The sequence below is a fragment of the Channa argus genome, chromosome 6 (assembly GCF_033026475.1).
Source record: "Channa argus isolate prfri chromosome 6, Channa argus male v1.0, whole genome shotgun sequence".
Classification (NCBI taxonomy): Eukaryota; Metazoa; Chordata; class Actinopteri; order Anabantiformes; family Channidae; genus Channa; species Channa argus.
The window spans coordinates 28170802-28437569 of NC_090202.1; the positions used below are offsets into that span (position 1 = coordinate 28170802).

General features: G+C 42.7%; 14 protein-coding genes, 2 long non-coding RNA genes and 3 other non-coding genes across 43 annotated transcripts; 7 read left to right on the forward strand and 12 right to left on the reverse strand.

The window, feature by feature from the left end:
• Positions 1-290: 290 nt before the first annotated feature.
• On the reverse strand, positions 291-10199 carry il15l (interleukin 15, like). 3 transcript variants are annotated; one of them, XM_067507122.1, is made up of 4 exons: positions 9651-10199; positions 6207-6254; positions 4507-4647; positions 291-1707 (listed from the first exon to the last, which is right to left on the reverse strand). In XM_067507122.1, exons 1-4 carry the CDS (start codon positions 9672-9674, stop codon positions 1594-1596), a joined length of 327 nt encoding a protein of 108 aa, XP_067363223.1. In that variant the 5' UTR covers positions 9675-10199; the 3' UTR covers positions 291-1593. The 3 variants fall into 3 exon arrangements, with proteins under 3 accessions (XP_067363223.1, XP_067363221.1, XP_067363222.1); XM_067507120.1 differs by having other exon boundaries at positions 299-1707; positions 9531-10199; XM_067507121.1 differs by having other exon boundaries at positions 302-1707; positions 4507-4644; positions 9531-10199.
• On the forward strand, positions 9743-11124 carry LOC137128691 (uncharacterized). The gene is made up of 2 exons (XR_010914615.1): positions 9743-9882; positions 10161-11124. It is a non-coding gene; the product is annotated as an uncharacterized lncRNA (long non-coding RNA).
• Positions 11125-13799: 2675 nt separating this feature from the next.
• LOC137128688 (mucin-2-like) lies at positions 13800-24438 on the reverse strand. Of its 2 annotated transcripts, none has more exons than XM_067507113.1 (6): positions 24256-24438; positions 24030-24158; positions 21424-23374; positions 20823-21309; positions 19052-19480; positions 13800-17817 (listed from the first exon to the last, which is right to left on the reverse strand). In XM_067507113.1, exons 1-6 carry the CDS (start codon positions 24436-24438, stop codon positions 15414-15416), a joined length of 5583 nt encoding a protein of 1860 aa, XP_067363214.1. In that variant the 3' UTR covers positions 13800-15413. The 2 variants fall into 2 exon arrangements, with proteins under 2 accessions (XP_067363214.1, XP_067363213.1); XM_067507112.1 differs by having other exon boundaries at positions 24030-24161.
• Positions 24439-24620: 182 nt separating this feature from the next.
• On the reverse strand, positions 24621-84600 carry plekhg2 (pleckstrin homology domain containing, family G (with RhoGef domain) member 2). 5 transcript variants are annotated; one of them, XM_067507116.1, is made up of 16 exons: positions 84166-84600; positions 72980-73056; positions 62950-63473; positions 55564-55664; positions 40950-41016; positions 39175-39221; positions 33960-34110; positions 32091-32222; positions 28076-28258; positions 27857-27949; positions 27697-27783; positions 26208-26241; positions 26018-26110; positions 25454-25555; positions 25140-25178; positions 24621-24745 (listed from the first exon to the last, which is right to left on the reverse strand). In XM_067507116.1, exons 2-16 carry the CDS (start codon positions 73026-73028, stop codon positions 24636-24638), a joined length of 1812 nt encoding a protein of 603 aa, XP_067363217.1. In that variant the 5' UTR covers positions 73029-73056; positions 84166-84600; the 3' UTR covers positions 24621-24635. The 5 variants fall into 5 exon arrangements, with proteins under 5 accessions (XP_067363217.1, XP_067363216.1, XP_067363220.1 ...); XM_067507115.1 differs by having other exon boundaries at positions 26012-26110; XM_067507119.1 differs by lacking the exon at positions 72980-73056 and having other exon boundaries at positions 26012-26110.
• On the reverse strand, positions 72337-72428 carry trnar-ucu (transfer RNA arginine (anticodon UCU)). The gene is given in 2 exon segments: positions 72337-72372; positions 72392-72428. It is a non-coding gene; the product is annotated as a tRNA-Arg (tRNA).
• trnar-ucu (transfer RNA arginine (anticodon UCU)) lies at positions 76053-76144 on the forward strand. The gene is given in 2 exon segments: positions 76053-76089; positions 76109-76144. It is a non-coding gene; the product is annotated as a tRNA-Arg (tRNA).
• trnar-ucu (transfer RNA arginine (anticodon UCU)) lies at positions 81302-81393 on the reverse strand. The gene is given in 2 exon segments: positions 81302-81337; positions 81357-81393. It is a non-coding gene; the product is annotated as a tRNA-Arg (tRNA).
• An 11086-nt stretch (positions 84601-95686) lies between the features above and the next one.
• On the reverse strand, positions 95687-102177 carry gpr171 (G protein-coupled receptor 171). 9 transcript variants are annotated; one of them, XM_067507833.1, is made up of 6 exons: positions 101960-102177; positions 98369-98427; positions 98083-98286; positions 97448-97657; positions 97123-97251; positions 95687-96814 (listed from the first exon to the last, which is right to left on the reverse strand). In XM_067507833.1, the coding sequence occupies exons 3-6, from the start codon at positions 98248-98250 to the stop codon at positions 96287-96289; spliced, it is 1035 nt and encodes a 344-aa protein (XP_067363934.1). In that variant the 5' UTR covers positions 98251-98286; positions 98369-98427; positions 101960-102177; the 3' UTR covers positions 95687-96286. The 9 variants fall into 9 exon arrangements, with proteins under 9 accessions (XP_067363934.1, XP_067363929.1, XP_067363933.1 ...); XM_067507828.1 differs by having other exon boundaries at positions 98369-98450; XM_067507832.1 differs by having other exon boundaries at positions 98083-98272; positions 101960-102176.
• A 3765-nt stretch (positions 102178-105942) lies between these two features.
• LOC137129035 (P2Y purinoceptor 14-like) lies at positions 105943-112030 on the reverse strand. Its single transcript, XM_067507823.1, has 4 exons — positions 111928-112030; positions 109893-110057; positions 109554-109813; positions 105943-106778 (listed from the first exon to the last, which is right to left on the reverse strand). Exons 2-4 carry the CDS (start codon positions 110040-110042, stop codon positions 106070-106072), a joined length of 1119 nt encoding a protein of 372 aa, XP_067363924.1. The 5' UTR covers positions 110043-110057; positions 111928-112030; the 3' UTR covers positions 105943-106069.
• Positions 112031-116485: 4455 nt separating this feature from the next.
• Positions 116486-124163, reverse strand: LOC137129036 (P2Y purinoceptor 14). Its single transcript, XM_067507824.1, has 2 exons — positions 123937-124163; positions 116486-117927 (listed from the first exon to the last, which is right to left on the reverse strand). The coding sequence occupies exons 1-2, from the start codon at positions 123983-123985 to the stop codon at positions 116897-116899; spliced, it is 1080 nt and encodes a 359-aa protein (XP_067363925.1). The 5' UTR covers positions 123986-124163; the 3' UTR covers positions 116486-116896.
• Positions 124164-127970: 3807 nt separating this feature from the next.
• LOC137129484 (uncharacterized) lies at positions 127971-132095 on the forward strand. 2 transcript variants are annotated; one of them, XR_010914714.1, is made up of 3 exons: positions 127971-128317; positions 128623-128901; positions 129271-132095. It is a non-coding gene; the product is annotated as an uncharacterized lncRNA (long non-coding RNA). The 2 variants fall into 2 exon arrangements; XR_010914713.1 differs by having other exon boundaries at positions 127973-128317; positions 128623-128972.
• Positions 132096-132376: 281 nt separating this feature from the next.
• Positions 132377-143274, forward strand: shkbp1 (SH3KBP1 binding protein 1). Its single transcript, XM_067507297.1, has 17 exons — positions 132377-132549; positions 133382-133435; positions 133848-133893; positions 134000-134132; positions 134389-134469; positions 134771-134941; positions 135056-135146; positions 135899-136089; positions 136456-136571; positions 137861-137948; positions 138455-138571; positions 139110-139280; positions 139422-139577; positions 140060-140156; positions 140365-140549; positions 140630-140732; positions 141336-143274. The coding sequence occupies exons 1-17, from the start codon at positions 132491-132493 to the stop codon at positions 142066-142068; spliced, it is 2592 nt and encodes an 863-aa protein (XP_067363398.1). The 5' UTR covers positions 132377-132490; the 3' UTR covers positions 142069-143274.
• Positions 143275-143726: 452 nt separating this feature from the next.
• esrrd (estrogen-related receptor delta) lies at positions 143727-152440 on the reverse strand. Of its 2 annotated transcripts, XM_067507298.1 has the most exons (8): positions 149990-152440; positions 149189-149495; positions 148833-148986; positions 147194-147310; positions 146840-146944; positions 146599-146760; positions 146248-146520; positions 143727-144980 (listed from the first exon to the last, which is right to left on the reverse strand). In XM_067507298.1, the coding sequence occupies exons 1-8, from the start codon at positions 150043-150045 to the stop codon at positions 144742-144744; spliced, it is 1413 nt and encodes a 470-aa protein (XP_067363399.1). In that variant the 5' UTR covers positions 150046-152440; the 3' UTR covers positions 143727-144741. The 2 variants fall into 2 exon arrangements, with proteins under 2 accessions (XP_067363399.1, XP_067363400.1); XM_067507299.1 differs by lacking the exon at positions 146840-146944.
• Positions 152441-153782: 1342 nt separating this feature from the next.
• Positions 153783-197222, reverse strand: LOC137128773 (latent-transforming growth factor beta-binding protein 4). 6 transcript variants are annotated; one of them, XM_067507293.1, is made up of 36 exons: positions 196971-197222; positions 192774-192844; positions 190753-191923; positions 188033-188250; positions 177986-178273; positions 177691-177767; positions 177275-177448; positions 174526-174628; positions 173349-173408; positions 172236-172358; positions 169435-169611; positions 169123-169269; positions 168854-169015; positions 168463-168636; positions 168195-168326; positions 167287-167415; positions 167082-167195; positions 166888-167007; positions 164765-164878; positions 164491-164610; positions 164054-164173; positions 163646-163771; positions 163267-163392; positions 162518-162640; positions 162153-162284; positions 160876-161001; positions 160014-160271; positions 159026-159097; positions 158739-158867; positions 158478-158618; positions 157708-157860; positions 157519-157611; positions 157170-157308; positions 156705-156997; positions 156215-156367; positions 153783-155436 (listed from the first exon to the last, which is right to left on the reverse strand). In XM_067507293.1, exons 1-36 carry the CDS (start codon positions 197192-197194, stop codon positions 155294-155296), a joined length of 6225 nt encoding a protein of 2074 aa, XP_067363394.1. In that variant the 5' UTR covers positions 197195-197222; the 3' UTR covers positions 153783-155293. The 6 variants fall into 6 exon arrangements, with proteins under 6 accessions (XP_067363394.1, XP_067363393.1, XP_067363392.1 ...); XM_067507292.1 differs by having other exon boundaries at positions 168463-168639; XM_067507291.1 differs by having other exon boundaries at positions 168845-169015; positions 196971-197221.
• A 1482-nt stretch (positions 197223-198704) lies between these two features.
• Positions 198705-205666, forward strand: ilkap (integrin-linked kinase-associated serine/threonine phosphatase). 2 transcript variants are annotated; one of them, XM_067507301.1, is made up of 11 exons: positions 198828-199013; positions 199344-199393; positions 199984-200139; positions 200286-200403; positions 200768-200874; positions 201098-201191; positions 201922-202009; positions 202627-202757; positions 203143-203262; positions 204931-205012; positions 205435-205666. In XM_067507301.1, the coding sequence occupies exons 4-11, from the start codon at positions 200339-200341 to the stop codon at positions 205573-205575; spliced, it is 828 nt and encodes a 275-aa protein (XP_067363402.1). In that variant the 5' UTR covers positions 198828-199013; positions 199344-199393; positions 199984-200139; positions 200286-200338; the 3' UTR covers positions 205576-205666. The 2 variants fall into 2 exon arrangements, with proteins under 2 accessions (XP_067363401.1, XP_067363402.1); XM_067507300.1 differs by lacking the exon at positions 199344-199393 and having other exon boundaries at positions 198705-199013.
• A 342-nt stretch (positions 205667-206008) lies between these two features.
• zgc:162872 (BAR_ACAPs and ArfGap_ACAP domain-containing protein) lies at positions 206009-217882 on the forward strand. 2 transcript variants are annotated; one of them, XM_067507302.1, is made up of 22 exons: positions 206009-206398; positions 206480-206537; positions 207181-207300; positions 208418-208471; positions 208973-209031; positions 209297-209480; positions 209573-209617; positions 210037-210132; positions 210269-210343; positions 210616-210719; positions 210867-210918; positions 211125-211225; positions 211867-211978; positions 212852-213045; positions 213464-213533; positions 213726-213820; positions 214082-214158; positions 214393-214547; positions 214697-214806; positions 214901-215011; positions 215834-215895; positions 215987-217882. In XM_067507302.1, the coding sequence occupies exons 1-22, from the start codon at positions 206346-206348 to the stop codon at positions 216157-216159; spliced, it is 2160 nt and encodes a 719-aa protein (XP_067363403.1). In that variant the 5' UTR covers positions 206009-206345; the 3' UTR covers positions 216160-217882. The 2 variants fall into 2 exon arrangements, with proteins under 2 accessions (XP_067363403.1, XP_067363404.1); XM_067507303.1 differs by lacking the exon at positions 207181-207300.
• A 626-nt stretch (positions 217883-218508) lies between these two features.
• wdr74 (WD repeat domain 74) lies at positions 218509-220801 on the reverse strand. Its single transcript, XM_067507305.1, has 2 exons — positions 220075-220801; positions 218509-219450 (listed from the first exon to the last, which is right to left on the reverse strand). Exons 1-2 carry the CDS (start codon positions 220684-220686, stop codon positions 218932-218934), a joined length of 1131 nt encoding a protein of 376 aa, XP_067363406.1. The 5' UTR covers positions 220687-220801; the 3' UTR covers positions 218509-218931.
• A 593-nt stretch (positions 220802-221394) lies between these two features.
• On the forward strand, positions 221395-232886 carry LOC137128780 (protein IWS1 homolog). Its single transcript, XM_067507304.1, has 15 exons — positions 221395-221609; positions 222608-222690; positions 223026-223683; positions 223826-223894; positions 224388-224595; positions 226288-226345; positions 227467-227576; positions 227842-227992; positions 228082-228164; positions 228538-228667; positions 228750-228867; positions 229148-229259; positions 231479-231535; positions 231745-231856; positions 232694-232886. The coding sequence occupies exons 1-15, from the start codon at positions 221567-221569 to the stop codon at positions 232817-232819; spliced, it is 2118 nt and encodes a 705-aa protein (XP_067363405.1). The 5' UTR covers positions 221395-221566; the 3' UTR covers positions 232820-232886.
• Positions 232887-235027: 2141 nt separating this feature from the next.
• Positions 235028-242054, reverse strand: ostn (osteocrin). The gene is made up of 5 exons (XM_067508803.1): positions 241998-242054; positions 240108-240203; positions 238216-238445; positions 236901-237050; positions 235028-236573 (listed from the first exon to the last, which is right to left on the reverse strand). The coding sequence occupies exons 2-4, from the start codon at positions 240201-240203 to the stop codon at positions 236963-236965; spliced, it is 414 nt and encodes a 137-aa protein (XP_067364904.1). The 5' UTR covers positions 241998-242054; the 3' UTR covers positions 235028-236573; positions 236901-236962.
• Positions 242055-266768: the final 24714 nt, after the last annotated feature.

Here is a 266768-nt window from a genome sequence, read left to right on the forward strand (position 1 = left end):
GGACAAAGGCAGCTTCAGAAAACCAAGGTGGAGTAAAGCATCAACTGTCGAACATCATTCTACCGTATTTGATCTCCATCTATATTGTGAAGTGGATGTAAATCTTTTTTTCTTTTTGGGAAAGTGACAGCAGAGAAACTCCAAATCCACTGATTGATGATTTGTACCTTGTCCAAACCGGTTTTTATACATCACACTGAACCTGAAGATCTCAGTATAGTATCATCATTCGGCAAGTGAAAAAACTTAAGCGTGACAGGTTTATCGATTCGTATCAGGAACATTTAATAAAAAAATTCACAATTGCAAATGTTAACACATTTATTAGAGCTGCTCCTTCACATTAAAAGACTTTAACTGGCTTCTATTGTGAAAACAGCGAGAGAAAGCAGTGTCTTTGCCTACACTGTGACTGGATGACTTCTGAATCACATGCTGACTGTGGCTCAGTCGTCCACAGTTATTCAGCTCCATGTGATCTGAGATTAGTTATTCATACCGTCCATCATCATCTGTAAGCTCTCACACTGACAGTATGTTCATATCAGCATAAAAGCTAATTGATAAATAAAATCCACTCACATTACAGTCTGCAGCATGACATCTTCTGTACTCAGACCCCCCCCATAAAATCCGAAAGGCTTTAATGGGAAAAATCAGACAGAAAGATGTCATTTATATAACACAATGTATACATTGTTCACAGCGAGAATTTTACAGAATAGTGCCGGACACACACTTTAACTGGGCATCAACTTGTGTGAAAGAAACTTTTTGTTATTACTGAAGTGTTTTGCAGCTTTGTAATAGAACTGATTGGTGAAAATGTGCTGTCCCGCAGCTGAATTCCTACATGGGCTGCAACATGCTTAAAGGATTTAGTTTGTGAGATGAGTCAATGTTAAGAACATTCTTTGATTATGAGTGTGAGAATTTGATTATATGTAAGTTAACAGCTTAGTGCCACAGGCAGTGACATTATTCAGGTTCGGATTGTTAGCAAATGCTGCAAATCTTCAGAGTCGTGCTAATGAGATCGATACCAAGAAGCTGGATACTTGTTTTTTCTGTGATGGCGACTACATCCCACTAAATCATTCTGTCATTTGTTTTGAAGACTCCAAGCCAGCAAAAAAAAAATATATATATATCAGCTTTTGAAATGTTTTATGTGAAATAATCTTCAACATGTTAGTTAGACATTACATGCAACAGATTTAATGAGTAACACTGAATGTAAAAAAAATCTTTACAGACACATGTACAAGTACCAGGCCACAGAAACAAGTTGTAGACACAAAATTGACATATCACCATCTGTTACATTAATGTCAGTCTACTATTCTTGATGCAAATATCTGCATATCAGCTTGAATACTCCACCACGCGCACTAGCTGCTTTCAACTACATCAACAGACACTGTGCATTTAGCTTATCAGTTACACAGCAAACAACATGAGTCACAAGGTAGAAACTGTGCAAATGAAATGAAGATGAGTAAATAATGAATAAAAAGCCCTTTTCCCATCCATCCAGCTGTAGAGTAAACACCACATATAGCTCATTTGTGGTCACAGAGTCCTTCTGGAGATTCACCGGTTGCAGTACAGACTGTTCATACACTGAAGAGTTGAAAGGAGACAATTCAGGAAGTTTTCAGCATTTTCCTCCTGCAGCAGCTCACACTCAGGACAGTCTGACTCAGCCTGGGAAAAGAAAAAGTGAAAGCGATAAGTGTCTTGCCCAGTGTCTTCCCCAGAGACACTTCACACAAAAAGGAAAACTCAAAGCGTGATGTACCAGGTTAATCAGTGTTGATTAGTTTGAAATCATCCTGGTCTATTACATAACTCAGAATTCAGAATTCTCACACATGTGCTACAATTTAACCATTAATGCAAAACAAACGAACAAAAACAACAACCCTATGACTGTGATGTCACCCTTTTGGACACAGCATTGCTTGGAACATCTTCCCAGTTGCTGCTTGGTGTAAACAGTCATAATGATCTCAGAATTCTCCTTTCCAGAGAGAACAGCCCTGCACAAGAAAGACCCTTCTATCTAAAACAACATGGGATTCCTGCTCAAGGGCACTGGACATGCAGCCTGGAGAAGCACTGGAGCACTGAACTCCTCCCCCAGCTTCTAGTTTCATTCATGTTTTGTTCGTTCACTAATACCTGAGGAGAAATGAGCCAACAGCTGGAATACGACACCGGCAGGAAGGAGACAAGCAGCTTCAATAAAATCCGTCTTTTAAGGAAATGCATCCTCGTGATTTCATACGAGCCAACAGTGCAGCTGTTTCTTTTACATTGGCCCACACGCCGGATTTTGAAATTCTTTGAATTTTAAAGATTCACAAAATCTTTAAAGGAGGGAGAGTTTGTTTCTCACAAGGACAAGAACAAATTTGAAGAATCCAGCTTTGATTCTCATGCTTTGGTCCCAACCTTTTCACCTGAGGCGGCACATGGACTGTTAGTTTTGACTATATTTAGCATTTAAAATGTGGTGTTGCAAAACTACTGCCAGGCAATTATGAGTCTTGGCCAAATCTAAAACACATGTGCTTGGATTTACAGCAGCACTGAGCAATGCTGTGAGTAGGAATCTTTTTTTGCCCCGGGTTTCACATCTGTGTTACAGGCTGCAACACACTCCTGTGGAAGCCGTAAAGGAAGTGCGTCATCTCATACCAAAACCTGTAGACAACACTCAGGGTCAAATACTAATAGTATTGCAAAACACGACTTCACTTAATATTTAAATTCATGTAGAAACGTATTCATACAAAGATGCAACTGGGTCAGAATTTTGATTTGATTCAAAAAACCAAAGATAATACAATGACATTATGACAGAGGGCTATAAAACAATGTATTGCATTTTTTTGAAATGATCGAAGCTTTGGTGTTAAATGATTATGGTCAGAGGCTGCACATTGCTGACTGCAGATGGCTACAGGGATGGTGAAGCTGCAAAAGTGAAGCTGTGGGCTGGTTGCAGTACATGTCATACACCCTGTCTACTCGATGGTACTAACTGGGACATGAGACATTTCCCACAGGTGTTTTTTGTCATACAACAAAACAGTTTGTTTCACTTTTTGTAATTTATTACTACAAACATGCACTTTTTAAAAAATGGCAACAGTGTAACCTATCATGAAATTCCATGTGAAAGAAAGACACAAATCTTAGCCCTGACCATCTAAATGTTTTGTTTATGGACATTGTACGTGAAGGACAGACTGGAGAGACAGTCATTTCATATTTCACTGTTCACACATTTTAGCAAAGCTCAAACTGATCTTTGTGTCATTACAGACTCTGTCGGTCCCACACTTTCTGCACAGGAGACTAGAGGAGGACTCCTGCAGTGTTGACAGTGGACGCTACACGTCTCACAGACTCATAGACAGAACCTAACAGTGTTACAATCGTTACATCTCGATGACTCCACCCTTCACCCAGGGGGAAACAAAGGTAACTGGAGGATCTGCCTGGGTTCCTTAGCCACTTCATTCAGACTGAAGCAGCTGCTTGGATAAGTAGCGAAACGTTTCGAACCAAGAAAAAAGTCCAGATGACATGATTCAACCTTTGGATGACTGAGAATCTTCACTGAGCTAAACAGCTAAACAGGTACGTGCTTTCACTTCTACAGGTAACCAGAAGGGTTTTCAATTGCAGGGAGAGTGGAGACAGCACAGTAAGTTTGCTCCTCGTCTTTATTACTATATGTATGAACATGTATGAAGAGACAGATTACATCCACCTCTGTGTTGACAGCTGTGTACCAACAAAAACTGTCCCTAACAACAAGCCATCAGTCACCAAGTGCATTAAAGCATCCAGGTCATGTGACATCGGAGGCAGCTTGAACCGAGCCTCCAACAGAAGGACTACAGAGCAGTTCAGAGACGCATGAAGAGCATCTATATCACTACATTAAGATAAGCACTTGTTTAGCTCTATGTAGCCCTTCTAATTTGGAGGGAGGGGGGGTTTAGAGGCAGACCCCAAATTGATGGCTATAAATAAATTGTTCTCTTTGATCTGAGAAGAGTATGTCGTTGGATGACGCATAGAAAACATCGTTTTGGTTATGATTATGTATTCATGTTAGTAATTCTCTGTTAACTGGCTCAACCACACGATTACCTTAGTTTAATGTTGATTCATGACAGATTTAAAAAAGCTACTTTCAGTTCATCATTAAGCCAGTGATGGTTCATCTTATTCACATTCCTATTTCCATAGCATATTAAAGTATATTTAATCAGGTCCGAGTGAGGAACAAATAAAGCAGCTCAGTCAGGGGGAAGACGGCCAAGGAAAACTGTCATGAGAGCAAAAGGGAACAACACAGGATGGTTTTACCTGGAATTTCAACTGATAAAATTGTAAGTTAGAAACTTTGTCCCTTACAACTTCACGTTTGTTTGTTTTAATGATTTTTAGGCTCAGAGCCTCAGTCACCCTCACATCCCTTCTTACCTGCTTGAACGTCGACGCCAGAGTATAAAGCATTTTGTCCAGTTTTAATCTGGGAAAATTCTCTACAACTTCCATCCACTCTTCAGTGAGAACTTTCACTTCTGCAGCGAAACATTTCAGAGTCGAGCTGGGACATTTCTGCTGGAAAGAGACACACAGAGATTTAGTCTTGTTGAGATGCATCTTTAATACAACAATGTTCAAGGGGCAAATCAAATGATTTCCCACTTCCACCCACAGCCAAAAATGTATTTATAATAAATGCGATTCTTTACAGTACTTCTGTCATAAAGCACTGTTGCCCTTTTATTTCCAAAGGTTAATTGTGTTTTAATTTTCACTGTGATAAAAAGATATATATACACTATCAAGAATAAAACACATAGTCACATAAGTTTCAGATGGGGTTAAAAATATTTTATTCCAGCTTTATGGGCAAATAAAGATTCAGGTAAATGGACAAATCCCAGATTTTAGTTTTTAATGCATCAGAATTTTGCTCTTCTTTTGCTTCTTTACTGTGTTTGCCTGTAAGGGGCAGTGTGGGGTCCTCGGAGTCCTCTCACATCTGACAGGAGTTACAGAACTATGTAGTTATTTATACTTTATTACTGTTGGTTTAATTAGTCAATATGACACAATCAAAGGCTGTGACTCATTGTTACGCTGCAGCTCCACTGAGCACATTCACATAGTGTTTCACAAACACAGCAGAAGGTCTTTCATTGTGCTGCAACCTATAGACAAGTTGTCATTGACGGATGAAATTTATTTAGATGGGTTTTTTTCGATCCGTTATCTCTCTATCTCTATCCTGTTCAGGGTCATGTGGGGCTGGAGCCTGTCCCAGGTGTCACTGGGTGACATGTCTGCAGTCTGTCTCAGGGCCACTCACATTTACACCTACGGCCAATTTAGAGTCGCCCATTGACCTCACATGTCTGTCTGTGGACTGTGGAAGGAAACTCTTTTCAAATAACTTCCTAAACTAAACATTGACATTTTCAAGGCCCAATGCATCTTTTATTTGTTCCTTCAGCTTTTTCCACGGTGTAAAAGATCAGCCTTTAATGCAAACTAACTCAGAAGGATTAAAATCACTTTCAATGAAGAAAAATGTCACTAGAAACACAAGTCTACTCTCCAAAGATGCATTAAGTGTCCTACACTGAACCCACACTAAGTTGGAACAGATGAAAATTAAAAAAGCAAAACATTAACAAACAATTAACTGGAAACGCGAATGCACATAAATCCTAAAGCTCGGAGAAGAAGCGAAGCTAAACTACAACCCTCAGCAAATCTGAGTCCAAGAAGGAGACGGCAAAAGTGCGAGGCCAAAATGAGCTGGTGACTGGGGCACGGGAGCAAAGACCTGAGCACAATGTGGCAGAGAGTGAAGGAAAGTGACGGCTGCACATACTGAGGCTGAGCCAGGGGCCAGGCTGGAGGCAGGAGAAGGTGTGTGTGTGTGTGTGTGTGTGTGTGTGTGGCTGAAAGGGAAGTGAGTAGGTAATAGTGTGAGTGGGCAGAAAAAGAGGAAACAGGAATAAACATTGTCTTTCTATTTGTCTCCTGTTGAAATTTCCATGTTTTCCTGGAGCCATTAGCCAGCTGCTAAATGTGAGTGTGTGTAGACAACATGAGTCAGGATAAGATAAACAGGATATTTAGAAGGCAGACGGAATCAGAATTCGTACCTCATGGTCTGTGCTTTTGGGAGTGTACAGCCTGGTGTTCAGCCACGTCTGAGGAGAGAGACAATCACATGTGCACTCACATTAAATTCTGTAGCACCAATCGTGTGCGGCACATAATGCAGGTGTCTTTACCCAGACATCATGGAGCAGTGTGAAATGCTGCTTATGGATTCGAAAAAAACATGTCTCCACACACTGTCATAGTCAAACTGATCATTTCCAGTTTAAATGAGATCATTAAATGTTCTGAGTCTGTCTGTACTTGAGTTGCTGATGTAAATTCTTATATAACGGAGCTGCTGTGTCGACAAGTTTCTGCAGAGTAACATGTTAAAGGAGCCTTTTACTGCTCTGACAGAAGTTTAATTTACGGTTAGCAGTGGAGGATGAAGCACTCAAAACCTGTACTTAAGTTCCCACTGACATTTCTACTTAAGCAAAAGTAAGTGAGTACATGGTTTATGTTTGCCTTAAAGTATTAAAGTACTCAACTCCTTATTTTCTCCCTGTCTCTGTGGACCAGGGCTGCTTCAGGTGGGGGGGGGGGGGGGGGAGAGCATAAACTAATGTTAATGGACACAAATGATGGCTTGAAGCTCTTTTAGCTATGATCTGATGCTCATGTTGTAACATCCCATAGTGACAGTGACAGTCTGCTTTCAAGAGTAAAACACAGAGGAACTGTCCAGAGAGCTGAGGATGAGCTGAGGAGCCACACAAATCTGTTACCAAGGACAAAATATGTGGTTCTCTTGTGACAACATTTGGCACCGGCTTTAATCCAAGTGAACACAGCGAGCTCGTAGCCGCACTGAGCACTAGTGCATGTCGCAGCAGAAAGACAGCAGAACAAAAACATGGCTTCGCTCAATCGGTCATGTGAATTTGTGGATCCTCAGGGACCAGTTCTCAGTGCAGTAACACCCAGAACCCACATGTCTCCGGTTTACATCTCATCGACTCATCGACCAATGATTTTACTAGGAATTCAGCGGCATCAGGTCAGTCGGGGCTTTTCACTGTAGCTGTGTGAGCTCGTGCACAGTGAAAGCAGAAGTCGGTAGACACAACACGGCAAAGAGTAAAATTACTGAGTAGTACTCACTTTGAGTACTGCTAATATGATTATGGCTATGGATAATTATAAATAAAGCCAAAGAAGCCTTGATTAAATCTACTTAAGTAAAGTACAAATATGTGAAAAATGTACTAACAAAATGCTTTTAATTGAACTTGCTCTGAGTCTATATGTATCTTCAGTGGCTTCACCCTGATAATTTCTCTTTTACCTGTTCATCCAGCACAGCAGTCTGGTACATTAGTGAAGGCGCCTCACAGTCCTGCATATGGACTCACTTTCTTCACTACATCAGAAACTGATTAAAATAAACTTGCAGTTTCCACTAAATTCCTCCCCGTCTGCTGCACTGCTGCACTGACAGTAAGAGATGTGGTTCTACTTCTGCAGAACTAGAGAACTTCCTTTTTACCCCACACGTCCAGGTCTGCATGACGGGTGCAGACTCTCGCAGACTTTGGACAATGATGGAAGACCGACACAGACTCCTGCAGAAAGCAGGAACTGGCCTCAATGCTGACATCTGCTCATGGTTATTCAGACGCTTAATGACTGCACAGCTTTGAGTTTTTATTCCAAATCTATCTTCTTTTTGTCTGATCTTTGTCAGAGTCTTTAATTATCACAGTTTGTGTTTCCACTAATTTGCAAATGAGATGCTAGAAAAGGATTTGTTGGAATCTTAAACATCTCACCTCGGGCAGCTTTGTCTGCTCTGACACACACTTTCACATTTCCTCCGACAGATACCTGCCTTCTGCTCCACCCTCTCTCTGGCCTTGAGTTTCTGATACTGTTGGTTGTGTCGTTGATGCTCTCCGCGTGTAATAAAAGCCTTTGATTCCGGAAATAATCGCTGGTGATTGTGGTTGTTGCTGTAACATTATCCAAAACCACCTTGTGCTGACAACGTGCTGCCTCTAGGACTAGTAATTAGTACTGCTGTTCCAAATCTGCTAAAAGTACTGGAGTTTGTGCTTGGTCACCTCTGACACTACACAGATAATACTAGAAATAACTGTCTTAGTCTTAAGCTGGGTAAAAACACAGCGTAGATTTAGAGGCTTTGCAATGTCTTGTTACACCCTATTACTCAAGAAATGTCCTGTTTCACAGTGCAATTGTGAAGCACGTCTGAAAAAAAATGAGTAAGTTAATGAAAGGCATTCGATGCTAATACACGACGGTTTGACTCCACACTATTGCTAAGGCCACGTGTCTCTGAGGACGGCAACAGACGAGAGCCCGGATTGAGGATTCTGATCATAACTACTTCACTTGACACTGATTTAGTGAGTTTTAAATTTAAATACTAATATGCGGAAATGGGCCCAATGCAAATTTCCTATTATCAGCGTGGAATTGTGCAACCTAGAAGTTTTTCGAAGTCAAACTCAGATTTGAGGGATATAAAATAAATTAAAGCATTTTATTTATTTATGATACCGTACAATAAGATTTAACTGGCCCATAAAATGGATGTTAACCACCTGATTGACTTTCAAGTGGCATTGCTCCTCTACACCGTGGTGCACGTGGGCAGCGCGGTGCGAATGGTTGCAGTGTTATGTGAATTCACGTCTTAACATTTCTGGGTTTTGCAAATGTGTCGCGGTGTTTTTATGACACTACCACACTACAGCTGCTAAAGTTATTTGGGACTGAATGCAGTCTGACGTACCTGCAGCCAAGACTCAGGGCCAAAGTGCAAATGTGTCTTTAAACCTCACACGTCAGTTGACTTCCAAAACAACACGGACGTGACACAGCAGCCAGCAGCTTCCACCTCTGCTCTACAATCATTTTTGCAGCAGTACAGAGAGCAGATGTTCCTTAGCGTGAACTTACTACAAGTGTGCTGCAGCTAATGATTCATCTTCCATAAAAAGAATAAATCATTAATCTTGACTCGGAGATGATCAGTGCATCGACTTTTAACAAATAACTCAGCTAAGGAGCCATTTAGATTTCGGTGCTTATTGGAAGCTTGATTAAACCCACAGCGACAGCAGCGACTCAACGAGCTACTAGTCGGCGGTTTTGGCCGGGAGGATCCGGAGATCATGGCCCTGACCCGTCTCTGCCAGTTGAAAGGTTTGTGCGGCTCAAGTTTGGTTTTTAAAAACATCTTTTACCCTAAAAACCTTCCTCTGCACTCTGAGCATAACATCTCAGCAAAATAAGACATGTTGAAATATGTCACAGAGTGACAGCGTGTTTGCTGACAAAAACAAAGAGGCTCATACCAAGCTGGGGGCTTTTTCGATGAGTACATTCACTCTCCTGATTGTATCTTGAGTGCACCGTCTGGTGGCTGGATGTGGTGTCAGGATGTGCAGACAGACGAAGCACAGAAACACACTCACGAGACTCGGTGTCCCTCTCAGCATGGCACGGGCAGTGACAGCATCACATTATCCACTGTAATGTCACACTGGGACATCCTCCTGGAATCAAGGTTTAAACAGCTCCCATTACAGCCAGCAGGAACTCCATTGAAGAAGTTTCAGCGGAGGCCTCGAACAAAAGGTCTGGTTATCCTCTACGAGACGCCAGTCGAGAGAAAATCCCAAGGGTTCAAGGCAAGTCCCTGCTCAGGTACGTCCACTGGCTGGAGAATACACACATTTGTATGAAGCAGTTCTTTTAAGAAAGGATCCAAATGTGTGAAAATTGTCTAAAGAATCTCCCAACAGGGTTGAACTTGACAGTCCTGCAGGGCCAATGTGAGCAGAATGGAAAAACAAGAAGCCAAAAATTGGAAATAGATAAGAATCATTTAGCCGATTCAACAGCAGCTTATTTTCTCTCCCCTTTAAAGTTCAGTCTAAAAAAAGGTGCAGTAAATCCCAAAGCCCTCTGTCTTTTCTCTGCAGGAGCTCAAGGGTGAAGACAGGCTGAGGACGGGGTGAGGACAGGAGACAGGTCTGTGCTGGTGGCAGTGGAGTGATGGGCGGATGAGTTTTCACCGCTTCAGAGCTTCATGCAGGCTCATTCTCTCTTTCCCTTGTCACTTTCGGTTCTGTTGCCCTCTTGTTTTCGCTTTCTCACTCCTCCCATTTCTCCTCCTCCTTTGGCCCAAACGACTACATGCCCACCTCCCAACTCTTCCTCTGGCTTTTCGGTCTCTCCAGCCTCCCCTTCCTTGTCAGCCTGGAGTGAAAGGCCAGTAAATCTTAAGGACCTTATCACACAGAGTCTGCGTGATTGTTTGCTACTATAAAAATGAGTCGTCAAAGGAAACACATGTAACCTGGTGCCGTTTGTGCAACATGTTTTAAGACTGCAGCACTTCACCATTTGCAGTACTGAAATTGTGCTTAAACTTTGTTCGACGGTGTCGAATGAAAGAATGAAAAGATTTTATAAAGGTAACAATGGATGGTGAAGCTGTAGCCGAGAGAGAGAGAGAGAGAGAGAGGGCTGAGCGAGAACTGGTCAAAGGTCTCCTTTCTTATTTAAAGACTATGTAACCTAACGTAGAACATGCAATCAAAGCACAGTTTGATCCTTAGGTTCCGTCTCTGAAGACCCAAAGCTGGGATTTCTGCCAAGAGTTTCTTCTTCTACCAAGACTCAAAATTCAATCTACAGAAAAGCATGAGTAAGCCAGCTGCTGAGGAACAGGACAAACTCTCTGAGGAGGTTCAGCGGGTTTGACATGCCCCCACCCCTAATGTCCACATGCTGCTGCTTAGACTATGTCTCATGGGAAACAAAACAGAAGTGGAGAGCTGTGAATCACTTTAAAATGTTTGGACTTTTTTATCACAATTGTTTCCAGCATATCCTGAATATGTTTATATGAATATTTATATGAGCATAAACCGATACTGTCCACTCTTTGTCCTCCTGTGGTGTCTTGCGTCTGCTGCACAGATTCGTTATTAGTTATGTCACTGAATTCATAAAATTCAGCAGGTCCTGTCCTGTGTAGGTCTGGTGACAGACCTGTCCACAGTGTCCCCACCTCTCATTCATAATAATACTGGCATTTAAGTGGAGAACAGAGGTTCTACTCATAGCACACAGGGATGTTGATGTGCACACCTGTGATCATAGATTTTCAGTGCAGGAAGACGCCGTGGATCCTGACAGTTTGTCTACAAAGTCTAATTTGGACTTAAGAACGACGTGTGGTATTGTAGCAAACAGAACCTCTACTGGCCCTTAACACGTTTTACTTCAGTGCCTCAGAGTCAAAGCCAGAGTTTGTGTAACTTAATAAAGGTGCACAGTCTCGTACAGAGGATGGATGAGTGAGTGTGTGAGGCTCCCACTTTCCTCTAGCAGTGATTGCTTCCCTCAACCTCACACACCAGCTTCCTGCAAAAGTCATCTGGTGTTAGACAATCTGTCATTTGTTTAGAGAACTTCTCTCTATGATAAGAAACATGCCAGATCATTGCTGTTCATTTGCCTGCTGCTGATAAGTTAAATATTTGGAGACTGGACCACAGGAGTGTGGGAAAATGTGAATTTTCACCCAGTCCCCTTTACTGTATTTACAGTAGATAGGAGTATACGAAATAGTATAATCATTTAAAGAGCCAAAAAAAAAAAAAAACGAGCACTTTCTCGCCTAATGCAGAGCTATGGACCAAACAGACGCCTCTGTTTTCATTTCTTTGTTTTCATTTGATTTGACATGAAAATTATTTCCAGAAGTTCTGAAAACTGACAAAAAATAATTTTCTTGTTAAACGGCAAAGGGCAAATGTGTTTGATGCAACCTTCATCCCAGCTAGTGAACACTTGGCTTGTCATTGTCCAGATTTTTCATTTGTTGTTCAGGCTAACGGAGAAGGAGCCACAGGTTCGGACGAAACAGGTCAACGCTGAAAGCAAAGTGGAGAAGATTCAAACGGTAACACGTATCACTGATTAGCTCATGCAGTGCAGTAGCTCGTGCTGCTTAACTCGAAAAGAAGCCACATTTTGTGTCACCTCGCAAAGAAGCAAAGTGCTTGTTTTTTCCCAAAAGACACAGCGAAAGGCGAAAGGTTTTAAAAAGATGCTGTTAATTTATAATTTAAGATGAAGCAGCTATAACGCATCAAGCTGTATTTCAAAAATGTGTTTTTCTGAAATGTTTCTGCTGGATTGTCTTTTTAATGAGGAGTCAACACAATGCAGGATGTCAAACCCGCTGAGCTGACTCGGCGCACAGGGAGGACCGGTTTGGTGTGCCATCCTAAGAGTTTCCCCTCTCGCCGCCCCTAGGAAAACATCGTGGGACACCACTGTCGAGCAGCGGGCACATCGAATGCCTCCCTGCCAGTCTGAAAATGTGCTTCACGTTCACGCTGGCTCATGTGTAAAATTGTTTCTCTTTCTTTTTATCAGCTGTGACCTTTGTTAATGGTTATGTGGGCAAAGCCGCCCGTTGCATGGCAGCATTTTTTCCATCAGCTGATAAATAGTATTTGATAAGGTGAGAAACAGTGTTTGTCTAGGATGAGATATGTCATTTATACTTTGCCCTTTTAGCAGCTCTGTAAGTTGGTCACACTTTAACGATTCAGTGCAGAAGAAGTCAGGGTGAAGGGTTCTAGTGTGGATAAGGGACCGTAGCTGGGAGCTAGCACAGTTGTCCCCCACTCTTAGGGACGTTGGTTCTAGTTGGTTTTCTGCCGTCGGTTCAGGAAACTGACAACACGCTTTTGCTGCCCCTTGGAAGCAAGACACTGTTTTTGCTTTTGAGTTACACAATTGGAAAATATGAAATATTTAATTACATTTTCCGAAAGGCCATTAAGTATCAGGCCACCATCAAACACTGACGACATTTGTTATGTGATTAAACAGGATTTGACAGTTAGTCACAGGATGACTTGGATTCAGTGTTGCCAAACTTCACACATTCACACATGGGCAGTTGACCTGCCTCTGTTTGCACATGTTGTTTTTTTTGACTTGTCACAGTTTGCCGTGGATTCGGGTCAGTACAAGCCTTGATGTGAAGCACCCATTTATCCATCACAATCCAGCATCGCATAGTTGGTTTTGGAGCACGGCCAGTGATTTCTTCTCGGTTGCACTGACGTGATACAGCCACAAGCTAAAACATGTCGCTCCACCAATTAACTAACAAGCAGTGCTGAAGGATTGAGCTTGTTTAAAATGTTTTCTCCTGATCTGTGCACAGCAGCAATCCCTGCTCTGCTTTGAGCTCACGGGAAGGTAACAACACAGTCAAAGATGGGTTTACGGTATTGTTCAAAGCTAATCTGTTTTCAAAGTCCCTCTGTTAAAAAAAAGCCATGTGCAGAAGAGGTTACAATCTGCCAGAGAACACATCAACTGGCCTAAAGAGAAATGGAGGAACATGTTGTGGACTGATGACTGTCGTGAGGAAAGAAAGACGGTTTCCAAACCCTGCTGCACAGCTTACACTGAGGAAGATGCGCATTTTGTGGCTAACCTTGATGATACAGTGTGGACTCCTGAGGTTGTCATTATGTTGCAGCACAGGTCAAGATATCGTTGGACAGGATTGTAATAAGTTGAGACACTTTGATTTGCATCAGACATGTTTATTTTCCATAAATCTCACCAGCTTTGCCAGAGTCATGATAACCTAGCTAACATTTGCCTTTTGACCAGGTCCCCTCCGGTCGTCAGCTCTCTGCAAAAACCTCACATCTCAGCCATGTCCACCCATTCGACTGTTTACCTTTTAAAGCATAGGGGCATGAAATCAGGTTGTGTATCTGATCTGCTTGTAGAAAAACGAAACATGGAGGCATCCAAAACATGCACGTCAGTGTTTGGCTCCATACTACATTCTTCAGAACCATCCTGGTTGACTTTTACAATGTTTTTACCACCGAGCTCATGATACACAGTTTCTGAAGGACACTGACAACAGGAGAGTGTAAAGTCCATAAACCAACAGAGTAGGTCAGTATGGGAACAGATACACCATCAAAAACACACTGATACCAGCTTGGTCTGAAGTTAAAGGAGAATTTAACCAGACACGTCATTTCAAATGCACACACACACACACACACACACACACACACACACACACACACAGAGACACACATACGCAAACACAGAGAGAGACACACACACGAACACGCACACACACAGAGACACACATACGCACACACAGAGAGAGACACACACACGCACTCAAACACACACAGAGACACACACACACACACGCACTCGAGAGCAGAGAACACTGTGCAAAATACAGACATTACTTTAAGAATATTAAGTGCCAAGAGCATAAGTTTACCTTCATAAATAAACAAAAACAATAAAAAAGAATAAGAAAATGGTTAAAAAGACACATAATTAACAGTTAACACCAAACTTAAACACTGACCTCAGATAACCAGACACTGATGTCTGTTCAACATATTATATCTAAAAAATTGAAAAACAAACAATAGTAATTACACATTAACTGTGACTGCATACATCTCATACATCATAAACCCATTAAATGATGGACGTGGCCTTCAGAGTCCAGAGCTGTACAAAGTGGACAGTCCAGTGAATGGATTTTTAACTGGCTAAACGCTGTCACTACTAATCTGTTGAAGTTTGCCACAAAATGTAACAATAAATGTGTCGTGTCCAGCAGGGGACATTCCAGGTTTTGCTGAGGATGCAGCGAAACCATTTGGGCATCAAGTCCCATTGAGGGCAGCAATGGTCTTTATGTTTGACAGCATTTGGATGTTCTAACACATTTCCATTAGAATTCATTTAGTTTTGTCCCAGATTAAAAAGTAGGAGTCACGTGTGCGAATGTGTAGTTGGAGTCTGCTTCCCACCAAACTGTCTGCAAATTCTTGTTCTTGAACTCTAATATTCAGTCCCCCGGATGGGAAATTGTCCCCAAGTCAAAGTAATGCCAATGTATTTCCTTTTGGGAAGGATCACTATCAACGTGGTGGATTTTTTTGGGGGGGGGTTAAGCTCAGTGAGGGGGCTTGTGGTTAAAGTTGAAACATTCGGTAGCTCTGAGGGTCTGGACCACCGATTAGGAACTAGCAGCTGCACAAAACTGCTTTGTGTCTCAATAACAATTGTACATTATTTCAAATGCCTTTTTAAATCCATTACTTTCGTGTGTTACAGGGCCTTTTAAGAAAAAGTGCTTTTCTTCATTATAGCCTATTACAGTTCTGAGGAAGAGGGGAAGGAATGTGTGAAAGTCCATTGATGCTTACTCTCCTCACTGCCTGCCCCTGTCCTGGGCTTCCAGCTCCAGCTCCACCCTGCAGAGTTTGCGTCAGGCTAACTTGGGCGGTGCTGAAGGAGGTTATTCGGCCACTTCCAGCAATCTGGAGGTTGACTGTGGTGGCGTAACTGGTCTTTTGGTTCCCAGGTTTGGTGGGGGAGGAATGGGCAAAAGGTAAAGGTGATGAGCTTGAAGGCAAGGGAGAGTGTACCAAGGGTACAGGAGATGTTTTGGCTGTTATTTCAAACTGAGGCTGTGCTTTGACTTGGGACTGATAGGTTTGGTGCTGGAAAGTGGCAGGTGGAGGGGTGGTCATGCCTGAAGACGAGAGGACCAGGCATGAGGAAGACAAGTTTTGTTCACAGGAGGGCCGGGCAACGTAGGCACAGATTAGCTGGCTACGACAATTTCCCTCTTCTGGCTCGGGGTCTCCCCACTCTGCCTGGCTTTGTGATGGAGAGGAAAAGAAGGAGCGAGAGGAGGAGGAGACAGGGGATGGAGAAGGGGCAATGACAGTTGAAGTAGCACTTATGTCAAAGCTTTCGATTCTACTGTATATGTTGGAAAGCTCTTGTACATCCGGCCAAGGCACGCTGGTGAAATGCTGCCCACCAAGGGGGCCTTTCCCAGGGGTTAGCCCAGGTGACAGTGGGGATTGAAGCCCAGCCTGGGGGCTGAGACAAGATGGCGAACTGCTGGATGAGGACCATCCATTCCTTGGACTAGTTGGGCAGGACTCATGCTGATCAAAGGACCCTTGAGCACTTGCATTAAAACTTAGAGACCTATAACTATTCTCTTGCCAGGACCGGCGCTGTCCGCCGGAGTTGCTCCGAGCGGAGTTTGGTGATCTGTCTGCCAAACTGGTGTTGGTAGACCTATGGAGGTTTTGGGGGGTTATTTGGGATGAAGGACAGGATCCAAAAGGAGATGAGGCAGTGGAACTTTGCAGTGGCACAGAAGAAGAAATAGGGTAAGAGTCTTTCTCGCATGTTGGTGGTCCTAAGGAAGGAGAAAAGAGAGAAGAGGGGTTTCTAGGTTGAGGTGCTGCAACATTATTTGTCCAAGCATTTACTGACACACCAATGGGAGGTGGAGATAGGATACGGGGGCTCATACATGAGGATGAAGATGCCCTGGGTAGCTCCAGAGTGAGGCCTAGTGGATTATGAGTATTTACACCTCCAACCCGTGTACTCCGGGGATTTGGAGGCTTGTTTGCCATAGGTGAGGAGTAATTATGTTGAGGAGGTGGGGAGCAAAGACGAGCAAATGTAGCAGGGGAAGGAGAGGGAGACGGGGACTGAACTCGTGAGCTGGGTTCGGACGCAGAGAAAGGCCGAGCTACCCGGTTGTATGACCCCTGCCAAAGAGGGTCATGTGTTTGCTGCATGAATGTGGCATTAGTGCTACCATTGGCTATTGGAATCTTCTTTTGACTTACTAACCAGTCCCCATCACCACAGCTGCTGCTATTACTCATATTGCTGATTGGTGTGGATAATCCAGCTACGCTAATGTTGTTGTTGTTGTTGCTGTTTGCATTTTGCGATGCGTCAGTTTTGGGCTGAGGGAATGAAGGATGAGGGGTTGAGGAAGAGGAGTGGGCAGGCTGATGATGGGCGAGAGAAGGGCAAGAGGACTGTGGAGAAGATGGTGGACACCTTGGATATTGGGACCCATCTTTAGTCCAGCCTAGCTGGGCAAAAGCAGGTGTAGTGGAGGCTTGCTGACTGGCAGCAAATTTAGGAGAAGGGGAATGTCGTCGTAGATGAGAGGTGGGTAAGGAGGGAGCTGAAGAGGGGCTTTGATTTCCTTTGTTTATGGTTGCTGGTTGCTGTCGAGCACTGTTTTTCGCCATACTCTGACTGATGGATTGACTGATACAGGAAGCAGCTAATGATCTTGTAAATGCAGAGGAAGAAGCAATAGGGGAGGACAGGAGTGGAGAGGACGGTGTAGGGGAGGAAGGAGGATTTGCTCTCATGGAAGAGACCCTGCTAGAAGATAAACTGGAAAGAGCATCAGGTACAGTTTCGGGAGATAAAGTCCCTGAGGATGATGCTGGAGCAATCCTGGATGGTGAGTAGCATGGAGGCACTCGCACAGAGGAGGGTGAAGGTGGGAGGGGAGAGGACGTGTGAGGAGCTCTAATAGGTGAAGGTGAGTGGTTTCTGAAACCAGGTCTAAATGCTGAGGGGGCAAAGGAAAGATGTTGGTCCTGGCCAGAAGTGGTAATAGCTGGGTTTGGTCGCTCCTCCGGGCTGGAAGATGGGCAGAAGCCAATGGGCAGGCTGTTGGACAAACCTGCCCCGTGCTGGTCTGGATCCCTGGAAATGACAAAGAAAGTCAATGAAGAAACATTTTAACCGGGTTGTATGGTTTTCCTAATGCTGGTGCATTGTTTCTTGTTTTTTTGCCTCCTTTTGACATTTTAACCTAAGTTGCAACCTCAGTTTCACGCCCAGGTTTAGTGGGGTTCGTTATATTTGGTGAATTAATAAAGAATGATCTCAAATGCTTCCAGTAAAATAACAGAAGTCAATTTCAGTTTGGAATGTGCAGTGAGCTCAGACACAGACAGCTGCTGTGTAACAAAGCCCAGTGATTTAGCTGACGGCAAATCTCCTTCTGATAACAAGTCAAAGTGACATTCCAGTTCACCACTTCAAACTTTCTTTGAGGATCATCAAAACCGCCATCACTCAGTCTGTTTTGAATGGCTGTAATGTTTGAGGTTGTATCAAAAGACAAAATAACTGAGGGCAAAAAATTAACTGAGGCTTGTTTGTACAGGCAAAACTGCAAAATGCTGGGCCGAACTTCACTTGTAAGACTTAACCTAAATTACAGAGATTATCAATGATTATAATGTGTTATGTTGGAAATCCTACTAATTTATTTATTAATTTGAAATTGAAAACAAGTCTGGGATGAGGTTCCGTCATGATCTGGCCCTTAGTTACACTTCCTGCCTTTGAACTTTTATTTTGTAGCCCTGTTTCCCCGCTTCCTGTTTCTAGTCCTTTCCTTTAGCTTTACCTTTCTTTATCAGTGATTACTGTTTGTGCCTGTTCCCCTCACTATTTAGCTCCAGCTTTCCCCACAGTTCCCTGCCAGATCTTCATCCCTCTCCCGGCCTGCATACTGAACTCATGAGTTAAAAACTCTGAGGTTTGGTGTGTGTCCGTTCGTTTATCCCCTCAGTCTTTTCCAGGTGTTAGTTTGGTTTCCCGTTTGTAGTTTAGGTTTAGTGGGTTTGCGTTTTTGGTTGAGGGTTCATTAGATGTGTAGTGTTTTCTGTTACCTGCTGTGTTTTTCTTTGTACCCACCTGTTAGGAGCCATTTCTGTTTATTATTAGTTATTTTAAAATAAACTATTATTAGTTATTAGTTCTTATTAGTTCAATCCCTCTCTCTCTTCACTTGAGTCCTAACAGGATCAGGATCAAGTCAGGACAGGTTTAAGGTGTACGATCCGTGTTTTTAAAGAGAAGACAAAGTTAATGAAAAATAGAAAAAAAAGGGTAAGTGGTTGATGTGAAGCCCAATATGATTTCATACCTTTTTTCATGTGGGGTGGTGTCACTGACACTCCGGGTGTTAGACAGAGCCCATTTACCCATAGCGCCGGGTAAGTCGGGTGACCTCTGGCTGGAGCACGTTGGTACACCGTCTCTAGGCTGCACAGATGAAGGGCGGGATTGGATGGGATCTGATTCTGACTTTAAAAGTGGCGAGCATGGACTTGGTGCTGACCCTTGTCCTGCATAAACACTCTTCACAGATTTAGTTAAGGAATCGTGTGTACACTGTGCAGCTGGTTTGTTCCACTTATCGTGGTCCTTTTCATCTCCATCTTTGGAAAATATCCACTGTGGTATGCTGTGAGCAGAGCAATGAGGCTCTGAGTGTGTTGGCTGGCTACTGATGTTGTGACATGTTGATTCTTCCCCTGATAAATAAACAGGGTGTCTGGCAGTTTGCTCTGACCTGCAACAATAAAAAAATGGGTTTTTTCATGTAAATCCAGACTTAAAGAAGTGAGAAATCTACGACACCAAATATGAACTTCTCTATATAATAAGAGGGATAATAATAAACCCTGTTGGTTCCATAAATACGCAGGGAAGCCTTCCAAATCCGATCTTTTCTAATCTACATTTTGCCACAAAGCTGATTATTATTCTTTTTTCAAGAATGTGAAAACAAACATCAAACATAAAATCCACACAAACTAAAAACCTACTCTGTCAATCAATGCAATCTGATAAAATCCATTCAATATATGTATTGATTTTTACAGACCTTGAACAAGATCTAAATTTAAACGGTAACACAGGTAAATAAATGATGTTAGAGTATCTGTTGGCAGTTTCCCATCTCGTAATGTGGGTCTTAATAAATAAGTGGAAAATATGGTTAATTAGATATTGATTCCAAAAGAGGAAATGCGTTCAGGGTCCTGTACTCTGTACATGGCTTGACAGATCCATCGTTCAATGAGTAATGCTGGATGTTCTAATCCAGTTATGTCTGTTCCTCCAACTCACTTGAAAACGGGATTAGAGAAGATGGAGATTATTATCTGGGAAAACTGTGCCGGTTATTGACTAGAGCACATATACCAACACTAAAAGCCATGATCAGCCCATCATGTGCAAAAACGTCGTATCCCCCTCTTTTTAATTCTACGTGTGTGTGTGTGTAAAACCATAATAAAATCATCTGATTGTAGTTGGTCTTAATAAGCAGTGAGAGAATACAGTGAGAACCATTATTCACAGAGGAATACATTCAAGACAGTTGCCAATCTTCTGGAAATCCCAGGATGTTCCATCCTAGGTCAGACCTTGCAGTGCTTTCAAATAAAAACCCCCAAGGGCTCCATCTCAGACCCTACAGACCTCACTGAGCATGTGAAATGTGGCAGCACAGTTGAAAGAGGTCTGAAACAGTGCGGCTTTGTGGGAGTGTGGCCAGGAAAAAAATGTCTTGTGTCTAAGAAGAACATAAAAGAACAACTGAGGTTCACAAAACTGCATCTGAGCAAACCACAGGTCTTCCAGAGCAACATATGAGACCAAAGTGGAGTTGTTTTGCTTTAACGCCCAGAAGAATGCAGTTCTTTAACTGGACAGTTCAGTTATTTCAGTTCAGTTCAGTTTTTAGTATTTTGTACATTTACCAACCGATGAGGCCAACAGACCTTGGGACCCTTAGACTACACTAAGCACATACACCTCAACTCCCCCTGTACCAGACATTTCTGTTCCTGCCTTGACTTTGAGCTTGTCTTGCTGTTCACCAATTTCTCTTGACATTGTCCACTCACCCATCTATTTCCTCGGCCTCTTCAGTTTCTGTATAAACCTCTCTATTCCAATCCAGGCGTTTGTCTCTCTCAGAGGAAGAGGGCAAGCAGAATTTTCCTAACTCTGTGACTCCACAATCCAAAGTCATGGTTGGCATCGAGGGGCTGTTTGTGGCAGAGCAGAAAAAAGTGGAGCTATGATCTTCAGCCTGTGCGTTGTGTTGAGGCCCGGATGCTGTAGAAGCCAATGAACTCTGAGTTAATGTGTTCACGGCGTTGCTACAGTCAGCCTGTGCCTCACTGGAGGATTGATCCCCAGCCACGTTGGAAGTCTGGGCATTGTCCCTTGATCTGGACTGCTTTTGTTTGGTCACGGCAGAGAGGAAGTCCCTGGGCCTGGAGAGAGTGAATCCGTTCATCTGGGGACAGGCTGGGGTTAGCTGCTCTGTCACAAACAAGTGACCAAACAACTGAGGCTCACTGGGGGCCACAGCTGTCTCCTGGAAATCTAGAAGAGAACAACAGAAAACAAATACTTAGTGACCATAACAGCCATAATGAAGAACGTTATTAGATGCATAGCATCCTGGGTGGAAGGGTTTTTTAAAAGAGGCCAACCTACCATTAGTCAGGCTCTCTGCTGTCTTAATCATCCTCTTTTCCTCGTCCCTTTGGTCGTCATTCCTTGTAGTTTGGGTCTCGTCTTGGCTTTGGTGATGTGTCTTACTACACATTTGTATTTCACCTTCTCCCTGCAATTGCTGCCTTGATTCTGTTGTGGTTGGGCTCTGAACTTTGATCTCACAGTGAGTCTGGGTTTCAGATTTGGTTTCTGTATGGGTATATGATTGACTGTTTTCCATTTGGTATCGTGCTTGCTGCTGGTACATAGTGGTGGTTTGTGTTTGAACCTGTGTCTGGCTTTTAGTTTCAGTCTGATTTGAGTTTCCAGAGAGTCCACTAGAGCTTGATGATTGGGTGCGTACAGTGCTGGCCAGTTTTTGATGCAGTGGGACCTTCATTGAGCTGGCTTTGGCACTGTACATCCGGGCCAATGTTTGAACTTTGCTCAGGATGCGTTCCGAGTTTTCTATTAGCACCGGGTCCACCACAGGGCTGGCCTCAAACAGCCTAATACTGGCTACGTCCGATGCCATACCCTCAAACAGGGTCCTGTTAGCGGTTACAATCCTGGAGTGGCGGGACCATCTGCCCACTTGTATCTGACTGGGAAGACCACCGAGGTTCTTGCTGGTCTCAAAACGATCTCTGTTTTTGGTTCTAGTCCAAGCAGACTGAGTTTTGGCCTCAGTTTCTTGACATTGCTCTGTAGATAGTAGAGTTGTAGAAGGTTCTTTGTGGCTTCCATTTTGCTCTGCTTGATTAAGGTCCTGTCCATTCATAACAGGTTGGTTTTCTTTAGTGGTTTTGGTTGCGTCCTCCCTGGTAATGCATGGTCCCTCTTCCTGCAGTGAATTTACAACTTGCTCCCCAGTTTCTGCAACACTTGTCGTCCCCTCCTGTTTTATCTCCTGATCTTCCTCCAGAGGTCCTTTGCAGACCTTTCCACATTTGCCCCATGTCTCAGACTCTTCTCCAACAAACACATTTTGGTTTGACTCCAGATTCAGACTCTGTTGGTTTGGGGTCTCCTTATCCTGAATTATAGCAGAGGGAGGCAGCTTGACTGAGCCCTGTGCATCAAGGTCCAGAGAGCTGATTGGCTTGTGTCCCTCTTTATTCTTTTCTGCATCTAATGAGGTTTGAGTTTGTAAACAGTTGGGAGCACGAGAGGAGTCGAGTTCTTTATCTTGATCTGTCTCTCGGTCAATTGCTTCAGTTGTTTCATACTTGGATTGTCCACTCTCCGTCTCCTCGTAGTGTCCACCAACATCAAAACGTGAGACAGACTCCTTTACCAAGCCAGATGGGATTTGTGAGAAGCTGTTTCTCCTTCTTGACGCTACTCCTTCTACCTGATCATCTGGCTCCTCTGCGTCATCCTCTTCGGCTTCAGCTGCTGCCTCGTAGTAACTCCTGATCTTTTCAATGATCTTCTTGTCACGTTTGGTGAGGTGGGAGCCTCTTGTGGGTGGCTTGCGTTTCTGAGTGGGATGATCAAGGGCATCTGAAGTTGGGGAGGAGGTGACCTCGGTGTTCATCTCTTCCCCGGCTAAGTGACACCTGATACAGTTCACTTCTTCTGCCTCTGCTGTGATGGAAGGTTGCAGATCTGCTGTAGCTGGAGCAGAAATTACACTCTCTCCTTCTTTTTCATCCCCTGTTTTCTTCTCGTCTTTCTCTTTTTCTACCCCTTCTCCATGTGTCTGTACATCTGCTTCCAGTTCATTTTCCACTTGACTTACTGCATCGGGAATTTCATTTGACGTCGTCTCACTTTCCTCACCAGGGCTACCACTTTGACTGTGGAACATGCTTTGGTCCTCACTCTCCACTCTTTCTTGCTCCTGTTGTACTGCAGCTGTTTGTTCTGAGCTGGAGGGGCAGGCAACTGGTGGAAGTGGGCAGGTGAAGTTGGCTTGGTTGGATGAAGGCGGATCAACGAGCTGGTCCTATAAGAGAAGTCTGATATTAGTGTTTTTACTTACTCTATTATTCACATTACAAGAAAAAAACACAACACTGGAGAGACTTTCCGGTTATTTTGGTCTTAGAATGTTGGTCAGTGCGTTGGTCTAATGATGCTACAGCCTAGAACAAGATATCTACTTATAATTCATGTTCCATGCAGATCGAACCTTGTGATGAATGTGGAAGGGAGAAATGTTGTGTACTCGTGCTAGGAAATCTGTACCATGGAAGCGGCCGTGCCCGCTTGACCTTCAAAGTCCAGCTTTTACGACTAACTCGATCTCTTGGGCATGGCCCCCTTGAAGAGTTGAGCCCTGGTGTGATTTCGTTGGACAGCGTAGCATGCTAGCTCAAGCATGGAACTACGATGCTATCACTATGCAAGAGCTACTGAGAGCAAGGTTCTTATTAAGTTCTGTTCTATGTAATTTCTGTGATTCCAGGACAAATGTTGTGTCTTTATCCTCACTGTTACTAAGTCCATTAAACACAACAACTGTCAGTTTGTTAATTTTCGGTACATCACACCCTCTTGGGGCCACTAGCAGGACTTCTACTAATTCTGGTCTCGCTAATAAACCCATCTTGCTCGGCAGATTTCAGGGTCAGGCTTCAGACTGCAGAGAAAAATCTAACCGTTGCATCTGAGTGAGTGGAGGTGAGTCCCTCCCTGGCTCTGCTCTGGCTGATGAATTCCAGGATCTCTTCTGTGATGGACAGAGTGGGAGGAGGGCTGAGGGGGGTCAACTCTTCTTCGGTCTCTTCCTCCTCATTGGAAAAGAAAGGACAGAAATGCATTTGTATACAAAAGGACGTTGTTAATATACAAGCACGAATCTGAAGTCAGCTCCCAGTAAAATACCTCATGCTCCTTGTTCGATTGCAGCTGTGGTGTTAAGCCTGGTTCTGCCCGCTCGGCCTCCACTTCGATGACTGAGGAGGCCAGTGTGCTGCTGCTGCCGGCTGAACCCAGACTTTCTGCCTGGCACAGCTCGCCCTCACTGCCCGCCTGCTGCAAAACGGCAGCAAAGCCCCCAGTCAACATGCAAATAGGATCTGTTTACCTCACCGTCTGCCTTGTGCTTTATCATAATAATTTAATAAAAATCTATTCATTTAAACCCTCAGAGGAGGTTTGGCATTTGTAATTGAGATCTTATATGTTATTCTGATCCCTTGTCAAAGTGCCTAACGAGGCGATCTTTACTTGTTGAAGTTCATCAAGTTCCCTGTTCTGAACCATCACCTCATCAGTCTGAGAAACACGTACGGATCTGGCAGAAGTGTCTCTTTCTCAGTCAGTGGAGTGTTATAATTCTTAAAATTGATGAGAAAATGTCTTACCTTTAAAGCTGCAGAAGTCCCCGGGTGGAGGGAGAAGGGAGGGAGATAAGGAGAGCAGAGACAAATGTTGTCAGGATATTACTTTTGTTTGACGGACATGTAGCCTCTTAGCAACCACAACAACAATAAATCACTGGGTTTTGTTGGGCAGGTTTAAAAGTTCAGGGCTGCAGGCCAGAACCAAAGAGTTTGTTCAGTTAGAAACGCTGCTAAAAAAATCCACCCGACAACTTTCACACAGCTCCAACACAGATCCCTAAAATCAGTTAAACCTCCACATGATGGACACACAAAATGATTTCTATGGAGCAGCTGGATGAAGTATTTTGTATCAACGTAGTATTATTTGTTTGTTCTTTGCACTTTTACTGAATCCTGACGATGAATTAGATTTGCTCTCACCATTTGGATGAAATGCTGCCTCGATGTCTTTCGCCGGAGCTGGAAGACATAAAAATATACTTCACTGCAGGTACGTTGTCCTGTCCTAACATGAACATGTGTTGTGTGGGATGGTGGGGGGGGGGGTATTTTCTCAGGAAGCAGGAGAATAAAGTATAAACTAACTCTGTGTAAGAGTTGACTCAGCTCAACATCTGAAGGAAACCAAGGTAAAACCTGAAAGGTGGGTTCCCTGAGTGTCCTGTCCTGTTTCTGTCCTCAGACTACCATCTCTACCTGAGTGTCACCTGGTGTCTCCTTGTGTCTCTGTGTACCTGACTGTCTCCTGGTGCGCCTGTATGGCAGACTTCCCTCCAGCAGAAGTGGCAGAATCTTCCTGGACTTCTCTGGTGTATAGATCAGCAGCTCTGGAGGCTCTGGATGGACAAACAGAGCAGAGAGAGACAATTCTAACGCTCCATCCTCCTTTGGACAGAAAATGTGCCACGGTATATTTTATTTTAAATAATCATCCATCCAATAGCAGGGTGCTGTATATTCTGCTGTTACAAACGCACTTTTATTTGAGCTTCTCACAACACCCAGATACGTGTGATAACGTAGTGTGTCGTCTAAATAACATGCTGCAGCACTAGTAATGAAACAAACGGGGAATTAGTGCCTTTTCTGGGCTTTTTACAGACGTGGATCATGAGCAATTGTGCAACAGAATGTTGAGTGTGGGCCTGAGTCAAGATAAAACATATGTTGGTGATGAAAGAATGTGGCTAACTGCTGTGATTTTGGCGCACACACAGTCGGGGTTGGCATCAGTCCACACATGGAATTCTTTGAGAAACAATGTTCTAATGTGGAAGACAAAGACCACTGACCCTGACCTGATTGGCGCCTGCCTCTGTGATAGCCGTGGATTTCTTCCAACCGCGGCGATGCTGAGGACTTCTTTAAGTTGTCCTGGTCAAATTGAGGAGCTGAAATACAGGAAGTGATGTCACTCCAGGAGCACACGCTAGAGACAGTGATTCACTGCTGCTTTATTTGTGAATAAATGGAGACGAGGGAACTCACACTGACAGAAGTTGTCTCCCAGGACCTGTCTCGCCTGGAAAAAATGTCATGAAGACAGAAAATATTCTTATTAAAAATATTCTTAGAATCAGTTTAACTTGGGACAGAGTTGATAAGAGACTATGAATTTCCCCACGTCAATCAGGACCCAGTCCCACTTTATGAGCAAGACGTGGCTAAAAATAACACAGATCAGAATAAAAACCCCTCAGCGCTGGTTTATGGCTTGTTTGGGAAAAGAGACGTCTTTGTTCATTAAAGTTGTTATTTGAAGTAATGCACCACATTTTTCCTGTCACTTCATGACCCAGTGCATGCTGGGAAAGAAGCCCAGTGTTTAAATCACATCAAGGGGCTGGCTGCTTTGCACTGAGCAGGAGTGGAAGGGACTAATTTATTAGTTTTCTCTTTACTCCTGGGTCACTGAGGTTTATCTAGAACTACTATTACATCAGCACACGGTACTTTTTAAGTATTTTCAGTAAACTGATAAACTCAGGTCTAATTTTATTCTTTAACAGACAAACTATCACAAAGAATGAGGCACAAAAATCATTACTTGGAGAAACCGCAAAAAACTGACAACGTTATAGGTCTAAGTGTGTAAAATACTCTGAAGTAAATGTATTTTGCATATTTTTAAATCACTGCATAGAATTATTTATACTCCAGCTTCAAGTTTAGAATGTGAGTGTAATAATATTTAAATTCTGTAAAATCCAGAGACGTGACAAAACCTTTACGTCAGCCGTGTGTGTGTGTGCGTGTGTGTGTGTGTGTGTGTGTGTGTGTGTGTGTGTGTGTGTGTGTGTGTGTGTGTGTGTGTGCAGTAACCTACCACCAGGTGGCAACAAAGACCAGCAGAAAACTTCTGACGTTAGTACTGCTAATACAACTAGTACTTCTGCAGTTACTGGACTATAACTGTTAATCTTGCAACTATCAACACTATTGTTACTGCTATAGGTTCTACTGCCTCCCTGCTTCTACCACCACAAATCACAGGTGGAAAAAGAAGTATATATAGTTTATAGTTTACTTAATTATTACCATATTCTACTACATTTCAGAGTAATTTTACCTCCCTGCATTTATCAGACATCCATAGTCAGTTAGAATAATCATCATGCACTGGTCGCTGGAGTAAAATTCACATTCTAAATTTTAAATTCTTAACAGTGAATGTTTGTTAAAATCAGCTCCATTGTTACAACATTAAAGTGATAAACACATTAATGCATCAACAATCTCGATATATGACATTTTGCAGAAAGGGTACTTTTACTTTTGGTACTTTGAATACTTTTTTGCTACAGTAATTCCTGCCAGACAATCACTACTAGTACTATCAGTGCTAATAGTTTACAGCTGGTGCTACGTACCACAGTATGTAGAACTATTCGATGCTGACACCGTGTAGTAACAGTACACACAACAACTACATTGTATAACGTGGAAGTAAAACTGTGACAGACAGAACTACACCGACCTTGTGTGGGAGTAAAGCAGGATGGTTTTCTACAATCAGTCTCTTGAGGTAGTGAACCCACAGTCTCTTCTCCTCCTGGTTCTTTGTCTGCAGGAAAGTACAAGTATTAAACATGGAGAACAGCTCTGCTCTGCACACCGTGAACCGCTGGGACACTCACCTGGACGATGTGCTGCTGTTTGGGGATGGTCTGGTCCGACACTTTGAAACACAGCGAATCCTTCAGAGTCTCGACCAGCAGCAGATTACAACACTGCAGCAGACGCAGAGAAGTTTGAGTTGCTGCTCATGTTCCATCTGGTTTCTTTAAATTTGACCACTAACATTGTGTGTTATGATGAGGATTAGCTGCTCAGAGACGCAGGATCTCGTCACTTACGAATATGTGTGTGCTGTAGACGAACTGTTCCAGCCTCTTCTTGGCGATCAGCAGCATCTTATCGAACAGGAAGAAAGCACGCTCCTTCTTCACTCTGTGGACCTTGAAGGACCCCTCCAGGACCAGCTCCCCAAAGTCGCTGAGGTCCGGCCCGCTCCAGTTCACCAGCAGGGACTCAATTTCCTGTGGAGTTGATGATGAAAGGTCAGAGGTCAGACGTTTTACCCTTTGCCCTCCATATTTGTAGTACTGGGTGTGTGTACTTTGGAACAATTGTCAGTATCAGGACTGTTTATTAGTTGTAAACGTTGTAGTGGCAGTAAACTGTTAGTAGTAATAGTTATAATAGGAGTAGGTGCATTTCTAGCAGTGGTGGAAGAAATACTCAGGAAATACTCAGGAAATACTCAGATCATATACTGAAGTCAAAATAGAATTGACAAAGTACTAAAGTATCAGATCAGAAAATACTGAAGTGCCAAAAGTAAAAGGACTCGTTCTGCACGATGACTCATTTCACCTCAGTGAAATATGATGTTAGTGAGCATTATGGATCTTTATCAATCACCCTGTCAATTTAATGTTGCAGCTGGTCACGATGGAGCCGATTGTAATGCGAAACAGTCATTTTTACAAAGGCACATTTAAGGGTTAGATTATTCACATTCTCATATTTCATAAAGCCGTCAGAACACTCAGTAAGACTACAATGTGACGGGGAGCGTTGATATGTTCAGTTTAAGATTTGAAAGCTAATCGACGCTCAGATTATTCCAATGTGTGCAATCACCCATCTTGTCTAATACCAGCTTGGACACCCACTGGAGACACATCATGAAGGTTTTTAGCAAGATGCTTCACAACAACTTATGTTTTATACATCACAGATTAAAGCTTCTTTTAGTTACATTGTGAATGAAAGTACTTCAGCTTCACTGATCCCTGCACAGTGTTTCAACTTACTTCACTTTATCAAGAAAATCTGGGGAGAAACAGAAAAAAATCTGTTTGAAAAACCAAACTTTGGATGTTCCACCCTGTGTCCCAGCTGCTGAGAGTTCAAAGGTCAACATCTGTGTCCTTCCTGCTCAGAGAACTTCACAGGTTAAAGTTGAATCTTATAAAATTTAGTTGAGGTTCAGCCACGAGCAGCCCAACTGACCTAAATCCAACCACACATCCTCCATATTTACCAGAAACGTCAGCTGCTCCAGCTGCACAGATGACCTTTGACCTCTCATAGGCAGTGTAGAAGCATGCATTAGGTTTCTATGTCATCATATTTAGACATGGTGAAGACTCAGTGGTGCTGGTGTGCGTGATTTTGAACCTAAGCAGCTCCGTCCAGTCTCTCAGAGTGGAGACATTTATTCCTCAGCTTGAAAAATTAGGTGCTGCTCCATTTTTTAACTTCAGCAGAGCTGCAGTCACAGCCAGGCTGCAGGTGTCGTGTCCTCCTCAGGTTCTACCAAGCTCGGACTGACAAATGTCAGTAAATCAGTGAATGGTAAAGCTATGGCTGTGCTAACATGCTGTCCCAGCTCCACTGTGCTCTGCTACTCTCTGCTCTGCTCCGTCATCCTCTGCACAGCCCTTCAGGTACTAGTCTGCGTCCAATTCTAATGAATTAGAAGCTGCACACCTACTAGTGAAACACAAATCCGAGTGAATATCTCTTCAGAGTCTGACTTCACAAGAGGTGTCGACAGCTCCTCTTCACAGTAAGATAGATTTTTGAGCATAGTTCCACTAAAAGATAAGTGAAAACATTTACAGCGTAGCATTAACTGGAACAGAGGCAGAGGAAAAAAAACTGTGTAAAAAATATCTTAAAAAATCAAATGAAAAGGCAGAACACACACACACACACACACGCACACGCACACACACACATACCAGGCCAATAACACGCTCCTGGACGTGTGTGTAATGTGGGGAACTAGTGTCCGGGGAAGAGGAGGAATGCAGCAGTTGTAGATTCTGACGCCCGAGTTTCACCGAGCTGACCTCCAGCTGTGTGTCTGTCTCTGCACAGGCCTGTGTCCCACAGAGGAGACATACGTCTGTTAGCTGCTGCACATCCTCAGTTCAAGTTCCAGTCTTCCCAGTGTTCAGAGCAGGAAAGCAGCCGTTCTTTCCTCTCCGACACTCTACAGGTGAACTACAGCACTACAGCACTATTTCTGTTGTGATTGCGCGACAGGACATTGTGAGCACAAAGCATTTTCCTCTGCACACTGTGGACACAAAAACATCGCTAATGTTTTTCAAATCCTCTCGCAGAAATCTGATCCAAACTGCATCTTTCTGTGCAGAATGTCCTGCTCTCAACACCTTCCATTAAGTCAGAATCCAAATTGGTGAATTTCAACCATTTCTGCCTGATGAGTAAGTTTTGCAGCTTTTTATTTGTCATGACTCAACAACGGCTGATAACCGAACAGCTGTGCAGAGGACAGAGCAGAGGACGGAGGACAAAGCAGAGTGTTTCTATTCCAAGTCTCGTTTCACATTGTAGCATCTAAACGTCTGAATCCAAATCAGCCTTAGAGCTACATTATGCATCAGTGGGAAGCTGAGAAAACGTCTCGTAGTAGACAGAAGCTATACAACACTCGCGAGGAGCAACGCTGCAGATCTGGCAGGAAGAGGAGATGGAGGTTGGTTTTGAAATAATGATTGTGTGAAAATGATGTGAGTAAAGTGAATCATGAAAGACCCATGAAGATGTGTGATTAATATTAAATGTATGGAAGTTAAAAGGATTATATTGTACTGGTTTTTAAAGTCATAATCAAAATGAATCATTTTGGTAAAGAATCAAGAAAGTAGTTCACGGGATGTGTGATCATCTTTGAACTAATGCTCGTACTGTGTGTGATACTGTAATGAGGAAGAACCAATACAGACAAGCACCGTTATTAAAATCGAACACTGGGATCATAGTAATTAACAAATCTGGGACGTGAGCTAATGTTACAATTGGATGAAGTTATAGATATAGTTATAGGTTTCAGCTCTCTGCCACGGTTGACGTCACCATGTGTGAGTCAGTGACAATGTTCAGGTGGTTTTTGCTGGTCAGACATGCTCCAAGACCAACAGAAGATTTTCCCAGAATCCTGCTGACCAGGCCAAGCTGCCACGCTCATTTAGGCCTTTGGGAAACTTCTTCCAGCACCAAGAAGGTTGTGAGTAGAATGAGGAGAATAGAGAAACAGCTTGACACTGATTGTTGTATTGATGATTTTTATCATTTTAAATACTTTTGTTTGCTGTTAGCTTTCGCATTTGCTAAATAAAATACGTATGCAGTTAAAGTTAGAGAGCAACTTCCACTTTTCTAGGACTTTAGGTCATGGTGTAAATGTACATTAATGCTTTTAAACTTCCGCCTGACTTCCCTCAAATATTCAAATATTTCTCTGCTTTTCCTCTGGTAACTCCTCCAGATGACATCACCAGGACTTTTGCATCATTAGGTGGTCAGATGATGTCATCTGGAGGTGCTTTGCAAAAGCAGGTTGACCATGATTACAAACAACAAGATGACATTATCTGAACTGAAGGTTCCTCCGAGTGATGTCATCTGGAGGGGTTTTGCAGCTAGAAGAAGAGAGATACTTTATATAGGGGAGTCAGAGGGAAGTTTAATGGCATTTATGTACATGAACTCAAACTAGAACTTGTCCTCTCCTCATTGATGCAAAAGAACTTGTGTGTGACTCGGAGTTCACTAGATGAAGGCTCTGGTCAGTTTAATCGTGACAGCAGTGGAAGCACATACAGGTTGAAATGATCCCAGTCACCACAACAGCTGCTGTCAGAAGAAAGCTCCCGTTAACCAGCTAGTGAGGAACAACAGCTCCTCCCCATATTAACAAGTATGGAGAGTTTTTCCGTACGGAAGATTTGAATCTAAGAACCTCAGTTCTCGAGTCCATGAGGTCTTTGTCTTAGAGGACAGTCTCAGGAGGAAAAGCACAAAGAGATTCAGAGCCCGGGACACATTTACCTGCAGTCGTACGGCGTGTTCCTGTTTCCTCTTCATGTCATTGATGTACCAGGCAACGGCCGTCATGGTGATGATGGCGTCCTTGACGACCTCATATCCCGGGTCGCTCTTGTCAAAGTGCTTGGAAAGTTCCTAAGAAGAGACACAACCATTCCATGTAAGAGTTCACACATACAAAGGAGAAAAAAACAGAGGGAAGCAACACCAGCTCAGTGGCTGTGACCAGCTGAGGATCATGGGAAAATCCCAGCACAGATCCGAACACATGTTTGACCCGTGTTCAAAGCTGCCACTGCAGACGGGGCAGATAATGCAGAGTGAACAGCAGAGAAGAAAGAGCAGGCTTCAGCAGACTGTGTGTGTGTGTTTCTCTCTGTTTCATCATCCCTTACTCCTCTCAGAGGTGGGCTTGGACTGGAACCAGTGAAGAAACTCAACAATTTTATTGAGAAAGGCTGAACATGTGTGTGTGTGTGTGTGTGTAGCTCGTGACTGATGATTCCACCGAGAGCTGGGATTTATCACAGAGGTGCTTGTATATAAACTAGCATCAGCTGGGATGGATCAGCACCCAGGCCCAGCAGACACAGACCCAGGGGCCCAGAGACTCACCGGGCCCCTGAGCAGAGAGCAGAGATGTCCTGGTGTCTCTTTTTGTCCCAGATCCTTTGATATGAAGCCTGTTTATTGGTTGTATAATATTTGCGAACACGTGTGGACGAGAAATGTAACAATTCACCAGTTTATGTTACATAAGAACATTTACTCTTGACGTTGAGTGATGGCTTCACCTCCTCAGCTCTGCACAAAGCAGGTTTAGATAAGAAGCTGCACTAAAAATTCCCTCGTCCTCCTTTTTTACATGTTTACCGTGGAGGTGTCATCCCCCTCGTGCCCACTTTACCTGACAGATTTATTGTACCACTGAACAGCAGCGTGATGAAAAATTAGTAAGAGTTTCCAAATGACTTAGTTTGTTGTTCCTAAAACACAAAAGAAGCCTGCTGGATTGACATGGGAGCCATAGAGTAAACTCCCTAAACTCTATTTCAATAATCAACTGGTCAGCCAACCAGAGAAGAGAAGTTTTCCTTCTTAGTCTCAGACGGTTTCACAGTGGGAGAGATGTGTCACATGTTCGGGTCATTTCGGTTCATTTAAAGCTGAATTTAAAGAATAAATGTCATTGCGCTCAGTGAATGTCCCTCACATGCTAAAAGGACATTTGTTGGTTACATTTCTGTTTTGATGCTTGCACATGCATCAAACCTTCCCATTCATCCCTCCTGAAAACTCTACAAGTGTGAGGCGACGGTGACAAATGACAAACGCACATGTGGGACAGCTGTTCATCTTTAAAGTCAAAGAGGCGACAAACAGCGAGGAGTCCGTGTCCTCAGCTGTCTTCTGTCTCTCTGAGCACAGGAAGCCATTGATTACTGTGTCACTTGTGCCAAAGGCTGTGTTTACTGACAGGAAACAGAGCTGCTGCCTGGAAACATCGATAAAAGCTATTGAAAGACATCTGGGTAATATCTGAGGGCCAGTCGATTACACTCATTACTAACAGCTGTATTTGAGGGAAAATGAAAATGACCTCTTATAGATGTAGCATCTGAGATATCTGCTGCAGTAGTAGGAGGTATTTGAATCTCTAAATGCAGTATTTGAGGTGGCATTCAAAGCACAACGACTCCTACTAGATGTAGTGGTCGGTGGTATTTTTACTACTAAATGTAGTATTTCAGGTGGCGACTGCAGTAATAAGTCCTATTTACAGTACTGCTTTGAGTAAACTGGTGCTCATGAAGGACTATGTGTAGTATTTGATATGCTACTTATAGCATCCAGTGATTTCCTGCAGTTTACCTGTAGCAGCAGGTGGTATTTGAGGATCCTCTGCACCGGTTTGAGCAGGTACGTCTCCAGAGGCAAACAGTGGTTCAGAGTTGTTTGTCTCTCCTGGAAGAAACGAACCAGACTTTGGTTTTCCATGCAGTCCCTCAGTACGGCCACAGAGCTGCAGACAGACAAAGAAAAAGACAAGAAAAGACCAAACGTGTTACTTTTCTTGTGGGCAAATATTCTTTGAGTCATCTTCTGCAGAAATGTCCTGTTCGTGATTTGATGAGGAAGAAAAAACAGTGACATCGATACTGTGTAAAAATCCTTTTCCAGCAGCAGGTACAGCTGTGGTCAAAATCATCGTTGGCTAAAATGCAATCCTTTAATTTTAAATGCATTTTTCTCCATCGGAAATTTGGCCTGTTTGCAGTAATGTTTGGAGTTTCAGATTTTGCTTGGACGTCCAACAACAGCAAAACTTAAGAAACAGAAAAGAAAAACGACATTGATCATTTATGACAACAATTGTTCAGAGCAGCTCGGATCTGAGGAGGATTAGGAGGAGGAGGAGGAGGGGAGAGAAGACGCTGAAATCTTCTGATGCACACTGAATAGAAAGCAAAGACGTGATGGAGTAAGAGCAGGAAGAAAAAGACAGATGGAGGAGATTACGAAGGGACGATAAAGGAAGAAAAGAAGTCCACAGCTGTTTGGACTTTGGACAAACATTCATTATAAGTTTATGGACAGAGGAGAGAAAGTGAGGAGATGGGAAACGGAGCCAAAGTGATGGGGGGGTGGGTGTTGGTAAGAAGCGAGGAGATTGAAAAAGTCTGGGTCCTTTTCACAAACATTAATCAGGATTTAGACAAAGAAAGACACAAATAAAAGAAGACAGAGAGAAAATGAAAAAACGGAAGAGGACAAGTGCTGGAGATGGAGGAGAAAGAGATGTGGGAGGGCCAAGACTGAGATGATGGAGAAGACAAGGAGAAGGGAATCCCCTCCGCTGTTCTGCAAAAATGTGACTGGAGAAGTGGACGGACGAGCAGAGGACAGAGGAGACGCTTCAGCCGCTGATTCCGCCGACAAACATTCATCACAGCGTGAAGCTAAAGAATCTTGGACACCAGTGGTGAGAGAGGGAGGAGGGGGGGGAGAAAGAGTGGATAGGAGGAAGGAGGTCAAGGTAACGATGGGGGGAGAAGAAATGAGGCTGTTTCCTCCAGATAGACGTTAATCACAGGAGGGGAACAGGATTTCAGAGCAGCACTAATTTCTTCTGCAGACACGTCACTGATGGCTTCACCAGTCGCCTCATTACAACACATCAGCTGCAGGTTTGGAGGTAGGTGGTACAGGCGTGGGTGGGGATCAGGTGGGGCCATGGATCAGTGTTGTACTGGTCCCAGCAGGGAAGTGAAGCTCCACTCTGCAGCTTCCCATCAAATCTAGAGACCACTCAACCCGTCCTGCAGACGACAGTCCCCTGTCCCCTCTGGGGTGTCTCCTCCACATGAAAGACACCCAGAGGTTAATTTGTTCCTTTGTTATTGTGTCATCATGAGTCAGATACGGAGCCATGTTGTCACCGTGTAGTTGATTCCGGCTGCTCCCATGAGCCTGAATTCATCTCCACCAGTCAGAGGTAACTTGACATCAGGCCACAGCCTGCTCCACTCTGTGTCCTCCCTCCGTCCAAACGATTTGTCTGCATCATGTATGTGCTTCGTAGCCGGTGACTCGTGCACAAACATCAAACAGAGCAGCTGTCCAACAGCGTGGCCCCCTCCCATCACTAAGGGTCCACTAAGGAGCAGCAGGCTGAATGTTTAGCCTGCGTTTGTGCACAGTTTGGCAAAGCAGCTCATTAAAAAAGTAACTGAACTACTGGGATACTGAAAAAAGCCGGCAGAGGACGAGCAACAGCATTTGTGTATTTGGGACAGTGAGGGACAGGACCCCGTGTCCCACATGTCTGCAAGATGTCAAAGACAACACAACGTAGCCCAAGACTTTTTTCCAATATGGTCCAAGAAAGCAGCACTGATGCAGGAGTCTATGTGCTTCAGAGCCCGAACTACTTTAAATAGGAAATGTGCAGTGGAGACATTTCCACACGTCCACTTCCACAGTTGTCATAAGCTGCAATTTAACAGTCTGTCTAAAATACGTTGAAGTAACTTAGGTATTTGATTTGTGACGGCAACTTCTTATCTGCAGGAACATCTCAGACCTTTGTGAGCATGTATCGTTCACTGAATCCAAACACGTGTTTCAAGAATGTTCTACAAAAGAAAAGGTGAGAACGGCTGTGAGTGTGGAGCCAATCAGGACTTTGTTACATGGAAAATGTTGTCGGTGAGGTGCAGATTTATGCAGAGCAGCTCAATGAGAAACACGTCGGGCTAAACTCACTAACCTGCGATGATTCTCTCAGATTACTGCAGTTTAAAGTTGGCTTTAAGGACGTGCTCCCCACCCAGCCTCCAAAGCCCCCCTGGTTCTACAGCTCCTCCTTTAGCAGCACGAGGAGCTCGGTGTCAGTGTGTCTCCCTCTGTTAATGCCATTGTAGTCCCACCACACCGAGACAAAGTCCTCAGAGCTCCTTGTGTTGAGTGATTGCAGATGGCAGAGGTTCTACATTCCTGCACTAAGTTTCTCATTTAGTCTGTTTCTCCGTTTACTGGGGGGAAACGAACCCAACGCACACTCTGGTCTCATGTTCCCAGCTGGGCTGATCTGGAGCTCACAAAGCTGCAATGCAGCACATTTGCCTCCAAATCTGACCCAGTGGATCACAGTGGAAAATGTAGACAGAGACTAACTGTCTTCTCCTCTGCTAATGACATTAGTGTCTCATCGTGAACTTGCTGAGACTTTGATTTTTTTAAAATTAGCACACTAAGTAAATGTATTTGCAGCTCTCTGTCTCTTGAGGACGTGAGGAGACTGGACATGCATAGAACAAGCCGAGGAATGACACAGTGAAGTGTCTCCTCAGCCATCAAATGTCTTTGACTCCTGCACACTGTCCAGCATTCCAGCTCCTACCACCCCCCACAGTGAGCAGTCTGCCGGATTCTGCCCTTTGTTTTGCCTGTGTGATCTCTGTCTGTATCTCGATTCGTCCCCTGACGGTTTTCAGCCTCGTCGTGTGCCCTGATTTCACCTCCTGGTCGCATCGCAACTTTCTGCTAACTCAATTTGTGTTTGCAGCATTTACACTGATGAACCACACGTCCTCATGGTGATAGAAAATATAGTGCACAAAAGGTGTGTGTGTGTTGGCAGTTTAGTCATGAAACATCATTTTTAGGAGGCAGACTTGTTCAGTTTTGACTTGTTTAGCCTCCAGGTCCTCACGGGGGAGTTTGTGTATCCTGTCGCTCAGCATCCAGGATCCATGATCATGATCTTTATAATCCAGAATGTGTCCCTCTGGCTGTTCATGACGTGAACTTTGCCCAATTTGTGTAGTTATTCTGAATTAACCTGAGGCCCCTAAAATGCCAGGCTCATTCCATGTCAGTGTAGTTCTTGGTATTTTACACAAGTGCATATTTTGGTGAAGAACTTGTGCCACTGAAGTACAAAGTCATGCATACTTCTTGAATCCTCTGGCTCGGATCATGTACTGGGACCTGTGTCAAGATCTAAATCAAAACCCTGCACAGAAAAATTCAGTCAGAGAAAACTGACCGTACCCAGGAGTAGATCCTGCTCAGTACAACCTGCCAGACTGAGCTCAAAAACATGCAGGAGAGCCAACAAACACGGAGTTAAACTGAGCCATCGGTGATTTGGAGGGGAAGTAAACCAGTAATGTGTTGGTGATTTGCTCTTTTGAGAAGGAAAATACTCTGACTGTAGTTGACTAACGGCGACAGTGACACTAATCATTATTGGAGAAGGACCTGAACTTTTGCTGTGATCTCGGTGCCGGTTCCGTGCATCAACTCGCAGAACATGTTCCTGCTGTTGATTTTGTATTGTCTTTTACTTTTGTTTGTCTTTCTGATGTTTTCATGGTGTTTTAAGCCTCAAATGGAACAAGCAGGGTTCACGTTTCCACACAGATTCACCTTCTGGGAAACAATGAATCTGACACCTCTGACTTTGATGAACACGCAGCAGAGTCATTGAGGACTGAAGGGATCCAGCAGAAGCACCAGCAGCGGAGCTTCTTGGTTTGGAGCTCTGAAATCATTTGACCTACTTATTTTTATTGCGGTTTAATGGAGCTTTAAGGAGGCGACAGGCAGAGAGCGGCGAGCAGAGCGAGGTGAACGAAGGGTCGACTGCAACTCTGACAATGGAAACTGACAGACTGGATACACTGAAGGGTTTAAACACTCACACATGTATAGATGTCAGTGAAGGCTTTTAACTCTGCGTGTGTGTGGCTGCATGTTAATGCCTTTAAATCATTGCACACACACACACACACACACACACACACAGAGAACCGGGCACCGATCCAGTCGGACCAAACATGTGTCTGTCAGAGCAACACAGAGAAGATGGTGTGTGTGATTCCCTGCACTGCTGCTCTAAACACTGTTCTCCTTCAGGATCAGAACCTGTATCAGGCCTTTTTAACATTAAAAGCTTGACAGGATTCACATTTTAAAAGTCTGCAATATATTTAGTCAAAACTTTCATTTAAGATATCTGCTCCTACATTTTGACTAGTCACAAGTTTAATTAAATATAGTAAAGATGCAGAATGTGAATTCCACATGTATTTAATTACATTGTGACTAGTCAACATTTAAATTACACATATCTTCAATATTTTCATTTAAAGATATTTTTAATTTGGCACATTTACAACATATCTTCATGTTTTTTAAGAATTTATTAAGAATTGACTATAAAATGTAATGTAAATGTAAAACTGTAATGCAAAATGTTATTACAGATATCTGGAAGACTTCTTAAATGTATGTACTGGTCAAAATTATTAGTAAAAAAATAGTCAAACACATGACAGATCTCTTACCAAAGGATTCATCGACACTGTTTTAACATAAACCGTGAAAAGTGACTATCAACAATTACATATTCGATATCTCAAATGGCATTTGATATATTTAGAGAATGTGAGATCCACAAAGTGTGTGCTGGGGGTTATAACATGTAACAACAAGCAGGGACATTATGCTCATGTAGAGTGTGTGACGCAGTGACACCGAACGTGTGTGCGTGTGTGCGTGTGTGTGTGTGTGGACTTACTTGGGGTAGTTCATGCAGTAGAGCGTGTAGATTTCAAAGGCTTCACACTGTAAAAAACCAACAGAAGAGCGTCTTTCTTTGGAAAACACACAGTCACACAACATTTTACTTCCTATTCTGACTGAGATGCTTTTATGTGGAGACAAACATCAGACCCTGAGCTGTGCTAAGGTGACAAATGCCGCACAGGCTCCCAGGGTGATGTGTGGGGTCAGTGCTGGCTGCAGCCTGATCAGCTCGACTGAGCTCAAACACACACAGGCCAAAGTTGGGACTCGATCAACTTGTGTAAATATCCTTTGATGCAACTTGTTTACCAGTTGGCATGAAGTTATGATGTGATGTATGTGATAGATATAAATATTTGTTTATACTGGGATTTTTATTCCCTCTGTGACGTGAGGACACAGTCTGCACCACAGCTGGACGAGGACATCTGTATCAAAGACACTGTAACACACACTGCGTTTGGTCTCATATGAGTCTGTGCTGAACGTCTGCAGTGATGCAGGACAGAAGAAAAGAAGCAGCAAGAACGGATGCGAGGCCTCTTCTTCTAACCTCAAGTGTCTGAATCCATGCAGAAAACTCAAACCACCATCGAAATAGTGTTTACAGCAGGGGGGACAGTGAGTCCTCCAACACCGCCGCTGTCTTCTCCTTCTTAACTGTGGAAGTAGCAGTAAGAAAGTTGCTGCTCATGTTTTCCCACAGCTCCATCCATCCAGCAGAGGATACAGTGTCTACACTGTCATGCTCCCCTGGGGCTTCGTTACTGCAGAAATCTATTGTTGATGTGAATCACAACATTTTCCTTCAGCAGCCTCAGACTCTTACTGTATGAACTGTGTCAGATTAACTCTGACTGCTGCTGTCACCCTTCCCTCTCACTTCCTGTCAGTCCTTCAGTCCAAACCAGCTTTGCTTTTCCATTGCTTCAAAACAGACAGGAAGTTCATCCCTGTTTACTTCTGAAAACATGGATCTAATGTGACTGCAATCACAAGTTGGGAAATAAAAATTCCAATAGACATAAAGACATAAAAGTTTGTTTCCGGCATTTTAACAGTTAAGACGAAGAGAGGAAGTGGGACATGTGACTCACAGCTGATCACTGAAGAATCACCTCAGGATGTTTCACATCAGTCAGTGCAAATATAGACCTGATGGTGGCACTAAGGGATTTGTCTGCGTTGGCTTTTACTGTTCTGTTTGTACTAATACTGTCAAGTGTTTGTTAATTTGTATGTTTGTATGTTTCATTTTCTTTTGCCATTGTCATGTTTTACTTTGTGTTTGAGATGTACAACCCATCCGGTGTGTTCACCTACAAATGATTCTGTATGGTATCATGCTGATATTACAGCATGAGATAAATCCCCACAACTAAACTCTGCTCCATCTGTATGAAGAATAAAAACATCCCACTGCAATATTCATCTGTTTCCACTGTGAATGTGAGAAACGTCAGCTGTGCAGAAACATGCACATACTGTCTGTCTGTGTGCTGGAACACGTGAGAACAATATCACTACTGTCTCCCACACACACACACACACACACACACACACACACACACACACACACACACACACACACACAGTATAAATGTTTTCATTGGGTGTTGGTTTGATGCACAGCAGCAGAAGCATGAATGAAGGGTGCACTTACACTGGTGCTATACTGGGTGTTTGGGGTCAACGTCATGTTTGCATTCAGCCAGCAGCCTCACACACACACACACACACACACACACACACACACACTGTACTCACCCTTTCCACGAAGCACTCTGCAATGGCTGCAGCATGAGGACTTCTCTCTAAATCCTCCAGCAGATCACTGAGGAGACAAAGACAGTCACAGTAAGTTTTCAGTGACATCACAGAACTGGCTGCTAACATGGCCACAAGTTTGTAGACACCTGACATTACAGCCGATTGGGAGCTGGATGCTGTTTTCATTCATGCGCGGCTCCGACAGCCTCCGGTCTTTCCACCACATGCTAACCCTGAGGTCTGATACAAAATGTTGGAGGGTTTGACGTCATCATTTGTGACATCAACAAGAAATTCCTGATTTTCATGGATGGATCACTGAACACGGTCCGTTAGGTCAGGAGGCCCTTAGACCAGACCCTTTATGTGAAGCATTCATGGATATTAAAAATAAGTAAATAACAAAAATGACCAGAAACCAACACAAAATGTCCAAAAAAGGCATCAGATGCATCAGATTGACCAAAATGAGGCACAAAAAGCCCAATAAAGGCAAACTGAGAAAGGAAATCAAGGAACCACATACACATATAAAATTCAATTTGTTTCAACTTTATTTATATGGTGACGTAATCAAGTCAAGACTGTAACATGTGAATCAGAAGGCATTTGCCCGTGTGCCCAGGAGCCCGTTTCCCAATAAGTCCTCCATGAGGTGTCAGTGTCATTACAAAACTCATTATGCTGCATATCACCATCTTTGGCCTTTAAAAAGTCTAAACTGTGAAAAACCAGAGCACTGACGTCAGATCAGATCTGTAACAGCAGATGACCTGAAGCATCAGGACCAGGGGTGAAAGAGTCAGACTCCTGCTGCCAGAATGACAGTAAATACATCCTGTGCCTGCGTCGTATCGTGCTGGGTCTTGCAGGACCTGCAGGATCCAAATGCAGCAGAAACCCTCTCTAATGAAGCACATCAACAGTCACAGACAGAAAGCAGCACAAACAGGTCAGATTTCCTCCTCAGAGCATCAGTTAAACTCAGATGTAGCCATGGAAAACATTTAACTCTATAATAAATACCAGGGCTGCTTTCGTTTCTGTACAGATCAGAGTCGACATGTTTCCACGCAAAGGTTCATGTGACACTGAACTCGCTCCGAAACCTGCAGACTGTTACAGCTGGCAGGAATTCATCCTGAAAACTTCCCACAATCCATCTTCGTCATCATGCCTTCATCCTGCCAAGTCCCAAAGAGCGCTGACACACACACACACACACACACACACACGCACACACAGATACAAGTGCTTTCAACGAATCATTTTCTTATCTCTCCATCTTAATTCTTGTCTCCTGGTTCTCTGTCTTGCATCCATCCATCCTCAGCATTTGAGCCAACAATCAATTATCCCACTCCGCTAATCCAAATCTCTTTTTAAACACAGACATGTGTTAGAGTAACCTGTGTGTGGCGTTGTGTGTGAGACACCACCCTCAGCATCAGTATCCTCAGAAAACCTCCAGCAATTCAACTTCTAGTGTCTGCAACAAAACCAGTGGGATGTTTGTGCTTGAACTCGAACTGGGATTCAAGTCCAGGATCAAACTGCAGCCTCTGACCCTCCGCTCCGAACATTTATCACAGGGACATCTGTTAGATCAGCTTCTTTTGTTGTAATGAGGATATTAATCACGGATCAGATTGTCCTGAGGCACCGACACAGACTCGGTTTGAGCTGGAACAGTTTCGAAAAGTACCTGGATCACCTCTGACTGGGTTCTAGCTGCTCTAATAATATTTGGAACACACTGTTTTCCGCACGTTGAATTGACATGTGTTTTCACGCCGGATGCTGCAACCTTCCCCTTTTCTCCGGGCCCGAGACCGGTACCAGGGAATCAAGCCCCCGGCCCTCTGCGTCCCAACCCAGTGCTCTAACACTACTGCACACAGTGCTGGTCAGCCGTTAAACTGACCAACCCGGCCCTCTGCGAGATTTGCTTTTTCTTCTATGGAAAAACTATTTGGAGCAACTTCATATTTAAGCAGACAAGTTAAAACAATGTGTTTATAATCTCAGTAACTAAGAGGATGGTAAGTAAAATGCATGTATCTGTCGCAGATTGTTGTGGATCAGCATTGTGCTCATCCTGCACATTTACAACACAAGTCAGATGAATCAGACCCAAGCGCTGTGTACAACATATGCATTAAGTCTCCTGCGGACAACATGTGCATATGATAAGACATATGTTGGAAGACAAATGGGGACACTGTGAAAGGATTGGCCAAGCCAGCTTGGAGCCCCATGTGGTATAGTATAGGAACCACATGGTATCAAATCCCTACACCAGCACTGCCTCTGGCACAGCTTCCGCTCGCTGCTCTGCAGCACTGTGCCCTCAGAGGAAAAACCCGTAAACACAGTGCTGCTGTTTGTCTTTGGGATGAACTGTCAGAAAGGTTTTCATGCTGCTTTCTAAGGGAGACTTGCCCCCTCGGAGAGGAACCAATCTAAAGAGCAGCAGTCAGCTCTGCTCGTGGTCACGGGTTTTTCAGATTTATAAAAGATTTTAGCTCAACCTCAGAGTCACTTCACATTTCTCTGTTTCTGCTGAAATGCTCTGATCTGTTCGGTCTTCTTTTGTCATTTTCTCTCTGTGCTGAGCCCCAGGTTGTTCACCACGGATGTGTGAATGGGTGAAGAAGCAACTGAAAAGCCCTTTAGGTACCAAGAAGGCAGAAAGTAGGAGGTACAGTAAGTGCAGCCCATTTACCGGTCTTCAAATGTTACCACATGGTTTCATTTGTGAAACAAGGTCAGTGGGAAAAAAGCTGTTCACTCTGTTTAAATCTGAATCTACAGAATTTATGTGCAGTCGTAAAGTACGAGCTGTAACATTGCAGGGTCACATATGTGGTAACGGAAAATGTTTAGGGCCCATGTGTGCAAAAAAATGTCCCCTTAACACACAGGACAGGGACGTCTGAGATGGTAACAAGGTTTCATCCCAACTGACCTAAGCACTGCCACACAGTGACTGAGAGTGATTCAGAAATGTCAGTTTCAAGAGACCATTTCTGTGAATTAGAGAACATGAACGAAGAAATTCTACACGAATTCATTATGAAGTTAAACAGAACTTTTTTGGTTTTCAATGACAGCAGGAAATGTTAATCAGGGGGAAACAATTCAAATTCTAACTAGACGCCACTAAAACACGTCGCAAAGGAAAAACGGGGAAATTAGAAACCTTGAAAAGTTTGACCCGACACTTATTCACTGTAGCATTTACTGTGTGCTGGAAATTTCCCGGCTCCTTTAGGTGTTAAGGACATTTGACAGGGTCTGTGCAGCTGAGACTGAGCAGTTTGAAGCGACCTCTGTGAGAAACCCAGCACTAAAACAAACTTCTGGAACGATCTCCGAACAGTTCGATTTCTGTTCTTTGGGTTTTTTTGCAGTTGTTTTTTTTTTTGCTGGGCAGGAGCCAAATGTGTGATGACTATCTGACCAGTGCAGCTCACTGTGGAGCTGCTGTCTGATTTCAGGGGTTTTACAGCTAGATGTATTTTACATGACATCAGGCGACAGTAAAACAAGTGAGAGCAGAGAGAAACTGTAAAACAAACCGAGAGTGTGAGAGTGGGGAGGAAGTCCAAACATCTGCCAGGATTTTAAAGATGACCATAAATTTGAAGAGGATGAAATTCCCACTGAGGAACACAAATAATTCACACTGGGTCCTCAAACACAAATCAAAATGACCAACTAGGCCAAACAGGACCGAGCAACTGGACTAATAAAGACTAAACTACATGCCGCTAATCCAATCTGGAATGAGAAAACCAAACGGGGTCAAACAGCACAAGAAAAGTGGAGCAGGCAGAAGATATAGTACAACAAGCATAACTGCAGAACCCCAAAACTGGACCTACCTGGGCTAACAACTCTACCAAACATTTAGCATTGAGGCCAAACAGAACCCAAAGCTGGACACAGGAGTTTTCCTTCTGTCTCTGTTGACAGTTTCATTTTAGATTCCGTTACGCTGTTGTGTCCATAATCGTGTTTAAATGTGGGACCTGAGTCCTGTTCAGGCTCCAGTTATTGTTCTAGCCACTCCAGCACAGCGCAGGCTTTGTTAATGTTATTAGGACCAGCTGTTTTTTCTCTGCCAGGACACATCTGCTGTGAAAGGGGCCCACAGTAGCTTATTTACTTCATTTGTAAAGGACGAGTTCCTCAGGGCCAGAGACAGCGGCTCATGCAAATCTCCAGTAAGATTCTACTGTGGTGAACAAGTATTACAGCCATTTCACAGTTTGGAAGCTTAAAGAATGTCAGTCACTTCACTCTTACTCCACACCAGTCACCTCTTCTACTTTTTGTTCCCTTTCATTTTCCTCATTCATCAACTCTTCAAAGTTCTCCTTCCATCTTCCCATCACACTCCTGGCACCTGTCAGTACATTTCCATCCTTATCTTTAATCACACTAACCTGCTGCACATCCTTCCCATCTCTATCTCTTTGTCTCACCAACCTGTACAAATCCACCTCTCCCTCCTTAGTGTCCAACCTAACATACAAGTCCTCATATGCTCTTTGTTTGGCCTTTGCCACATCTATCTTCACCTTACGCTGTATCTCCCTGTGCTCCTGTCTACTCTCTTCAGTTCTCTAAGTGTCCCACTTCTTCTTAGCTAACCTCTTTCTCTGTATACACTCCTGAACTTCCTCGTTCCACCACCAAGTCTCCTTGTCCACTTTCCTCTTTCCAGAAGACACACCGAGTATCCTCCTACCTGTCTCCCTCATCACATTAGCTGTAGTGGTCCAGTCATATGGAAGCACCTCCTGACCACCCAGAGTCGATCTCAGCTCCTCCCTGAAAACTACACAGAATTCTTCCTTTTTCAACTTCCACCACTTCATCTGATTTGTAAATCAGAAATGCTAATAAACTGTCTTAAAGTGATGCTGAAAAACTGGTCCATGCATTTGTTACTTCTAGGTTGGACTACTGTAATTCCCTACTGGATGCCCCAGTAACTCCCTAAAGAGCCTGCAATTAATCCAACGTGTGACCAGAGTAGCAGGGGATTGGACCAACAACTGTGAGATTGATGGACAACTGCTCTACCTTCCTGCGCCACAGTTGCCCGCGAATGTTCAGGCTCCATCATATATAGAAGACCTCATAACATCATATCATCCCAGTAGATCACTTCGCTCTCAGAATGCAGGCCTTGTGGTTCCCAGAATTTCCAAAGGTAGAATGGGAGGTAGAGCCTTTAGCTATCAAGCTCCTCTCCTGTGGAACCAGCTCCCAGTTCAGATTGTGGAAGCAGGCACCCTCTCTACTTTTAAGTCTAGGCTCAAAACCTTCCTCTTTAATAAAGCATATAGTTAGTTATAATCATGCTTCTATAGGCTTAGACTGCTGCGTCAACCAGCAACCAACCAGTCAAGGCAAATGGCCGCCCACCCTGAGTCTGGTTTTGCTGGAGCTTTCTTCTGTTAAAGGGAGTTTTCCTTCTCCACTGTTGCCTATGGCTTGTTCAAGGGGGAATTGTTGGGTTCTCTGTATACATCTTTATTGGCTTGACTTTAATCTCTAAAGTGTTACTCAAAGCTGCTTCTTATTCACCCATTCACACTCACAATCACACAGCTGGCCAACACTCACTGGCTCACAGACACTTTGACATGTGACTGGAGGATCAAACCAACAACTGTGAGATTGGTGGATGATTGCTCTACCACATGAGTCATGCACATGAATATTATATTAACTAGATGTTTTGATTGACATTTTATTTTTATGCAATTTCTGTCACGTGTGTACATAGCGTGGTTCCTGGGCCATGCAATTACGCCAAAATACATAGAAAGTGGCGACATTTGATGGCTTGGGCAGCGTCCATGTCTGACAACGTGTTGGTAATATGCTACACTACTGGATTTGTTGTCTCTTCAGTTCCTGAGGACCCTCCTGCAGTTCTTTTAGCGCAGTGCGACAAACTAATTGCTGATGGGAATAATTTCCCCATTAGCTGCTTGTAATTATGGTTTGTGTGACATGAAGAGAGAAGATGATCTGGGAACAAATGTCATGGGAGTGTTGATTGATGCTTAATAAAGTCTCCCTGTCACACACCAATATGGCTGCTCAGTGCAGTGGACACTTGTTCATCTATATATGGACACTCATCTTGGACAACAGCTGAGGAGGGACATGAGATGATGGGGGAGGTTTTGGTTCTTCGCCAATTCTCTCACACCACAGCACTCGCACTGCATTCTTAGTTAACAAGCTGGGATTAAGTCTCTCATTATCACAAACACACACATCTGGACATATTTGTACACAGGGACGGACACACACTTCCTGCACTCAGCACTCACTCACTCGGCTCTGGCGTCAGGCCTCATTTTGTGTCCGGCGGACATCATTAGTGGGGGACTGTGGGAGAGGAAGAGGGAGCTCTGCATGCTTTTACTTTTTTTTTTTAAATGGGGGACCACAGAGGAGGGAGGGGGGAAGAGAAGACAGAGACAAAACTGTTTAATATGTAGAAAACAAGAAGACAGAAAGACAGAGGACGGGCAGAGGGTCAGAAAGAAGACTGGAGTAAACTGAGAGGGAAAAGAATCCAGCTGATAATTACAGACAAAATGAAAAACATCTTTATTGTGGGGGGAAAAATGCGAACATGAAACATGAAAGTCAGAGGACGACGCTGTATCGAGACCACGCCAATGTTTTACTTTGATGGTTTACAAAAACATTTCAGCCTCTTTTAACAACTACATGGATCTTTGTGCTAAAAACACAGTAAAACATTAATATCTCAGATTTGTCTTTTGCCACATGTTGATTAGTGGATTAAAAGACCTGCTGAAGAATCAGTATCAGCTTTAAACCCTTTTGTTTAGATCCTGTTCCAGAGCCTCCATCCGTCCTTTGGCTTTATCACCTGCACAGACGGTGGATTAGTGAACGGGTCTGCTGGACACACAGAGGTCAGAGTGTCCCTCAGATTAAACACACAAAAGGAGCACGAAGGCAGGGACATTGACCTGAATGTGAAAAGTAAAAGCAGACAGAGAAGAGAGCAAGCGTCATGATGAGCGTCCAGAGTCCACGCTGTCTCAGAATCGAGCCTTCAAATGACAGCTCAACAAAAAATGACAGCTCAACACTGATTCAGCAGAGGTTTTCTCGGTGTGTTTGCTCTGAAAAATGTATAATCAGGAAAAAGCTTTGATTTTAAGTGTGCTGTTAATCACTGGGCTGCTCACAGCTGAGAAACATTAAACAGAATTGGTGGGGAGACAGAAACAAAAAAAAAGAATCCGCATTAAATCTGCAACTGCAGACCAGGTTTCATGCCCCCCCCCCCTTTCCCATCATCCCTCTATTGTCAAATTTAAAGGCTCCACTATTCCCAAAATATGTTGTTTTGCAGACACACTGACTAAACAAGACAATGGAGCTCATGGAGAAACCGATTCGAGTTCTTTGAAGTGAATTCTCTGACTTTTCACTGACTGTCTCACACTCACAACAGCTCATGTTGTGGTTTCTGATTGGCTCCTTCTCATGTCAATCAAACCATGAACTCAACACTGAACATGTTTATTCTTACCTTGACTTTATTGGACATTTTGATCTCGACTGCCCCCATGTCCCCCCGGGCGTTCACATCTCAGTTTCCCAACACATTTTATCATCTCACTTCTTTTCCCAGAGGTTTTAGCTGCTACATAAACAAACCTACCCCTGACCCTGCAGGACCCCTTGACCCCCAAACCCTGAACACCCGAGCCAGGCCCTCCTCTGCAGGCCGGGGCCAAACCAAACACACGGGCTGAGGTCTGGTTTTCATCCTTGCACGGAGCAAGTCGACTCTTTAACAGCGTGATGAACAGCAGCTGACGGTGTGGCATCTGAGATATGCTGCTGAGCTAAACTGACGATAGATGGTGGAGGAGGAGGAGGAGGTAGAAAAGCCATAAAGAAAGTAGATCTAAAAGAAAAGCCACTTTGTGCTGTGTTTTTGGTTGTCGTGTCCTTGTTGTTGTACATATTTCATTCTGTTGTGGTCACTTTCCAGCTTTTAACTGATTTTCAGACCAGAGATATGATTCACCTCACGCAGTTTGTCACATTCTAACACTGTGCACTTTCTGTCTAGAAATGCTGTGCAGGGCACGTGCTCACGTGGTGTTTGGTCTGATTATGTGTGTGTTTGGGGAAACTGAGCAACAAGCCAATCACCAACAGGAAGCTGAGAAGCCAGTGCAATTAAAAGTCAATGGGATTTACTGTAACATGGGGTTTAACATGGGTTTACCTGAAATCTCCCAAAACAACTAATGCAGGACATTAAACGGGACAGAAAATTCAAAATGCACTAATTGACATATGCACAGTTGGTCTGATTCTGTCGTAGCAAAATCCCAATTATGAGCCAACCTGCTGCCAAGCTCTGCTGCTTCAGGTTTGTTTGATTCACATCCCGTCAGAGCTGGAAACAGCAGCGATGAAGCTGCAGCTCAGGCTCAGGTGAAAAGTACTTTGATGCAACAGTATCTCTGACGGATGATGTCTGGTCTCCATCTCAGCCACAAGGACAGGCCCAACATAAATACTGACTTATTCCACTGAAGGTTATCTTTATCGCGGTAATTTCTCTTTAAATGCTTAAAGGTCTGAAGCTGCACTGAACTGTAATTAATCATTTATCACGATATAATATGATTTAATTTTCAACTATCAGTAAAAAAGAAAAGAGCCTGGCATAAATCAGGAAGACGGAAATTTGTAGGCTCATTAAATAACTGTTAAACTTAGATTTGTTTCAGTGAATGTGACACTGATAATATTGTTAGTTATTGTTTCTTATTATAGAAACGAACCATTTATTAACAATCCCTATGAAGCAGCTTGTAATGCTAAAACACACAGGCTCGTACAGTGTTATCTGCTTTTAATGGTGCAAAAGACGGTGTCTGTGCACAGACCATAGATAACAGAGTTTGTAGTGAAGCGTGCAGAAAAATACTCAGCCCAGTAGTTTCTTGGGAAAAATGGTTTCTTGGATAGACACAGTCCCTCAGACTGTCCCACAGATCCTCCAAAGAGTTCATCTGTCCATCTGAAAATATTTGATGGTACTTACAGCTCAGTACACTAAACAACAGGTGACTGACAGGTGTTTGTTGTTGCCCAGGTGAGTCATCATCAGTAAGACGAAAGTCAGGTTGGACTTTGTAAACAAGTCCAGACATGAGGTACACAAGGTTTTACAGAGTGATGAGACCAAGGTGAACCTCTTACAATGGGATGGAAAGACCAAAGCAGAATTAATTCAGAGGTGAACAGAAACACGTCATCTGCAAATTTACAGAGACATGACTCAAAATTAATGTGGAGGAGCTTCATCAAGCAGTGAAACAAAAACCAGAAATCCCCAAAACAAACAGCTGAGGGAGACTGCAGTCTAAAAAAAAAAACACAACTAAATTAAACAACAACTTTAGCGAGTCACAAGGTTGATGTAATAATTCTGTTCACCTCAGTTTTCCGTCTCGGCGCTCGTCCACATATTCACCCTCAATCAACATGAAAACTAACATGTCACCTGAGCCTCTCAGAAAGTTTGTTTTCACAAATGATGCTTGTCTCAAAATTAAAGAGTTGGGATTGCACAAAAATAACCTTTCAAATTAGAATGTGGCGACTTTGATGCAGGGTGTGAATCAAACAACAGACCACCCTGCAGACCCACATCACCAAATCACACATTATTTACCATTGACTGTCTTGTACTTGCAGCCTGTAATGTGCAATAATTCACAGTGCCTATAAAAACATACCTGAGCACATAAGTTTAAATGTGGCTCCGGGCGCTGTGAAAGTGCTGCAATCATATAACTATGAGTGTGTGTTTCATATGAAAGAGCTGCAGCCTCTAATCGACCTCGAAGACAAAAGCAACTCATATCTAACCATCCAGTCAACAACCAGTTCTAGATCTGTGCCTTTAGATTGTAATCCTGCTGTGGAACTGAAATAAAGTGAAGCTGGTTCAACAATTGATGAAGATTCTAACATTTATAAAGAGTTGGAAATCTGTTAGTTCTCAAGACTGGGTGACCTTACAGAAAGGACAATTTTAGAGGCACTATGATCACATATGAATTTATCAAACTACTTCATAAATGTAGACGAGGTGAGAGGGACAGAAGGACAGAAGGACAGAAGGACTTCTCTGCAGCTAACCTCTATGGTGAAGGTGAAGAAAGACAAACAGTCTAAGGGTTAAATTTGTGCAAAAGACACAAGATGAAAAATTTTGTTCACTTTCAACAAAAGACAGAAAGGAGAGAAACGTTCTGATCGTTTTAAATTGCTAAGAACCCCACCCACCAACAATAACCACCCTGTGTCTAACATAACTGATCATCAGGTTCTGGCCCAGTGCACCACAGTTGAAGTGAGAATAAACTGGAAACTGTTTCCTTTGTATTCCCTCTCCAGTCGCTCACTGTTTCAGCCATTTCACAATATCGGATCTAATTCTAAGTCAACATTCACCTAACTCAAGGAAGCTTATGTGATTCTGCAATCTGGAAGTCAGCGGTTGAAAGATGTGAGATGTTGTGAAAATGAAACAAAAAGCTGCTGAGAGATTAAACAGAGTCCGGCCTGCTGGTGGCACCTGAAACTGGTTCGTTGTCCTCCCATATCAAGTGTTTGTTTTATAATATGTATAGTTGTATGTCCTGTGCTTCTCTATCTTAGGAACACAAGCTCCATCGGCAGGTTGAAGTTCCTCAGATACAGGCCTGAAGGTTATGACGTGGAGAGGCTCCTCCTGGCATCATTTCCACGGTCTAGAGCATGTTCAGCTCCAGGTGGGTTTCACTGCACCACAGCACCAGCTGATAAACCTCCTGCCAGCACTCAGTCTCATTAACCCGGATGAGACAGACGAGGGTGGTGTCATCTGCAAATGTTAGAGGCCGATTCACTTGAGGTGCAGCTGTTTGTTTAGAAGAGCACAGGAGAAAGAACACATCCCTGAAGAGCACCAGAACTGGTTCTTTGTGTACAGGATGTAATGTGTCCCGTCCTTAAAATGATCCACTGACAGATGGGGGAGGACACATAGAGTTGGGAAAGTTTGGAGGATTGGAATCACTAACAAAACCCTGCATATGTCCCAAGGCTCTTGAGCTGGTCCAGGATGTGAAGCACGTGTTAGCTGCATCATCTCCTGGCCTGTTTGCCTGTAGGTCTATCGAGGGTCCCGTGATGGCTTTTGAACTCGCTGCAGACACACCGTCCTGTGTGTGTCTGTGTACGTCAGGGATGTCGGCAAAATGTATATATTCATTTTGTGTATTTTTGTTCTCAGCTCCTCTTGGCGACACACACTGTGCACATGGAGCTGCGTTCACAAACGTCTGCTGGTGATGTAAAACAGACATAAAACACTGAGCGTCAGGGAAACAGATGAATCGTGACCCATTTGGCTCCGGTGTGTCAGAGTCCGCGCCATCAGAGTGATTGCTGAGCTCGCTCAGTAGTGGGGTTGGTAATAAACTTCGATATGCACACATGGCCTGATTCCCAACTGTAACACACACACACACACAGCTGAATGGTGTCATGTTCAAACTATGCTGGATGATGTAGCCACCCCGAGTTTGTTATGTCTGCCCATCTGGTTGTGTGTGTGTGTGTGTGTGTGTGTGTGTGTGTGTGTGTGTGTGTAGGGGGGTTCTTAGTTTCCCTCCTCTCTAGGACAAAGAACAAGAGAAAACAGGTCAAATGATTTTGTCAAACTCTTTGCGACCCTGAGAAAGAGAGAGAGACAAGAGGTGAAGGAGGTTTGAGGGGATTTCTGATGCCTGTAATTACGTCTTTATAAACTCATTAACTTCATCAAGTAAACTGATTAACGGAGTGCAGACAAAGAAAAGAGAGCAGGGACCCTCCCTCCCTCTGTCACTCTCTCTCGCTCGCTCGCTCTCTCACAATATTTCCCATGAGAACCAGGGGCAGGAAGCCTGATGGAATGAAAACTGTGTGTGTATTTGTAATTGCACATTTGTGTTTTCGAGTTGGTGTGTTTTTGTGCAACATTGTGTGTGTGTGTGTGTGTGTTGGAGTGGACTCAAAGAAAGTGAAATGTGAAAACAGCCCTCTCTGCAGGGAGGGTGCACTGCTGTGTGTGTGTCACATATTTTAAGAGCTTCCTTCTCAGGCTCTCACAGCAACCTCCTCCTACAAATGTGGACACGCACACACACACACACACACACACACACACGCTTCTCCTCCCTCTCCATACAGTTGTGGGAGCGTTTGATTCCTGTGGTTACAGGGTGGGTGGGGAGCCCTTTGACTGACAGGACTGCTGGGCATCTCACTGGTAGATGATCTGTGATTGTGTTTTCTACTGGTTTTACAGAGAGCTCACACACACACACACACACACACACACACGCTCGTGCGCACGCTTCACGGAGACGTGACGATGCTAAATACAAAGTCGCTGCCACTCAACCAAACCACTGCTGAGTTGTCAACATATTTAGTGACCGTTACACAGCAGCTCAGGCTTTTTGTGTGACGCTGAAAAGTTGAGCATTTGTTCTTTGTGACCCAGTTTCTGCTGTTTCGTTCCTTTAAATCCTGTTTTCCTTGTTTTCACCTGTTCATCGACACACACTCAGTTTTACTTGCATTGACTTTGCTGTCTGCACCGTTGTCTTTCCCGATGAAGCTAAGGTACAAATATAAAACCCAAATGACCAGATGTTGATGTTGATCCCTATTTCAATCCAAACTTCATATTAATATTCATTAATATTCACTTTCTTTTGCAGGGCCCCAAATGTTTGCCTGGCTTGTCGCTCTGATGAGCTCTTTGGACATTTGTTAAGTGTGTTTTTGGCAACACACGGACCAAAAACAAGCACCAAAACATGAGGCTGTTAAAACCAACCAGCAGCCATGAACTTTTTGACTATTGTAACGGCAGCAGCAGTGTCCTCTGTGGTATCACGTACTGTGGTCGTTACATGAAAAACATTTGTGTTCTGCAGCCATCTCTGAAACCACAGTGTCCCTAAATGCGCCAACAGGGAGACTTTTTAAAACCACATTGCTTTCTAAATGCAAAAGCATCATCTAATAACCACAAACACACCATGTGTTTGAAGAAAAAAAAGTTGAAAGCAAAAGACTGCAATTAATTAACTCTCTGGAAGAAATAATCTATCTTCCAAATTAACGATTAAAACACTCCTTTGAATGTGAAAACCTTTTTTATTATTAACACAGTGACCCACTATCAGTTATCGGAGACTTTCCTGTCAAATATGTGGTTGAATTTGAATTAATGTTATTTTAAAATCGAAAATTAGTAGGACAACCGGTTACAAATTAAATTAATATCACAACCCACAAACTGCGATGCCACATTGTTAGTGTGCACAGCAAGCATTCACGTGTTAATCCACATGTTATCATTTAAAAAAAGGATCCATAATCCAGTTTTAACCCACATCGCATCCTGCCCAGCTCAGCCAGCACCAACCTGAAACACATCGTCACTGTCGGGCAGCATACATACCAGGAGGAACGGCTGCTCGCTTAAACTAGCGTGACGCAGAAACAGGCAGCCTCAGCGTCTCTGAGCAGGCTACAATATCACTGAGCATTCCTGCTCTGTAAAACCTGAAGAATCTGCTCCATCCATGTGAGCTCAGCAGCTGCTGCAGCCTTTCATCCACCGGCAGACAACTTTATATGGGGGGGTGGGGCATGTCAGCATTAGAGCCTCAGTCAGTTCATTTCTGCCTCTGTGCATCTGAATATTTCATCTTCATTTGCCTCTGAGCCAAAATAAAGTTGGGTGCTGTACTTTGTTTTACTCTTTGACCTTTACAAATAACGGACTGTAAACTTTTGCACCGACCAGATATTTTCTTAATTCCATCTGAAAAAAGTTCTCAACATAAGGTTCTCTGTTCGCGTTCCGTGTCCAAACATGTACCAGCAGCTGACATCAATGAGAAAATGTGTCCAACACGGCCGCAGCAGTATTTTTGCTTTGCACCTCACATCTTAAGGAAGGTTTCTGTATGTGACTGAATGTAAACCACAGCTTCTCAAACTGTCCTATTTGTCCAAATGTCTAGATGATACTTTCAGTCATTAATTGTTAATTTAACATTTTATTAATTAATTAGCAGGTGTCTTAGCCAATCACATCAGCCTTCTTCATTCTGCCTCAACAATTATAGTGAACGATCCCTGATTCCATCATCATCATCATATCTGTTGCATCTTTCATTTGTTTTTTTCCCTGAACTCATGCTAACGAGCACAGTCAGAAAAGCCTCTGTCTGAACCCGACAGCATCAAAACACTTCCCTTATTGTGACAGTGCTGACTGTCAGCTGGGACCTATACCACTACTTCCTCATTACAACTTCCAGAAAGTCTGTGTCATCTGTAAGTTAGTTTAAGAAGTGCAGCTAAAAACAGAAGTTCTGCAACCTTCACGACTCAAAGGGAAGCAACAAGAGAGTCACTGCAGTATTAGGTAACATTCACAGAGCAGCAGGCGAGTTACCTGTTGAACTCGTAGATGTCCTCAATGTTGCAGAACAAAGTGCTGACCTGCTCCGGTTTCAGAGGCAGAGAGCCACAGTCGATGATGCAGCCCAGATAGTCCTGCAGACACAAACAGAGAGACACTGTGAGTCATCAAAGCTGATATATACACACACATACATGTTTCAGTCCGACAGTTTCCTCTGAGTGATGAAGATGCTTCTCAGGTTGGACTCCACTAACTACATGGTTAATGGTTCAATCCCAGTGCATTAATTAGTGAATGAGAAACAAGTTCATGTAGAAAAGCTCTATATGTGCAGTGTGATGCTGGCTGTCTCTCCTCTGTAGATGCTGTAGGTGGTTCACATCACAGCAGCAAAACTCACTAAAGCAACACTGCGTTACATGTGCACTGTAGTATCCAGTTTGTAACTTCTGATGTTGAGCATGCAGGTGCAGATGGTCAGAACCATCAGTTATTTGTGGGACGTTTAAGGACATTATCAGTGTTGAGGCTTGGTCACAGCACACAGTTCTACCTTCCTCCAAAACTACTACAGAATATCAGCCTGAAGCGGAGACTTCCAAGAAGGAAGGAAACGAGTGTTGTCTCATTAGTGTTTCAACCTCCCCGAACCACGAGCACCTTAGAGATCAATGGTGCAAACAGGAAACTACCGGAGTCTTGAGACATTGAGACAAAGGCGGCAACAAACAGCAAGTCAATACTGTAGCAGTATGAGAGGAGCTGAGAATTGCTGTTGTGATGGTGACTAACAGGTGGTGGAGAAGGAGGCAGAGGGAGTATGGATCCGTATTAAGAGAGGAGCCTTTTCCCTCCAAACCATAAACATAGCTAAAAACTGCTTTTTGTTTAGGAGGCCTGGTGGTTCAATGAGTAGAGCATTGGGTTGGGATGCGGAAGGCCACCAAGCCAGGTGAAGTCCCGCCCAGCTACAGCAGGTCCCCCTAGTGCCGAGCCCAGATAAAATGGGAGGTTTGCGGCAGGAAGGGCATAAAAACGGCTGTGGTGACCCCTGAAAGAACGAGCCGAAGGCCGTGGATTTGAAATAGCTTTGTGTTTTAGACAGGTCACAGTTTTTGAGAAAACATTAGGACTTTGTCCAAACAGTCTTTTTTTTTTTCTTAACACTAAGGAGAGAAAATTATGTCCAAAAGACACAAAATAATCCCTGGTAGCTTCTTCTAAAAAGGCATAAATTACCTCGACTATGTAACTGCTTCATTTGTTTGTTGTGTTTCCTTCAGTCTGGACGTTCTTTACAGCCACTCTTGGCCCAGTTTCTCATCATCTGTCCATGTGTGGTCCAACATGAAATCACTGTACACAAATACTGTGTATGTTTTTATGATGTAACGGAAACTTTACCAAAATAAAGATCCATCATCCAATCATATCATAGGGCAAATGAGCTCATTTCCACAGACCGAGAAAAGTGTCCATTTTATTGCAACAGTGACAGAGTGAAACAAACAGAAGCTTGGACACTGTCTCAGCAAACACGGGACAGAAAGTCAGCCCAGGAGGAAGAGAAGTTTGGGGAAACTAATCCCTGAAGTGAGGTCACTTCATCAGTTTTAAGTTCCCAAGCTGAGATTCATGACGTCTTTGTAACGGGTCAAAAAGACAAAAATAATTTCAATTTAATTCACTAAATAAAGACATTGTGGTCCCGTGGTGCTGCTCACAGTCCAGCCTAACATGAGCTCACGGGTCCAATCGCGTCTGTAAAGAGTCGCTGGTGTCCGACTTATTGTATGGAACCAGACATGTTAGACATTTCAGAGTTATTACAGAGATTTAGCTCCACATGCTAAGAGTCTGACACAGACGAGTTGGTGACAATTAGGGAACGATGGCGAGGTGGTGTAACAACGTCAAACAGGACACAAACTGGTGTCTCCTGTCTTAAAGTCCTGTGATTTGTCAGCCATCCATCCACCTCCACCTATTCAGGGAGGAACAGTAGAAGGTGACCTACTGTACCACAGCTGTAGGTGTGATAACACTGGATCCAGATGCTGTCATCATTTTTGTAGGGAAAGGAAGCACTGGGCAGATATGGATGTTAAACATCAACAGAGCTGCATTAGATGTAAATGTGTTGTCATTTAAAGATTGTGTTTGCAGTTTACTTGTATAGAAACTGAGGTTGAGACGTGGTTGATGCATCTTTGTGTGTTTGCTTTTTATTTTCACAAAACTCATCCCCCCAGTCGCTCTCTCAGTTTTCTCTTCCCTAAATTGGGTGTAAAGCAAGCACTGTGTGTGTGTGTGTGTGCGTGTGTGCGTGTGTGTGTGCGTGTGTGTGTGTGTGTGTGTGTGTGCGTGTGTGTGTATAATGAGGCATATAAAGACGCCGTAGCCACATTCATCACCTTTTAAAGGCAACCAGGAAACTCGGGAGCTCAGTGAGGAGGTGATGGGGAGATGCTACATATGCTGCAGGGAACTTCAATACAACAAGAGGCAGTAAGAGGAGAAGCAGGGACGATTCACAGTAAGAAGTTGGGGGCAGAAAAACCTGTGATTTACTGCAGCAAAGACAGCATGAAGTAGTGAGGATTCAAAAATCTGCTGTTTGTGAGTGATGCTCCTGTCAGCAGGATGTTTGTCATAAATCTGCCCCAGTGTTACCTCCCAACACAAACATCCAGGAATTGAATTTAGTCTGTGAGGACAGTGTCTGTGCATCTCTGTCTCCAACCAGCAGCCAGTGTAACTGCCCCTTTTCCCACTCTGCACCTTCAGCCATTCGTGCTTCCTTCCTTCTTGACCCCACATTCACCTTGTTTCAGCATTTCCAATCTCTGTCTCTTAACTTCTCGTCCATTTGCCTCTTTTCTCATTTTTCCATCCCCCCCCCCCCCCAGATCGCCCTTCAATCCTGATGTGATCCCCATCTCCTGTTAGGTTGTGCTTCATCGTTCTAAGCCCCCTCCCTCCCTCCCTCCCCCCCCTCGGTTTCCTGTCCCACTTGGCTGCATGTCAACAGCAGGATCGCTGCAGCACCAAACGTCTCATGTTCTCTCCGTAGCTTCTGGTAGAAGACGACAAACAAAGCTCTGCATCAGATGAAATTGTTCCACTTACTCCTCATTTACTTTCACTTACTTCAGCAATTTCCCATAAATCTGCTCAAATGAGGTCGACAGCTGCAAGAAATCCAGCTTTAATTGGTACAAATGAATCAAAAGAGCTGAACCAGGTGGAGTGAGCTCAGTGTCGCTTTTATGAGAAAGGATCTTCAAACCTTTATAGAAAATGAGTTTGAGTTGGTCGGCTGTATTCACTCTCCCTCATTCCTTCTTTCTGTGTGTTGAAGTTGTTATTGCACGTACACACACACACAGGCCTATTATGGTAGTTGGTTCAGATTCCCAGTGAGCGTGACATCATGTAGCCTCAATCAAAACCAGACTTCAACCAAACCTCAAATACAGAGAGCAGCAGGAATGAAGGCTTACATTACAGGACAGCACTCACACACAGAGAGACACACGCAGACACAAACACACACCCTTTCCTTCAGGACAGGGATTCTGGGCTCAGTGCTGGGATTTCTGTTAAGAACTAAAGTGAAGAACAGCTGAAATGCGAGACAAAAAATAAATAAAAACAGTGACCACAAAGTGACACGATGAGCAACAAAACATTTTAAACAATATTTTGAGACCAAGAAACAGGACCAGGAAGAGCGAAAAAGCTCCAAACAGAGAGTTGAAATGTTACATCGAAGACATGTGTAATGAACAGGAAAAGACAAAAGACAAAAATAAATCAATTCTCGCAGAGTTTGGGACAAGAAATGAGCCAGAAATCAGCAAAAAGACACGCGATGAGCTCAAACAGCCAAAACAACCAAAAATAGACAAATTACCATAAAGGGACATTATTCACAGAATGACCATAAACAGATTTTTAATCCGCCAACAAAGACACAAAAGACTCAAATCTCAAAGACCAACTGACCAAAAACTGTTTTATTCTGTTTCAGCCTCAGGGTCCCTTGGGCTGTGAGGGGGGGGGGGGGGGGGTTATCATCTGTCCATGGTTTGAACTACAGGGGACAAAGAGGGAGTCTGGAGGGATTAAACACCAAAGAAGAAAAACCTGATGAGAGAGCCAGAGCTTCGTCCTCTGCAGAAGGTCAGAGACAAGAAACTGACAGACAGCTGATAAAGCTGATGACAGCCAAGCCCTCAGAGTGTGTGTGTGAGTGTGTGTGAGTGTGTGAGTGTGTGTGTGTGTGTGTGTCGTGGCAGAGGATGAAAGCTGTAGTAAATTCTCTCTACTTCAAAAGGATGATTCACACTCAAGTCAGACAGATCCAGACACACACACACACACACACACACACACACACACACACACACACACACACACCACCTGGACCACTGGCTGATAAAACACACGGCACCAACCAAGTCAGCAAAGAGTCTGAGCGTTTTTTCATTCAAATCTCCCTTTAGAAAACTTCATTTTTACCCCTCAGAAAACTTCACTGTTGTTTTCAGCAGCCGCTCTGACACATTCCTGAGGTGAAACATCAGCCTTGACTCTTAAAACCAAAGCTCCTCTGCACCTTCACTGCAACTGTGCTCATTTTATGGGCTTAATTGCTGGATGGATTGTGGTCAGGGTTTTTCTGTGAATGAAGTGCTGCATGTACTAATGAAGAGTGAGTCTCTGCATATGAAGCCTCCTCGTCTGCGGTTACACTTAAGAACCAAAAGCCCCTTAAGAAAAGCTTGTGGTGTTGTTTAAAGGTTAAAAACGCACTTTGTGTCTTTGTGGCTAACATCTACAATACTTAACTCAACGTGCACTTCCTGACTTTCTGCGTCTCTGTTAGTGGATGGAGTTTGTGTAGTTGATAGGAGGTGGTCTCTGTCCTCTTGGGAAGAAAAAGCCGATAGCGGTGTTTAGGTTCCAAAACGAACTACATGTTGCAGCACATGCTGCGTAAGCCGAGCATAACAGCATCCATTGTTCACACCATACACGAGTTAACTGCCTAAAATACTTACGATACTTACGCAAAATACTTCTTTAATAAAGCACTTGATTCCCTAAGTTAAGGAAGGCCAGAGCACAGCTCACACCGCTCAACCACCCTGTCCACCTCCCTGTGAGATGTTTTCACGTCATTGCTTAAAGTGTCACATATTGTGCTACACTGAAAGCTCAGAGCGTCGATCACCAATGCAAACCGGAGCTTTAAGCATCGGCATGTAACGCAAAACCGGAGAAAGCAGCACTTTTTGATGCCTCAGGAATGAGAAGGAGCTGACAGTGATGGTGCACTGACGTCATTCTGAAGCTCAGGTGACCAGCACTTGGTACTGCACTATGATATTTGAATGCACACGGAAAGTTTGTACAACCTCTGACTCCATGTAGATCAGGTCTGTGTGTGTGTGTGTGGTGCATTGGTGGGTGGAGGTCTGCTGCAGCTAAACTCACACAAAGACATTCACACCTGGCCAGTAAATCTAGGTAACAGCCAGCTCCTCCCTAACACTCACACACAGCTGCACCGTGATTGGCTGACAGGTACTTTACGGCCACAGCAGTGACGACCAGCAATCAGCGTGTTTCTGCTTCTCACATTAAGGAAATGTGAGCTTCATCCAGGGTTGGTTCATATTACTGACACGTGATAGAAAAATGCTTGAAATGGCCTGAAAATGTGACACTCACTATTCCATCTTTGTAAACTGAATCTCTTTGGTGGTTAAAGAAAATGAGTAATTTCAACATGTTTGACACTTTACAGAGTAAGTTATGCTTAAAAAAAACATTATGTGCCATTTTTTTAATTCACCGCTACAAAAAAACAAGTAAAAGTGTTTCCAATCTCTGCTGCTTCATTCTCCCACTACATGTTACAGGCAAATGTACATTCACAGCATTTATCACAGCAGCTTCTTCAGAACCTGATGAACTAAAGTGAACACGGAATCGAGCCTCCAGCCACCCAGCAGCACAGAGACTCAGCAATTCACAATGGAATGGGACAAAAAGCAGCTAAACATTCCCACGGAAGATTAGTCTTCATGTTAAATTCTATTTTAACCATCATTCGACCGCAGAGTGGAGCATCAGGCCAAGCTGTCATAAATCAGTGGGACCATTTTGTAGCCCTCATCCTGTCGTCACCAGCACATGAAGTGAATTCACAGACTCCATTAGAGTTCATCCAGTGACTATGAACCACTGTGACCTCGGTCCAGCTCCACTGGCTGTAAGGACGCAATGAAAACTGAAACTGAAAATGTCTGCTCACTTTCTTCCTTATAGTAAGAACAACGTCTGTAAATGCAGAATCTTTGTCACAAACTGAGTGTGAGTGTGGCCGTGCAGGCACATCACACCTGTAACAAGGCTCAACAGTGAGTTCCAGTATCACAACCAGCCCCTCACTCAGCTCAACCCTGCAGAGGATCTGACCTACCAGACAGACTCGTGTTGAACAAGTAGGTTAACAACAAGTTGTCTGAGCCACTAGCTCCTTCTAGCTGGTTAGAGACCAGTCCTCAGTCAAACCTCGTCATTGGCCACATGCTAGCAGCAGCTCCTGTGCTAACTGACTTCAGCTCTTTACAAGCTCACTATTAGCCTGTTAATGTGCACTTGATTATTTCCAAAAAGGTTTTGGGCTGGTACCCCAGTCTGAACACCTGAAACCTCCACTGAGTGGAGTTTTCCAACCACACCCCTTTGATTGCTGCCTGCTCTGTGTATCTCAGCGTTCTCCTCCCACCGGCCAGTTCTGCAGCGTCCTCCCCTGAACTGTCAGCTCCACAAAACATATCACCAACAGCAGCTCTGGTCTTAGATTATTACTGTCCTGAGGAACTGGGAGCTGATTTCCTAAATCTTCCAAGTTGTTTTGATTCCTGCCTTTTTTACCCAACAAAACAACCGGTTACTTTTTATGGTCCCGACCACATGACCCGGTGTCCAAGTGTCTCTGGGCAAGACGCTGAACCCCCCGCAGCCCATCCCCAGCCGGGCAGTGCCAGTCCCAAGCCCGGTAGAAATTGGGGAACATACAACTGATGTAAGAAAATACTCTTTTTTTTTTTTTTTTTTTTTAAACTTTTAGTAACATTTTGAGCTAATTGTTTTCTACTATTTTTTAAATAAAAACATGCTTCAAAACATATCTAGCTATGTCGTGAGGTGTTGTCCCTGTCATTGGCATTTTGTACATGCTGACCTATGTAAGAATTTCCATTGTTTATATTATATTTTGAATGTACATGTTTTCTTGTGATTTACTTGTAATACAGTTTTTCACCTGTATTTAAAGTAGCACTCCATCATATACAGCAGGTACTTGCAGTAACCTGTAGTAGTAGATGTATTTCTTACCTCCACGATGCTCTTCAGATCTCTGACGTAGGCCTGTTCGGTCTCCACGATCTCCATCACCACTCGCTCCAGCCGTGAAAGCTGCCTGGGTGTGGCCACCACCGCTGTAGCCGCGGAATTGGCTACATGTCCATTAGGAGGGTGTCCTGCTGCTGTTACCTTGGCAACACAGACCCCACCTGCTCCCACTCCGCCGCCATTTGGTGTGACGAGAGGAGTGAGGTCCAGGCTGATGTCTGAACCGTTCCTCTTTGGTGTGGAGGACGATGATGAAGTGGCATTGTAGGTAAGCGCGGCGCCGTACGGCAGGGAGGAGGAGGAGGATGAAGACGAGGAATGGGAGGCATCCTGCAGGGAGACTGAGGAGGCAGAGGAGGAGAGGGAGAGGGAGGCAGGACGCTCGCTGTCTGAGCAGACGGTGTTGACTGACGTGCAGGAGGAGGACGAGGCTCCTCTGTCGCCGGACGACATCATCCTACCCACAATCCCACTCAGAGACGAGACTGAGGAGGGACGTTTGGTAGCTGGAGAGACACAGAGAGTGGGACAGTTTAGCCATGAGCATCAACACTAAACCCAACACAACAAGAGTTGTGCCCCAAAGATGCATCAACACATCATAGAGAATGTTCACAGCAAACACAAATCAATCATCAATGTGTCAATAAGCTTCCAGCTCAGCCACAAACTCCAGGTAAAAACCAACAAGAGCTCAGTGAAGCTGCCTCTGAAGAGTCTGACGCTGTCACGTCTCCGTTTGTCTCCAAACCCACGTCGATATCATCCAGGTTAAATGCAGCACGTTGCACCTTTAACTTAATGTTACAGTGTTTGCTGCTCTGCTGCTTGACTGTCTCTCACACACACACACACACACACACACCTCCACACTTTTAAATGGTTTTCCCAAATCCTCACAGCCAAGATAGTGTCTGTGTGTGTGTGTGTGTGTGTGTGTGAGACAGTCAAGCAGCAGAGCAGCAAACACTGTAACAGTGGACCCCCTCCTGCAGAGTGTCTGATTCTTATTGCTGATCATAAATATGTTGATAATGTTTCTTTTCTGACAGTATGACGTCCGGTGTTTGATGCTGTAGGATTCTTATACACCTCACAGTCATGTTCCCTGTGCAGCCTCCATCCATTGCAACCTCGTCAATGAAAATGTTGCACATACAGAACTATAATGGCTGTTTAGCTGCAGGGGAATGTAACTACAAGGACACAGGGCTGGTCCATAACTTTAATCTGATTTGTGGTGTCATGTAAATCTTATCTTCAACTTCACTGACTGACGTGTGTTTAATCATGTTTGAAATAAAGCTCTGGCTGGACATATGTTTAGTGTATCATCAATTTGTCCACTACATGTTCCCTTTAGCACCATGGCACCAAACCTGCCCATAAAGGTTCCACTCCTCTCATGAAACACGCTCACTCGTATTTGAAATTTCTCTTTGTCTTTTTGCTGTGGTCACAATTTGATTCCGGAACCTGACTCTGCCTACTTTGGTTTTGTGAGTAACCGCTTCCTATTGACTCTCTGTTGCCGATCGACTGTATGACTAAGGACTATGAGTGTTGTTATCGACCCATGAAGAATCAAGATTATCACAAACCCTTGTAACCACGTCATTAGAGGAAAAGGATTTATCGCACTATTGCTGTGCTTTGATCAGGCCATGCACACATTTTTTTTTTCCAGGCCATGTGATTATCTGTCTACTACTTTTTGTGGCGTCAGTGCTGGGAGATTTGGGACTTTTTGGGATTGTGTCAGTGAGGAGGTTTTCAGAAGTATTGTTGTAACAGGGAACTTGGAGCTCTTTTCACATCAGGAACTGGAACTTTAAAACGGCCACGTTCCACTCGCTCACTGCCAGGCCTGCCTCTGTGATACGGACCCTTTCTTCAAGTTGCCCACCCTCGCTGCATCTCAAGTATATCTACTCTGCCAGGACCATACTCCACTCTTCCCCGTAAGAACCTTGGTTCTCCTCTAGACTCGTCTCCCCACTCACTCTAGTGAGTTTTGTTTTCATGTTCAGACACCATATCCCACAAGTCATTGTCAAGATACTCATCTCTGTGTCCTTTCTCATAGACTGGAGTTCAGCACCACCTAGCGAGTCGGAGGACTTACTGCATCTCCATCCATTTTTGTCAACTATTATACTTTATAATAAACCTCATTTAAACTGAGAAATTGTGTCAAGCGCCTTATTGGGTCCAGCCCTACAACTAGTACCTTACAGAGGTGGAGACGTGTTTAAAGTTTGAATTCCAGACATGCTGGCAGGAGGACGTTCTGTTGAATGAAAACCTTTTCCAGTTTATAGCTATTAAACCCTCCATGTTCCTTTTAGGTAACAGAACAGCAGCAGATTAACCAGCTGTCAGCAGTGTTGGAAAGCTGTGGTATGTCCACACGTGGTGTAAAAGGTTGTTGGACTTGGTTCCACATGAGGAGGTGCTGTTTAAAGTTATTACCGTTTAACATGCTGTCATGTGGCTCATGAGGATTCTTGTATCTGTACAAGATGCAGAGCAGAAAACAATCTGGAAGGACGAAGAATTTAGGAGAAGATCAAGCTTGTGAGGCTGAAATGGCACAAATCACCTCCGTAAGGACTGAACAGTGGATTGTTGTGAAGATGACAACGTGTCTGTAGTTCAGCTGCTCAGAAAACTGGGCGTTTTTCCACTGAAACTTGAGTTTTAAGGTCAGAAATCTCCAAGTGTTACTGTGAGCTGAGGCTCCTCCTCCTCATGGAGGAGCTGTTAATGGAAGGTGCAGCATGTTATGAGCGTCTGATTCTATCCTGTACTGATGCAGTGTGCAGCAGTGAAGATCTGTCATTGTCTCAACACATCTGGCAGATATCCAACATCTGGAGGAAACAGCTGCAGTTGTTAAAAACATGTGAAAGATGTCTGTACTTCTACTGTGGACTCCTATAGCTGCGGTTTGTCACACGAGCTACCAGCCAAAGATCTTTACCCAACTGTTTGATCATCATATCAAGAGTCCAACTGAATTCACACCTTGACTCAACCGAGCAGTTTCTAATATTTTACACACACACACACACACACACACACACACACACTGAGCAGCAGCAGCAGTTCACACATCCTGTCCTCAGTCCTCAGTCGATGTGAGTCAGTCAGGACATGCTTGTGTGGACACATTGTGGTGTGGGGAGGACATGGTAGTTTTAGGGCTGAGGGTTGATGTGTGATGTGTCCTCACACACAGACAGATCACTTGGTTCATATTTCCTGTCTGTCTGCAGAACGGAACCACAAATGTGAGGATCATTTCGAGCAGCACACTTTTTAAATCAGCAGGAGCAGGAAGTCTCCTCATTTCATGTCCAGAAAAGTCCCTTCACTGCACTGATAATGAACTAACAGGGGTAATGGAGTGTGTGTGTGGGAGGGGCTTAACAATCTCTCTGCTCTGCTCCCCCCTCCCCCTTTTTATCAGTCTGGATTTGCTCCAAGTCAGAAACCACTGACTTCATCCCCATGGTTTTATAAACAGCACTGACATGGGTGAGTGCCGACCTCGCCACATCATCATCATCATCATCATCATCATTATTATATCAGCTAAGAGAAACATTGTGTGTTTACAAATGGAAACACAACAGAAAAAGAAACCTAAACCCAACTAATGTCAGATCAGACCGAAGCTGTGAAGAAGCTTCAGATCAACTGGTGATGACTGTGTGTCAGCGACGAGAGAGAAACTGGATAGAAAAAAGTGTTATTGAGCAACAAAATCAAGAAAAGAAAGAAAAGCTAAAGTTTGAAAACCAGAAGTTCATCATGTTGCATCAGCTGAAAACCACACAGACACACATGCTGATACATTTCTTCATGTGAATCTGCTTAAAAATGAAACTACAGAAAGTAGAAACCATCTTATGTGTCAGACCAGAGCAGTTCCCAAACATTTGGACTTCTTTAAAATGAACTTCTGGATCCTTCATCACATCTTCTGGCCTCAGTGTGGACTGGAGTTACAGCGTGAGCAGCTTTCAGTTTCAGCTCGTTTCATTTGGGGGTTTAGAAGCTTGAGGAGGCCAAAGTCTCCAGTGTACGACAACAACACCCCCACTTTCTTAGCTCAATCAAATCCTGATTTTCAAAACGAAAATCTGAGTTTCACCTGGTTTCCAACACAAATCCACAGCGCGTGTTGAAGGACGACAGAAAAAGCAGGCGATGCTGATGTAGAATGAAAAAATAAAATTCTTCAAACAAACTCTGGACAGTCAGCACTTTAAATCTGATGCGGAGCCACAGTGTCGTCAGCTAAAGAACATTCACAGTAACAATACTTCATTTACATCTTTGTGAATTTAAATACACAAAAGCATCGAACATCCTGCAGCTCAACCTGAAACAGTGTTTAAGCAGAGACAAATGTCAGAGTGAGGACAGACTTACTTACAGTTTGCAGGTTTCCGTGTGTGACTGTGTGTGTGTCAGTCAGTCCACATGCATGTGATGTGTAGTGGTAACTGTCAGTCACACTCAACGACTTGTTGGATTTCCTGTTTTTGACTTAGTGTGGTGTGTGTGTGTGTGTGTGTGTGTGTGTGTGTGTGTGTGTTTCTGTGGGGACCAGTCAGAGTCAGAGTGTTTGTGTAGGAGAGTTTTTTTTCAGGGGCCACACTTCTTCCAATTCTTCAGTTTTATCGTCACAGAGTTTACATACTGTCATCGAGGGTCCAACTCTAATCCTACGCACTCATTCATGTGTGTGTGTGTGTGTGTGTGCTGAGTGCTGTGCACCTGACTTGAAATACAGGATGTGGTTTTGTGAGCATCATTTGTTTCTCTCTGTCGGGCTTCATTTAGTTTCTGATGTTCACACTGATGTTAATTCCAACTCATCTAAGGACTGAAGCCCCACTGGGACTGGATTTCTGTCTCCACAGGAGGTGGGAGGCTGATTCTAACATTATCTGTCAGCGATTTTAATCCCATCTAAACTGTATGTGGGTCATTTTGTTCCCCCTCACAAGTCACAATGCTAAAAGAATTACAGCCACAGTGACGTCCTGTTTCTATGCTGCTCACTCTGTCATTCAGTTTGAACTTGTCCCTGTGGAGAACACGGTGGACATGCGGTGGCTCATAAAAGGTGCAACAAAGCCCAGAGATATTATACCGTCTACAAAATATGGACACTGACGTCTGCTGCGTCTTGCAGGCGAGTTGCATTCAGGTCGTCGGTGTGACGTCAGAAAGTGTCTTTTTGGGAGCTCAGGCAGTTCAGTGACAGTGACGGGTACATTTCATGTTTCAGCTCCTCCTGACATCAGCCCCCTGTGAAAACACAGCTCCATCATCCTTATTACTCAAACTAATCTGGGGGAATTTCATACAGCACAAATAATACATGCACAATAATTACATTTTGGAGCGAACGAGAGGGGGCGGGGTTATAATCTAAGTGGAAAACTTCAACTCACAAGCTCAAGAAATTGCAGAAACGTTTGTGTTTCGATATGTGGAGTAAAACTATGGAACACTCTCCGTGTGTTCCTCTCAGCTCAGCCTCACTCTCTGCTCTCCTTCCCCTGCGGCACTTCCTGCTCTCTGACCTTCATTTTGTGGTCACTCTCCTGTTCTGGTCTGAGGTCGGGTTTCTTTTCACTCCTGGTTCTGATTGTTCTTTGTATGTGCACAACGTTTTTTTCACTTAAACACGATTCTCATCCTTCTCTGTTTATTCTCTGCCCCCAGTTGTTCCCTTGAAAAAAGATGTATTTTACTTTATTTTACACGCAATGTTAAAATTGTGTTTGACTTCAATCTGAATCATTCTGCTCTAAAAACACGCCCATTCGACACTGCTTTACCTTTACATTAGACGGAAAGTAAGAAGATAATTTGGAGCCTCACTACAGAACGTCACACCTGCGTGCGAACAGCGAATCTGTCTTTTTGGTCCTGCTGTGAGTGTCATTTTAAGGTGGAATTCCTCTTTAAGTACATGCTATGAACCATAAGCGGTGGATTCCAGCAACAGCACGATTACAGTAATAACACAGTAGCTCTTCGCTGTCGTGTTAGACCTCCAGCACTAAACAAATCACAACCTGTTTGAGGCACTTTACAACAAACTGCAGCACGTGGACCTGCAGGGCTACACCAGTGAAGGAAAACCCAGCATTTACAGGTTTATCAGCTGGCAACATTGCTCATAATTTTAAGAGAACTGCTAGAAACTTATTTGGTACAGAAGCGAACGCAGTTTAAAAAACACAACAAAATGATTGTCTCTAATTGAGACATTAGAGACAATCATTTTTCTGATCGGATACAAAGTATGTTTGTAAGGTCAGAGGGTGGATACCTGAACCAAGCCCAGCGGGTTCAGGCTGTGCTCAGACAGAATTTAAGGAACCACGTTCAGGACAGACACGAAATATGAAGTCCAGAACAAACCGCTGAAAGGAGGAAACCACCTTTCTTTGTTGTCTGTGTGCTGAGAGGCAGCAGAGACTGAGCAACAGGGACAGGAAGCGACTCGTCTCACATCATCGGTTTCAGCGCAGAGCACTGATGTTACAGCCCCCGTGACCTTTAACCCCTTCATAGCAATGTGCCAAGCATTGCTTAACCCTGGAAAGATGCACACACACACACACAGAGGCCCTTGAGTTTCCTTGTGTTTACATTCAGTCCTTTAGTCAGAAGTGAACTCCCTTAAACAATCTCCTAATTTTACATCACTGACTAACTGATGTCTGCACGTCTCAGAACATCCACCAGTTTCAAACTGGGTTGAGTCACAGCGTTCAGTTGATTTCCCTTCAAACCAGAGGCCAAAGCTCAAAGACAGCGTAAAGGAAAACTCAAGGTGTCGTTCCCCAATGGATTTTGTCATTTAAAACGTCGCTACATTTATCACGTTTTTAGAAAAGCTTTTAACAAATGAGGCCTTTTAGACCACGACAATCACAAAGAGACCAATCAAATCCTGGGACTGTAAGTTTGTCTGCTGAAGGTCAAACGGTGACTTCAGGATATTTATGCTCTTTCTCACGGGTTTTAGAAGATGGGAAATGTTAATTAAAACAGACTCGCGGTTTTCCTGTTAAAATTGTCTCTTTAAACTCACAGCGTCACATCTTATGGCGACTGTGGCGCAGGAGGTGGAGCGTGCGTCCACCACCCCCACAGTTGCTGGTCCGATCACATGTCAAAGTGTCCTTGAGCGAGACACTGAAGCGAGTTGCTCCTGGTGAGTGTTGGCCAGCTGCACATCAGTGTGTGAATGAGAAGCAGTGTATTGTGCTTTGAGTCCCACCAGGTAGAAAAGTTCAGACCATTTACCGCTGAGATGTTAATAAAATGTGGAATAACTGTCCTGCCTGTATGTGTCTTATTGTGCTTTATTCAAATATATCTTACTCTCACTGATGTTGTTTCCTGGTTTTAAGCTGCAAAATATTTGTCAATCAGTCCCTTCAGTATTTGAATTTGGATTGTTAAATACTGTATAAGGTGTCAAGTCAGGGTACAGGGGTTATTAATGTGTCAGATGGTTATTATCCTGATCTTCACTGTAGTATTTTAAACAACTTTGAATCATTCAGTTATTTCCACTGATGAAACAAATGCTCATATGTGAAGACAGGATACATGACAAAATCTAAACTTTTACTTTAAATGGTCCACTATTGTATTTTACTGGGTAAAGTTTAATATACAGTAAACACTCGGGGATCAGGTCCCTGACTCTGGTTTTCTGATATAGTCCTTTTGAAAAGCTTTGTGACTGTGTTCACAAATCAGAAACAGTTGCACATGATGGACTTGGCTTGACAGACTTTGTAACACATGATATCACTTCTGTAACAATAGTTTACTGCATCACATGTGAAATCTGACGCACATCACAGATTTTGTGTGTAGCTGAGCAAACACGGGCGTCATCACAGTGAAATTTACATGAGTGTTCACTTGTGTGGTTTACAGATTTTTCTGATACTGATGTGAAATCTCTTTCAACTATTTCAAATATAATATCACATGTGCACTATTCATTTGTTGCATTTATTTAGATATTTATTTTATCTTTGACCTTTTTTCTTTTTTGTCCATTTTCTCATATTCATCTTTGCTTTTATATGTTTAATCTGTGTTTTGACCTAAATTTAATTTGTATGATTGTGTGCTGTAAATGTATTTTTCTCTTTAATCCCTTTTGTGTGGATTAGTTTCATTAGGATCAGTCTTAGACTTTTCTGTTTCGTTGCCTTCTTTCGGTGCGACTGTTGTTTTCATCATTTAACAGCATTTGACTGCTTATCGTTTGTCGTTTCTTCGTTCACCTTTTTTCCGGTTGCACTCATCTGTGAAGCACTTTGAATTACATTAACCTGTATGAAAGTTGTTATATAAATAAAGTTTGGATTGTTTTAATTGATTGAGTTTGAGTTTCATCGTTACAGAACGTTAATGATTTTCTTCGTTGATATTTTCGTTGTCGTTAAAGTAAATCTCTGTGCTAAATGGGCTGAAACCTTCTGAGTCTGCAGCAGGAAGCTTTGGCTCTGCTCTGACTGAATCCACTTTTTTTGTACCGACTTTACTTTTGTCCTGACAGTTGTTCCTCCCTGGGGTTTGGTCTGAGCTGACTGCTATCAGAGAAAAAACAGCAGGGAGTCTTCAGAAACCAGTCCATCACAGTCATAAGCTGCTTAAAAACATTCACCGCCTGCGTTCTCCCTAATTTCTGACGCCCTCCACTGCTTTATCACTGTTTTCTCCTTGTTCTCCTCCTCGTTTCTGTTCTACAGTGTCATTTCTCTGCAGTCTTATCTTGGGCGTTTTCTCTATTTTCTGCTTCGTTCCTTTCTATGGTTATAATCAACAGATCTGCTGTGGCATTTTATTGTGTGTGTGTGTGTGTGTGTGTGTAACATTGTTCAGTGTTACCCTTTATCACCACAAACCATACAACTTCCTGCACACACTGATGTGTGTGTGTGCCCAGTTCTGCATGAATGCAACAATCAGTGGTGTGTGTGTGTGTTTGAATGCAGATTTGTCGTGTTTCAGACTGTACATAACTGTGTTGTTTCTGTTTGCCTGTGAGTGAATGCAGCTAACTATGGAAGTCTATATAACAGCATGGAGGCCGTGTAATTACACATCATTACTGAGCCGCTGAGAGTGTGTGTTTGTGTATAAAAGCAGTCCGTGCTGCCTGGCTGACAGGAAGTCACAGCTCAGACTGTCTCACTATTTCATGTTGCACTCATTGTGATTTTTCAATTGAGCAATGCTTTTTCACAACCATTAGGTTCTTTTTGGAGATTTAGGTTGATCATCTGCAGCTGGACGAGCCATAAAGATCGACTCTGGTGGGACTCGAACCCACAACCTTTGAATTGCTTTTCCCACGCTTAACTAGAAGTCCAACGCGCTATCCATTGCGCCACAGAGCCACACATTTGTGTTTCCGACTGGTGACTTGATATTGGACAAATCAGCAACAACATGTGCGGTCTGTCTTTCTTTGTGTTGACTTTGTGGCATTTAACGTCCTCGCACTGACACAGTTACTGACTGACAACACGTAAAAATAAGCCCGTGTTGAAACAACAGCAGAGCGTGTTGGTGAGAGCCAGCTGCTTCATGTCCTGGTAAGACATGAAATTTGATCCAGGAAGTCCCTTTTTAGAAACAGATCAATTGGCCTCTAGATGCCAAAACATGAAACGGTTACTGTCCATCTCAGCGAGGACTTTGGTTTTTCTCCTGTGGTCCACAAATGTGAAAAGAGCTCCAACTTCTAATAAAACCTCTCGGTTTGTCAGAGACCTTCAGATAAAAGTATCGATTAAGATTGAAACCAAAACCTACAGCCCCTCTTTCAGCTCTGGGTGTGGTCTCCACCACCTGAGGGAAAAACCTGAAGCTTGTGTCTGTTTGCTGTTTGCTGTTTGCTGTTTGCTGCTGGGATGGTAACACCCCCCCACACCCCCCTATTTTTTACCTGAGGTACTTGGCGATCTTTGGCTGCCACGCCGTGACCCCTCAGGCATGGTGTGACTTGTCACAGGAAGTAGAAACCTGCAGAGACATGCAGAGAAAACCATGGTTAGCCCCCACTTCACCGACCCAGTTCTGTTTCTCTCCTGCACGTCTGTCCACGTCTTTGTTTAACAGAGGAGACGCAGAGAAGAGGACCATACTAAAGAATCTGCTCTTTTCTGGAGTAAGAAGAATGAGGACATGTGTAATGTTTGGCAGGAAAACAAGAATGTGGTCTCCCCTGTGTGTGTGTGTGTGTGTGTGTGTGTGTGTGTGTGTGTGTGTGTGTGTGTGTGTGTGTTTGTCCACTGGAGTCTAACGGCCTCCTACAAAGTCATTGATACAGTAAAATAGTTTGACCCAATTAGCCAATTGCACACACCCAAGTCTGCAGCTGTCTGCTGGACGCCACTGAGCTGTGGGTCATGAGGGGACTGGGGTGGACGGGGGGGCGCATATGGGGGTGCATGGGGGTTGGGGGCATCAGCAACCTAAGGAAGACTCAGAGCAGTTCTGCAGGTTGTGTGTGGAAACACCTGTAACACGTGGACGGAGAGCAGCCAAAGCATGTTGGTGTTAAGCCTGATAAATATGGATTCTGCTGCGGGTTTTCATAACTATGACTTTGGAAACACACACTTACACACAGTCATATATTCCTTTTTAAAGTTTAATTTTCTAGAAGCTGGAATTAGAAATTCTTCAAGAAATTAAAGTTGCAAATAGTTTTTAAAGGTAAAAGAGATGAAATTTCAAATGCTGTAACTGCACAGGATGTAACCTCCCAGAACATACAGGACTTATAGAATGATCACAATGCTGGATTATTATGATTGTGAAAGGACAAATGTTATAGACCATATGTCGCCTACTTTATTTAATTAAAGCTTAAAACCTGATATGAAATGATATGGAAACATATCATAAGAAACATAAGGCTTCATCTGTATCTTCCAGTTTAGCACTGGCTGAGTAATTTAAAAGCTCAGGGTCTGAGTCCTGCAGGACTCGGATTTCCTCATCTGTCAGAAGTTCTGAGGGTTAAACCCAGTCAAGTGGACAGTGTGACTTATTAGAGAGTGTGCAGGGGCCTCAGCAGAGAAATTATGATTTCAAGAAAAATGAGTCTGAGGTGAAGAAAAAAACAAGAAAACATCAATCAGTCAAACAGTCAGACTGAGAGGAAACACAGCACTGGGAGAGAGGCAGGATATAAAACGGTGGATTCGATCCAGCATTGTGGTTAAGCAGCCCTGAGGTTACACACACACACAAACTCACAAGAGAAAATTCAGCAGCGTGGGTGTGAGCAAGTGTGTGTATATTGGACCTCCTCATCCTCCTCATCATCACCTACCAAGGTATTTCCAGGTGCATCCACTTTAAACACACACACACACACACACACACACACACACACACACACACACACACACACACACACACCTCATTGACTGACAGTGGCAGTGGACCAATGCTATCACTTACATCACAAAGAACTGTGTTCTGTGTTCTGTGTGTGTGTGTGTGTGTATGTGTGTGTGTGTGTTATCAAAACCATATCTCATCACCACAGATACAGGAAAGACTGTAAAGAGACGTCAGCTGCACTGAATTAAACGCAGCCATCAACCACACTCCGGTTCCTCCTGCTGAAGCACCGAGCTCCACAGTGGAATCAGCCCCAGATCCCAGAATGCATCACTACAAGAAAGTCACAGCAGGTCACAGCAGGATGTGCAAACTGAGATTAGTACAGTCAACATCAACAACACGACAGCCACAGACAAAAGAAATGAATGAAAAGAGCAAAGAGAGTCTGCGGTAAGTCACTGAAGCTGGTGGAAGAGAGGTGAGAATAAAACATCACGTCACAGCTTTGGCTTGGCATCCAACACACTTCCCTCCCTGCTCCTCAATCTGTTCTTAGACACAAACTTCACCGAGGCCTGAGTTTGACCTGTCAGCAACATCAGTCCTGGTCTGTAGAGAGGTCGAACGTGGAAAAATCAGCCCTTTGGGAAGCTGGAAATACAACCCAGGAAGACAAACAAGCAGGTAACAGTTCTCCATCTTTGCTTCTCAGATGGAGACGGAGTCAGATTTTATCAGTCACACACATCGACTGACCGGTGACAACACTGAGCTCATACTGAGCTCATACTGTGTAAGGAGACCCTGTAATGAAGCTCCCTTCAGGTGTCCCTGAGAGGAGATGTGAGGACACAGTGACCCTGACTGCCAAATTCTCATCAGTCCAAGTGGACATTTGTGCCAAGTCTGGCAAAATATGCTCACAGCATTTCTGAGAAAGCACAGTCACAAGAATGGAAGGAACAGACATAATGATCCGACCACAGCTGGTCAAGGCACAAAGACTTAATAAAGTTATTAAAGTAATTAGGGATGTCTTGATAACGCTTTATCCCAGACTAAGTACAAGTACAAGTACTTACATGTGAGTACTCGCCAATATCAAGTACTGATACAAGTACTAATAACCTTTTTTTAATTCTTGAGAAACATGAGTTAGACTGTTAGTATCTTTATTAGCAGAGTTACCTTTACTTTTGTCCTCATCCCTTTTTAAAATACAGCTGAAAACCACCTCCACCTGCAGAGATTAACGAGGTATCAGGTGCAGTAACTGAGAGGTTTTACAAGTAAGAGGCCTTAAACCAGGCCCTCAACCCCCGACTGCTCCTGTGGAGCTGCTCGGTGGTCACAGATCAGACATCTGTGGATGTGATCAGGCTGGTCCTGGTCCTAAATTACCCAAATTAAACAACTCGTTTGTCCTCCGTGGATGTAAGCAGGCATCAAGAGTGTAATGATGGTTAGTATCTGAGCAATTTGGCACTGCAAGTATCGCAGACCAGGGTTTTTATGGGGGTAGAAACAGGTACATTTAGAGCCTGGTTCCTCTAGTGTCAGTGTATCGATACATTAAACATCTTTAGTTTAATGACAAGATTCCCACAAACAATGGAAGCTCTGGACACTGAGGACACAGGAGGACGGAGCAAGGAGCACGTGGCTCTGTGGCGCAATGGACAACGCGTTGGACTTCTAGTTACACACTAATGAAGTGATTCAAAGGTTGTGGGTTCGAGTCCCACCAGAGTCAACATTTAAAGAAGTCACAGCAATCAGTGACTTTTACACAGTCCAGAAGGTTCCCAACAGTAAATTAGTGACACATTCATACTTTCCAAATAAAGTAAAATTACCTAATGGAGTGTGTGATTGATCACAGTAATTAGCAGTTTTAATGATGAAACCTTATGAAATAATGTGAATTAGCTTCATATTTGAGCTTTAATGCTGGTTGTTCTGCAGAGCATGAAACTTGGGACCTGCTCAGTACTGTGTGTACATGTTGTGTCCTTCTTCTTTATGCTAAGCAGACGGATCCTAAAGACAGAGGTTGCATTTATTGGGAAGTCAGGTCTGTTATGTAAATGTTTTCTGACTTTAAGCTTCTTTGTCGAAATGTAACGATGTTATTTGTAGTGAAACATTGTGCTTATTAAACCGTGGAAGAGGAGGTCAGAGAAAAGTGGCAGTAATATGGATAAATACTGGTTTCAAAAACGAAAATGAACTGGTTCAACTTACGTGTGACTCAGTTTCAGTCTCTTTCAGCCTCAAGAGGAAGAAGAGAGCTTTACATTCGAAATGATTCACCAATCATGGATGAAAAAATACAATATTTGGTGGCCGCATTTTCTTCAGAGGCAACATTTTCTGTTCTAATAATAATTGAATGAAGAGCTACGTTTATTAGCAGCAGCAGAGTCAGTAGAAGGTGGTTAAGAGGCTTCACCACAGGAGACGTCACCAGAAACCAGGGTTTACAGTCACAGTCCCGTCTGTTGTTGCATTTAGGCAACAGCAGCACTTCGGCTCAGGTTTGAGAAAGTTGAAGGTCTTTAAACATGTTGTGGTTTAATGTGAACATGTGAGTAACAATAGACTTTAACAGAGAACCGTCTGTTAAACCACATGTTTCTCCAACCTTAAACCAAGAGCTGTGAGAGTCTGAGCTGAAGCAGAAAACTGTGTAACGATGCTGCCGTCACTCAAATAGGCGTCGTACTGAAAAACCAGTGTGAAGGGTTTAATCATACTGATGCTAAATATGAACATTTCCTTAGTAACGATAATAGAAAGTGTAAAACAGGCAAAATAGTGAAACTGACGTTTGAGGTAAAAGTGTTCAATTCAAAATATTAACTGTAGACACACACACACACACACACACACACACACACACAGGACAATGTGAGAAGGAAACACCCAGTGACATAATACATTCCCAGTGAAGGACTGAGGATTGCACAAAAGATCCCAACAACCACACACACACACACACACTTATTGTGTTTGAGGAGGGTGGTGGCAGAAAAAGGTTCAGTGTAGAGATGTGTGTGTGTTTAACCCTACACACACACACACACACACAGGTTCATATTTCTGTCCTTGTTAGGACATAATGCAGCTACTTAACCCCTTTACACTAACACAAACCATCACAACTAACCTAACTCCAACTAACCTAACTCCAACTAGCTTAACTTCAGCCTAACTCTAAACTCGAACCCAATTCTGACACTAACCTTCAAACAAGGCTTTTCAACTTGTGAGTAAAATGAAAAATGTCCTAACTCAGGAAAAGAACCTTTTTGGCTCTAACTAGGTAACAAATACAAACACACACATTCATTAACACTGTCACAGGAGAGACATGCAGCCTAACACACACACACACACACACTCAGTGGTCCAGGCTAAACAAATGCAGTGAGAGTGAGTGTAAACTTCCAGTAGTGCCAGTGGAAAGAAGAGACACAAAGGCGCCTGTGTGTGTGTGTGTGTGTGTGTGTGTGTTCACTACATTTCAGTTTCACTTTGGACACTTGTATTATAATGAACAACAGAAGCATCAGACATGTAACTGAAACATTCATCTGTGGATTTTCATTATCTTGATTATGATTATTGTCGTATTCTCCCTCTGCTTGTCTTCCCTCCCACAGTCCAAACACATGCATGTTAGGTTAAGTGCTGACTGGCCCTGAGACAGTCCAGCGTGGACCCCACCTCTGGACCAATGACAGTTGTGACAGGCTCCACCCCCCACGACCCTGAACAGGATGAGTTGTTCAGGTGATGAATGGAGTAATTACCTGCAGCTCCTGCACAGTTTATGCTAAGTTAATCTTTTGGTATTTTTTGGTTAGTTCCTGTCCAGCCTTCACATGTGTCTCTGTGGTGGAACGGACGGCACAGTGCACATCTGGTTAAACGCTTCAACACACCGTGTCCTCGTTAAAACAACAATCACATTTCCTGCAAAAGTCACTTTTGATGTTTGGTTGCAGAGGAGTGTAACGTTCAGGACACGAGGCTGAGCCACGGACTGAGGTGTGTCTGCGTCTGTGTCTGTCCTTATGTGGGCCAGTGCACTGTGTGTGGTCTCAGTGTGTGAGTGTGTGTTTGTATACAGATCCCTCTCACACACACACACACACACATATAGCTCAGTGATGTTTCCCTGCTGTTTCTATTATACCCCTGGCTACACACACACACACACACACACACAAAGACATGGCACAGGGACTGAGAGTTAGGTGCTACACAGGTCACCAGGTGCGAACAAGGTGACGTCTCCAATCACTCAGTCATATGAAGGTGAACTCATTCAGAAGGAAAAAAGTGATTATCAGATACTGAACTGCACCAATGAAGCACAAGCTGTAAATGTTTTATTCCCAGCTTGTTGTGTCCAGGGTCTGTTCTTATCAGCAGTTTGGATCATCAGTCGCACGTAACAGCAGGTCTTCAAACAAATTTAGATGCTGTCCGAGCATTTGACTTGGGAGGACTTTCCCAGCATGTGCAGAGTCTGATATCAGCAGAACTTTACAGAGTCAACAAATGACTCATTTTTATTTTCCAAACTTATTTTCTGGAAAAGTTTCACCTCGCGCTGAAATGTGCTGTGAGAGGCGAAAGTCTATCAGGGAGCTGAGTGTTCATCGTGTTCACAGTTACATTTGCTAACACTGAACTCAAAGTCCAGCTGAGACTTATGCGAATGGACACATTGACACGTTGACCTGATGACAATTAAAGTCAGCAGGATTTATCCTCTGGAGACTAACAACATCCACGTTTCATAATGACATTTTGACTCTTTGTGGCTAAAAATAAGACCCATGTTCTAATAAATAAAGAATCGGACAAATGGACAAAATGTCCAAATCATCACAGAGTAAATATGAACGATAACTATGACACTTTGTTCTGTTTTCTTCTGCTCCATTGTCCTGTGTTGTATTCTTGGAAGCAGAGTCCTCTCAGTGGACAAGGAGCTGAGACAATGCATGTGTCATCAGCTGCTGCACACACTCAGTCACTGTGTGTGTGTGTAGGGAAAATCCCTGTGTGTATTTATGCCTTGTGTGTGAGTAATAACAGCAACCGTGTGAGTGAGACAGATATGATGGGGGTCAGTGATTCATGATGGGAATGTACTGTACAAACACACACACACAGACACACACACAGACAGTGGATCATTGTTGAACTGCTGCATAAAACCGACAAATCTACAGATGATGAAAACCATTAGAACAAACCCCGGCTGCAAAAAGCAGAACTGACTTAATTTGACTTCATTTCATTTCATTTATTTAATATAATTTCCGACTAACTTCAAACTTTAGTGCCTGCTAGTGGCTCAGCCTGCAGCTTGGATTGTTACCCAACCAGAGAACAATGTGTGAAATCAACTTTGCAAAGCTTGAGGCTTCAGATCATGTGTGTCGACCTCTGGGTTCACAGTGCAGCCAGACACAATTAATATCCACAGAGACACATTCACCTAAAAGCCTCTTTTCTAACCTGATTGTATTTCCTACAGTCTGACCAGCCGTTCTCATTCCTGAGGCCTGTTTGCGTTGGTGGTCAACACTCTGAGCTTTTATCGTAGTACAATAGAAACCTGAGCACTTCAATATTTGCTGCCTAAAGCAATGATGTCGAATATCAAGCAGAAGAGACTCAAAGCGCTTTAATGATGATGGTAACACAAGGTTACACACGTGTTACTACAGTAAAGGACGGACGCGTGTGATGTTGTCACTGTTTGTAGTGTTGTTCCCATGGCGTCACAAAGTGGCCCTGGATCGTCCAATAGTAACACGAAAGGGACCTGTGGTGTCAATATGATCCGCCAAAGGACGTCCGATGCGACACAATTTGACGCCTCAGGAATCATCATCATCTGACGCTGCGGGATGAGACTGCACCAGTCAAACGGCATCTTTTTGTTTCTCTAAATTCCATGTCGATAAACCAGTAAACTGACTTTTATTAGCAGACTGGCTCATTAGGACACAGAGCTGGAGTCAGTCTCTTTGTCTCTTCTGTCTCATGCACAGTGAAACCACATCGTACTGAGTGTAATGAACATGTATAATTACTGTATGTATCCATGCATTTGTGTGTGTGATGTTTTTGTTGTTTACTGGAAAATCTGTGGTATACATCTGTCGCCTCAGCCACACACACACACACACACACACACACTGATGTATGTCGGACTAATTATTATAAACGACAAACACTGGTCGCCGAGGAAACCGTCCTCCCACATCCCATAATTATGCTGCATGGGTTTGATATTAAAACTGCCTCCAAATACTTGGGATGGTTGGGGTGCGTTTGATTTCTGCATGCCTGTCAAATCCCTGGCTCTTTGACTTAACTCTGACATGCAGCAGAGACGGGACGGACGCCTGATTTTAAAAACCTAAATTATGTCGAACATTTTCTGATTAGCTATTTTTTATGCTGTTACATGCGACCGCCACTCAGTTGTCAGTTTATTAGGAACACAATACCTACATGTGAAGACAAATCTAAATGACGTCAGGACGTCACTCAGGTGGCAGAGGACAACATATAGAACGTTGTCTCTTTTGTATTTCTGAATATTTTCCCTTATTGTTCCGCCTTAATTCCCAGCACTGACATGCAGAGTAAAGTGAGGATTTACTGTGCTCTTTCTAGAAGAGTCTATGGTGAAGAAGTTGTCACTTTTCTCCTTAGAGCCTTTATAATAAATCACATGAGCACAGAACTTTCAAAGACAATCATTTACACTCGCACACGTCAGGAAAAGATGATTACGGCAATAAACAAATCACATCCAGTTGGGGGGGGGGGGGTCAGTGACAGCACAAACACTTGGTTGTGGGTAAAGCCTAAAGGTTGACTCTGGTGGGACTCGAACCCACAACCTTTGAATCACCTCTTCAGGGAATAACTAGAAGTCCAATGCGCTGTCCATTGCGCCACAGAGCCTCCTGCATGGTGCAGGTGGTGCATACAGATCATAATGAATGGTAGGTTTGTCCAAACGTTCTGCACGTCCCCCTGCACGGGGTCAGTTTCAGGTCCCACTTGCAGGAAAGAGACAGAGAAGGACGTGAAGACGTGAAGAAAAGTAAAACAGAGAAAGCGAAAGAAGGCAGAGGGAGAAGGAGCCTGAAGAAATGAAAGCAGAGTTTGTTTGAACTGATGACGGGAGAAAAGAGGATTATGTTTATGAAGTGATGGAGAGAGGAGAGGAGGTGTGAAGGAGGAGGAAGACGCTTCGCTTTCTCCAAACAAACTCACTCCAAGTTGAAAATCTATGTTTATTATTCTGCAGCTCTCCGTCAGTCGTCCCTCCGTCCTCTCAGTGCCAGTTTGATCAGTGCAGACACTTTGTCTGCAGTTAATCTTTCGTTCAAACTAACAAAGATGCTGATAAAGTTTTAACGTGTCCTGCAGCCTCTGGCCACGTTCACTTTCACCGTGCATGAATAAACACAGCTTTCATTTTAAAAAAAGAAGAACTCGCCACTCGTGTCCACGTCCACGGTCGTCCAGTCAGAGTGGACTTTAGTGTGTGTGAGCACATAACCCACAGAGGGAAGTTGCCTCTATTTCACTTCTTTGCTGTTTGGAAGCTTAAAGGCCTCCACACCAACTACACTGAATCAATGAGGAAACACTCATGTGTCTGTTTTTAGTTAGATCGATGCGCCGAAGGACTCAGCTGTCAACTGGCTGCCAACACACACACACACCCACACACACATACACTTATGTCATTAGTGTTTTAGTCATCCAAGCGCCTCACTGGCCAACAACCAGACATATAAAGATATAACTCCCAGTGGTTCGGCCGTTGGGGGGAAATCGTGGAGGTGATTCATCGCTGTCCATCTGGGAATCAGCTGATGAGCACAGATTCTGTTCTGAGTGTGTGATGTAAGGCACCGATGTGTGTGTGAACATTAAAAGCTTTTTGGTCAACAGAGCCAAAGTATATTTGTCCGTCTTCAGAGAGAACCTGAAGGCACCACCACATTCCTTCTTAATCCGTCACTTCCCGTTGGTGTGAAGGTTTTATTAGTTAGAGAAACTCTAACTTGTTGATTTTTACCTCCTATAAAAGCCAGAGGCATTCAGGTGACTGTGGGGACCGATGATGCATTCACTGACATCCTGACTGCTTTTACTACAGTTTTGTCTCTTCAGTCAAGAAACATCTGGAATTGTACTGCACACTTGTTTTAAATTAAAGGGCTTGTTTGCAGTGATTCTGTATTTTAACTAATTCCACTAAATCCTGCGTGAGTCCATTTTTGTTGCTACTCTGTGGTTCTCAGCTCCAAACTCTTTAAAAACGCTTCACAATTACATTATGGTTTCTGCAAAGGCTCCATCATTTTCTCAAACAGCTGCTCATTGTGATTTTTAACAAGCTGGAGTAAACAACACATCTGCTGGGAACTATTTTCAGCAGCGCATTAATCCAAGTTCAGTCTTTAGTGAGTATTTGTGGCAGCGGGATGGTGGATACGTGAGGAACATGTGGCCCAGTACAACAGTGAGCCTCAGTGATACGGTTGAAAAAGAGGAACCAGATACTTCAGGCTTTACACAACGTTCAGCGTTCAGTCGGTGCATGAAGGAAAATCTAATCTAGAACCACAATGTTTTCTAAATGTCCGGGCTTAGTCCTTATGTTTGGGTGTGTATGTCCCACATCTGTCTGTGTGAGAAAGTGAAGTGTTTAAAAGAGGAGAGAGTGAGCAAACAGGATGGGGGGGGGCTTCTTTATGTTTTCTCCCCCGCTCTGCCTTTAAAGTGTCACATCTCTGTTTCACCCCAGGGACGACAGAGGGTTTTGTCCTTTCTGTGTAACGTAAATTCAGGGAGGGAAGCAAGATGAGTAAACTGCAGTAGATAACAACTGACAGATGTCGTACAGACGAACGAACAAGCCCGGAATCCAGATGACATCAGGTCTTGACACACACTGAGTTACACGCTAAATCAGTCCACACTGAGAGGTCTTCTGAGTGGCCCCCTACAGGCTGCAATGCTCACGGTTTAGTGCCAATTCTCATTCCCCTCAGTTAAACTGAACAAAACCTGAACACTTCAGATTAGTGCAGACATTTTATTTATGACACATCTGGAATAGAGCTCATGTTCCAGCACTAACCTGAGTGAAGCATTGTCCTTATTGTTTTGGCGTTTTACTCGAGTTTGTGTCCACAGACAGCTCAGTCCTGATGATGACAACAGTAGCAGTAACAACAGTGTTGCGCAAAGACGCACAAACCATCCACGCGCCTGCGAAACGTGTGCATGAGCACGAGCACACGCAAGCTCTTCAATTGCTCAAAACACGCACGCGCGCAGAGCTATGTATGTGCAAAAAAGCTTGCATGAAAGATTTTCAATAGTCAGTAATGTGATCGATGGGACTGATTGGAGCCTTTGAGTGTGCGTGTGTGTGCGAGTGTGTGTGTGTGTGTGCGTGCGCGTGCGTGTGCGTGTGTGTGTGTGTGTGTGTGTGTGTTGTCAGCTCACCGGTGCTACTCTGATCATTTTCTAATATTTTCTTTGTGTTTCTTTGTTGTTTCCTGCGCGTTTCCCTCATGTTGTCTTATTTTGAAGGACTAACTCTTGACCTCTCCCACATCTTATCACCCCCCCGTAACTTTTTGTTGTTATGCTATTCGGACACATGTGACATAAAAAAGCAACACACATGTTACAGTGAACGGAGCGTACCTCGGTGCTGGTGGGGAGCGGAGACATGAACGTCCAGCAGCCTGAGTCCCTGCAGACCCGCTCGGCTCAACTCTTTCTCCGGTGTTCCTGCTGTTCCACCGGCCGATCCGGACGCATTGGATCAAACACTTTCCGAGCTTTCGACAACTTTCCTCTCTCACACACACTTTGCAACTCCAGGAACTTTGACTCTCGGACCTCCGGTTCGGACAGTAACCTACTTGGCCAAGTTTTACGCACCAAGTGCAAAAAGGAAAAGTCTGTCCGACATCTGTCCGGCAAAGTCTTCAAATGGTTTCTCGTCCGATTTAAGGCTTTGAAGAGTTAAAAAGCGGAGAGTTAAAGTGTAAGAGTGACAAGAAGTTGTTGCCAGACTCTGAAAGATGTGATCGGTGGTTTGGAGATGAGCTCCGGGCAGTGCAGAGTCGGCCTGATCCTGTCTGCGGGAGAAGGAGAGGAGGAGGGAGGGAGAGAGAAAGAGAGAGAGAGAGAGGGGGGGGGGGGGTGAGAGAGGGAGGTCCAAAAACCATCAGAGAGAGAAAGAGAGAGAGACATTTGTGACAACTGTCCAGCTGTTTACAGGAGAACAAACACCTTCTAAGAATCAGTTTCACCCGAAATGTTTTTTCAGTCCTGCTGATTTTCCCCATTTTCTTTCACAGCAGCGCTGAACCTACCGTGTGTTGATGGATACAGAAGTATGTGGACACGCCCGCCTGCAGAGACGCAGGTGGAACAGGTAACAATAATTCTAGTGCCAGCGCGCACAACGCACGAGCCCTGGAAGCAGAACGAAGACGGTATTAATGTTATTAGTTCCACCTGTGCTTCTGCCGCCATGTGCCAACAGCAGCATGTGTGCAGCCACACAACAGATGGGCTGAAAGTTTCCTCTTACTGCAGCTCCTTGTACCACATGTATGTACTGTGTATTGTGTAGTGTACTGTGTAGTGTACTGCACGTGAGCACAAAGTAAAGGAGGAGCAGGCTACATCCTTTACCTCTCACATCTCTGCTGTAAACAACAGGCCGGCAGCTCAAAATCACTTGGCTCAGTTTTTACAGTTAAAAAACAAAACAAACATGTGCAGCACGGTGGCGGAGTGGTTAGCTCTGCCGCCTCACAGCTGGAAGGACTCGGTTCAAATCCTCCTGTGTGGAGTTTGCATGTTCTCCCCGTGCTTGTGTGTGTCCGTCGGTTTCAAAGACATTAGGTTAAGTGGAGACTGTGAGTGTGTGTCTCTCTGTGTTGGCCCTGAGACAGACTGGAGACCTGTCCAGGGTGGACAGGCTCCATCCAGACACGGATACATATTATTATCATCCAGTGCACTGGTCCTGTTTCTATTTAACAAGCTGTGAGTCGGTTCTTTGTGATGTAGTGTGAACACGTGTTAATGCTCAGCGTCAGACAGATGTAACAACAGCTGAACAGAACTGCTATGACACACACACACACACAGACGCATAAACTGATGAAGAACAACACACAATCAACAGAGGCGGTCGTCATGGCAACCACAGGTGTAAATCACAGGGCAGCACCTCATTAAAAAGCAGGAAAGCTACTTTTTCTTTCACTTTTAATCTGGATTTTCAGTCAGAGCGAAGAACAACATCCTGTTTCAATAAACACACACCCGTGTCTGCAGGAGCACAGTCTGCTCACCGGTGAATGTTCCATACAAATGTGAAATCGGGTTGGTTGGCTGCACTGGAACATCGTTTTTAGGAGTTACACAATTAATCAAGTATTTAGTAGATATTTCAAGTTTTTTATAATTTGAATTTTAAAACAAAATAATAATATAAAAATAAAATAAAACACATACAATAAAAATCTCCCTGTTGGTTCACTTAAATTCATGTTACAGTAATTTCATCTTGTGCACCAATTTACACCTCTACACACACACACACACACACACACACATATGCACACACCCAACAACAAAAACCTGACACGTTCTTGACCACATCTGTTACTTCTGAAAGGAAACCGGTTTACCAGTCTGGACCAGTACAGTGGACAAACACAGCCTGAGGAAAACACACACTGCTGGAATGTCGACACAAACAGAAGCAAAGCAAATGTAAACAAGTGTGGACACTAAGAAATATAGTAATGCACACACACACACACACACACACACACACCATTCCTGACAGTGTTATTCCAAACTCAGACATTCCACAGCTCACTTTACTCCTGACAATTACCCTCCATACTCTGTGTGTGTGTGAGAGGTCAGGAGGTCGCCGTCAAACAGAAGGAAAAGGACGATGGCTCCAAGCAGGAGCAGGAGAGTCTGAACTCAAACATGAACTCAAACACTTCCTGTCGCAGTTGCATCACAAACTTTCCATGTTCATTGTGATGGTTTGAAGCTGTGAACACTTCCTGTTGGTGTCATCAGTCACTGCAGGATTCGTTCACATTTCCACAAGACTTTCTCTCTTGTTCTGTCTGTGTCATGTCCACAGTTTGGGCTTCTTGTGTTACAGTATAAATGAACTGTGTGTATTTTGCAGCCAACAGATTTCTGTTGCAGTATCAGGAAACAAGCACTTTCTGGTCTTTAAAGGTGTAATTGCAAATTAAAATGTTCCTTGTTGTTGTTACCCAGAAGTTGAAAACGCATGCACAGAGGCAGAACTCATCACAGACACATGGTTGGATTCAAGGAAGTCAAAGTTTGTTTTCTTAGGTTACGCTGAAAGACCACTACACCGACGTGACCTGCTCATTTTCCTCGTCAGTCTCGTCCACCGTCAGAGCTCATAGATGTTTGCAGGAAGTGACACCTTGTTCTGGCTCACAGTAAAAGACGAAGCACAAATTTGAGAAATAACATACAATGTGTGATGTTGGAAACACTGCAGCCTCTGAAGCACTAAAAACACCAGTAACACTGATAGTCACCGGCTAAACAACAGGTTCATCTCCGCCACAAGCTTCTGAATCATTCTTCTTCTTCTTCTTCTTGTTTTTAGATTCCAGTGTGTTCCCACTGATCCGCCGTCTTCGGGTTTAATGTCTTGGCTGCTTCCTGTCTGCTGGATCATCTAACAGCCTCGCATGATGTCACCACTGCTCCTATTGATATTCCATCTCTAATAAGCGACCACATTTCCACTGCTAATGACACAGCGGCAGCCATCTTGGCTCCGTCTGCCGTCTCATTACAGGCTATCTGAGAAACCGACGGCAGCGTGGCAGCACGAGGCGCCCAAACCACCAGACCTGTGTGTGTGTGTGTGTGTGAGGATGTCAGAGGTCGGAGGTCAGTTCAGTTTTTGTGTGGAGGAAGAAGACAAAGACAAGAGATACAGAGTTTCAGACTTTTCAAGCTTTTTAAATATAGAAATGTTATCACAAGAGGGACAGGAATCAACCAAAAGAGAAGAAAGCAATAAAAAAGTGGAATATGAGACAAAGCAGATGAAAAAAGGACAACGTGGACAATAACAAGAGATGGGAGAAGAAATGAGAAAGACAAAATAAATGACGAGATGAAGAACCGAACAAGATGTGCAGGAGAAGACTGAAGACGGAGGGAAAGACGTGTTTGTGTTTGGACTCTGTGCTTCACTTTCTGTGTCTCTTCAACCTCATTTTTTCTTCCTGTGAATATTGTTGAGATGTTTTAGAGCAGAGCTCCAGTAAATACTGTGCTTGGTACAAGCTCCTGAGTTCAATCAGAAAAGAAGTCACTGTGGAAACACACGATGATTTGTCCCCTGTGATGCAAACCGTCCAGTTCATCAGTGACAATGGAAACACATAAAACTCTTATTGTCCAACCTCCCCTCAGAGACAGGTGTGTCCAGGTGGTGTCTCTGTCTCTCAAATTAGCTCAACTTTACTGAACGACTACTACTTCAGTTACTGAACGAACAGAAGCTTTCAGTCCTGCTGCTGGTTCAGGACTAAGACTGAGCAGGTCGTCTATTCATAACAACCTGCTGCTTGCTGCACACGTTGGATTATTAACAAGCTCATGTTTTCTGTCTGCAGTGACAGATGAAGTCCAGCTGAACAGGTTTGGACCGTTTCATTCTCATATTTGCAGCAGGTTTTGTTAATTAGATCAGAATTCTGCTGCAGTGGTTTTATGGTCTTTAATTAGCAGAAGAGAAGAGAGTCTTTGCAAGCCTGCAGCTGATTACAGGCTCACTGTGTGTGTGTGTGTGTGTGTGTGTGTGTGTGTGGGTTTGGCCAAGCCAGATCGTCCTAATCTCCCTGCGTCTCTGCCAAGAAGCACTTAAAGCTGTGGTGTGTGTGAGAGACCTAGATGTTTGTTGCCTTGTGGACTCTGGATCTCTACCAGGAGAGCAAACCTCGACACCACAGGAAAGTCATCGGCTAAGAGAAAGAGAAGACAGTCAGTGGACAGACAGAAAGACACAGTTTGGGTTGTTTACATTAAAATGAGAGAAGACTAATGGAGACAACAAGAGGATTCAGGAGGAGGAGAAAACTTTATCAGTCAAAAGAGAAATGACACAAAAAGAAAAGAGCAATGACAGTGGCAGGACAAAAAATAAAGGTGGACAGAAGAAAAAGAAGAGAAAGTCTGAGGACAGAATAAGGGAAAAAAGAGGAAAATATGAAGTACAAGCAACCGCAGAAAGTCTCAAAGGAGGAGGACGAGTCCCCGAAGAGACGAGAACAAGTGCAAAATCGTGGAAATGACAGACGATCAAAGGAGGAGGAGAGAGAAAAAAGGGAACCAGAGATTGTAAAGACTGGAAAGGGAAAGCTGACACAGCATTCCACAGATTCCTAAAACACAGAAGGAGAAACAAGGAGACAGGAATCTGGCTTCAAAGGCAGGAGACAGAAAGACAGGATGAATGAGGAAATTCCCTCTGTCCTCTTTTAGAAAAAAGAGAAGCTGGAAAATCAGACAAAAAGAAGGAAAACTAGGAGAATTCAAGAGGAAGAAGATTGTTGAGGAGCAGTTGCGGTTTCTGGCAGCACCACCAATCTGTCCGTGTGTGTGTGTGTGTGTGTGTGTGTGTGTGTGTGTGTGTGTGTGTGTGTGTGTGTGTGTGTGTGTGTGTGTGTGTGTGTGTGTGTGTGTGATGAAGGCCTCAGTCTGTGTTTTTTGATCCTGAGTAGAAGAGTCACTGAACTCTGACGTGTGCATTAAATCGCACCATGTGCACGAAGACGACTGCAGGTATTTGATGAAATCAACTGCTACAATGAGCCATTTATACAGAATTACAGCTGGAGACGGGGGACAGGACTGAGGCCAGAGTCTAGATGCTTGTGTTGGTGGAAGGGAGCCAGTGGTTGATGGAAGCTTTGGACGGTGTCTCCGGAAAAGACAAATATGCAGCATGGTAATAAAATGTAAAGCGTGTTTCCCACTGATTGATTGGCCTAAGAAGATTTTCCCGGGTCTGATACGGGGACATCAGGGCTGAGACCGGAGGGACAACTGACTGTGTGGGAAAGCAGAAGCAGGTCTGGAGTCTTCGGCCCACGGTTGTGTTACCAGATGTTCTGATCCAGCAGGAACCTGAGGCACCATCACCTCTGCCCCTCGTCCATCATTTGTCCACCTTCTTCCACAGCCGAGAAGGCGTCTCCCCCCACCGGCCTCTGACCTTCTCTGAGACACGTCAACGACCGAGAAGACGACAGGAAGTGACCCCGACCTGTGCGGCTAAGAAACATGACGCCACAGCTTCCTCCGGTCGGCGCTCCAGCCGCATCGGCGGTGTAACGTAACCACGTCTGTCACAGTGTCCATCAAGGAGCATGCGGGCCAAGTCCACCGAGTCAGGACAGTTTGTGTCCTGGACACTTCAGTTATGTGCAGTTATCTGTTGTTTAATGTTGCATCATGAGAAGAACTGACCTCAAGTTTTCAGCAGAGAAATATGTTTTTATTGGAATCGGAGTAAGTGAAAGAAAAAGCAGCCAGTGTTACATCACGTCTGTCCTCACACTGACTTGCACCATGTTTGCTCCCCAAACTTCTCCACAGCAGGTTGGCAGCGTTCTTCCCTCCCTGACTAGAAATCTGGGATAATCCCATGATATTGTGCTAACAGATCAATAGCACCACGTGTGGAATGTGCAGTGCGGTGTGTGAGCTAACATTCTTCACGGACGTGTCAGCGTCGGCTTCCTGGCAGTGCTCTTACACCATAGGCATGTTAACTGCTGCCCGTGAGTGATGGAGGAAAATCACCCTCTGGATTAGGGGGTTTGTGTTGAGTCAGCCCCTCACAGTAACCTCTGCTAACACCAGGGGTGAGAAAAGTGTGTGTGTGCGTTAGATCGAAGGTACGTCCAGCTCTTCATGAACTTCCCGTGTGTTCATCGTGTCTTGATTGATGTCCGCTGTGTCTCAAACACACACACACACATTCACAACAAAGTCCCACATTGTGAAAACAGTTGAACTCACAGTCTGGACCCTGCAGCAGTGTCCGTCCTCTGGACCCACAATCTGGTCCCTCCAAACAAATGTGTCTACTTAAAGGGCAACTCCACAGATGTTTGAGTTGCTGTCTATGGCTTTAGTTTAGGGGGTAAATGTACATTCTTGCTTATAAACTTTCCTCTGACTTCACTATATTAAAATATTTCTCTGCTTCTAGCTGAAAAACTCCTGCAGATGACATCACCCGGAGGAGATTTTCATCATTAGGAGTTCAGATGATGTCATCTGTGGGAGCTCTGGAAAAGAGGTTGGCCATTTTTACAAACTTCATAGACGATACAATCTGAACTGAAGGTTCCTCCAAGTGATGTCATCTGGAGGCATTTTGCAGCTAAAGGTAGAAATTCTGAAAAAGAGAATTCAGAGGAAAGTTGAATGGTATTTATGTACATGTACTTCCCAAACTAGAAACCAAAGAAGCAAGTTTAATATCAGTGAAGACGTCCTTTAAGGACAATTGTCTTGCTGTGCTGACTTCCTGTGTGGCACAATGGATGGTGCATAGCAAAACACAGGTAAAGTGGTTCAATGATTGTGGGTTTGAGTCCCACCAAAGTTGAGCTTTAAGGACGTCACCTGGAAATGTTAACATTACACTAGTTCGTGGCTGCATTCATGTGTCAACTACTCAGATTTCTGATGGGGACTTAGCGACTCAAAGGTTGTTAAACAGTGACACTGCTTTAGAGAGAGACTTGTTCTGAGTTCATCACATCAGTGAACATGCAGCTGTCGGACACTTTGTGCCTCCATCTTTTGCACTTTTGCTCCTACATCGAATTGAGAAATGCTCCTTCTTCCTCTCGGTCTGTCACCAGACAAACCTCCTGGTCCTGGTTTCTTCTGGCTAACACATGGTAGAGTTTGAGCTTGCAGTCCGTGGACAACACTCCAGCTCCTCAGTGCTACGGTCACATTTGTTTTTAAGCAGCAAGTGTTTTCAGGCTGCGGTGGAAGTTGAATCAAGTGAAACTGGATCTGTTCAGCCTGGTGACTACCACCACCAGCTATCTGTGTGTTATTCTCTCTGTGGTTCAGTGAGATGGTGGAAGAGGTCAGACGACTGGGCACTCAAGAGAAACACACTAAAGTATTTTCCATTTCAGCACTTTAATATTTCTCAGGCTCTTTTTAGAAAAGCGGTTCACTGTGGACTTTTCTTTTCTCTCACTCCATCTATGTTTAGCTGCCTTTGGACTTTGCTTCATTTTAATGTGGCATGTTACAATTGTGATGCCATTATGATTTATCAGCTTCTGCAACAGCAAGAGCAACATCTACTCATTGTAATGACAGAGGATTTGGTGACTGGAGGAGAACAGTAGGATGCACTGATCCTCTGATGCTGATCCTGTTCTTTGGACAAAGCTCGTTAGAACCGCGCTCGGCTCATTTACAAAGTCCCTGTTTAATCACTTCTGACATTTTGAAAATGGGACATATTTCTTCTTCACTTCACGTGTTCACAGTCACACGTTTTCCTACTGCTCTCAGCCTTTTAGACGTCACCTGTCTATGTGTTGACTTACGTGTTGCCCAATCAAAAGGACCCAGCTCCAGATTGATCCATTCTGCCTGGAGTGAACGAATCAAAGCACGGTTTGTAAAAATTTCTCTTTTTGTAAATGAACTCCTCATGGGTAGATGTGTGTTGGAGGAGGAAGTGTGTTTGACCTCGAGTCTGAAATTGAAAGCAGTTGTGTGGGTGTGTGTGTGTGTGTGTGTGTGTGTGCGTTGCTTGTGTTTTTTTAGAACCGTTCCCACGACACCGAATGACCTCCACCTTTCTCTCCCTCTCTCTCTCTATAAATGGGTCGTCTGGTGGCATTTTGGTGGCGAGTCAGACTTAAAAAGGACAAAAAGAGAGAGAGAGAGCGGGAGAAGGAATGCAGGAATGAAAACGGAGTGAAAAAGGACACGGGGAATACAGTTCGTCTTTTTCGGGCCTGTTGTCCAAACGGACACTGATTGCATGTCTTTGTGTTGAAGCTGGTCAGGATGCGGTTAGCCTAGCTTAGCATTAAAAACTGGAAGCAGCGGGAAACTGTCCAAGGTTTAATGATACACGCAGAAAAATAAAGCATTTAATCCAGACAGAAATGTAGAAATGCTAAGTTGCGGTTGTAGAGGAAGGCATGTGCTGGAGCTGTGTCTCGGTAAACAACAGCTGGGCATCGACTCAGGGCAGCTGTACAGTTTTCCACCCATACGAAGCTCAGACTGAAACATCACACACCGAGGTTCAATTTCAACATGTTGCACTTTGCCTAGTTGGACAATTATCAGGATGCATTTAAGTTTTCTGATAATGCAGAATTGAATCTGATTCCTTCGAAAGGTTTTCGATGTTGCAACACTGTTGTAACCTCATTTACAGGAGGCAGCTGTGCAGAACAAATACAGACTGTTCCAGCATCCACTTCTGATGTCTTCACTAGTACAGATGTAGGTCAGTAGGTGCCTGCTTCACATGCTAAGGGCCCAGCAGGTCATTATGACGGGATCCTGGGAGGAAATAACACCACGTAATGAAGTCAAACAGGGCTCAAGCTACTGTCTCTCAGTTCCAAGTCGTGTGATTGCTACAAACGGAAATGTCAGTCTGGCAGCAGTAAAATCTACTACCAGCACTACATGTTTCCAGTTAACACATCTGTCTCATCCATGCTGGTAGGTGACCTGCTATACTGCAACAATGGGCCCGATAATGACTCTGCATTTATGAAAGTCTCAGTTCGGCTGATTCCAGGGTGTGTGTCAGTGCACTACATTTGTCCACATTTTGTTTGTTTTATCATTTTGCTGTTACAGCCTTATTCCAAAAAGGATCAAATTCATTAGTTTCCTCAAAGTTTTACAGACAATACCCCCTAATAACAACGTGAAAGAAGCTTCTTTGAAATCTTTGCAAATTTGTTAAAAATAAAAAAACAAAACATCACATGTACATAAATATTCGTTTGATTTGCAGAGACACTCAAAATTGAGCCCTGGTGCATCCTGCTTCCACTGATCATCGTTGCGATGGTTTTACAGCTTGATTGGAGTCCACCATTCAGCTGACTGAACATGATTTGGAAAAGCAAACTATATAAATATAAGATGTTATATAGCTATATACTGTCTACATAAAGGTCCTACAGTCAACAATGCATGTCAGTTGAAGTCTTTGGCCTGACTCCCTACAATGAAGCATGGTGGTGGCAGCATCATGCTGTGGGGATGTTTTTCAGCGGCATGAACTGGGAGGCTAATCTGGGGAAAGTCAGCAATGTATAGAGACTGAAAATGGCTGTGCACAGACTCTCCCCATCCAACCTGGCAGCAAAGGCTGTGAAACTTATGTTGTTGTTGTTGTTATGTAGTTTCGATACTTTTGCAAAGATTTCAAACAAACTTTTTTCACGCTGTCATTATGCTGTATTTTCTTGTAGAACTTTGAAGAAAGTAAGGAATTGAATCCATTTTGGAATAAAAATGTAACATAACAAAATGTGGAAAAAGTGCTGGGATACTTTCTGGATGCACTGAACCCTCTTGTGTGGACCTGCACATCCATCCTGGTGATATTGGTTTCTCATTTTGGTACTGATCTATACAACAACTACGACAACTGCAAAGTAGTGAACATGGACGTAAACAGTTTTGCAAAATGTTCTTCTAAACACTGACTAATGAAAACCTGTATTTTGTTCATTTATGAAACACGTTCACAGTGTGAACACGTTTTTTCTTGTTGTATCTTTCCTCCTGTTACCGGCATTAAAGAGGTCTGTTCCTAAAATAGGTCTAAAGTTAGAGTACTCCTAACTTCATGTTCAGATGATGGTGACTGGTATCTTTGTTTCAGGCCCATATCTGGGAAGTGAGCTAATATCAGAGTCTTTGGGATCTAATTTTAGAGTTGTGTGTTTTATTGCAACACCAAGGACACAGTTAGAGCACACAGTCTCTCTCTCACAGAAACAAACCATCCAGATGTTTCCTATTGAATGAGTCCAGGGAGACCGAAGCTGAGTCGCAGGCTGAGCCGAAACAACAACACCAACAAAATGGACTAAGAACCAGGAAGACGTTGAGGTTCTGCGGGGCCATCAGTTAAACTACGTCACCATCCAACTCCAACTTTGTGTGGGGGTTTTTTTACAGATGGTTCGGGTGGACATCAGATTCTGTCCATCATAAAAATGATAAGACTGCTTTAAATGGGAAAACATTTGTTTGCATAATATTTTTCTCATGCATACATGAAGAAGTGAATATGTAACAAGTTCTGTGACAGAGTTCAGTGAACTAAACAAAATAGAGCAAACTACTCTTCAGATCTTATCATCCCATTCTCTGAACATATGGGTTAGTTGGCTCCTTCTCCAGCCCCGACTTGACTCTGTAGGCTGCTCCTTCACTGTCATGACAACAATAATCGAAGCAGACTTGATCAGGTTTGTGATTAACTTATTAACAGCTGCTGTCTGCGTTTGGTCGCTCAGCTACCTCCACTTTATACAGCATCAGCAACGGTGACTATTGTTCCTGTCACCTAATCAGTATCACATATGCTGGTACATGCAGTTTGCCCCTGCTGAAGGGTAACTATGACAGATATCAGCTGATGAAGGCCATTTAATGGGAGATAACATTCGACTCAGCTGGAGCCTTGAATAACCTCAACATGAGGCTAAAGTCACAGTACAACATGTTGATAGCAGAAAACGTCACAGCTAATCCAAATGTTCTGAGCAAAGAGGGACTTTTCTGGAGAGACATCATGGCTGGACTGAAGGTTTCTAATGGGGCAGATTGTGGTTGTAACACACTCTGTGGAAACTGCATCAGTTTCATCTAAATGTCGGGATCAGGAACCAGCAGTCAGCAGCACCAGACTGTTCACAGAGAGAGTTCACACACGAGAGCTGCTTCATCACTGGTCTCTGATCCATACAGTGGTACAGTCAGGTCCATAAGTATTTGGACAGTACTAAAACAGATTTACAATGATAAATCACGATGTGCTCTAGTCTGATAGTTTCAATTTAGGAGTTTTGTGCGAACAAAGTCGAAATAAAAAAAGCGTTTATTGTAGGTAGATACAGAGTGTTTGGCTTAACTGGTGTTGTATTGCTGACAGCACAGAGGACACAAGCAGCCCTGGTCACTGCTGCCCTCTGCTGGTTCAAACACGCAATGACACAATTCACACAGGAATGTTTTACTCCACTTTTACCACGTCCGTTGCATTACTGAAAACTACATCAGAGAACCAGCACCTGTACAATTCACATACTCACTGTATAAATATTCTTAGCTTTATCCTACTTGCAGTGAGGTTCATACATGGAATCACATGATTAAAAATGTGCAGTTGGTTTAAACCAAGTTTATTTCAGGTTTCTTGTGTTGTGAGTCCTGGAGTAATGACACTGATCAGCTGCATGAGAGCATCTTCCTCTTGTTCACATCAACCACATATGCGTGTGGAGCTGGTGGGAGTTGGTAACTAACTACACAGGTAGTGGGTGGAGGTTTAGGCTTAGCTGTTTCCACGTGCTGGACTTGCAGAATCTCAACAGTGTTTGTTGTTTTTATATTTCTGTAAGTGTCTTGGCCTGGGGGGGGGGTCTTTGGCGTGAAGCTGACACTAACAGTATATCTGTGGTCAGACCGCATCCTGCTGCTGTGCAGTAGTTGTAGGTTGCATCCATTCATCTGCAGCCTCCTCCTCTGTTTCATTATCTTTGTGGTTTCTGGTACAGGGAAACATCTTTCTGACGGTCTCTTTAAACGGTGTGTAGAGGTAGAAGAAGAGCAGGGGGTCGAACCAGAGGTGCAGCACAGTCAGCAGCAGCGTTGACTCCTTCCCCAGAAACAGCTGCCTCTTGATGTGACACTCCTTGATGACTTGGGTCTGAGCCAACGTGTACGGCGTCCGGACGACGTGGTAGGGGACGAAGCTGAGAATGTAGGCGAGGGCCACCGCCGTCACGCTCAACATTGCTCGCCTGGCGTTCATCCAGAGTTTGGGGTTGCTGCGACTGCCCAGGAGTCTTTTGAGAGCCAGACCACTAGAGATGAGCACGGCGGCTGATGCGTTGAGGAACAAAGCTGTGCACAGGAAGACGGTCAGGGCGTGCCAGTGGAGCCCGATGTCCTTCTTCAGGGAAGAACAGCTGAGGTACCGCTGCACCTGCAGAGAAAGCCCACAGGGACGGTTGTAATGTACTAATGTACAGCCGAAATGTTGCAGGGCCTCATCAACCAGCTCTGGCTACTTGTTCTACAAATTGTTCAGACTGACATTAGATTAATCTGTGTGTTCAGTGAAGACATGGGTTGAAATTTTCTTTTCCTTAATTAAACTGAAATACACATAGGACAATGTTCCTTAATCAGAAATGAATAAAAGTTCATTTTATTTCCTACGTTTATCAAAGCGGATGCAAACAAACATCTGACAACTGGAGCACGACATCCAGCGGACGGATCTTACTGCACCTGGACTTGCTGTATAGGCAGAGCCATGTTGGGCACCATGATGAGCAGCAGCAGTAGCCAGACGACCACGGACAGGAGCCGGGCAAAGCCGACCTCCTGCAGCCGCAGAGAGCGCAGAGTGTGGCAGTCCTGCAGGAACAAAGACCAATGAACTATCGGAATCCACCTGCTGATTTTTTACAATGTCAGTCTCTAGCTTAAAGTAAATAATGTCTAATGTTGCATCACTGCATTCACAGAGAAAACTGTTAGTTTAGTGACTTCCAGGAAAAACAAGTCTCATAACAAAAGAGCCTCCCTCCATCCCTCTGCAGCCTCACTGTACCTGCAGGTAGCGGTCTATAATGATGAAGGCGAGGAAGGCGATGGAGGCGTAGAGGCTGATGTAGATGGTGACGGCGCTGGCCTGGCAGTGAAACACCATGAGGCTCCAGGACACGGCCCCGAGGTCCTTCAGGATCTTAAAGGGCAGAGCGAGCAGCAGCAGGAAGTCGGCCACCAGCAGGTTGACGAGGTAAACGCTGGTGCTCTGCTGCTGCACAAACACAAATACGAGTAGCTTCAAAAATGAGGCCAACTCATCCATCTGCTGTAGTTGTAATTCAGCTTCTTTTATATTCACACAGTTGTGTCTGTTGGTAAAATATCTGACATTTTGACATTTTGGAATTTTTCCACAATAGTAACGAGAACAAGTTGTTCACCTCACCGTGTGTCTATTCAAAACACAGAACATAGTGAAAAACTTGTAGCTGAGCTTCAAAAGTTAACACAGGAAGTGAAGTGATCTGATTTGCAGCAATGAGGTTACTACAGAGAATTACTGCGAGTTCCTTCACGTACTGCTACTGTACGAAGAACTGGTGATTAGGTCTTGTTGGCACTGACTGCACTGCTCTTCATGTTTATGTCTGATTTACAGATTCGTGTTAAAAAACCACAGAAATCCTGACTTCCTACCTTGGCTCTGGGACTGCACATGAAGACCCACAAAGACAGCAGATTCCCAGGCAGGCCGATGATGAAGATGAGGATGTAGAGAACGGTGAAGGGCCCCATCTGGTCATTGAGGATGCACTGCTTCTCCAGCTCAGGTCCCTCAGTGCTGATGTTGGAGGAAGAAGGCATCGTGAAGCGCTGCGGTGCTCACCTGGAGCCAAAAGACTAGAAGCTCAAAGCACTGTTCACTTCCATTTAGGGTAAATTGTTTTACTATTAAAGGTAAAGCAACCAAAAATCTTCTTACTGGGACCGTTTTGAGGAAGTCTTTGTCTTCGGCAGCTGCTCTGAGTGTGGTTTTCACGTCTGGTTGGTGACAGGAAAAGCAACTGTGAAGAAAACCTACTTTTAAACCTTTCGCACATTTTAAAGATGCGAACAAGCTCTTTTGTAGTTTCTCAACATGATCAGAGCAAGAGAAGATACGAGATTAGATACAAATGATTTTTTTCAGATGTTCAGCGAGGAGACTGAAGAGGGAAGAATGGATTCCAGCAGGCGGAAACCAATTCAGCAGGCAAACGTCAGTAAAGCTGACGACTACTTCTAGAAACAGCTTAACGTGGAGTTAAATCTGTGTGAGATCTTAAACATACTGTGGGTGCAGGGCGGCATAAAAATGTGTCAGTAGAATTCAGTTTTTCTGAACAGCTGAAACACTAAACACCATCGTGGGAACCAGAGTAAGTTAGACACAGTTTCCAGATGTGATCCAAGTTTTTTCTGCCTCACTCTCAGGGACAGAACGCATTCTGCATGGTGGCTGTGGAACTACACAGAGGCCACCAAGGTCGTCACAGTTCTCACATTAACTGTCCAGTCGGTGACTGGGGCTGAACCCAGTGAGCAAAGAGGGGAAAGAGCCAGTTGCAGTGACGTGTGCGAGTTAAACTATGACTAAAAGGCAACAGGACGAAGAGGCACATGTGTCAGAGATGGTGGATCAGAAGGGAAAACAGTTTGATGGATCACAGGTCATGTCGCCTACAGATCTACAGCACAGTAAAAGTAGACATTAGTCTGTCTGAGTGCATCACTCACCTGTGCTCTGGGTGGGAGACAGGATAAAAAGGGTTTAGAGGAAACTTGTCAAGTATGAAGAGCTCGAACGCTGTAAGACGACCTCGATTTTCTAGTCTACAAAAAGTCCACATGCAGCAGGTCTTTGTGAATACACCAATACATGAGCAAAGACTTTACGCTGTCGTCTTGTGTTTTTCTGTGTAATCTGACTAACGAACTAGTTCTGAGGTAACGTTTGGTTTTGTGGAGGCAGTGTGAAGTTTGGGGTTTGTGTTTAAGCCTTGACAAAAGGGAAATTTCAGGTTTTGTCAAGTTTACCAACACAAAATGTATAAATTCACACATTCTCCAAGAACACGTCTACAGCTTCTCCCACAGTGAACAGGAGCCAGTCTGTCACTGCAAACAGCAGTTAATGATCCAAACCTGGTCAGCGTCACCAACAAAACCACAACTGACACAAAGGACACGATGTACTACACCACCGTCCCACTGACCCCCTTATTCTTATTCTTGTGTCTTGCGAATGGATCAAGCAGCAGCACTTGCTGCAAACGTTGATCCCCTACCTGTATCTCACCCATCCAGTTCTGGTTTTCTGCGCACTTGTCGAGGATTCAATTGGTCCCAATCTGTCCGGTCGGACGAGCTGGAGGCCCCACGTCTGATCGCTCTGACAACACTAACTGTGAGCAGGAGGCGCTAGAGAAATGAGCTGCAGTGCAGGATGTGAAGCAAAGTCTGTGGTCACACAGTGGGGCTGCAGTCTGCACCAGGAAGTTCTAAATTAGGACGCTTGTCTTACGGTTACGTATCACAAAGCTGCTCGCATTTGTGTTCTGTGCAAACGCGACACACAGGGGTCTCCGCACAGAACATTTCAATGTCTGGGTCTCTTCCAAATCTATTTGTATTGTGCAATCAATGACACGACAACATGCAAATGTTCCAGCAGCTCACACTGGCCTCTTCGTTCAGGTTGACTCAGAAAACCACAGCACAGAGTCAGAGGGACACGGGAACATGCAGCCTTTGTGCCACAAATCCTCTACAAGAGAATGTAAAGTACACAGCAGAGTTCAGTGACACCTTTTTATGTAAGTCTGCATGTTAATGTCACCAGACTGAGAGACGCAAACACACAAACAGGGAGGTGAAACAAAAGAACATGAGATAACAAACACAACTACCCTGTATGTACATGTGTCAGTGTTACTCACCTGACATTTGTCACTTCTCCGTCTGTGCTTCACTGCACCTCACACAGACTCAGTTACACTAAATCACACCACTGTTATTATATAATAACATGTAATAATACTGCTTTACTTTAACTTTAACAAGACTTTATTAAGAGCAACATGATGGTGCTTGGAATCCACCTGTCGGTCGCAGCCTTTCTGTGGGGAGTTTGCATGTTCACGCTGGCTCCATCGGTGGCTCCAAGTTGCCTGCAGGTGTGAATGTTTCTCTGTGTGTGTGTCTTTGTTTGTATAGAAAGTCGTTCCAGTGGCATCAATTCGTGACGCCAGACGTAACCTGAGCTGTTTTTCTGAAACTCCAAAAGATGTAAAAAGCAGCATGAATCTGTGGGATGAGAACGTGTGTGTGTGTGTGTGACTGTGTTGGTCCTGAGACAGACTGCAGACCTGTCCGAGGGCGACGCCGCCTCTGGCCCTGACAGCTGGAGTTGGAAGTGACTGAACATTGTTTGCCAACGCAGGACTGTTTCCATCAACAGTGGAGCTCAGTGACACAGAGGAAAAACTGGGTAAACCCCAGAAACACATTCAAGTTTTTGCAAAAGACACAAAAAGCTAATTCCTCTGTAACACACTACGCTTGAGTCACAGACACAAGTGGAACTTAAGCCTGACAGAAAGTGACGTCAAGGCTTAAAGGTTATTTGTCACATCCAGCTGCTCTGCTGCATCCTAATACTGGCTGCAGCAGAGTGGAGGAGCTGAAGAAAGGAAGACATTACGACGAGCGAGTGTCTTCAAAGTCTGTCAATACTTAGCCCATAGATGATGTTCACCAACTCTTTTTAGAAGACAGCCAGGTCCACAGTCTGGACAAAGAAGATCAGTGTTTTGAATGAGGACTAAAGGACAAAGTCAACCTGTAAGAACTCACTGGAGACACGTCAAAGCAAAGTTCTTGATGATTCCACCTGAATTCTGGTTGCCAGGACAACAGATCCACATCTCAAAGCTGCAAGTTGGACTTAGTTAACTCCGTCTCAGCTCTCGTCCAGTACAAGCGCGTTACCATCAGGGCTGTGATAATACAGAGCGGTGTACCATGAAACTTCGGCCTAAAAAACGTCACCAGCAGTTCCTCTGTCGGCAGCAGTCAGTGTGTTTAAAGGGATTTTTGTTACAGCCTCCCCCCGCTGGCCCTTCCTCTTTGCCTTGTTACTATTATTCATATTAAAGGCATAGTGTGAGGTACATTTTGTGCTTACTCTGAATATTGAGCACAGTTTATACAAATGATACTCGGACGTAACAAGTGAGAAATTAAACAGAAGTGAGCTAATATGATAGAATATGTCTTTTCATGTTACATCTTTGAATTCTTGCTCTGCTGAGGTGAAACAATCAGATTAAATCCCGCTTTTTTCGAACATCCAGCATTTGACTTTCGGTCTTTAGATGTTGGGTAAAGCAGCAAGAACCGGGTCCAGGGCACAGAAGATGCTATGATGAGGCTTGAATAGCCGTGAGCTAAAGAGGAACCTGAGGTTTGACTCTGAACACAAAGTACGGTTTGTTTGTGTGATGGAAAAAAACAAAACTGAATGGAACCAAACCTCCTCTGTCGTCCTCACTGGGGCTCGTGTTGTCCTCTCACAGCTCTTCAGGCCACGTGTTCAGTCCCTGAGGACATGCCGGTCCTCTCGGTTTTCCTCAGCTCCTCTCGGCGCGTTCGACTCGGTGCGCAGGTGCGTGTGATGTGCTCAGAGCTGCGGAAGCTGCAGACACATGGAAGGTGTTTTCCTGCATGCATGCTGCTGTCGTCAGTGTCTCACCACAGGCCACATACACACACACAGGCAGCTGTTAAAGGGCTTTTCAGGAACTGAGTCATAAAGTTTAGTGTGAGAAGGCTGAAAGGTCGCACTGTTATGGTGGAAGAAAGAAGGAAACTGAGCCGTTGCTACAGTAAATGAGTATTAATCTGACAGTCACTGTGTGGGAGTGTGAGGAAGTCTGCAACACTGATTAGATTCCAGGAAGAAACACACTTACTTTACCCCACAGAGATCCTGAACATGGCAGAGGCTATTTTGTAGGACTGGGTTAATGTAACCTTTGAGTCGGACCTCGAAGATTCCATCAGATCCACCTGGAAACCCCGTCCACCCACATCTATCTAGTGTCACATGCACAAAGTCACCAACATTCACAGCCACTTAGCTCAGTGGGGATTTGGACATGTGGAAGTGAGAGAACAGCCTGTAAACTGTCAAATGTCAGCGTTGTTATGTCAGACACTGAACTGACATGGACCCAGTGTTTAGAACAACGTGAGAAGACACGTCCATCTGCAGTCCCTGTGCAGGTGGACCACAACTGGTCCACTGATGTCTTCTTTTCCTTTGGGCTGTTCCCTTTCAGGAGTCTCCACAGCGAATCATGTGCCTCCATCTAACTCTGTCCTCTGCATCCTCTTCTCCCACAGCAACTAACTTCATGTCCTCTCCCACTACATCCAATCACCCCTCTCTCTCCTCTGGGGAGTCTCTACTGTCAGTCCTACATTCTTAGCTTTCCTCTTCTCTCTCCGCCTACGAACACACCTTCCTCCTCTCCTTCTTCCACCAACAGTAGTCCGATTTCCCCCCAGGACCCTGCGGGTCAACAGCACCGGTGGTAGTCGTTAACCTGGGCTGCGACCAGTCATTTCATTTGACACAACTCTCTCCATTTATCCAGACTTGGGACTGGCACAATAAGACACTGGCTCGTGTCCCCTTGTGACTGCTTTAACAGATGTGAAGACAGATATCCAAACTGCAAAAGTCACAGTTGGTGTGTGAACCTCGAAGGCACAATTTGTGCACGATTTTAAAAAAGTTACGTCGTGCTTATAACCTCTCAACCATCTTTTAGCTGAAAATCAACATGTACGTGTTGTTAGTTGACTGTTGACGTTTTACTGGGTTTTTTTTTTTCACAGCTGCTTTCACATAAAATCTTCACACCCATCTGAAACCTGCCCCCCCCCCAAGAACAAAACCCCACACCAAGTCTGGAAATCTGAAAACTCCTTCTCAGCTTAAATATGTTTTGCTAAAGGCCACACACACACACAAGAGTGCAGCTCTGTCTGGATCCGACTATCTTTGACAAGCAGGACCTACAGGGAACATGTAGACTGGACCAAGTCACACACTTTCTTTTTTTTTCTTCTTCAGTGGAACAAAATAAAAAACTCACCTAAAAACAAATTTTTATTTAATTGTTTTTAACTGTGCTGCATCAGATTTTTATAGTCCTCAGTTTCTCATCAACATCACACTGACTGTTTTCCCTCATCACTGATCCAGACTAACAACAGCACAGAGGAGCATCTTTAACAGGTGGATAAGGACTGATCACTGATTGGACAACTTTGTAGGGTGTTGCCCACGAGTACATTAGGGATTCACTTCTATCAGCTGGGAACGTGTGTTTTATTCACTGTGTAAACTCAAATTCTGGGTGACTGGGTGACGTGTGTTCGCCGTTTTAAATAAGCATATAAAGAATGTGTGAAACCAATAATAAAGTGTGAAAACACATTTGCAAGAGAAAATTTGTGCTGTGGTAAGGAGGTGACGATGGAGATCAAGTGGACAACTTAGCACATCAAGCAAAAAGTTCAGTGAAAAGGCCACAGAGGGATGTAGTGTTACATTGTGTGCTTGTGGTTTTAATGAGTCAAAGGTTCAGAGGACGCGTGGTGCACAGGTGCCCTCTGCTGGTTCAAAGCAGCTACAGCATGTTGCTACGGGGCTTCAGGAAGAGCTGGTGAACAAGTGTCTGCTGTGCAATGGAAAGCGGGACTGCAGAAAAAACTGGATGAAACACTACAGGTTTAACCGCTTTGTGACAGAACACACCCGTTCCTCATTTCTCATACTTTTACAGATATGCAGTAATATTTCACTGTCACCTGCACAATTTGTGCAGCCTAAACACAATGTAACACCATTTGTAAATGATTAAGTATGTAACTGTTACTGTACTGTACAGACTGGACATCTAAAGGTGCTAAGATTAGAAAGAGTGACTGCAACAAGGAAAAAGGCCAAATCAGACATTTACAGAAAGGTAACAAGTTAAACATAGGGGATGATTGAAAAAGTCCTTAAATGGGCCTAAAACTCATCTTTCCGGTCCCACTTCCCACACTTGGCACAAGCACCACGTCGACATTCAGTCGGATCGAGCTGCATTAGAGGAGCCTCAACCTGGTCTTTCTGTTACATTTGGAGCTGAGGTTTCCATGTGTCAGGTCAGGTGCTGTTCAGTCAGGTGTTTCTATTCTGCCCACATTGTTCCAGGCCCCAGTTTTAGCTCTGTTCCAGGCACTTTTCATATTTCCTGGTTTCACTGCTGCTTTGTTTGCTGTGAGTTCCACTTTTGAACTTGTTTGTGCATATGAACTGATTAAAGAGTGTTTAGGAATCAACTGTAAAAGGCAACAATCTTTTCACAGCATCTTGTGAAGAAACTCAGGAAGTACTGGCTCCCTCCCTGCACCTCCACATGCTCTCAGATCTGTATCACATCACGCACCCAGTGTACAAAATGCTGATCTTATCACAGTGTGTGTAACATGACTTTTAGCTTATTCATCTGGGGGACAAGGTTCTTCTTGAACTTAGTGGGACAAGTCCTCTGAGCAAAATGTCTGCAGGGTTTTTCCCTTCGGTCTCATATGACCCACAGAAGCGTTTGTTAACAGAGCCTCCCTCCATGGCAGCAGCCGTTAACATTGGTGTTTCCTTAATAACTTGTAACACATGTTTGTAGGTTTGTATTTCCCAGTGTGAAATCAGTCCCATGCTGACTATGTCTTCAGAAATGAAAATGGCTAAATGTGATGTGTATCTGAGACATTAAAAACATCTGCAGTCTGGTGTTTACACTTTATATTTAACAAGCAAATTGATCCAAATACTGGATCAAAAATAATACGTTTGGTTTGTGACATCAATGAGAATAAGCAGCAATGAACTATTTGCTGAGTTCGGTAAATAGCAGACGAATCCTCAGGACCATTTGTTTCATTATGATGAATTTTCAGCCGTCTTTTAAATGCATTGTTTCACAATTTATGGATGCTTTTTCATTTTTGCTGTCGTCAAGAACATATCTACTGGTTACCAATGACCGTGGCCCTGAGGTCTCACTCACGCTGTGGGATTTGCAAAATACTTAAAGTTCAGATAGTTTCAGTCCACTGCACAGGGGTTTCGACTTTCAGAAGGAGGAGGTTTAAAGGGGGCAGGGAGCTGCAGGTTCCACTCTGCAATGCCGGACGCAAGTCACACGTCACTGGTATTAAGTCATCACAGTCTGACTTAAGTCCAAGTGGCAGGACTCGAACTTCCTCTCCTGCTTCAGAGACTGATCCTGTCTGAAAAAATACTTGCAGGGGATTTTTGGCAAAGGAAGATTTCGTGTGACCCAGTGCAGCTGTTTGTTTTTTAATCATAGAAACTGAAATTAGCTTCTGGCTCAAAGACGTTACAATGGTGGTTCAGTCTCTTCATGGGATCTTTTGACAAATGTAGAGAATAACCAGCTTTACCTTTTTATTTCTCTTAACATACATGTTTCATATATACATATCAACACCTCTGTTAGCTGCAGAAGAAGAAGAAAATGGAAGTGTTGCTTTTCTGATTTGTGACGCTCTGCATGCTCAGCTACAGCTCGCTGTTCTGCTTCAATGAGACGTTGGCCAGCGTCTTCCTGTTGTTGCTGGTGCTCATCCGCCCATCGCTGCTCTTTCTTTCTGTGGTTCCCGCAATCATTGGAGCTTCTGTAACGGTGAACATCTTCCTCAGTCTCAGCTGTGCTCTGAAGGACTTGCAGAAGATGAAGTAGATGAGCGGGTCAAAGCAGACGTTTAAGACCGACAATATGATCGTCAGCTCCTTCAGGTAGAAGAAAGCCTGGCTCCACGAGCACCTCCTCCTCAGGAAGGCGTAGGGAAGGCGAACCAGGTGGTAAGGCACGAAGCAAATGCAGAAGACGCTGACCAGCACCAACATGTTCCTGCGGGACTTGGCCAGTTTCTTGGAGCTGGAGGATGCCGGCTGCCTCTGCTGTGCCAGCGACAGCCTGCGGGACAGCCTGTAGTAGAAGACGACCAGGGAGACGAGGACGAACAGGAAGATGGATGCAGAGAAGGTATGGATGATTTTGTACAGCAAACTGAGCTGTGGACTGTGGAGGACATCACAGCTCACTGTGAGGAGGACGGAGGGCAATTGTTTCTGGGTGAGAAGGGACAGGAGGACGTAGGTGGTCGTCATGGACAGGAGAAAAACCCAGGTTGCTGTGGAGATGATGTGAGCAGCTCGTACCGTCTGCAAGAAATGAGTCCCCAAGGGATGGATGATCTTCAGGTACCTGCAGAGAGGAGCAGCGAGTGTCATTCAGGAAAACTTCACCACTGAAAAAGGTGTAGTAAGTAAGTTACACTTCGATCTCAGAATGCAGACCTACTTGTGGTTCCCACAATTTCCAAAGGTAGAAAGGGAGGCAGAGCCTTTAGCTATCAAGCTCCTCTCCTGTGGAACCAGCTCCCAGTTCAGATTCAGGAAGCAGACACCCTTTCTACTTTTAAGTTTCGGCTTAAAACCTTCCTTTCTCAGTGTCTAGTTATGCTGCTCTAGACATAGACTGCGGGGGGACCACCTGATCTCTGAGCACTGAGCTCCTCCTTTCCTACGTACAAAGTATGAACATTCAATTCAGTTCATCTTTTTTTATATAGTGCCAATTCAAAACAAATTGATCTAAAGGCACAAGTCTGATTTAGCCTCCATCTCTGACTTTTTGCAAAGCCTGGCTCACAGTTTTTACTTGTGCAGCGACAGAAAAAGTTGCTTTATGACTTTTCTTTGTGTGTGTGTGTGTGTGTGTGTGTGTGTGCATGTTTCAGCAGAGTGACAGCACAGGAATTTAATGAATGAATAATTTTTTGAAAAGAACAGAATGTACCTGGGGAAACCAGGTTTCCTAATCCCCTACCCTGATTGTACCGTTTACATGATCCAGAGAAGTTTTCATAACATGAATGAAAATCACAAGTGATGGGGAAAAACACAATGTCGTGAGTTTGAACATTTGTGCAGTTTCTGATTCTGATTCTCAAATATCACGAACGTGTAGCTCCTGTGCCGCATCCTTTAAAGAACCTCAACCCAACCAGCTGAATCCTCCTCGACACGCAGTAAATAAAGTGTCTCTATTAGCAAACCACATCCTTGTGACCACAGGAATCTCACTTCCTCTTACAACTTGTGAAACAGGTGAATTCAGCGGCTGACGGCTCAGACTGCAGAGCTCAGTTTTCCACTTCATTTTCTGATCTTATCTGTATTTTCGATAATCATCACCAAACACAAGTGAGAGGCTGAAGGTTTTAAAGTCATGGCCCAAAGACTCTGACGTCAGTCGGCTGGAATCGTGTTTGAATTAAGCCAGAATTAAGGTGTTTCTCTGGATGTTCTCACCCCAGATTCTTAGAACGTGTTCGTCTGTTGTTTCTGCTGGAAGAACAACCTCCCCTCACTTCACTAATGGCTTTAAAATGCACGATCACCTCTGCCTTCAGCTAGGATTCATTCAAAATGATTTAATTAAGCAGAAATGTTTAAAATTCTAAGAGACAAAATCTGAAATGAACATTTGTGCTGATGTGTGAGTTGATCCCACGTGTCAGCTGCTCTTCACCACAATGAGACGTTTTGGACTTAGTTTCCTCTAACACAGGGTTTAAAGTCACATACTGCAGATTGCCTTTCCTTATTTTGTGCTGCATCCATCTAATCGAACTGTCTATCAGTCTATCACTTGTTATTTTAAGCTATTTTCCTAAAGATCCCAGTCGACCTTTTACCGTGACCAGCTGCAGGCTCAGTGTGTTTTTTCTTTTTCTTCTTACATCAGAAAATACTGTGAGAAAATTCCCAACCAGCATTTATTCAAATCTCTTGTCACAGAAGCTCAGAAGAAGCTTCTTGATTCACAGCTTTAGAGTGAACTCACTGACTCTGCAAAACAAACCCTGACTCACCATGTCTGAAACCTCTAAGCAACATTAAGTTTTCTACAAAGGTATAACCCAACTTGCTGCTGAATAACTGACTCAGAGTGAAGCCAAACACCCACCAAAAGACCTTTAAGCTGGATCCACCTCCCACAGACTGACTGTAACTTACACACAGGTTCATATTTATCAGCATCAAACAGACAGTGAGTTCACTCGAAAATCCACGAGGTTATTTCCTTTAATTAAATTATCCCAGGGCAGACAGATTCTGCTCAAATTAAACAACTGTGAATATATATTTTAGTATTGATACATGACCAAAAGTGTGTGGATGAGTTAGAGTGTAGTTTGGGATTGTTGAACCAAGATAAGCAGATGCGAACAGGCGTAACCATAAACTGAACGCATCAGACTCGACAGGAAGCATTAGCTGGTCAGCTGATAAGCAACAGTGTGCAAATAAAAGAGCCTAGGAGGTGTTGGAAGGTGCAGGTTCTCTTTAGCTGGAGCTTATTTGACCTTGTTCGATCACTAACTGTGGTTTGCTGATGAAGGGGCTGTGGCGTTAGCAGCGTGGCTGCCTGGTCTTTACAAGCTCTGTCCACTTTGTCCAGTCCCTTCTTCATCGCCCGTGGACACCTAAGGTATCCGTTTGTGTCAGTGATCGACACTCGGAGCTTTCACTTTAGTACATTGGAAACCCCGACACTTCAGCATTTGACGCCTAAAGCCATGACGCGCTGTATTAAAAGGTTTTGTAGGGAGGCCACTCACAGACTCATGTAGTCACCTGTGGAGCTTTTATCTTGTAGCACATGTTGAGTAATTAAATGACATGTCCATGAGATATAATACAGCACACGAGCAGCAGGAGGAAGGTTGAGAGATGCTCCACAACAACTGTGTAAATCTTTGACAAGAGAGCAGCTAACAAACACTCTGCGGCTGTTTGCAACATCAACAACACTGTAACTTCCTCATGTTTCCATGGTTTCTGTTTACGTTGAGGAAAAAAAAGAGGAAGTTAGTAAAATGGGATGTAAAGTATCAGGACTGAGCTGACAGGGGTTCGACAAGCTGCTTTGTTCTCCTGAGAGCAGGCGGAGACAAGCTCAGCTCACACCCACCTGTTAGCTGCGATGTAGCCCATGAACAGGATGCTGGCATACATGTTGAGGTAGAAGGTGGAGGCACCAAAGTTGCAGTACAGCAGGCGGATTGGGACGGAGCTGCTGGCGTAGTTGAGGATTCGCGTGAAGAGGCAGAGACTGAGCAGGAAGTCGGCAGCAACCAGGTTCTTCATGTAGATGGTGACGCTGCTGGATGTCTGCTGATGAGCTCTGCAGAAATAAACCTTCAGGGTGAAGCCGTTCAGGACCAAACCCACCTGACACAGAGACACAAGGTCATGAAGGACATTCCTCAGACACAGAAAAGGACAATCGTCATGAACCTCTGAGACTCACCAAAAACATCAGACTGTAGTAAAGTATGAAGTAAATGTAAGCAGAGGTGTTGACGTGCTCACAGTGATTCGAGTTGCTGCCGTTCATCCCGTTGGTAGCTGAGGACTGATTGAGGGACGGAGGACTTCCCACTCCTCCCAGATCATTCATGTTTGTGGATGTTCTCTGAAAAAAGACAGCGAGAGAGAATGACATGTTTAAATATGCTCTGAAATAAGACAGAACAGGCTGAAGCACGAAAGTGGGACTGATGATCATTAGATGTGTCAAAAGGCTGAGATGACATGATTGACAGGTTTTGGATTGTATCTGATTTACAGCACAGGTTAGGTGGCAAACACAACACATAAAACCATTTTAAACCTAACCCAGTCCTACTGTGTCTGGTCCTGTACCATGTAGCGGGGGGGGGGGGGATGTTTGGTGCTGGATTAATCCACGGGACTAAAGAAAACCCACAACCTCTGGACTCTACTCCGCCTCCTTGGTTCAGCTTCTCACTTCCTGGGCTCCATCTGTCTTTTGCCCATGATAACAGTCTGAACAGTGCTGAGCTCTAACAGCAGCCACAGGCGCAGGGTGTGTGGGTCGTCGGCCATTAATCGTTTAATATCACAGTAACGAAGCACAGACAATAAACCAGTGTTAGCTATGTTGCACTCTGTAGCAAAACACATGTGCGACTTCCTGACTCACACCTCAGCAAAGACATTAATCAAAATGCAAAGATAACACTTTATAATGTTTTGACCCTTCATGTGCATAAATTTGGCCGAGCTGTCGACTTACATCATAGTCACAGAGAGACGGTCGGTTTCATACAGTCATCAGTTCATAGACTGGTGTTGGACATATTTTACAGTAGAGGATAAATGACCACTTATACAGCACAATGTCGCTTCTCATTCACCCGTTCACACACACACACACTCACACCCTGATGGCGGCGGCTGCCATGCAAGGTGCTCGCCTGACCCCCCGGGAGCAACTTGGGGTTCAGTGTCTTGCAATGTCCCTCCCAGCTCTCCACAAACTCCGCCTCTTTTTCCCCCTCATGGCATCAAACTCTGTTCACTTCTCTTCTGATGCTGCGTCTGCAGTTTTCACAGCGAAGCTTCAAAACCACCTCAGAATCTGAGGTCAGTGAGAATCTTTTATAACAGTGTGACCCACTTAGGGATCACAGAGACAACAGCTGCTTATGAGTTTGCACTGTGATACTGTTTGTACCAACCTAATGTTGGTGACACAGTGATGACTTCACAGCCAACTCATAAATGCAAGACACTTTGTCCCCACGGTGACTTCACATGTTTCTGAACCTTCCACGTTCCCTCAGGCAAACATCTCCTCCACTGTGCAGAAAATGACATTAAATCAGCTTCAGCACTGGTTCCTGAACTGTCAGCTGACATTACAGCATCCAGGAAGAACCTCACAGAATAGTAAAAGTTGGGAGGCTGGTGTAAAGAGGATCAGCATAAACATAACTTATCGTTGTTTTGAGGATTTGTAAATTTAAACAAATGAGAATAGACCCACACAGACACACACACACACACACACACACACACACACACACACACACTGTACATCTACACCATTATATTACTGTGCTTTACTGAAGAGTTTCCCCTTTTTTCTGCTACATGATTCAAAGGAAACAATCAGTGAAGTTGCAAAAGTAAAATCATTTGCGTCGAATATGTGAATCTGCAGCTTGTTGTAAAGGCTGTAAACAGCCTGTTACGCTCAAACATTAAAGGTTGAATCTGTTTAATCAGCCTCTGTCTGCGTGACTTCACTGATGTTCGCTGTGTAAAAGTACCTAGATTAAGTACTTCTGCACATACACAAAAAAAAAACCTTTTACCTCTAAGACTTTAACTGCGTCAGGAAATGCAGGAGTATATAACATTACATTAGTATATTTGTATATTTACAGTATTTCCAGCCCAGACAAATGAATGTTAGCGGAACACGAAACACCTCAAACACATATACACAGTGCAGTAGAAACACCTGCAGCACTCACCTGTCTTTCAGTGGAAATCTCTGATGAGAACAACTCTGACTGTAGCTGCAGAGAGACAGCGAGAGGATGAGGAAGCAGAAAAATATGATGTGGTTATGGCTGAGTGCTAGCACTGCATCTTATTTGCAAGTCAAGCCCACACTCATCAGAGGCTATTTTCCTGTCTGGTTCTAACAAAGAGTTCAGCTTTTTGAGTAGAGACTCTTCTAAACTGTGTGTGAGTGTATTTTTAGCTTGTGAAAAGCTGTTTGGTTATTTCAGCCCCTACAGGGTTTCACAAAGTTGCCACCGTAACAATTAGTCCTGCTGAATTCTGCACAAACCCGCTATTTAGTTTGGTCACTACAACTTCTCTGGATGTTTGACCCACGTTCTGTGCTGTCCCTGAAGACCTCAAGCCTCAGCCGCAGACGAGAACTTGTTAAAACAACATGAGGAGAAGTGTTTTTTTGTTTTCTGGCATTTGCTTCATATTTTGCAAGAACTTCTGCAAAAGCTACTGATGCACTTTGTGATGGAACACGCACAAATATTATTAACTGACTTAAACAAACCTGGAGATCAGCTGAAAGATACAAAGACAACCAACAAAACAACTCACAGGGATGGAGGCCGGTGCATCCAGATGTGCTGCAAGTGCTTAAAGTGCTTAAAATTAAATAAGTAGGTTTGTGGTAAGGTTGGTGTAAAATGGAAAAGACTGTGTGCTTGTTACTTGGAACAGTGACGGTTACTCCAACCATAGAGCTCCTGCAAATAAACCCCTTAAAACCACCGTAAGGTGAACTGCAGTTCTTTAGAAAAGCTGCAGCACACGTCAAACGGGTTTTATTTTATAAAGGTCCAGTCAGCCTGTGTCTTTCTCACCAGAAACTCCCTATAAAACCTCCAGCACGGTCAGCATCAGGGAGCTGTGCAGCCTCCTCCTCACGTATTCACATTAGTTGCACAATATTGTTTTCTAAATTGCATGTTAAATTAGGATAAGAGTGTTTGTGGTTGTTTCATGTCTGAGCAGCAACAGGAAACAGTTTTATGTCTTTTGGAGGACATTCAGCATGTGTTTGTCTATGTGTTTTTAGAGTTTCTCAGTGGTTGTGGTTGGTATCTCGTTGAGAACACTTTCCATTTATTTGTAGTAGTTTTGCATCTCGGCCTTTTTTTGCATTGTTTTGCATCTTTTTGAGGACATATAGCATCTCTTTGTGTATGTTTTGCATCTTTTTCAGGTTCATCTTCTCAGAAAATGTCAGTGGAATCTTAACATACAGTTCTAGATCCACATGTGTTACTTTCAAGCCGTGACAGTCGGGCTCTTATCAGCAGACACTGTGCAAAATGAAGGGCTTCAAATTAGATCTGAATTAGATAAGCAGCAGGCTGACATCTCTCTGAGTTTCAGGAAAACCATTTCAGCAGCTGATAGACAAAGTTTGATTGAAGCTCAGCGGCTGTGGGGTGAGAAAAGCAGTAAGTGTCTCCTGGGTCAGACTGTGGTTGTGTGAGCAGCTTCCAGCGGTGAATGTGAGCAGGACATTGGTGAATAGAGCGGAGGCCTCTCGGTGAATCTACCCTGAGAAAATAAAGGTCCTTAACAAATTAAGCACAGCTACATAATAATAATCATAATTCTAAAATCACTTGTGTACTTTAAAAGTATGCTGTTGACGGTACACTAGGACTCTATTTCTGTCCCCCAAGGTACAAACTACACTATAAGTAAAAGGTACATGCATGTACTATTTATGAGGTACCAGTTCTGGACACAGTCTGTTTTTTAAGTACATTTGTGGATGTGAGAATTAGAAAATTGTGCATCATTATCACTGACTGAAGTTAAAGGAAAAGCAATGACATATATGCACTGAAGTGGCAAAAGGTGCTGAATAATGAGTACAGCTATTACAGCAAAGGGTCAAATAAGTGTCCAGTGTGAAGGGGACAAATGCAGTCTTCTCCAGGGAACGACCCCAGTGACGAGCCCACGTGTCCAAACTCATTGCCTGAGAGAGCTGCACTGGATGCACAGGGCAGCTGTTCCTGCTGTAAACGCAGATGCAGTATCAGCAGTAGTTCGCAGTGAATCTATGTTATTGTCTGCTTAAAGTTTTTATAATAAATGTTTGTCTGAGGCTGTTGAATGGCCTCTTGTGTCGGTGCTCATCAATTTGAGTTGTGCTGCCATTTGACATGTTTGTGTCTCATTTATGATTAATGTTCCCACTGAACAATAGAATTCTGTGCAATTTAAAACATCACAACATGCATCACAATGTTTTCGGAGAAGCTGTTGTGAAATCAAGAATTTCCAATTCCCGCAGGGGCTGTTTGTCTTTAAAGCACCGATCTCATCTGTTCACAACGTGAAAGTAGACCCCGTCCAAACAACACGTTGTTACAGAGTGTGACCACAGGGGGGCAGTGCTCACCTGACCACATATCATGTATGTTTGTTCAGCTCAAAGTGATGGGCACCAATAAAAGCAAGAAGAAAACGGCTAAAACAGACAAACGGCAACAATAAACGATGAGTGCGATTTGTGGAACTTGGTTACATCTAAAAGCGTAAGAAAATATGTTTAGAGGTTTAGTTTCAAACTAGTCACTGTGTCTGGTGCAAATGACTTAGTTCTGGTGTGAGGAACAACCAGAAAGCCACAGATGGAGGAACATAACCAACATTTCAGAAATATACTCTGCTCTTTATCCATGAACAAATGTAAAAACTAGAAGTAAAACAAAACCTAGATACAACTAATAAACTAAAACTAAGTAAAAGTAAAATCAGGAACCAGTGGTGGAACTTATACTTACGCCTTTGACTTTTACTCCACTACATTTCCAATCAAAGTTGCGTTACAATCACATCACGTTACACATTTTATAATAAACCACCTTTTCGTTAATTTGTTATGAAAACGAATCACTAGAGATACTTTTACTAGAGTACATTATTGTCTGTTTATTTGTACTTTTTACTTAGTACTTGATCCACCCCTGTCAAAAACAAACAGGAGGCCTTGATGTGTTGGGAGTGATGTGTCTCTATGCTGGAAACAGGTTCATGGAAAATTTCTTCGAGAAACCAAAGCGCAGCGTTCTCATAACAAATTAGTCTTTCGGGATCTGACCGACAGATGTAAACGGGTGAAGCTTCTAAGGTGATAAAGTGTTTTTTGTGTTAAATGTCTGACCTGTGGGTCACAGGACACGTCTCCAACAAAGATTCCACTAAGATTCCTGACTTCAGGCCTTATGCTCATATGAAGCTGGTGTAAAAGATCAGCAGAGTGGGGCTGTTCCTGTTTAGTACTAATCATAAGAACCCCTGTTTTGTCCCTGTTTCAGCTGCAGGAAGTTATTTCTCATTCAAGTTTATGTGGCCAGTGCAGTACGAGATCTACAGCTGCGCGTCATCGTTGACTCATCAACCTGAGTTTGGAGGAACGTGAGCAGAATGAAATGAAATTGTACGACTATAAATACCATCGCTATTCACATAAACCAGTTACTGTGTAGGAATCTGCTCCTTTCAGACATATGTGCAGGGATCCTATAGGAACCAGGAGCTGGACCCGCTGATGTGAGCAATGAAGCTGTCAGCTACTTTGGAGGTGAGAAAAAACATCTGATATAAGGTAGTGAAGTCACATCTGTGTGGACGTGCTGTGGAAAAGTTAAGGCACCTAAAATGTTAAGACATTCAGAAGCTAAGGTCTGCAGGGTTGTCCACCTAACGGTGAAAACCCCCGTGGTCAGAATACGATCATGTATCATGTCACAGTTTGGTTCATGACTGTCCATTACCTCCTCACCTTCTTTGCCTGTGTTACGCCCACTGTCTAACGGAGCAACAAAAATTAAAGCTGTCCCCAAAGTCCAGAGTCCAAATTTGCAATCAACTCTAGGGTTTATTACTATAACTAAGGCAAGATGGTACAAACGTAAAGCACTGTAACTCCGGCTGAACCAAGGCCAAAACTACAAACAGCAGAAAAACAGGAGAAAACAGTAGAAAGAAATTGACCTGATTCGTTTCTCGACACATTCTGTCCTCATTTCAGATTATTCTGTCCCAGCCTCATCTCATGTGACTGAAGCTCCAGAGAGAACAATCACTCGTGACCCCATGGCCACGAAAACCAAAGCAGCTGATGTCACCAAACCCTATCGTGACACTGGACAACTGGGCACAACATTAGTATGTCTCACAGGTTTGATGCCCAGTGTCATAATCCACGTTTTGGAATCCGTCGAATCCGTCGTTGGCTGCAGCCTTTCTTGGTGGCATTTTATGTCCTCTGGTTTAGTCCCACAGTCCAAATTGCCTGTAGGTGTGAATGGTTGTCTGTCTGTGTATGTCTCTCTGTGTTGGCCCTGAGACATGGCAGCCCAGTCATCAGAGTCCAGTTTCACTTCTGTATCTGGAAACAACAAGGACAAGTCTCTAACTTCCTTTTTATTTATCTCATTTCCATTTCTTTTGTTTACTTATTCTTTATTCCATTTCTTTTCTTTCTTCAACTATAAATAAAACTGGAGCTCTGTTAATCCCACGTATTTTATAAATAGTATTTAATAATATATACTGTTGCTTATTTACAATTATACACACGAGAGTCAACTATTTATATTGATATCAGTCAAACATAACAGAAAGATAATGCCATGATAAAAATAAGCATTCGCTGATGATAACATTTACTCTTGACTGACACTCAGTGATAGTGTCCACATCCTGAGATGATGAATGATGAAAGATAAAAAAACGTTTGAACATCTGTGTGTAAATGGCTGCTGATCGTGTCCAGTGAAACTTTCTGAAAATGTGAGTAAGTGGACCTTGAGTTTAGGTGATTTTGTCCATCATTTTGGTTTTCTTCTCTCCTTGTCTCCTTGTCTTCCCTCTCCTCCCTTCTTAAACCATGCTCAGGCTGCGGTCCTGCGCTTGTCTTCTCCTTGTCTCATTTTAAATGTTGGTCAGGCTCTGGGCGGTGGTCAGGGACCGTCTCTTCTCTCGTCGTGACAGTTTCCTCAGCAGCGACTCCCTGAAGTTTCGACACATCAGGAAGTAGATGATGGGGTCGAGGCAGACGTTGAGCGCTGACAGGTACAGCGTCGCCTCCTTGAACTGGAAGAGCAGGAAGCGGGTGTCCCAGCTGAAGTTCGACCACGGCATTTGGCTCAGAGTGTACGGAACGCGGCAAACGTGGTATGGAACGAAGCAGACGAAGAACACCGCTAGGAGGCTGAAGATGCTGCGGTTGGACTTACGGCAGATGTCGCTGTTGTTTCTGCGCACTCTGCGGTACGAGCGGTAAACCTGACGGGCGATGGAGGTGTAACAGAAGGCCAGGGCCAGCAGCGTCAGCCAGAACAAGCACACACTGAACAAGCTGGACACCCGATGCCACTGCACACCCAGAGGTGTCTTCAGCTGCATGCAGTGCCGAGAGTTCTCCTCAGTGGCCGGAAGGCTGGTGAGGATGACGTTGGGCAAGACGCAGAGGAGGAGCAGGCTCCAGGTGAAGAGCGCCAGCACCCTGGCGAAGCAGACGCTCTGCAGGAGCTGCAGTACAGAAATTCTGCTCAACCTGGACCTGCAGGAGGCGGGGGAGGAGGAGGGGGATGCATGTCGGACGATCTTGACATAGCGCTCAAGGCTGATGAGGCCCATAAAGAGGATGCCTGCATACATGGAGGAGTAGAAGAGCACGGCAGTGTAACGGCACATGATCACATGGATTCTCCAGCCGCCCAGCTCTAACTGAGCCGCCAACTTGAAGGGAAAGGTGACCACCATGAGAAGATCGGCCACCACTATGTTCTTCAGGTAGATCACCAGGGCTGAGTCGCTGGGCACCCTGAAGAAGATCCATGCAGCGATGCCATTCAGAATCCCGCCCACAATGGAGGTCACGAAATAGAGTGATGGGAGCACCTGGTGGGTGAAGAGGCTGCTAAAGTCGGATTGGTTGGTGGAGTTGAGGAGAGCCATCCCTGGGAAGAAATGGACGAGAGTAAGGTCATTAAGTCAGTTTGCTATGAAGTAAAATCTCATCTGGGTGTAAAGAGACAGACTTTTCTCAGTAATCCAGTAACCAGAGGCAGTCAGCCACCTAAGACCGAAGAACCTCATCACTACTGGATAAATTGTCATGACAACCGTCTCCCTGAAGGGAATTCAGCTCACCTGGCTGTAAGACTACATCAGCCAGTCCTTCTGTGCTCTGGCTTCTGCCCTGTTTGGTTTTGTTGTGTTTAGATCTATCTTGATATTGATAACATATATTTAGTTTTAGCTGCAGCTTACACATGTGTGTCCCCCCCCTTTGTTTTTCCGCCTAGAGCTGAGGTGTCACCAGGGATTAGATGAAGATCAGTCTCCTGGTTTGTACCATCTTTAGTGATAATGAAGTCCCGTTGAACAGTATGTGGCCATGTGGCTCTCTGGTCAATTTTCACATTTAGTACTGAGGATAAATCCTGACCCCTGTGATAACCTGACTTTTTGAGTCCCCTCATGGTTAAATCCTAATCCTCTTACTTTTTCTGTAGTACCACAAACTTCTTACTTCACTGAGTATGTGTCTGATTTGTCTCTTTATGTTTCTGAACGTGCCAAACTTTATATTTTTTTTTATTTTTTATATTGAGACGAGCCAAAGACTGGCAAACAATTGACTTGCAGAAACATTAGTGCTGCAGCTGAGGGGGCAGTTTAAGGGGTAAATACTGCAGAAACCAACATATATCGTATAGTGAAAGACCCTTGATGTACTGCTGCTCTTTATTCCCTGAACAATCAAACCTAGTTGATACTATTATTTCTTTGTTTCCAAAGTTTTTTAATGGCCCTGGACCTGCTCTGAGGTTGCTCTCACCAAACAGTATTTATGGAAATACCATGACGTCACCTTTGCTTTGGTTTATCTAACAGTTCAATTTACTTTAGCGTGTCTGTGCATTTGCACATCAACAAACAAGTCACAAAAGCACTTTCTGTGTGTCCTGCAGAAAATTCCTATTAACTCCTCACAGAAGCCTTTTATGTTCATGATCTGAACACGCAGCGGCTGCTTTACACAAATAAAAAGTTTCCTGAGCTCCTGTTTTTCCTGCTGTTCACACACACACACACTTCCCCCAGACCTCTGATTTAACCCTGTCCAACACACGCTCACGCTCAGCTTCACCCACGCCAATAAAAACAGGTGAGTGGTGACAGGAGATGACAGCAGGCTGCCGTTTTGTTTTTTCCTCCTGACCGACCTGACCTGGATCCGGTTTCCCAGTTGATCACTACAGAGGCTCCTGAAACACATTCGGACATTAAAGTGGTAACACTGAGGCTTCCTGTGCTGCAATGATAACTTACAGGTCGTGCGTTAGACATCATGTTCTCAAATTTCCTGTGTTTATTACTTACTATTAGTTTATGATTATAAGATACATCTGCTGCAGCTCAGTGTTTCCGTAGTGGGTTATATTTATCACTGCAACCCACTTTCACTTCCTAACTCAAAGGGTACTAATACTGGGGCCAATGCAGGGTAAGTATTACTCAATAATAAAGATACAGTATGTGTGCAGAGGCAAGTGTAAAGTTGGCAACCACATCCACAAGAGTCGATGGGCTAAAGCAACATACTCACTGATGTTAAATGTGAGGTTTTACTGGATCAAATGTAGAAGTACTTGATTACAAGTAAAAATTCTGCATTCAAATGTTCAAAAATATTGTCAAGGAAACAATATGTAAGGTACCAGAATTAACTCATTTCCTAAATCATGTAAATGATATTTTTGAATTACCTTCATTGATGTGGAGCTAATATTTATAGCCAGACAAAAACAGCTTTCCTTAGAAAACTCATCAGTCTATACTACTACGTTCTTTAGAAGGTGTACACTATAGTCTCCAGAGCCATGATGCAACTGGATCCATCAGGACAGAAGATGCAGTGCAAATGTGCCTCAATGCTCCTGAATTGGATGCATTGTTGAATAAAACAAGAGAGAAACCAGTGTCCACAGACACTGATAAGGTTGAGAAATTCTTAGAAAGGTTGCAGTGCACCAAACTTTACAAACAGTGGACTTTAAATGACTGGAACAAAGTCTTGTGGACTGATGAGTCAGGGTTTTAGACCCAAGCAAAGAACATGTGTTACATGCAGAGCTCATGAAAAGGTGATGGAGGCCTGCCCAACACCATCAGTGAAGCATGGATGTGGAAACGTGACGATCTGGGGATGATTGGCATGGATACCGCTCCAAGCTGAGGAGTCAGTCATTCCCTCTGGGCAATGACTGACTGGGGATAACTTCATTTTGCAGAAAGACAATGACTCCAGTGACCCCAAACAAAAAGAGACCGCATTGTGTAAGAATCCTCCTAAGAATAAAGTAGCTGGTGGAATACTCTCAGTGAATGTTTGGCCAGCTCAGTCGCCAGATGTGAACCCTATCAAGCTGGTGTGAGAGAAGCTGGACCGGAGAGTTCAGGGACACCGCCCAAACCACTACCAAAGACCTTTGGAAAGTTCTTCAGAAGAAAGTCACACCTGAATATCTGCAAGAACTGATTGGTAGAATGACAGAGGTTTGTCAGTTATTTTTTTATGAAAGTGGAGTTTAACATCCAAATGTGATCTGATTATATAAAACCAACAAAACACAATGGAAATGCAAAAGTTTCTCGGCTGTGTTTACAACATCTTTTGCACACATTTGTTCAGCAATTTGGGAAGTTTATGTCTCACCAGAAAAAGCTGACGCAAGAATGAAGTAATTCAGAAACAAAAGTAAAACCCACATATGAAAGACCGGTCATTTGCATGTGATAGTTCCTGGATATATGAAAACGATGATTTAGTATTTGACAGAATTCGAGAAAACCACAGTGCTTCATCAGATTATTTTCTGTGAATGCAACACTTCCTGTGGTGAGTAGACCAACTCCACCTTAGTGTCGCCAGAACAATAAACTTTTCGGGTTTATACAAAGGAGTTAACACGATCAAGTTCTGAGAGAATCTGAATTATTTCTTCTTACAGTTTAGTTTACACTTCAAAACTTCTTGTGTCTTTAAATTATTTCCAGGTTTATATAAAACTCGGGGAAATTGGCGAAAGCATCTCATTGTTGCTGGTTCTCATCATACTAAAAGACACAGTGAGCAAATTCTGCTTTCTTCAGCTAAAGTTATATCGGAAAGCAAAGCAGTGCAGGTTCACCAGACTCCTGCTGCCATGGTGACGGTCTTTCAACAAACTGGGTTTCACGAAGCCTCCTTCACTAATGGTTTTACACATGTAACATACAGCGGGAGATTGTCCGAGTCAGTGTTTCACAGGAGAAATTCGATTTCAGTGCATGGTCAGCGTGTACAGGAGGCACAATGTGATGGAAAACATGGGCTGTAGAAAACAGTGGTGTGTTTGCAGCACACTGGAGCCAGTCGACTCATCCTGACTGGATTCCACCATGATGCTAATCAGTTTATAAAAAACTTTATGATCGGGGGCAACTTGGAAACGAAACAAATAGACCCAAAATGACCACAAACGCCCGCATGAGAACTACAAAGATGCTGGAAAGAGAAACAAAATGACTTCAAAGTACAGCAACAAAGAGACGTACAAAGACCACACAGAGGTACAAGATCAACGAGATGAAACTGACTCCAAGAAGGTGCTAATAGAAATGCACAGAATGCTTACATACACACATAATGACTACAGAGAGACAAATAACAGCAAAAATGCAAGATGCAATGGAGAAACAAGGAGACACGTAGAGAAAAACCACAGAGACATAAAATGACTACACAAAGGTTCTGAGAGGTCACAAAGATACAAAGCACTACACAAACAACACAAAGGTAATGTGCAATGAAATGACGACCACAGTGTAAGAGACAAAGAGACAAACCGCTACAACAACAGAAGTTGCTTCAGAAAGAGACAAAGAGACTCCAAACAGCCAACGTGACAGGGACAGGGGTGGGGAGGGTCTTACACGTCAATGTCCCCTAAAGACTAATTCACACTGACGGATGTGCACACACTCCTATTCACACACAACTGGGAAATAAAGAAGCAAAACAGAAAATGTAAGTGCTTCACATGAACCTTCCATATAGAAAATGAGCTGCACGGACACTAATTTACTGAGGACATCATGAAACTGACATCATGGATACAGACTTTTTTTAGCAGTTTCACTTTAGTCAGTTTACCACCTACACACACACAGTGTGTCCTCTGCTCCAGGCTGCTCTCCTCTGATGACACATGATGAATATATGCACTTTATTTATCATGTTGAGCTGTGTTTGCATGGTCGACTCATTTTTCATATTGTTGGGAAACTCTTCCAGTGTGAAGCACTGGATTCTAGGTGAAATAACTGGTTTGTTTGAAAGGTAAAAAGCCTCCTAAGCACAGCTTGTCCCGAGTTCTCCTGGGTTTTGTATTTATTTAGTATATGGAGGACAGCTCATGGAAATAAACTCGCAGCACGACAATGACCGTGGAGGCAGCACACAGCAGTGATTTGCATGGACAAACAGTGACTGGTAAAACAAACCATGTAATGTACAGTCAGTTAAATATAGCATCATATGGCATCAAAGGAACCACAGCTCTTTGAAAACTGGGGCCATAACCTGTCAAGTCACTTCATTCACATTATATGGAATAATTGCACTGTTTTTACTATATGCAGTGTGAATACACGCATCATCAGGGAGTTGAGAGAAGTGCTGCGGAGCTTTGCAAAAATAAAGACGACAGGATGACCAATGACAGGAAGGAGCTGCAAACGGAACCGTTTTCAGTGTGCAGCTACATCAGTTAGTTAAAAGTCAACTCCCATAACAGAATCAGGCACTAAAGCAACAACAAGCGTCTCCCCTGGAAACACGGACGCAACATTTCCGTTATCATTTGCTCCGTGTTGTCCAACTGTGAAATGATCAAAAGAAGAATTTTTGATCGTTTGTAAGACAACATTTCAGGTCTCAGTCATAAATGTCTGATGCAGCATTTGCTGCTGCCCTTTGTCATGTGTGATGCTTTATTCTACATCTTCACTTGAAACTAACTGTCACCTAATAGGAATGTTTCCCTACACGTTAATCCAAATGTCTGCCATATTTTCTCTAAATATTTGAAATTGTGTTTGTTTGCAGTTCAGCTGTTCTCGCTCTCTCCCTACATCTGCTTACATTATGACTTTCTGCATTTTTCCCCAGAATGAGGCACAAACCAAACAGAAAAGTGCACAGAGACACAGAGGAAGAGTCAGTTTGGTGCAGACATACATATAGACATAAAGAAATGATGATATACAGTCAGAAACCAGGGGATGAATGTATAACATCATTTAAAGATTCTGTACATTTTTATCATTTCCTTATTTGTAATGTACAGTTACACAATCATGAACCATTCTGCATGTCACTTTTAACATTTAGCACTTCTCAAAATGTTACAGAAGTACAAAATTCTTTTGTTTGAGAATATTAACTCTACCTGAATCATAATGAGTTAAATTTAAAACGAACTCAGGGATGAATTTCTAATCAATGCCCAGTTAATAATGAAGCGTCGAATGTGCCTTTGCAATGTTCTCATGAACTTTTGCTTTAGTTTCTGTGGTAAATTCAGTTTTATTCAGTCCACATTTTCTCCAATATTTTGACTTTTATGACACATTTAATGTAGAAATTTACTCCTCAGATTCAGAATCCTCACGATTTTTGCTGTTTTGCTTTATTGTTCCTGTAAAAAAAAAACCTTTAAATTTCAAATTACAGACAAAGTTGGTTTACAACAAAAGATTACTCTGCATTACATTGTGTTTCTTTAGCACTGCTATTTATAGATTCTATTCTCCGTTACGCTGCACTGACATCCCCTGTTCCCCTTAATTGAAAAGCTCCATGCTTCATGTTCTGCATGAACGTCGCCACATTAATTTGAAATATAAATTCTACTCACCATACAAAGAGCCGGCTAATGTGTCAGGTTCCAATGCAATTGTCAGCATCTCCTGCGTTTTATCATGTGCCTCTGCGTAATCTCAGTGGACAGTCATGATGTGTGCGGCTCAGAGCTCAGAGTTTGAGCACTTTAAAGTCTGTGGCAGAGTTTCACTTCCTTTTACTCGCTCTGTGTTTCTGATCGCCTCCCTCTCTCTCTGCTGTGTTCTCTCTCTCTGTGCAGGAACAGCTCTGTGAGGTCAGCGTGAACCACAGGTGGCAGAGATGCATAATGTTTGCTGTCTAAACCTCACACAGCATGTTCATCTCCCCACACACACCACACACTCTAGATCAGGGGTCACCAACCTTTTTGAAACTGAGAGCTACTTCTCGGGTAATGATTAATGCAAAGGGCCACCAGTTTAATACGCACTATTGAAATAACAAATTTGCTCAACTTACCGTATGGTATTATTATTAAATAGTTAGATTCATAATATTCATCTTTGTGAAGACACGGGTCATGTTACTGATTTCTCACAATAACTATCAAATGTGATTTAAAGAATAGCAACAAAAAAATGTGATGCAGCTCATTGATAAGTGGCTCTATGGTGAGTTATTTTAAGAACAGTCCGCAGGCTACTCATGTGGTCCTTGTGGGCTACCTGGTGCCCACAGGCACCATGTTGGCGACCGCTGCTCCAGATCTTTTCATCACTGACAATCACATGTAACTTTAATCTCAACAATATACAACTAGACAACTTGGCCTCAGATCTCCAACCTCTCATCTCTGTAAACCTCTTATCAGTCAGTGGACTATTTTTTCAATTCAATTCAATTCAACTTTATTTATATAGCGCCAATTCACAACAAAGTCATCTCAGGGCACTTTACAGAATAAAGTCAAGATTATAAAGATATATAAAGAGAACCCAACAATTCCCCCTGGAGCAAGCCATAGGCAACAGTGGAGAGGAAAAACTCCCTTTAACGGAAGAAACCTCCAGCAGAACCAGGCTCAGGGTGGACGGCCATCTGCCTCGACTAGTATAACAGATTTCTCTGCAGCCTTCTAGATCCTCATGCCCCCATCAAAACTAGAACAGTGACATTCTAGTACACAAGTGAGCTGCAGCAAATGAAGGCAGCTGGCTGTGCCCTTGAGTGTCAAGTCAAGTCCCTTCACTGGCTCCCGGTCTCCTCCAGAATTCAATATAAAATTGTGTTACTTACACATCAGTGCATCCATGGCAACACCCCGGCCAATTTCAAGGAGCTTATCAATCAGCAAACTTTGTCCCACAATCTCCGTTGTACAAGTGGCCACGTTCTACATATGCCCAGAACTAAGTTACTGGCTGTGCCCCCACCTGAGGAAAGCCCTGAACATTTGAGCCCCACAGACTGTAGCTGCTTTTAAAAAGGACCTGAAGACCTCACTCTTCAAGAAAGCTTCTTAACAACTGCTCCCTGCTTTTTTACTGACAACGTTTATGTTTTATGCTACTTTTTCTTGTAGCACTTTGAGATTTGTTCTTATTGAAAAGTGCATTATATATTAAATGTATTATTATTATAGTTAATCTTAAAAAAAAATCAAATGCTGGAGACAACAACACCTGAGAAGGGAAGTCGAAAATATTTATTGTCAACTTCATTTCACATTTGTGCTGTAAAGTGCAAACAAACATTCCCAGAAACATTTGTGGTGATGAGTAAAAGCTAAGGACAAAGATCAGGGTCAGTGTAGAGACTCTGTGATGAACAGAACCAGCAGCAGGTACAGGTGGATCTGATACTGACAGCTGCTTCATCCACCATCCACCTATGGATCAGGAGGTTCTGGTTAGTGCAGGAAAAACTACGGTATTTCCATCTGAGGTATGTTGTGTATGAGGCCACAACAGTCCCAGTATTTGATCTCATCTTTATTTTTGTGTCTCTTTGTCTGTCTCTTTCGCTCCTCTGTCTGTCTGTCCATTTGTCTTTGTCAGCTGATAACAGGAAATGCTTCAGACTAAATCTGGGCAGATGTTCACATTTTTTCCATTCTTAGTCTGCCTCCCTGTCTCCTCCCTCTCTTTTGTAGTCGTTTTATGTCTCTGTGGTTCATCTTTTTCTCTATGTGTCTGCAGGTTTCTCCATTGCTTCTTGCATTTTTTCAGTTTTTTGTGTCTCTGTAGTCATTATATATCTATGTAAGCATTTTGTGAGTTTCTATTAGCACCTTTTTGGAGTCATTTCCATCTCGTTGATCTTGTACCTCTGTGTAGTGTTTGTATGTCTCTTTGTTGCTGTACTTTGAAGTCATTTTGTTTCTCTTTCCAGCATCTTTGTAGTTCTCATGCGGGCGTTTGTGATCATTTTGGGTCTATTTGTTTCGTTTCAAAGATGCCCCTGATCACTTGGGGCCGTATATCTCTAATAGCTGTACCTTGCAGCTCCTGTAGCTGTAAACTCTGGCTCATAGAAGCCAGGTTCAAATCAGAGAAAAGACAGTTGTTAAACTTCAACTAGGCTTTGACTCTACATTGGGTTCCAGCTGCTTCCAGTGTTTTTTGCACAGAATTTGTTAAACATGGCCTTTTTTAGGAATATCTACATATCGAATAACACTCTAAACCGCCAAGAGGACCTTGTTTTTATGTTGGACTAAAATCAGAGGGAAAGATCCAACAGCAGATGAGAAAACAATCTGAACACAAGATCCATTTAGTCTTAAAAAAAATTGAAAGCTCCAAAGCCGAACTTTCTACCACTTGAGTAAACTGAGATCTCCATGTTATAATCCCGGTGCCAGGAGGACACTTGCTAGGATTATCCTGAGGGAGTGGGGTTAAGTTCAGTATATAAACAATCTCATTGTATAAACTTGTATCTGTGTAACAGCTTGTTCTAGGGTCAGTTATAACATTTTAGATTTCGTGTGAGTCGTCCGATGGGTGCAGATGTGACACATGTTCCTGCTGTGATACTCATTCTGCTTTGGATGTTTTCAGCCAACAAATTAAAAGTCATCTGTGTGTCGATAACAGCTGTTAACACTCCCTTGAACTGGGGTTTGGGTGTAGGATATGGCTCCGGTAAAAGCAACAGGAAACACATATTGACAGGGAAGTAGACTTCACAACAAGGCTCTAGTAACTAGTATCATTAAAGCAGCAAAGACTGAATATTTATCTGCCTGTGTGTGTGTCATCTGCCCACGCTGCTTTGCTCTCAGAGAGAATGAGAGGAAGAGGAATCCAGCAGGGTAAAGGAAGATATCGGACACAAGAAGAGGAGCTGCAGCATCTCTGTTCATCTCTGCTGAAACAACATTAAACATCTGCACAGCTGCAGTGACACGGGGCCAGTGAACACATCCCTGCTGTGCTGTGATGCATTCACTTCCAGTGGGATTTGTAAACAAATAATGAAAAAACGTGCAATGAACAAAAATAGTGTACAATCAAAACAGAATGAATGACTGATAACAAAGATATTAATAAATAACTTACATGGTTTTGTTTTTGGTTAGATATGACACATATCATTTATTGTTAACATTCTTTACACAATACAGTGTTTGATGTAATAACATTTTATAGGAACATATGAACATTATGTAGTTCATTACATGTATGAGACATGTAGTTATTGTTGCAGATGAATATTTAAAACAACTAAAGATGACTTGTAGATTTGACATGAAGAAATTTAAACCACAGGCATGTACATAATGTGAGTATAACTACCTCTACTAATAAGAAAACAGTATTAATGGTCCTTAATGTTAAACCCATATATTAATAATCATAAGTACAGTACTAACCTAAACGTAACAATAGCTTTTGATATTACAGTGAGCTTGAGTGATTTTTACTTGCTAAATTGCTGATGATATTATGTTTGTATTCATGTTCTTTTACATTTATTTATACTAATACACAGAATTTAAAAAGAAAACTAAAGGTATACAATTTTTCAATGAAATTAATCAAAACATGTTAATTCTATGTTTATTTAATGTCATCCTTTTGACCGGTTTTTGTTTTTATTTTATTGTTATTATTGCAGTTGTATTTCACTTTTGGCAGTATTTTTTGTTATGTTATTGATTTCCGATTAGCTCGGACTAATCGGGCTACGCATGCGCGGAAGCTGTAACTTCCGGACTTCACGTTTTCGTTGTTTGTTGCGCTTCACTGAACCACAGTAGGCAACAGCTTCATTTTAGCTCAAAGGAGGAAACTCGGAGAGGCGGAGGCGGGAAAGCTGGAGGACGAGCTGGCTGCCTCACGGCTGGAGGAGCAGCTGCGGAGCCAGGTGGGAGCCAGGTGGGAGCCAGCTTAGGAGGGAGGTGACGCACCTGGACCGGGACCTGAGGAGGGTGACAGAGCGGATACTGAGTAATAATGCTGCTACTGCTGCTGCTCTCGCGCCTGTTAATATTGATAATTAGTATACTTCAACAAAACATTTCTACATGTGACAGTAAAGTAACTAAGCCCATAACTGGAGACAGTTGCAGCATCAATTAAAATGTTTTGAATAAAATTTTCCAAATTATAATAATTTAATATTTAATTTGAATATTTAGTGCAGTGGTTCATTTTTTTTTGTTTGTTTTTAATTTTCCATCACCATATTTGTGATTTTCCAAAAGCATTTCTTTCTTGTTGAATGATATTTTTACCTTGTGGAATGACCACAGGTGTCCCGGTGGTCCCTGCACACCCATCAGTCAGTGTCAGACCCTGCAGCTCTGGCCATGGTCATCCTGGACTCTGCCGTGGCCCCAGGTCAGACACCCCCTCAGCCCTCTGCACCTCTGATGGTGACGAACCAACCTCTGGCTGACCTGTCCTCTGTTGCTGTCAATCTAAATCGCACCAGTTGGGGGGCGATGATGCTGCTGCTTCTGTGCTGTCTGACACTAAACCTGCTTCCATCCTGACAGTGGACAGACAGGGGACCCTCCTGGGAGCTGCAGGTCAGTCTGTTGACAGTCCACCAGCCTTAACACTCACAGCAGGTCAGGAAACCAAACCTGTGGACCCTCAGGTAGGCTGCACTAGACCTAGTAACATACATCTGTAACACACAGTGATTGCTGTAATAAAGATATTATCAAGAACTGTTTTTCTCACTGTGGTCACTACTAATCTTTGTGTTTCCTGTGACTTTCACAATAAAAGCCATATCATGTTTGTCCAGTTTAACTGGGCAAGCAAATTAAATACTATAAATATGGTCTGATTTCATTGAAATCTTGATTACATATTACACCACGTATAAAATGTGTTTGTCAGTGCTTATTACAAATAGCTAATCCTTACGCTGTAAATCTTATTCTTTACAGGAACTAGATACACAGCCCAGTATAGACAAATCGTTTGGTCTGTTTGGTCTAAAGAAGAACCTGCAAAGACACCTCTGTGTCCACACAGGTGTGTAGCTAAGGAATGTGGGGAGGAGTTCTCCGGAACATGGGGGTTCAAGACCCACATGGTCGGTCGCGAGGCAAAGAAACCATTTGTGTGTGACCTTTGTGGTAAGATGTTTTTTCACTGCTCTAAGCCACTGGAGCATCAACAGGTGGTGCACAGGGACCAGGAGGCATCAGAGAGTCAGCAAACAAAACCACTGGCAGTGCTGAAATCCTTCAGCTGCACTGTGTGTCAGAAAGGTTTCTCCAGCACTGACAGTTTGAGAGTTCATGAACAAACCCACTCAGAGGAAAACAAATTCATCTGCTCTACCTGTGGAAAGTGCTTCCACCGTAAATGCACATTTGTCTGCCACATGCGTCGTCACAGTGTGGAAAAGCTTAACAGCTGCAGTGTGTGTGGAAAGAGATTCCTACACAGCTGTGGTCACGGCTTTCTAAAACCAACACTGTAAACAGCACAGCAGCAGCTGACGTTGACTAGGACATTTTTCTGAAAGCGAAAGCTTTTCAAGTTACTGTAATTTCTTGTCGGTGGTTTTGTTTTTAGTCTGCTAACAGCGTGACTATCGAGTGAAAATTGAGGAAAAACTGTTGTCACTACATAGACTTGCAGATCTAATTGCTTTTGCACAATGTTCTACTTTTAAAAAAAGATGTTCTATTACATTTGTCCAGTGTGTTTTACACTGACTATGTACTATTTTCTGCAAGTACTTGTACTACATTTCTACCTATAACTACAACACTAAGGATCTGTGCATCTGAAACATTGATGTTCCAGTCTATTAAGTCTGGTGCTTCATTTTTTATTATATTGAAAAAAATGCCATATTTTGTTATTATTGTTTTATGTATTATTGTTTAAAATATTTGGTTTATACTAAACTTGCCGTTTTGTAAGCGTATTTCACTAGTTTCTTTAATTTTCTGTAGAAACTGTAGAGACAGGCAGCTCCAGTAGCTGTAAACAAAGCATTGTTTCCCTGACAACTTCAAAGGCTGTTATGTGATGTCATTAATGACATAATTGGCAAATCCATACATACACTCCCAACTCAATTTCCCCAACCTTTCAAGACAGTGACCACAGAAAAACATTAATTTGTGGAAGAAAGCGTATATTTGTTCATTCCTAAAACAGGCAACGCAAAGATACGTTCACTGGCATTAACAACATTAACTACAGCACCAATGTTTTTGTATAATCTTAGTTGCAATGATGAGGTGTTCAAATGTTACTACCGACTACAGTAGGCTGACTTTGTCTAAGCCAGACTATGGTAGGCTATGCAAAGAGGATGAAAATGGCTGTAGCAAACACTTTCAGAAGAGGCAGGATTATAGGGTGACATGTAAGAGCGGAGGTAGAAGCACTCAGATGGACTAGACCTTGTGTCGACGTAATCTGAAAGAGATCAGTGACTAAAGTATTGGCAGTAGAGCCAAGTCAAGCCAGAGTGTAGCCAGACAACACAGGATGGCTGTGTGTAAAAGGGAGGGGATGAGACACGGTCTGGGTTGTCAGGAGGTCTTTCCAGATGACTGGACCACTACAGCTAAGGTGAGTTTGCACCAAGGATCAGCTCTGAGCCCCTTCTTGTTTGCTCTGGTGAAGGACAGGCCGACAGATGAGGTTAGACAGGAATCTCTGTGGACTATGATGTTTGCAGATGACATTGTGGTTTGTAACGAGAGCAGGGAGAAGGTGGAAGAAAATTCTCTGGAAAACAGAGGAATGAAGCTTAAAATACATGTGTGTGAATGAGAGGGACCCAGGTGGAACAGTGAGGTTACAGGGAGCAGAGGTGAAGAAGGTGCAGCACTTTAAGTACTTAGGGTCAACGGTTCAGAGCAACGGAGAGTCTTGAAAAGAGGTGAAGAGGCGAGTGCAGGCAGGTTGGAACGTGTCGAGGAAAGTGTCAGGTGTGTTGTGTGATAAAAGAGTATCAGCGAGAATGAAAGGAAAGATGTTCAAGACGGTGGTGAGACCAGAGATGTTGTTCGGCTTAGAGACAGTGGCACTGAAGAAAAGACACGAGCCAAAGCTGGAGGTAGCAGAGCTTAAGATGTTGAGGTTCTCTTTGGGAGTGACGAGGATGGACAGGATCAGGAATGAGGACATCAGAGGGACAGATCATGTTAGATGTGTTGGAGATAAAGTCAGAGAGGCCAGATTGAGGTGGTTTGGACATGTTCAGAGGAGAAACTGTGAATATATCAGTAGAAGGATGCTGAGGTTGGAGCTGTCAGGCAGGAGGTCTAGAGGAAGAGCAAAGAGGAGATTTATGGATGTAGTGAGGGAGGACATGAAGTTAGTTGGTGTGAGAGAAGAGGACGCAGAGGACAGAGTTAGATGGAGACACGTGATTCGCTTTGGTGACTCCTGAAAGGGAACAGCCAAAGGAAAAGAAGAAGTTAGTGTTTTAATGATGAATAAAATGCAAGGTTGCAAAGGATTTATAGTGTATCAGCTAAATTAACTGGTGTGATTACAACATTGAAAGATTCTTGCAATAAACTGGGCGTTTTTAGTTTGAAGCTTTTTTAGGACGTATTTATCCAAAACTAAACTGAAGAAAGTGTGAACACCAAAACAAACTGTACAGCAAACATAAATTATATAGAGTAGAAAAACAAAATAAAATATATATTAAAGTTATACATGTTCTGAATTTTAAAACAGTATGTATCAATGAGTATGTACAAGGTATAAGAATGATTTGAATAAACGGACAAGTGGCTTTGGCTTTATCACAATGTCTTTGCACATATAGTTTCAACAAACAAAAAAAACATGGTTTTATTTTTAGAAATGTGTCTTTTTCTCTAGTAAAAATGTGATTTCACAAAAGTATTTGTAGGCTTCGTTTTCATAACTGATCCCCGTTATAGCGCAAAACGTTTGACGCATTTTAGTCTATTAATCCGTTTAAAGAAGACAAACAAATCCGTTCCGTGGTTTCTGGTCGTTTTCTTCGTGGATCCGGTGCCTGATCCACTCCGGGTTTTGCCCCATCCTCACTCTGTGACAGGAAGTTGGCTTCAAAACAACAACGGAAGCTGGATTCATCCTAAAAATGGATTAAAATTTAAATCCATTGTTCGTGTTTAGAACTTGCGAACTCTGCCCATGATGTCTAACACTGCGAGAAGCGGAGAAATAATCCATCTGAATGTCGGAGGGAAGAGGTGAGGAGACGGAAGGTGTTTGGGGAGTGTCGGCTACATTCAGTTAGCTACCGGGAACACGGCTACGTGTGTGTCTATTATCGGACAGGTTCATGTCCAACCAGCTCATCAATGGCTTTAATGTTCAAAAACATGAGAAAACACCGGAACCTATAAAAGTGTGCTTCTCTGTAGCACACTTTTATATATACTTAAACTAACTTTGACGTTGGGTTTGTTAATGCCAACTTATCTCTGAAATGTTTGGCGGTCCGTTACATTAAAGCTAGAAAGCCAAACGGTAAATTACCGGCACGCAGACAAGTTAAAGTGGTGAAGTTATGATGGAACCTAAAACTATTTACGTCCCGTCCGATAATGGAAGTAAGCTAACCAACGTGGAGGTAACCTGTAGCATAAGCTGTAGCATTAAGGTGTTTGCAGTGGAGACAAACGAGAGCATTTTGCGTTTTTTTACAAAGGTTTTACGATATTAAAGTGTATTTTAGAAATGAATAATATATAGTCTTGAAGCATATCTAGGGACATAAGAACTAAGTGCATCTTCGCCTGAAAGCACCCAGTTGTAAGCTGGAGCGAACTGACAACACTGGGTCATGTTGCAATGTGCTAAAGTAATGTGATTACTTCACATTAAAGTCAGTTATTAAGGAAACAACCAAAGGGCTCAAACACGCTTCTCCCATAATTTCAGTAACTGGACATCTTTTGCTGATGTATTGGCCTGTAAAGTAACGTTTCCAGTGAAGCCCCGCAGAACGGAGTAGTACAGCATTTATTTGCATGTTTTAATGGTTGTGGAGTTAACAAAGTATCGTTTGTTTGTGTACAGGTTCAGCACCTCCCGACAGACGCTCACGTGGGTCCCTGACTCCTTTTTCTCCAGGTCAGGGAGGAAGACACACGTGCACACACAAATTCATTTTACGGCCAAGCCCAACTAATTTCCAATGCAAAATTCTATTCAAAGCTTGTGCAACTTTACATTGCCTTGGTTACCGGCAAACGCAACAGTTAAAATTGAAATTCAAAACTTTATTGAGTAAGAATAAGATTAGATAAGATTCAGTAGAATCTGGTGAACCAATAGTTTAGAAGAGAATTTACATCAAACCAAAGCACCTTTGTTTATTTTAAAGGTTTCAAGTGTGGTTGTTCATAAACTCATGACATTGTAAACTGGACTGTGGGGAGGTGAACACAATTATCCACCAGCAGTGTAAAAAGCTAAACATATCTCTTGTATCACTTACACATTTCCTACTTTAATACCAGGATTTCTTGTGTTTTTGTAACAGTCTTTTGAGTGGCAGGATCTCGACTCTGAAAGATGAAACCGGAGCCGTATGTACCGTTATTCTATTTCTGTGTTGATTTACTCGCCAAATGTTAAAATGTTAATGTTCTAATAAGTCTATTTATGTCCATGTGACATTTACCTTGTCCCTAGATCTTCATTGACAGGGACCCCTCTCTCTTTGCTCCCATCCTCAACTTCCTGCGGACCAAAGAGCTGCACCCCCGCTCTATCAATGTGCACATGCTTATGCATGAGGCTGAATTCTACGGCATCACACCACTGGGTGAGACAGTAAAAATCTGCTGTGTGACCAGAGCTTGACAGAATTTGTGCATTTGTAATTTTTCTCTGACGCCCACCAGTGTTAGTTTATTAAACCAGGAGACCCTGTGAATTTGAGAGTGGTTTAAGGCTACAAGCCTTTTTTTCTTGTGAGTTTTTGTTTTCAAGTAACGTCCTCTCGCCCAAATCTGTTTCTGAGCTGCTTTCTGCTCAGTTTTCTGTTGAGTTATTTAATGAAACGGCTCTTTTTGTAATAGTGCGTAAGCTGCAGCTTTGTGACGAGCTGGACCGGTCTTCCTGTGGAAACGTGCTGTTCAACGGCTACCTGCCACCACCAGGTACAACACTCTGTCATCACGAGTCTTACGCACTCAAAAGGATAAAACACTGAACCCTGATCCAGGCTCCTAGCAGTGTGTTGGGCAGGGCTAGTTGGGGAAAAATTTAAATTAAATTAATTAATAAAAATGTAAAAGCTTGACCACCCACCCTACTTCTCACATTTTCTGAACCTGACTTTCTGGAGGAGGGAAGCTTGTTGACACTTCTTATGTAGCTGCGTTAGTCCTCTGAACTGAGGTTTGTTTCTCTTCTAACTTCTGTGTCATCACTTTCCTGTCTATGCCCCTTCCACTACAGTTTACCCGGCGAAACGCCGTAACCGTCACAGCGTGGCAGGATCGCAGTTCATGGCAGGCAGAGTCATATCAGTTGAGAGAGCACCGGTCAGACGCAGCAACACCATGCCCCCAAACCTGGGAACCTCTGGGATACTGGGCCGAGCGATCACTGAGGAGAGGACGTCTGGAGGTAAACACACAGTAGAGGCTTGTTAAAGGAAGGGATTGTGACCTATGCAGTGTTTTTTTTTTTTTAATGTGTTTGTGTGTGTGTGTGTGTGTGTGTGTGTGTGTGTGCGCACAGCTCCATTATTAGATCCCGGTATGGTTCGTATCATCTGTGGTCATCACAACTGGATCGCTGTGGCCTACGCACAGTTTGTCGTCTGTTACAGGTAAATTATCAGCCATGTCTTTAAAGTGAATGACAGCTCACCAATCATCAATCAAGAGTTCAAAATAAAACACACCAGGGCCTTTTGTGCAGTCATTCATAAAGTTTTAATTTCATGTAACTTCATATTTCATTTTGTTATGTTACAGTGTGTCTCAGACTATGATGATTTAAATAATTGATTTTACATCTTAGTATGTTTGCATCAGTTTTAGATGTTTTCATTTTATGTAATTTTACAGAGGGCTTTAGTGTCTGTATTACAGACCTGGTCTGGTCTGATGTGCAACGAACCAGAATGAAAACACATTTTAAGTCATTTTAGTTTATTACATTTTAAAATGTTTTAACTGCAGAAACAACAGCTGTTGAACTTTCTACTAAAAAGTATCTATTTCTAGTTTTCTGTATTTTGGTAATGAGCTTTGGTTGACTAAAATAGGAGGACTATTATTTTGATATGTTGAACTTTGGACATAATGTGGTACCACAGCTACGGGTGTCAGAACAGATCAGACACAAACTACATTAGATAATTTTATTTTATTTGTTTACTTCAGATTTATCCAAAATAACTTATGTAGTGTAAATACCCAGGTTTAAGCTGCATATCTCTGAAGTGATAAACTGCTAAATCCTCCCGATGATGCACTGGTAGAATCTACAGTAGTCTCACTGTCATTTTCTGACTAGATTTTTAAAATGTGTATAAATTGACCCTTTTCCCTTCTCTAATACCTCTGTCTCTGTCAGAGTTAAGGAGTCGACCGGGTGGCAGCAGGTCTTCACTTCCCCTCGTCTGGACTGGGTGATCGACAGAGTCGCGCTCAATGCCAAGGTGATGGGCGGCTCACTGGGAGACAACGACAAAATGGTGGCTGTTGCCTTGGGGACAGAGATCATTCTGTGGTCCATCTGCCCAGATGGCAACGGAAACGAAATTGGTACAAGTTTTTACATAAAATACCTTAATCTTCATATATAGCAGGTAAACATGGTTTCACAAGAAAGTTCATTTCCTGTTAGGAGTTTATACTCTGCAGCAAAATAAATGAATCTAACATGTTCCAAGTTACTTCAGAGAAATTTGTAGGTGGTTGTGAAATGGTACCAACAATTTGGTCCATGTCTGTATAAATTAGGTATTAAATCCTTCTGCTGTTATAAAGGGGTATTTATCTCTACAGAAACCATGGTATCTGTTTATGTTGTTCATGTCATCAAAGATGACCATTTAGTGTTTTTTCCCAACAAATGTTAGCAATAGAAGAGGAACAGTTTGTCTCTGAAGTCATGTCTTTCTCCTGCAGGCGTCTTTAGTTTGAATGTGCCAGTGGAGGCTCTCTTCTTCGTTGGTAACCAGCTAATTGCCACCAGCCATGCTGGGAAGGTTGGAGTGTGGAACGCTGTCACCAAACACTGGCAGGTGGGTGCAGATGCATCAGTTTGGTCATTCAGAGTTCTTCAGGTTGAGTTCAGAGATTACAAGTCACTGGTAATGTACAGTACAATGCAGATGTTTGAGAAACTAAAAGTAAAGTGAACATAGATGAAGATACTTAATTGATTGTTGTGGTGCTCTTTGCTTAAAAGCAACAGATCAGAAGCTAAGCCAGGCTTTTTATTTAAAAAAATAAATTAATAAAAAGCCTGGGTTAGCTTCTGATTCGGAACTGAATTTCACACATTTTAAAATGGTGATGTGAATCCTAACTTCTTTATCAAAGCAGAATATAGACTCAATGAAGACAAAATAACGCAGGGACAATGTGTAACACGTAAATAACAACAGAATGCAATGATTTCTAAATCTCATCAACCCATATTTTATTGACAATAGAACATAAACAACATGTCAGATGTTGAAAATGAGACATTTTACCATTTCATGGAAAATATTTAGCTCGTTTTGAATTTGATGGCAGCAACACATTTTAAAAAAGGTTGGAACAGAGTGATGTTTCCCATTGTGTAGCATCACCTCTCTTCTAACAACTGTCTGTAAATGTCTGGGAAGTGAGGAGACCAGTTGCAGTTGTTGTCCCATTTTCTGATGCAGGTTTCTAGCTGCTCAACAGTTCTGGGCCTTTGTTGCTTTATTTTATGTTTTATGATGCACCAAATGTTTTCTATTGGTCAAAGGTCTGGACTGCAGACAGGCCAGTTCAGTACCAGGACTCTTCTCCTGTGCAGCCATGCCGTTGTGATGGATGCAGCATGTGGTTTAGCATTGTCTTGCTGAAATATCCAGGTCCTTCCCTGAAAGACGTTGTCTGGATGGGAGCATATATTACTCCAAAACCTCTATGTCCTTTTCAGCATTGATGGTGTCTTTCCAGATGTGTAAGCTGCCCATAGACACTAATGCACCTCCAAACCATCAGAGATGCAGACTTTTGAACTGCTCATAACAAGCTGAATGGTCCCTCTGCTCTTTAGTCTGCAGAACACAGCGTCCATGTTTTCCAAAAAGCATTTCGAATTTTGATTCCTCTGACCACAGTTTTACATTTTGCCGCAAACCATTTTAAATGAGCTTTGGCCCAGAGAACACGGCGGCGTTTCTGGATCCTGTTCACATCTGGCTTTTTCTTTGCATGATACAGCTTTAACTTACATGTGTGGATTGTACTGTGAACTGTGTTCACAGAAAGGGATTTCTGGAAGTGTTCCTGTCAGTAATCAGCAATGTGCTGTTCTCTGTCATCTGTGCAGAACCAAGATGTTGTTCCCATCAGCAGCTATGACACAGCAGGCTCCTTTCTCATCCTTGGCTGCAACAACGGGTCCATCTACTATATTGGTAAGAAACTGCTGTGAGAACCTAATGCTCAAGAACATACAGCAAGCAAAACATGTTGCAGTGAAATGTGGTATGTTCTAGCTCCAGTCTGTAAAAAAAGTTGGACCTTCTGTTTGGATTCAAATTGTAGGGGTCTAGTGAGTCTGACAAGGGAGGAGGTGATGTGGGCTTAAAACATCTGCTCAAAGCACCTTGTGATTATAGGGGTTATTACATCTGTGTGATAGTCAACAAAGCAAACACTGTGGTCTTTTTAGGCAGGTGGGGACCACAGATTGTCAAAGAAAGAGGTTGAAAATGTCTTTGAGGACATCTGCCAGCTCGTGTGTACACATTTTGGACCTGAAATGCAGTTTGCAGCTTTCTGTGACTTGATCTGTTTGAAAGTTTTAAACCCCTCCAGCCTTGGGAGACTGCTACCGGTAGAAACAATGATTGTTAGACTGACCCCTGGTTTATTGATTATCTGATCGGTCTGTCTATGACCTCCCTGCTTTCTCTGTCAGATGTTCAGAAGTTTCCTCTGAGGATGAAGGACAATGATCTGCTGGTGACAGAACTGTACAGAGACCCGACTGAAGATGCCATTACTGCTCTGAGTGTTTACCTCACACCCAAAACCAGTATGTAACACTTCATGTGTAGTACTAATACTGCAGTTACTTTACAGTATGACACAGGGTTCCAATGTTCTTGATATCAGCCAAACCAAAATTTGACAGCTGCTTTGACAGATCGTTTCTGATTTAAATCAAAATGTAAAAGTTTTACACCACGTTTAACTTATAATGCAGCAGTTTGTATTTTAACGTTTAACTTTAGCACCTTTTTTTAGTTTATAGAATTTATAATCATCCTTTTTTTTATTTTCATATTGCAAATAACAACTGAGTTTCATGCTGTGCAGAGAGAGTTTCTTCCATAGCACTGGCAGCACCCAGGCAGGTGCTAACAACCTCCCTGTTGCTTTTTTGTTCTTTAATTAATTGACTATAAAATTTAAAATGTTTCATGTACAGCATGTGAGTACATCAGCACCATGGCCATTTTTGAACTGAGCAGAATTTTTTACAGTATCTACTATAGTGAAATGATGAAACTAAGGAGAAAGTGTTTTAGTGGATTCACTGTGAGAAGACCAGACTCACTTTATCTGATCAGGTGACAGTGGGAACTGGATTGAAATTGCATACGGGACCAGCTCTGGCACGGTTCGCGTCATCGTTCAGCATCCAGAGACCGTCGGCTCGGGGCCACAGCTCTTCCAGACCTTCTCGGTCCACCGCAGCCCCGTCACCAAGATCATGTTGTCCGAGAAGCACCTTATCTCAGGTAGGAACACCTTATCTCACCTCTTAGTCGCAGAGACGTCAGGGTTTAAACCCACAGTAGAACTACACACAGAGAAAACTCAGCTGCTGGTCCCTCTGATTCTTTGTCCTGCTGTTAATCTTTATTTCTGATGTTCTTCAGTTTGTGCAGACAACAACCATGTGCGGACTTGGACGGTGACTCGCTTCAGAGGGATGATCTCTACCCAGCCGGGGTCCACGCCGCTCACCTCCTTCAAGATCCTCAGCCTGGATGACGTGGACGGACACGGTGGTTGCAGCGCTGGGACAGAGATCGGTAACAACCACAGGGTTCAAAGGTCACAGTGGAACATTTAGTATATCTGATATGCAAACAAAAGGCCAAGTTGTTGTGGGGCCGATTGATGCTTCAGAAGATAATCTAAAAAATATTAATGCTTTTACTTAAATTGTGATCTTCTGAGTCAAGTTTGTCACTGCTCACTGACCGAGGCCACAAATGTAACGTATTAAACACAGTAAGTTGGGAGGGTCCTTCAATGATGAGCTGATGTGACTGTATGTACATAACACAGGGAAGCTGTGTTATGTACATACAGTACATCTAATCATTAAACTGCTCCTCTCTCTCTGTCTCTCTCTCTCTAACTCACTCACTCATTCAAACTTATTAGCTTTAATGTACCAGTGGTCCAGCAGAGGTCAGGCTGGGCCTATTACTGTATGTTAGTTAGGGTCGTGTTGGTCAGGGTCAGACTGTTCTGAGGGGTCAGTTGGTGACTCTGTGTGTGGTTTCAGGTCCATATGGAGAGAGAGATGACCAGCAGGTGTTTATTCAGAGAGTTGTACCAGACACCGATAAACTTTATGTGAGACTGTCCTCTAATGGAAAAAGGTGAGGGGTCCAATTAGTACTGAGGAAAAAATTATATTTTGAGTCTTAGCAGTGTTTATTTTTGCAAATTGTATGTGCTAAAAATTATCTTTTTATGGTATAATTTCTTGTAAAATGTGTTTTTATATCGTTTAAAATCCTGAAGTGTTAAAAGGAGTCACAGCTGGGTGGTGCACTGATGAACTGTCTTTCTGTGCGTGTGTGTCAGGGTGTGTGAGGTGCGTTCGGTGGATGGTACCTCCATCACAGCCTTCACGGTCCATGAGTGCGAGGGCTCGAGCCGAATTGGGTCTCGGCCACGGCGTTACCTGTTCAGTGGCCACAGCAACGGCAGCATCCAGATGTGGGACCTGACAACCGCGATGGAGATCGCTGGGAAAGTTGACATCAAAGGTCAGAGTCAGTTGTCCACATAGGTCTTTTCCATCATCTTTGTGTGTGGTAGTTTCAAGCTCTCATTGGTTGTCTCACAGCGCTGGGTGGGCCAACAGAGGAGGAGCTGCTGGAGCTGTTGGACCAATGTGACCTGGCTCTGACCAGAACACCTGACAGTACACCTCGAGCCTCTACCTGCAGGTGAACACACTCACTGATGCTTTAGGTTTTAAATAATAAATAGTTCTTTGCACTTTGAATAACATGAATCAACATGAAACTCTGCTCTCACTTAAGGACCATGAAGTTCCCATCCAGAGTCACTTTAACATTAATGTTTGGCTCAGTTATTTTAACCTGTGTATCATTAGTGACTCAAACTGCTTAAGTTTAACCAGAGATTAAAATAGAGGTGGTTGGTTTTTATATTTGATTTTTCTCTGATCATTGGAGAAATTACACACATACATAGCACACTATTGTCCCCTAACCAGGTCCAACACCTGATACATTAAGCTGATGATAGGATACATTACTTCTGCTATGATGATGATCAACTGCTGTATAAAGTTGGTTCGGTTTGAGACTTTTTAGCCCGTTTTTTCATCTCCTACTCTTAAGATGCATCCCACAGATTTTCACACCAACCAGTTCTCCACCAGCTGTGGAACTGCAACACACCCAATTTCAGGAGTTAGGAGAGGGATTAGTGAGATCGTGTGTGTGTGTGTTGTTCAAGCACAAAGTTGTTTGTTTGTTTTTAATTATTATTCTTATCTGAGTATGTCACTTCCTGTCCCACAGTCTTCTCTCTCAGCTTAACGACGGCCTCAGGGTGGAGCGTCTCCAATCAGGTGGCGGACGAGGAGGAGCTGCAGCTTCAGGTTCCTCAGCTTCTCTGTACGGCAGTCTCCCCCGACAGCCCCCAGCACCAGTCCCCCTCTCCAAACCTGGCTTTACAGCTGGGTCCGGAGCTGGTCTTACTTTTCCCATCCCTGCCTACGCCCATGGTTCCACATCCAGCCCCACTCACACTGCCAGCCCCCGCCCCTCTAGGCGCCTGGACAGAGACTTGGGCTCTGTCCGCAGAGGCAGCTTTGTGGAGCGTTGCCAGGAACTTGCTAAGGGTTCAGAAGTAGCCGGTGGCTCCGCATTCGGGGTCCCAGTGGGGGCAGAGGGCACCAGGCGGAGCTTAGCTGTATGCAATGAGTTAGAGGCCAGATTTGGCCTCAGGACCCCCACCACCTTCTCTGTGTCTCCTGGTGCTCGCCACTCACCTGGAACTCCTTCGTCGCTTTCGTCATCACCTTTATCCTCATCTTCATCGCACCACAGGACCACGCCCACCTCCCAGACAAGTCCCTCCCCCGCCGCAGTAAGCCCGACCCGCTCTCAGACACCAGCCTCACCTCGCCACTGTGCGGCAACATCTCCACCTGAAGTCCCAGCAACCCCTGAGAGTCCCAGAGGTCTCAACAGCCCTGCTTCCGGCCCCCCCACCAGCCCCAAACCACACATGAACGAGACCAGCTTTTGATTGCTGGATTTGATTGAGACTCAGACGATCACCTGACAGGTTTAAGACATTCTTGTTAGACAGGTTTGGTTTTTTGTTGTCACAAGCTGAGGTTTGAATGACTGGCCAGTCAACAGTCACAGTGCTGTTGCCATGGTTCCCACACATCTGTGGCTGATACTTGGCTTTGATGTTACAAGATCATGATCAAAACAAGTGATGCGAAGACAAGACTTGTTTGACTAAAGCTGCTCTGCTCAATACTTTTACATGATGAATAAATCGGTAAGAAAGAGCTCGATCAAAGTTCTGAACCAGAGAACGGACTTGAGCCCCCTCCCTCAGTTATCATTACGTACTTGTTAATCCTTGTACTCACACAGTGACAACAGCAGCAGATAAATTTTGAACCTTGGATTCCAACAAAGGTAAACGAAAGCAGCTTCACATTTGGTTGAGTGAACCGACTGCTGCATAGCATGATGGCTAATGCTAGTGAAAAACAAGATGGGGACATACATGGTATCACATCATGGTGTCTAAAGTCCTCAGTGTGAAAACACGTTTGTTAAAATAATGAACTTTACAGTAGTATGGATAGATGTGCATTTGTTCATCTACATAATATTCATTGCAACAGAAAAAAAGTTCCTTCTTAGTTATAATAACATGAAAATAATGTTTAGTTTTGATGGTCGGTGTGGATCCATAGTAACCCGATAGAACAGAACAGGCCCTCGTCCTTCATCAGTTGATGAAATTCACAGCATCGTTTTAACATTTTGCTGTTCCTGTGTTAATCTGTTAGGTAATGTCACATTTACAAGACTCATCAATTAGGTCAGATCATTTACTTTCACATAGTACCACACTGTAGTGGTACTCGTACAACACTCCTAAAACTAAAAGCCCAGCATTAAAATTGTTACCTTGCTCCGTAGAACTTTGGATCTTTTTGCTCCTGCACAGCAGTTTTGGATCGTCGTCATACACAGTACTTATAACTGAAGCAGGCCTTAAAATTGTCTCCTTGGTCAGAAGGCTGGACATCATTTAGAAACCTTTAGATATGTGCACTGTTCGCAGTGCTGTTCACAGGAGAAGTTGGCAGCTCCTCTTTACATTATTATTGATCTGTTCTCATTACTTTAATGTTGCAGCTGGTAGAAATGAAGCTTGTTTTTAATAATGATAAACGGTTATGAATCTAATAAATATAAAAAAGAATTGTGTTCCATACTGCTGGGTGGCTTCACACTGAGGATCAGTAAAATCTGAGACTAAAGTTATCAATTGAAAATTGTAAAGTAAAAGTATGATATTTGTTTCTGAAATGTAGCGAAGCTGAAGTATAAAATAGCAGAAAATACACAAATAAAAATGAGTAAAACTACTTAAGTTTACACCTGTTCCTCTCCTCGTGAGGAGCAGCAGATAAAATCAGATAATCTCAACTAGAAGGGAAAAGCCTGCTCTTGTCGTCTCCTCTGGTACTGGTACCATGCTGCTGCAGCCAGAGAGCAGGTGGTGGAGGCCAAACCCAGAGCTCAAAAAGAAGAAATGGTTCATCAGGTGGATATAAACATGACTCCAAGTGAGAAACCATCAGGTAAAGCAACTTTTAACTGTGACTTTTTATAACAGAACCTTTTTGTATCAGTTCCACAAAGTCTGAACAGCATTTGTTTATTGGTGTGTTTGAAATGTGGTAGCTCTGAAGGTAAGTAGTCAACTCAAACAGCAAAAATGAATTAATGACAAAACCGAAGCAGCAGACAAAGTTTTATTTTCCAAGTAATTTCCTAATTATTTGCTTGGAAGTTTCAGGATAATAAATTGATAAAATATGAATTTATTCTTTATCAATTACTGCAAAAATGCTGATGTTGAACCACTGTTTGAATGAAGTGATTGTTCTTATACGAGCATATTTTGTACAATGTTTCCAATGAATTTTGGTTTGTTGTCTGAGTTGATCAACCAAAAAGTGAGTGCTACTGCAGTTTTAGGTGCGAGCGTGAGCAGGGACATTTGGAGTGAGAGGGAAGGCTGTTGATAGAAAGCATTATGAAAATATGAACATCAGATCATTAAAGTGTGCTCTTATTTAAAAACAATACGCTCGACACAAGAAGAATCGCACCATTTTTGGACGTCATTTACAGATTATTCACTAACCACCACTAACCAAGTTGTTGCCCAAAGCTCTAAATTCAGAACTCTTTGACAAATACTAGTGCGTGACAGAAATGATCCATTCTACAGTGGTAGGGCATAGGATTGGGTTCAAATCCGACCCTGCCAGGTGTGGCCCCGCCCGGCCACCAAGGGCCACCCTGATGTCGATCCTGAGCCCAGGAAAAAAATGGGAGGGTGGCAGCAGGAAGGGCATCCGGCATGAAAGCAACATGTTCGGCTGTGGCGACCCCTGAAGGGACAAGCCCGAAGCCTTTGATCCATACAAACTCTGTTCTTGGGAAACAAAATGTAAAAAAACCTGCAGCACCACTGTTCTGGTCTCTCCAGCCCTAGAAATGCACCAAGTAAGTGAAGAGTTTTTATGAGGCTTTAGTTGCTCTGCAGCACGATGGAAACTTTGGCCAAAGTAAAGAAGGAAGCAGCAACTACACATTGTGCAGCAGGTTTAAAGTCTGTCTCACTGACGATCCTCGGCCGACACGGACCTGGATCGAGTCAGGTCTTGGCGTCGAGCATCTCCAGCAGCAGTTTATGGAGGGGGATGCGGCGCTGGTGGTGCAGACGCAGGAAGGCCTGCACGGCTCTGTCTGCGGTCTGTCGGAGCAGGGGCAGGCTCATCAGCAGCCGCCCCACTCTGTGCTGCTCTCTGCGGGACAATTCGTACTGCTGCAGGGCCTCGTGGAGTCCGTCCTGAAACGTCTGCACGGAGTCTGGACAGTCAATCAGGTCAGCATCTGAAGGACAAAGACGACATTAGTAAATGAATGTAGGACACTTGCTATTCACATTAAGATTTAGAACAATTTTGAAATTTTCTTTACTGATTTCAGTGAAATGCAAACATCTGCCACAGATTCCAGCCTGGGGTCTGATGAGGAGGTTGTGAGACGGTCAAGTGCAAGGTCAGACACACAGGATCACATTCTATTGTGTGAAATATCGATGTTGAGACTGTTAATGTACTGAGCAGAGAAGCTAAGGATGAACACACAGCATCTGTGTCCTGCAGTTTACCACTTCTGTCAATAAAGTTTATTGATCTGAGGCTCAGTCAGTGGGAGACTGAACAGACTAGAGACCAAATGTGGATTAATCCAACAATTTTCCAGTTTCATCCTGTTTGATAGAAGCTTCCACCCCTTCCCCTCAAAACAAAAGCACTGTTTGTGGAGCTGATCAATACTGCAATGGCCTCCCATGCTTCAGCTCCCAGCAACCGATCAATATCAATAACCGCTTCTCTGGGATCAATACGTTCAGACAACTCCCAAACCCCCGTCCCACCCCTTTTGCCTCAACCCCCACTGCACTGTTACAATTTAAAACAATGTCGATGATAAAGCTGCCGTGTGTGTGTGTCTGTGTGTGAGAGGGAGAAACACTGGATGTAAACTAACTCCACCAAATAGCTTCATTGAAGCATCTTCTAACTCAGGAATTAAGGGGAAAGTTAAGGGAGACTTTAAAAGGTCACTACAGTCCAGACTTTTCTGAAACCTGCTTTTTTTTTTTTTTTTTTTTTTAAAGGTCTAGTTCAGAAATCAGAACTCTTGGACTTTATTCCATATTTAAAAAGTATCAATGGGTGTGTAAAGACTCAACCCAATTTAAAATAAATTGGTCTGAGATGGTCTAGATGAGGGGAAAAAGCCGGATTTCTCATCCTGAGTGATGGGGTTTTGATGTGGACATTAATATCTTGATTTTGTGCTGTGAGTTTCATTTTAAAATAAAAGCGGAAAAGGCTGCTCTGTATTGTAACATACGTTTTCCCTAATGTTCCCTCACCTGCTGAATCAGATGCCAACTTCTACAGTACAGCATTGAATAAGCCCAGTATTCACGTAATTGATCACCTTGCCGTCATTTGGGCTTCATTTATTTTGTAGATTGTTTAAACAGAATCTAATAAGCTAATAAAAACTGGATGAACAATAACTTCCAGGATGTTTTAACCATGTTAACACACGTAAAGTGCTCTGCAGTAGTACAAGTGTGTACCAGAGTTTGCAAGTGCCATGGCCTTCAGCGCCACTGCCTCCTCTGGGCTCAGGTTCATCGCCTGGTATTTGGCCGTCAGGTGACGCAGAGCCTCGTAAAGGTCAGTCAGTCCCGCGGCTCGACACTGGCCCTCGTCCAACCGCAGGTTCCCGGCGAACACAACCTCCTGTGCAGCTGCGCCCTGTGAACGCCAGGCCACGCTGACCAGCAGTGCCTCCATCCAGCCGCTCTGCAGCAGCGACATCTGGTCAACCAATGAGAGCGCGGAAAAACCTGAGCGAGGTGGGACAACGCATGTCAGTTTCTCTGAGCACTTACTAAAGGTCAACTACAGCTGGGAGCCTTGTTTACCTGGGATCTGTTTGGCCCAGCCGATCAGAACCAGCAGCTCCCGGTTCAGGAGATCACATAGGGTCAGCAGGGTCCGCAGGCTGCTGTCATTGGTGGAATTGTCCTGATTGGCAGCCAAAGGGGCGGGCTCTGTCAGCAGCAAATGGGAAATCACCTTGTTGCCTAGAAGACAGTAATGAAATAAACTCCAGCCTATAAATAACGTTTGGTTGAAATGAAAACCTGGATTATGAGAACTCACTGCTGACAGAGAGGCTGTACGAGGTTCTGCTATGTGGACCTGGTCCAGTCTCCACCTGCCTCCTGTATTTCTGCCGTCCTCCTCTCACCCGGTCCATGCGAACACCTGCATCACAGTGTTCTCTTCAGATAATTGTGCTTCCCTCAGCCCGTGTGGGCTCAGTTTGCAAACCTTTGAATCGCTGTCGCTCTCGCATGATGCATCGCTGTTTCACTCATTTAGCAGAATTTCACGTGACTCTTTTTGTCTTTAGTGATTTCGTTTTCACTAGTCTCGTGGCCACAACACGCGACAAGTTAACAACAACAACAACAACAACAACAGTAATGGGGACGGACAGACTGAGTAACGTACCCTCCCTCATCATCCCAGCCTGGAGACATTTCTGGAAGCGGCAGGCCTGACAGGCTTTCCTCCTCCGCTTGGTGATCTCGCACTCGTTGGTCACTGCACAGCTGTACTCGATGTTGCCTGGGTAACCAGATAAATCACAGACAACAAAACAGATCAACATACTGTTGTTATTGAGTAATTATATCAGTGACTTTCAGTTTCACTCTGCTTGTGTTTACTTGGTTCTCATTGAGTCTGGATGACCCCCCCCCCTTCTGATTTTTGTTAGCACCTTAACTCCAGAATCTAATAACAAGATATTGATGTAGTGGCAGAAACTAAAAGCTGCTTTCAGCTGTTGTTAATCAAACTGTAAGTTGTTGTTACATTAACAACAACTGTTCTCTAAACCTGGAGCCTGAATCAAAAGTCAGTTCCACTAAGTCTGGTTCTCCCTGGTTTACCTGAGTCACACACTGCTGATCCTAATTATCATGTTGTTATCACTGACCCCAAACTCTATGGGTTGGAGTAAAGTTCTCGTGTTCGACTCTGCAGACAGCAGTGACTGAAAGTGAGTGGAAAACGTTGAACTTTGAGCCAAAAGATCGCGAAGAGCAGTTCTGTTTCTGGGGTTGAGCACATCAGAGTGTGGGGGTCTGTGTAGGCTCGGGGCTGCACAGACCCTACGTTAAACCTTTGGCGTAGATGTGATACGTGAGTAAAATGAAGCTTAAAAGATTTTATCAAGTATAAAATAAGTTCAATTTCAAATCTGCTATAACAAAGTAGATTGACTTTAAACAATAGACAGTATGTAGTGAAATGAAACAAGATTTTCTTGTTAATGTAAATATGACGATTTTAACTTGATTCAACCTGTCAATGTATCAAAATGTGTTTAACTAATTCAGGTCCAAAGATTAACTATGACACATCACATAAATTACATTTGGTTTTTAGGAACCCAAACCAGCAGATTTCCCAGCATTCAGTGCTTCGACACTGGAACCTCAGAGATTTTGTTACAACTGTCTGAACTACAGATGTTCAGTAATTAAATTTTGCTTAGTTTACCAAACTCGCCCCTGAACTTGAGCAGGGGATTTGTTTTCTTTCCCCCTTAAATGTTTGATTGGCAAAGCAAGACGAGCTTCAGTTCATCATTTACCTTTTGTATATGATAAGACTGTTTTCTGTGGCTTTGGTGAGAACCAACACTGCAAAATCCTTTTAGTGCAGGATTTAGAGATGACACATCTTTTTTTTGCCGTTGTCAGTTTTATAACTCAATTGCTAACTAACAAGGTAAATGTAGATGTTTTGTTAGAAGCTGAATTCGAGCATTTTGCTTTTAATTAAGTTTTTATTATAACATAAATTAAAATTCAAACCCTGCAGGTTCAAGGAGATGGTTTTCAAAGTGTAAAATATCGGTGCTACAAATTCACACGCGTTTAAATATCAGCAGTAGTTATTACACATTGACCCAAAAATGTAAGTTGTTTTTCGGCCTTTCCTATTTGACACCAATTAATGAAATCACCCGAACCCACGACACTGTTCCAGCTCCAGTGAGAAACAAGCAGCTGATGTTTTCTCACACTAATCAATGCTGTGGCCGCTGCTGCTGTGTTAACACACACCCTGTTGTTCCCACCTTGTATGGTTCTCTTGAAAAACGCCTTGCAGGCCTCGCAGGACGCCACGCCATAGTGATAACCCGAGGCCAAGTCCCCACACACCAGACAGAGCCTCTTCGGCCCCACCACCCCCATTCGTGTCAGGTAGTCGCCTCTGAGGACGGAGTTCACCTGCACAGAGAAACCAGAAACTAGGAGCATTGTGCTGTTTTTCAGTTTTTTATGGTCATAGATACAGAGACCTAATCATGTGTAGTTGGGACCAGGTCACCACCTAAAACAGAGCTTCAGGTTGAGGACGGCACCACTCATTTTGTAGTTTGGGGACAAAATTAGCAAGATGCTGTAAAACAAATGTCAAGACGTTGTTTACCTGCACTGAAAACGAATCTCTCTGTGACACTGAAAATCGCAGAGAAGCCTCTGACACCAGCGTGCTGCCTCCGATGCTTCCTCCACTGGAACTAGATCCTGTCGGCGAGTTGGGCTCCGTTGCCCCACAGAGGAGGCTGGAGGACGAGGAGGAGGAGGCCGGGCTGGGCAGGAGGAAGGATGGGTGTGTGGGGCTTGGCGTGGGCATGGTGTACGGGGGGAGGGAGGGACTGAGGATGGAGGAGTGAATGAAAGATGCTGGAGAAGCAGGACATGAGGAAGAGGACGAGGATGAAGGGTCCAGGAGGCTGAGGTGAAGGAGAGCGAGATTAAACAACCTGCAGCAGTGTCACTGTACTGCAGTAACATTTTAACTTCATATTAATGGGATGTATTGTGAAAGTTAGCAGCAGTATGTAAAGTACTTCACTTTATTAGTAGTAGCTTCGGAACAAACAATCATCAACAGTGTATTAGGTCAAAATCAGCTCCGTCGTTACCAGCAACAACACATTAATGCATCAGTAGTTATAGTCTAATTACACATTGACTGACAAGACAATTTGCAATTTTTCAAGTACGTTTAAGTAACATTTTTCAATGCTGTACTCAGATCAGATTTACTTACAAGTAGTAAGTAATAGTATAAAGATGATTTAGAATGAAAGTTTTTCACTGAAATACTCTTGTGCTCCTTGTGCTTTTGTTGTAATTTGCAGAAATCAAACAGTTAAGTTGCTGAATTATAAACTAATGCAGAAAAGCACAAACACACAGAAAAAATAATGAGTGGGTTTCTCACCACTGTGAGCTGAGGAAGTGACAGTCATCTGGCAGACAGAAGTCCTTCAGCTCCATCCTAAACCTGATCTCAGATCAGCTTCAACAGCTGGAGCAAAAGGTTCAGAACTGCAGCAGCACAGTCACCAAAGTCAGAAAAAGCATCCAACAAAAGGAAAAGAACCAGCAGCTTGTAGAGTCCTCTGTGCTGCATTCATGCACTTAGTTTTCAGTCAGTAGAAAAGGGTTTTACATTAAGGTCCAATGAAAATGTGGAAAGTGTGGAAAATGTGGAACAAATGTGGAAAAGTATCCAGATGAGATGAAATCTTTGTGATGATGGATACAAGCAGATATGTGAAGCTCTAAAGTGTCTGTGTGGTGATATTTATCCGTGGAAGTGGGGGTGGGGGGCACGACCTGTAGAATGAGCCAATCATCATGCAGCATCCCCAGTCTGAGCAGGGGATTGACTTCTTCCATCATCATCTTTATTGATTTGGACAGTGACAGATGTAGGCCACGGCAGCCTGAAGCTCTTCTCTGCAGCTTTAAATCTGTTTTTATTGTTTTCCAGTTACACTTTTAATAATTTAATAAAACATCACTCAGTAACCAAAGCCAATGAAAAATGGAATTCAGATTTGACTGCATACGGTTTTCTTATTCTTACCCAGTACACAATATACCAACAACCATGTTTCATAACAGGAAACCAAATCAGCTTTATGCTTAACGACTAATCACCACTGGGTCTGAGTCTTTTACAAGAATGAAGAAGAGAAGGGGTCGAAGTTCATCACTATGTGAAAGGGTTTTAGTAAATAGTTAAACAACTTAATAATAATAAAAATTAATAGTCATCTAATATCATAGAGCCATCCAGACAGCGTCTTGTTCAGAGATGCTCTTACTTATCTCAGCAACAATTACAACAACATGGCTCAGTAGTTAAAGAGTCCAGGTGCTAATCTGACTGCAGTCCAGACCTGTCACCCACTGGAATCATTTGGAGTATGATGAAGTGAAAAACAGGAGACAGGATGGTACCTTTAATGTTTTGGGTGCAGGATGGAGCGACCTGGTGTCTGGATGGGTCAACGTGCGGAACACGTTCTGCCGTGACGACAGCTGAAGGGAAAAGCTGAAAGAGTTGTTTTTTTTGGATGCAGGATGGTGAGACAGCACTTAGTAACACAGTAACATGCAGGATCCGCACACACATGTTCTCCGTCCTAATCTGACCCTCAGACACAGAAGCTGCTCAGATCAGTCTCACCTACATCTGCTGTTTCATAAGAGCTGAAGAACAGGGTCTGAATGTTGGCTGTGACGGACTCATAGCAGCAGCTGCTTCTACAAACTTCTTGTTTGTCTCGGAAAACATTTATCAGGGATCTCGATGCAGAAGCTGAGCCTGTTTTCGAGAATTTACCGCTGCAACAATGATGACAAGTCATCCTGGGCCAGAGGCAGCAGGTCCAGATCCCACCACCGTGTTTCACAGATGGAACGTAGAGTTTGGTCGTCACCAAACAAAACACTTCTCGGTCTAACCACAAAGTTCTACTTTGGTCTGATCAGACGCTTCTGGTTTTTGAACAGGCAGAAATGGAAAAGAAAAGTATTTTCATGTCCACAAAGAATTTTCTCGCTGCTTTTCATGTGACACGTTTACAAACATGCTACCTGCATTATGAAGCGGTGCTCCATGTGCTTTTTGTGCATGTAATTTCATAATTTGTCTCCAAAGCAGCAACACGATCGATGGGAGATAATCTGATTAAAAATATCCTCAGGTAAGTCTGGATCTGCAACGTTCACTCAACTGACCCACTCACCTCATTCAGATCTGGGTCAGTGCTGCTCTGAGTCTGATACCTGCAGTACTTTTCATGTTTTTACTACATGAGTAGCCCCCAGAAATGATGTGTAAGGGGAAACCGTGTATAAGTGTTCATTCAATTTAGGACGAAATCTAAATTGATGACGTGCACGTAGACGTGACGTAAGGAGTAAATATGACAAAAGGCTGAAATTTAAGTGCAGTTGTCACATTCAGCGGTTTCGTGATGTAATTGAAACCTGTTCGTGCTGGCGGTTACGTATGTCCTCACTCCTCAGGACACTGGGATAATGTGAGGATAACGTCTGTCAGAGTGAAAGCTGATATTCCGCTGGCTCACAGGTTTGGCCTCAGCACGGCACTGGCTGAGCCTCTAATCTCATCAGTAACTGCCTGAGGGTGACGGTGTGTGTGTGCACAGATTGGCCTACACTAGAAAGTAGCTTACAGGCCTGAGTCTACATAGTGTAGGCATTAAGGTTATGGAGCTGGGTGGAGGATCAGAGGCGGTCAGCCCGCCAGCGTGCATCACCCTCAGGTGACTCGGCAACAAACGCTCACCTGGGGCTCTGGAGTTAGCGGCATGCTAATGTTTTTAAACCTCTCTCTAACCTGGAACCCCGGGGGCCTGGTGGCTCAGTGGATTGCTGTTCCGTGTCTAATTGTATTCAAGAGGAACGGACGGAGCTTTGACCTCCTCTGCTCTCTGTCCTACACACCAACACTAACAAAGACGAGCAGGACCAAAGAATCAGACAGGTTTCAGTTAAATCGTGTGCAAATATATTTTCATTTTTTGTCACAAAACAAAGGTAAAAAGTTATTAAAACATAAAAACAAATTTAAACAATTAAGAGATTTACTGTGTGAACAAACAAAGCTTTGTCCGTTGCAGACGCAGTGCACGTTAATACAACAAGTTTTTATTAGTTTGGGAAAACTAAAAATTCTGCGACAGCTACACTAAGGTTTAAATGCACCTGGATTAAAGCTTTAAACAAGTTCAGATATCAGCTTATGAGTATTTAGAATTTAACTGAAGGTAACTGACAAGAAGCACTGATTCAAGTTGGGTAAGTTTCTTATTATGTGCAGGCTAAAGCAACAGTGTTGGTCTGTGTCCACAGCACTGAAGCTGGTTCTCATCCATCATCCCGGTTTTTTTAAAAACAGACTTTATTTGACTGGTTGGCTGCTTTAGCAATGACAAGTTCATTGTAAACGAAACTAGAAATGAAACTAAAAACAGGCTTGTTGTAAAGTCATAACCCAAAAATGAAAGACATGTGGTAATCAATTCAATGATAAAGCTAAAGGAGCATGTAGAATTTCAAACCTTCACATCCGAAAGTCACGGAATGCATGAAACTAGCTTTCAACAATGGTCCTTGCACTGACACGACCCTAGTGCTTATTGATTGATCAGTAAATTAATCAGCAGTGAATGAATCTGCAGCAGAGGAACAACAGACGTGTGTCAAGCAAGTTAGTTATGTACAAAACATTCAGCGTTGGTTCTGACATGAAGAAATATCCTATAATATCTATAAAGTTCATGTAAGTCCAAGTCACAGGCTGGTGTGGCTGTTAGATTTCTGGGGCACCTGGTTCTGGAAGTAAATTACATCATTTTTCCTCAAAAAGCTGCGTTGACTGACAGTTAAGGCGCTAAACAGCCAGGATCAGCATGAAGCTTCATCAATAATGTATGTTTTCATAAAAAAACAACAACAAAAAAAACAGGAATAGTAGAAACAGTGAAGGTACAAGAAGCTTGTGGAAAACTGAAGGAAAGAACTAAACTACAACTCCCAAGGTGCATTTAGCAGGAAACGTTCAGGTTTCCCACTAGTAGACTGAAAGTGTGAAAGGTGAATATGTCCGAGTACAGAAATGCCACCAACGCTGATTAAGTAGTTAAAGACTGAATGAATACAGTGCGATAGCCATCGATTTCCACATTAAGACGTCAACTACATTCACTTTATTTAGTAAATGACTCGTTTCAAATTCACTGGAAATTAGTTTCATCATCATTGTAACAAAATGACTTTAGTTCAATAATTGTATTTTCACTCGATAAATCATAAGTTTACCAAGTTACATTGGTAGTGTTGCCTGTAAATATATTTTAGCAGCTAATCGTAGCTAACTTTTAAATTCATTTCAGCTTAATATTTCTGTCTTAGAATGGGAAAGTATAAGGCTGATATTTAACTAATTTTAACAATAAATAACTAGTGTTCGATATTATTGCTGTGATTTTAGATATTACTGTTGCATGTTATTTAATCAGGATGCACTACATGATTTCTATTACCTTATTACATTATTACATTACTTATTACATTTGTCACAGTCAGACAACACTATGTCTACATATGCTGCTGCCTTAAAAACATTTTGTTATATTTTATGCTGTATTATGGTTATTATTAAGATTTCTTAAAAAACAAACATCATTGTACAGTTTAACACTCATCCTTGCAACATACAGTTTTGTGGTTTTCTGATATTTCATAGAGCAAAAATGTAACTGAGAAAATAAACAGATTAATTGTAATTGTTGCCTTAAGGTGAATCTAACTTTTTGACTGTTTCTTATCACGTTCTAGTTGCTTTCTATAAACTGACCAGAGTTCAGTGTTATTCTGTGGTCACGGAGTGAAGCTTGGTTGTAGTTTTTTCCCCACAACACACACACACACACACACACACACACACACACACACACACACACACACACCAGTTTTTTCTTCACACGTCTAACACTTTTCTCTCGCTTGACCTAACAGGTGTTTAAACACAAAAAACATCCAGATGGTGTCAGAAGCATTTACATGAGCTTTGGTCACAGCCTGGTTGCCGATACAACATCAATGTAACATTATGTCTACAGTTACTGCAGGTTAACCTGGTTTCCAACCACTGAGCTGAAGAGGGCTAGACTGCTTTAGACTGATGATGTAGACACGGAAATGGGTAAATGTGATGCTTTATTATCAGGCCCTGCAGTGATTGTGTTGATACTGATTCTGGAATGTAACTCTAAACTTTTTGCATCTACCCAGTGACAGCAGACACCAGTTCGGAGGAATGTAATACGAAGGGGAATCAAAAGGCCGAGGTTTTGGGCTGCACAGGTCTGGATTTATTATACATTATTTGAATTTGGGATGCAGGCTTGTTCAAACTGAACTAAGTGTTTAATTGCTCTTTATCTCCAGTGACCTGGTGCAACCTTTTCAGTGTTGTGAAAACTAGTCTATCCTCAGCCTTTTAGTGCAACCTGGAGTGTTTTGGTCCAAAATATTTTATCCAGGTCAAGTCTAGTTTGTCAAATCTGGTCACGTAGTACAGACAGAGGCAGTTTAGTCTAATCTAGTCTGGCCCAGTCAGCCATTTGTAGTCCAGTCTATGATTGTGTAGACTAGGTTAGACGGGTCTAATTTAGCTCATCCCAGTCGAGTCTGGTCTGGTCTATGCAGCCACACAGTGGTTTGGTCTGCGAGACATGACGTATCCTCTCCTGCAGACGCAGCGAAACGAGCCTTCAGTGTTCACACAGCGGGCATTAACACATGGATACTCCAAGCTGACGCTGTCCTCACACTCGTTCATATCTGCAAACACAGAGTCATTCATTAAAGTACTGACTCTTAATACTGGGTTCCCGATCTGTAAAAACCACATAAAGACGTGGATCTGTAGTCCTGCAGGATGGGGGATGGATCACATACAGGCTTCCCACTGAATGTGGGAAGTCACCTTGTTACTGCCCCTAAACCACTTTCATTTTTCATTGGGCAGGTGGAGCAGTGATTAGTGTTGGGAGACTGTGGAGCTGAAGCTGAAGTCCTGATAACGTTTCTCATACGTGAGCTTCTGAGCAACTCACATTTTAAAAACGTTGTGACGCCATCAAAAGCCTGCAGTGCTGCAGCCCGATGCAAAGTCGTTAGTGTAACTAAAAATGTAATTATTTAAGGATAAAATTCAAAATCTAATTTGTTTACATTTTTTTCGAGACTCTAAAATGTGCTGCATTTACAATAGTGACACCTACGGGTGAAACAGGCAACAGGAGCATAACATGAGTGGATCAGATGGTGACAGGCAGCTGACGGCAGCAGTTTTTTCATCTGTTCTAAAAGGAAACATTTCCTTATGTTACTAGCTGTTACTGTCTTATTCTACTTTTCCATACCAGTAGGAGCCAGTTGGTATTGGATTGAGACCAGATTTACTGAACTGATGAACTGATTTTACACCAAATTAAGTATTTTCAAGCCTTTTTAGCCTTTTTTTAGCCAACATGAAGGAGCTAAGACCAATTGTCTTCTCTGTAAAGAAGAACTGATCCAGATGTTGTTAGCAATCGGTGCATCTATCTCTTCGTACCTATGCAGGTCATGGAGGTCATGTCCAGTTCGTATCCTTGGTAACAGTCACAGGTGTAACCCTCTGCAACGCGGATACACCTGCCGTTCTCGCAGCCGTGCAGTATACCGCAATCCTCTGCTGCACTCACACCCGTGTAGGAATCATAAGGCCCTGAAAAACAAGGGAAGCAGGAGGCTTTTCAGAGATTTGACTCTGAAAACTGTTTTGTAAATGAAAGCTCTGATGAAATGTTTAAATAATGACCAATTGTTCATCACTAAAATGAGACAAACTATGAAAATGCAGCAAACACTGTTTTCACGTGGTCATTTCATTCGCTGGTTTATAAAAACATCAGTTACAGCTGTATGAAATGAACAAATAGTTTCATTTTGTTGTCAGATTTTGACGTGTGGCTACATTTAAAGCATTGTTGTCCCGACTCCTCTTTTCCTTCATACAGCGCTATGACTTTCTACCTCCATCAAGTCCTTCCAGACAGACTTACTCTCATACACCCTCCTTGGTGTTGCTCCTCTTCCTCCCCCTCCTCCTCCTCTCTCGGAGAAAGGAGGGAACGGTGGGCCTGGCCTCCACGTATCCTCGTCTTCCTCCTCCTCCTGAAAGAAAGCTCCAGGCAGCGGGGCCAGACTGAGAGCCGGACCGTCAGGTTGGGATGGAGGAGGAGGCCGGGCCCCAAAAGCTCTCTCAGTTCGTGGGTCCAGGGGAAGGTGTAAAGATGGAGGCCTGGGTGGGGAGCCGTCAGGGGGGCTGTAGTCTCCTTCAGAGTAGTAACCAGTGCTGGGACATGGAGTAGACACCTATGTCAGCACAGGCCCCACTAATATTTTTACTTAATGGTTAACTGAGGGGATAATGTTGACTGTTAGTTTAGAATGAGTTAGGACACATCTGTCCAAATGTCTGTCAACAATGTAAGAATAAACTGAAAACGAATAGAAGCAGTCCTCACCTGTACTCGGGCCTGCGATAGGATGGATCAGGTACACTATAGGTGGCAGGTGTCCTCCCTCTGAAACTGGACCTGCCGCCTCCTGCTGGATGATAATCATCGTAGTCAGGAAGAGTGAAGTCTGTGCTGGGAACCACACCTGAAGGGAGGGAGGACACGGGATAAGGGAACATAGAAGACGGATGGCAAAGGAGGAAAGGAAAAAAGGAGAGACAACAGGAGAAGAGACAAGCAGAGAAAGGAGACAAAAAGTGGACATAAGGGACAAGGGGAGGAGATGAAAGTGAAGGAGAAGAAAACCAATTGCAAATGAAAGAAAAACATAGAAAAGTTATGACGCTGTTCATACCGCTCACTCCTCCTCGTCCAGTTCCTGTTTCCGATCTGCTGGAATCCGGAAACACAGGAGCACGAACTGAACTGCACAGATAATAATAATCCTCTACGCAGAGAAACAGAGAAGTTAATTATGAATCTGCTGTATATTTAATCATGTCTTTTTGCACTTTTAGACCACAGACACTTTTTTTTTTTTTACCATAGCTTGAGGGGGGGCAGATCGCACACTCCATCCCCCAGCCAACCCCGTACAGACAGCAGCAGTCCACGTAGGTGACCTGAGCTCCCAGCAGAGGACTCTGACACATCATGTCTGCTGAAAGGTGCTGCCAGCACACAGACAGGTTCTCGTCTGGAGGACGACGAAAAAGAGACACTGAAGTCACTGAAGTCAGTTCAGCATCAGTAGTGTAGTGGAGGAGTCGATGTGTGTTGATTTTCTATTTAGGTCATTTCTGCACTTTAACTTTTCGTGCAGATGATACAATTTAAGTACCATCGATGATTTTTTTAAAATGGACATTTATTTTGTGGGTGGATCTGGTGTCAGACACAACCTGCGAGAGCCCATTTATTTCACAGTCACAGGGATTTAAACCTGTGCATATGAGAGAGGATCCTCACAAACGCGTCTGTGTGAGGGAACCATCCAGATCCTCCCAGATGCTGGTAAAATAGTACAGGTCCCACCTTGGAAATACCGAAAGGTCATCTCTTGCTAGCAACATTCGTTTTTTGGATCATTATTGTGAATTTAGGAGTCTCCGGTGTGTGAGGACACATCTAGACAAACCTACAAGAAGTTGGAGGACATGAAAGCGTAGGAGGTGCCTGATAAATGGTTCCCATATTTCAGACATGCAAAGAAAAAAGTCAATTAGAAACATTTCAGACCTGAATAGAAACATTTAGGGGAAATCGGAGAACTATTTATAGGGCCGTTTATTTCCAAATGTGGTGTCGTCTTACCCACAGTGAGGTCAGACGAGTTGACACAGTTACGCTGAGTGTTGTCGAGCACCAGAGGAGGTGGACAGCTGCAGTAATATGAACCTACTGTGTTCACACACACTCCTCCCACACAGCTCTCCTCCTCACACTCATCATGGTCTGAGACAAAGAAAAAGCAAGAAGGGGAACAAGGGCAAGACAAAGACACAAAGACACCTTAGATACTGCTGCTCAGCTAAGATTGGACAGTTACACATTTCATTGTCTGTGTGTCTGTACCAACACACTCCAGCAACATGCTGTTGTAAACGTATCCACTGGAGCAGTAGCAGCTGTATCCCGGGATGTTGTTGACACACACTCCGTTCTTACACACCTCTGGATGGAAACGCTTACACTCGTCCACATCTGGAAACGCAGGCAGAGTAAATATACAGGCGCGTGTACGTGAAACAAGTCCACTGTACAACATTTGTGTGCAACAACTCAGGAGCATTACTGTCAGTTTGCATTTACAGGGATTTAGCTGTGGGCTTATTTATGCAGCCTGTGTTTGTTTAAAGTACCTCTGTAGCTGAAGGCTCCTGGTCCAGTAGTGACGTAACCTCTCCCACTGGGACACAGGGACAGAAACTCGACTGCACAGAAACATTCACAGACAGACGTGTCTTTAACCACGAGATGATAAACTAAAGCAGATTCACTCGTCTGTTTTTGTTCTACACACACACAAAGATGATCGGGGTCACATTTAGGTTACCGTTGTTTAAATGTTCTAATTATTAAAATAGCTATTTATTAATATCACGCAAGATCTTTAAATGTAAAACACTGTAAAAACTGCATAGCAAGAACATCCTTATTGGCTGAACTATGAAGGTTCATACATTATTGTAACGATAGAATTCCAGCCGCTGCTTTTTAAAGATAAACTTGCAATAATGTCAAAGAGTAAATGTTTAGCTCCACTGAATTAAAATGGCAGCTCTTCTCCTAATTCACTGGTTGCCAGGGTGAACCATCGTATTGGAACTCGAACATATTATGACCATCACACATGTGCTTAACTCAGAACCAACTCTGATCAGCTTTTCTAGAACCTAAAAGTTCCCCCCTCAGAGTTCTGGGTTAAGCCTGCTTTCTGGAATGCTCCCCGAAACAGACCATTAGGCAACATGCATCATTATCTTGGGGTCTTGGTGTAAATGTCGTGTGTTACTTTGCGTATGAAAGTACTGTGGCTGTTGCTGTTACAACTGATGCTGATCTGTGAAGCTGTGACACACTGGCCAATCATTTTTTTTCTTAACAACCATCAACCAAGACATAATAAGTGTAAAAGATACATAAGATATATATTTTTTAGAGGTTCAACTAGTATTAAGCGTAGAATCCAGGTCACTTTGGGGCTGGAATTCCAGAATTTTCTACTGTATGAAACACATAGCAAAATTGCACCATATAGTAAATCCACTATGTGATTCTCCTAAAATGTTTTAATGTGGATCTATTAATCACTTGTGTTTGGATAAATCTTCCTCATCAGTATCTCACCTGTGTCTGCAGGGGGGCAGTTGTGGTACTGGGAGCCCAGCCCCCAGCCTTCCCCCACCGTGCAGCAGCACTCTTGCTGGCTGGTGTTGACAGCCAGCAGGTTGCGGTTTTCCCCATCAGCCAGGTTGTAGTAACACTCCCTCAGCTCGCCGGGACGAGCAGCAGGGACGGGGGGCAGCATCGGATCCAGCTCCACCACGCTGGCATGGAAGGAGGTGGAAGATGATGAAGAGGAAGAGGAATCTGTTGTTGTCCCTGCTGCAAAGAAGACATGGGTGTAATTAAGACTTAATTACTAAAGCTCTGCTTTTTTTCATATACTGTTGCAGTAAAAGTCAAAATCATTATTTGTATTCCTGGGTTTTTGCAGTGCAGGTACTTTTACAAGATCCTTTCGTGTATTGAATATAACAATGTGTCCATTTTTACAACAAACATTTCACATTCACTTCATTTCCATAATACTTTTTAATCATTTCATAAAACCAATATCTCCCAGTTTGCTATTACAACATAGGATGATTCCAAAACGACTTCTCTTTGTGACACAATGAGCAGGTGCTGCTGTGACAGTGCAAAGCTTTTGGCAAATCTATAATGTGAGATACAGAAGGATAAATACATGAACAGGCACAATGTACAACAGCTTAAAGAAATATGCCATTATACACGAAGATTTAATATGTGTTGTCATTATTCGTACATATTTTTACTGTAAATTTGCTTTTAGACGATGTAATTTTTACGGGTTTGTTTTTGGATTTTTCTATGTGGTGACGCCCACAAGAGCAGCTGTTAGTAGGTGTAGGGGTCAATGCAAATCACCAAACAAAACTAAATGCAGCTGAAATGAGACACGTACCCACACAGGTCTTTCCATCGGCAGCAGAGATGAAGCCCTGGTTACACGTGCACAGGTATGTTCCCAGCGTGTTCTGACAGATGGCATGATCCCCACACACAGTCTTATTGGCACATTCATTAATGTCTGACGGAGAAAAAGACACAGGGTGAGTCTGACGTGTTGCTTTCTAATTGTATTTATTGCCTTCACCTCTGTGATGAAGATGAAGTTTTACAGGTTCCACATCATTCACTATAAAATGTTAACATTTTCCTGAAGTTAGCAAATGCACTTCATCGCGCCAAGTGCTGTAAATTTACTTTTTCTCTACTTTTAATCCTTAAACCATCTGGCTTGAGAAGGGAATTTGTGTTTTTCACAGTTAAAACCACATTTGAGCCTCACAGCACACAACAAGATGCAAACATAAAAATTACAATGTAAACATACACAGGTTTCATAGAAACAATAATTTAATTTGAGCAAATACAATCTATTCTGTGCTTATTAAAAGTATTTTGTATGTTTGCATCTGAAGCAAATCAGCTGGAGGCCAAAAAAGCAGGTTCTAAACTTGGACATTTGCACTGGTGGTCATAATAATGATACGGGGGTCAGGGGTCACATGGCCACACTGAGCAGTCTGCAGCTACACAGCCCCACATACAGCAGAATGAGATGTGTACAGAGGTGGTAGAAGTACACAAAGTCAGTACTCTATTAAAGGTGTAAGTACTGGCTTAAGATTAAAACTTCTACTCAAGCAAAAGTACTGAGCAGATTGTCTACGTTAAACAAAAGTAGAAGTACTTAAAAAGAGAAGTACTTTAAACCACACTGCTGATGGTAATTTATGTGCTGACAGGTGGTTGACCCATAGTGATGATCAGCATTTATTAGTTTATAATATATATTTTTTACGACACATTTTTAAATGAAAACCTGGCTGGTGGTTTTAAAGCTGTGGCTTCTCACTCAATTCAGCTGTGTATTTAACGTGCGTCTGCATTCTCTGTCGTTACTGCTGCTGCTGCTGTTTATGCAACTCTCCCTGCACCTGTTTCACATTACCAACCGTTTCCAGAGAATCCTGTCTCTTCCCTAGGGGGCTTTTATTGTGAAACATCTGCAGGAAATGTTTCACTGGGAAACAAAGTGAGCACAGTTTCAGTTGGTGTGCGTCACTCTGTGAATGTAGAATGTTTGCAGCGATTCATCCCTGACTCTGTGACACAGATGTTGAACTGGGCTCATAGCAGGAGACTTTTTACTGTACAAAGTGTGGTTTCACTCACCCACACACTCGCCGGACCCTGTGGCCTTGAAGCCCGGCTCACAGGAGGTGAGGCATCGGTACGAACCGATCGTGTTCTCACACCGCTGCGACACACAAACCGACCCTCCGGATGAGACACATTCATCGACATCTGAGAGTTAAAGAGAACAGTCATTTAAAAAGTCTATAATCGCGATCAGTCACCAGCAATTCCAGCTTTTTTTGTTAAGTCCAACTCCGTGTGGACACGTCTGTTTACACAAGTCACTTTGTCAGGATTCGACTTCACTTTGAGAACAAAAAGAAAGTTCCTATAGTGTAAATATGAAACATCTAGGGTTCAGGGTTAGAGTATGTCTTCAGGAACTGAAGTGAAGTGCCTACCGAGGCAGGCCGTCCTCTCAGGGTTGGTAGTGAAGCCGGTCCGACACTGGCACAAGAAGGAGCCGTCAGTGTTCTCACAGCGACCGTCCAAACACACACCCAATTTCACACACTCATCCACATCTACAAGGAGAAACAGGACGGACATCAGTACACGTGACCAGGGACAGATTATGGATCTTGGGCACAGACAGCCAGCAGCACTTTTATTTCTGTCTCTTTTTAGTGACTTTTTTCGCATTCGTCAACTGTGACTTTTATACGAAACTATGAACACTCACTTCATACAGAGGCAGGAGTCCAGGGGGCCCCTCACCTCTCAGGGCCTGTGCCCAGCAGGCCCACATGGTAATCCATCAATGCATGTTGCACACACATACCCCTAAACTGTGCCATAAGTACAGGCCAAAGCTGACATCACCATGACATCAGCTCTGAAAGCAAAAACAGAGCAGACCCGAGCTGTTGGCCACGTGTCAACGTGAACACTGAGCTGTGTGTGTTTCTGACTGAAAACGTCATCTGTAGCAGAGCCTCACACATCCAGTGGATCATCAACTGCATTGCAGGACAAGCACAGCTTTGAGTATTTATGGTTTTAGGTGGAGTGTTACTCACTGCAGATTCAGTCGCAGTGAAATTCTGATTTTAAAGCAGAACAACAAACTACAGAATGCAGGGAGAAAAGTGGATCTCTGTGGTGGGACACCACCTCACCACCTTCATGGAACAACAATCCTGGGACTCACCGAGACAGGCCGTCTTGTTGTCACTCAGCGTGAATCCCTGAGAACACACGCATGTGTAGGATCCAGGTGTGTTCACACACTCTCCTCTGGAAAAACAGAAATCACCCTCCAGACACTCGTTAATGTCTGTAGACAGATATTCAGATATTTACACACAGATTACATTACTATTATTACCATTGTGTTTTATTTCATATTTCAGTGTGTGACCATGTAAACAGGGGGACCATCAGAAGTCTAGCATGACCTTTCATGTCGTGGTAATTTTTATGGAACAAAGTAAAACGAATGAGACTTTAGTTAAGTAAACAATGACAATGCTTCATCTAATACAACATTGCAGCACGGTACATGTTACACACGCTATAAAACCACTCACCTCTGCACTGTCTGCTTAGGCCGTAAGCTCGATAGCCAGGTAGACAGTCGCACCTGAAAGAGCCTATGGTGTTCACACACAATCTCTCTGCCTCGCACGCCCCGACGTTTGCACATTCGTCTATATCTGCAGGACAGAAAGACAAACTGAAGACATCGTCTCCAGGTCTGAGCAACACTGGTTGGTGCAACTACAATCAGTCATTCAGCAGACGCTTCTATGCAAAGCAACTCTACCAACTGAGCTACAGCTATTGTTACATTCAAAATATGTCTCACGATTCGGTTTATTCTTCTAAAAAAAAAGTAAAATCATAATTCTTGTGCCATAATCCACAACTTGCTTCAGAGTGTTCGTCACACTAAAAGTGGAACCGCTGCTCTTACGTTGTCTCGTGCTTCTTTTTACCTTGGCAGGAGCCTTCTTTGCTGGTGTATCCAGGTGAACAGGGCAGACACCGGTATGATCCCACAGTATTCACACACTGCTGATCCGGACACTGAGAGGCCTGCACACACTCATCCACGTCTGACACACACATTCATAGGTTATTTCACACAGTATGCAGCAAAAATAGTCCAACTCTGCATAATATAATGAACTGTTTGACATGAATAAAACTTCTTTTCCTTTGTGCTGTTCCCTTTCAAGGGTTTCCAACAAAGAATCATGTGTCTCCATCTAACTCTGTCCTCTGCATCCTCTTCTCTCACACCAACTAACTTCATGTCCTCTCTCACTACATCCAGAAATCTTCTTCTTAGCTAAATTCTTTCTCTGTATACTGATCTGCCTTAGTTCTCGTCATCTTCATAACCACCAGAGTGTGTGTGTGCGCATCATACCTGTACACTGTCGGTTGGTCAGTGTGTATCCTCGTGGACAGGACACACAGCGGTATGATCCCACAGAGTTCACACACATCTGACCAGGACACTGAGATGGCTCTGCACACTCGTCTACATCTGATAACACACACACACACACACACTTTCTAATCTTGAGTGGTGCTGGTAGGTGGATTTTAATGCATTTTGTTGGTTTGTTGAAATTGGCCAGTCGGGTCACAGCTGCTAGGCTGCAAATGTACAGCAGTTTTACTGTATGTTTCCCTTTTACCTGTACAGGTGCTGTTGTGGAGCTTGAATCCATTGCGACAGACACAACGGAAGCTTCCAGGTGTGTTTTCACAGCGACCGTTGGAGCAGGGAACCTGCCGACACTCATCAATGTCTGCAGACGATCAGAACAACAGAAAGATAAATGTGGAGAAATGTTAGTCATCATGGCTTCGCTCTTCAGCTTTATTTATTTATTTTTTAACAAAATGGCAGTTCGTGATGATTATGTCAGTATTCGTATTAAATACCTGATATAATAGACATCTTAAACATTACCTTTTTCAAAAAGATCTTATAAATGTCTATGTGGCATAAAATCATTTCTGCTTATAGATAAACTATTGGATTCCATGGCAAGGTATTAAATCTGTATTCAGTCTGGTAAAGCCAGTTTAAACTATTAAAACAGGTAAAACAATCATTCAAAATTAACCTAACGTTAACTTTAATGACACATTTTATAGGTTAAACATTAAATAGGTTTTAAAGATTCTACCATGTAACTGTAGCTAACAGCTGTCGCTAACCACCTGAGTTAGTGTTTAGCCTTTAGCTGTCAGCTAACTAGCTAACTAAGCAAACGTGGATACAACAGAAGATGTACGTGAGAAAGTTATTATACATTTTATGTGTGATATCTATAAGTACTTACACTGAGAAGTCTGTGTAGCTATGTATATCCTTTATTAGTCTTTTGCTAGCTTGCTAGCTTTAGCTTAGCTTAAGGACCCCAGAAGGGTCCTTTGGCAAACATGCTGGTATAGGTTAAAATAATAAAACAAATAAAATCTATTTCTGCATCGCTACGTAATTTTTGGTATAACTGAACTATCTGAACAAAAACTGACTGAACAAAATGTGTTTAAGTTTAATAAATGTTGTTTTACATCCATCATGAGAAATATATATTTTAAAAGTTACATATTCAAATGTGTCGTCCTCAAGAAATGCTACATATGACTCAATCAATCAATTACCTCAAAACAAAAGCGTGATTGCTGCAAATAAAGCTAATGGAGGAGCATTTGACAACTAATTAGGTGAAGTGGCAACAGGTCAGTAACACGACTGGGTATAAAAGGAGAATTTCAGAGAGACAGAGCCTCTAGAATGTAAACATGGCCAGAGGTTCAACAATCTGTGACAAACTGCGTCATTTTGAATTTTGGAACAATTTCAGAAAAATTTTCTTCAACGTCTTCTCAATTTTACGTTGAAGATCCAAAAGCCAGATGTGAACACAATCCAGAAACACTGACGTGTTCTCTGGGCCAAAGCTCATTTAAAATGGTCTGAGGCAAAATGGAAAACTGGAAATTATTTTTGGAAACGATGGACGTCGTGTCCTGTGGACTAAAGAGCAGAGGGACCATCCAGCTAGGTATCAGGTGACAGTTCAAAATCATGCATCTCTGAGGGTTTGGAGGTGCATTAGTGTCTATGGGCAGCTTGCACATATGGAAAGACGCCATCAATGCTGAAAAGTACTTAGAGGGTTTATGCTCCCATCCAGACAACGTCTTTCAGGGAAGGACCTGCATATTTCGGCAAGACAATGCTAAACCACACGCTGCATCCATCACAACAGCATGGCTGCACAGGAGAAGAGTCCAGGTACTGAACTGGCCTGTCTGCAGTCCAGACCTTTGACCAATAGAAAACATTTGGTGCATCATAAAACATAAAATCCAGCAACAAAGGCCCAAAACTGTTGAGCAGCTAGAATCCTGCATCAGAAAATGGGACAACATTCCTCTGCTAAACTCCAGCAACTGGGCTCCTCACTTCCCAGATGTTTGCAGACAGTTGTTAAATAAAGAGCTGATGCTACACTATGATAAACATCACCCTGTTCCAACCTTTTTGAGATGTGTTGCTGCCATCTTATTCAAAATGAGCCAATATTTTCCATGAAATGTTAAAATGTCTCAGTTTCTACATCTGACATGTTGTTAATGTGAATAAAATGAGTTCATGAGATTTGCAAATCATTGCATTCTGTTTGTATTTAGGTTTGAATTGGGGCTGTAATTGAAATGATATGGTAACATTATGGAATGAAGGAAACATGTTTCTGATGTTCATAGACTGAGTGAGCTCTGACTAGCAGGAGCATGTCACCTGTACAAAGTCCATTGAGCAGACCATATCCAGGCTGACAGGACACACAGTGGTACGAGCCCTGACTGTTGATACACTGCTGACCAGGACACTGCAGAAGGTCTTTACACTCATCCACATCTGAAACACACACAGACAGATGTTTTTACACATACTACACATACGTCTGCACTACAGCTGTCATCCGTCCATACCTGTACAGATGTTTCCAGTGAGCCTGTAACCAAGGCGACAGACACACCTGTAGCTGCCTGGTGTGTTTTCACACCGCCCATTACTGCAAAGGTTAAACTGGCACTCATCAATATCTGAGTATGAAGCAGAGTGAACAGACTTTAGTTTTTATTTTACGTGTGAAGCTGCACAAACTGTCTACAAACAACAGGAAGTAGCTGTCACCTTGGCAGCTGGTCTGCTGGTTGCTGCTGCTCCTGTATCCAGACGGACACATGCACCTGTAGCTTCCCATGGTGTTTACACAATCTCCCACCAAGCATGGACCTGGAGCCTGCAAACACTCATTCACATCTACACACACACACAAAGTCATTTGATGAAAACAACAGTTGGCTGTCACTGACTCTGATGGAGTTTTTTCTGTTTGCAAAAGTAAAAATTCTGAAGACACCAGCCTCACTGTGTCTGTTTCTTCTTCTGAAGTCCCTCTTTGTGATCATTAAAACTAATACACCTTCAAAACCTTCTGAAATATCAGGTCTATGAGGATTTATCCAATCGGGAGCAGCGTAAATATCACTGAGAACAGATTACATTTGCCATGGATGCTTCACAATAAAACCACCCAGTTTTGAATCGTAAATGCTTTAAATGTTCGGGAGCAAAAACAGGACAGTGTCCGAGGTCTTAGACAGAATTTTAATTACTGCAGATTAGAAACGTTTCACAACTGGATCAGAGTCTGTGTCCTCAATGATTCCATCAATGGTCAGATATGAACAGTTAGAGACTTGTGTCAACTTTTCTGTGACCTGCGGGATGTTTCGCCTCACAGGACCAGAACTAACCCAGTTAACTTCAAGCCCATTTTATCTCCATACACAGTTATTTCTCCAGACCCAGTGACCTATACTATACTGGGTCCGGAGAAGAGTTCATTTCATTTAATGCACATTAAATGAACTATATAAATTTAAATGAGCTCAAAATAAACAAGAGATCTGAGTAAATATTAAAATTATCCACATCACAACAAAAAATGTTAAATCTATAAATATAAATAATATTTTAAAATGTGTCAAATATCAGAAAAAATAAATGATACCCAAAAACCCCCCCACCACACTCACCTTGGCAGTATGTGCGCTGAGAAGTGGGCTGATATCCTTGATCACACTCACAGGTGTGCTTCCCACCTGGCTGATCCACGCATCGTCCACGCCCACACACACCTGGTTTGGTCTCACACACACCGTGCACAGCTGCAGACACACAAACACACACACAAGAATTTAGCTGAAAAAAAATACCAAATGTTCCACAAAAGGTGCAACACATCATAATAACATTAAATCTGTAATTCAGACCTGTGGTGAGGTTTGAGCTGCTGGTACTCACTCTGGACTGAGGTGGGTCGGGTTGTCGGGCTGACGGCTGGTCTGTTCTGACGAGGGGGGACTTCTCCACTGGGTCTCGACCCACGCTCAGGGCTCTGTGGCTGGGCTGGAGCAGGGAGACTGTCCCCTCTAGCTGGAGACTGATTTGGACGGGACACAAAGGATGGCCGAATACCTGCTAGAAGAAATTGTTGAGGTCTGATCTGAGCGATATTATCAATATTATTGATAATTTTTTTTTATTGTTATTTTTCGAGTGTAGAAAGTAAAAAGCTATTTTTTTGCGAAGATCAGATGGTAGTTTCAAATGAATTTCCATTCTAGATGCTATAATAGGAGTGACTGACTAATTATTAATCAGCTGCTCTTTGAGCTTCTGTTACCTTGACTACCGGTAGATGGAGTCTGGGGTTTGTCCTTGATGGTCGTGGTGCCTGCACTGCCTGGCTGCACAGGCCTGGGGGAAGGAAAGCCACCAGCTTGGGGAGGCTGAGGTGGACTGGGTATAGTGTGAGAACTGCTCGTACTTGCTGATCCAGAGCTGGAGCCGACACCTGAAGCAGAAGTCTGGTAAATTATTTTTTGTCCCCACAATAGGGTCATAATGGTACAAGAGCTAAAGAACAACCTGTACAGATCAGACCAACTAAAAAGCAGGTACCCTGTCTGTTCTGGTTGTCCTGGGTGCTGTGGGGTACCAGTAGAGCTCCTCGGCCCCCTAGCTGTTCGTTGACCCTCTGGTTGAAGTGCACGGCTGAAGCAGAGTAGTGATAGCCAGGGCCGGCTGGACAGATCTCCTTAAAGGCCACTGCAGGAGGAGAAAGGAAGGAAGAGTTAAAGACCTCATCTGAAACACGGAGACAGAATTAAAAGATTTAAAGAAACAGATTCAGAACCAGGGGACCAGAGCATTTTTATGACCATAAATGGTTGGGTTGTGAGTCACCTGATCACAAGCTACTAATTAACCGACCTGAGCCAAAGTAAGGACATCGCTGGCAGTTGGGTCCCCAGGCTTTGCCAACTCGGCTGCAGCAGCAGATCTGCTTAGTGATGTTTCTCAGGATGGGCAGGGAGCAGGAGGATGGACCCTGACTTGAACCCAGGACCCGGTAACACTGACTCTTCTCCTCTGATATCACACTCTGGGCTGAGGACACAAAGAAGAAAAACAGGGATGTGCTGTAGAACGATAAACTGGAGCTTAACTGAAGATCTGCAGGCAGAACCGGTACAAGCTGCTCTCTGGTCCATTGGTGTATGAACAATTAGAATAAAATTCAGAGCTAATATAAGTTCAGAAGCTCCACAATTGACTCATTAGAACGGTTTTAAATACATTTGGTCATTTATCACAAACCTCAAAAAAAGATATTCCCGTACAAAATTATCCACAAAAAAAAAAAAAAAAGACTCAAATAGATGCAAAACATCTACCAAGAAACAAAAGTAAATCACAGTAATGATGTTGCATCAATTGCAGCATTTTAACAAATACAAAAACACCCAATAATAATTACATGCAATATACGTCACACAAATGCTTAAATAGTTGATTGCTGAAGCTAAAGTAAGACACACAGCATGTTCATAGAGGCCTGTAAACAAACAGACCGTCTTCAGGAGGACAGCAAACTCAGCCAAACAGCCAAGACAACATTTGGTGCAGCCGAACCAAGAAACTCTTTTTCCTAGAAATGACATTCGTTTGTAGTCTGAGGAAAATCCAATGCTACACGAGTAAAACGGAGATGAGTTTTATGGGCTTTATTTTTTTGGGTTTAATCAATAGATTATTTCCCCATCAATCTCTTTAATTTTTCAATTAATACAACTATTACTTTATTCCAAATTGGATTCATCTATCATTTATATTTTATTAAATCATCAAATATGACAAGCGTACGCACTGCGGGACATTATTTAAACCTTCTGATTGACGTGCTCTGATGGCCTGGTTTTGGACTGTGACTGTCTCGGTGTCTAACTTCCAGCTTTAGGTGGATGTAAACTAACGTGTGTAGCAGTTGGTGATTGTTGTGGATGGGAACTGCAGGCCACAGCTGAAACCACCACGTTTGTTTTTGATCATTTCCTCTTAGATCATTAATCTGCGGAGCGTTTTTACGCCGGTATCCGAACGAGAACCGATGCTGTCTGGGCGAGTTAAGGAGTAACTTTGACCTTATCTGAGCTGTCTGCTCCATCTCTGCTGCAGACAGAGACACTTGGCTGAGCTCCGTCCTCGATCATACACAGAGAGAAGAAGCTGCTCCACATGTTTATTTTCATATTCACTAATCTCTGTGGTGCCTTGAAGAATTTATTATTCATTGATTGCATTACACCATCTGGTTGCCTTCAATGAGACCAATTACTTGGTCTCATTGAAGGCAATTTGTTCATGTTTAAATAATTAGAGTTTCTAAATTGTAGCAAAAGTACAATTAGTTAGTTAGTCCAAGTTAAATAAATGTGTTTGGAATACACAAAGTATATTTCACTTGAAATTGTGTAGTTATTTGTAATTCTGAGTACTGACCCTGAAATAGACTGGAGACCCGGCCAGAGTGTACCCTGCCTCACGCCCTGTGACAGCCGGGCTCCAGACTATGCCATAGTTTTGCCTAATTTTAGTAAGTACAAACAGGTTGTGTGATAAATGAAGGTATAATATTTTGGGAATTGCACTTATTTCACATCTACCTGTGAAATAATTTGTGCTAAGGCCCATGTTTACTTATTACCAATGACAATGAAGGGTCTTTTTGAATTAGTGCTAGTCTCATTTTACCTCCATGTTCATGCAGAACTTTTCAAAGGAAATAAAAACTTAATTGGCAGGTAACAGAAAGTCCTCTGCAAGATCTTCAGTACAAAAACAAAACTAAAAAGGTTCCAAATTCCTTATCTGGCAAAACAAATTCCACTAAATCAAAGAGATTTTCTAAATGACAGCAAGGTTCGACACATCTCCATTCCAAAACACACAAAGCATTTGAGTCTGCAGCCAACACAAGGACACACCTGATCATCAGAGACCAAAAACACATGCACAAACATGTAATAAAGCATATCCACCCAGTTTTGAAGCAAAGCGAGACAGGACATCACCACACTTAAGTTAAGGGTTGTCAATGGTTACCAGGCAAACCAGCATCCTGCAGCAGACCCACTCCTCCTCCTCTTCTTCAGTGAATGCCGGTCAGAATAAACAGATCACCAGTCAGGCTTTACAGAAACCATCTGAGCACCAAATGTCTCTCTGATTCTCAGCAGAACAACAGAACAAAGGATCTATTGACCTGCGATGGAACAAAATGGACTCACTTTCAAACAAAGACGTCCATTGACCTTCAGAAGTTTTCAGAACAACAGAAGGATTCACCCACTCTGAGCTAAACACTTAGTTCTGCTGACTTCGACTTTCCTGACATTTCCCTCAACACGTTTGAGAGACCTGCGTTTACCAGGCAGCGAAAATCCTTGTTGTTTTCTCATAATTGGCTTTTAAACCAGCAGATCCTTCAAGCAGCTTTAGTATCATTGTGGATGCTGTTTTACTAATGTACTGCAGCTATTAACGTCCCTTCACAATAAAAGCACTCGCATAATCGCGTGGGGATGCCACTTCTCTTTGAAGGCCAACAAGAGTCACATTTTAGAAACAGCTCAGATGGATTCAGGAAGACCTGACCTGTACTCTGCATTATTCCCGATTTCATTCCCAAGCCAACGGCGATGTGTGCGTGCGTGATTGTGTGTTTTACTTACAGATGCAGATTCCATGTGTGGCGTCGAGGATGAACCCCTCCCTACACACACAGCTATAGCTCCCCCTGGTGTTCACACAGATCCCATTCTCACACAGCCCCGGCTGGAGGCACTCATTCATGTCTGCGCACACACACACACACACACACACACACGCTTGTCTTTTTATACTTGTGACTAGAGCCTTGCTAGCCCACATTTTTGTTCCAGATAAAGTTCTTAGTACCTGGCTTTGGGACCTGGTTGTGATGCTACAAGGACTGAGCCTTAAACCAAACCACCACCTGCATTACTAGGCATTTTACACAACACCTTCATACAAATCTGCTGATTGTTAGGAGCTTTTCGTTGATCTTCTACAACAATAATTTTGTATCATTAGTTTTAACATTATGTAAAATAGTGTTCAAAGGTTTCAGATATTGTGGTGTATAAAAATGTTTTCACTTTCCAAAACAGGCGGCTGGTCACCAGTGTCAGCAGAGAAGAGAAAAAGTCATTTGTTCTACACAGAGTTTGGATAATAAAGTGCAGCACTGCAAAACATTTCCAGCCATTTTCAATTTGTGCACAAAGATTGAGTGGAAACAACAAGAATAAACCAATGCTTCTCTTTCCCCAGTTTATTTGAAGTCCAATAATTCTTCCATAAAAACCTCATGCACTGACCAGAAATGTGCAGTGAATTTGGAGACTAAATGTAACTGAATCTTAGTCCTACACAGACTGTGACAAAGTGGTTTTATGTCAACACCAGCACCCTGAGCAATATGCATTTAAAATACACTGTCTGCAGGATCATCCCCTCCTCCAGAGGACAGACTCTGGTGGACAACGTCCTTCTCATTCTCCATTACTGGCAAATTGCACATGGTCACCTTGGTCACCATGTGCTCAGTGTCAGTGCTGCTCCCTCTCCGGCACAGAGAGCAGGAAGCAGAGCTGCAGCCATCTTGTTGTGGTCGTCACTTGTCGCTTATTTTAAAATTGATGAAACTTCCCTTTGTGTTGACAGGATGATGCTGTAGCATGGTCTCAGTGTAATTGCACAGGATAACTGGTGAGTACATAAAGTGGTATCCAGCTGTGTGTGTGTGTGTGTGTGTGACTCACCTACACACTGTGTTCCATTGGCTTGTTCAAATCCAGCAGGACAGCTACTGTTGCTTTGACCTGATGGTGATTAACAATGGATTATTGCAGATAACCAATAATATTCTGATAACACACAAAACAATTACAGAGAAAGAGAAAAGATGATGTCTGTGATCTAAATACAGTTATTTTCACCAATCTACTGAATGCGACAACATATCCATAAAAACAGAGCAATGGAGGCAGATTTTTGCACAGAATGTCAAAATTAGATTTGGTTTAGCTTCACTGAATTAACCCGTCGCAAAGAAAAAACAGGTCTTGACGTTGTAGTCTGGTGATATATCACAGCCACCGTCAAAGTAATTAACAGAAGTACAGTATGTAGGTAATATGGGAGTAAAACATTGGTGACAGGGCAATAAAGAGACAAACACATGTAAAATTACAATACTAGCAGAACTGTAAAGATTATTGTGGCAGTGCAAATCACAACATGTTCATTGTTAAGTCTAAAATTGCCAAAGCTGAATCGTTTCTGGATCTAAACTGGCCACTTCATTATATAAACCCGTATAATCCAATCCAGTGTCTCTGCCATGAATTTTACTTATCATACTTAACGTTATCATTTCTCCAGTTTTGGGTTCAAACTGTCAGAAAGGTGATAATTCCAAGTTTTCACAGAGCAGCTCAGAGAAAGACGACCAATCAGGCTTTGATGCGCATATAACCCCAGATCATCACCAGAACTTTACTAGTTCATTTCTTAAGACATGTAAAGATCATAATTAAAATGGCAGCACTCAGTATTTTGTGTTGCTTTACTTCACTCGCTCTCAGGATTTGAAAAGTTGCATTGCGTCATGATTCCTGATTTAACAGAATAACGTGAGACTGAACACCAACAACTGAGCTAACACCACCTCCCACGAGTCTGTACACACATGTAGGTGTGTGTGTGTGTGTGTGTGTGTGTGTGTGTGTAGTCCTGAGGAGCTGCATTCCTTTACTGTGAGTCAGCATCATTACCGACTGTGTGCACACAGATACGTCTGTCCGGTCCACTGTAAGGACACTCCTGCACTGACAGGATGTTGCTGAGGATGTGAGGACTTTTTCCTGGTCCTCACACCTTCACATGTTAGTCTGCGCGTTCAGGTTGGAATCAGAGTTTGACGGTGTGTTTTTGTACCAGTGTGATGAGGACAGAGGACACAGTCAGTGATTCCCCAGCCTTTGCCGATCCCTCTGCAGCACATTTCCCTGCTCCTGAGTCCAGGCAAAGGAGAGCTGCACTAAACACACACAGACACATTCCCTTTGAGTAACACGCACACCAAGGACATAAATGTGCATTTTCCATAATAAATAATGACATTTTCAGAGATTAAAATGAGCCATTTTAAATTGGTACTAAACAATATATAACTGAGGCTGTGATTGTAATAAACTAAATCCAACTACTAAATACGTTTAAATGATGCAAAATGAGGCTTTGATTCTTAGTAAAACAGGACAAGAAGCTCAAAATTGCACTCAACGTTTAGTAACATAAAAATATATCATAAGAATGCTCATAAAATACCCTTGCAAGCCTATTTTTTTCTCAAATGTTGGTTTTTACCCGGTAAAATAATGTTCACACTGATGAGCTATGATAACACACAAGTCACAAGTCGACTTTACTTTGTTTTAATGGATATGGAGAACATTTTAATGTTGTCAGCTTTGCCAGGAATGGAGCTAAAACTGCCATATTTGTCCTGATAAATGCAGTCAGCAACTGGAGCAGCAGCTGTGACAGATCATGGGGGAGAATGAGGTGCAGACAGACTGACGTAATTAGGATTAAAAAAAAAAAAGTGAATCATATCTGAACACAGCTACATGGACACTTTAACACACACTCAGTGCAGCTTTTACCAAATGTGTGGAAAACACTGGAAAGTCACCGGTGCCTCGTGGAATAGTTTAAATAAGGTACTAAAGCTCAAAATGTTGCAGTTAATGGTTTGTGGAAAGCTCATTAAAGGCTCAATGGGAATCTTGGCTGTATAGTGGAAGATTCGCGCTTATTGATCCTAAGTAGCATATTTTCCTCTGGCTTCCTGATCCTTTTTTAACTTACTTTAACTAACTATAAGATTTATCAAAGAGGAAGGTTTTAAGCCTAAAAGTAGAGGTGATTAAAGTTGAGTCTCTATAGGTATTTGGGAGTCGTGGGGGGGTGAGAGCTGTAAGGACACTGCAGACAGGAGTGTAGGACTGGATCTCTGCAGCCTAGGCTCAACTCTGGAATGTCAGACTTTTGGTTGTCTAATAAAACCAGCCATATTTCTGGATGGAGTAGGATGGATGTCGTCTTTCCTAATCATCCTAGATTTTCCCCAAAAATGTTTCCAATTATCTATGTAGCCCACATCATTTGCTGGACACGACCTAGACATTTTTGAAAAGGGCCACAGATCTTAAGTCCAACAGGAAAGAATTCCAAAGTTTTTGAGCCACAAGTTCATTAACACAATGTCCTTGAGTTTTATGTCTAGAGGGAGGAACAGCCAACAAGCCCTGATCAGAGGATCTCACAGACCTGCTGGTGACATGAAGTTGAAATAGATCTTTGAGAGTAAAACCCTAGTTCCAAAAAAGTTGGGAAGATGTGAAAACGTAAATAAAAACCGAATGCAATGATTTGCAAATCTCATCAACCCATATTTTATTCACAATAGAACATAAACAATATCCATTGTTAAAACTGAGACAATTTACCTTTTCATGGAAAATATGAGCTCATTTTAAATTTGATGGCAGCAGCACATCTCAAAATAGTTTGGAACAGGGGCAACAAAAGCCTGGAAAAGTAATTGCCGCAAACCAAAACCAAATGCATTTGACAACTAATTAGATTAATTGGCAACAGGTCAGTAACATGACTCAGAGCTTCTCGAATGTAAAGATGGGCAGAGATTCACCATCTGTGACAAACTGTGTTGAAAAATTGTGGAACAATTCCAGAAAAATGTTCTTCAATGTAAAATTGAGAAGACTTTGAAGATCCCAAAATCTAGAGTAGATAATATCATCAAACAATCCAGAGAATCAGGAGAACTATGGAACCCGGTCATGTAAAATAGATAGTTTTCCTTTAAATGTTAAAGTTTTGCAAATGTATTACTATATATCATCTGCATAGAAGAAGGGACAATGCTAGTAATTCAGTGATTGTATTATATAATTTTGGATATTTTTAATTTCACTCAATGCACAGCAACATCATAGAACATGATTATCAGCTAAAATGAGATTTGTTGTGGGCATCATGCAGAGTCTTAGTTAGTGTTTATGATCCTCCACATTTAAATATTTTTAGAAACATTCATAGTAAAACCAGTGTATTTGTGCAGCATTCGTTCTTTCGTAGCAAGTGAATCAGCGATGCACTGTTTATGATCCTGTAATGAGCTGGAGCTGCAGACTGAAGACAGAGAAAAACACTCTTCTGGTTCACATTAGCTCCCTGGCTGCAGAGACAAACCGCGTGTTCACACTTCTGATAGAAAATCCCTCCTCGGCTGTAATTCATGCTGATGATAAAGTGCAGTTTGAGCTGCAGTAGCTGCTGTCAGACAGTCCTCCAACTATTTGACTCTCAAAACATGTGAAACATCGCTCTGCTGTTTGGTGAACGAACTGAATTATGTTCAGGACCTTATTTGTTGCAGTAAACGCACATGTCTCAGTATCTTAGCGTAAGCTTCTCCTAAAAGAGGGACGGCTTCACTATGATCTCCTCCAACTTCTGCACTCACACTGTTAAGATCAGATAAATCATGAGTTGTTGTGGCTGTAATACACACTGAAGCCTCTGGGGGGGTCGTAAGGACGTCACCCTGTTACCTGCCCCCAAAAACTAAATTAGAAGTTGCCCTGCTCCCTCTCACCTGTCCATCTTTGACCTCTCTGAAGCAGTACTTGAAGCCCGACTGCTGAGTGTATGTGCCGCCCCCCCTCACCGTTTGGGCCTGGACCCCCTCAGCCGCTGGGGCCGGAGCACCAGCTGACCCAGAGGAGGAAGAGGAGGAGAGGGTCCGCAGGGTGGGGCTGAATCCAGACACCTAGATTGAGGGTAAGAAATACATCAGTGGTGTAAAGTTACTAAGTACATTTACTCAACTACTCCATTTAACATTTACATTAGTTTTATACTTTTAATCCACCTCAAAAAATGTAAATACCACTTGGAAAATGAGCATTTTTAAAAATTCCATTCTGAATTAGCTTTACTGGTGTTTTAACATTATGGTATTTGCACTTACTAATTACTCTCTTTCATTGCTATAACTAGTCAGAGATGTACCTTAAGCACCTGGTGGATCTTCACACTGGCCTCAGGGGGGTGTTGCACTCTCACCTTCACCATGGAGGGGCCGGCAGCTGCACACACACACACACACACACACACTTTAGAATTTTGTGTTTTCAGCTTCCAGATAACAAGCTGAAACACGGCAGAGGAGTGATTAGTGACGCCTCAGCTAGAAGGGCCGCGGTTCAAATCCAGGACAGCAGGGACATGATCAAGGTGACTGCTCAATCCTCAAACTGCTGGAGTCGAGCTGGAAATCAGAGAAAAGACAAACAGAAATTCTCACCTCCAGACGCTGCTGCCTCCTGGTTCTGTCTCAGCGGTAAGAGGAATTCAGACTGGGTCAGCTCCCGATTGGCTGCCATGGCAGAGAGGAGCGCAGGCTTTACAATCTCATTGGTAGAAGAGTGCGGGGCCACGGCACCAATGGCCATAGCGACGGCAGCTGCAGCAGCGGAAGAGGCGGTGGGGGCAACAGGGATCTGGCAGAACTTCCCGGTGAAGTTTGGTGGACAGAGGCAGCGATCTTTCTGCAGGCAGATGCCTCCATTTTTACAGAGCAGAGGACAGAGGACTGCAGGACAAAAAGACGGTCAGCTGAGGGGAGTCAAAGTCAGGGAGCAGTGGCTTAAACATGGGGTGGGTACTTTTATCTCCACATGATGTCACAAAGTAACAATGATTCACTGTGATCCCAGTGTTGGGGTGGCTGTGGCTCAGAAGGTAGAGCAGGGTTGTTGGTTTGATTCCCAGCTCCACCTGTCACATGTGGAAGGGTCCTTGAGTCACTAACCGCCAAGTTAGTCGCTCCTGTTTCCACCAATAAGGTGGAAAAGTGCGACATAAGTGTAAACCACTGGCATGATGTAAATGAAATGATAAGTGTGAGAATGTGACTGAAACTGGCCCATCAGCATCCTGAACTACAGAAAAACTCATTTCTAGTGGATATAAAACACAAGGCCACTGCTGTGAGGCCATTACTACAGAAGTTTCTCCCCCAAGTCACGTCATCCTTTGTTTTGCTGCCATAGTCACAGTCCAAACTGCAGTGCACCTTGGGATCCTGTCTGCCCAGTAATTTAGCCTGTTTTCTGACAAACTTGGCTCATCAATATTTGGCTGGTGCTGCTGCTCACAGCTAGAACATATTGCGCTTGTGTCCTGGCCGACCGTGGAACAGGGAGTTTTCACGTCCTCCCCACGCTTGTGTGGGTTTCCTCCAGGTCCACAAACATGCTGTTTAGTTGATTGGTGAATCTAAAATTGCCTGTAGGTGTGAATGTGAGTGCAAATGATTGTGTGTCTGCGTTTGTGTCCCTGTGGCCCTGACATAGACTGGTGACATGTCCTCCTCTTGCTGGATGACGGGTGGCATAGGCTCCAGACTCCTGGAGGTAAAAACGGTCCCTGGACTCACAGATATGGACTTTACTGGAACTGGTTAAATTCTCTGTTCATGAGTCAACTAAATGCAAAACATTACAAAGGCATGATGTCAATGACAGGACAGCAATGTAGGATAACTGTCTCAAAGCTGAAGGTCAGAGGACGCTGGTGAGGACAATGACCATAATCACTGAAGTAAATCTACTGCAGAATGACTTCTGAGTCCAAATCTGCTTTTAGAAGTGGATCAGTCAGAGCCAAGACCCAAACCCAGTAAAGATCCTGTGGAATGACCGTGAGAGCCGTTCACAACAGACGTCTTAAGAATGTGAATGAGCTGAACTTTTTACAGGTCTAAGCCACAGCTACAGGAAGTAGCTGCTAGAGGTTGATGCCAAAGATTCAACCAGTTATTAAAACACTGCTGCCTTTACTTTATCCACCATCGCTTTGTTTGTTTGAAGGGTGTGTTTGATGAAAGACATGAATGATCATGACTGTTTTATCAGCTCAGAAATATTGTGTTTGTTGATATATTTGACTTAGAAGAAGATCAATTCACATTTCAGAAAATTGCAGAAACAAGAAAGTCGTTGTTGAAAACTGTTCCTTACGTTCTCCTACACGAGGCCAGGTTGGTGCAGGGCATCTCTGCCAACGTTGTAATGTTCAAACATGTCAGGGCTGAAACAAACTAAACACTTTACAATCAGTGCGGAAACTACCGGCAGTGTAAGGAGAGGTGATCTGTGGATGTAAAACCAAGCTGCTGGTCCGACAGGCTGGGCCAACAGAACCAGCCAGCTCACTTCCTGCTTCCTCTGACAGGATGTTGGCGTATTGTTACCCAGAGTTGAGCTAAAGAGCAGATAACACCTCGGGGTGTTTGCAGCAGGAAGGAAACCTGCAGATTTAACACCAGGTTCTGGTCTCCCTGAGATCTCTATCAGCAGCCCTGAGAGCAACCACAAACCCGGCAGGACCACTTCATCCTGTGCTTATTTACTCTGTGATAAGCTAGTGTTTGGTTTGAACTTTGCTAGGAATACTTGTGTCAAAGTGACATGGCTCAGAACCCAGTAGGAATCCTTCTGTTTCACCTAAAACTGAACATGTCCCACGTTATTTAGAACATTTGAAACACAAATAAAGCTTCACCTTCACTGACATGTTGGTGTTTTTGATGGTAGAGTGTAGGAGAGAAAAGTCCACTATGGTCTACATGAAAGGTTCCTTAGGATTTATTATTAAAGAAAGTCTTTATTGTAAGTCTTGAGATAGAAAAGAGACTTTCTTGTTTTCAATTTGCTGTTAAGACTTTAGGAATCCTAACTTCTGTCTTTTTGCGACTTCTGAAATAGTCAATCCAACTAGTCAATCCCCCCCCAAACCTTTACAGCCAGAGGCTGTTACAGCCACTCATACTCATACTTACTCATCTCGTTTCGGAGATAAAGGCCCTGAAAGGCCAGTCAAAGGGTCGGTCAACTGTGAATGTGTAGGATCTCTGGTGGAACTGTGGTGATTCAGATCATTTGGGACAATATTTGTTCAAAGCTTCTTGACCGAGCTTTTAGAAATGAAGAAACGTTTCTAACGGTGGAGCAGTCGGTCTGGTTGATGGTGCACAACACTCTGAGCTCCACATTTTCTTTTTCCAGAGCCTCTTTCTGCTTTGCATGCTGGGACTGTACATCCTTACATTTGGAGTCTCCACCCTTGTCATAACTGATCATCTGAACATCTCATCATACGCGATTGATTGTTTTCGCGTCCTGTCCGTTTCGCTCACTCACCCTCCGACTTTCCTCAGGTCGCAAAGTTTGTTCTGTCTGCAGAAAGATTTTCAGATCCTCAATTTCATTTCATCGTTTCTGCTGCTGTTTTGTTTTGCCTGGTCCTCCTCATTTCACTTTCGCCTTGTTTGCGTTTCTCAGCCGTCCCCCAAGTTGATTTGGCAATTTGTTTATGCCGGACACCCATCCTGATGCAACCTTCCCCAATTCCTATTGGGCTTGGGACTAGTACTGGCACTGCATGGGTGGGGGTGGGGATGGGGGTAGGCAGTTGGGGGTTCAGTGACTTGCCCAGGAACACTTGACACGAGCTGGAATATAGCAAAAAGAACTCCGCTAGGAACCAATCCTGCCTTTGAGTACTAGTACTCGTAAAACCATGTTAGGCCCTAGAGGTAGGTGCTGTTTAGAGCTGCTTCAACATAATTGACGGGGACAAAAGTAAAGGTGCACTAAAGTCTTAAGATCTAGTTACTAACAGCTCATTCTTCTCAAGAATATTTTAAAAACATATTTTATTGTGTGCAACTGACATTCTCATCAATCCATTGCTTAACTGTACTTAACTTGGGAAGAACAGTGTAAGTACTTGTGCTCAAAAGAGATACCTGCCTACTTCTGAGTAGGATCTCAGTATTGATCCTGTGTGTGGCTGAATCCATTAATGCTGACGATTGTGTCCAAGATGTGTGTGTCACACCCTCTCAACTGTGTGTGTGTGAGATCTTTGTATGTGAAATGTTTATTAAACATTTGTGGTGAAACATGTTGCGCGCACACACACACACGTTCATATTTTTATTCTTGTTTGGACTTTTGACATAATGCATAACCAAAACCCTAGAACCAAGTGTAAATCCTCAAACAGGCCTTCAAACTAAATGTCCTCCCTTCACCAAAAGGTCCGAAGTCTCTTAGGAAAAGCCTTTTTTGGCATGAACTAGGTAACAAATACAAGCACATAAACACACAAACCGTGATGTTGCATGTGTGTGTTGGTGTAAACACCATGACCTAATTATTATCCTGGACATCGCCCTGCAGATGGACTGCATCAACACAAACACACAGTTTGGGGGAGGAGGTTCTTGGAAGAGGGAAGTGGGGCAGAAGGAAACAGAGTGATGAAAAAAAAGGGGAGTGTACAGCCATAAACAAGGAGATGAAATGATATAAACACAGATGAAGGGAGAGAGAGAAAAACACATCTGCTTACAACATGGAACAGTGTAAAGCTGTTAACACGATCATTAAAATGGTTAAAATATAAAAACAGATTTTCATTTCTCTATGTACACAGACTTTAGCAGCGTTACCAGTTATTATTAATACTACCAACTGCCAATTATGGAACATTAATGTAGAACTTTGCCTTGGACTCAGAATAAATCCAAGCTCCAAATTAGCCTGTGTTTCAGCCAATGTTTTTTCTTTGTGAATTATGTTATAAATTTGCTAAATTTGCTGTCAGCAAACTCTATGATCAACAGTGAAAGTACAAACTACCACTGTTTTACTTTGGTGAAAAACAAAATCCCTTCAAAACGAACATTTCCCATCAACTATAAGTAGGTTTATAAAAGATCCTTTGGATTCGAGATGATCGTATCCTCTAAAAGTTTTCACACGGAGGCTGAAAATGGGGTCTAATAATCATTTACCATTATTCAGTCCCATCACCATTAACCCACTTTCGAGCTTGTTTTCATTTCCAACCCAACAAATGCTTGGTTACCTGGATGTAACTCTGGTTCTACAACCCGTGATCAGTTTTGGTCGGTGTTGACTTCTAAAACTTTGGGCTGAGAGCAGACGATATTTCACAGGTTGCTGCTAAAACAAAAACATCACACAAGCGTCCACTTTGTTTTTTTATAAACTTGTTTTATGCTTTTTATGGTTTTTAAACTAAACCGTTTAAAACACTTTGGAGCTCGTGGTCATGGCATCGGTTCATTCTGCACAGGTTTTTACTCGTATCACGTTTATAAAAAAACATGGGCTGAAGGCTGAATTTTCCTTTAAAAAGAGGGATAAGAAGTGACAGAAGTCTCTTTTTAGAGCAGGTGAACACAGAAAAATAGACCAGAAATATCCCAAAAGCTCAGAATTCACCCCACACATTTTTGGTCATTTGGTTACATTTTTGGTTTGATCAGCGAGACTTATGTTCTTCAAAACAAACATCCACTTTTCCAGGGATGTTTGTTTAAAAGATGTTTTACAATGACAAGATGTAAACTAGTGAGGAAGATGCCAACTGCTTTCTGTTGCAGTATAAACCCTGTTCAATATGTGAGCTGAAGAAAATAAATGTCAGCAGAAACTTACTGAAATTGCAAAACTACAACGAACTGGCTTTTACGTTGGGTCCTCAGCTCCTGATGCTGCTGTTCAAAACATCACTATATGTGGACTGGAGAGATTCTCCAGTTTCCAGTCCAATGTCTGATTCCAACTAAAGTAGATGGAACAGAATTAGATCAATGTGAAGTCAAATGGATAATTTTAAAAAGCATCAACAGGAAAACAGTTCCTCTGGTTTTAAAACAAAGAACTTCAGACCTGCTGCCAACAGGAATGATTTAACACACTCTGACCTGGAATCGGTTCAGACTATTCACTGGCTCTGCTTCAGGCCACATGACACAGCTTCACATGTAAATGCACATGTTGAGATCAGATATTTGCAGCAGACGTTTCTCTCTCAGAGTCTTTGTCTTTCATGCCAACAACCTCACAGTTACTTGATGGTATTTTGGGGTCACCGTCACAGGACAATACTCCAGAGTCCATGTCTCCAAACAGACAGCCAATAAGAAACCTCTGTATAAAGTTAGTATCCAAGTTTCTCCGCACTTAGTTTCTGAGAGATAAATCTCTTTGCTGTTAACCGTCCTCCTCTGATGAACAGGTCCTGCTGGGAGAGGGAGGGGCTGCTGGGTGTGGGGACGCTGCCGTCTCTCCGAGCAAACATACAGCTTTCATTTTAGCGTGTTCTTAGCTATAAGCCAATAATCTTCCTATAGCGGTTTCACATATGATCTCTGGAGAGTATCAGGAGAAGCTGTGCATCTACTGCTGTGACAGTTAACTGACAAACATCAACGCTCGCTTTAATTCTGCCTGCATCTTTCTGCATGTGTAATGCACATAATATGGACTCAATATCAGGGGGCTCTCAGGATAAAGTCCGGGTAATGTCACGACCATCTCACTCGGACATTTGAGTTCTCACATGCAGATAAAGTCAGAAGAATTTCAGGAAGCCATTCATGTGTGAAAGGGGCTTATGTTAACACCTACAGAAGGTGACGGACGACTACGAGGAAAAACTGCAATTTTGTATTTAAGTGTTTTAATTGACTACTTTTATCGGCTCATTACTCAGAACTGCATGGAAAGACATGGTCGACCTCAGTGTCTCCTCAGCTGGACTCCGTCTGTCCACTGTGTGTGTTTGTGTCCTTGGCCAGAGAGCTCAGAGAGGAAAGACCTCATCATTAGGATCACAGCTCCTTTTTCAGATCTGCTCACTTGCTGCTCTCTTCAAATACTAATTAAATGCTGATAATCAATCAGTATTGGATCATAGACATTAGTCAGTGGCACAAAAGTCCCAAAGTTCACTACCCAGCCAGTTCCAACATGGTCTTTCTGTTTAGAGAGAGTTGTGCTTTTAACTATGTGTTGGTGATGGTCCGTACTTAGAAATAGTGATTTAAAAACAACGAGTCCCATTCACAGAAACCTTCCCACATGCTGATGAAGCAGCAGAGAGGGTGTGCAGATGCCGGATAAATACATTTATTCCAAGTGCAAAACATTTAGGGACAAACGCCAATAAAAATGAACTACAGCAGCCTGCTGCAGATGTTGTATCACCTCTGCTGTACTTTATGTAAAACAGAAGTGACCCACTGATCATTGAGGGTGTGAACTGTCAACAAAGAATCAGAACTGTTCGTAGTCATGCTCGAGTCTCGTTCGAGGGCTGAAGCCCATTATCACTGCTCAACCCGCCGCCGATTACCTGGATCAGGCGTGTTCAGTCAATCAGCAGCGGGTTGGGCAGAACTGAAGGAGCACTACTGGACCACTACTGGACCACAGCACTGCAGGCTACAGGTGAGAATAATACTAAGAGCCACCAGGTGGAACTGGGAACCGAAGCACATAGACAACTGCTCTACCATCTGAGCCACAGCCGCCTACTTTGGATATTTTCCACCACAACAGCAAGAAGGTTTCTCTCATAGCACCTCTCTCTCTGTAGCACACAGGACCAGATGGGGGATGTTCAGAGCAAAGGTAGAGGCTGAACTTACATACTCTGAAGCCTGGTCCGTGTGAGCCATCTCTCCTTCCTCCCCCGTCACTGTTGCTGCTGTACAGTGTGGTCACGTTGCCTTTCTCGCAGATGTTGACACATCTGTCCTGGTTGCAGCGCACTTTGCAGATAGTCGGCGTAAACATCACCTGGATTGTCTCCCCGTCCCCCCCTCCTCTTGCTCCTGTGTCTGCCTGTCCATCAGCTGGCAGAGGAAAGATGAAAAAGACGAAGACGGAGGACAGAAAACAGCAGATGTGAGGCTGCAGCATGTTGAGCTTTACAGTTTCTGAGCACGTTGCATCGTCCAAACTTCCAAACCTCTTCCCTCTAATGCGTCCTCTCTCTCTCTCTCTCTCCCCCCGTTTGTGTCGAGTCAAAACCAGCAACGCAGGAAAAAAGGAGGGAAGAAAGACGAAGAAAACTACCACACTCCCACCCCCTCTCTGTTTTTCCCTAAATGCTCCTGAGCGTGAGCGGGCGAGCAACAGTGCCCGAGCACAAAGTGAGCGAGTGGTAGAGAGATAATTGAAAGCAGCGTGCAGAACTGGGCTCAGCTCCAAACAAAATGTTTAGCAGGGATCTGCTCCATCAGTCCACTCAGAGAGAGCGAAGGAAAGGGAGAGGGAGTATTAGTATGTGAACCTCGCTCGACCTTTGCTTTCTTCTTCTTCTTTTTCATTGGCCCTTTTCCTGGAATGAACAGATTCGATCCATCTCTGCCTATAGTTTCGTAACAGACTGCAGGACATTAGAGGGTGACAGGCTGATGACGCAACCCCAGTTTGGGTTTCAGGGACTTGAATTCAGCTCCTGACTGCAAAGAAACTTCAGCCCTAAACCGAACTAAACACAAACTGAGTTTTTGTCCACTTGTCTTCAGGAAGCATCAAGCGACTGCTGGAGGAGATTTCTGACACATTTGAACCAGGTGATGAAAAGGTGTGAATGCATCAGTTTCTCTGGGATGCTGCTTAAAATGGTGCTTTGAATCAATGTGATGACACTCAGGTGTCTTCACTTTCAAAGTCGGATGTTGACTTCACAGGTTTGTAGAAAAAGAAAGCAGCATAAATATATTGTCGTCATAGCTCCACCAAGTCAGGAAAGGGTTCTCCTAGAGGGTTCGGACTCAGGCAGATGGTGTACAAATTCAGCACCGCTGTTACCTTCCCCAAAGGTAACACAAACCCGTATTCACACAAGCCTTCTGCAGCCTCGGAGATCGGATCTGGGATCCCACAGGAAAACCAGAACCAGCTCACATATCACACCGTTTAAAGTCATTGTGAAGATTCATATTTCTGTTCAATTTGGACACAACAAACTTCAAACTTGATATGTGAGCTGGTTCTCGTTTTCCTGTGGGATCCCAGATCCGATCTCCGAGGCTGCAGAAGGCTTGTGTGAATACAACCCGGCTGTTTGTTCTGCTTTGTGTTTATGAGCTCATGTCCCGATGGACTGCAGACCAGTGTGACGTCTGGACCAACGAAGCAGGATAACAACACTTCCCCTGCAGGTTACACATTTATGTCAATGCTCCACAGACCCCAAAGGTTAGGGACTAGAGACCGAGGACACACACCTCGTGATGGAGGACAAGGGTCAGAGCACTCTGCTGCTACACATCCCCACACTGATTATGGTAACAAAGATTGCAGCAAGAAGTGAACTGCTAAAAAGAAATGAGCTGTACCTGATAACTAATCCTTCCCTATTATGTTTTTACCTGTTTTATGGCAAAGCAGACTGATTTGCAGTCACTGAACAATAACAGGAACTGTTTACGATCAAGATTGACCTGTGAGGCTACATTAACATTCACCTTATCTGCAGCTTAAGAGTAAAAAGCCGTCATACCAGCTTCATGAAATCAGCGTTTGGAGAAAAAAAAGAAAAGGAAAAATGTTTTCAACAATATACGTCTGGCAGACAAGTGCACAGTTCATCTCTCAGCACCAGCATATCAGCTGCGCACTAGTTATTATACAAAATAATGACCTGTGTGCTGTGGTATGTGCTTTAAATACACAGTTAACATGTCGAAACTTGACGAGCTGATTATAATGCATCTCTAACCCAAGCAAAGACGATTGCTGCCAGTAAAATTAAGATTAAAGAAATCTCACAAAATAAGAAAAAGACTTAACTCAGTACTATGAGGTAAAGTGTCAAAATTATTAAAGTTGAAATTCCAAATAAAACGTCCATCATCTTTAATCAAACTCTGCAGAAAGGCTTCAGTCAACAGGGGATTTGAACCAGGAACCTTCTAGCTGTGTGGTGGCAGCAATAACCAATCCACCACTGTGCTGCCACATTAAAAAGGAAAAAGTCTTAAATAAAGTTTTTACTTCCTAAAACAACTGTTTGGCATAACAAGTACCAAGAACTGTAGCGTGTTTGTTTTGTTGTGAATGCAGATTTATTTAGTTTATTATAAAAAATAAAAAAAAAGAAGAATAAAAGATTCATGGTGGAAATAGCTTCCAAGTAATTTTGAGGTCACTGTGATGCAGGTCACTTTAGCTGAACCTGAACAGTCACCATCGGTAACATGGAGCTTAAGAGATTTAACATTTTGGGCGACACAGGCAAAACTCTAACCTGCAGGATTAGTTGATTGGCAGAAAAGTAACTTATCATTAGCGTTTTTATAATGAAGTTAAGCTATTTAATTGGTGCCTCTGCATTTTTCACTAATGCTTTGTACCAATGACTATCAATTAACAAAACTAATACTTGTTAGAAATATTGAGAGTGGAAATATGATAAATAGTCACATGATTAACGTGCAGCATTTACATGAACCGACCTGCGGGTGCAGTGATGTGGACGTACTGGCTCCTCTGTGTGGGAAGAGTGTTCACGCTCGCTGTTACTGAGGTCAACGATGACGTGCTGGAGGCGGCTAAGGTGCCAAGTTTCTTCCTCTCCTTCTCAATGTGCCCCATCAGCAGGGCAGCCAGTTTGTCTCCTCGTCCCCTCCGTGACAGAGACCTCCTCAGCAGCACTGCCTGGGCCTCCCTCAGGCTGCATGAGATAAACACACACCAGAAGCCAATAAGCAGTTCCCACACAGAAAGCTTTCAGCCCATTGTTTTACTTTTTAAATTGTGCAGATTCTTCACATCATTTAGAGCAGATATCACTGAGCAACTCGGGGCCAGCGGCAGTGGCCCCGCTCGTCCCGACCACATGTTGAAGTGTCCCTGGGTGGGACACTGAGCCCCCAACAGCCCATCCCCATTCCCAGCTGTGCAGTGCTGGTCCCAAGCCCGGTACAAAATGGCAAGCGGTGTAAAAACTGTGCCAAATCAACATGTGGACAAAATTATCCACTGTGGCGACACTGAATGTACAGTATGAGGACAAAAGACATTTTTTATATTTATATTACATACACACAAACCAAAAAACCTAACTGCACATTGTAAAGTTTGTGAGAAGTGGTTCTGCCTTGAAGAATGATTGAAAACAGCTTTAAATAGTGTGAAGAGAAGCAGTGCTCTGATTAATCTGCACTGCTGACAACAAGCACACACCCAGACGCCCTGCAGTCTGACAGAGCTGCACACAGTCGACTTCACCTCCCTGATCAAATGTCACAGCACTTTGTCAGGAGGCGCTCGTTCTTTATGAGCAGAGCAGATGAAGAAAAGGCAGAGAGACGCTGCGATGGATTTAGTGGAGCAGAAGGATCTACAGTACCGAGCTTCACGGGCCGGCTGGCAGTGAAACGCAGCACAGGAATTTGCTGTCAAGTGGATCCAGTTCTACATGTTCAAAGTCAAAAGTTTAGCAATTATTTAGCTAAAACCGAGCGTCTTTGGTAGCGTTCCATCATCAGGAATTCAATAGTCTAACTACAGTTGTTGGAGTCATTTAGTTACAAACTGTTTCATGGGGAGCAGCTTAACTGGACACAGCATGTAGGTTTCCTGTAACGTAAAGTTATACTTCCTCTAAACACAGTTGGATAATATACAAAGCTAATATTGGCTAAATGTCTTTAATAAAGCCATTTTTTTGCTACAGAGGAACATTGCTAACGCAATGAAAACACCTTCACGGTACATGTTCCATGACCCGATTAACTGTTTTTGTGTCTTTGTACTGGAGGCGGTGTCTTGGACTCATGGATGAGCTGATTAGGAGTCTGGACAAACATGCTTTTCAACTGCAGCATCTGTGAGGGAAGAAGAAAAGCTTCGGAACAACAGGAAGTGTCGTTAATCCATCTTCTCAGCTAAAGCCATGCTGCAGGATTTGAAGAAACTACATTTCCCAGAATTCCTGCGAGTTCAGGCAGACTTTTCCCACAGCCTCCATGACCTTTAACCCCTGGCCCTCAGTTTTATTAATTGTTGACATTGAGGAGTATTCAAAGTCTGGGACACACGGGGGGACGTAAAGTCCTGTCTGTTTAAGATGCAGAAAATCTTTTCTCGTGTCACTTTTAGTATTGAAATTTGAGGTTTTAAGCCTCAGGCAGCAGCTTTGCTTTTAACAGGATCCATTGGGAAATGAGGTTTTAAATGCTCTTCTCTCCCTTCAGTTTCTTTTCACTGCAGTTTAGTTGGATCCTTATTTAATATTGGTAAAGATTAGTTTTAATTTAGTAACACACAGGAACAATATTCTGTATGTTACTGCAGGTAAACCAATGGCTTCAGGTGGAGACTGTAGAGTTGGTTCAGTCTGATTTTAACATTGTTGTTTGTGTTGGTGTAGATATTTGCTAAGTGCCTGCAAAGACAGGAACAGTGCTGATCAGGTAATGAGCTCCACCTGCTGTGTGAACAGAGAACTGCTGAGGATTAAGAGGTGGAGGTGGGAGGAGAGAAGGAGAAGGGTGAGTGGACAGATTCTGCAGAGCTGCTGCTCAGACGATGCTGACTTCTGTCATTCTGCATTTACGGAGTAAAACTGAACAAAGGGAGGAATTTCTGTGATGAAGAGGTTCAGACTAAAAACTGGGCTTTGTAAGAGCATATGAGCAAAGAGTTATGTGACAATCTGATGGTTTTTGTAAAACCTCCAGTAAACTCAGGGCTTCACTTCATACACAAAGTTCATTTTCTGCTTTCTCAACAAGTCCACATCAGATCTGTGTCTCTGTTCTTCATTTACCCACGGTAGGAGGTCTTGTTCATAGTAACTATGAACGTGGTTCTGGACCTGTGTGTTCAGATTAGATATTGGACAATCGTATTTGCTTTGTGTTTGAAGTATTATTGTCTGAGTTTTAACCACAGAAAACAGTTTGATAAAAACAACCACAACATAAACTAAAACTGGTCCTTGTTGTCCAACTACAAGTCCATGGACCATGATCTGGAGGATGGAGTGGATTTGTTCCTCAGTAGTTCACATTCCTCCGTTCTCACTGACTAAACTAAACATGTAGACAGGAAATGATGTGGGGGAACCGGCCCCTGCTCAACCCGGGGTTGGTAAACCATGCAGCCTCGACTGAAGTACAAGTATGTGAAAAGTCCAATACTTAGCATGAGGACATAGGAGTGATCTTACCTTAACAGCTGCTTCTTTCCTCTGGTCTTCACCTCCTTCCTCGCATCCTCTGACATTGCTCTTTTCTCCTCATTCCTCCTCATCTCTCCACCTTCCAGATGTTCCTCTCTTCTCAGATCTAGATTGGATTTCACATCTGGGGTCCCCAGTCCCTTTCCTTCTTCTTGAGACCGTGACTCCAACTGTATCTGTGAGCTTTCACAGTTTCCCACATTGTCTTCTGGTTTAGACCTTAAATTAGTGGATATATTTACTCCGTCCTCTGCTTCAGTCCCACAGTTCCACTCCAAACATCTTTCATTGCTGTCACACCTGGATTTCGACTCAGGATGTTTATCTTCATCTACTTGAGGTCCAGAACCCATGTCCACATGTTGTCCACCTTCCCCTTTAGGCATCGGGTTTGACGTCAATCTTTCGATGCTCCTTTCTCCCGTCTTAGACTTTTGTTTCGAATCTAGACTCACGTTTCTCTCAGTCTCAGCCCATGGAATAGACTCTAGAGTTGGGATTTTTGTCTGTGAATCTAAAGACACTCCTTCCTCTGTCCTGCTCTCCGGGTTTGGGTCCACATTTGGCATTTTAGGGGAAACAAGTCGCTCCCCTGACTCTGAGGATAAAGTTTTCTCAATAAAACTCTGCGTTTCTATGAGCTCTGCTCCATATTCTGGCTTTTCTGCCCAGGACTGGACACTGTTAATCCCTGACTCCGGTTCAGCCCGTGCTGGACTTTCCTCAGCTTTCATGTTCTCTTCAGTTTTGTGAGGCCCCCCTTTCTCCTCCGGCATTGAAACTTTTTTATAAACTCCTTTCTCCTCAGTTTTTAGCTCTGAGCTCTTAGGAGCTGGAGCTGACGATGGGTTAAAGTCTGCAGCTTCATCTTTGGTTGTTGTTTTGCTGGAGGCAGGTGAAGGAAAAAAAGCAGGAGTATCAGAGCGGACTGCCGTACTACGGATTCGAGCAGGTCTGTGGATTCTCTGAAGGTTGACGGGTGGTTCTGCAGTGCTGAGGACAGGAAGCCGCGTGGAGTTGGTGGTGGAATGGATGGAAGTCAGCGGAGAAAATGTCGCTGAGGAAAACTCGCAGCGGAAACCGTGGAAACCTGGGCGGCACACACAGCGGTTGGACCGCCGACACAACGCTTGGTGCTGGCAACGAGGAAAACATCTGGCTGCAGAAAGACATGAGGACAGAAGACAAGGCTAAGAAATTGAGATAAAAGAGTTCTACCTGTGCTTTACAGCAAAAGTTCACGGTCCAAATCAATGAGAACTTTTGTTTTGTCAGCATTGAACTATAAAACAATGAGGTGTTGAGGTGAATATGTCAGAAAGACAGTTTTTGCTTAAACTATCAAAACACGCAAACAAGGGTCGCGGCAGGACGGACATCCAGAGAAAAACTGACACCAAATCAACATGTGGAACACGTTCTGCTGTGGCATCTTCTGAAGGGACAAGTAGAAAGCCGTTGATTGGTCATTTAGCTGCTATAATAATAATAATAATAATAATAATAATAATAATAATAATAATAATAATAATAATAATAACAATAATAACAACAACAACAACAATGATATTAAAAGGACACAAACATATAGAGTCTCATCAAGAAAAAAAGCAAACTTTAAAAAGTTTGAGACAAGTTTTCAGCTCGTGTAGTAAACATGACTTAGATTTTTGCTGCGTTGTACGTCACTTGTGAGTTGCTTTGGATAAAAGAGTCTGAATGACTAAATGTAAATGTGAGCACAGTCGGTAAACTATGAAAGTTGGCTTTTCACAGCTTAATGTGGAAAACAAAATTTACAAAACCACAAGTTTCTCCTCAGCTAAAAGTTATAATAGTTATTTTTATTTATCATCAACTCGTATGATTCTTACAGAGCGATTTGACCCAGTGACCCGTGAGCTGAGAAGAATTTGCTGCAGAGCTTTCTCAGGCTTCTCGCTCTCTGACTACCCAGCAGTGAGCCTGTGCTTTGAGTCCAAGTGAGAGAACAGATGGTCTGTACTCACGTTTGGTGCATCTCCTGGTTTTAGGAGACAACGTCCACCCGTCACAACACTGACCTCCACACACACGAGGTCTGCAGAGACACAGAGACGTTTGCATAAAGCACATTTCCGTCACACCGGAAACTTTCACAGGTAACACTGAGCTTTAAAACAATGTCTAAAGACACCAAAAATGTCCACAATACATTTACTAAACTACCCCTTTCTCTATTAAAAAAAGTTCTAAATAGGTTAAAAAAATAAATAAATACCCCAACAAATAGGAATTACTGAGGACACTCATTGTTATTGTGGAGCTCTGGGTTCTTCACACACACGCGTCAAAATGTCCACATCTGCAGCCTGAAGCTAACAAAGTAAAGACCTCCACTGGAGAGTAGCAGTGAGTAGCTTCTCTTTCCAATGGTCGTGGAAAACATGTCATTCTGCATCAACAGGGTCCAATTATCCAATTACTGAAACAACTAACACTGGGTTAAGAACTGTCCAGCGCAACGTTAGAACCTGGCAAGACGGTGGTGGACCATCATGGTCTGACGTGCTCATCATCGATACATCTCGATACTTCATGAGCTCATTGAAAAGGATGAATGCATCCTGTAAATCAGAGCTTAAGGAACTTTTTATTTACTCCAATCTCAATTATAGGTATTTTAATAAGGAGTCAGACCTGATCTTTCCCGTCAGTTAATGTTGATTAAATGTGTATCGGATGATCTGAAGCAGCTCTGTCCTGCAAAGTGTTAGAAGTACTGGTGAATTCACAGGTGCTCTCTTGCTCCACTGCAGAACAAAGTGGGAAGATAAAAAAGACTTCTGAGTGAAAGAAGAAGCTGATAATGTGGTCTGTGTTCGCCCACCACACCTCAGCCTTTGAACTTTCAATAAGAATTCTCTGTCTTCATCCTAAGAACACTGAGGAGTCTGTTGGACTTCACTCCTATTTCCTCTTCCACAATCCTTCAGACGGACATCAAAACGTGACATTGTTCACACTTTAGCTGCAAAAACGCAGGACAAGTTAAACCGTTAACGGAGCTGAAACCGCTTTTTCCTGCAAAGTCTGCGTTCATTCAGTCTACAGTGTAAACTAACTACACACCAGGGTGTTTCGCCTTCATGGTGCTGAGAGCTCGATAGTTATGGCCGGAGTCCAGCTGTGGACCTTTACTGTGTGCTACATCATGTCTGCTGTAAACTAACGAAGGAAGATCATGGAAAAAACTAAATGAGGGAGAAACTAGTGTTGGATTAGTCCATCGACTGGACAAAAAAATAAAAAGTACAACATGTTGCATATCAGTTCACGAAGGCAAGACTGGAGTCCGAGTCTTTCTACGGCTGAATCCTAAAACGTTGGACCAGTCAGCATTTGTCAGCTGTACTGGGCTGCAGACACCTCAGGAATGTGGGACATTTACAGTGTGTGTACATATCTCTGATGGAAAATCAAGTCTGATTAAATGATTACATTTAACCTTTAGCATTTAATCCTTGTTATAATAGCAACTTGTAGTTACTGTACTTTTGAAATGTTGTTCAAACTTTGTCTCATTTACATGTTTTGTCTTGAATTGTTTGCAGAACTGCTCCAAGGTCAGTTATTGTCTAACAGCCGACCATCCCACACTGACTCTGACCCAGAGTCAGTCCATGCTCACAGGTGCTTATCAAAGTGCTGGAAAGGTGAAAGGTTTCCATAAAAGGAGAAAAGGGCTGGGAGCAGTGTTCTGAGTGTGGAGAATGTTCTGCCCAGCAACAGAAAGTTCTAAAACTAATGTGTGATGTATGAAGTTCAGAACTGCATAGGATGGAGGTTTGAAACTCAATGTCAATGTTCTTCGCTCTTGCAAGATAATAAAACCCTAAAAGACGTCCTGATGTTGAAGCGTCTTTACTGATTACACTTGATTTGTCTAAGAGCAGATATTGTCTTTTTTTGCCCTGACAATCTCTCTGACATTTTGTCCTTCAAAAGAACCGACTGAAGGCTAAGACTTGGTTTAGGTTGGAATCAGCTTTGGTGCCTTATGTCAGTGAGTGTCAGTTGTACTTGTGTCAATCTGACTGATAATGAAATGAACACACACACACACACACACACACACACACACACACACACACACACACACACACACACACACACACACACACACACACACACACACACACACACACACACACACACACACACACACACACACACACACACACACACACACACACACACACACACACACACACACACACACACACACACACACACACACACACACACACACACACACACACACACACACACACACACACACACACACACACACACACACACACACACACACACACACACACACACACACACACACACACACACACACACACACACACACACACACACACACACACACACACACACACACACACACACACACACACACACACACACACACACACACACACACACACACACACACACACACACACACACACACACACACACACACACACACACACCTCAAAGTGTGTGAGTGTGTAAACGCAGCAGGTTAAAAACAGGCTTGTTTGTGTGAGGGTGCGAAAAGGGAAAAGAGTTCGTTTTCACTTCAAAGTCCCATAAGACTAACACCAAGGCACGAGAACGGTGCTCACCTGTGAAGTCATCACACACACACGAATAAAAAAATGCCTTCAGTGTTCAAATGTTCTTCAGTTTTGAAAACCTGCCAATTGACCTTTCACTAACTGGCTGCTCACCCAGAGTCTGGTTCTGCTGGAGGTTTCTTCTGTTAAAGTGAGTTTTTCATCTCCATCTTGGGCTTGTTCAAGGGGGAATTGTTGGGTTCTCTCTAAACATCTTTCTAGTCTTGACTTTATTCTATAAAGTGCCTTGAGATGACGCTGTTATTAATTGGTGCTATATAATTCAAGTTGAATTGAACATTAAAAGTGAGGAAAAAAACTGTGTGTTGAAATCTGTCATACATAATTGCAGCCTGAGACTCATTTTGTCCAGCATCATCTTATTTTGTCCCTTTGAAGGTTCTAAGAGGCTCAGCGCTGGTGAACATGTTCTACAGACAGCTGCAGAACGTTTTTATGGCTGAAACGCAGAAGCAGGAAGATGTTTTTTTAAACAAATGAGCAACTTTCGTAGGAATAAAACATGTAGAGACACTGACTGGTCCCCTTATTAGGTACACCTTCCTAGTACTGGACCCCCTTTTTCCTGCAGAACTGCCTTAATTCTTTGTGGTATAGATTCAGCAAGGTCCTGGAAGATTTTAGTCCATATTGAGATGATTTGCAGATTTGTCAGCTGCACATCCATGATGTAAATCTCTTGTTCCACCACATCCCAAGGATGCTCTATAGGAGTTGTGGTGACTGTGGAGGCCATTAGAGTAAAGTGAACTCATTTTCAATATCAAGAAATCAGTTTGAGATGATTTTAGCTTTGTGACATGACACATTATCCTGCTGGAAGTAACCATAAGAAGCTGAGTCATGAAGGGACGGACGTGGTCAGCAACAAACCTCAGGTCCTGTAGGCTGTGGTATTTAAATGATGCTCAGTGGGTACAAAGGCCCAAAGTGAGCCAAGAAAATATCCCCCCACCATTAAACCACTGGGAACCTGAACCGTTGATGCAAAGGCAGCATAGATCCAAGCTTTCATGTTGTTGATGTAACAGCTGACATGTTGTGTGTCCACAGATGCTGTTCTGTCCACCTCAGTCAGAACTAGCAGTTAATTCAGTTACGGGATCAACATGACGTTGTCACCCAGAGAACTGCTGCTCACAGGATATGTTCTCTTTTTTAGACCGTCCTCTGTGAACCCTAGAGGGGGTTGTGTGTGAAAATCCACCTGAACCACCTAAATCACTACAATCGCTTTTCTTCCTTGTTCTGATGCTCAGCAGATCAACTCGACCATATCTCCTTGTCTAAATACACTATGTTGCTGCCATGTGATTGGCTGGTTAGAAGTGTTAAGGAACAGTTGAACAGGTGTACCTAATAAAGTGACCTAATAAAATGTCCTCCAAACAATGGTTTGCACAACAAACTGCCCACAAATCAAAAAACGTGGAAGTACCAGTAGTTTAAATTATGACATTCCAGGCCTGACTGTAAAGTAGCAGTAACCTCGGGCTTTAAGGCTCCTCAGCTCCGGCTGCTGTTTGTGCTGCTCACCCGCTCACAGCTGCTCCCCTGCGGCCAGCGGCCCGCCCTCCTCGGGGCTTCTCCCCACTGCCCCTCACCGCCTGCAGCTTGTCGGCGTCCAGCCGCGGCGAAGCCGGGCCACCGGAGCTCTGCCTCCTCCACCCGCGGTCCACGGCTCCCTCCTCCCGGCCGGGATGCTGCTGCGCGTCGGTGCGCAGAGTTAAAAACCAAGCGCACAGGAGAAACAGCCTCATGTTCGGGATCAACAGGTGGAACTGAGACTGTGGAGTCGCTCTCTCTGATGGAAAGTTTCAGCCAAATTAACCCCGGGACGCCCCCCAGGCCTCTGCCTTTATACTTCTGTCAGCCAATGGGAGCAGAGGAGAAAGAGGCCTGGGGGAGGAAAGGAGGCAAGGAGGCAGGGAAGGAGGTGCGGCCCCTCTTTATGTTTGAATGCAGACAAATGATCCATGCTTCTCGGACACAGCTGCGCTTGTGATGGGACGACAACACATTGAGAACTTTGCTGCTTTACTCCCCAACATTAACGGACACGTTCACAACTTTTCACGCGTGTCCTTACAAACACTTCAATGGCTTGTTCAGTGGGCGTGATCGTAATAATAACATGACTAAGGACAATTTGTACAAATTACATTTTAAAACATGCTTTTGCACAAAACAGAATAGTGTGGGTGTTTTGCTTTATTTCATAATTTGTGTAAGATCTGTCCTGCAAATCCAACACAAATGTTCATGGGATTTGTGTTGATTAGAAAAAGACACTGTTTGATATTTACATTGGAATATGAATATGAATACATACGTATTTATGTATTTGTTTTATATTTGTAAGTTTTCTGTATTTGTTTTAGTTCTATGTCGGTTGGAAAAAAAAGTAATGCTTATAATGTTTACACACTGTTCTGTTATTAAAGTGCAAAAAGAACAAAAGGCAGAATGATGGAGGAAAGAAAGAAGCAATCTTTCACAAACTGATTGTGCTTGAATCTAATAACCCTTAACCCTAAAAATAAAATAAATATATAAAAAATAGGACATTTACTGAAAATGTCACACACAATAACAAAGAGAAAAACATTGGTGGACAGAAGGTCACCTCACCGTACAAACTCTCAATCAACCTCAATGAGCTTTTCAGTTTGTCAAAGATCCACAACTATATCATTTATACACGTGAGTTCCAAACATGGTTTTAATATTTGGAACCAATAGGATTTTTTTCAAATATTTTTATTTTAAAGCCAGGGTTTTAGTTTTAAAGGCTGCAACTGTCAGGGTGGAGGGAAATGGGGGTGTATTCACTTACACCGCAAGCAGATGAGATGCAGCTTTCATTAAGTAAGACTGAGACTAAATTAATGCATCCAGTCTGGCAAGACTACAGGGACATTGATGACAGACCCAAGGACATGTCGGTAATGAAGGAAAAATTAACAGGAACCAAGAGGGAGAAACAGTTTTTACCCACCTAACATTAGGACTCAACCACACACTTCAAATGGGCAAAACAATTTAATCTTGTTTGGTTCAAGACAATCAAATAAGTATAATTTCATATTTGACAATGTTCTTTTGCAATCATCATGGCGACTATATAATTAGATTCATTACATATTTAAAAGAAACAAGCCTAATAGAGAGAATTTAGTTTTCTTAACTTTCCGAACAAGCGTCTGTTCCTCACTCCGATCCGGTAGGTGGCGGTAATGCGCCTGTCAACTGGTCTTGCCAACCACCAATAAACCTAAAGAAGAAGAAGCAGCTCAGAGGATGCAACCGGAAGTGGCTGTTAACATTACTGCTAACGTTAAGTGGATGTTACCTTTCACGCTCTAACTAATGATTCATGTTTCTGCTCTAAATAAACAAACCAGTGTACATTCAGGTTGACATATATTTAAACTGTTTTTTTGGGCCGTTTTACCCGTTGTCGCCCTCCTCTAGCATAGGCACCTACTGGTGCAGAGCGGCAGCCAGGTTAGATACGTTTCCCCGGAGCAAACAGAATGGATCTGTTCGACGACCTGCCAGAACCCACTCAGAACTCCGGTGAGTGGGGGTCAACTTAAACCCACCCATTTTAATACAAGTGATGATTAGTCTACATCATCATTAGAAACAACTGGGTTGGTTTCTCTCGTGCCGGTGGGAGCTAAGCGCTTCCTATTAGCTAGTTTGCTTATACTCAGAGGTGGCCATCGGGTTTCTGTTACATTAATTGACCCACTGTGTTTGAATAACCCAGAAGGTCGTTTAAAAGCATCTACTGTTGTTCTAAAGGTGTCGCTTGATTCAACAATGCCCCATTTAACCATGCGGGTGTTAAAACATTCAGTCAAATGAAAGATAATAAACATTTTTCACTCTTTTCTCAACTAGCCATTCTATTTCAAGTCACGTCAAAGATGGCGGCCTGCCGATTATTTTGGGTAAGAAACCGTCACAATGTGAAAAAACGGGTGAAATCCTTTGTTATTGAGCAGCGGGTAAAGTCTTGATTATCTCAATGGTCGGTTAGAAGCGTTTCTACGGCTTCCGGAAATATCTTCATATTACCTGGAAGTGTTTTCCAACGAGCCTCTGCATAGTTTCAGATGCGGAGCTACTTCATTCAAAGATACGTTTCCATCACTGTCAGTAATCAAACGTATTCTCCTTATTAATAGTTACAGAATAGTCACTTAAAAATTGTGCTAGTACAATAACTAAAAGTATCTGTGTTTTCATTTCATGCTACATCTCTGAGAAGCCCCTAAACTGGCAGGATGTATTTTAAGAATGTCATTCATGTTAAAAATATGCATCAAATCATGAATACAACCATCTTCAAAAGTACTGAATTTCGTTCCCTCTATGTATTTGACGTTGTTTGTAACAGATGTTTCCCTTTGGTTTTAAAATGGCTTGAGGTTTAGTGGTGTTGTAAATCACATGGAGGCTTTAAAGTAGATATGTCCCATTTTGCAATTGTTCCTCTTCTGTTTTAGTGATTGAGGTGTTTGATCTTATACTTACTTAGGTCCAGTGTCAGCACCTGCACCACAGTCCACCATAAAAGAAGAAGAGGAGAAGAAGGAGGAAGGAAGGAGAATAAAAAGAAAACTAGAAGATGCTGAGAGCCACACAGCTAAAAAGGAGGGGGAGCGAGGGGAGATCAAGAAAGTTTGTAAAGAAGGTTTTCAGCAGTTCCACCACAATGTTTGTTTGCTTCTTCTCTAATCAAAGATCGTAGACCCTGTGTGGATGGAAATATGACAAGTCGAGAGGATGAGTGTGAAGATTAACAGCTGGTCTGACACTGTTTGTATTGATGTTGTTCAGGCCTTCCTGTGTTGAAAGGCTACGTGGCGGCGAGGCGTGGAGAGCGGGAGGAGATGCAGGACGCTCACGTCTTGATGCCAGATTTGAGCAGCTGTCTGTCAGCTCTGCCATCACAAGTGTAAGAATATTAAACCAGCCTTCCTGAAATACAGTAAAGTAACTTCACAGACTTTTTTTTTAATGAAGTGAATGATGCCTAAGGCTTCTGTTCTGCTTCATTTATGGGAAAGTTCACAAAAATGTCAAATAAAGGTAAAAAGAAATGTATTTGCCTCTGAAATTTTTTTGAAGTCAAAATATAAAATAGCAGAAAATGGAAACCCTCAGCTGAAGTGAATGTACCTCATAATTGTTTTCAATTATGTTAACCATTAGGACACATGACTGAGCAGCTAAGCAGCAGCTGCATGTTTCTCGGTGCTTGTTATAGACATTTTGTCGTGCAAATATGCAGATTGTTGTGTCTCTGATGTGTCCTGCAGCTCTCGAGTTTCCTACTTCGCTGTGTTTGACGGTCACGGTGGAGCTCGAGCCTCTCAATTCGCTGCAGAGCATCTCCATCTTAATCTGGCCAAGAAATTTCCCAGTGGTGAGTTCAGCTTTAAAGAGTCAGTCTGCCTGCGATCATCACAGCATTTTCTTCTTTTAGGTTGTTTGCTAATCAAGTTTAATTTCACCAGTAATAATCTTCAGATACAGGTTTTGTTTTGTTTGTCTTTAGGAAGGAAATGCTGTGGAGAATGAAGCCATGCTGTCTCAGATTAAAAGCAAATTAAATGAAGACAATAAAGACAACAAGTTGTATCTTTCAGGAGATCCTGAGAATTTGGACAAACTCATTAAGAAATGTCTCCTGGACACTTTCCGCCAAACAGATGAAGACTTTCTGAAGAAAGCTTCCAGCCAGTAAGTTCATCAGTACAGACTTTTTAATTTTATCAGCAGAACTTACCTGAGATCATCGTGTTTCATGAGTTTTTCAAGTCAAGTCAAGTGGCTTTTATTGTCATTTCTACTATACACAGTGGTACACGGTGGAAATAAGATAACATTCCTCCAGAACCAAGTGCTACAAAACAACACAAGCTATGTATAGTGCAAACAGTGCAGACGAAAAACAGTACAGACAGTGTAGACAGACAAGACAAAATAACACAGGACAGGACACAAAACCTGAGACAGTGCCGACCACTAAACCTATTGTATACTATTTTACAGTACAGTACAGTAAAGTGTGCTAAAGGTGCAAACAGCAGCATGTAAACAGTATAGTGCAGTTAAATGTCCAACATGTATGCAGTGCAATTGTAGTGGAATGTGCAAAAAACAGCAGGTAAACAGTGTAGAAGAATAATACATAAATAAATAAATGATGGTGGGATTAATTGAGATGAGTAGCGAGTGATGAGAGTGTGTTGACTTCTGGTTGTAGTGTGTGTGAGTTCCATTTCAAAGTTAATTCAGCTTTTTTAATTAAAATGAATTTGCAAGATGCAGAGAATAGATGCCAAAGATGTCAACATGAGCTAAGTTAAGAAGTTCTAAGTTCTGCATAATGTTGATAGGGACAATATGAAAATGTGTAAACAACATTACGTCTCATGTTTCACCTTTTTTCTCTTTGTGGTGTCAATAGGAAACCAGCATGGAAAGATGGTTCAACAGCCACCTGTGTGCTGGTGGTGGATGACACGGTTTACGTGGCCAATCTGGGAGACAGTAGGGTAAAGTGGGATTACATGATGTAACACTGAAAATACACAGCAGTGTGTCACTTAGGGTGTTTTTCAGCTGTGGTGCTGTTAAGAAATTGGGAAGCACCAGTGTTTGCTTTGCTTTAATGTGCTGATAAGAATTTGTCATGCTGACGTGTGATGTAGCAACTTTCATTTCTCCTATTTTACACAGTAGACGACCTCTCGCTGAGCTTTAATTCAGAATTTCACCATCTAACCGAGGTCATGTTTTGTTTCGACAACCAGTTCAAAGTTGTCTGAACGCTGCATTTGTCCACACTCTGGAAAGTCACGTGTCCACACACTCCACTGCCTAAACTGAGACTGACTGATTGTTCTTTATTAGTGGTGTAGATAATAAGCAAAGTCCACACAAATATACTTTATGTTAACACACAAACATATTTAATTAAATGGCCTTTTGTGGTTATACAACGCATTTAGTCGCAATTGTGACCAGATGCCACCGGTCCTAAGTTATTCAGCTGCTGCACACCTGGACACCCTGTGCTGGACTATTAAATGCTTACATGTGTGTATTTCTTTGTGAGTGTGTGGTATTGTCAGCTAATACGGCGTAATCTGTGGTAAACTTGTATCTCCAGGCGGTGTTGTGTCGTTTGGAGGCAGCTGCAGAGGAGCAGAAGAAGTCAGTGACTCTGGCTCTTAGTAAAGAACACAACCCGACCATCTATGAGGAGAGGATGAGGATCCAGAGAGCAGGAGGAACTGTCAGGTAGACACACACACACACCAGACACACTGTGGATCGTGATCCAGTTTAAGTCTGTAAAATGCTCAGGTTTGTCATCCTTTACCCATCTCTGACATTACAGACACTGATGAAAAGATGAAAGAAGTGACTTGTCGTGTGAGGAGGGTTGCAGTTATTCTTAGCACTGGTTTATTCCACTTTTGCTTTATAAAATGTCAGAGACAAGTAAAGGAAGCACAAGTGATGTCTTCAGTATAAAATCTAAAGGTGTTAAGTTTATTGTTTCAAAAGAGAAAGAAAACCAACAACATTTGAAAAGCCAGACCTGGAGAATTCATTGTTTTTGCTTTAGAAAATGACTTGTATAAAACCAGGTTTAGCTGACATGTGACTGTTTGTGCTGCAGGGATGGCAGAGTGCTGGGTGTCCTCGAAGTGTCCCGTTCTATCGGAGACGGTCAGTACAAACGCTGTGGAGTCATTTCAACGCCTGACCTGAGGAGGTGTCAACTCACAACTAACGACAGGCAAGAAACAGCTGACACTAAGGAACAATCATTCAATAACAATATCATCATATTCCTTACATTACTTTGGTAAAATCTACATCCTTTTTTTTTACTATGATTGTTTTCGCCCTCTCTATTTCCCTTAAATTCTAAGGTGTTTGAAATGTCAAAAAACAGATTTTGTTTCCTCAACATAAGAATAGTGAGATAAATACTCAATCATTTGACTTGGTCAGGGAGACGCCCAGGGCACCACCTGCTGGAAGGGGCACTGCTGCAAGCCCTCAAAAAAAAATAGTAATAATTTGCAGCCCTGACCTGTGACCTTTCCCTGTGCTCTGTCTTGAAAATAAAAAAAGAACAAATATGGATAAAATAAACAAGAACAATGCCCCCATCTGTTTCTCATTATTTGATTGATGGGGAGAGGATGATGTATCAGGGCTCATCTCAGGTAGCTGCTCCTGTTGACAGACGTCAACAAGTCATATTGCTGGAGTGGGGGCAGCATTGACCAGGACGAGACTGGTCAGGAAGAGACTGAACAGGCCTGTAAGGAGGACCAGCTCTGTCCTGGGCTGCCCACTGGCCTCTGTGGAGGACGTGGGTGAGAGGAGGATGTTTGCCAAGCTGACAATAGCTCTCACCCCCTGCATCAGACAGTGGAGACTCTGCAGCTCCTTCAGCAACACGCTGATACAGCCTCAGTTTCAGAAGGAGCATTAACGCAGGTCGTTCATTCCCACCTCTGTAAAACTGTACAACTCAACAGTTCAGCGCAATATTTCTGCTCATGCTTTAATACTGTAAACTCTCTTGTCTGTGTGTTTGTTTCTAAATGCTTTTGAATATGCAGTGGCTATTCTACTTTTCAATTTTTTTGAAATAATGAGCTACTATCATTATTTTAACTTCCTGCAGTTGTTGGTTTGATCCCCAGCTCATCCAGTCACATGTTGAATTGTCCTTGAGCAAGACACTGAACCCCAAGTTAGTTGCTTTGTAGAAAGGCGCTTTGTAAGTGCAGACCATTAACCATTTATTTAGTGACTGATGATTTTTCTTTTATTCTTTTAGCAGAAATTGAAGTTGTTGTTTTTTTTAAATACACTCTTATTCCGCTAGGTCAAAGTTACATTTGCATCTCCATCTACTTCCATGTAACTTTAACTATGCCTCAACTATAACAACACAAATACAGCTACACGTGTTCTTTCATCATCAGAAGTAACAAGAATTGTCAAAGAGAATATGAAAGTCATAATAAGATAATGTAAATGATATTGCTGCAAAATTAATTCAAATTATATAGTAAATTAATTAAAATCCAAGTTTAATTTGTGATGCAAAAAGTTTTGTACTAACTAAACGAAAAAAAATTTTGTTTTTGTTTTTTTACTCTTTTTGCCATTTTGTACCTGATTGTACACAGAAAATGTATGTTCATGATTAGTAATATTTATATTTTAGGGATGGAAAACATTGACATTTGATATTTTAGGTTGTGTTGGTGAGAATACTTTGTAGCTTGTTACATGTCAAAAGACATTGATTTGTAACACAACAAAGTGAGCCACTTTTAACTAAACTGTGTTTTGTGAATACGGCCTCTGATCATCTTAGCAAATAAAACCAAACGTGTTTAGCAGGAAAAGATGATTAGTGATTCCTGTTCTCTCTCTGCAGGTTTATCATTCTGGCCTGTGATGGTCTGTTCAAAGTGTTTTCTGCTGAGGAAGCTGTAAAATTTGTCCTTAACATCATGCAGGTGTGTCTCTGAAAGCAGATGTCTGCTTTATTTAATATTTATTTTAATATTTAATTGAACTTTCTGCTTTAACTTAGATCTGTTGAGTGTGCACAGGTTTGCTACAAGAAATTATTCAAGTTTTCCATTTTCACTATGTATTTAGTTTTTATTTAGTTATAGTTTTTTTTTTTTAATATTACCATTCCATTCTTCAGGATCGTAGTTATCCAGTGATAGTTGACAAGAGTGTACACTCACTGGGCACTTTATTAGGTACACCTGTACAACCTAATTTAATCCAATCCAATACATCAGCCCTGCCATGATTTATATTTGAACAAGGTTGTAATTTCTTACTTTTTAAATAATTATTTAAAACAAATTCGTTATTTAACGGATTCTTGTCCTAACCGTCCTATCCTCTTTCCTCCTGTCTGCAGGAGCGGAGTGTGGAGCAGAAGCCAGGGTTGACGGAGGAGGATGTGCGGTTTGAAGTGGCTTGTCAACAGTTGGCCAGCGAGGCAGTGAAAAGAGGCTGTGCTGATAACGTTACTGTGATCCTGGTTACTATTCGATTCTGAACACATTCATCATCATCTCAACACAAACATACACAGCAACAGTTTGATCTGTCTCCCCTGTTCTGTTTTCCAATAAAAACTTTTTTTTTTATGTTTGCTGTCAGTGATTCGGTGAGTTTTGTGTGTGTTTTGGTCTTTGGCCAATGACAGAGTGCTGTTTAATGAGCCAAAGAGAAGTAAACCTTGGGAAGAAACTAACTTTTTAGTAATAGAAATAATGGTAATATTAGTAATAGTTATTAAGTTATGAGCGTGGTTTTTCAGTGGTCTTAGATCACTTGAGATCTTTATGGATCAAATAATTGTATTTTGTAACATCAGTGGTTTTAACCTATCCGCGAGCCGCCATTTTAAAAGTTGCAGTACCACCCCGGGCCACTGAGGGGTCGCTGTTTCCCCGCTGTCTGGATGCGAGCCAACCATCCCGGATCTCTATAGGAACTTAGCGGTTGGTTAGCAACAGGCAGCGGCTGCAGGATGTGCGGACGGACAGCTGTTATTCAAAAAGCTCCACAAACTCCGCTCTATTAACACTTTGTCCAAACTGCAGCAACATGCCTGACAGGCAGGATAGAGTACACGGTGCTTGATACATCGGTCTGTGAAACTACAGCGGTGTGGGGGGGTTTCCGCTTCATGGACGGAGTTTAAGAAGAGGAGAGAGATGAAGCATCGGGCTAACTTTGAGCTAACACGCTAACCATCAGAATGAGGAGGCATTAAGAAGCTTAATAAACACCTGGACCCAGTGACGGTAACTGTCAGGTAACATGGACGCGCTGCTGGACTTTGAAGAGTGCGTCAAAGACTCACCCGAGTTCAGGTAAATACACCGCAAGTAAACCAGAGGCTGCAAATCGCGCATGTGCAGAAGTGCTAATGATGTGTACTCTGTTTTGTTCAGGCTAAACCTGGATCAGTTTGAGACCGAGGTTTCTCTGCTTGAGACAAAACTGGACAAGGTACAAATACTGCTAATAATACTACTAATATTACTGCAATAATACTAATATTACTAGACTAATACTACAGTTACTATTACTGTCATGGTAAAATATTAGTGACAGGGTTTCTCCCTCGCAGACACAGCTGGACTAAGTACAAATACTACTGATAACACTACTAATGCTACTGTTACTGTTACTGCTGAAAGTAATATTTAAACTTCACAACTGACTCTGCTGCTTCTTACATTTCTACCATTGTTGGCAGCTACTTCTACACCTATTACTGAGTTATGTGGCTGACTACAACAACTGCTACTATTTCTACAACAGTTACTTCAATTACAGCTAGTATTGTCATGTCCCTGCTTTTATTACTACTAATATTACTATTACTGTACATTACTAAAATACTGTGGTTTTAATTGTACACAAACACAAGGACGTACACATTTTCTTCTAATACTATTATTACTAAAGTACTGTTACTTTTACTCTACTACGTAATGTATGAGTACAAGTGTGTGCTGCTAATACTGAGTGTTTCTAACCCGAAAAATATTCCTCACTATAACTGCACTGTTACTGTGCACAGAGGACACCTGGTGCTCACCTGTGCAGAGAGCTCATTGGCCTGTAACGTGTGTCTCTGACCAATCAGGTGATGAAGCTGTGTAGCAAGATGGTGGAGGCGGGGCAAGCATACAATGCAGCCAATCAGCTGTTCCTGAGCGGCCTGGCTGAGCTCTCCACACACCAGAAGAACGACAGCATCATCACTGTATGGACCCGAGGCTAATGCTAATTATAGCAAAGTCATTAAACCATTAGCTGTTAGCGCCACCAGTGCTACTGGGGCTATTTTTTATCACATAACCCAGTATGTGGATGTTGTGGCTGGTCTCACTGATTATTTATTTGATTGTAGTTTTGTGTATGCAGTGTTTCAATAATTGTTGACATATGTTAGTTCTTCAACAAGGTTACAGATTTTTATATCTCGTAAGTACTAGATTTCTCATAATTCATTGTTTTTATTTATCAGAGATAAGATCTTTTTTTTTTTTTACAAAATGTTTCCTAATCATTACAAACTTTTGGGGGTAATTAAGAGATCATTTCTTGTAATAATGAGTAATTATTAAATCTATTTTACATTTACATTTAGTCATTTGTCAGACACTGAAACACTGAATACAAGATTTTCACATTTACATTTCTGGTAAATATTAGATAATTTCTGCTATTTATAAAATTTATTTTGGTAATTATAACAGAGTTAAACCATTAGAATAAAAATCTTTTTTGGTCATTTAAGAACATATACAGTTTCACACACATGCTATAAAACATTTAGTTTCTGCATTTACCTATCTGCCTGGGGGCAGCAGGGGGCTCCCAGGGAACTAGCACACTAGAGTGTCTTGCTCATGGATGTTTCTGGTGGGTGGGCCGGGATTTTGATCTTGGAGACTTCTGCATCACAGCCTGTTGCTTTATGCACTGAACCACGAGGCCGTGATTATTAGTATATAGTATTAGTATGTGAGCTAATGAGATTTAATACATTAAAATTTACTACATTTTGATATTGTTTCTGTTAGTTAACACACTGCACTTCTTAGACAACAGGTTCTTCTGTAAATTGGAACACACTGCATTACTACTGTCACCTTCCAAGCACCAGAACCCAAATTTAAGTTTAGGAACTTGTACCCAAAACTGGGGAAAGACAGAATCCAAATCTGTGGACATCTGTTAGGTTGTTATGTACTACTAGTGGAAAAGGCCCTGCACTAACTTCTAGATGTTTGTCAGACTGGTGGTGGAATGTTTCAGCTTTTTGTTTTCATCTGTAAAAGGTTTCTCTCTGATTTCTGTTTTCTTACCCCTTTCAGAACTGTATGAACCAGTTTAACCAGGGTCTGCAGGAGACGGTCAACTTTCACACTGTAAGCTGTTTTCTATCCCTACACCCAGTTTAAAGGATAACGCTGGCAGCTTTCTTAGTTTTGTTATTGTTAATTAAGAAATCCCATAAATAAGACCAATCTATAACTCTACAAACAACTTGGGCTAACAACAGCACCACTTTCTCAGTTTCTGAAGAGTTGTTCCATGCCTTTCTATTCCATACATTTCCTACAGTCTCATGCAGAAGAGACTTTCAGATGGGAGGGATTTATAGAGGTGTACTTTAGTCTTGTTTGAGTCAGAGTATTGAGTATTAAAATGCAATACAAAGATACCGAGATGTGCTGAGAGATATGCACTAACAGTAATTACCAAAGCCCCGAGCAACTGAAGTACATCGGACTGGTGGTTTTAAACAATTGTTGGCACATGAGGTCACAGTTCTAGTTTAGTTTTTCAGTGCAGGATCTAGCTCGCAGCAGCAGGTGCAATGAAATGACAGTACTGTGTGTGTTGATCGGTCTGTGTTTGGTCCTCAGATGTTGTTTGATCAGACTCAGAGGGCCATCAACCAGCAGCTGACCAACCTCTGTACACAGTAAGTCCAACATAAAAACCGCAGAAAGTACAGGCACAGTCATTTTCGATGAAGGAAAGCTGTGACAGGGTGCACGTGATGCTTGTTATGGAAACATTTGCTTTATGGCTTAAACATAATTGATAAATGCTGAAAAGGGTGGATGGAGTTAATTAAAGCTCTCTGTGTCACCCGTTGTCTTCTTTTACAATCAGCAATAATGTAATGGTTGTAATTATAACCTGGGAGATAATGGAGTGATGGTGATGGTGTTTGTGTCTCTGAGGTTCATCCCCCAGCTGGCGGAGACCAGGAGGGAGTTTGTTCGGATTGGGGAGGATCTGGAAATGGCTGCGGCAAAAAATGCTCAGGTGTCTCGGCACAAAGGCAGTGACGCGGAGCGAGCGAGTCACCTGCTGCTCGCCACACGGAAATGCTACCAACACTTTGCCTTGGACTACTGTCTGCAGGTTTACAAAGACATATTTATTTATTATTTATTATTACATATTTTAATGTAAATAATTGAAATATTCTGTCTTTTTATTTATTTCTTTTTCAGCTCAACACCTTCAAGACTCAGCAAAAGATTGACATCTTAAACTCAGTAGGTGCAACTGCTGTTGCAAAAAGAGTTGTTGTTCAAAGGAGCAGTTTGATATTTTAGAACTATACTTTGGGTTTTTTGTTTATTTTTTGTGAGAGGTTTAAAAGAATATGAATTTCATTGTCATGTATTTGGAGATGCTTAGGCTTAGCCTAGCTTAACGTACATTTTGGAAGCTGAAAGTAGCTGCTAACTTGACTTTGTGAATCTTTCAAAGATAATGGTTATTTAAAAGCAACAAAAGGTTAAATTAATTAACCCACCAAGGACCAACCTGGTGCTGGTCTCGAGTCTGGAAATATTTGAGAGGGTTGCGTCCAGCATAAAACCTCATGCCAAATCAACGTGCAGAACATGTTCCGCTGTGGCGAATCCTGAAGGGACAATCTGTTGATGTGTGTGTCTCTGTCTGTCGCCAGGTGTTTTCCTTCGTCCACGCTCAGTTCACCTTCTTTCACCAAGGCTTCGACCTTCTCAGAGACCTGGAGCCCACCATGAAGACCATGGCAGCAAATGTCTGAACCTCTGAGCTCTTTCTGCTGTTATTAGATTTTCTGAAATATCTTTGTAACAGTGTTAATAAATCAGGTCGTAGTTTCTGCTGCACTTTGTCATAACCTTACTGTCTGCTTGTTCTTATCTGGTCCTCAGTTGTCGCAGCTCTCAGCAGAATGTGCAGTTAAAAGAAAAGAGCTGGAGAACAAACACCTGTTGGTCCAGCAGAGAGTAAGTACTTCTCAGCTGTTTATTATCCACATCACATCAATCAGTTCACTTGTTTGTCCAGATCTCTATGCATCTGCTACCATGGATTCAGGATGATAAAAGTAGAAACATGCCCCAGTAAAGTGTAAAAGAAAAATCTAACTCTGCTACTTAGGAACTATTTTTAGCCTAAGTATGTTTTATAAAGCACGACCCCTGTTCTGTAGTAGCTATACATAGAACGATGGTTTGAATAACATTTTGGGGTCACAAACTCTGTTTGTACTTTGTAGGATGCTTCAGGTGAGCCAATGGTCAACACGTGTCCTCCCAGTGAAGACATCATCCAGGGTTACTTGTTCAAACGCTCCAGGAGGAAATCCAAAACCTGGAAAAGGTACAGAGACAAGTCTGCTGGTTTCTACTGGAGGAGAGCAGCTTAGGGTTTTTTAGGGTTGTGTCTTATCATATTGTCACAATAATGCTGCCAAAAAGTGTCAAATAAAAATGTCCTATTAATATTTGATATTTACACTGGTTTCAGATGCTGGTTTTCCATCAGAAACAACCAGCTTATTTACAGAAAGTCACACAAGGTAAAACTGAACATTGAATTAAAGTTGATTAAACGTTATATTTGACTCTAAATGTTCTATTTGTATCTTTGTGATATGATTTAATAACAGATGATAATAAAGTTAGGCATCTCTGGTCTGCATTTTAGCAGCTAGCTGTTGTTCTTTTGGTGCTAAAAGAGCAGATTGTGATTGAAAAGTGTTGTTACTGTGTGTTCATGTCGCAGGAAGATGCCATGGTTCTGTTTGAAGATCTCAGACTGTGTGCCGTCAAATCTCTGGAGCACATGGACCGACGTTTCTGCTTTGAGCTTCTCTCCGTCCAGAAGTGAGACCATCGCACAAATACAGCATACAACTAGGGATTTAATATTTAAGCAGTTTTCTTTATTGGTTCATTGTTAATAAAAACCTAGTGGCTAAAAACTCCTTTTAGCCACTTTTGTCGTGTGGGGCCACAAAAACACAGATAAAAATGGATTTAAAGAGCAGATTAAGTCAGCACCAAGTTACTTGAGTTATAAACTAAACACAACACAATCCAACACTCACCTTTTTCTTGGAGGACAAAAACTATATAAAACTAACCAATAATGTTATGGCATAAACATAAAACAGCTCAGCAGACTGGTTTTACTGGTTTATAAAAACCACAAACATAACCTACATAATGCACCGTTTCTTTTCTCAGAGAATGACGACATTTGCGATCAATTAACTATTTCCCCGTTGCTCTACTATGAATGTAGACTGTGTATTAAATGTTTAAATATCAAACAGCAGCTCAGATCAGATGTCAGTAACAAATCCACAGGACGAATAAAATGTTATCAGTGTGATGTCACTGCACCTTGGTTTTATAATCAGTAAATCCCATGTACAGTCTTATGATAACATGCTACTCCATCTGTTTGTACTTTCTGACTCCCCTAATCTGAAATGTCCCCTCACCTCAATTTTTTGTTTCAGGTGCTGTGCTTTGCAGGCCGACTCGGAGCAGTTGAAGCAGGCCTGGCTCAGTGCTCTGCAGGGCAGCATTGATCTGGCTTACAGAGAGAGAACCGACACTGCGCTCACACAGGCAGGTTCACCTCTAATCATATCTGTTAGGTATTAAGATGAGACTTAAGTGATTCCATATAGGGATAAATCAGATATGAGACGAGGTAAGAAAAACTAAATTATATTCTGGTTTAATATAACAGACAGTGGTGAGATCAGCTTTTGGTTTAAAATCTTTTTCTTGTACCTGTGCGAGAGAAATTGAGCTTTCGTTTCCACTCATATTCATCACCTTCCTGAATTCAGAGCCAAAACCAAAAAAACTCCAGTAGTTTAAAAAGAAACAAATGTTCAACTGGATGAAATGCCTTGGTAAAGTCCACAAGTACAATAAAACCATCATCTTCAATTATAATCTAATGAATCAAGAATTAATCAAATGTTGATACAAGTAAATAATTTATAATCCACATTCAAAATTGTTATGGGTTTTGGCAATCCAGAAATTATGCCTTGTATCATAATTGAAACTAAATTATTGTTCTCAATACATTCTTTCATGGTATTAAACCACAGTTCTTTAATACACATGCACACACATGAAATGTGCTTTACATGGAATTATGCTGCCTTTGCATCAACAGTTCAGGTTCCCAGTCACCACAGTCACCACAACTAACTCCTATAGAGCATCGTTGTGGTGGTGGAGACTCACATCATGATGGTGCAGCTGACAAATCTGCATGATGATACTATATATGCAAATGATTTATGATTTATTCATATCATTATGAGCAATATATTTGACGATCTACACACTATACAGTACTTATATTAACCAATTACAACTCCGTGTCCATCTGTTATTGTTCACTACACACATATGGCTTTAACACTTCATAGATGTGTTCGGGCGTTAACTTGCATTTTTGTCATCATACCCTGTGCTCAGCCTAAAGAAGCCTCCCCTCTTGTGTGTGGTGGGGACAGCTCACCAGGCCCTCTACCACACAGACCACCAGCCTTGGGTGTGGCCTTGAGGGGCCCTGGGAACCAGCAGTGCTGTGACTGTGGGGAGGAGGAACCTCGCTGGGCCTCCATCAACCTGGGAGTCACCATGTGCATCGAGTGCTCCGGCATACACAGGTGAGAACAGCCAAAGATGATGCTCATGCCAATCCACCCAGGGTGTCAGGATGCCAAAGGTACCAGGTATCCAGCCTAGCTCACAATCCTTTAGAAGTGATCACTTCTGCTGCTGCACCAGAGCTGTTCTGTGAACCTGTGTTTTTCAAAGATGCCACCTCTTCACAGTAAGAAAGATATGGAGAATATTTTTACTAAAACATATAAGTTACAGAGTGAGCAACCTTTCTGTCCTGGTGCAGCCTTCTTTTGCAGTTTAGATCGTCAAACTGTGTCGTCTAAAACATTGACTTTCTCTCTGCCTTTGTCTGCTTGTAATTCCTGTACTTTATTGTATTTAAGCAAAGACTCAACATACTTTGTAGGTTTTTCTTACTTTGCTGCTTTACTTAATAATGTGACATTATCATGTTTTCAGGAGTCTAGGTGTTCACCTGTCTAAGGTGCGATCTCTCACTCTGGATTCATGGGAGGCTGAACAGCTGAAGGTAACAAAAATGAGTCAGTGTAAATAAAAGCATGTAATATGAGCTGCTGGTATCAGCAGGGGCACTGCTGTCTCAATTGGGTCTGGACTTTCATGCAATCACATTCCGTAGCTACAGGAGTCTGAATTTGGTTGACAGAGTCTTGTATTGGGTAAAATGCAGTTGACACAAAACTCGTATTTTCTTCTTTAGCTGCTGTGCTTTCTAGGAAATAATGCCATGAACCAAATTTATGAGGCGCGATGTTCAAATGAAGGACGAATCAAACCTAGACCTGACAGCCCACGGTAAGAACCTACATTTGATATTCTTCCAGTGGTTGTGAGTTGTTACTTAAGAATAAATTAGCGAATCACTGGTAAAAATTAATCAGTAGTCATTTTCAAAATGTGCTTAACTCTGGTGGAATTAGAATTCACTGATTTCCTGCTTACTACTAGTATTTTGGTAATAAAAACTGATGAAAGATTAATAATGGCATTAAACATAATACACCCTGATGTGATGCTTCTAGATCGATCAATGTGTTTTTCTTTCCTGCATTTCAGAGCAGAGAAGGAGATGTGGATCAAAGAAAAATATGTGGAGAAGAGATTTGTACAGAACAGCAGCTCAGGTGGAGCTCGTAAGTCACACCTGAATCCTCCTAAGTGTGAAAGAAAATATTTTAGTTTTCATCACAGAAATCCACCGGTGATCGCAGACTGAAATATCTCTATGACTACTGGGTGTAATAAGTTTAAATAAGTTACAGCAGTTTAAACATACGGAGTTTCAGTGCATTTCCATTCTAATGAAACACTTCAGTTTGGATTCCTGACCTGGTTTCAGATGTTTAAAACGTCTCTTTTTGATGCAGAGCATCATAAAGACGACGCAAGGCTGCGTCTGTATCAGGCCACGTTGTCAGGAGACCTGATCACAATGGCAGCAGCGTTGGCTGAAGGGGCTGAGGTCAATGGGATCATTGCAGAAGAGGAGGGACGCACTGCGCTGATTGGAGCTGCTGTTGGGGTGAAATATAACGAGGCCGTATTAATAAAAATAATTAGAATCAAGTAGGGAAGAGGTTTGATTTTTCTTGAGACAACAGAGCTCGATACATACATACAACACATCTGCCATCTGTTTTCAGCGTTTGTATTTGTCTGTGTCGCCTGCAGGGGTCGCTGTTGGCCTGTGAGTTCCTGCTGCAGAACGGAGCAAACGTCAACCACCGAGACCTGAGAGGACGCGGGGCACTGCATGCTGCTGCCACTGCTGGACACACCGGGTACCACACAACATGTAGACGTGTGTTCACATTGTCAGAAATGTCCTCACATGAAACTGGAATAAACATGACTGATTCTCATTTGCTGTTGCAGACAGGTGTGTCTGTTGTTAAAGAGAGGAGCCAATCAGTACGCTGTAGATGAGAATGGACAGGACCCATTGGCCATCGCTGTGGAAACGGCGAACGCTGACATTGTCACACTGTGAGTCCCATTCAAACATATGCAAAATGTTTGTGAATGTGAAAGGTTTTTCATTCAGATGGTTAATTTGTATAATTAGTTTCTGAGAATGAGGCATTCAGGTGCTCATCAGTCTCCATTCAGTACAGAGCTGCAGTCAGGACGTGGTTTGCTTTGCTTTGCGAGATCTGTGTCTGTATTCTATATTCCACAGCTGAGGGGACAATAGTGTCCGGTTTGGGACCTGAGATTTGCATGTCCAGTTTTTTAGATGTGACTCTTGGCTCCATCAGCTTCACCATGCACTGGGGCAGATTGCGGAGGCTGGGGACAGAGTTAGCAACTCAAAAATGTGGACTCTTTCCTTTGGGTTTGGAATGTGATTTCTCTAAGTGAAGATGTTTAGGGTGTTCTTCACTGTGACGGTAAAATAGGGTGTGACAGACTATGTTAGCAGTAATGCAGGTATTATACTGAACTGAAAGCAGACAGCTCTATTTATCACTCGATCTACATTCCAGCCCTCATGGTCACAAGCGCTTCCTAGTGACTGAAAGAATGAAGTTTCCAAAATTAGATATAGAGTATGAAGTTTAGACCCCAGGAAGGAGCTCATAGAGGAGCTGAGGTGGCTTCGGCATCGGATGCTTGGGCTTTTCCCATTGGAGGGTTAACACACTGGAGAGATTCAATCTCTCATCTGGCCAGGTCTCCTCCCTGGGAGGAGCTGGAAAATGTTGCCGGAGAGAATGTTGCCAGGGACACCTGGACTGCCTTGCTGCACCTGCTGCAACGGGGACCGGAAAAGTGGAGGCTATAAGAATATTGTGATTGTTATTTCAGGCTGCGTATGGCCAGGATGAATGAGGAGATGAGAGATTCAGATGGACTCTTTGGAGCAATGGGTGAGTAAGACTTGACTTGAACCAACATTTATCTAAACTTTTATTTAACTATTGACACTTGGTGAGAAATGTGGTGAAATTATGACCTCAGGAGACGATGAGACATTTCAGGACATCTTCCGTGACTTCAGTGACATGGCCTCACACGACCCGGAGAAACTCAGTAGACGGCAGTTCAGCCGGGGAGGAGAGGAGGATGACGATGAGCAGGGAGGAGGAAGAAGAGGAGAAGAAATGGCGAACAGCCGACACAGTGTTAAATAGAGGTCAGAATGAGGCTGTGGACAGATTTTAACATTTAAAGACCCGACTGACAGCTGACGTCTAATATAGTGTCACATTTACTTACATTAACTGTAAGTACATATAATATACTTTATGTACAGTTACTGTGGTTGGATAGTGTTACATGTACTCAAGGTGAGAACGAAAGATAGCAAATTTTAGTTTTCATCATCACATCTGTGGATAATTATTATTTTATTAAGATAATAATTATACAATACCCATCTGATTTAAAACTACTGGTTTTGTCAAAACAGAAATGCATAACTGTTCAGCACTGTCTAGGAAAACTAATGAACTATTAACATTTGAGAAACCATCATATTTCAGTTACGGGAAAAAGTAATGGCACTATTTGCTCTTGAAGAGTCTTTAAAAGCTTCATTTATTAAAAGTCTTACATTTCACTTCCAAGCTCCTCCACATTTCTCTACCATGGGGGTTAAACTCTAGCTGGAAATTTTGTTGAATGTGTTATTTTGACTATTTACTTAAGAAATAACTTATTTGGATAATTCATTGGTTGACTCATTTCTGCTCTGAGTAAACATTGCGTTTAATGCTGCATTCACACACTGAAGACACCTGTTGCACACATTGTTCCAAGGTTAGTTAGTCTTCAAGAAACAGCTAAAACCAGAAGGGGATTAGCTGGTTAGTAGTTGTTAGCATGCTAACAGGCCTAAATAAGAGTTGGAACCTGCTATAAACGCTTGCATGTTCTCGTGCTGACATTAGCATTACACTCGATGCACAGAATGTTACGGCCTATTTTATGTTTGGCATCTGCCAAACCAAGCGAAAAATCCCAGAGTGTCCAGTGCCATGCTGAGGGCCAGCAGTGCTTTCTGTTTGGACATTTACAATTCCACAATGTAAAGGCACTAAATGGCTACAGATAATGTCTGACCCTGTCCTTTAATGTGTAGGTGAAGGTTTGACTGAGCGATGGTTTTCACTTTTTTATATTCCATCTACTGTATTTAGAAACGTATTTAATCTGTAACTGCTGTTACGTGTTATATTCAAGTGTTTTATGTTTCTGAAGGATTTTAACCACTTAACCAACTTATCTGTGAGTTTAAAGCCACAAAACTGTCTGATATACTTAAATGTTTTAAGTTATTTTTATTGTGGACCCTTTTCCTGCTGCTGCTGCTGCATCATTTCAAAAGCAGCCATGTGAGACATTATACAACCTCAATTCAAAAATGTTGGGTCAATTTGTAAAATGTAAATAAAAACAGAATGCAATGATCTGCAAATCTCATCAACCCATATTTTATTCACAATAGAACATAAACATAAACAACGTATCAGATGTTGGAACTGAGAAATTTTATCATTTCATGGAAAATGTTCAAACTTTGTGTTGCTTCCATCAAATTCAAAATAAGCTAATATTTTCCCTGAAATGGTAAAATGTCTGTTTCAACAATGATTCGATGAGACTTGCAAAATATTGCATTGGTTTTATTTATGTTTTACACATCATCCCAACTTTTTTTGTATGAGGGTTGTAAGTCCTCCAAGTTATTTGGAGCCTCAGACCTACTGAAAACTAAATGTCCTGAAGTTTTTTTTTCCTGAGTTCAGAATGAAAAAGCAAGAGGATGATGTGATTACTGCTTCAGGGTGAATTTGTTTTCCAGGCTTTTACTAATGTGATGCTACCGCTTAATAAAACATCTTAATACATGTTGATGAGCCTCTGTTTTGCCTCAGAGTTTGGTTCATTTAATTAAGGAACATAGCAATGGTGGAAAAGTACCTTATTGCTGTATAGGGATCCAAATATTAGGCCACATTTAATGCGTTTACATGCCTGCTTCCTCTGTCTCTGGTCCCAGCTATATGTCGAAGTGTCTCTGGGCAGGACACTGAACCCCTAACAGCCCTTAACTATCCCCAGCTGTGCAGTGCTGGTCCAAGCACAGTAGAAATATGGGAGGGTTGCGAGAGACTTTACATAATAAATCAATAAAGGTGGACTTTCTTTTAGAAAAGAGGCGGCAGCAGCCTGTAACTCTACTCTAATTTATTCTCAGGGATCTGTAGCCATTGGTTACGCACATACACAGTTGAACAAAGCCGATTAGAAACCTGGTTACATGTATATATGGCTGAGAAAGTAACACTTTCTGATCGAACGCTACCTGGAGGAATCAGGTTTCTCTAGTCCCCTGATTTTGGAAATCAGCTTCCAGGGAAAACAGACAGTAAACTCGTTACCTATAGTCGTCGGTATTTGGCATTTTAAAAATTTATTTACTGCTGTGTCAACCATATTTACTTCAATTTAATACAAACTGTTACAAGCCAGAAAGGTCGAGAATCATTGATTTAATCTCTAACTATGTTATACTTCATTAATGTATACTATTTTTTTTATGTCCAATACAAATATGTATATATACACATTTACTGCAGGTACAATATAGGCTCTTTACTAGAGTATACTTTATTCTTTTGTCACTACATTTCAGTATGAATATTGTCCATTTTGATATGGACAATTAAAGGTTGATGATGTAACAAATTCCTGCAGCTGTATTACAGGTAAACTAAGATAAACCTGCAAACTAACAGAAAAGCCATGTCATTGACTTTCGTAGTAAGATGGGTGTGTGTGTTATTTAGAAAATACATTTGTAGACAGATTGAGTTTAGTCTCAGATCAACAAACTGGTGTATATGTCTTCAGGTGGCTTTTAGAAAGAGATTTCTTTCAGTCCAATGGGGAGACGCCCCTCAGTCTTGTCCTTTCTTTCTCTTCTTCTTGCTCTTCTTCTGAGGTTCTTCCTCCTCTTTTGCTTTCCTCTTTTCTACATCTTGCACATGCTCCATGGTGTCCCACAGATCGTCATCTTCCTCTTTTACTTCCTGAGACGCCTGCTCCGCTGCCCCTACTCCTGCCTCAAGGTCCTGGCTGGCCAGCAAGATGCAGTTCAGTCGGGACTTAAGGTAGACTTTATGCTGCAGTTTGCGGTCCTCCAGGCTGTGGATACGGAGGAAGCGGTCCAGGCCGCAGGATGCCACCAGTGGCTGGGAGGGGTGACACTGCAGCCCCCGCACACCCCCTGCCAGCCCTTTCAGGCAGCCACGGACCAAGCCTTTCCTCAGATCCAGCATGGCGATCTGGCCATGGGTGTTTCCCACAACCACCGTGTTACCCGCAGCAGACAGAGACAGAGCAGTGAGAGGGTACTCGCCATATTCGGCTTCCAGGACGGGACGCCGCTGGGGGGAGGATGGATCATACACATGGACCTGACAGAGGAAACAGACAAGTTAAAGCTGCAGGAAGGGATGTTTGGATTTAAATTTAACATTTAAGATTAAAAAAAAACTAGAAAATATCACAAAATTTAAGTACTTGTACTTAAAGTACTTTCCTTTCAAGCCACTTTATACTTGTAACTCCATAACAACTGAGAAGAAAATATTCCTTTTAAATTCTGAATATTTTAATTAAGTCAGAATATTCCTACTTTGTTCTCACAACATTGTCACTTTAAACTAAAGTCACAATGTCTCAACAATATAATTATTTCATATATTTTAAGACACTGGTACACTGGGTCCCTGTCCCAGCATGGGTACAACCGGAGGTTATTGCTGCATCTGGACTGTTTTTTCGGCTTTTATAAGGATGGATTGAAATGCACAGTACCACAACTGAGCTTGAGACTGACAGTTGTTTCTTACCAACGTACTCAGACTATATACTAACAGTGTAATTCTACAATGTGTTACAAACTTAATCCTGTTTTTTTAAACAGCTTTTACTTTGCGCTTAGTTAAGTGAACTTTACATTTTCAGGTGGAGTTTGGCCTTTGAGACCAGAAGATCACGTTGTTTTCTTTAAGTTAAGTAGCACGTTGAAAACACACCTGATGATGACCTGTACATGTGACCACTTTGTCGGAGTCCGGGATGAAGGCCATGTCTCTGACCCAATGCGGTCGCCGTAAATCCAGCCAGTCGTCCCGCAGGTTTTTTGCGAAGAACACTGGTTTCTCGGGTTTCTCCAGGTCCCAGATCTTTAGCCCGTTGTCCTTACCGCCAGTAGCAACTTTTTGCCGGTCTACCGGATTCTGTCGCATCCTACACACGTTCTTACCCGCGTCCAGCTCGGTCACGGGCTCGCTGCTTTCATCCCTCCAGACCCGCAGAGTCCCGCACTCTCCGCAGGTGACTAGAGCGGAGTCGCTGAGCACGGCCAGCCCGGTGAAACAGCCATCTGCGGGATCTCCGCAGCGCCGGGTCTCGGTGAACGCGCCCTTCTCTGTACTGAAGGTTTTCACGGTTCCGTCCACTGATCCAACCAATAATTCGGTCTCCGCCGGGTCCCCCCAACACAAGGCGCGGACCTCTTGGTCGCGGCTCAGGTGGGTCGTGTTGCAGAAGTTGAAGGCTTGTTTATGGTACAGACTTATCCCCTTTAGAATCCCGGTCTCTGAGCCGACCCACACGGAACACAGCCTGCTCCGGTCCTCCATCATGAACCGAAACTGCTCTTAAATAAACTTGGACTTCAGGGTGATCGAGATCCTGGTTCCCAAAACACGCGTTGATCTTCGCAGTATGGAGTGTGTCGCGCGTCGAAGACGTCACTGTTTGAAAAACCTTTATTGATATGGACAAATGTGTAACTGCAGTTTTCTACGAATCTTTATTGTAGTATTTATTGTCATTTATTGATCATATTCCGATTCAATTGTACATGCATTCATTAATAAAAAATAAACATTTTGCTGTATTGTGGGAGTTTAGTAAAAGTGCTTAGGAGATTTCCTGTAAATTAATTGGTTTTGCGAAATGACTTTTCTACACTTTTTAAGAATCTTGATTGTTAAAGGTTTGTTTGTTTCAATCAGGTTTTCGGGTTTAGTGTAACAGCTGCTCTGACAAAATATGAGTTTACACATAGTTACAGTTTGTTTTTAAAAACATCGAGTCTGTTTTGGGGGCATAAAAGCCCTTTTTTACATATTCGCATGTACAAAGATGCTTACATTGCATAATACATAGTACATAGTAAAGTCCATTTATGTAATTTATTAATGCAGAAAAATAAGATTGACATATTTACATCAATTTAAATTAGAAAAGAAAAACAATTACACATTTATGTTGCTGTTTCGCGATGAAATAAAGTTTATTTTAAATTGTGACGTCACGGTTACGCTGTTGCGACGCGACCGCATGCGCATAATCACGGATGTGCTACCATTTTGGATCTCGGTGTTGCTGTAGCTGTTTAGCTTCAACAACGCAACGTTACTTTGTTCGGGTTCATATTGTCCCGCTTTGCTGTTCAATTTAAAAGCGAGACTTTCCTCTGAGTTCGGAGCTGAATCTGAGTCTTTCTTCGTCTGAGGAATGGACGGAGAAGAAGACGACTTCATGTCCGGGAACCGATTCGGTAAAAGCGGTCGTTCTGCTTTGGTTTCTATTTAAATCATGTAAACGGAACCGGGTTTCACGCTACGTTTGGGGACCCAAACATAAACACAGACGGTTGTTGTTGTTGTTTGTGACTTTAACAACCACGTGAAGTCGGTGTCAGCCGCACAATGAAAAGTCTCTTTTTAGCTTCACGAATCTCGTGTTTTAACAGGTTTAACCCGATTTCTCTGTGTCGCAGTGAATCTTTGAATACTACGTTCAGAATATCAGGCTGTGTTTGTGTTTCAGAACAGTGGTTCTTGTCCGACCTGAATCACAATTCACCTCCTGTCTTGTTAGCATCGTGCTAATATAAAGCCCTACTCCACTTTTTAGGTTCACTGTTTGATGACTAATTAATTTATCCTTCGGGATTAATAATCCACAGTAAACTTCTATGATATGTGATATGTTTGTATGGGAGCTGTGCTGACCTAGTAAGGGGATCAAACACATTATATGCCCCTAAAATACCATGTGTACATGTTGTACCATGTGCTACTACGTTGTTACCCTTAAAATGCACAATTTCTGCATGAAGTTTGGTGTTGAAACTAGAAGAAAAAGTGGATTTCCCCACTGGAAAGCACCTCACTGCAGACATACCTGCCGATGCAGACAATTGGTCAAGTGTCAGACCGTAGATTCGGCCATATCCTGGTTTCTGCTCGCATCTCCAGGTCCTGTATTTTCAAATCTTCTCTTTCTATCATGTCTTATCTCTGCTTGTATCTATACGCTGATGATGATGTAGGTGCAAATCAGGACTTGAAGTAAGACCCATGGAAATCTAAAGAAAAGCAATTGATAGTTAACCAAGTTTTTCACTTTTGGAAATATATGATAGCGTTTCAAAAAGTATCCTATGCAATTTGAAGCTGCACACGAGAGGATTTTCTGAATTTGATTGTATCCAATTTCACATCCTGTGTATTAAGAGTCAAATTTATTTCCGACCTGCTGCGTGTTTTACAGATGATGGCGGTGGAACTCCAGTTCAGGATGAACACCCCGCATCAGATGGCGACGAGATGAGGAGTGACAGACATCAATCTGAGGTCAGATGTGATGCTTTGTGTGCTTTTGTTGATGGTTAAATTTCATGTTCCCAATATCTAGCTCTGATTTTTTAATAAAGCAGTTTGAGTTCACAGATGACATGAGCTTTCTTCACATTAGAGCTAGATGTGAACTGCCTCAGACTTTTGTGTTTTTTTTTTCAACACAAGTGACTAAACAAAATCAGTTTCATTATCTTAGTTCTGGTCTGCTTTTTAGACCAGACATTTAAAGTCACGTAAGTGTTTTTTTTTTTTTTTATAATTATTATTACTAGTATTATTAGTAAAGTTTTAACAGTTTGAGTACAGATTTAGTGTTTTTGTCTCATCAGGATGAGGGCAGCCATGATGAGGATGCTTCCCACCCCATGGAGACCAGCGGGGCAGCCAGCAACTCTGACAATGAGGAACACAGAGGAGCTGACAGCGACTCCGATGGTGAGCCCACCAGGGGCCGCAACGATGATGACGACAAAAGTGAGTCTGAGGTGGAGGCTCCTCGTCCAGCCAACAGTGATGACGACTCTCCGGTCAAACATAGACCAAGCAATTCAGACAACGAGGAGTCACCAGTCAAACACGGAGCTTCCGACAATGAGGGAGGGGAGGGATCGTCTTCCCCCAAACGCAGGGGGAGTAACTCAGACGTGATGGAGGGGGAAGAAAGGTGTAAAACAGCCGCAGACAGCGACTCCGGGAACGAGGATGCCAAACCTTTGGTATCCCCGGAGCGACGGTCCGGCACTGATGTTGACTCTGATACAGAGATGCCTGCCAGGCGCAAGGCAGCACAGATAGACTCTGAAGAGGAGGAGGAGGAGAAACAGGAGGGGGAAGCAGAGGGGGGTGGAGGCAAGTGGAAGGCTGTAATGCAGTCTGACAGCGAGGAGGAGGAGGGGGTAGGAACGACGAAAGCTGCAGAAGGAAGTGATGGAGAGCAGCAGGAGGAGAAGCGGGAGCAGGGAGACAACAGTGAGGACGAAAAGCCAGGTACAAATAACCAACAATCCAGATCCCTCGGATGAAACCTCACACTTCAGCTGGTTTTATTTTTACCTTTTCTGTAAAATGAATTTCTCTGAGCAGTTTTAGTTGCAGTAACCCATGTGTGCTTGTGTGCTTTTCAAAACAGTGAAGAGGAAGAAGGCCATTCTGTCAGACACTGACGATGATGATGATGAGGACAAGAAAGATAAACCTGGTAAAGTGTAAACAATCACTCCACTTACACAGAGAATTATGAGTAAGTTATTGAAGGAAAATGTGCAAGTTGCAGTTGACAATGGGGTGTAAATGCAACTTGATTACAGCAAGTAGAAGGGAGAAACACCTGGAAGTCTCCTGGAAGTTTTTGAAAAGGAATTCACATTATAATCCCCCTCTGATAGGGACTTTTTTACTTCTAAGACATTTGGATCATATCCAACAGGTGGGAATCTGAAAGGCAGTGTTAATTTCATTAACCCAATATTTAATGAACAATTATTTGGAAATAAGATTCTAGTGAGAACAGTGACAAAGCGTTTTATTTTGTTCTCGTGAACAAATCACAAAATTAAACCCAAAAAGTGGAGGCTGTTATGTGTTTGCTTTAGTGAAGACTTGAGCTGCATTACGATAGCAAGCACAACAGCTCAGAGTGATGGTCGAACTGTACAGCACTCAGATGTGTTTCTCCCTGTTGTCCTCCGTAGTGAAGAGGAGTCGAGCCGTTTCAGATGATGAGAACTCAGACAGCGAGGCAGAATTAGGGGGTCCTGATAAGAGTCTTGCAGCCAAACTGAAAGAGCTCGGCTCAGACAGCGAGAGTGAGGATGACAGGTCAAAGGCCACATCAGGGAAGAAGGACGAGAAGGCGCTATTTGGCAGCGACAGTGACTCTGGAGGTGACGATGAGGAGGAGTGAGTACTGTGATCCAGATTAATTCGAGCTTCACAGAACTGCTGATGGATTGATCTTTACAGGCTCTCAAATGTGAGCGTAGCCACACGATCCATCACACAAGCAAATGAGGAAGATGTAAACAAATATTACCCTAGTAATAGATGTATGGATGAACAGATGCCTACAGACAGATATACAGACTTAATTATCTCATTGAACCTGAAGGAAATTCCAGACATGCAGCACTAGATTACAGTTTATAGCTTACAAACACCAGAAAAACCACAGAATACTACAGAAGCACTTTGAAAATATGTGAATCAAAAACAAGACAAAACCGAGAAAAACTAACATGAAGCAGATCCAAGGCAAAGAGTTACAACCCACATACTCAGACATGGCGTTTGGAATCAGATGTAATCAGAATAGCACTAGATGTACATTTCCCTTTAGTCATTTAACAGACGCTTTTATCCAAAGCCGCTTTAGAGTAAGGTGCAAGGCAGCAAAACCCTAAGTCAAGGAGAAAACATCAGCCCTATCAGAAAAGTGTTTACATTTAATGAGATGAAGGAGCAGAAAGGAAGTTTTTCTTTCTTGAGTGAGTTTGCTGAGTGTGCAGTGGTGATGTAGTGGTATAGTTACCCATAAAATTATTATAGGGCACCATTAGAGAAGGCATACAGACATTAAAACTTCCAACTTACCTTAAAAGATACCAATATAGACAGTTCAGTACCACACAGAGTGGTATACTCCCCACAGCTTCATTAACCACGAGGCCCTAAGCTTCAGTGCATCCAGAAGGTCTTCACACCACATTTTGTTATGTTACAGCCTTATTGCAAAATGGATTAAATTCATTATTTTCCTCAAGGTTCTCCAAACAACACCCCATAATGACAACGTAAAAGAAGTTTGTTTGAAATCTTTGCCAATTTATTAAAAAGAAAAAATCACACGTACATAAGTATTCATGGCCTTTACCATGACACTCAAAATTGAGATCTGGTGGATCCAGTTTCCAGAGCATCTGGACCTCAGACTGGGGCGACGGTTCATCTTTCAACAGGACAACGACCCTAAGCACACAGCCAAAATGACAAAGGAGTGTATAGAGGACAACTCTGGGAATGTCCTTGAGCCCAGACTTGAGCCCGATTCAACGTCTCTGCAGAGATCTGAAAATAGCTGTGCATGGATGCTCCTCATCCAACCTGATGGAGCTTGAGAGGTACAGCAAAGAAGAATGGAAGAAACTGCCCAAACATAGGTGTGTGATTGTAGCATCATACTCACAAAGACTTGAGGCTGTAATTGGTGCTAAAGGTGCTTCAACAAAGCATCAAGCAAAGGCTGTGAATACTTATGTACATGTGATTTTATTTTTAATAAATGTGCAAAGATTTCAAACAAACTTCTTTCATATTTTTCATTATGAGGTATCGTTTGTGGAAGCGGTTCGAATACTTTCTGGATGCACTGTGCCACTGTGTTATCTCCTAGTGCCAGAAATGACAAGTTGCACCTTGTTGCCCCTAATCCTCAAGCTGCCAGTCCACTTCTACCTGCATAGGGATCATGTCCTGGAGAAGCCACACTGAGGGCCAACCAAAGCTGTCTTAAATTGCTCTTACTAAGCAGTACATGAAGTAATCAAACCTGTATTGCTGTTACATGACACTGATTCTGATACACTTTTCTTGCAGGAAAATGATTGCAGACATCTTTGGAGAGTCTGGAGACGAGGAGGAGGAGGAGTTCACTGTGAGTATGACTTGTATTTATTGCTCTTCATATTGAAATTGGCTCATCGAGCATGATTACATTTTACCCGTCTTTAAATCAGTGGTGACCAAGGTTTTTCAGATCACTGGTCATGTCTGAATGTAAACACATGTATTGTAGGAGATAAGAAAAGCCCACAAACACTTAGAACTGCTGGAAAGAGGCCGTGACGTGGATAGGGTGACCTACCACCACCTTTATCTAGGAGAAGCCCCCCCCTTGCATGTAAGGACTTCCCAATAGACACAATAGGGAGCCCCCCTCAGACCCATTGTCAGCAGCATTAAATTAGTTACTTACAACATCGTGAAATGCTTGGCCACGATCCTTTCACCACTAGTTGGACACACTGATCACCACATACAAAACTCAGGACATTGCAGCCAGCGTCATGGAGCTGAAACTGGATGATGCTGATGAAACATGGTATCCTTTGATGTCAATTCCCTCTTCACCAGCATCCTCACCGACAGTTATTTGGGAAGCACTAGTAGAGGACAACGTCCTGCACAGCAGAGGCGACTTCAACCCAGATCACATCTGCTCCTTCCTGAACTTGTGTCTGAACAAGACCTACTTCACCTACAGAGGTGACTTCTACAGACCTCCCCTGAAGCCAAAAAAGGAGGATGGACATCTGAGGACAGCTCTCAAGGCCTGCGCTTATCCCAAGTGGGCCTTAAACAAGATGGTGTCCAGATCCAACAGAAGGACTATTGACAGAGCGGAGACTCAGAGTCAAAGGAAAAACCTGGTGATTCCTTACATGGCTGAAGTGTCAGAGAAGCTTAAAAGGATCTTCAGAAAACACCACCTACCTGTTCACTTCAAATCCACCAACACACTGAGACAAAGACACTCCACGCAAAAGACCAAACACCTAAACACAAGAAGAGCAACGTAGGGTCCACAGGAAGAATCAGACTACTTGAGACATCCACTAAGAGGGCCACACCTAACAATCTTCAGATAACATAAAACCTGGATGACTGAGAATCTTAAAAATCATTCGTTGTCAACCTCATTAATGATGTTTATGGAAACACTTGTTGAATTAGAACTTAGTGGCTTTGGTGGTACTGACTCTCATCCTCCTGCAGGGTTTTAACCAGGAGGACCTGGAGGCAGAGAAGAAGGAGTCGAAGGAGATGAAGCAGCAGGTAGATGAAGACTCGGAGTCTGATGATGGAGTCGACCGCAGCGGCCAAGAGTAAGTAGAGAATATGGTCGATGTGGTTTAAATTGATAAGCTGCTTGTTGTTGACATTCTCTGAGATGTGTACCAGTGAAACTCCCATTTATTAGGAACATTTATTAGTGGTAAACCAAGCTCAAACTGATAAAACCTTCATGAAAGTCAATAACGGAAGTTTTCTGGATTCCTTTTCCTAAATTACGTACACCTCAGAAAATTACAGCACTTGTTTTAGTTTTTTGTTTCTGCTTGTGATTTTGAATTATTTTTGTCTGCTCAGCACCAGCTTCATGTCTGACTTCGACATCATGCTCGCTCGAAGGAAAGCCATGAACAGCAGGAAGAGGCGACACCGTGATGGAGGGACATTCATCAGTGACGCAGACGACGTTGTCAGCGCCATGATCACCAAGATGAACGAGGCCGCAGAGGTCCGCCGATCAAAATAATAGCCTCAGCACTTGCTTATTGTTCATTTCTTCAATATGTAACCATGACTGTGCGTTGTTGTTTTCTACAGGAGGATCGAACTCTGAACAGTCAGAAGAAACCAGCGCTGAAAAAACTGACACTGCTGCCACAAGTTGTCATGCACCTAAAGAAGTAAGAGCTTTTGTGTATTTGTGCTCCATTTTTACTTTACACATTTTCATAGTGTCTGCTGCTCTTTTCAGTGTAATGTAATATAATATAACTTTCACAGATCAGAGCCGTTATTGTCATTTGTATTATTCAACTTGCCTTAATAAACGTGCGACAAAATACTTTATACGAGCATAAAATATATAGAACATTAGCACATCTTTCTTTGTTTTTCAAAGTAGTAGTAAAACAAGTCTCTGCGTTGCAGCGTGATGCTGTTATTTCCATTCAGATGCACATTAGCCTGTTTACACATGTTCTAACCGTTCAGATATTGATTTAAGATATAATGAACAGGTCAGTCAGAGCTCTTGTGGTGGTGTTTGTCCCTCAGACAGGACTTAAAGGAGACATTCATTGACAGCGGAGTGATGTCGGCCATTAAAGAGTGGATCAGTCCTCTTCCAGACAAATCGCTGCCTGCTCTTAGAATCAGAGAGGAGCTGCTCAGGATCTTGCAGGAGGTGAGTGTGAGGTGACCTGCAGGGTCAATCTCTGGGTTGAAAAAAGAACTTGTCAATTTTCAAAGTGTTTCTCCTCCTGCAGCTTCCCAATGTGAGTCAGGAGACTCTGAAGCACAGTGGGATTGGACGGGCCGTCATGTTTCTCTACAAACATCCCAAAGAATCTCGATCCAACAAAGACCTCGCTCTCAAACTCATTAGTAAGCGTCTCTCCCTTCATAATACCAGTTACCAGAAACAAAGCAGGGAAAACAATGGGTGGTTGAGGGTGAGGAAGCAGTACGAATATTTATTCATAACTGCTTTATGCTATTCTAGACTTTTTATTTTTACAGAGTATTTATTTGAAAACAGCAGTTCAGAAACAGTAACTATATAAAATATTTGCAGTATATGTATGTGTTGTCCATATTGCAGTAGCAGGATTACCTGTATGTGGTGTTTGTTTTCCTGATGAGTATTGATCTGTTCTGAGTGCAGATGAGTGGTCTCGGCCGATCTTTGGGTTGACGTCCAACTATAAGGGAATGACCAGAGAGGAGCGACAGCAGAGAGATCTGGACCAGCAGATGCCTCAGAGACGACGACTGAGGTGCTGAAATATCACTCATCTCTTTCTCTCTCCATCATGTTCTTCCTCCCAGCTTGTTGTCTGTTTTTTTTTTCCTCATTTTTCACCCCTTCATTCGTCCATTTCATCTCTCCTTCCTGACCCTCCCCCCCCCAGTCAACCTCAGAAGGTGGAGAGAGCGGAGGAACCTGACGTCTTCTCTCCACCAATCAGGTTGAGTCTTGAAACTGCATGGTTGCAAGTCTGTAGACTGAATGGCACCTTAACAGGACAGTTAGAGGTGGTCAAAACTCCACAAAGGAACTAGAGTACACACAAAAAACATCCCCTCTCTCTTTTCGTTTCGCACTTGTACTATGAATATCACATAAACTAGATGTATTTTCCAATGCAGCTACTTACACGTACTGATTCCATTCTCAGAGATTCTGCTGTTGTTTCCAGTTCTCCACCTGCTTTGTAGACTATCCATCATCCACACTTTATCTGCAACCACTTGTCCTGTGTAGGTTCTGCGGGGGGGCTGGAGCCCCCTCCCAGCTGTCATAGGGACAGAGGTGGGGTCCACCCCGGACAGGTCTCCAGCCTGTCTCAGGGCCAACACAGACACGCAGGCAGACAACACTTAAGTTAGCTAAATTTAATTACCCTCATACAAGAGCTACGTGTTTGATTCAGGTTCCAATTTTCTTCTCTGTTAGGAAGAAAATGAGCACAAATGAAGTGTGAATAGAAAGGTTGTCTTTGTACTTCTGAATCAGTAGCAGCATTGCAGTACCTGTGCACCTGCTGCCTAAAAACACAGCGGCAAGCTTTTCAGAACACGCAGTCTTCCTGTCCCTCATTACATCATCCAAAACTTTGTTAATAATCTCAACAAAATCCAACATTTGGATGTGTAACCTTCAAGTGGAGCAGTTCTGTGATTCAAGAAATCTGATATTTCAGCTGTCATGTAAAAGCAAACCCAGGGTTCTGTTATCTGTGGATTAGACAAACCAGATTTCCCCAGGTACATTCTGCCTGGAAATTCTCTGCCACATATATATGTAACCAGGTTTGTATTCATCTTTCTGTGCAGCGCATGTGCAGGACAGAAGGCTGCAGATGGGAGTCTGGACAATAGTGAAAGGAAACATCATTTGATGCAGTCTGAGTCTCTTTGACTGAAACTAACCGTGTGACGGCCGAAGTCTAAATTCCCCAGATTTTCTTTTAAATCAGTTTGTGCTGTGGAGACCACAGCAGCTCTGCTGTGTCTCTGTCCTTCTGCTGACACTCTGCTCCACAAAAAGACAGATTTCCAAAACCGTCTTGAGTTGCTGGAGAAATCAGATTATTCTGCTGCTGCATGTGGACGCAGATCTCCTGTATGATCTTTATTAACTGCATATTATTATTTATTAACCTGGTTTCTGAGTATGAGCGTGAAAACAAAGTTGGACTGTTTGGGCATCAGGAACAAAATGTAGACTATGGTTCCTCTGGGTAAATGCAGGTAGTGTTCCTGATTCCCTGCGTCGGATCTTTTTAGCACTGATGCTGAATAACTGCTGCAGGGCTTCAGATATAGTTGTTTATAGTTACCCCCTCACTTATGCAAGATGGAGCTCTCGCATAACCTGCATTGACGCGTCAGAAATGACGCAATCCTGTCTTTTGCCAGTGGTGCAATGTAAAATAATCCTGCCCACAGCTTCATATCACGATAATAGTGGTGAGTTTTCTGAATTGAATTTATGCTGTAGTTGCCCTTTTCTCTGCCACGATCTCAAAATGTACCAAAACACATCTTCAGGTGTTGCCATGGCCTCTGTTCATCTCGTGGAAAAGCAGAGGTTCATTAGGTTGAAATGCTGTTGTCCAGGGATGGTTGGGCCCCGTTGTTGCCAACCTTTAGAATCCACAGGACACACGTCACTTAAGCCAGTAAGTGTTTGAACAGTGACACCGATGACGATGTTGTTGTCCACGTGTACGTGTTGATGAAAAGCAGCTATATCTGAACCCTAAGGTGGACAAAGCTTATAATAGCATGGAAACTCTGCAGGTGCTTTTTGTGCTCAGAGTGGAAAAATTAAAGTGATGTCAGTGTGTTGGAGGGTTAATTCTCCACATCGTCAGACTGTTTTTCTGCTGCCGAAATACACATGAACTCTGGTTACTGTCTTCACTTATCCACTGTTGAATAATGAGTCAAAACCAACGAGTCTCTTTCCCTTTGTCCTCTGTCTCTGTAGTTCTGGAGGTCAGACGCCTCGGAGAGACCTGGAGAAACAGCTAACAGGAGAAGAAAAGTGAGTCAGACTTTCAAACACTTTTACAGGAGCTGGATTCTGAAACAAAACTGGAATGTGTTGACTACATTTAACACATTTTAGCTTCTACAAATGTAACTTCATTTAAGTTAAAACAGCTGAAAAACGTGTTGTAAAATCAGATGTCAAATCCCTTTTGAGTTCAGCATTGTTTTAACTGGATCCTTCGTCTGCATGCTTCCCTGCAGAGCTCTGCGACCCGGTGACCCTGGGTTCTGTGCCCGGGCTCGGGTCCCAATGCCCTCTAACAAAGACTACGTCGTTCGACCCAAGTGGAACGTAGAGGTGGAATCCAGCAGGGTGAGTCTTCAAATCCCACCTGTTCACTAGTCACAGTTCACAGCATGTCTGTGAACTTAAGTCTGTGAACGCTGTAGAATTTAAATATTTTTTTTATTGATATGTAATAAGTATAATATTAATGTGATAGTATCTCATGTGAATAAAGCTAAATTAACGGTGTGTGGTGTCGAGGGAGAGGTTCCCCCAGACCAGACGCACCACCTGAGTTTTTGTCTGGGGAAGGACTTTGTCATTGGTACAAATACCCACATCCTGAACTATAGTACTAATACCATGCTGTTACAGTACTCTGCCACTGCTTATGCATCAAAAATGATGCTCAACAAAAAAAAAAGTATAATCAGGGTATTTTTATAGAAGTTCATATTCTAGCTCATAAATCTAATCCAGTTTTTTGGTGATGTAGCCGTCTCTTACTCCGTCCATAATCTGAGACAGAGCTAAATCACGGCGGTAAATGACGTCTGGGTCTTCGTGTACAGACTGTACGTCTTGGAACATGGTGCGAATGGAAAATCAAATGCAGCACTACATCACTTTACTGGATAATAATAACTGATGCCACCTTCTTAAAGCTGAGCCGGTGCTGACGTAACGCTGCATGTCCCTGGTGTTTGGGGAGGGGACAGGGCTGTTGGGGCTTCAGTGTCTCGCCCAGGGACACTTGGAGTTGTGGTCTGTGGTCGGGAAGACCCTAGTGGCCACTCTACCAACAGATGTTATTAATAATAATAATTCCGAATTCAAAGGCAGAAGTGGGTAGAATGAGACCATCCTGAACGTGTCGGCAGCTTCTCTATCGTCTGACTGTATTTTTGTTTCCTGCTTCCTTAGGGTCCGATGAAGAAAGGTTTGTCCCGTGTAGATAAACAGATGCGTAGATTCGCTGACATCCGCCGCCTCACAAAGCCGGGTCACGCTGTGAAGATCAGTGTGGAAGGCAACCGGATGCCACTCTGATATACCCTCCATAGGATTTCTTCACGTTTTAATGTTTTGTTCTGTCCCATCAACATCTTCCACCGTGTCCCCCCCCTCAGGTCCAGCTCTGCCTTACTGAAGTCAGAATGTGAAATCTGTCTAAAATATCAGGAAATTGTTCTGGTGTCAAGACAAAAAAACAAAATCTGCTCCAAAATGCGTCAAAGCGCTCTCAGCTGTGTTAACCCTGTGTTAGCAGTCGGCTACATTAGCTTCAGCGTCAGACCAGCCGGATTCTCAGCGGTTACTGATGTTAGCAATGTGCTAGCTTATAGATGACTTAGCTCCAAACATATGTTAGTTTACAGGTAAAAGAAATGTAACTGTGGTTCATTTTATCTCCACATCCAGAATCCACAATATGAACAGATACGATGTTATCAGTGAGCTAATTAGCTTTCAACTTTATCTCAAACACCATACAGCAGCTAATGCTAACAGTGACCTTAGGCTAACTCAAATAGCTAATGTCAGCAACATAATTTATTTCATAGCTAATGTTTGCTAATCTTAGCATTCAGCTACAAACCAAGTGGTTTCTTGCTGCTGACTTACTGTCAGCACATGTACCTCAGAGCCACAGAGGACGGCTAATGTTAGCGGCCACTTTAGTGGGAGGCCGTCGTCTACAAGCCCCCAAGTTAGCTAATATTAGCCGTCTGTTTATGTTCACATTCGCTTTTCTCTCAATCAAAGTCTATAACAGGATTTTGTTGGTCCAGTCCTTTTTCACATTACATTGTTATTAGCAAACACCTGACAGAAACCTGACAAAGGTGCTACCACAGTAAGGGTTTCACATAAAAGAAGCCAACATGGCTGATGGCAGGATCATTGTGGTGAGATTGAGTTTTTTATGTCCACATTACCATCATGTCTAGAGTGTTTAAGTAAAAAGAATGTGAAGGTGTTTTGCTAACACGCTGTCCAAAGCTCCGTTTTCAGTCCATTTCTGCCCCCTCACCCCATAGTAGCTGCACAGCTGCATGAATACTGTCTGCAGAGCTGAGTTTACACAGGTAACTTTGTTTGATCTGGATCAGAGACTCCAAACCTTTTACACAGGACTTATTCAGGAAGATCTTATTTAGAATCAGTCCTTTGTCTGCACTGTCCTGGATGAAAGTTTTCTTAATAAAGACTCAAAACAAACTGCTGTCCTCTCTCGGCTCGTCTGTTATGGCCCAGTAACACTTTGCTCTACGGTAAAGTTAGAATCCAACCTGACGCGTGGAGGTTTTCTGAAATTTAGTGTTGGAACAAGTACTCAAAACTGTTATCTGGAAAAATGCCTAAAATACACAAACTGATGTGAAAGTTTAAATAAAGTACTCGAAGTTGTTTAAAAACCTTTTTTCAAATGTTATCTCACTTTGAAGTACTAGTGCATCTTCTTAAATGTAAAAGTTCAAAAGCACAAATACCAAATACTATATAGTGATGAAAGAATATTGTAAAACCTATAACTTGATGCTCTTGATAAATTGAAGTCCAGTCCAGATTTGTTTCACGTGTGGCTCATAAATGAAGTTTCTGTAGAACAATATTCTGGTAGTATTTAGGTAAATTCATGTACAGATTTGATTAGAATCAAAAATCAGATTTCTAACTGGTTACTGTGAAAAAACAGTTTCTTCTGTCGCTCACTGACACTTTTGTTCAAAGATCAACAGCTCTCGTCCCGTCAGGTGAAGCCAAAGTGGAACGTGTTCTGCCCAAGGACACTTCGACTCACTTCGACACCCATCCATGGATGGATGGGTGGGGTGGGATTCAAACCTTCTGTATCCAAAGCCATTACTCTACCACTGAGTCACTTTCAGTTAGTATTAAAAAAATAATCCTACTCGTCTTTTTCAGGGTTGAAACATATTACAAGTAATAATCCTTTTGGAAGAACTAAAGTATTAGCACCAAAATATACTTACCAAGTACTAATTAAAGTACTACCGATTATGCAGAATATATTAATATAGTATTGACTATTTTAGTGGAGTACTTTTAGGTTTGTGTACATATACGAGCTTCAAACCTGCAAATCTGTTCTTTAGTTCAGCTCTAGTTGATTCAATAATTTAAAAGATTTTATTATCTGTGACTTTCCACTGCAACACTGACAATAATTAGTCCATTAAACAAAGCAGTTTGTTTCTTTGATGTTGAGAACAAAAGTCACATTTACCACAGTGTCCATTAACTCTTTATTATGCACAGTTCAACTTAAGGCAGAAAGCGTTTAAAAACAGCACTGAACGTAGACTCGCTCCTCACCGATGAGCATTAGTCTCCACTGCACCAATGTCGAATTCAACTCTCAAATCTAATTTGTGTGTCAGTTATTGTGCTGATGCAGCACAATCTGAAATCATTTATAACAAACAAGCAGGTGTCTCGTTTATTTAAAGAAATAATGTGGTGGTTTTGGCCATTTAAACAAAATTACATTCACTCCTCATTTGTACCTCAGTGGAAATTACAATATCTGAAGGTCTGACCTAAAGTTCACTTGTATATAATCAGCATCATAATTAGTTAAATTAGTTAAATTCCATTCTAAGTTTTGTTTTTGTTTTTTTTTAATTCACTTGCTCAGGTTGCAGTTTATGAAACTGTTTTTCACTCTAATGTATTTCAAATTAACACAATTTTCATTTGGACACAAATGACTGAATTTTGGGATGGAACTGATTATTGACATCATTATTACATTTGCACTTTGTCAATATTGTCCCTTACCAGCTGAGGTTAAAGTGCCTTTTTATTGGCAAACGTCAGATTCAAAAGTTGCAAGATCCTGGTGCAGTGGAAACTTCATGTGAACAAAGCTCCGAGAAAGAAACTCGGGTCGTGTCTGTGTTCAGATTTGGAGTCGAGGCACAAACGCCTCCAGTCAGTCACAGGAGGGACGATGCATTCAGGTGGTGCCCAAAACAACTGCAATGAAGTTCTATCCATTAGTTCACTTGTGAAATCTATAAGGTTACTTAGTTATTGGTACTAAAGTTTATTTTTGAAAATGCTGAAATAGGGTTCAGTTTTTTTTTAGACAAAACTAAATGTTAAAAAGTTTGGTGCAATGTAACATTAATAGAGATTCAGTTGTTCATCATTTGCAGTTGCATGTTGTTTCACCACAGTTGAACTGCAGACTATTTGATTTTGTTGCTAAATCTGTTCCAAGGCATTTAGCTTTGTCTAAACACTAAGTAGTTGTTGGCAAAATTCGTCTAAAAAATTACATTTCAGAAGATCTGGAGAAGTACAGATTTTCAAAGTTTGCTATTTAGATTTATCTTGTCATAGGCTCATTTTCAGATTTGATACTAAGCCCTTTTTATAAATGAAATTCAGTTGGATTCAACTTAAGTTTGGAAGAAATGCATATAATGTTCATTTCATTTTAAACCTATTGATTCAGGACAGCTAATTAATCCTTAGTGCAGAATATGTCAGTGCAGATGTTTTTCCTAAGGACATTTGAGTTCAGTGTGTAAATCTCAGTCTAAAACATTTTTTTATTAAGACTTTCTGCTGCAGAATTAAAACACGAAATCTGATCATTTTCCTCATGAATTTACTGAGCAGCACCTGAATGCAGCATCTTTAAACACTCTAGCTATAGGATAGATGGGGGCAGGTATCCAGGTGAAGTGAAGGTGGATGATTGGCAGGTGGTGGGCGTGGCTCAGCAAGGGACTGGCTGTGTTTCATGCATCTGGTGGTGGGATTCCCTCTGCAGTGGAAAAGAAGCACATTGTGAGAAAATATACTTTTTACTTTTCCACATTAATGGAATCTGAATGTTGTTAAAGTTGTGAAACTAATTCAAGTAACAGTGTGACGCACTGCATTTATGCGGATTATCCAGCTGAGCCCTTCAGGAATCTTTGTATAAGGATTTGTTTGTGTCTCACAGCAATGTTACTAGAACCAACTAAACCATTATTAAATGTGTTTTTTCATGAACGTCAAATACAGAACATTTCCTTCAGGGTAACTAGTACAGTATTTACCCCCCGGTACCATTGTCAGTGTGACTGAGTGACCTGCAGTACCACACCTGTCCAGAGGGGGTGGTGGCTGTGAAAAGTGGCAGGTTGTCGGAGTCTGGGGGGCCTCAGCCTAACCTTGGCTGTTTGGTAGACGGCTCATACCGATCCTATCAATGGGGGGAGGGTTCACTCGTCGCCGTGGCAACTCCACTACTTTGCTATAAACACACAGACAAACAGGTAAGTGGAATGTAACTAAGTACATTTACTCAACTACTGCACTTAAGTACAAATTTAGTACTTTTTATGGAACTGTGCAGTGATGCATTAGTTGACATTTATGTACTATACTGCTACTCTATTGTGACTGAGGACTGAGGGAAATGTACTTCTTATTCCACTATATTTATCTGGCAGCTTCAGTTATTTTACTCATAAATTAAGATTGTTCCTCTGCACCGTCGCCCAGTGCTGCTCAAAGGGGGATTTGTTGGGTCTTAAAATGATTTTGGTTGTGAATTGGCACTTTTGGAGTTGAATAAAACAACGAGCTTTAATTAAATTGTAAATACAAGTGGAGGTGAAATGATTAGTAGATTATGTAATAAATCAATTTTCCTGAAAATTCAATATTTTGGTAACTGATACAATTTTAATGCTAAATGTATTTTATGGTTTGAAATTGTATGTGTGAAAATTTGTGCCTGTTTTTTTTTTTTTATTGGGTTCTGTGCAACTGTGGTGGTGTTTCTGAGTATTTTTGGAATTTTATGAACTAAATGATTTAAATAAATAAGTAATCGGCAGAAACATCCTTATTGAAAAAAAAACATTTATTGCAGCCTTAAATTAGTTCAAATCTAAACCAGCTGCAACAGTAACATGGTGCTTTTACACATCATATACTTTTTATTTGATATTTAAAGTCCACAGTAATTACAGTAAAGAGAACAGGAGTAGTAATACCACTAGTATTACAAGTAGTAGTACCATCAATAAGTGCAGTAATTGACTAATAGTACAAATTCCAATATATTGGTAGGTATTACACATGATACCTGAATACTAAGTACTGCAGAAGTTTTACTTGTAACAGTAATTTTACTGTGTGGTATTACTACTTTCATAAATCATTTGTTACAGTGTGGTATTAATATCTCTACCAGATATGTTACACTGTGGTATACATTTCTTTCTATGGTATTTTAAAGTTTGATGTTGAGATTTTGTATTATTAGTATGTTAAATATATATTTTTTGCTGCCTTAGAATTTTTTAACAGTATTTCTACTGTGTGGTACTGTTACGTTTTTTTTCATAAAATCTTTTACACAGTATTATTAGCATTTAGTATTTTCGCATTGTAGTAGTACTCTTAAGTACCTCTGCTTGTTTGCCACCTGTTTGGTTTCCATGGAGCTGATTGACAGGCGGTCCAGAGGTGCACTGTTGCCAGGGAAACTCCTTTTCCTCTTTGGCTCCATGACATCATTCTCCACCTTCCCCATGTCATCCAATCGCAGCAGCTTCGCAGGTAGCTTCCCCACCTCTTTCGACCCTTCAGTACGCAGCCAAAGGGCCCCTGGAGAACCCGACATGGGACGGTCTAAGTGCTGGAACAAAAGGACAGGGCGGGATGTGGATATGTACTCAAATCAAAACAAGCTGGGATAAGGCTACGTATATGTGAGAACAAGTACAAGATGGGATGCAGGGAATGTAAAGGTGCTCAAAACACGTCAGGATGAGGCTACGTACTGTGGACTTGAGTAAGAAGTGTACTAACCACAAAGCTGATTATAAAAGCTAAAACTACTGGAGCATGGATATGGCTACGTCATGGACGTAAAGGTGGTGAAATAAGCAGAGTATGTAAAGAAAATTATGTGTGATGGTTGAAAACTGCTGAAATCATAAATATCAGTGATATAAATAAATCACACCCATTATTTCCAAATCTGTAGCAATGAAGTACAGAGCCACTGTCAAACAGAGTTCAAACTCATCATTACCTGATTAAATATTTCTTTACTGTAACATTTTGACTCCATGAGTCTCTGCATAGAAAACATTGATTTAAGCAGGACGGCCCCTCCGCTCAGATCAGTCTCTTACATCACGATTCCTACGACGAGCAGTTTCTAACTTCCTGTCTGTCTGCTGCCTATGATGAGTCGGACGATCAGGTTTCATTCAGACTAAACACAAAACACCTCCAGGCTTCGCAGTTTTGTTCACTCATCATCTGATACCAGCACAGGGGCCCCGCTGAGGGAGGGGCCGTTTGGTTTGGCCCTCAGGACACAATCTGATCTGTTTCTGCACAGTCTGAGTCTGACCCTGATCCAGGTCTGGTGACTCCTCAAGTTCATCTGTGCATCAATAAAACACTGCTAGTGGAAAATGTCAGGCATATGTTGGATGATGCTGGATTCAGGGTTTAATCCTGAACGGCCACAGGTTCGTGTGAACGCTGCTCCTTTTTTATGTTTTTAGGTTCACACACTCAAAATGACTTAAAAAAAGACGCCAAACGACTAAAAGTCGGAAAATAAACATCACTGTGAGCCTGAAGTGGAATAATGACAGTAAAGCAACAATAAATGACCACAAATGGATGTAAAGCAGAAATCTTCTGCACTTTCCTACGAACTTAAATCTATTTAAAAAAAACTACATTCTGATAGGACCTTGCTTTGATGTTTTCTCCTTGACTTAGAGTTTTGCTTCCTTGTACATCACTTGTAAGTCACTTTGGATAAAAGCGTCTGTTAAATGACCAAACGACGAAATGGAAATGAAAAGCAGCAGCCTAATTACGACCGTCTGTGAATGAGCACAATGAAATGTGAAACATCCAAAACAACTAAAAACAGCCGACAAATGAAAGTCCCAAAAATAACGAAAATCAGACACCAAGCAACAAATCGTCCAAAACAACCAAAAAGAGACTTTAAAGACTCCAAATGACCAAAAAAATTATAAGAAACCGACACAAAACGACCAAGTTCTCCGAAAGCAAAACGGATGCCAAATAACTAAGAAGAGCAAAGACATAAAACAGAGACTTTCTGACTAAGCAAACGACTAAGATAATACATTACTACAGTCTCCAAAAGATGAGAAACAAAAGACACAAATTCATGCACCAAACAACCTAAATCAGAAAAACTACTGGATCAGATGCCGAACGACAAAAACAAGCTGATGTGCTTTAACAGCAGCCACCATGGCACAAAGATGCTCTGGAGCAGACTACAGGTGAGTGTGCTGACCTGAGGACGATGTTGGACCCTGACGCTGTCGACGATGCAGTGCAGGACTGCGATGGACAACAGGCCGGAAACCAGCAAACAGCTACAGAACTGCATCTGTAAGAAGAACAGCACAGTTTGTGTTGATCTGTTTTCCATTTCCAAAGTTCCAAAACTTTATTTCATTACTGACATTTTACAGCAACATGACCCACAGGACAAACAGATACACGTGTTTTTTCCCCGGGAAAATAAAAACTTGAATATTTTGTTACATTTTTGATCTTATTGTTAATTTTTGTTGTTGTTGTCCTCTCGGTTTATCCCGTGAGTTCAGGGTCACAGCGGATCTTTGTCCGCATGTTGATTTGGCACAGTTTTACACCAGATGCCCTTCATGATGCAACCCTCCCCAATTTCTACCAACCTTTGACCGGCACTGCACAGCTGGGGAGGGCAATGGGCTGTTAGGGGTTCAGTGTCCTGCCCAGAGACACTTCCACATATAGCCGGGACCGGGAATCGAACCACTGACCCTGTGGTCCACAGACTTTACACATTTAACAGATTTTTTTTTACTTTACTAATAACTAATAACACTTGACAGCTCAGATATTTTATTAAAATGTTTTTAGATCATTTCTATGTTTGTATGTTTTCATGTGTCATACGTTTATATTTAATATTTATATATAATACTTTTTCCCCGTTTGATGGGATATTTTACTGATGTACAACATACTACAATGTGATCGAGGTTATTTTATTTGTTCTGTTTTGGTTTAAAATTTTCGAAAAATTGTTTCCAATATTTAATTAGTTTTTGGCTATTGGATGGATATGCATCTGTTTTTTTATGATAAGACTATACTACCAAAATGTACTATAACGAAAGAAAGACACACACACACACACACACACACCAGGATAGTTTTAGCTCCTCTGATGGGTGAAGTGTATTGTCCAGCAACATCGGCTAATTTTAGTATTTTCCATCGCTGTAAATAAATAAATGCCTTTTGACTGTCACTTGCATGCATGCTGACGTGCACACTCCTGCATTCCCCTCGACACACACACACACACACACACACACACACACACACACACACTTTTCCTGCAAACAGAAACAAAGACTCCGAACCAAACGCATTCATGTCAGGGCACAACAGTTTGAGCACACTCACACACATCCACACGCACAGAATGACGTGCACACACGAGGTAAACTGCTATTGACGCCACTGCTGATGCTGAGGAACTGCAACACATGTGAGGACAACACACAAACACTGCAAAAATACCCCACGTTTCCCCCGTACAGCATCTGTGCACCTCAACACTAAACTATACACCGTAGGTTTTCTTTCGTGTGTTTTTCTTCCAAAGCGACGAATAAACACTCACCACTTCTGTCATTTACTAAACTTGTGTATTTCAGCCAGAACAGTGTCACTGACTGAGTCACTCACACATTATCTAATACAAATCAGAAACTGATGAAAACTGATGAAAATAATCTCGTCATCACACTGAACAATGCAGCCAAGAACAACCCAAATATGACTTTCAAACAACCTGACAGCGATGTGAAAGTAGGAAACATAAAACCCCAAACATGAGGAGACGAAGGAGAAGCTTCTGCAGGATGTGGCAGCAAATACAAAGGAAAAACAATGGAACACGCATTAAAGAGGATGTGGCAGCGTAAGACGTATTAAAAACTACAGTTAAATGACCAAGTTATTTGAAGCTGCAAAAAGATCCCATTTGCATTGAATCTGTCCACGTAAACTTGGAGGATTTGAGATTTTTGGAAAAACCTGAAAACTGCATCGTCTGCAGGAGTGTGTACCTGTGCACACCTGAGTATCACACACAGTGAGGAGCACGTATGTTCGGTGCCTGTACCTTCAGTGTGGAGTCTCTGTGAGGAGGAGTGGGTCTGTCCTGCTGTGTCGTCTCTTCTCTCTGTTTCTCTGTCTTGTTGTGGCTTCACATCAGGTTTTATAGCAGCTGCCCGGGAAGCACATGACCAATCGGCAGCCTCCGCTCCTGCTGACATCACTACCTATGCTTCCTGTGTCTTTTCCATTGTGTGTCTGACATTTCATCATAGCGTCAATTACCTGTTAATGAAACCTCCTGGGGGCAATCAGCCTCACCTCCTCCCCCTCCTCCTCCCTAAAACATCTCCTTTCTAAATGAGCACATCTTTAAGCCGCAATAAGCAGGATTTGGCATCTTGGTGCAATTTGCTTCCTGCACCATTGGCAGAGTGTGATTCACTTTTACCCGACTGGCAGTTTGAGTCCTTCCCATGAACTGAGGTACATGTGCATTTGTTTACAAGCTGAGGTTGTTGCAGAACTGACAAAGGAAGTGTCAGGACCAATGATGCTGGAATAGATTGACTGGCATGGATGTTTTCTTATGTGGGACACAGATGTTTCATGGGTAGAATGGATGAACTCTTTTTTTCTAAAAGCATATGTTCTAGCCGAAACAGTTAATATTAGTTTAGGTAAAGAAAGTGCTTTTAGTTGCTCATTGTTTGGGATCAGCCAAAACAGAGTAGGACAGATTTTGGTACAAAAAATGATAGGAAATATAATCTGCCCAAAAGAAGTGACTCCTTTGTCCCGTTTATAAACCTGCTGCATCTGTTACGGATACATTGGTCCACAGATTATTATTTTCTGTTACTGCCTTAAGGTGTGGATAATGCTGGCTTCCCATTGGGATGAATAAAGTATCTATCTAGACTGGATCACAGCATTTGGCCACAAAGGATTTAGGACAATATATTATCACCTTTGATTGCTCCCAAGCTTTAGCTCCTCAGCCAGGCCTACCAAGACAGAGTGCCTTGACTGTCCCTGTTTCTGACTCAGCTGATCCTTTAACTATTTCTGAGTTAGATCAAGCTTCCATCTTCCTGAGTCAGCTGATGACTCCCGTGTTCCTGAGTCAGTCAACATCTCCCACGTCAACGAGCCAGTTCTTTGCTGTGAACCTGCCCGTTTCAGTCTTTGAGCCTGAGCCTCCTGTGATCCAGACCTTGCAGGTCCCATCAATGCCTCCTGTGGTCCTGACTTTGTCTGGACCAACTGAAGCCAGAGAAAGTGGCTAGATCACCCTTCAAAGTGGCCCCCGTCTCCTGCATCAAGGCTCCACCACCACCACCCCCCAACCTGACTACTCTAGTCACCTGGTTCCCCAGTCCCTTGTCATGTCTCTTTGGCTCCAGGCTCCTTTGTTCATTGGTCCCAGGGTTGTCCATCCAATGTAACCTGTGCCTTAATTAGTACCTACCATGACTCTGATGAAAAGTTATCAAGAAAGATTAGTTCTTGTACTGTAGTGGCTCAGCGGCAGTGGCTCAGTTGGTAGAGTTGCCACTCAACAACAATAGGATCGGAGATTCGTTCCAACGGTTCCTGACAGCATGCCGAGGTATCACAGGGCAAGACACTGACCCGTAACAACCCATCCCCGACCCCACCATGCAGTGCCAAGTACCAGTCCCACCCTTGATAGAAATTGGCGAGGGTTGTGTCAGGAAGGGGCAACTGGAGACTGAATTTGGACCCAGTTTACCGATCTGTCTAGTTGATTTACAGTATATTTAAAGATTTCTATAAGTATTTTAAAGTAGGTACAATGCAAAAAAAAATACTATGGGCAACAGAAGAAAACACTGGGTGTTGTGGAGGAAAAAGTAATTGAGTAAATACTGCAGTGCCCAGGGGCTGACGTGTGGTTGTGTCCCACGTTAAACTCTGAACTCACTGAGGTGATACCAGAACTGCTGATGGAGGTTCAACTTCATCCAGATGTTGTGCTGTTGCTATGGGCAACACGGTCCATCTCCTGTGGCAAGCCTCCCCTTCGGGATTGGGCGACCTCTGTTTCATCCCTCCATTCATTTAGCACTAAGGATTGGATCATTGAGAAAACACACCTGGGTTAATAATAGTAATGACGCTCCAGCTAAGACGCTAATAATGACGGAAGCCCCCCCTTGGTCCACTCACCCCTTTAATTACAGACGATCTTCTGTGCTCATAGTGATGTCATGTTACCCCCATAATCACCCCCTCTTTACCCCTCCATCCCTAAGTGCAGTAATCAGATTTGAATGCAGATAAGTAGAAGCAGATAGATTGTCAGAATTGTTGCAGAGACCTGAAGGGTTATAAAGGGTGAGAGCAGCAAACACATTGTGCCTTGTGTGAGTTAGAAAAACGATGGGTAGATCTGCAGCTCTCACACCAGATCTTCCTGTTTTAAAGCATAAAACTAAAGCAGAATCTTGACAGATGGAGACCGAGAATCACACTCAAAAGACTTCAGATGATGATAAGAAGAAGATCCAAAACTGTTAAGAAGCTTTGAATCACAATGACTAAAGAGCCGCGAACACAGAGATACTAAACAACCAAAATGAGACACCAGGTTTTATCAACCCTGCTCAGGCAGCTGAGAAGTGCCAGTGCACTGAGCTCAGCCTCTGTAACTTGACTTGGCATCAGGTTGAACTAACACCAAAGTTTAAACTAACATAACCTGTTGTTAAGGTGAGAAATAACTAAAGTTTCAGGTGAGTCACAAGTTTGGCTCTTCATTATTGAAGTTTTCAATTTGTACCACTATCCTTTATAATGTCACCGTAGCAACAGGCACAACACAATGATGCATAGCAACAGGCCTGGAGAGGACCCGCGCAGCCAACAAGGCTGACGAAATTCTCTGGCAAACCACCATCATGCCCAGGGTTCAGTTCCCCGTACAGCCTCCTGTAGGCACATAACAGCCAAGACGAAAGATTTTTAAAACCAGATCATCAGACTTTGACATATTCAGAATTTGTTCCCAGTCTTCGCCTCATGGTGTGAATTCATCAAACACTCAGCTGAATCACTTGACTGTAGTATGACTGGACTTGAGACTTTGACTTCGTATTCATGACTTGAAAGAATTTTATTTTCAAATGTTTGTATTTTTCTAGATACCGAAAAGTTTTGTTTTTGAGACATCATTAAATGATTAACACAGCAAACCTGGGAACCGATAGGACAGGTCAGAGCAGGAGGCCTGGAATTAGTGTATAGGTATAGGATTTGGTTGACAACACCCACATCACTACCTACCACTGGCTGTGAAACCCTCTGCATTTATCAGACTCTGACAGCCAGAGTCATCAGATCATCTTCTCGGATTTAAATCTGAGCCCATTACAAAGCAGCAAGATGGAGGTTTCTCTCTCTAGAATGAAACATCGTGTCCCAGAACTAAACCTTTTCTGTACAACCTGCAGTTAAATTCTGTTTAATGTTTGTCAAACAAATCTGTCGTCAAATTTTGCAGTAAAATTCAAAATATCGTTTTTATTTTCGTGGGTCGTTTTAGTTTTTGCCTCAGAAATATTTGCAGTAGTAGCGTTACTGCAAGCAAAATACACTCAGTGGCCACTTCATTAAGTCCACCTGTACAGTGTAACACAGTCCAATACAGTGACTCTGGCATGAATTCGACTTTACTAAGTTAGAATTAAAAAAGAATAATTCTGCTGTGTTTATTATTGAGGTCAAAGTCACAGTTTATATTAAGAAGTGGTTCTAAAGTTTTGGCCCCTTCATTCATTTTAAATATGGTTGCCGCACTGGCATAGATCATCAGAATTTTATGTAGAAAGCTGTGTGATGTACATCTGTTTATATGCACATATGGTTTTTGTATCCAAGCACTGTTTATACTGAAAGCTATTGTATTGGTACAAATTATATTTTGGATATTGATGTGATGGAGCAGTGCACTTAAACTAATGGCCATAACAGAGTCTCATAGCGTATCATGGAGACTCCTGCAGTGCTTTGAGAGATTAAGATGGGAATTTACTTCAAGTAGCAGTGAATCAGTCCTTCCCACTGAAGCGGAGGAAAAGAAAGTGGTGCTCACTGAATCCCTGCAGGATTCCTGCTGACTCGGCAGTTACCATGATGTAGAGCTCCAGCAGGCAATCACACCTCACACCTGATGACTCACACAGATCCGGTGACTCCGATCTTGTGAGCAAAGCTTCTCTCCGCCAAGTCAAGCCTGTAGGTTCCCCTGGACATTCCCTGCTGTCCCCCGTTGTCTCTCGCCTCCAGCTTTCTCCAAGGTTGATGTTTACTCAGTCTGCTTCCACACTGACATCTGAGATTTCAAACTCTCTGTGCTGCAAAAATGGCTGTATCTCTGTTCCAGGCATTTTACCTGCTTTCAGCGTTCAGACTGAAGTTTGATTGCTTTTTTTCGAGCTTCAGATGTGACTAGTAGTTTCGTTTATGCCACCATGTCAGTAGGATTAGTGAAAGCTCACATCAGACGCCTGAGGAGGGATCAGATTATCTCATAATGTAAGATGTGGGTTGGGATGCAGAAGGCCTCAGATTGGAATCCCACCACCACCACCATCCCGAGCCCAGATTAAATTGAAGGGTTGCGGCAGGAAGGGCATCGTTTGTAAAAAGTCAGGCCAAATCATCGTGCGGAACACATTCTGCTGTGGCGTCCCCTGAAGGACAAGCTGAGAGCCGCTGATCTTTTGATATAAAAATACCAGTAGAAAGGGACAGATCATAAAGAGCAGGTGACCTCAGGATTATTAACTGTGAGCTGTCACAACTGCTAATTATCAAGTTTACATCAAACCCAAACAAGGTGTGTGAGAACATTTTTATAAGTTCAAAATGTTGGTTGGACAAAAACGTGATGTTATTGATGCGTGTTCAGCCTTTTTGTTTACATATTTGTTGCATGTCAATGTAAATTTGTCTGCACAATGTTTATGATTCTTTTCTGGTAAATACAAAAAAATATTCTTAAAAGAGTAATTTTCAGGAAAAAACAAAAAGCAAACCCCCCACACACAACCCCCTCCCAAACACACACAAATAATAAAAAAAGGGATAAAAATAATGCACCTCTGGGTTTGACCACAGCACCTAAAATGCCTTTTAGTAAAACACAGAAGCACTGCTGACACTGTGTGCGTCTCGTTCTCATTCCCACTTTGGTGAGCAGATCATGGATTTGGTTTACAGATGGAAAGAAACATAACTGTGTCTCAGCAGAGAGAGGAGCTGCTTGTTTCTGTGTATGTGCTAATGAAAGCTGCAGGACCAGGACAAATGTATTTAACACATACTGCAGATGAAGGGGACTCGCAGTTTCCAGGCCTCTAAGCTGCTGCAGCTCCTTCACTCTCCAATTTAAATGTTTCAGTCCTGACTTGCTGGCCGTGACCAGTAGTCGACCCGTCTCCCACACGCCAACACAAACCTGTGAAACCCATCAGCTGTAACACAGCAACACTAAAGCCACACATCAGAATATGGAACATCATGGGGTCAGCAGTGGACTGTTCTTTTAGTTTTTTTTTTTTTTTTGTCTTTCAGCTTGTCCCGTAAGTTCATCAACCTCCGTTGGGCTGAGTATCAAATCTCAAAATACCTGAGGATATTGTTCCTCTTGGGGATTTAAGCTGATGTGGCTGATGTGGCTGATGTGGCTGATGTGGCGTCCCCCAGGGATCACTTTTAGGGACGTTACTTTTCACTTTGCTGCCTTGAACCTCACTTGTAATTTGCTTTGGATAAAATCGTCTGCTAAATGACTAAATGTAAATGTTCGCTCTGGACCGACTCTTAAAAAAAAAAAACACAATGTATGTTACCTTAACTATGCTAATTACATACAACTGTATATTTCCTGATACGTGTGTGTAGCAATGGCACCTGGAAGCGAGTGGCAGACAGTGAATTTTGTCACTGTCAGTTGGAGTTTTGGAAGCAGAAAACATGGGAAAGTGAAAACAAAGGCCAAACTGTGATGTTTGGACCATGAGGTCAGAGCAACTGCAGTGGTCAGAAAGTTAAAAAGTAAGAAAAACTAGCAACATGGCCCGTGTAGTCTGATCCAGTAGAAGAGCTACTGTAGCTCAGATTTGCTGAAAAAGTGAATGCTGGTTCTGATTAAAAGGTGTCAGAACACACGGTGCATCATAGTTTGTTTGTTGGGGATACAGAGCTGCAGACCAGTCAGGCTGCACATGCTGCTAAAAGTGCCTACAATGTGCACATGGGCATCAGAACTTTGGACCAACTTAATTCCTGCCATTCATGTGGATTTTACTTTGTGACATATCACCTACATAAACCTTGCTGCTAACATTGTTCATCTATACTAACAATAGTATAAAATGACTGTAACTGTCATAAAACATAGTAAAGATGATTTTTCGATGCCCAGGGCTCCAACATATCCAGAAACTGAGGACCCTGTTTTTCTCCTGCTGTAGCAGCTGCTTCCCATCACACACACATTATCCTCAGTTTTCACCTAATTACAGTGTGTGTGTCAATGAGCCGTGTGATTGGCTCATTACTGAGTATACAAACAAAAGGATGCTCACAGCCAATCGCTAAAAAGCAAAACATACCTCTTCCACTCACCCATCATGCCCTGGGGATGTGCTGTAAAAACTCAATGGTCAGAAACCTTCTGCTGTAGTTTGATTTCATTCAGAGACAGAAGCAGTTAACAGTCCATCTCTGAATTTAAAAGATGTCTAATGATCCACTGGTGGGTTTGCAGAAAGCTGCAGCTGTGTGGGCTAAACAACATTTTAAGTTTCTGTATCTTGAAATGGCTGCTCTTTAAAAGTACTACTCAACAAATGACATCCTACAGTGAAGGACTAACAGACAAATCCACACTGGACTCTTGAAAAGTGTTTCTGTTCTGAAAATGTATAAAAATGCCCTTTATATTAAAACTGGGAAACAGGCACGTTGATTATTCCTTTTGTATTACTGATGTTAAATTGTGGATTGCAAAGCCAAAAGGCTGGAACATTGTGGTACTGTAGTGTAAAGTGTTATTAGCAACACACATTATTCAAGTCAATAATTAGAATCTGCTAAAAACAAGAAAAGGAAAAACCTTTCTGCACCGTTACACATTGTTCAGTTCTGCCTGTAGCCACAGGGTGGAAGTAGAGTCCAGGAAAATCACCTTCACTGCAGAGAAACGCTTCAGCTAAACAGCATCTTAATATTGTGGATTGTGACTTTAAACTTACTTGGTGGGAATAAAATCCTTAATATAAATAAATACATGAATAAATAATCAACAGTAATAAACTCCTCTACAATAAAACGTAATGTAATGTTTTTGATTTATGTGTATGCACAGTATGTAAACAATAAGCAAAAGGCAAAGCAAGATTTACCCATGTATCACATTTTATATGCAGCGGTAAATGTCTTGGCTTCCTGAGTCTTTGTATGAATATCTATAGTACACACTGACTGTCGATATTTCTTGTTAGAAAGCCAGTAAACTTACTACAAAGATGCAAAACAATTTAAAAGAGAAGCAAAATGAGCATGCGGAGCAACAAAACAAGCACAAAGAGTAAATGCAACCAGTTAAAGGCGAAAAATAAAAACTTATGTTGAGCTCTAGCAGATATAGAAGAGTGGAAATAGACCCATGATTGTAAGTATATTATCGTAAGGATGTAAATGGCACCAAATGCAAAACACTGAAACAGAAAGATGCTAAATGATGTAAGAGCCTCTTCAGTCTGTGGGTTTAGTTTTTTCGTACAGGTAAAGGTACGTTAGAGGCCTCATCTCTTTTGCAGAAACACCCCAATCACGTCGATCCAGTTCGAAACCCACGCACCCCTGGAAGCTGCTCAGTCAGCCAAGGTCTGACATGTGAGCACTGAGCAGCTCCAGTGGAGCAGGCAGGGTTGCGGGGACCACAGTGGTGTTTTATGTGGGAGCTGATAAATGCTGCTTCCCCCCCCCAGATTTTAACATGCTGGTCCAAGTTTGAGTCTCTAACCCACCACTGCCCCCAGTCTCATGATCAATCCCCAAGAAAACCTTATGAAAGATCTCTCAACAGTTCCTGAAACCCCCCAGAAGCCTTTAGTAATCCTTGCAAACATCTGGAATCCCCTGGACCCTGTCAGCAACCTCCCAAACCCCCCAGATCGTCCGCATTATGTTCACTAACATCAAATGTTTTTGTGCAACATTTAACTCGGATTTGCATAAAGAGAAAGAAACTGTGGAAGCTTTCATCCACAGTTCAAACCAAGTGAAACTCTTGTCTTTCAGTTTCAGGTCTCTGAATGGACAAAGGGACTCAACTGACAGAAGTTACACTGTTTGTGCTCCCAAACTCCACTACAGCACTAATCTGTTTGATCACATGACGTTTTAAAACTTAGGGACAATTTGATGTTATCGTCTGTTCCTCAATAATCTGATGTTCACCTGCAGTATCTGTTTACCTGACAGTTTGAAAAGGGACAAGCTTAAATGGGTGCAGGTTAAAAGCCAACACAATGCTGTAATCAGTGCGTCAGGAGTCTTTTGGCTGGAGATGAAGGTGACAGTTTTATGCAAGGTGAGGGCTGACAGCAGCTTTGACGAGAGTCTAGGATTCCCAGTCAGAGTTTGACGGACAGCAGCGGAAGCCCGTCCCGAGGTTTCCAAACGATTTGCAGCTTTTTAACGTTAAACGCAGACGCAACAGAAGAATACGCTTTGATGATGTTAAACGAGCCGAGCCAATACCAGCTCACCCTGCTGGGATTAGAAAGATGATCCAGTCTCAAACATGTAGATGATGAAGAGGTGTTTCAGAATCTTCTCATTCAGCCAGTAACAAACACAAGACCAGTGTCTACACCTGCTACCTGCACAGGTATGATCGGAGGATTCTGCATCATTTACATGATGTCGTCTTTATACGTATTTGAACACAAATGTTTGAATTTATGTTTGATGCCTGAATTTAAGGGTAGAACTTCATTTGCAGCCTCTATTTCCTGATATTTGCCTCTACACATACTTAACAACATAAAACATGCTTTTCCAGTTTTTCACTGCATCCTCCTTCAGTTCTTGCTGTTGTTTTCTTTCAACAGGTTCAGTTGGGTTAAGGTCTAAAAGCTTCCACTTTGAGTGGAAACATTTCTGTTCACCTCTGAATTCATTCTGCTGCTGCCATCATGAGGTCTGTCATACATAAAGACCAGGGAGCCTGTTCCAGAAGGAGCTATGCAGCCCAACCCGTGACACCACCTCCACTGTGCTTCACAGATCAGCTTGGATGGTTTGGATCATGAGCAGATTCTTTCTTCCCCCACATTTTGGTCGTTCCATTACTTAAATAGAGGTTCAACCTTTTCATCTTGCTTTCTGTCTTGTTTGTGTGGTGGTTGCTCAGTGCACCAGAGGTTTCTTTCTTTTTCAGGATACTCAGAACTGAAGATATAAGTATGCATCTATAACATCATACGTATGTGCCAATAAACATTCCTGTCCAAAGAGTTGTTGCCGTTAAACCAGTACTACGTCATGACAACATAGAGTAGCTATGGCAAATATAACCATGTAGAAATGTTTAAACCTTATTAGTTTACTCCCTACAGGAGTTTGGGCGACTCCACACACCGTATGACACTGTGCTCCTGCATGGAATGAGTCCACATTCTGTAACATCTACAGTAGGTTGGAGAAGGAGTCACTCTCCTAGAAGACTGACAAAAGTGACACTGTTGATATAAAGGTTGAAGTTAAAACCTGAACCATGATTTTCCTTAAACCCAACCAAGTACTTTTGTTGATCTACTTTTTCTGGTACGTGATAATTGATGATTTCTACACTCTGATCATTTTAGTGTTCAGGGTGGAATTTGGATGAGGTTAGAGGAAAGGACAACCAGCTATGCATTATGTCAGTAACAGTCCTCACAAATCTAAAAAGGTGTGTGTGTGTGTGTGTGTGTGTGTGTGTATGTGTGTCATTGGCAGGTGTTTAAGGACCTGATTGATGCCAGCGGCAGCAGCACTCTGATTGGAGGATTTTACTTTAGTCTGAGCGACCTCACTGGGAGAACTCTGGCATCATTCCATTACCACAGCCACACACACACACACACACACACACACACACACACACAGACAGCTGTAGTTCTACACTAGTGAGGACCATCTAACCTTAACAATGTTCTAAATTCTTCACCCTTGAATTGATCTTTGAAGAAGAAACAACCAGAAGAACTGTCCCAACATTTACAGATGGAGCCTTTGTTCTATTTCTTCTCTTTGTTCCCCGTTTCGTCGTACTGTTGGTTTTGTGTATGTTCTTAGTGAGTTTGGAAATGTGTAGCAGAACAGCTTCTGGGTTTGTCCAAGTTGCTTTACACAGATGTTTGCCACCGTGTGGTCAGATCCTGACACACAGTGTCACTTAGTTAAGACGTGACATGGGGTCACTTACAGACACAAACTGTCCTCGGATTCCTATCAGCCAATCAGAGCTGCAAAAAGCCCCCTGCCGGCAGCACAAACCTTGTGTGGAGAGGCTGCTGTAACCTTTGTGTTATAAATAATTATTATTAATGTGTTGTTATTGTCTGCTGGTAGTCCGGTCCTGTCTGCAACTGTGCAGCCGATCTGTGGACCATTTATTTAATGATGTTGTACATCACCATAGGAATTGACACATAATAGAAGATGTGCTCTAAGTGCCGTCAGCTTTTATTTGATCCTTTTCTGCTAATATTATAGAACTTCCAGCCATTTCTATGAGTTTATGGCTCAGTTTACATCTTGTGGCTCTGGTGAAGGCTTCTTTTCATTGTTGACTGACACACATACAGCTTCCTCCTGGATGGTGTTTTTTTATTTGGCCAACTGTTGTTAAGGGGTTTTCCTTCAAAACGGAAAGAAACTCTAATATCATCCAGCTAAAGTGTTTTTCCTGGATTTTCATTTTCATGTCACTCAGCTCTTTTTAAAAATGCCTCATTTGGTTGATTTGGCTCCACCCTCTTACATTGTTATTACTGTTGTGGATTTGTTTCAGTTTTCACAATCATGCTGCAGAGACGGGGACAACTCAACAAATGCAGCATTTCAGTTCAGCTCTAAACCTTTTCTGTGCCAACTTCTAAATGACCTGAAGAGACATTTGGAGCAATTGTCCTAATACTTTTGAGCCCAGTAATGTTGCTTTAAATCCACTGTGGTGTGTTACTGTCCCCATATTTATGGACCTGACTGTACACTTAAGCCCTCCAGCGCACACACCGAGCTGGATCACTGATTGTCTTTTAAAGGAACATTCCACATATTTTTACACATTTCCAGTGTTGAAAATGAGAGTAACACATTAAACATCACTGTGCAATCTCTGAACACTTCTTCTTTTACTACTACTACTACTACTGTTGCTATGACAACTAGCGCTGTTGGTTGCCCCTTCAGGCTTGGCTGCTGTTCAGATACTTCACCCCCCTCCACCCTCCACCCTCCACCACACGCCCCACTCTCAACCCGCAGTGTTTGGTTTAGAGACACAACAGCCACCAACAGACCGTCTCTCAGCCTTTTCTACTCTGTGTATGGGAGCTTTTGTGATGGGGGCTGCTTTGCCTTTCAGGGTGTGTGTGCGTGTGTGTGTGTGTGTGTGTGTGTGTGCGTGTATGTGGAAAAAGAGGTTTGTGGGTCGTCACCCTCAGACCCATCGATTTGTCCTCTGAAGACATCAGACAGTAGACGCTTCACACTCTTCCTTCGCCTTCACAGGAATTGGCAGAGGAGAGATTACAATCCTATTATTTATTCAGAAAACATTTTTTATAAACTTAAAGCTATGAACTTGTCATTGTGCTTTGCAGAGTTGGCTGCTCTTTTTGTACTATCCAGCATCTTGATGCTTTTATTAATAAAGACCAGTCCCGACAAACCCTCACTCATACATTTGCAAGACCATCATATCACTACTTTTGAACTGTGATGCTGAAATTTCAGAAGCAGTTTTTAAAAGCCTGCTGTTTAAATGCCACAGATTTTAACCAAGTGACACAGCAGACAAAGCAAAGACTAACAAGTTGTCAAATAGGACGTGTCGTTTTCACTTTCCATCAACACTAGACTTAAGAGTGGTCACCTGGAACTTTTTTGGTTTCAAATAAAATGATGCACGATAGGACTTTCCTGGCTAATGCACCGAGAACATGACACAATCCAACCCATCTCCTCCAACATTTAAACAAGGTCCACTGCGCGAGCAGGTGCAACCTCAAACGCCTGGGAGTCAGATTCGCTGCCAACCAGCTACAGCCATCACTCATCTGAGTGTTAACATCTCTGCACAGAAACACAGATGAGAAGTTAAAGGCAAACTGTGAGTGAGGCTGGATTTAAGGATTTTAAGCGCTTTTTAGTGTAAATCCTAAAAAACTGCAGAGCAGCCCTCACAGTATTTAGAGTCAGTAGAAGGTAGTAGACAGCGTAGTGAATTAGCTTGCTGTTTGTTGACTGCACCGCAGCTCGACCAGCAGCTTGGAGGAACCCAACTAAAGCAGTTTTTATATTCATACTGGAAATTCATTGTCCCCAGAGGCTCAAAAATCATGTGTGCACACCTGCGTTCACACACTGAGATATTTCGGGCTGTTTTGGGGACATTAACTGCTGTGTTAAATTGAGCCGTATTAGCTCTGAGCTCTAATATGGAAGTAATGAAACGCTGTGTGGTCAGATTTTGGATTTGGAGGCGTTTGTTTGCTGGATTCCTGTTGGGATTAAACCAGATTAGTTTGTGGAGTGGATGCAACCTACTGAGAGAACAACAAACCAGCACCAGTTCAACCTATTGCCGCAAAACAAAATCTGATCTGAATCAACTTGTTTTGTATAGGTAGACGTTTAGATATCGTTGCAGGTCACGAGGATCTAAAGGATGCTCGTTTGTTACGTTTGTGATTTAAGGATGACCTCAGTAAGCACATGCAGCCTTTCATAGTCTAAAGCCTTGTGCAGTTAGTTCCTGAAGCTCACGTGTCCACGGAAGATTCACTGTATGCAGGAAAAAACCTGAGAACCTGAAACCTGAAAAAGTATTTCAGATGTTGTCCTGTATGATGTAAATAACTTTCTTGTACTGCATTGGTACCTTTCGGTTTATAGTAACTGCAGTTAACACATTTCTGCAAACAGCATTTCCTTAAAGATACAGTTCACAGAGAACCTCGCTGCACAGGATCGATGAGGCCAGTAAGCTCGTGTTTTAGTGAAAAAATACTGCGCTCTACATGACGAGTATGTGGGTTATTTTGCAGCACTCTGGGGTCATTTGCATGAGATATAATGACAGTGAATGTTTGTGTGTAATGTGTGTAATGCTGAGCTGAGGAAATTCTCTTTTTATTCATCTTTGTATTTATTACCTTTTAATAAACTGAAGCAACACGTTTTCAGTATAAACTATGACCAGGGAAACATCTAGTGTCTGAAACAATCACAGTGTGTTGAGTACGTTAATCATTATTAAGGCAGTCGTCCACGGATCACAGGGTCAGTGGTTTGATGCCCGGCCCTGGCTATATGTCAAAGTGTCCCTGGGCAAGACACTGAACCCCTAACAGCCCATTCCCCTCCCCAGCTGTACAGTGCTGGTCCAAGCCCGGTAGAAATTGGGGAGGGTTGCGTCAGGAAGAGCATCCGGCGTAAAAACTGTGCCAAATCAACATGCGGTCAATGATCCGCTGTGGCGACACTGGAAAAAGACATCACAAAATGTGATCATTCTACAATGTTTTCAGTGTCCAGGCAGCTACCAAATGATGTTCAGAGTCAGTAAAGGTTTTTTACGTTTTCTCACTTTTCACCACTTTGAGCCAAAATTTCTCAACTGGCTTCAAATTTCTGAAATAATGATATAAAAGTTTAATGTTAAAGGTTGTGATCTATTTGGGTAAGAAAGTGAGAGGGGGGCAGCTACTGGACATAGACATCTAAGCCTTTAAGAGATTAAACTATGTGATTTTTGAATGGGGTTTGGTCTGGTGGTGAGATCGAATGGCACATATTTACAATAAGATCCTCATATTACAACTATGGTATGCAGGACAATTCATTCCTCTGAGACTTAATTATAATATACAGATCCACCGCTAACACCCACCCACCCACATACATGTGGAGAGGAAATATCAAATCTCCCTTTTTTTCCTCCTCACTAATCTTGGAGAACACTTTGTTCGCACAACAAAAACATTTACAGTGCTTTAGTGGTGGCACACGTCCGCCCTCTCCCAGGGGCTCGTAGCTGGCGATATCACCAGGTGAAGGTGTAGGTGTGTTGTTGGGGGAACAGAAGGTGGCATGCCGCCCTGCGACACTCGACTCCCGTCCACTGTTAGAGCTGTTAGTAACGCATCATTAGCTGTCACTCATTGTGAACTTAATCTCATTACTTTAGCAGCAGTGGTTTACTGCCATCGCCAAATGTAGCAAACAGGTTTCTTTTTGGAACCATTAAATGTTTCTACAAGGAGGGTAAAGATCAGAATGAAGCAAAAAAACTGCATGAACACATAATGTAAATGCACAGAAACAAATCCTGCAGGTGGCAAATACATATGTGATAAATGATGAAAATTTACCGTATGTACTTACAAAGTTTAGCCATTACATTAAAACCAGCGTGAGCTCCCTGACCAGCCTGCATCCACACAGCACAAAGCTGTATCTGTGTGTTTTGGCACCTGCTCATCATCACCAGCATGAACCATAGCTGGATCTGACCAGACATGCCACCATTCACTCATCTTGCACATCAGGGGGCACAGGACACTCTGGACCCTGGCACTCGTTCACCAGTTGTAGTTCCTTGGATCACTGTTACCAGGAACCCCTGCGGTTTTACCTATGCTCTGTCGTCTAACGTGTTCGGTTCTTGTCAGAGTTGCTTTGATCCTCACACTGTCCATTTTTCCTGCTTCCAAACATCATTAAGTCCTGGCTGTTCACCTGGTGAACTGCAGGTCCCAGGTGCCATTGTAACACGGCAATCAGTTATTCATGGGGTCATCACCATAAGCACATCTGGTTCCTAACCATAGCATAGCCTTGATTTCATCTTACTTTTCGGGCTTTCCCAGACCACATAAATAAAGTTTACATCAACGTCAAGTTCCCAGGGAGGACACCAATGACAACAGACTGGTCTTCCTGGACTGCACAGGAAATGTTGGGACTTGTGGCAACTTAGAAATAGAAATCTACAGGAAATATCCAACAGAACGACGATGGTCAGAGCGGAGACTCGGAGTCAAAGGTAAAACCTGGTGGTCCATACATGGCTGAAGTGTCAGAGAAGCTCAAAAGGATCTTCAGAAGACACCACATACCTGTTCACTTCAAATCCACCAATACGCTGAGACAAAGACTAAACACCTAAACACAAGTAGCGCAATGTAGTGTTTGCAGTGAAGAGTTCTCAGAGCTCTACATTGGAGAAACCAAACAGCCTCTACACAGGAGGACGGCCCAGCACAGGAGAAGCAACACCTCAGGACCAGAATTAGCAGTGTACCTACACCTGAAAGACAAAGGAAGCTCGTTTGAGGATGACAATGTCCACATTTTGGACAGAGAAGAGAGATGGTATGAGAGAGGAGTACGTGAAGTCATTTATGTTCACAAGGAAAAACTTTGTCTCAACAGAGGACGAGGCCTCAGGCACAACATGTCTCCCATTTTTCATGCAGCCCTTTCATCCATCCCCAGGAAAATTAAGACCACTTCACACATCCATCAAGAGGGCCACATCTACCGACCCCATCTCAGGGATTTAGGGGGTTAGGGTCATATCCTTACATCTTGATGACTCCACCCTATACTTTTGGTGGATAAGAAACGTTGAACATTCAATGCATATTATCAGCACTGACACAACTGTAACTTCACATTTATGTACATTGGTAAGTCAATCATTCACGGACCACAGAGTCAGTAGTTCGATACCTGGTCCCAGCTATATGTGTGTTATATCTCAGACTGAATGTCTTTGGGCAAGACACTGAACCCCCGACAGCCCATTCTCATCCCCAGCTGTGCAGTGCCGTCCCAAGCCCGGTAGAAATTGGGGAGGGTTGTGTCAGGAAGGGCATCTGGTGTAAAAACTGCCAAATCAACATGCGGACAAATGATCTGCTGTGCTGACCATGAACTCACGGGACAACATTTCTGCATTATATTAACACAAAACATAATTCTCTGTAACTACGTTGCATTGTTGTAGAGATATTAGATTTTTAGGAGAAAGCTGTTTGTCCAAACGTGTTGGCCCATATTAACCCATGAAATCTGAGAGTACTGTTTTAGGCTTTTAGGTTTTATAAATGTACCAGCTGGTTCATCCCTCCCAGTCTGTGACAGGACCCCTGAGTGAGCGAGGTGAGAGGCCTGGAGGTGTTTTCTCTCACTCGCAGGGCTTTAATTGGCCCTGAGCTCCCAGCAGGTCGTCATTGTGGATGTAAAAGAAGCTTAGCAGCAAGAGGCCAACAGCCAGCCACATACAAGTGAAACTGATGGGTCCAGCAGGTAGACCAGTGTGTGGGTGTGTGTGAGGAGGGTGTTTCATGTCCTGTGTGTCCATGTTTGTGTTTTGAGGGGGGTAGTTAATGTGTGTGTGTTTGTGTGTGTGCAGTGACCTCCTGTGCAGAAGTCAGCCGTTCCAGCCTGTTGTCTTTAGTTCATCTCCACAGGCTACAAACACACTCAAGATTAACCAGGCAGGTTAACACACACACACACACACACACACACCAGTGTATTATTTAGTCATGTCTGTGGCAAGTACTTTATACATTTATTAGCAGGCAGATCCAGTGTATGTGGTTTACAGGGGTGAAAAGGCATTTTACAGAAAAATGCATTAACGTCTTCAAGCATCTGTGCAGAGGAGTTAAAAGAATATTCAAGTAAAATAAAAGTAGTTTCCTAAATACGTACTCCACTATGTGTAGAACTCAGGTTGAAGTCCTTGTGCGGACAGCAATAACTGGGTGTCCACTTTGTTAAAACTATTTCCTCAAATGTTCTGAATCTGGAGAAATAATTGTTAAACATTTCTCACCAAAGCATTAAAACTTGTTCAGACTATACACAGTAGTATTTCTGTTGATTATTATAGTGTTGTAGGAAAAAGATTTCTGACTATAAACTAAATAAAATGAGTCGTTTCTTCTATAAATGTTTGTTAAATCAGTGTTTTAAATTTTAGTTTTAGTTAGTCTTCATTCAAATCACAGTCACTAAATGAGTGATATTTGTCTCTGCCTCACTGTCATGGGGTGGTCAATAAAACTGCAGTGACCTCCTGAACCTGCTGGCATGTGAAGCAGGTACCTAAGGGCCCATATTCATGCTGTTGATAACACATGACAGCCACTGAATACTGTAAAATCATCTGAAGCAGATGATCGTGGACAACGCACCAAGCTCAGGAGTGCTGAGAGGAGGTGGCACAAATCCAAGACTCCATCTGCCCTTGCAGAGTATCAGGATCTGCTTGGATCTTTTTCTCACAGTGTCACCAGGGCAAAGATCGATTACTACCAGGAGAAGCTCAGCAACACCCCGGACACCATAAAGCTGTTCTCCACTTTTAAATCACTCATCTACCCTCCTTCACCTCCGCCATCTACCTCTCTCGCTGCTGACGACTTTGCCGACTTCTTTACCAACAAGGTGGCAGCCATCAGCTCACAGTTCTCTCCTCCAGATGATGACATCCGTCTAACTTCTTCCAACACTGCATTGCTCTCATCATTTGCAATTCTGACTGAGGATGACGTATCCACCCTTTTCCTCTCTAATCATCCGACCACCTGCTCTCTGGATCCAATCCCTTCCACTCTTCTTCAAGCAGTTGCACCTGCTCTAATGCCTGTTATTACACAAGTCATCAACACATCTCTCGCAACAGGGACTTTTACAATCTCTTTCAAGCAGGCCCAGATTAGCCCACTGCTCAAGAAGACTTCTCTTGATCCCTCTGTAGTGGAGAACTACCGACCTGTCTCCCTCCTTCCTTTTCTAGCCAAGACAATGGAACGAGCAGTTTTAAATCAACTCTCAGACTTTCTTTCCAAGAACAACTTCCTCAATATCAACCAGTCTGGCTTTTCAAGAGGGGTCACTCCACAGAAACAGCACTCTTGACTATTGTGGAATATGTTCGAGCTGCAAAAGCCACACGTCAGTCTTCTGTCTTAATTCTACTTGATCTATCATCAGCCTTTGACACTGAACCATCAGATCCTCTTGTCCACACTCTCTGACTTAGGCATCTCTGGATCAGCCCTAGACTTCAAGGTATCCTGGTGGGGGCATCTTCCTCACTCTCACAGCCTCTCTACCAATGTGCCGCAGGGTTCAGTTCTTGGTCCTCTCCTCTTTTCTATCTATACTTCATCCCTGGGTTCCATCATTCACTCACAGTCTTTCCTATCACTGATACGCTGATGACACACAGCTCTTCCTGTCCTTTCCACCGGACAACTCCACTGTCTCATCACGCATTTCTGCCTGTCTCTCAGACATCTCAGCTTGGATGAGAGAGAGACATCTTCAACTCAACCTCTCCAAAACCAAAGTCCTTGTCTTCCCAGCCAGACCTTTGACACAACACAACATCAGCATCAACATTGGATCTACAGTGATTGTCCCCACTAAATCGGAAAAAATCTGGGGGTCATCATCGACAACCAACTGAGCTTTAAGTACCACACGTCCTCAGTCTCTATGGCAGCAGATTTCCCCTCTACTACATCAGGAAGATCAGACCCTACATCACGGAATATACAACCCAACTCATTGTACAGGCGTTGGTCACATCTCGTCTCGATTACTGCAACGCTTTGTTGATGGGGTTACTGGTATCCACAATCAAACCCTTGCAGATGATCCAAAACGCAGCAGCTCGCCTCATTTTTAATCAGCCAAAAAGGAACCATGTCACACCACTCTTTAGATCTCTACACTGGCTTCCTGTAGCTGCTCGCATCAGGTTCAAAGCTCTGTCTCTTGCTCACAGGGTGGTTAACTCGACAGCTCCTCAACTCAGTCATTCAGGTCTACAATCCTTCCTGTCAGCTGCGGTCTGCCAATGAACGACGTCTGGTGGTCCCAGCACCGCACAGAAGACACCAAGCAAAACTCTTCAGCACAATGATCCCACGATGCTGGAACGAGCTACCAAACTCTGCACGCTCAACAAACTCACTCCCAATATTCAAAAAACTGCTGAGAACAGAACTCTTCCGCATCTTCCTATGCACTTAAATCTATTTTTTCTAAAAACTTCCTTTTTGCTCTTTCTTGCACTTGCATCTCATGAAATGTAAACACTTTTCTAATAGGACTTTGCTTTGATGTTTTCTCCTTGACTTAGATTCCTGCTGCCTTGTACCTCACTTGTAAGTCGCTTTGGATAAAAGCGTCTGCTAAATGACTAAATGTAAATCACAAAACCTTCTTTGCACTTATAATCACTAATATGCATGATTTGACTTTTGCTACTATTGTAGAACACATTAACTTCTCTTTAAATACGTTTCAGGATCATTTGTATGAATTTTTTGTTTACTTGGGTTTATAAAAATAAGTGAAATAACAGACCATTTAGTAGTACCGAATAATTTACTGTTGGATAATAATTACACTAAAATTTATGATCCTACAGGATGGAATGATTCAGTGGTTTATGGACACTGTATGAGGGTCTGTGGTTTTTGCATGGGGGTTTATGGGCACCTGTAATGTGGTTTAGAGTAACCTAAGAGGTTTGTTGGTAAAACAGTGGTTTCTGCTTTACGTGCGAGAGTTGATGAGGATTGTTAGAGGCTCCTGAGTCACACAACAATGTTTCTCTGGTGCCTTGTTTAAGGTTTGCAGTGGCAGATTGTTTAAAGGCGGTGAAGTCAGATTGAGACGAAGGGTGTAGCTGAGGTGGGAGTGGTTTTCAGTATGTGTGTGTGTGTGTGTGTGTGTGTGTGTGTGTGTGTGTGTGTGTGTGTGTGTGTGTGTGTGTGTGTGTGTGTGTGTGTGTGTGTGTGTGTGTGTTTCCAGTGGGGAGCAGGCTGCTGGCAGTCGGGCAGCCGCCGCTGTTGTCCAACAAATCCTCCTGTCCGTCCCCCCGTTATTAGGATCCCAGCAGGGGGGAGGAGTAGAAGAGGGGAAAGAAGGGCTTAACATCTGTCCCACTTAACCTGAGTTGGACCACCAGGTAGCCCACCTGAGCCACCCTGCTGCTCCTAATTGCCATAATGAGGGGCAGGCTTAGAAAAAGTACATAGACACAAAGTTTTATCAGCAAAATGTACTCAAAAAATCCAAGTAAAAGTACCTGTTCTATACGGATGCAACAGTGATTAGGAATTTTACAGCTAGTTTTAACTATCGTGTCTCGTCTTACTAAGCATGATCCCAAAAATGTAGCATTTTATGTTTGGCTGCAACAGTCAACACTTTGGAGGCGTTGTGTGTAGACTGGTGTTATGATTGAAACCTACAACAAAATAAAATCTAAACATCAAGAAGCCGTCTGAATACTTCTATGAAGTATGACCACAGTCTGATGCTGTAGGACAGAAACTCAAAGGCACCTTAGCACACCTTTCACTAAATGAAACCATCTGGCTGCTGAACTTAGGGCTACAGAGGGTTGGTAATCCTCTGCTGCCTGATGGTTTGGTTTTGGTTAACTACAGCAACCCAGAGGCTAACGCTAATTAGCACAGGGCGTCCTGATCTACTGTCTACAAAGAGAGCTCAGCATGTAACCAGGCAACAGCCGAGACACATCAAAGAGGAGCTGAGATGATGCCCTGCTGAGCGACACTCCCATATACGCCCCCTGTCTGCCAAACACACCGTCCGCACGCCGACACCGCTAGGCCAACTCTGCTGAGGCAGTCTAGATAAATCTATAAAAGTAAATGTTGTTTTTACTTCGCTTGTTTCTTGTAAAATACTGGACAATGTTCAGGTGAGTAAACCCCGATTTAATATGGGAACCAGGTCAAGGTGTTTACAGTTCATGAAAATACTTTTTGATGCTGGGTTGTGAGTTTGGGAAAGTTTGGGAACCACTACTTAAAGCATCAAAGCCCAAATGATCTACAGACCTGAAACACCCTGGTATCACCTATTAAATGGCACTTAGTTGTTATCACACCCATAATTATGTTTTAGTATGGAACAACTGCTCCTACTGGGAGGCCAGAAACCTGATGTCACTCATACAGTATGCAGCCCCTCACAGCTAATAATCAACCGATCGATGGGTTTTGTAATAAACATTGTTTTATACTCCCTTGATCAATAAAGTGTTTTTTTTATTATCTGAAACTAAAATCCCACATCAGTTGACACATTTGTACTTTTTAGGTGATGAGGCTGATTTCTTAAACTAAAACCATTAGCAAAGGCAATTTCCAAGGAAATGACGAATGATTGAATGAAATGAAATAAAGAAATGATTAGCAGATGAGCAGTCTTGAAGCAGAGAGCTTCAAGACGTTTGTGCATTTAAGGCTACGATAGTGGAGCCAACAGGAAAGAAAACGAGTTAAGAGGCTGAAAGTTATAAAGAAAAAATTTAAGTCCAATGTTATCACCATCATATTTAAATTGATGAGAAGGCCAAAACTCTAGAACCACCTCTTCTTATAATGCACTCCAGTATGACTCCACCAGCAGCTTTAGCCTCAATAATAAACCCAGAGTAGAATTATCACCCTACTGACAGTTTCAACCCAAAAACTGAGAAATTCTAACTTTGTAAAAGTAGAATTCATGGCAGAGACAGTGTTTGATTGCATTAATTGCACAGCAGTATTTAATGGTGTGGCTCATCTCTGTATATAAAGTGACACATTTTCATGGGAAGGCACAAGGAGCCGACTTTGACTTGAGCAGTTGTACTCTAATGATGATCATAACAACATGGTGCTCTGGCTTACTATAGTAAGGAAGTAGGTGTGTGATGTCACTGTGTGTAAATTTTGTTTTATGCAGCTTGTCTTCTAGCTTAACTTTACACTGACACTGGGATGAGAACATGTTGGTTAAAAGAAGAAAGAGTAAGAAAGTAGCTTTTCCAGAGCTTTGACTTAATGGTGGCCTTTATTTTGAAAATGTGACACTTTCCAGCATCCTGATAACATCCTGTTGCTCACTGGTGCTTTTCTTTTAATCTGCCACAAAAGTCCTTCCTGTAAGGTCCTAAGTCAGTTTGTGGGAAACTGCAGAGTCTGTATCCACAGCACATCACCTTAGCAGATCTGGAGATTCAAAGCCACAAGCTCCCAGTCTCCTGCTCTCTTCGCATATGGCTGCTGCTACATTCACTCTGCAGCTATTTGTGGTGTAGCAGGCCCAGTGGCAGAGGTGATTAACCCCCCTCTATTACCACTTAACCAGCCACAAGAGCTAATGGGAAAAGTCAAATTTAATGGTTGGCCAGTTTCCCTGCAGGATGAGGCCCATTGGGGCGGATGAAGTCAGAGGGAACAGATTTCTGCCTCAGCTGACAGACTGTTCATTAGGCCTGATGTCTGTGATGGACATTTACAGGGCAGCAGAACGTAGCCAGACCCCCTCATATAATATGCACGTTGTGTTGCAGATTTAACTTTAAAGAACTTTGTTTGTTTTCACCAGCCAACACTCGATAACCCATAATGAAAAAGTGAATTAAAAAAAAAAAACATTTGCAGATTTACAGAAAATTAAAAACTAAAATCTGTAATTTACAAAAGTTTTTATAATCTGCTCTGTGAAAATGGTGTCAGGTACATGTTTGCTTTTACTGATTGGATGAAGATTAGGAACGTACAGAGCAGTTTATATAAAGTTCCCCAAGTCACTGTATGTCAGGGCAAGAACCCAGACATGAAGTCCAGTGAAGTCTCTGTAGACTTTCAAAGTAAGACTGAGAAGTCTGCGTGTTACAGGCACTTCTCCGAAACTCATCAGATCTGAGAGATGGATGCAGCCAGATACAGAAACGTTTTTTGAGAAAACCTGTTCAAGAGCGAAGAGACAATAGACAGACAAACAGCCAAATCAACACTGGAATGTCTTCAGTACTAGTCTCCAACTGTCCTAAAACCCCACAGAAAATGAAACTCTCTAAATCCATGTGTGAGAAACTATGAGAGACAAAACCAAGAAGATTCTCGAGAAGACGACCAAATTAATCTCAGTAGTAATGTAAATATAAGGGATTTTTAAATTTTTAATTAGCAGACATGGCTAAAACATAAATAGGTTTTACTTTTTCATCGTGTTTAATCAGGGGTCACACTTATTTCATTTCAAATAACATGTACAACAGTGTGCAAACAATGAAGCCACCACAAATCACGTATCTCTTTTCTCAGCAGATGGGCCATGTTGGATACTTCCTCAACTCAAACCAAGAATCAAAAAGTCCCCTTCTCACCTTTTCGCCTCAGGAGCATCATCTGCTCTCCTCACATCTTCTATCCGGATTTAGTCTAAAATGAGCCAAATGTGATCAATATTAAAATAAGGAAAACAAATAAACTGGATTGAAAAAAAGAGTACAGAACATGAAAGCAAAATAAAATATATAATACGTGGAAATAACCACAGAATAATCAAGAAGAAATAAGAAGAATCCCCTCTCGCTCCGTTAATGAGTCACCTCATTGGTATGTGAGTTTGTGAATTAGATTCTTAATTGTTGCTGCAGTTTAACCGACCTGCTGTCGGATTACAGGTTAACAGCACAGCAGGATCAGGTGTGTGTGTGTAGTATAGTATCAACTCTCAATCTTTGTCACTGAAGCTCTGCATCATTACAGACATGTTGACATGTTTGTCCCCTAAGGGGTCTTCATACTAAATATCTCAGCCCAACATTTTAGCACTGACAGGATGCTTCAAACTATTTGATTTCTGCAAAATAATGGCAAAGAAAAAAAATTTACTTTTTTTTTTTTTTTTTTTTTAAAAGAGTCACACACCCCTGTTTAAATGCCAGGTTTGTGAGAAGAGTCCACATCCATTCAAACTGATTTAAACTGTGGTCAGCAGACATCCACCATTAATTAAGGAGACTCAATAAGTTCAGTTGTTCTAGTTGGATTGTTTTTAAATTTACTCAGTTGTATCTTACGGGAAAATCTTACAGCATCACAGGGATCTTTCTGTTTTGAGGTATCAGTCGGGTGAAGGGTACAAAACTAATTCTAAGGCCTTAGATAAACTATGGACGGTGGAGAAAGTATGGACAGACCCAGTGACTTTACAAAGAACTGGACGTCCCTCCAAAACAAGAAGAAAGCTGGTCCAGGAGGCTGCCAAGATGCCTGCAGCAGCATTAAAGGAGATGCAGGAAGTAACTGCAGGTACTGGTTGTGTCCTACATATGACAACAATGTCCTCTATGCTTCATATGTCTGAGCTGTGGAAAGAAAATATGCAAAAACCTACATAAAGTCTGACTGTGGTAAAATGTCTTCTGGTCTGATTTGTTTGGTGCAACAACAGCTTGAAGCTTGGTGGAGGCAGCTTCAACCTTACGCTCTGTTGTTGTTCAGCTGGAACTGGGGATTTTCTCAACATGGATGGAATTGTGAACAGTTCCAAACTTCAGTCAATTTTGCCCCAAAACCTTTAGGCCTCTCCTACACACCTGAGGAGGACAATGACACCAAGCATATAGAACCTTTCAAATCAGCAAAAGAATGTCTTCAACGAGTTTCTGAGTACAACTGAA

Coding starts and splice junctions, on each gene's coding strand:
- il15l (XM_067507120.1), bottom strand. CDS start 9,674: ATGCTGAGAGGGACACCGAGTCTCGTGAGTGTGTTTCTGTGCTTCGTC. Junction 6,255..9,530: donor TCGAAAAAGCCCCCAGCTTG/GTATGAGCCTCT, acceptor CTCTCTCCTCAG/ACGTGGCTGAACACCAGGCT. Junction 1,708..4,506: donor TGGCGTCGACGTTCAAGCAG/GTAAGAAGGGAT, acceptor TTCTTTTCCCAG/GCTGAGTCAGACTGTCCTGA.
- LOC137128688 (XM_067507112.1), bottom strand. CDS start 24,438: ATGTTGACTGGGGGCTTTGCTGCCGTTTTGCAGCAGGCGGGCAGTGAG. Junction 24,162..24,255: donor AATCGAACAAGGAGCATGAG/GTATTTTACTGG, acceptor TTTTCCAATGAG/GAGGAAGAGACCGAAGAAGA. Junction 17,818..19,051: donor ACCACCCCACATGAAAAAAG/GTATGAAATCAT, acceptor TGTCATTTCCAG/GGATCCAGACCAGCACGGGG.
- plekhg2 (XM_067507115.1), bottom strand. CDS start 73,028: ATGCCTGAGGGGTCACGGCGTGGCAGCCAAAGATCGCCAAGTACCTCA. Junction 63,474..72,979: donor AAGATCGCCAAGTACCTCAG/GTAAAAAATAGG, acceptor GTGTCTCTCCAG/CTACCAAACGTCCCTCCTCA. Junction 28,259..32,090: donor AACACGCCGTACGACTGCAG/GTAAATGTGTCC, acceptor TCAACTCCACAG/GAAATTGAGTCCCTGCTGGT.
- gpr171 (XM_067507833.1), bottom strand. CDS start 98,250: ATGCCTTCTTCCTCCAACATCAGCACTGAGGGACCTGAGCTGGAGAAG. Junction 97,252..97,447: donor TTATAGACCGCTACCTGCAG/GTACAGTGAGGC, acceptor TTGTTCCTGCAG/GACTGCCACACTCTGCGCTC. Junction 96,815..97,122: donor TGCCTATACAGCAAGTCCAG/GTGCAGTAAGAT, acceptor CTTTCTCTGCAG/GTGCAGCGGTACCTCAGCTG.
- LOC137129035 (XM_067507823.1), bottom strand. CDS start 110,042: ATGAATGATCTGGGAGGAGTGGGAAGTCCTCCGTCCCTCAATCAGTCC. Junction 109,814..109,892: donor ACTACAGTCTGATGTTTTTG/GTGAGTCTCAGA, acceptor TCTCTGTGTCAG/GTGGGTTTGGTCCTGAACGG. Junction 106,779..109,553: donor GGCTACATCGCAGCTAACAG/GTGGGTGTGAGC, acceptor TCCTCTCTGCAG/GTACCTGAAGATCATCCATC.
- LOC137129036 (XM_067507824.1), bottom strand. CDS start 123,985: ATGCTGACAATTGCATTGGAACCTGACACATTAGCCGGCTCTTTGTAT. Junction 117,928..123,936: donor ATTAGCCGGCTCTTTGTATG/GTGAGTAGAATT, acceptor ATTTCTTCCCAG/GGATGGCTCTCCTCAACTCC.
- shkbp1 (XM_067507297.1), top strand. CDS start 132,491: ATGATGTCTAACACTGCGAGAAGCGGAGAAATAATCCATCTGAATGTC. Junction 139,578..140,059: donor CAGCGCTGGGACAGAGATCG/GTAACAACCACA, acceptor GTGTGGTTTCAG/GTCCATATGGAGAGAGAGAT. Junction 140,157..140,364: donor CTGTCCTCTAATGGAAAAAG/GTGAGGGGTCCA, acceptor CGTGTGTGTCAG/GGTGTGTGAGGTGCGTTCGG.
- esrrd (XM_067507298.1), bottom strand. CDS start 150,045: ATGGAGCTGAAGGACTTCTGTCTGCCAGATGACTGTCACTTCCTCAGC. Junction 149,496..149,989: donor CACTTCCTCAGCTCACAGTG/GTGAGAAACCCA, acceptor CCTTCACCTCAG/CCTCCTGGACCCTTCATCCT. Junction 146,945..147,193: donor GGCTGGGATGATGAGGGAGG/GTACGTTACTCA, acceptor ACTGTGATGCAG/GTGTTCGCATGGACCGGGTG.
- LOC137128773 (XM_067507290.1), bottom strand. CDS start 197,194: ATGAGGCTGTTTCTCCTGTGCGCTTGGTTTTTAACTCTGCGCACCGAC. Junction 160,272..160,875: donor CGATGGAAAGACCTGTGTGG/GTACGTGTCTCA, acceptor TCTTCTTTGCAG/CAGGGACAACAACAGATTCC. Junction 157,309..157,518: donor TGGACGAGGAGGAGTGAGCG/GTATGAACAGCG, acceptor CCCTCCCTTCAG/GTGTGGTTCCCAGCACAGAC.
- ilkap (XM_067507300.1), top strand. CDS start 198,971: ATGGATCTGTTCGACGACCTGCCAGAACCCACTCAGAACTCCG. Junction 199,014..199,983: donor AGAACCCACTCAGAACTCCG/GTGAGTGGGGGT, acceptor ATACTTACTTAG/GTCCAGTGTCAGCACCTGCA. Junction 205,013..205,434: donor TTGTCCTTAACATCATGCAG/GTGTGTCTCTGA, acceptor TCCTGTCTGCAG/GAGCGGAGTGTGGAGCAGAA.
- zgc:162872 (XM_067507302.1), top strand. CDS start 206,346: ATGGACGCGCTGCTGGACTTTGAAGAGTGCGTCAAAGACTCACCCGAG. Junction 211,226..211,866: donor GAGCTTCTCTCCGTCCAGAA/GTGAGACCATCG, acceptor TTTTTGTTTCAG/GTGCTGTGCTTTGCAGGCCG. Junction 214,807..214,900: donor GCCACTGCTGGACACACCGG/GTACCACACAAC, acceptor TTGCTGTTGCAG/ACAGGTGTGTCTGTTGTTAA.
- wdr74 (XM_067507305.1), bottom strand. CDS start 220,686: ATGATGGAGGACCGGAGCAGGCTGTGTTCCGTGTGGGTCGGCTCAGAG. Junction 219,451..220,074: donor CATGTACAGGTCATCATCAG/GTGTGTTTTCAA, acceptor TTCCTCTGTCAG/GTCCATGTGTATGATCCATC.
- LOC137128780 (XM_067507304.1), top strand. CDS start 221,567: ATGGACGGAGAAGAAGACGACTTCATGTCCGGGAACCGATTCG. Junction 221,610..222,607: donor CATGTCCGGGAACCGATTCG/GTAAAAGCGGTC, acceptor CGTGTTTTACAG/ATGATGGCGGTGGAACTCCA. Junction 228,165..228,537: donor GTTGTCATGCACCTAAAGAA/GTAAGAGCTTTT, acceptor TTTGTCCCTCAG/ACAGGACTTAAAGGAGACAT.
- ostn (XM_067508803.1), bottom strand. CDS start 240,203: ATGCAGTTCTGTAGCTGTTTGCTGGTTTCCGGCCTGTTGTCCATCGCA. Junction 238,446..240,107: donor GGGTCCAACATCGTCCTCAG/GTCAGCACACTC, acceptor CTTTTGTTCCAG/CACTTAGACCGTCCCATGTC. Junction 237,051..238,215: donor CAGGTGGCAAACAAGCAGAG/GTACTTAAGAGT, acceptor GTGTGTTTATAG/CAAAGTAGTGGAGTTGCCAC.